This window comes from Pelecanus crispus, chromosome 4 (assembly GCF_030463565.1).
Source record: "Pelecanus crispus isolate bPelCri1 chromosome 4, bPelCri1.pri, whole genome shotgun sequence".
NCBI lineage: Eukaryota > Metazoa > Chordata > Aves > Pelecaniformes > Pelecanidae > Pelecanus > Pelecanus crispus.
The window spans coordinates 28,498,114-28,769,656 of NC_134646.1; the positions used below are offsets into that span (position 1 = coordinate 28,498,114).

Sequence of the window (271,543 nt, forward strand, 5' to 3'; positions counted from 1 at the left end):
CTTGTACCATTAAGTATACTGTGTCCAGGATTTCAACTGTCATGTTGAAAAAAATGAAAGTATCTTTTTTTTTTTCTTTTTTTGAGATAGGAGTTTCTGCTTCACATTTTGTCTCTTATTTTTAAGATCTTCATCACAGCCTCTCATCTGCTTCTGCTGTTCAGAGACCCTACCTAGGATCCATCTCAATTATTCTCTGCTACTGACCAATCCAGCAAGAGACTGAAATCCTCAGCCCCGACTTGTAGATTCACCCTCTAGAATAGCATCTTCAAAAAAATCATTATTCATAACTGGGCCAAAGGTTCTTGACATAGGTATTAACAATGTCCATCTCATTAGAAGTTTTGGACTTGGATACTGAAAGTTGCTGAAAACATTCTCAGTTATTAATCCAGGCAGGAATAGGGCCTGGGGCAATAAGTACCATCACACACACAGAGGAAAATTTGCCTTTTTATGGCCTGTTTTATAGTCCTCCAGCTCTTCTAGGATTAGAGAGAATCTGGAGAGTCTTGAAAATCTGTGTCCTTTCCCAAAAACAAAGGAGGGTTTCTGAAATGCAACTGGGATTTTTCTTGCTGTCCTTGAGTAGCCAAAACTAAAAGGAGTTACTCAGCACTTGAACAAAACAATTGGCTATAGTTTACAACCACTAAAAAGAAAGAACTCGAGCTTGCTGAAAATGGAACTTTCATTCAAAACTCTTTTGTATGCTAAATGATGAAAAGAGGAGAAAAATTAAAGTTTCCTGTCCTTTCAGGAAAGCTGGAGCTCCAGGCAGGGACCCAATACCCCCAGAGACAGGCTGGTGGGAATCTGGGATGCCAGACTGGCAAGAATGCCAGCAAGCCTTCCTCCCCATCTGTCAATGAACTCAATGGGTTCCTGAAAAACTGTTTGATTTCACCCAGCCAGACCCTCCTCACAGCAAAGTGTTAAGCTTAAACATTTGGGCTGAATTTTTGAACCACCCTTGCCTTCCAAGTGCCCAGTTCCGCATTCCTTCCATACCCCAGCTTCTCATGGGCTGTACAGGACATTACATGGGCCTGGTAGATGCAATTCTGCGTGTTACCAGTACCTTTTAATACCACAGAACAGTATAGATGTGGTTCAAAGGGATGTGAGGTAGTTTCTCCACAGCGTATTTTGGTGGCAGAAAAAATTAGAAATGTTATTGCACATCTAGTCAATGAAATACATCTTTCCCGGAAGGAATTATCTTTTCTTTATCTCGAGACCTCAGTCAATATCTGGTTCAGGCTGTGCTTAGCACAACGGGTACATGCATGTGTGCATGCAGATACAGACTTGTTTGTGTGTAAACAGAGCTGCAGCCTCTGCCCTGAAGAGCCTACATTCTTTTAAAGCTTTTAACATCCTTCATCACACCTATCACATAACTCTCCCTCTTAGCATCCTGCTGACCTCTGCAAACTCACAAGAGCTAACCTGCTTCTTTACACCTGCTTGCTGTGATTATTTGTCCCTTCAGGACTGCTGTATCAGGCACACATGAAGTCAGCATGCTATGGACCTCAGCAAAGACACTGGTAAGCTTCTGGTGTTACCAGAGAGACCTTTGAAACCTGCAGACAGGTCTACCAAAACACTTTTTTCCAACCATAGCTCCCTGGGCCTATGGTTATTCACCATTTAGGCCCATTCAGCAGCAGAACTAAAACACGGAGGCAGTAAATCCCACTGCAATCTTCTCCATATACAACATACTTTATTATAACAGAACAAGGGGTTCAGCTCTGCTGGACCAAATCAAGTTGGCCTGTGTTAAGTATCACATTTTAGATTCAAATCCCTGCTAAACCCTCTGCTTACGCTCATGGTTAACATTATTTTTATATATGTCTTCAGAAATGAAAGACAGCAGCAGCTCACACATAGCAGCAACAGCATCAGCAGCTTTTAAAGGCCGACTCCATAGATTAAAGGGTGATACACTGAGCACCGAAATCCCACCACCCCAGTGTCTACTGATTAGGTTGGGAGAAAAGCTGAGTGACAAACATGTTTCCAATCTGCCTAGCCCATGCAGCGAAATGGAGCAATCTGGCCTGAAAAGGGATTTAGACTTTTGTTGTGCACAAGAGGGGAAAAAGCTGATTTAAATCCATCAACAATGCTCTCCCTCTTGGTGATCTCGGAGATAAGGAACAGAGTCTGGACACAGTTCATATCCTACCTCTCACCAGGCCCCACACTTCCACTCAAAGACAAAAGCTGGCAGATGAGGGCAAACGATGCTGCTTTGCTATTGAGCTGCCTGCTCACATGAAAACATGTTGTAGAATGCATGGAGCCTGCCTGGGGCATTTGATCTAGCAATTTTTAAAGAGAGTGTGAATCCCCAGCCCATAGGAAGAGAAATATATGACCTTTTAGTTCATCAAGACCATTGCTATTAATTAATATGTGTATAGTACTGCATGCATAAAAAGGATCTTTACAGACAGACAGACAGAAAGGTCTTGCTCCAACCTGTTTATAGCCTAAACCAGACAGGCATTTACACCAGAGAATAACAGCCTACAGCTGGTACACATGGGGCAGGCAAAGAAGAGACATGGCAAAGAAAAAAAAAAGCCAAAGGAAATAAGGTTTCTGAGAGAAAGCTATTAGATCCCCTTAACAAGGAAAGCAGATCACATGGTTTCCTTTAGCCTGGTTATTTAATATATGCCATCCCCGTGTATTTCATTGTGAATGCCATAAGGAGTGAGCCATTACATTCTCTCTTTATCTCTTGTCATAAGGACTGAGAATGAGGTGATAACCCATTTTTCTGAAACCTCTCTCAGACCCTTGGGGAGGGGAAAAAAAAAAAAAAAAAAAAAAGGATTTTGCCTTGTTTTATCCAAAAGAGATGAAAAGGTTAAGAAAATTACAATTCTGGTTGCCTCTAATCAAATCTGTTGTTTGCTCATCTTTAATTGTACTCATTTTTTAAATTAAAAGTAAAATGAAACAGCCATGCAGGGATGCATACGGGGAAAGTCAAACTGTGTAAAAAGCAGAGGCTTGTTTTCTTGTGGCAGAAATGCAGATGATGCCCTACAACAGTGGTGAAGAACACCAACAAAATGATTGCTGGAAAGCAGCAGCAGTAGCAGCCATCGCCTCTGTTACTCTACAGATGCCCCTCATGATAGGCGTTAATGCAGAGATTTCTCATTCACAATGATTAAAACAGACTTCAGCAAGCCCTTATTGCTACCCATCTTTGGAGAGCAGCATTCAGATGCAGATTGCCTTAAATCCCATCAACCCATTCAGGCGTTTGTACGCAAGTGTGTCTGCCTCTGTGTGTGTATGTGTGCATATGTTTAGATGCATTTATACACATACACAAGTCTCACTACATGCACAACTTCTCTCCGCCCTCTCTTTCAGAGAGAAAGAGCTAAAATTGTCAAAGACGAGACCGTGTATTTTCCAGGCTACTTTGTCAGATGTTCGTGTGTGCATCTTATAAATATTTCATACCAAATATTTAACATTATTCCTTCCCCAATCGGATCAGCTTTGAAATGCTCCTCAAAGTGAATTCTCCCCTAACAATGGCTTGACGCAAAAGCCTTTTTTCTCTCTTAAGAAGAGGAGGCTGCACATGGTCTGCTACCATAGCAGCATGAATAGTTCTTATTTAATGGAAAATAAAAGATACTTTACATTAATTCAGTGGGGGATGGAAAGCTGGGCACATGCGTACCTTGTGCTTCAAACATGGAGGAGCATCATACCTTGACCTCCCCTCTCCTGGTCCCATGATTACTACCCAGCTTGCATTAGAACCATAATGGGAAGTGACAAGTTTATGTAAATGATCCACACAAGGATTTTGCTCTTGTAAAACAGAGCAGTTACTCTGGGCTTTCTAATTATTTCATGCCTTGTGGTTCTGTGATGGGGCAGAGATGACTATTACTTGAAAAGTATATTGTGATTGACAAGCCACTGTCCCCCTGGAACTCATTAAGGCCTGTGCTTTGCAAGAGGGGGTAGAAAGCCCTACCAGGCAACACCACACATGCACACACACACATCCTCACCCCAGTGTCGGTTGTTCTTTCAGACCATTTGTTGGGATTTTTGCACTGGTAGAGAAAAGCATAATCTGCATGTATCTCAAACAAGTACCACAGCCCAGCTACAAATTGGCCAATTATCCTCCGCTTTCCCTTTTTTATTTTAAAATCTGTAAGATTAACAGCAACACCCCTGTCAAACATGCAGCGGTCTTTGGATTTTAGCATATTGGGTGGAAAAGTCAGTTGTTTCACAGTACACTATTGAACAGAACAGGGAGCAGAGAGGTGCTGGGACAGGGGCCAAGGGCTACCATAAAAAATACCATCGGTGCCTTTCTGCTGCTGTGCGATTTGTGCCAAGTGCCTTCCAGTGTGTACAGAGGGCCATCCTGCTGCCACTGCATGACCTCTTTGCCTTTCTTAATTGGTTTTTCTGGCCTTCAAACATGCAAACAAAATGATAATTTCTTTGGTGAAAGTAGAGACCCCTATCTTTTGAAACATACACCACACTCCAACCACAGAGAGGAGAAAAATCTTATTCAGACAGCTGCATTAATGTTTCGCATTGTAGAAGTGGTTTTGAATTCTGCTGCTGGTTTGGGATGTAACAGTTTAGCATAAAATCAATTCATTGTTAACTCCATTGTGGTGGGATCTTATGGGCATGCAGCATTTCATACTTTTAGTTACATTTGATTTGTGATTGAAGTAAATCCTCTGGAGATGCTTACGAAAGGCACATGGCCCACTTCAACTTTTCCATTAGAAAACATTGGCACTTTGGTTACTTCAAGCTGCCTCAAGTCTTTGCAAGCAACTGAAAAAACAAAACACCAATCAACTTTTTGGTTTTCCAGTTTCAGTTTGACCATGAGTTGGGTACTTAATTCACAACCTTTCCAGCAATCCACTTGACTATGTCTGTAAGAATTCAGCAGGAGAAATTTATGATTTTACTATTACATTCCATAATAGCATTGCATTGAAATGACAGCAACCCACCATCTCTGTCTAATAATTTTGTTGTGTCTGATTTATCAGTAGATTTTCCCCCCAAACATCTGGATCATAGATATTCAATAAACAAACAAAATACTCAAGATCCAGCTCAAGCTTAAGCCAAAAGCTGTATATCATTGGTAATCAATCAGCATAAAGACAGAAATACAGGAAGAGAGAAAAATAATAAAAATGGCAAAAAGAGAGAGGAATACCTATGTATTCATAGCATCTCCGTGTCAGCTACGTTTTGGAGCAGTGAAAAATGAATACACCAGGGACTAAGGAAGATTTTCAAGTACACTGAGCATTGGCTTAACTTGTCTCCATTGAAGTGGCTCCTATATTATGAGTCTCATAAGCACAGACATAGGTTAGTGCAAAGATTGTCAAGCTCTGCCTTTTGAGTATGTGTAGTTTGCAAGCAGCTCAAGTGCACTCTCAGGCTGAGGATGGATCGTATGGCCAGGAACAAAGCTCAGCAATCATGTAGCTCCTGTGCCAGTCCAAAATTGCAGCTGTAGAAGGAAATGACTTAGCAGGAAGAGCAGAGGCCAGTATTGCTGTTTCTCTGGCATGTGGTTTTATGCCCTCCGTTCCTGCTTTTGCAGTGAGAGGCCACAATCATCTCCTGCTGGTGAACTGCACCGACTGCTTCCCCTTCCTAGCTCCCCAAGATACAAGTCTGATGGCTCTCAGCCACTTGAGAAATTTGGCAAGTGGCTCATTGGGAGAGGAAATTGCTTACCCTTGTTCAGTGTGCTCACCTGGTGCCTATCTCCATTGAGTCAGACTTCTTGGGAATGACAGAAGGAACCTCATTTGACATCTTATCTGATGTGGAGGCCAGCAGCTAGAAAATACATAGTTTTACATGTAAGCTGAGCAAGTACAAACTGAGGGTCTCATTTCGTTTAAAGCAGAACTGTCCGCTAATCATTTAGCACCAGCACAGTACTTTTCTGCTAAGCAAATTTTATCTTATCTCTGCTCAACCCATTCAAGTTAACACTCCAGTAATAGCTCACTCTCTCCTTGAGTGTCCTTCAGGGGCAGCAGTGGAGAGGTACTGGTTTTTTATTGGAACATTTGCATAGCAGCTGAGAATCTATTACTTATGCATCTTCAATAGCAGAAAATACATGGGCTGCAGGTAAGCCTTCTGCTATGATTCCCATCCACAATTGGATTACAGGGCAGTTCTTAAATACCTATTCTGAGATCCAAACTGAAAACAGACGACTCCTTGAAACTGAATCTTTTGGGAGTTTGGACCCTCCTGGCACCAGGGGATAAGCAGACACTTTTTCAGTTTTATTGAGAACCTTTTGTCATTGCTGTAAGCATTAGTCTCTGACCACAGAGATGCAGAAAGAGTGATAAGTACTTACAACAGAAAATATTTTAATAGACAAGAACACCATAGTCACTTCTACAGAGACTGTAAAAAACTTAACAGCTAGAAAAAGAGCTTAACAACAATTTGAAGAAAGCAAGCTCAACTAAATTCACCAAGCAACGGGTCATTTACACCGGAAGGGCATTGAAAGGGACTGGCCAAAATCTATCAATTATGGTCATATTCAGCATGCATTTATTCTAACAGCGCAACTACTCTAATGAGGTTTCATTACCATTTTGAAGAATACAAGTTCGTGATCATGTACATAAAGACTGAGCTCCATGAACTCCTGATCATGAACATGTAGCATCACCCACAGCCATTAACTCTAGGGAAAATGGAACCGAGAAGAAACTAATAGTTTATTCAGAAAACATCTTGGAGAGTTTGGTCGTAAAGAGAAATTCAAAGAGGCTGAACCATTTGCTTCAGTGCTGGTGGTAATCGGGCCTATTACGTTACACAGGAGAACTGTTGTCAGTTAAAGGCATGGCATAAGTGCCTACAGCCTATACTTCACCGAGCCTATACAATTATCTATGGAAAAAGTTAAGCTGGCTCAGTTCGTATAAGTATGCTAGTACAAATATTTATGTAAACTGTGCCTTTAAAATCATCTCAGTTAAAATTAAAGCTAGCGCACTTCTGGCATGTTTATCTAGTCTCAGTGGAAGTGTCTGACCTTTACGTTGATAATGCAAACTACTGTTAATGACATATTTTAAATTAAATTCTGCTTACTTTGGAATAGAGCAAGTCATATTGTGGAAGCCACATATTATATCTTCTCAGACTGGTCAAGCCCAAAACCCTGCTTTTTACTAGAAAAAAAGTGCACTATTTTACTAAGTGCATATGTATATATGCAAGTATAGATTAATATTATATAACTATTTTTATATATTAAACTATATGTATAACTCTATAGTATACAGGTGGTTAAGGTCTTTAGACCTGGCTACTTCAAGTTATGTAAGTTTGATGATCTCCCACAGGTTGTGGAGCTTGGGGGTTTGACTTCCTTTTTTGATATTTAAGCAAACCAAAAGACTCATCACACAGGGAAATCCTCACACTCTCCATTCCATAAAACTGGGTTGAAAGCCTCCCCAAGCCATTTCTACTTGCATTTTCTCTCATGCACTTTTTCTGGTTTCTGAACTCCAGAAATAAGAAAAACAGCACATGCAAAAAAAACCTGAAGGGAACAGAACAAAAATTTTATTTCAGCTTGGGATGGCTGCCCTCTCCAAAAACCACAGAGAACATGGCAGGGCTGCGAGGCTGAGATGGTCAAAGTCTCTGCCTCTTGGAGGGAAAAGCTAAACTACTCCAGAGAGCTCAAGCCATCCTCACAGCACCACACCAGACACAGCCAGAGGAAGAGTTTTAAACTTGAACTATCCATTTAGTTTAAATACATTATTAACAGCAGAGGCCACAGCTAAATGCATCGATAACCTAAACCCTACCTAGACATTAACAACACAAATTCCATCAGCTTCATTTGTTGAAGGTTAGACAAGTTCAGTGCGAAATACAACCACATCCTGAAGGTCTCATTAAAGAACATTCACAAAATACCAGCCTTAAGCACTTGGGAGCGCAACAGAAACCATCCCATTTCATCACAGAATGAAAACTGTAGAATCGTTTAGGTTGGAAAAGACCTTTAAGATCATCCAGTCCAACCATTAACCTAACGTTACCAAGTCCATCACTAAACCAATCATGTAAAGTTTCAAACCTAGCTGCAACTGAATCATTCAGATCTAAAATCTATAGCTGGCCTTCCCATATATATCTGTTCTTTACCTTAACCCCATCCTGCTGTGAAATGTGCAATAATTGCACAGCAGATGACTTTTGTTTTCTAAGAACATGACATGGCCATTATTAATGTGGCCTGGTATTAGTCTGTTTTCCTTTTCATCTTTATCAGACATCCATATCTCTCTGAGGTCTTGTTTACATAAAACAGTACACTTGGATGCATGGTGCTTAATGAGTTTCTGTATAACCAGAACAGAGTGAGTAAAGTACACTACTCTTTCTATTTATGAATCATTTGACTGTGTTAAGAGAAAGAGAACTTCAGCAAATGGTGCTAGAAAGCTTCTTTCCAATTTTTTTTTAAAAGAACAGTAATAAATTATGAGTTAGGACAATGTTGCTTTAGCTCCAAGCAGAAGCAGCAGGAAGAGAAAAACCCCCAGCTGTGCTCATATTTCATGCTCCAGGATCAGTGAGTGGTTCCTTCCTATATCTACAAGGCTCTGCCAAGGATGGTATAATGAAGTTGGTCAAACTCTGGTCTCAGTGGGTCTGACTACACTGGGAATCCTGAGAGCACTTCCCAGCTTCAGATTCACATTTTCCCTTGGATGCTGATGAGCCTCAGGTCCACACAGTCCATCTGACACCTCCTGCTTTCTACTGAAAGAAAACCCGGGTGAGGGGGCAGCGATGGAGACCTGGTGTGCTGGTGCTCTGGCCTGCAGCCCACCACAGATCTCGTCAGTCTCACAGACAGTGGCACCCAGGCAATCCATGACATTTCAATGGCCCTTGGCATTTTATTGCACATTCCAAAAACTGAGGGTTTGGTATGAGAGCAAGACATGCTCACTCCATCATCCACACACCTACCAGCATAGGGAGAGATGTGGCATGGCTAACTGGCTCTATGCCCTTAACAAACAGCAGCTTCCACAAAAACCTACATCAGAAGACATGATTTAGCCCCTTTCTCTAAATTTTGCCAATCTAGTTATGACTGAGTTCTTCCCATAAGGCAAGCAAACTCAATGTTTGTTACTGCTGATTCCCTTGGGTGAGCACTGCACAGTACAACCACAGGCTGGCTTGTGCAAACTCCCATGAAGCCCCAGCACAAAAGCATACCAGAGGTTGGAGGGGCAGAAACAAGGTCCCGCAGCACATGCTCTTCAAGACTATTCTGGGTTATCTCACCAGGACAAAGCACCATGTTTCCCACGAGAGGCACAGGAGCAGTAGGAAGACAGAGGGCATGAAGTTGCTTCGAGGCCACCTTTGTCTCCCTCCACCCTCCTTTCCCCTCCCCTACCCTGGGCTGCATCCCCCAGGAGAGCCAACCTGGCTCTGCAGGATCTCTGATGGAGTCCAGCACTACTAGGGTGGCCAGGGGCATACTTTTTTTGTGTATTTTGCAATACAGTAAAATGAATGTGTCAGATTAGCCAGAATTGGCACCCTCAGCCCAGAAGCCCAAATTGGATTTAACAGTGAATAAGAATAGTGATATCATCCAGTAAATAATGGAAAGCCAACTTGCCTCAACCAGAAAATTATTTCAGAGTATTATGCTGATACTTACTTTGGGGTAACGCAAAATTCCCATTGCAAGTCAGCAATAAACTTTGCATTTGTCATCAGAATAAAGTAGGAACATTCTCACATTTTGAATTTTTACATGACTGTTGGGTAAGATATTCCTTCCTCCAGCAGAATTTCCTGTTAAAATTAAAGCCTTGGCTAGATGTGACAACAAAGTAGATAAACTATCCTGACTTCCCATTTAACTTGTGGAGCATTATGCCCTGGTTAAGAGGTCAGACTCTTGGGAATATCATAGGTTGTGCTATATGTAAGCACTCTAGAGTAAGAGACATAAGACATCAGAACAAACAAGGGTCAACAGCAGAGAAAGACATAACCCAGTCATCTGTTAGAGAAATGAAATGCTCAGTGCTTCAGGAAATCTCTTTGGATCTGCTTATAGGTGTAATTTGGCCCAGGCTAGAGAGACATCTTTTAATGCTAATTATTTTGGTGTATTTCTACATGCATCATCTTTTTCAGATTAAAAAGGTAATTTTTTTAAATGAAATTATATCCAAGTTATTTCCCTGGCTGAAGACTGATACTTTGCAAGAATGCAGGATTACAAGACACAATACGTGCTTGATAAAATAGAAACATGTACATAAAAAGAATTCCAGATAGTCACAAAACAAAATTAAAACTGAACTTTATGTGTGCATTTAAAAGACTGATGTTGCCTCATAACTAAGAGTGTCAGCACAGTGCAGATAATTCTTGATATTCTAACCGAGTGAGGAACATAAAACTGGCAGTTTCCTCAAGAATTACCATTTAGAGGGCTTGGAGCTCTCAGGGACATCAGTCCAAAAGCATAGCAGAACAAAAGCCTGTAATTGCTACAAAAAGTCTGAGCTGACATAGCAAATATGGTAACAAGAAGCAAAGCAGCAAAGGGTTCAGGAAAGAAAAAAAAAGTCTTTAAATGTCAGAAGATCTTCAGAAATCCAAAACAGAAAAGGAAACATAATAAATAATAGTAAACAATAAAAGTGGTCATTCTTTTTTAACCTACAGAGAGACTTATTTTGAGTATGAGCTGATGCTTATGGAGCAGAAGACAGCAGAGTCCTTTTTTTATTTAGCTCATGGTTGAATTCAAAAGCAACTAGAAGAGAAAACCCAAGTGTGTTGGGTGCTTCACATGTTCATCTTATATTCAAATGCTCCTGAGCAGTGCACTGCTCCATTTCAGTGCCGCAAAAAAATCCCAGGCTTTCTAGTCAAATAGGATATCTATTTCTGCAGCACACATTCTGATTATTATGGATCTGCTCCCACAGGCTTCATGCAACCCCTTCCTTAAGACTATTTCCTATAGCTCCATAATCCACAACGCTGTTCCACATAATAACAGGCTAATCATTGCCCTACTTTTAAAAATGTAAAAAGTTTTTGACATGCTGCATAATGGTACTTCCCAAACAGTCCATAAACCTGTCCAGCAGATTCCTCCTCCATTTCCTTGCTTGGTGTTATCTCCCTCAGCATCTTGCCTTGTAGAGTTCAATTTAAATTGCAATGTCTTTGGGCCAGAGGCCATGTAAATCACCTATGTCTCTACACAAATACTGAGTAACAGCAGAATCTGACTCTGGAGCCATAAAATGCTTTTCAGACTTTAAGTCCTAGAAGAAGTCTCAAACTTTTAGGCATTCCTAGATGGATAACTGAAAGGCAGTACTCCACAGGCTATCAAATAAGTGAGAATAAAAAGTGAGGGAAAAGGGAATTTTTTCAGAGCCTTCCTGAGCATTTTTGCAATTGAGCAATTAAGTATTCAAGCTATAAACTTAGGATCCTGATCACATGGGTACATATCAGTAACTCAGTTCCCAAATTCTTTTTCAAACTAAAACTTTAAATCCTGGCTCTGTTGAAATTGAAGATAATTTTGTACTGTCAGACTGGGGAGGTTTTGTGTCTAAGTGATGTAGGACTCCCACAAAAGGTCACCACCATGAACTCTGCCATCAAAACTACTAATGTTCATGCACTGAACTTGGCATCCCTTCCACAGTTGCCTTCCTTTACATCATTAGACTCTATAGGAGGTCCACATTTATCTGACAAAATGATACATTATAAGAAGTGTTAAAAGTCCAAATTTTACCAGTGTCTTCAAAAAGCTGAGGCAGGGAAAAAGCAGCCTGAAGCAAGGAATGTGTAATCCAAATATACAATAAAAGTGTTGAGATTCTAAGGAGGAGGAAGGAAATTACTTACACCCCCACATCCCCATGTGATACTCCAGTGCCCAATCACATGAAATAAAGTACAGGTAAACAGGAAGAGAAAAAGGAGGTCATTCAATCTTGAGCGAAACATTTGACTGGGGTGGGGGAAACAAAAACATTCTAGGGCATCCAGGCACCTCTTTTACCCATAAAGGAAGAAAAACTTGCTCTAGAAAATCTGGAGGGCATAAGAACAATAAAAGAAATTACACAAGTTAGTTTTCAGACAGACATGGAGTGTGTGCAATAATTTTTCCCTTTGATCAGCTTTATCCAAAAATTTTCCCTGGTGTGAAACAAAAATAACACTCAGGGATGTGCCTCACTGGTCCAGGTCAGTATGCGATAGTTGCCTGCAGTTGTGGCACAAATCAAAGCCCGCTGAGGCTGTTGTATCACCAAAATCCTGATCAGAAGCTCAGTGAACCTATCTGTGAATGAAATGTAAGGTTGAGGTTAGGAGTCCTGCCCCTAGGGTTTTGTTTTTTGTTTTTTTTTTTCTCTTCTGTTGCAGTAAGAGAGACAGCAACCCACAACCCGAGTATGAGTCACAGTACATGTACAACCATTGTTTTAAGCTGTCCTAGGGACTTCAATTGCAAGTCCAGATTTGGCTCTGAATTTTTTCCCCCAAAATCAGAGCTGTTCAGATGTGGAGTTTAATTTGGATTGAAGTCTATGTAAGAGAGATCTGTCCTGGTACACCACAAAGGCCTTGTGTTTCCCTGGGGAGAATCCCACCCTTCAGACTATAATACATGGGAAATGAGGGGAAGAGAATGGAGACAAGTGAGGCCAAAAGGCCCTTATTTTGCCTTGGGGGGTTGTACATGTGCAAACTGTTCAGTCCTCGCTGTATGCTGCGCCAAGTGAGGATGGGAGCCCAGTTTCCCATGACTTTTTATTGACGTGCCAGACGCAAGCACTGAAGGCTGACGCAACAAAGGGAGAACATGGTTTGGGTAATTTACATCCTTCTGCTAGAGCACAAGCAACTTTATTAATAATGTGTCTTCTAGGCTCAGCCCTTTGTCTAGGGCAGTTCTGCTTTACAGAGTCTGATCCCAATTCTCATCAAAATGCAGTTAGGTTTATCAGCACATGCTGTATAGATACAAATCAAATAGTTTTTTTGTACAACAGGGTGCCCAACTCCTAAATTCCTTGCTGTGAGATGGAAGTTACCTATTCACCCCAAATACATTCAAGTATTCCAATATAAAAAGTGCTCTTATTACTAATGAAACATGCAATAGTACCTCAGTAGTGTGTTGTATACTTGGGGTCTCCAGTTTGAGATAACTGACAAATACAGATGCACATGTTATTTTTCTTCTTAGCATTTTGAAGTTGCCATGGATATCTGGTTCATATAATAATGCCCCTTCAAGACATACAGTGGCCACAGAATATCTCTTGGACACCAAGCACCTAGAAAGGAGTGCATGTGAATGGTGCTCAAAGGTGTGAGCTCTGACATTCAGCTCCAGAACTCCTACAAGTAACTGCAATTTTGATCTGCTCTGAAGAGCTGACACGGTGCCTGGCTGTCTCTTTGTTGTAAGAGTCTGGGAATTTCCTGCAAAGCATGTAATATGCTTGAGGCATCAAGTTTTTTACATTTATTTGCCAAAAAAAGGGTGTATTATTTGGCATTTTTCCATGGTGACTTAATTCAAGGGCTATGAATAAAATGGAAATGGAAAACACCTTTCAGTTACAAAATGCCACTCACACACTCTGCATCTTGATAGTTTAAACCACAATAAGCATCATAACAACCAAGATAAAACACCAAAGAGATTCATAGCAGTTAACTGTAAGAATCATTCAGTTAAGCACAGCAGAGCCCTTTGGTTCAGTGGCCAATGCAATGGGGTCAGAGTGAGGAATAGTGGGGTTTGTCCTCATACTGCGATCCTGGGAGGAATAACATCATTGCACCTTGTCTCAGCTTCCCCATCACAGCCAGATGAAACATACCTACCCTGTGGTCAGAGATGAGGCAGAATATAACACATAGTACTGCAAACTTATCTCAAGTCCTGTGTTTAAAGTTTCTTATTACCTTTTCTGGAGTTACAGGATTCTGTGAAAGTCCTCCTTTGCTTAAAGTTTTTGGTCTTCCTCCATTATAAAGTGCGATGCCATGAGCCTTGAGTTTTCAGGAAGGCAACAGAGAGGTGGCCACATTATCTATGAACTAATCTGATTTAAGAGCTCGCCTTGCTTTGAACACAGAGATTGCAATACCACATACAGGAAAAGTAGTTCCAAGATCCCTAAATGAAACACTCCAGAACCAGGTCTTTTAGTTATTTTTTATTTTGTCTGTTTGTGATTTCCTCATGCTGAACTTGAGATATCCGAAAGTACTTAAGAGGGGCAGCAACTGACTTTTCAGCTTTTTTTCCCCTTTCATCATACTCCTTTAAACAGACTCCACAGATATGGAGGCATTGTTATTACTAGCAATTTCAAGAAAAGTCTTGGTCCCAACCTCAGTTCATGTTTTAACAGGCCTAAACATTGCTAATCCAAATCTTATGCTACCAGGATAACATCAAGAATGCCTCCAGTTTGGTACAGTCACCTGTCCACAGTCAGGCCACATACAAAAGACTGTCTTTGAAGCCTTTCAAAGCCCCGTTTTCTTTACCTTTTTAATTTTTATAAGCAAGGGAATTTCATTTCTCTCCTTTAGAAGTGCTGCTTTTCCTAGACCACCAGAAAAAAAAATTGCTTTTGTTTTTTGTAGCATCCTTGAGGCTGAAATTGGGCTATTTCACAGAAGGATCTATGAACACAAACAAGATAAAGCTGAATTGATGGTGTCCATCTGCAGTGATGAGACCACATAGCTATTGGTGAAGTAAACACAAAAGGCAGGGAAATACTAAACACGATGTATCCTCACACTTCTGGGACCTGCCTGTCTGTTCTTTCAACTTCAGTCTTGTTCCTGTGCTGCTGGTCACTTCATGGTCAGAACCACTTATTGGATTTTTAGTGGCATTAATTTAACTAGCCACTTCTACCCAGAAGATGTTTTGGCTTTTTTTTTTTAAAAAAAAAAGCAAACTGCAATGTAGGAAATCGGGTGGTCCCATAACACTCCTTCCCCATGGAGACTCTGAACTCTCTTGTCTCTTCCCACCTTGCTTCTCAGATTGGGATTTCCTGCAAGGGACGGTGAAACCTACTAGCTGCAAAAAGCAGCTACATGGTCTGGTGAAACTTTCACAGACAAATTTGCATGTCTGAAACATCAAGCTGTGGTCAACAGTTGTAAGTGTCATGAGATGGATACAAAGCCAGTGGGGCTGTCAGAAGCAGACAGTAATCAACTTTTGAGAAAGCCAGGATTTATCACATGGTTATTGCCAGAATTTGTATAAGAGTGATCCTTTAATGCAAATGTTGAGTGCAGATTTCCTTGAAGTAATGTATTTGTAAGATTAAGAGTTCACATGTGGCAATAACCAGACTGATCATTAGATAGCAAATGAGGGAAAAGCATCCTCAGACTTTCTACAGAGTAATGCTCTTCCAGTTGCCATTTACATTTCATTCCAAGTCTTGATATAAGACAACCTATAGTACCCCATCATACACACAAGCATTTCAAAGCTTAGATCACTATGCAGTTTTGTAGGGAAATGCTACAGATTTTTAAATAAACTATTAAATTGCTGTTGTCATTGTCTTGACTTTCATTGTCTTGTATTTCATACAGCCAGCTGATGTTCAAATGTGTTTTGTGATTTTAATCTTCTCCCTTAGGCTTACCCACAAAACTCTACCACATACTTATTCAGCAAATTAACTAAATTATTTCCTTCCTGAAGAAAAGCTTAGATCTTCATGGGGAAGGCTGATGGGTTTTGGCAGAAAAATGTGGAATTATGGAGTCACTGACTAACTGTAAATCAGCTACAACCATGGATCAAGGAAGTGTGGATTCAAAGAAGGCCATAGACAAATCCTGATTTTGTTTATAATCTGTAACTTCACTGACATCAGCTGAACTATAATCAGACTCCTTCGAGTTCTCATGCCCACAGTACACCAAGTTATACATATGCAACACAGAAAGTTTATTTTCACCACAGCCAACCCACTAGGCCAACTTCTTCCCTTTTATGTCTATTAAAGATACAGATTACAAGCAATACATATTTGAATAAGATACATAACTTGTAATTTATTTTTAAGAAGCATTGTGAAGTTCATTACACACAAAAGTCAAAACAGGGCAGATTTGCACTCAACACGTCAGTTTTCAGGTGCTGTATTTAAGCAATAAGTAATCCTTCCTACAGCCATGAGGTGCAGCACACAAGTCAGACAGCCTTGGAAGAGACACTTTGATGGTCAGACATGGACACGCCCGTTGGCTGCCTGCCTTCTGGACAAGAAAGCTTTATGTCCGTTATTTCCTAGGCACAACCCCGCCGCCAGCCCCATTTACACAACCTCAGCACGTTAACTCATTCTTAGTCCTCTAGAAATAACATTGACCCATACTGCCCCAAGCCAAAGGTGCAGAGCCTCTCAAGCTAAGCCCCTTCATCTGTAATCCCCCCTTCCCCTTTTCCTTGGACTGCCAACAGCTCTGGGTAGGTCCTAGAATCATTTAGTTTGGAAAAGACCTTTAAGATCATCAAGTCCATCTGTTAAAGTCCCTGCAGGACTTGAAGGTGCCCAGCTGACCAAGTAGGGATCACACTTAGCAGTGGCAGGAGAGCTACCTCCCTGCTGTCCATCCATCACATACAAGCAAAAGAAGAAGAGGGATGGGGATGCCGGAGATCACAAAGCCCATGTGACCCCATGCAATGCTCATTTCACTGCTGTTTCAAGGGCTCCTGGCTGCAGGCTTGTGCCTTGACCATAAACTTTCAGCATCTATCACTCCCCAAACCTACATAATTCCTGGGTGGCCTTTTAGGCAGATGCTGGAGACCATCCCCCACCACGTATCCCAGTGGAGAGATTGCCTCCCAGTGTGGGCTGTCTGCACCAATGCTGGGGATGATGATGGAGAGTCTGTTTCCTTCATTTGTAATGGAGGGATTTGAGTGGGAGCTGAATCCTGTCAAGTGCTTCCTGTCCTGCACACACCCTTGTCAAAGAGCTCTTTGGAGAATACAGAAAGAGGATTAATGCTAATAGCTATCTGCCTGTCATTTGAAAATCTCAAGCAGCACTTGCTGGATTTTCCTCCTGAATCTCTAATGCACAATACTGCAAGGGCACCTGAAAGGAAACTTTGCAGGGAGTATGCACAGCAAGCAACAAGGTGAACGAATGACCCTGCAGGGTACGAGTACAGATCACAGCCTACACACCAGATGTGGTGAAGCCTTTTGGAGTAGGAAAAAGGCATGCATTTGAAGCCATTTTGCCATCAAAGTAGGTTTACCCAATTCATTCCTTTCAATCATGGGCTATAATTCATTCCGCTATGCATTTTAGCAACAGTCACCCTTGGACTGCATTCACATAGCATAGTTAGTAACATAACACTGTCCAGGCAGTCGTCCTTATCCAGCACCAGCACTTAGACTTGCAACTGTGTAACAGACATTAAATTTCTTGGACCAGGCTAATAGCTTCATTGGTCAGGACCTAACGAAGGGTCCAATCTTAATCCCATAGGTACCTTCAATAGTAACAATTTCTGACCCTCTGGAATTCTGACCGTGTTTTACTTAAATAACCAGAGCATTGGCATAGCCTTTGGAGATGCTGCATGTAATTCTTGGAATAAGACAGAAGAAGAAAACACAAGGTGTAAAGAATTGATAAGATGACCAAGAGCTCACCAGCTGATCATGCACATTAGCATTCAGGTCTCAAAGAATGAGGCCAACATCCAAAAGCCCTGTGGATTACTGACATTACAGGAGGGAAGGACACCCATTTGCAGTGCCTTGGATTTGTTTCCTGTACTTTGGCAAGGAGAGGACTATAAGGACATTCATGCTGACCTCTTTGAAGAGCAGCCTAACAACTCAGAAAGATACTCCTTTGGCTCTGGAGACAATTTCTTTACAAACTGTACTCAGCTGTACTCTTAGCCACAACTTTCTTCCTTTCACCATGCTCCTACCTCACTTTCTGCATGCTCTCCAGCTATCCTAACGAAGCAGCCTTGCAAAATGTTAAGTGAGGTGTGAAGTTTTACTTCATAGTCTCAGACCATGTGCCCACTACTGACAAGTCACATTAGTCAGGCTGCCCAACAGCAGGTACCCAACACCTGCGCTGCCTTTGACATGCTTCTGCCTTGTGGGTTAGCCCTGGTAGGCAGCTGAGCCCTACACAGCTGCTCGCTCACCCCCATGTCCCCTAAGTGGGATGGGGGAGATACTCAGAAGGGTAAGCAAGAAAACCATGGGTTGAGATAAAGACAGTTTAATAGGTAAAGCAAAAGCTGCATGCACAAAGCAAAATAAGGAATTCCCTCACTACTTCCCATCAGCAGGCAGGTGTTTAGCCATCTCTCGGAAAGCATCACACATAACAGTTGTTTAGGAAGATGAACACCGTAACTCCAAATGTCCTCCCTTCCTCCTGCTTTCCCCCAGCTTTTATTGCTGAGCATGGTGTCACATGGTGTGGGAATATCTCTTCAGTCAGTTGGGGTCAGCTGTCCCACCTGTGTCCCCTCCCAACTCCTTGTGCCTCCCCAGCCTACTCACTGGTGGGGTGGGATGAGAAGCAGAAAAGGCCTTGACTCTGTGTAAGCACTGCTCAGCAGTGACTAAAACATCCCTGTGTTATCTACATTGTTTTGGTCAGAGATCCAAAACATAGCACCATACAAGCTTCTACAGAGAAAACTAACTATCCCAACCAGGCCCAATACATATCCTTTTCACAACCACAAAAGTAACACTAGGATTTGTGTTATACCAACAGCAAACAGTTTCCCCTCATTTCACTAGGGGATTTTTTTTTTTTTTTAGGTCTTATTTTTTTTTTTAAAACCTACAAAAATGCAAAAACATGGCCTTTTCTTTTTTTCCTTCTCCCTTTGGTCATGCTCTTCGAAAGCAATAAAAAGGCCTGCAAGATACATGCTGAAGCGCGTTAAGCAGAATGTGTTTTAAAATAGAGAAGTCACCAGACACTGAGGTTCAGTGCTGTTCCTATGCAATTAAAACTTCTATGGCTTTTGCAGGTTTTGCTTTATTTACCTGTATTAATTTTAACAATGAAACGAAAGAATTTTTACAAAATGAGCATCTCTACAAAGCTCAATGCCAGCCAGACTAGATGCCAGAAAGAAGCACATGAACACTACTGAAAGTAGATGTTGTATAAAGTATTTCAATTGTGGCAGGGGTGGGGGGGCATGCAGTGGGCAGGGAAGAGTGTCTGAGCCTTAACTGTGAAAAAATGGACTATTCAAACTGTCTCTGTAAAAACAAATAAAACTGCAGAGAGCAGAGAAACTGGCTGGGCCTGTAGCTGGGAAGGCCAGCATTCCCCGCCAGCCCCAGGCCAGCAGACTTTTACTCTTTAAAGGCTTCATGCCCTCTAATTAAGGTTTCCAAGTACAATCCCTTTGAACAAATGTTTACATTTGTCTTGTTAATTCCCATTACTTAATAATCAGAGGCCCCTGCAGTTACCTCAACACAGGGAAGATGAACCAAAGACATGATCATATCAGGGGTTTTGACATTTAAATACCTGATCTGCACAAGCATAACAAAAGTGAACACCTGCAGATGTAAAAATAAACAGATGAGCAAAACTGACAATGAATACACATTTAAATTCCAAGTAAAAGTCCGAAAACACAGCTCTTGAGATTATAAACTAAGGTATGACATGATAGCCTCATATAACATATTTAGTGCTTTTTAAAAGTATCTTGCCCAAATTTTTCTTTAAAAACAATGAGTTACCCAGAAAAGAAGGAAAGTTGCATTTTCCTTATGACAGATTGGCCTCAGTCATTTGCTGTCCATGCTGCTCTCCTTTGGGCTATATTTAGTCAAATAAATGGGGGCAATAGCACTTCCCCATGTCACCAGAGTGCTGTAAATGAGCAGGCCCTTTAACAGATATGAGCCAGTCAAAGCTGAGTTGAGGGAACTACAGAAGCACCTGGACAGCTGAGATAGAGGCAGGAAAGTCAAGCAGATTAGAAAAGCCAACCAGGGAAAGACCTTGTTCTGAATGATTTCTCCTCTTGAGAGGGCATTGAAGGCTGTACCTCTAAGAGAGCAAGCATAGAGCTACAGAAAAATGTATAGGTGTGTGGGAATCTGTAACACTGGTTTGCTGAATTTTCTGTTTGTGGGTTCTTGTGATGCTGGAAGACCAAAAAAGAAATCATTGTTTTGGCTACTTTGAAAAAAAGAAAAGCAAACCCAAAACCAAAAAAAGATAAAAGCAGAGGGGAAAGACAAAAGAAGCTAAAGGGGATGGAAAATGTGCCATGTCATTTCATGCAAGAGTTGAGGGTCTGGAAGTTTAGTGGAGACATGAAATGACTTGGTCAGAGGGCTGTATCACAACAGATGTGGTAACCACCAGTTCAGCTGAGGGCTAGCAGACTGAAGTATGCAGTACTACAGCCAGCTGCCATCCTTATGGACAGCTAATGCAAGCATCACACAGCCCCGCTGGGCAGTCATCAGCAAGGTGACAGGCTCTCAGCTTTCCACTAAATCAGGAGAATGAGAGTCCCAGCTTTTCTCCACAGCAGGCATACCTTTACTGCAAGTCTACTAGATAGGGTCAAGCTACAGTAATTTCTTCAAAATCATGATGCCCACTTATAACTTAACTTGTAATGGGTGTTTACATTTTTCTCCCTCCTGTCTTATATATCACATACCTGCCTAGAGCAACATTTTATGGACAGATATAAATTTAGATAATGGAGGTTTATTGTAAAAATGCTGGCACAACTGTTATGAACATGGGACAAACTGGCTCCACTATAATTAAGTAGACATTTAAATGGGCAGTTGCTTGTTCAGTAGTATGACATTTGGGTGCACAACACCTAAGCCATTTCTCAACACCTCATGCTACCACCTTATCCAGCCAGCTTTCACAAATAAGTAAGTGCAGCAATTGCTTTTTGCAGTAGCAAAAAGGAAATACTGGAATTCTCATGTTCTTCTCACATGTTTCATGCCAGGAGCCATGTACTCATCTTTACTAGAAGCAGCCCAACAAAATGGCTGTCTTTCCTTGGCACTTGAATCACAAAATGTGATGAGTCCTTCCTCTAATGGCAACATGTTATAACTGTGGAAAGCTACACCTCCACATGTTTTCTGCTCTTTCTCCAAGGGGCCTGCTTATATCTTCTCAAGGCAGTATTTCTTGATTCTGCTTTCAGCAATGCCTACACTAGCTCAGCTGTGCCCACTTTGCTGCTGTAACACCAAACCACTCCAGATCCAAACACATGGAGATCAAGGTGGGTTGTACAGGTCTGCCAAGAAATCCAGCTCTTACATGCACAGCAAAAGCCACATCTCCACAGCTCCTGGGATATCAGGTAGCCAGGCAGCTGGCAGCCCAGTGCTGTCAAAACGGGGAACATGCATTATTCTGATGCACCTGCTGTACTGCGTGGAAGTACTCGATAAAGCCTTTGCTCTCGTTTACCAGGTCCAGTTCCCAGTTCTCCCATCAAAGTCAGACTGCAACTAGCCAGTGATCAGTCAGATGGTTGTCTTAAATCAAGATCTGTGAGGTTTTTTTATTGGTAGCTTTTTGAGGAGGGAGGTTTTAAAGTACTGAACCAACTATAAACTATGGACTGATTTTCTTATGGTTTGCTGGAAGATCCAAAAGAGATGTTGCTCTGCGTAAATCCCCTTATTTTTCTTATGGAAGTGAAAAGCTGAGGCATAAAAAAAAAGAAATTTACTGGCCTGAAACAATGTCTTCCTTGACTTCTAATTTCTTAAGCATTTTGATACAAAAGCTGAAGGACAATGTTTTAAAAATGGTCTTAGGAAACATAAATCCTTTTACAATGTTTTTTTTCTTAAAACAAAAGAAACAAAAATAAACTCCTACAATACTAATTAACATCACTGAATTCCCATTTAGCACACGCATTGGCTTTCACCTGCAGAGCCAGGTGAAGTGCACAGTGTTTGCTATACACCTATATGCTTGCTTCCTCCAGATGCTAACATAGGTAAGCTCAGTTTCTTCAGACACCCATATTCAGCCTTTTACCAGATAGGTGTTTTAGGGGTTCAAACATCCAGCTGTCCCCTCTGTGTGAAGACACTGTTTTTTCAAATATTGTTTCTGCATTTGCTTGCTTGTTTTTGACAAGCTCTGCCTCTTTCTTGTTTTGGCATTGCCCCTTATTACTTAAACTTGAGAAGTAGCTTATCTTGCATCTTTTTCTCTCGCCTATATCTCTCCATTCCCCTGTATTAAATTAAACAACATAATTATGCAGTAAACAGTACAATAACCCAAGTCAGCATACGGTATTCATAAGTTCTTACTGTGCAGCTCTAAATCTGTCACAGCCTCCATTTAAATATCCTGTTTGCAAAGGTCTGAACCATGTAGTAAAGATACAACTTCAACAGCAGTGGAAAAACCATCCCATCAGAGCTGAACAGTCATCCAACAGTCTGAGACTTCATATATGGACAAATTCCAAAGGCCATGCAGGAGAAGGGACATCCAAATTTACTGGAAAGCACTGGGCCTACTCTATATGCATGTAAATCAAATCATACTGTGCATTAAGTCTGCTCATACCATGTAGAAGGCAGCCACAAAGCATAACCTGCTTCTCCTGGTAGGTCTGAGCTCTCCAGTCCCCCTGGCCAGAACATCTGGGCACAACTGCTGTAAAGCACCGGACAGGACAGCAAGCATCCCCCATAACACAGTCTGGCAACTGGGTAACACAATCATGGGAGAAATCTTTCCTTTTCTCTCCTTTGCTCATCAGCGATGAAGGAGGAGTATCGACAGTCCCCACCATAGAATAATGCAAAACATGTTATTGATCATTAGATGAAGGAATCCTCTCTTTAATACGTCCATTGAGTCTGACAGCTAATTTAGTTGTATACACACAGAAAGCAGCAAATATAGCAAGCAAGAAAACCAAGGCACAATCCACTGCTATGTTGTGCTTGGTGGTGCTACACAGGTTACACTGGGAGCTGTATTAGCATATGACCTACATTTTTAAATTAATTTTGTTCTCAAGTTAGGTGTTCAGGGTTTTTTTACTCCTTCAGGCAATTGGTGCTATTGTATGTGTATTAATATATCAGCTCCACCATGTGTTTCCCCACCCCTCCAGTGTTTGAAAGGGAGGTTTTAAGTAGCAGGGGGAGGGTCTTCTCAATCAAGGTTCAAGCATTGCTGACTCTCCCGTTCTACACACTGCAACACTCTTGTCAGCAAAGCAGCAGTAGCAACTGATGAGTGTTCACACAGGATCACTCAAAGCTCCAAGGACAAAGAATAATCTGTATTGGGAATGGAGGAGGAGGAAGAAACTAAATGAGAAGGCAGAGCCAGTTAAGGGGAAAAAAAAGGCTATAAAAAAATCAAAAGGAGAAAAGGAAAAACAAGTTGATCCAAGCTGGAGGAGGGTTAGAAGAATAAAGGTTTCTGCAAGTATTTGAAAGACGTGAAGCACAATTTGAGAGAAAGTTTATATGAATAACTAAAATTATTAACATAATACATGCCCTTTTGAAATTGTCTAACAAGCAGCAGAAACTTTGAATGAAGTAGTATTTGATTTCTGTTCATTTATTTTTGCAGGCAAGGTTACATATGGAAATGCTATGGGCTGGGATGAGATTTATTTTAATGGATTTGGGGAATTATGACATGAAGACAATTAGAGAACCTCTGAGAAACACTTTAAAAGAGCACTTGGGAAGTGGGAAGATATCAGGAGGAAAACACAGATATACTGAGTTTGAAACAAAGAAGAAGGAGTAATGATATCAATTGTCACCCAGCAGAACATTTAAAAATTACTTAGTAATTTCAGATACTGAGAAAAATTACAGGAATTAATACTGGGGACCTGATCTGAGAGACATCATCATACCCACTGGATCAGTACTTCGTAGGACACTACAGCAGCTAATACAAACTGAAATAGGGCACTTCCACAAGAACTAAGTCTTTTAGCTGAAGAAACTCCCCCTTACCTATGTGGGAAATTTTTCTCCATCTACTATGTTTCATGGCACCTTGTTAGCATTTGCATTACCTATAACCAGCTTTAGAGAGTTCAAGTTCCTCATGTTGCTGGAATTAAATCAATGTTAAAATTATCTTGTTTTCCTTTATATTTGGGGTAGTGGTTTTGAACAGAAATTGTCTGGTTACTGTGCCTAATTCAGTGAGCCCTAACCAATACATGTAACCTCTAGTTTTTGTCTGAACCAGCCCTTCAGCACCAGCAAGGCATTTTTAGGCACGTGAGAGGCAGCTTCAGAGCTGGCATTTTTAGGTGCTGTTTGCCTGGAAGATGGTGTTCTCACCTGGAACTTGTGATATTTGATTGTATTCCTGGCTGTCCTGCTGGAACAGAGAAGGTTTTTCATTTCTTTGTCCCCTCATTGTGAGCTGGACAGATATATGGAGTTCAGTGAATCAGGGACAGTCCCATCCATGAAAACATAAACTGAATAGGTAATGATTCTGCAATCTAACTAACTTAATTTTGGAAGAAAAAAAAAAGATTTTATCTTGAATTTGCAAGTTTACAATATGATTCTCCACTGTGGATGAAAGACTAAATGTTCTATTAGCGTGAACACGGAATTTAGTGGCTAGCCTGCTTCTGAGTGGACAATTTGTTGAGACATACAGCCTCTGATAGCCACCGTTGGAGGGGTCTACATCAGGACACCCTCCTCATCATGTGGCCTGATACATACTACTCACAATTAGAGGTATTCAGTGGGTCCCACCTAAATCATTCCCTAGCCAGAGACAGGAAAGACTGTCATGCAACCTAATCAGCCAACCTAATACGGATGTACATGCTCCATCATGTGGCACCACATGTGTTCCTCATGTGAGCAATGCTGTCATTTTGATCAAAGAGCAGGAGCAGGTCCCCTTGCTCATGTGCTGGGACAGGAGGGGATCTGCACAGTTCTAAAGTTGGGGCAACCTTGGGGCAGTAGATAAGCAGGACCAGGGGACTGCTCACCAGGGAGCTCTGGCACATCATATTCCCCCCCAACTCCCCCCCCCAAGGCAGTGGGATGCTATCTTCAGCCTACACAGTATACTCTGCAAGTTGGGATGCCCCCTTGACCTACATGGTAGAATTGTTTATCTTTGTCATTTCTTTCTTGCCCTTTTTTCCCCAATAAAGCTTGAATAATCTCCATGTTTTCCACACCTCTCATGGGAACTGTGGGTATTCTTTAATTTTCTTTTCTCAGTTTGGGTAACTCCAAGATAAATTTAACAAGAAACTCCTTCCGTAATGCCCTCAGGACAAAAAGAAGAAAAGTGAGGTTTAAAAGTAAATGAAAGATGACAGTTAAATCTTTAAATCATAGAAACACTAATCTCTTAACTACAGTGTCTCAAAATCACATAAGTTCACTGATCAGAGCACACTATTTGTCCTTCTAGGTAGAGAGATACATTTTGAAAAGCTCCAGTGTGAGCCAGTGGTATTGTACTTAGTGGAAATAATTAAAATGATAACTGTAATCACTACCAAGAAATACTTACAATTTAATTAAAGGCAAGGATTCTTTGTCAGTGTCTAACTAGAGCTCTCTATGGATGTGATTTTCAGAAGCACTGAAATTTCAGAGGGAATAAAGTAATTTTGGTCTTTTTCTTTGCCAAGTTTCCAGTTCATGAGAAAGGCTGACAATATACAAACATATCTAGTTCTCAGAGGGATTTTTCAGTCATCAAATCCAGTCCCTTGTTCCAGAAATCAAACACATTGTATAACCTCTTTCATAGGCATGTACCCAAACCAGTGCTGGCTACAGAAGTGTCCTTCAGCAGTACTGGAGGAGATGTCTGCTAGCAGGTGGTGATGCTGGGTCAGTTTGTCAGCTGCTGTAAGCACCTAGCCCCACAGAAGTGGGAAGGTGAAGCTCAAGAAGGTTGACTCTGAAAATGCTCCTTCAAAGGTTTGAAACAAATGCTTTTCTGCTTTTAAATGTCATGCTCAGCGGTGCAAACCAAAACAAGTAACACCCCTGCTCTCACCCATTGTCATCAGCAGTGCTTGTCAAAATATGATCACTATCATTTGTATATGGGAAGCCAAATGAGCATTAAACAAATTCAAGCTTTAGGGCTCTCTTTTTCACAAGATAATATCAGATATTAGCCACCATTTCTTGCCTCATCACATGCTGATCCCCTCAGTAATCAGGATTTTAATTACACAAATCTGTCTCTGGGTATTTTCTTGCATAACTACTAAAGGCATGAGCATACTGAACTTGTGGCTATAGTAGAGATGTGCATTATAGACAAAATCCAAATCAGGGTAAGGTTTTCAAACTCTCCGAAGTTTGGGTGTGCTGAGATCTATGGTTTTATATCAGGGTGTTTAAAGATATGGTTTTGTGGCTTTCTTTTTACTCTGACCCTGGAAGGAGTTTCGGTAATTAGAGACATATGCATATATCTGCATATGCAGACATTTACCAGCATTATGTGAAAGGAGATGTTTATGTTGGCAGTTTGCAGAGTGCTGGCTCTCACTTTTGAAAGCTTGTTGCAGGGAAACCTGACAAAGGATCCGACCTGTGACCTTCAACTCCTGACAGCATAACTTCAAGCAGTTCAGAAGTCTGGTTACTTCTGATAAACACACTCCAATTTGATTGCTTAATAACCTCCATCTGGTGAGCCTTCAGCCTGAACCAGGCACCCCCTTGGGTTCAGGCCCTCTCACAGTTTTCAGCATTTTCCCATTCACTCCCAAGTCCCAAACAGAACCAGGAAGAGCCTCACACTAGAAAGATAAAAATTACAGATAAACTCAGCTCTGTTGCAGGGGGAGCAGAGGCAGGGCTTTAATGCTTGTCCAAGCATAAGGATTATTGCTATCTCTACAGGGCTGTCTCTTCAAGGTAGACTTTTTACAGTGATACATGGACAGCAACTACTTAGGTTTTTAGCAGGGTAACCAAAATCAGAACTTGACTTTAGGTATTGAAGGATTAAATTCTTTATCCAATATTTTGTCATCCTGCGTGAGGATGACAAAACACACCAGCCATTTCACATACTGCCTGCATGAAAGCACTACTGTTCCCATGCTTCAGCACCAGTTAAAATTCTGCTGCCAAAAAGAAGCACCTGTTTGCTTCTTTTCTTTGTATGCCATAGGTGGATGCTGTACTGAATCATTTCCTTTCACATTAAGTATCCTGTTAACTTACATTAATTTTTGCACAGGCTTAAGTTACTATGGAAAAAATTAAACAATGTTTGCTAAGGCTGGAGCCAAAATGGTTTCAGTCCTTGAGACACAGGAGGCTCACTAGCATCCCATGTGAGCAGCTGACAGCACCCTGTACTAGGAAAAGCTTGGAACAGAGCTGGACTCCAAATGACCCAGTCCAGGAAAACATGTGATAGGACACAAGCCTTAAGCCCTTCCCACTGCAGAAAAATCAGTTCACAGCTCAACTTCTTTCTTATTAGACAGCTTTTACTACCAAAGACAATATATGGATTAAATTAAGATGTTTAACAAGATAGTTAAACATTACCAAACCCCTGGAACTGAATTACGATTAAAAGATAAGTTTGAGGGATGTGGGGAGGAAAAGGCAGACAGTGATGCTTAGTAAAGGTAAATATCCATGGAGGCAACCAATGAGCAGAACTGGTCACCTTCCATTTTTGTGATATAGCTTGGTGAGTTTGGAAGGCAGCATGTTGTGGTGTAGGGAAAACAGAAGTTCAAGCTACCTTTTCTTTGCTATTTTCAGGTTGTTTTTTTTTTTTTTTTTACACCTTATTAGCTTCCATTCTCTCTTCTTCTGCTTAAAGTGTTAGGCCCCATCTCTTTCAGTAGTTTCACAAACAAGAGTTTTTCAGGTCTTAATATCTTTAGGAAGGATGTTACAGATGTTGTAATTCCAAAACTCAGAGGAAAAAAAATTTGAAAGAGGTAGGCTTCTAGTCTAGATACTCTGAGGAGCCTGTCTCTGCATTCACTACAGGGAGATTAAGCTCCTAATCAAAGCACTTCCAATGCCTGAAGCCAGATGATGCAAAGCCTCCCCGCTCCAACACCGCTCCTGTTCCCCTTAGCGCATCCCGTGTGCAGCACTCTGCACGCCAACTTGGACAGTCACAAGGAAGACCTTCAGTTCACTTCCAAAGACATGACTTAGAGCAATGCTGAGTACTTGCCAACTTAAATCTCTGAAGGCAAGGCAGAGGGACTGTTGGAGATTATTCAAAGACAAAATTATGGGAAAAGTCTTTCACAGTAACACAGTGCTGATGCATCTTTTGAATCAAACTGAATGACACCTCCACTTCCATATTGCTAGAGCCAAGCAGCGAGCAACACAGAAAAAACAACTCCCATCAAAGCCAACTTTTCTGCAGCAGAGCAGAGCTCATACAAAAAGAAGACAGCCTTGGGTTGCTTTTAATTTGTATAATATACAGCTTGCCCTAGTTTATACACACTGCAGCATTAGACAATTAGACATGCTGAAGTATCATTATTCGCCTGACTCGCAACTGAGCATCCTCTGTCTCCACTCCCCTTCTGTCCCCCGAGTGTGGACCATTATCCTCATTTTTGCAACTCTCATGGAATAGCTGCCCCACAACTATAATTATTCCACTGCTTGTTTGTTTTAATAGCTGTATTTTCTAAATAAAAAATGGCATTCTTTTCTCAATCTTGATTATTTGCAAACTTTTGCTTAGGATATTTCTTTCAATCTTATTTCCTCTATTTTCACATCTTTGTGGGGAAACTAAAGGGCTTCACTGAAGTTAAGATTGCCAAACTTAAATTCTGAGCTTAGGTATATTATAGGATTACAATGTCTTCATTTTCAAAAATTACTAATCTTTTGCAGAAAGTGTCAAAAAGCAGGAGGAAAAAAAGGGGGTTGGAGAAAAAGTATTTCCAGCTGTTTTATAAAGCAACTCTGTTATAAGTTTTACAACTTTTTCCCAAGGCATAGAAACAATGCTTCCCCTGTGACCTTGAGTAAAATTAATATAATGGAAGGATCACCAACAGTAATGTATATACAGCCAGACACTTGTAAAATGTCTAACTTGATAAACTTTGCCAGAGACACAGCACATGTAAAATGCACAAAATATAGTGAAATGCAGTACATACTGAATATTTGAGGATGGGTGTTAGAAAACTTTTTTACATTTTAAATGATATGCTACTTCACCTTAAAGACAGTATCCCTTACTCGTGCCAACAAATCGGGTCATGTGATCATGTATGCCTATTTATTTACAATATCAGATAATGTTGGAGACACTTTTAAAATTGCCTGCTGGGACTACTTTTTGTCTAAACCTACACTGCATTAGTTACCACTAATCCTGCTGTGTAGCTTCCAAATGGCAAGAAAACCAGTCACTTATTTTGAAAAATGCCTAAAAATTACACTACTTCAACATCCATCATCTTGCTCTTAAGGAATTCTTGTGTAGTCCTTTGGAAGGGTTAGAATATCTATCACTAACAGTAGCAACACCTGTTTAGATCTACATGCTTGTGATGTATAGCTTCCTAAATCTAGTTTCAGTTTATCCCTAAATATTTTCTTTTTTGTACATCAGGCATTTGTAGTATTTAGAGAGGCAGGTCGGAGAAAGAAAATACTCAGGCTACAGTTTTTTAGCTGGCTACCCAAGTTCTTTTTTGAATATTTTCAAGTAAGTTCTAGGGACTTTATTAATGTGATGGCAAAAGCAAAGCAAGTAAAAATAAACTATAAGTATAATTTATCACATGAACTTTACTGTGCCAAACACTAGAATCCATGGAGCATTAAAACAGAGCAATAACTTAGCCTACAAATTTACTATCTTTTCCTATTCATTGAGTAATATTAACTAGCAATTCCCTCATGCTGGGGTGAACATAATCTCTGTACGTCTTTTCTGAAATGACCTATGTATTAAGGCTCTATCACTTCTGAGGATCAGTGTTCCCAAAACTGGGCAGAAATAAGTTTCCAAGTTGCCAGAAGTAGCAAGAGTGAAGAGTAGTTCAGCACATCCAGTCCAGGCAACTTCAAGTTCTGCTCAGGGTCTTTTCAAAGGCTAGAGGACTGGATTAAACTGTGGATTCATCTGGAGAGTTTAGAGCTTTCCTGTCTCAAGGGAGACTGAATAGCTCATGCTTTCTGTATAGTTCAAGTAGTAGTACCTTCTCAGGCAAAAGCTGGAGAGTTTGCTGCAGCTGAGCTTAACAGTTCAGAGCATCCTTATTTCTTTACTCCATCCACCCAGGCAAGAGACAGGAGTACTGGGAGTTGAAATCTGCAGGGATTTCTTCTCCCTTCTGAATAATTGTGTTGCTCTGAAGATCTATTCCATTTTTACTAACATTTGCTCAGTACAAGAGTCACATCTGAGCAAAGACATGGTCACCAGGGGTATATTTTTCTCCAAATAAAGCCATAAAAAAAATTTCAAACCATGGACTAAAATGGCCAACCTCAGAAAACTGCAGCACTTAGTTAAGAAACACAAAAAACCAGTCAGCCAGGTGCATCACCACTGCAAGTACCAAAGAGGCATCAGGAGTTACATGGCGATCTCTTGTGCCATTCCCAGGTTCTGGGAGCTCAGCACACTGCTGCCACTTGCAGCTTCTCAAGGGTGAGGAGCCCAGCAGGCTCCCATTGCATCTGTGCTTTTCTCTCTCCTATGTGGACTTCCTGCAGCAGAAGGGAACAGGATGTTCATCATTAGTCAGCCACCATCTGTAGCTAAAGTATCAAATAGCAATGAAATAGGAGAGGGGAATTACTATTCTCTTCCAACCCTATTTTTTCAACAAAATGGAGGTGACATTCAAGACATGAGATGAAAAGAAAGATGACGACCATGGCAGAATGGTATTTTAGTCTACAGATTCAGGTGGCCAAATGTAGCCAAAGCTCGTAGATGGACAGTCTCAGGGATGCTCTAGACCCTATTCTTGAACACTCCTTAAGAACCAAATATCAGAAAAGCTACATTTGTCTGCAGTGGTCACTGAGGCAAAATATATTTTTATTAGTCATATCCCAGAATAAAAATATGCAGGCAAAAAAAGAATATTATGCAGAAGAGAAAGAAACTAATATCCTATCAAATTGAAAGACTATTTCAAAGTCCCACATCACTGAGGATCATGATTAAAAAAAAGACAAAAACCTGCTCTGGCCCAACAAGTTCAGATCTTTTCCTTAAGGATCTCAGTAGCCAGTTCATAAAACTGTTCAGTTGCCATAGGATGTTAGTAACAGAGTTTGACCTTGGGACTGTTTTGCATGGTAACTTGTTTCAAGAGACCCAGACAGCAGAACAAACATAGAGAAAAGAAAATCTATGCTTGTATATTTTACCCACAGCCTTTTTAGCAGAAGCAATATGTGCGATTGCAACATGACTCAATTACCCATGTGAACATGCACCAATATTAACAGAACTCTTCAGCCCCAAAATGAACTGGCAGGAAAATAATCAAGTATCCAGCAGCTTGAGCCCTGTATTCTTCCAACACTATGCCAGCACTCAAGGAAGTTAACGTGATTTGGACAGGGACTTTTCAAGTCTCAATCTCTACCTGTTAGATGATAGGCCAGCCTTTCTCTTTTTCAGGTTTACAGATCTCTGAATATTCATGCACACTCACTTGGAACTGGTGGGGCAGAGCACCCATGATGGCCTGTTTACCTGACACAATAGCCTACTTCAGAAAAATATGCTGGCCCTAATCAGTACAAAGATAATAAAAAAGTAAATTTAGAGGAATTGTGTCAACTCCAGGCTTACACTGGACTGGGCAACTGAGAGTAGTGCATTAACAGAGACAAGAGAGAACACCTTGTGAGTGCCTAATTCATTCGTTTACACCTTTCCTATCTTTAAGTGTTATTCTTAGACCAGTTTTAAATACCCCAGGCCATGTCTCCAGCACTTCTGGAATTTAATCCAGTTTATTTAGACCTATCTCTAGCATGTCTGTCCCACACCACAATGTAAACAAACCTGGGGACAATGGGGCTTTTTCATACTTTTAGGAATGTAGAAGTGACTTTGGATGCTTTTAGGAATCCTTTTAGGAACACCATCCCACAAACACACAGATTAGACTACAGGAAGTCACCAGTGTTGCTTTCAGTTGTGCTATTTGGCTCATCTTCAATTTTTTTTTCCATATTCTTCAATGAATACTAAATGTTTACCAAGCATAAAAGGAATAATCATTAGAATTCCAGTATATTAGAATTTTATATATACGCAAAGTACATATTAATGAAATAGAGAAATTAACACTGAGCAGAGACCATACGTAATATCTAAAAATATTTCACTGCTGAATTGCAATGGAGATTAATAAAGATAGAGCTTTATACAGTATTTAGCTGTGGATAAATAATGCAATTAATCATGTGCATGTGAATTTGAAGAAGAGAGAAAGAATATTATCGCTTCGCGTTCCGTAACACTGGCAGCCTTAGGTTAAATATCATTTCAAAGTGTTTCTTGGCTGAACATAGTATTCCACTCTTTTGATGAAAGTTGTTGGAACCCACTTAAAAGACCAATAATCCTGCAAAGAGGAAGACCACGTTACCACAAGCAACTAAGAAACCCTCCAACTATCAATTATTAGACAACATTCACCAACAGGCCTGGTGCGCTCTAAAATAAGTTAACAGTATCTTATAGTAATTGCAGGATATGTTGCTGTTTAAGTTGCACACTAAGCACAAGAGATCAATTCCCAGCAAGAAAAGTCTCTTGGGTAGAAGATCCAAAGCCCTCACTCACCACAGTAAGACATTTCATGATCTGTCCCTTACATGTTGACATTACGCCTGAAGTTGGGCTGCAGAAATAACTGAACTTTCAGGTTTGCAAAAGAACAGGGAAGGCAGGGGAAAGTCCTGCAAGCCTTCTGAAATTTTCATTTTTTTCTCACAAGAGTGAAAGCAAGCCATTTCACTGGGCACAAAACATGTTTTCAGTATGAAACATTTCATTTGTGGGTGCTTGAAGGAGAATCAAATGAAGCAAAGGGCCAGATGCACAAAATTGCAGAAGGCCACTGCATGCCCCACTTATAAGAAGTGGATAGAGCACTCACCCAGCCTCAAATCCCTTCTCTGCCTCAGAGGAAATGAATCCTCATCATGTACACAGGAGTATGCTGGCTAGAGGCCCTTAATGCTACCTTGGCAATACAGTAGACAGGGAAGTGGTGCTGGTGGGTACTGCATGGTCTGATATAAATCAGGAACCAATTCACAGGAACCTCTCTGCTGTGTCCTAACCATCTCACAGCAGCGGGGGTGACACCTCTGAAGTGCTTGGCTTGCAGCTTTCCCCAAATTACAAGTCTCTTTATATAAAATACTTCCATATCAGTTGAGAAATCCGTGGGATCAGATATATTTTCTCAGCCAGGGGTTAAGACAGTTCCCTCAGAGGTAGGACCTCTCAGCTCTAGACTTCATTACACCCTGTTAGCATCAGGTGGGAGGACAGAGGGGTGCCCTGTTTAGCATCTCACCTCCTCCTGCCTGCATCTAGCAGGTTGCTGGAAGGCTGCAGCTGTGGGTTCACATTTCTGTCAGCAGGAACCCAGGCTTCCACAGCCCCATCTCCTGCACCAAATAAGATTACCAAGAGCAATACTTTCTGAGAGAAGCCTTCCCCTCAACACCTACCCACTGCCACCCCCTCCCTCCATACACCCTGTCTACCCAAAGGGTCCTTTATAAGCTGGACAACAAACTTTACTTGAGAGATCAAAAACCTGTAACTTGGGGGAAATACCATCTTTCCTCTGCATTTCCTCCAGCCTGCTTTTTTTGCTCTCTTCTCTGAAGGGGCAACTAATTTGGAGGCTGACTCAGGCCAGGAGACCTGCAGGTCTGCCCTCGGAGAAGGTGATGCCCACACTTTCACAAGCAAACTGGCTGGAGGCTTGCCTGCTTGTGCAATCATCCCAGCCTCCTTGAAGTCTTTTGCTTCTGTTCTCATGGGAGAGGATGGATCAGCCCCCACTTTCTACACTTGGGAGATTAAGCCTTAAGGATAGACTGTTGTGTTGTATTATTGAAAATATCATCTTTCCAACTCTGTTACTCACCACACTAACATGTTTCTGCTTTGGTATTCCAGAAAGCCTTCTGTGACCCTTCCTCAGCATGCTCTGTGCCCCAGTGCTCTGCAGCCACCAGATAGCATTGATGTCCCCTAATGAAAACAAGCCCTTCCTTTTCCTGGCTGTGAGGCAGGCACTGTGACTCAGCAGAAGCTACTGTATGAATAAACACGGTGGGCCAGATCTGCCTTGACACAAGCAGCCCTTTGGCACCCTTCTGGCAATGCCAGAATGCCCTGATGTGATTGCAAGTGTGCCTTATGCTAACTTTAAGGTATTTTTGCAGTGCCAAGCACATGTAAAGTAGCCTCAGAATAAATGAAATCACGCCCATCAAGGACAGAAACGCTACAATGGCATTTCTGTGGGAACTTTCCCAAAAGTCATCTCCCACTGAAACTCTACTCTAGGCTGACGCTCATTCTGCTGGTCACATGTGGCTCCCAGATCTTTTCAGCTCATTGGCCTCTGAACATATGCGATGGCGTCTCTGTGTGGTAGAAAAAAAAGGAAAAAAGAAAAAAGGTGGCTCCGCTTCCAACTCCACAAAGGATATGAGCAAGCTGTGTATGCTTCTGCAGTCCATGTCAGTCAGTAAAATTAGATCCTTACAGCCTTCTCCCTTGAAGACATGTAACTAGCTACACATCAGGCTGTACAGGGCTGTGTTAGAGGCACGAGTGTAGCGGGAGAACGGTAAGAATAATTCTGGCTTCATTCTGCCATTGCCAGGGTCTTTCTGATAGCTGGTCATCTCAGACACAATAGCAGTGAAAAGGCTGCAAGGACTATGTGGAGATATAATGGGCATTTCTCAAATTATTACAGTATAAATATATATAGTGTTCTCTTTATTATGACTTTGATGAGCTTTAAGTAAAACATAGGAATAAAATATCTGCACATTTGTAATTATTTTAAACTATAGATTCATGGCTTTGTTTTTCTTGCTTGCTTTTGTTTGAGTTTTAAGATTAAAGCAAACAGTCCAAGGTTATCCTGAAGTGAATCTAGGTATGCAAAGCTTTGTTAATTCTGCCTATAGGGAAAAATAGGCTGCTTCTCTTCAAACCTTGAAAATGTTTCACACCATCAGTGCAGTAGGATGAACAAATTGATTGTTTGAGAAGGGCAAGAGGAGCTAAATTTCCAGAGATGGCCAGTACCGTCTGTGGTGGCTATGCTGAAGATTATACTCACAAGCATTTTACAGCACTGCTGCCATTCCATGCAAATTCCTTTGCTAACTGTATATTAGAAACATTCACAGTGATCTTTTTAACCTCTGTCTCTGTGTCCCCAGTAAGAGGGAAGTTGACTGAAAATGCAGAGACCAATGAGCACTTCTATGAAACTTAAACTGAGGACACCCCAAAGATGTATGTAATTTTGGATATTCGCTGACTTTTTTTTCCTTTAAATTAAGTCAAGACCTTTAAAGAAGAGAAAATAAATTAGGAAAAAGCTTCCTGAAAGGGTTAATTTTCCCCCTACAGCTTGTCTAAGCGGAACTGATATTCTTAGTCTGACTTAAGGATATGGAATAGAAAGGCTGCCAACATCTGTTGTGGTCAGAGACAGATAAAAGAGACTAATTCAGAGCTGGAAGAACCCATGTACAGCATTCTGTGTTGCATTACCCTTTTCACAAAAGCACGCAAAATAGTATTTGATAGTAGGGAAGATAGATACTCACCTAAACTTCTTCACTGTAGAGATACAGGAGTTTCACATGTATATAGGGACCGTCATCATCACACTGAGACAGAGAAAGAGAGCACAACACGAAACATTCAACTTCTAAGAGGGGAATTCCAGGATAAGAATATTTCAGAAACGCTGAGTGCATAATCACACTGCTATAAAATGGGAATGAATGAAAGAGAGAAGAGACAGGTGATTTGTAAGCTTACAGTTATTGGGAGCAATATTGATTTAGCCTGCCGACCATGGAAAAAGTTAGCACAGAACAGATTAAGATGCTAATTAACTTTAGATGTGGATTAGCCCAAACTCTATGAAGGCACTCAGAGCAAGAATAGCCACATAGAGACTTGAAGAAAAGCTAATGTGATTTACATTCACATCCTAATTCAGTTATTAAACATACTTCATGTATACAAGCCTTAAAATTACTGCAATCAGCAACTATTTCCAAGGAAGCCAATCATATAAGGACAGTATATAATAGGCATAGAGTCAAAACCTGCTCAGAATCTACAGACTGCAAAACATCCATCCATATTTACTTTTGCCAGAACTGATCTCACTATGAGAAGGGAACTTCAATATCTGAACTGAAGTTAGAATAACAGCTATTTTACTACAGGAAGGGAACATTTTACAGGCAGGCAGCTTAATTACATTACAAATGAGACTGAAGTGACACCAAATGTTTAGCATCTAAATGTTCTTTTAGTGCATGCTCTTCAGTCATTATTCCAAGGAAGCACCCAGTGAAGTCAGCAGAAACTCTGCCCAAGGAAGGGGGCAGAGTTGTAAAGCAAGAATTTGTCACAAAGCAAGAATTATACCTCACCTTATTTGCATCAGTATGTAAGATGCAGGCATGGAACTAAAACTCCCCAGCAGTGGGACCATGGTGTGCACTGCTGCCAGGAGCACAGAACAGAAGTGGTCACAGGGACTGGGGCCAGCTGCCCAGCTTCTGGGAAGGGTAGAGCTGGAGAAGTCCTGCCTTCATTTCTTCTCCTAGGAGGTGGCCCAGTCCTTACTCCAATGGATGACCGATCTTAGCAGTATTTCTCTCTACCTCTTACACACCCCTAAAAGTACATCCCTTAGCTTTCTGCAGAGTTGCAGAATATTATTGGCATATATAGTAAGCAGTCAAAACCTCAACAGTTTAAAGAAGTTCTCCTTTAGCTGCCACCATCCATTTTAAAATTAACTTTGCACTTCTTGGTCTTAACAGCCTAGAGAGCCTCGCCAAATATTTTTCACTTGATAGAGAATACTCCCATTGGAAAGGACCTACAACAATCATCTAGTACAACTGCCTGACCACATCAGGGCTGACCAAACATTAAAGTGCATTATTAAAAGCATTGTCCAAATGCCTCTTAAACACTGACAGGCTTGGGGCATCAACCACCTCTCTAGGAGCCTGTTCCGGTGCCTGACCACCCTCTTGCTAAAGAAATGCTTCCTAATGCCCAGTCTGAACCTCCTCGGACCCAGCTTTATCAGATTATAAAGCACTGGATCAATAATTAGGGATTCTTAATGTAAACACCAGTTTCTTCTCATATACTTACAGTTGTGCATGCCTTTCACAGAACAGGTGCAAATTTAGAAGCTGGCTTTGTGAACTCATCCCCTTATTGCCAAACTTCTAGTTAAATCTGATTTTTCTTCTACTCAATAGCATGCTTATCTATTAAATATACAGAGAATTATTAAATCTTATTTACTGATGTTTTACCACTTAGAGACACATATTTTGCAACATTAAAAGCCTCCAAATGTTTTAAATTATTTATAAGTATTTATTTTGTCATATGAGGGGGGTTTTTTTGCAAATATAAATATGTTTTGAATAACTGATCTTTACTTTAGATGCATGGAAATCAATTATTTAAAACATATTTTGAGGTTTAAACAACCATACCATGTCTACCTCTTCCGTAATCCCAGGCTGCATACATCAAAATCAAGATGCATGCTGCCACTTACTTAAAGACAACTTGCTACAGCTAAATGAAGTATCTGATACAGCTCTTAGATCCCACTGAATGTCTCCCAGTTGTTAAATATGCCCACGAGACTAATAGCAGTCTTTGTGCAAAATGTGATCTGGTAGGATTTTGCCATCCAAAACCTGCCAGCCTCTAGATCTATATTTGTATGACTGTGATGGCAGCTCCCTGCAAAGAGACAGGGTTTGGGCAAGAAATAGGAGGCTTTAGTACACCACACAAGTTCTTCATGTTCCACAGTCCAAAATAGACTTATCTGGAGCCAATTTACTGCGTGTAATTTATACCAGACCCTTGCTGGAATGACTTGTACTCTTGCGGCTCTTCAGATGTATATCCAATAGGGAGCTGTCACTCCATATGAGTTTTAATACAGAGGTCCAAGTACAAAATCCAATACCCAAAGACACCATGTGGCTTTGTAGCTCTCCTTGAGAGAAGCCGAGCCAACTGCTCAGTAGCTGGGCTACACACATCCATGGAGTCCTCCTACTTGTGACAGGTATAATATGGGTTATTTCTACTTTTTAAGATTTGACAGTGTTCTTCAATAAATAATGAGGTCAAATAGTTATAATGAGGTTTTCAGCCTAAGAAGTTTGATTTTTTTTTTTTTTTTAACTTAGCTATTATTTCAGAAGGACAAACCTGGTCCTTAGAGATGCTGAGCATTGGCTACACTTATTGGAAGAAATGCATAAGGAACATACAATTTTCTTATGTATCTGTAAGGCCCTAGTAGACTTTCACAGTGTTTATGAGCATGAAATTCAAGAGGCACCATATAATAGTCTTCTATATACCTCATGCCCAGTCTATATATTACATAGAGAACCTGAACCACAGTTCATGAAGCAATAGTGGTCACCAAGGAGTATCTACTGTACAGAAAGGAGCAGTGCTTTGGAAGTCATACACTGAAGGTATGCCTCCACTGTGCCCTGCAATGCAGTGCAGACACTCAGCTTTCAGCAAACCAGTTCCCATAGCAGAAGCAACCCAGGCTAGGCAGCAAAAATCTCAGCAGGTGACCTCTCTGAACACTGGAAGAGACCCACAATAAGCAGAATTTAGTTAATTTTATTGCAATTATAGTGTCCAGAAGTTCTTAACTTAAAAAGTAAAGTAACATTCTTGTTACTTTTTCTTCAGAATGCTAGGAGCAGCTTTTGTGCAACCCACTGACAAGCTTTCTGGATATTAATATACAGGAACTAGAGTATATTCACCTGCAAGTATACCTTAGACCATAACACCACTGTACTATCAAAAGGCAATATTTAGCAGTCTCACACCACCACTGTGTCCTCACTATGTCTATTTTTCAACAGGGAGATGAGGTACAGAGAGACTAAGCCTATCACACAGGCAAGTCAGTAAGGGAGCAGAGTGGTGAACATAAACCCGCCATGTCCTAGATCACCACCCTAATTTCTAGAGCAACCTTTTAGCTTGAACAGAAGGAAGGAGCTCCCTTGCACTGCATGGCCAGCAGTTCCTGAACTGCAAAGCAAGACAGCAAGCTTGCGGGGCAGCAGAAACTTCACCAAAATTAAAGCAAGTAGATTTTCATTAGCTAAATATGCAAATGGCTTACACCAGCAACATGGCAGGTTCTTAGTCATTCATTTTAATTGCTCCCCTCCCCTCTGGGAAAGGGCTAGAGATCTTTCCTGGCTTTTTTTGCTAGAGCAGCTGAAATTGTTAGAGCATCAGGTATAGTATCAGTATTTAAAGCTCTCATATTGCAAACCCTCAGCCACAAACAGCAGCCTCACCAGCTTTGATATTTATCAGTGATAAGAAAGTTCTTTTAAATCCTCACAGCAGGCAAAACAGGGCAATGACCCCAACACCAGGGAAGGGTAGTTACTGACCACACAGGTGGTGTGGCCATCCAGCCCCACCACCTGTGCCTCAGAGGAGGGGACCCAGAACCAAAGAAGGGCAACTGCAACACCACCACAGAGGACCCCAACCTCCTGCACCACCCATCACCTTGCTGGGGCTGGTGTGGCAGCCTGAGCACAACCTGAAACTAAAATGCAGGAAGCCAAAATGAGGAAGGGTGAGGAACAGTGTTTATGTAGGTGCTCTCATCTAATTAGGTACTGAGGAAAAGACATAAGCAAACTCCCTGGCTCATGATGCACCTCTGCCTCCTCCTGTGCTGGCAGTCTACCCCACACAAGCTCAGGGTCTCCAGCCATGGCCTGCCAAAACTGCCCACTAGACAGCAGCAGCCGTCCCATCTCTCCATCATGATGCAAAACGTTAGACTTGCACCCAAGTGCTTATTTACAGTAAGCAGCACAAGAGCAGGGTTACCACCCCCTTACTTCAACATCTCGCTAGCAGAGAGACAACACATGGTTGTACATGCTGGGTCTTGCTGCTGGCAGAGGGGGTCACACACCACAGACAATGATGTGCCAAGCTTTAAGCACATGTTGAAATGCTATTCTGAATCCAGAGGGATTTAAGCTTGTGTTTAAGATTAAAATTTGCCTAGTGCTTTACTGAATCAGACAAAAAGACACCAAAAAACCCCACCAGAGAAAGCCTGGAGGATTCCAAGGAGAAAGGACAAGGCTGGATTGATTATTTTAATGGCAGCCCACTCCTGCAAACTAGTTGATACTTCTGAAGGCTGTTCAAGTGGTGGAACTGCTTCTAGGCTATTAATGTGGTATAAGTATTTACTCTGAATAATATTTTGTGATTCAGCTGCCAGATCTCTGATCTGTAGCAATTTCCAGTCAGTAGGTGTCATTTGCACATTGGTTTACATATATTTTAGATTTTATGGATTAGCTGTGTGCTTCCCAGCTTTGTAACAGCTTTCCAAGCCTCTTGCAAGAGCTGATTCAGCAGTAGGGCACGACAGGCTACAGTATCATCAACATCTTGGGCAACAGATACAGTGTGAGGGATAAAGCTAAAATATGTATCAGAGGTGTGTAAACTACTAGGAATATCAGCTTTAGGGAAATAGCAGATATTGTTGCTCTCACAAGACCATGCATTAAAATATGAGTTAGTAACAGAGAACATGCCCACAGCTTTCTGTGGACTGTCAACATTTTAAACAACTAAAATACAGGAATGCCTTTTCATTCTTTAGCCCTCGCATCCGGTGATTTTAAAGCACTTTTTACAGTCTGCCTCTAACAACACCTCTACTTGGCACCAAGCAATCACAAAAGACAAGAACACAGTCTCAAAAGGCTTACAGTTAAAAACAAAAGAAACAGTTATCTCAAGAAAACCCCTTGTGATATCAATAAATATCATGGTCCCACTTCACAGACAGATAGGCCTCTCTGCGCTATATTTAATAGACACACAAGGCCTGCAAAGCAAAACAGCACAGGCTCTAGCAAGGCTGGGGATTAGCACAAGTCAGAAAACATGTAGAGTTGCCTCAGTTTTTCAACCAAGCATTTCAGAAAAAAATAATACTTCTAGTTATAACAGACTTATACCAGCTTAGATATCTCTTACCCCCTCCTCCTTTAAAGCCTCAACTTTCTCCATGGTACAACAAGGAGGGCAGCAATCACACAGAGCAGTCCCTACCCACAGCACAGCAGAAAAAATGGGAGCACACATCCCCAGCCCTGCAGCCCTTTATAGCTTGTTTTGCCACCTGGTGTGAGACACAGCTGGGATGAATCTTCCAGAATTGCTCCACCCAAAACACTAGGCTGTGTAATTCTTGCAGGCCTTATGGCTGTCAGAGTGGGATGAGGAGCCAATCCATCTCCCAGTACAGCAGCAATTTTGTCTACTAACCAGAGCCACAGCAAGTCCTGCAGAAGGCCCAGGACAAGAGTGTAGCGAGCTTCTTGCAAAGTTCCTGTAGAAATCTTTCCAATCTTCTGAAAAAAAAAGCTATTCCCTCTCCTCCATTGGAAACACCTTCCCAATGATGTGCTGCTCACAGTCAAAATGATACCAGTGCTTTGTTGACACAGAACTTTCACGAACAAACAAAGACCACAAAAATAGTCAAGAGTTGTCAGATGATAGGGAAGCGCCAACATTTCCCCATGGCAAGAGAAAAAGCTATCATCAGCAGCCTAAAAAGAAAAGGGTTGAATTTTGTTTACGATACTTGAATGTGAGAGCAAACTGGGCCACCCATTTAGAGCTGGATACTGCTCCCTGACTGCACAGCTATTTTTAACTTCTGTGTTTTTATAACAAGTCTGGCTACGAACTTTGCTACAGCTCCTCGTACAAAGAGAATTCACAGACTTCCAGCAAGACTGCCGTATTTTAGATTAGATGGCAATTTTATTTGAAAAGTGACAAGGAAAAAAGTGGCTTCTCTTACTTGGCAGATCTGTGCCCTGTGTGTATTCAGTTATAATTTATTCGTGCTGGTGATGAAATACATTCCCCTCATTTTCAATCGGTCAGCCCTGCAGAGCTGGTGGAGCTCAGAGAGAGAAGAGCATCCACATCTCAGGGCTTTCCAGAGCACATCTGTGTGAAACTTGAACGGTTTGTGTTTTTCTTTTTTTTTTTTTTAATTTGGCTGGAATTTCCGTAGGTAGCAAGCACAGGTGGATCTCCCCTACAGCTGCTCAACAGAGCTACTGTGTGTCCAGATGCTTGCAGCATCCAGGACCCATAAGATCTATTCAAGCTAGCAGTGGGTAAAACATCATGAGATTCACCATGAAGTTAAATCTATGAGAGTCTCACATAAATCCCTTGCCTCCAATAGCTAGGGCTTTGAACAAAATTTGTGAGCAAACGCTTTACAAGAGATGACTATGTAAAAGTAAGCAAGGATGTATTTCGGCCATAGCACTACCTCTGTCCTCCGGGTCCATTGCCACAACAGCCAGCTTTGCCTCCTCCTGCCAGTACAGCCCAGTGCAAGCAAATGTGTCACAAGTCATCATGTTGACTAGCTATCACATATATCACATATGTATTGTTTGTAAGAAAAACTGTAAGAGGTGGTAAGTCCAGTCCCAACTTTTAGAAGCGTTCCTGCAAAAAGGTACACAAGAGAGGACAGAGGGGGAGTGGTCCTCCCTGCCCAGGGATGTGTGGGACAGCCTGGTTTTGAAGACAAGCAACACTCCTGCAACATTTGTTATATGCATTTGTTTGGTGGCATGTACAAGTGGTATTCCTCAAAGTCGGCCACCAGGTAAACCACAGGGATGACACAGATGCAGCTGAAATATGTATTCCTTCCCAGTGGCTCCCTCCAGAGTCTAGCTTTTAGCTTCCTGAACTCTAGGGGAAAGTTTTATTTGGGGGAGGATAGGGATGTTGGTGATTTTTTTTTTTTTTAATTTCTACATAATTTGAGTAGATACCCTAAGATAGGAAAGTTTAGAAATCAAGCAGCCAAATATATAAATAAAAGGAGAGAAAAAAGAAAAAAAAAAATGATGTCACCCTCAAGCAGTTCCATCAAGGGATGACATTTTAAATCACATCATGTCTCACACCCATTTCTTAGTGCAAAATAAATCACTTGAACAGAGTGCAAGCCAATTTTTGCTTTAAAAAATGTTGTGTCCTAAGGCTCTCTTCTTGAACTTCAAAAGCATACTTCATAATTACTCTACCTATCAAAGGAAACTCAGTATTTCACCTCCAACCTCCCTCCACTTGTGTTATAATTTTTAATTGTTAATAAATTATATTAATTTTAAACTGGTTATTCTCTCTTGAAATTACATCTTTCAAATGAGTATGCAAACTTATTTTAAATTAACATATTTACCTTAAAATTATATTTCAGTAATTTGTTTATGACTTTTCTTCCCTGTTAATTCTTGTATTAGGATTTCAATCTTGGGTTACCCCATTTAATTTTATTTGAATACTATTGTCTTAATTTAAGAGTCAAAACCTCTTTCATAGAGCTTGAGATTTCTGGAAAGCAAATACTTTTCTGTTTTTAGCACATCTATATATTTCTGTTTGGAGGCATCACTATGCACTGCACGGAGCTTTTGTCATTGCAAACAAGACACAGGAGGAAAATTTGGAGGTCTTATTTACGGTATAAAATCTGCTCTTACAGGTGCATGCAAGCACTCTTAAAGAATATACCACATCAGTATTTCAGGCAGGGCTACATTATTTTCTTTAGCTAGCAGGTATTTTACTTAATGCTCAGTGCTTGTGAATACATTCAAGAAGGCCAGACACGGCAGGTTTCAGGTACAGTTATTTTCTGTAAAGGCGAGGGTGCTTCTGAACAAGGAAGCAAGGCTCCTGTGCGTATTCAGGTCTAATAACAAAGGCATCATTCTTCATAGAGTCCAGCAGTCAGCATTTAAGGGTTCTCACTGATTTTTCACATGCTTAAATGGATGAATAACTATTGCAACGTGGTAGAAATATGTCAGTACGCCGATGCCAGTATGACATAAATCAGGGCTCTTAAAAACTCCAGCATGCAGAAATTACCCTCCATAGCAAGACCCACCGAAATAGGTTGCAAAGTCTTGTGCCTGAGAGCGACCTGAGCTGGGAAACAGGCAGAGAAATTCACACCCAAGCAACGCTCAGTTGGCTTCTGAGGCTCTCAGGGTGGATCAAGGCACACTGGAGCACACTGCAAAGGAAAAAACGCATCCAGTTGGTGAACTCAACTATGTGGCTGAACAAACAATTCCCCCGTTGAAAAAAAAAGGCTTCCCAGAGGTGCCTTTGGGATTCCTGGGCAGCACACAGGAAAGAAAAACAAAGCAGAGATTGTCCCAGGAGAGTACACGCGATTGTTACCTTAATACCAGTGTCTACAGGACGCTATTCAGTGCCAGGTGGGTACTCTTTAGTTTGCAGGGTGTTTTTTTTAATAAAAAAAAGACAACCAGGACTGTCTCACCATCCCAGTAGATTACACAGCCACATACTAAATTATTTTTTTCCAAAAGATCAATAGACAACTGCAAATTGCCCATGTTAGAACAATTCTCGCTATCAAAGGCATGAGAAAAATAGCCTGTATCTTAGAGATTGTTGATCCCCAAACGTGCCGCTTTTGTCATCTTGCCCTCATTATTCTTTATGCACAACAGTTTTCCTGTAGGAAAGAAATCTCGGTTTTGCTCTTCCTTCAGCCAAGCTCACAATCAAATCCACAGAGTCAACAACTTTTTGGGAATCCTGACAACACCTATCGCTGGTAGATCACAGGACAAAATCACAGGAAGAAGGAAGAAGTACAAGCACACCAAAGAAGAATAGTTTCGACCAAATTCACAGTCTTGCATAAATCTCAAGACATGCTCCCAAGTCCCAGCTCATCAAGATGAAAATGTAGCTCCTAATTCTTCCCATGTGTTTCAAACAAAATGTTGTGAATGAAAGATGGATCTTCTTCCCAGTTGTTCCCTTCCAGCGCAACCCACCCAACTCCAGATTAACCCACTTCATTCTAGTTCCATCTCCTCTGTGTGGTCAGAAGCAAAGCAGGGAGCTGCACCAACAGAGACACTGGACTTCTCCTCACCAAAGGAGTAGGTGCATGAGGTATAAGGCAGCACGCGCTAGAAAACTCAGATGTCGAAACACGTGTTTTTCTCCAGCAAAACGGGAGAGGGAGGGGTCGTGTGGAGTGAGGCAGTGCAGTTCCTCTCTTTTATGTTGCAAGAGCTTCCAAAAGAGAAGTGTCTTTCAAACAAAAGTGAGGCATGGGTAGCTTTCCAAATGTTCTCATTTATTTCTGATAGTTGTCTTCATTTAAGGAGCAACGTGTTTTCTCTCAAGTCTGGCATAGCCACTGGCTGAAGCAACAGATGTACCACTCTGATGATCCTGAAGAAGGAAAACACATCTGTCTGCAGTAGCTTTTTTGGACTCTGAGGACCAAGTATGTAAGCCTGTGGGAACTTCACAGACACTTGAAGTCCTAATTTATTCATTGTTGATTTATTTATATACCTTTATGCAAGAGCTTTGGTGATACACGGTAATGTATATAGAAAGGTTTTAGCATATAAATTACATTTGTTCCCCATTTTAAGATATCAAGCAAAAAAAGAGAAGAGGCTTTAGGTATCTGTGAAGTGGCATGTCATTAGATACTTGCATATTGACTCGGGCATCGGACGTTTTATAGTGTACACAATTGGCACACCTGGGAAAATACATACACTGCCAGCTAAAATGCCTAATCTCTTATTTAGCACATTTGTGGTTTAATTACAAAACCTAGTGAACAATTAAAATTCAGGTCAGCACACAGCAGCAATACCAGCCTTTGATGTCGGGTCAGTATTGGTCACAGTCCTGTACTCATTACATAGGTTAATCAACTTAGTGGAGTAAATATGACAGGACTGACCAAAAATCTATGTAATTACCATCGCTCTGAGAGCACTTGCAAGCAAGGCTGGTTTATTTGTTTGATACATGAGCATTATTTCTTCTAAATAAAACACAGATCCGGAGCTGGGAGTGTAAAGCAGATTTGTTTCTTCCACGAGCAGTCCCTCTTGTTGCTGCTGTCCATCTGCACGCATGTGTGCACACGGCAGGGTGTGCACCCCCACGTACACATGTGCAAGCACCCCCCCACACACACACAATAGTCTTGTCATTAGATTTGTACAAGTGACTACTTCTGCTCCTGCAGCATCCCACGGACCGCAGCTGATTATGTTCCGTGCTGACTTGCAAAGCCGCTGTGCAGACCTCATTGCAGTAATTTTGTATGAAATAACGCACACATTACTTTTCGTCTCAGGAAGAGAAAGGCATCTGTGTGACAGTGGCACTGAAATGGGCTGGGAATATATAGCAATATATGTTTGTGACTGCCCCAGCCATCTTCACCCCCTGGTCCAGCTCACAAGACCTACTTTTCGTCAGTGCAAATTTTTGGGCACTTTTGAAACAGCAACTACTTAATAGAAATGGATCGCCACAGCCAGATCAGATACTGCGTTCTCTTGCCCAGACATAGATTCTCCTTGATCCCTGAATAAAGAAAACCCATCACAAGCCTCTGACCGGTCATACTCCGTCCAGCTTGAGGGATATAGCTAAGGCCAAAATGTCAAAACCCTCTGCACTGGAAAAGAGAGATTCCTGCTGGTTTTCGGGTAGGATGCACAGTGCTTGCTTCCCACCCTGAAAGCCAGGAGTTATCAGGCTGTTCAGCCTGGGATTTTCGCAATAGGCACCCAATTCCCCCTGAAAGGAGAGTGACGGCTAGGAGGTTTGAGCTGGGATTTCTGCAACAGTCACCAAACTCCCAGGAAAATTCAGTGAGAGCTGAAGAGTTTTGATCCCTCACATGAAAGTTGATAGCAAATTAATATGCACTTCAATGGGGGTGGGGGTAGCAGTAGATCCGGGTGCCTCACTCCCATAAGCTCTTTTGAAAATCACAGCTTTAAATGGTAATATTCTGATATTCCAAATATGTGGGGTTAGGTATTTTTTTCTAATTCTTAAAAATGTATTAGTCATAATTTTCTTCTGCCTTTCAGTCCCTATGAGATAAAAGGAGTCTGGCTTTACAAGCAGCAAGATTTACCAAAATAGCCCCAGAGAAGTTTTAAACTATTTTCTACAATATTTCCAAATTATTTCCTAGTTTTTCTTTCTGTAACATGTGTGCCATACAGGGTGTAGGACTGTGAGCACTGTCCCGGCTGAACATTTGTCTGGGCTGACGCATGTGCGTTTGCGATGGGTGCCATCGGAACCCTATCGATTACCTTTGTGGCATCCTCCCGAGGAGCAGCCAGCCAGCCATAGGTGACAATTAACCAAGGGAGGAAGCTGCAGAAACACGCTGGAGGGTACACACAGCCATAAAATACATAACAACAGAGTACAGCACGGCATTGTAGTGTGTAGGGTGTGGTGAAATATTAAAATGGGACAATAAAGAAGAAAATGTTTTTGTAATAAACCATGGGTCGTTCCTTTGTAAAACAAAAGCTTAACTGCTATAGAGAAAAGGTCTGTCTTCTTGTGCTTGTTTTTTGGTGTCCATCTCAATGGCCTCTTTATATACTATTGGAATAACAATAAATAACAGGAGCCTTTAAGTGCTGCTACAGTGTTAATGCTTACTACTAGTAATAGGCGTTGATGAACACATCTTTACTGCTCATATTCTGTTTGAGTCCTACTCCCTACAACACTCTGCTCTCTCATTCTCCCCACCCACTGCATTTAAACGAACAAACCACGTTTTCTTTATGTCATCTCCATCCATCCCCAGAGCTTTGATCACCAAAGGGAACATGCCAGCGCTGGCAGTGCTCTCATTCTGGGGGAAATGTTGATATTTCAAACTTATTTTTGCTGTGCATCTAAATGACAGAAAGTATTTTCAATTGTTTTAGTTTTCCAAGGAAAAAACACTCTGGTCAGGATAGTTTATTTAGCTTACGTTTAACATACCATCTGTAGTTTGACTTATTTTATTTTTAAAAATTACTTTTAAACTGCTTCCTAAAAAAATAAAACACAAACCTTCAAGAAAAAATTGCTTGGAAACAAAACACTGAAGCTGCTTGTTGTGGCAGTAATCTAAAAGGACTTACTAATATCTTGCTTTTATATTTTCAAAAAAAATTCACTGAAATGGTCACAAACCCACTAGATGTTCACTTTTTTAACACAAATGGTATTTTTGGCAGAAAAACATTCCAAATTATTTTTCATGGACTAGTTGAAACTACCAGGGACAAGCACAATGTTGTCTTGCTATTTCTGACCTCCCTACTACTGAGCTTTACCGCCAGCTATTCTGTGGACTTCAGCTGGGTCACCATGGAAATGCGGGAACAGAAAGTGTGTTACGGCCCTCTTGAACTGAGTTAGTGGAGTACTAATACTCCATTAGGGACTATATAAATATGTATCTGTAGCAGATTGGGTAGTGTCAGTCACCAGAGCATCCCTATCAATATTCACAGTGGCAGAGCTGGTCCCATGCCGATAATTTTCCTTTATCTCAAGAAACCTCGCTTGGCTTCCTTGTTATTCCCAAGTCTGGAAAACACGAGCAGTCCAAGGGCAGTGCAGTGCTGAGCCAGCAGGAGGTGCTCCTATAGCAAGAAAATCCTTCCAACAGAATACATAGATATGTGGCACCAAATTCCCCTTCCGCTATAATGTAATAAAAGTTTGGCACACTTGAAAAAGGGGTTTCGGCACAGCAGGAAAACTAGTTTGAGCTCTCCTACTGCAGAAACCTAGACAGATGCAATATTTCTCTTGGTTTTAAGTTATTGTAATCAAGCAGATTGCAAAAGAAGGGAAAAAAAAAAAAAACAAAATATATTAGGTCCTAGTAGACTTGCAATTTCTGAATTTCTTTTACAAATGCCCATAGAGTATTCCGTCTTTATCCTCCCAAGTCACTGAGAATAACACATCAAAGAGCATGTTTGCATTTCTATAATAGATAACAGCATTGACACAAGCTTCAGGGTTCATACAAACTATAAACTGAATTACCAGTCTCCTATCTCACATATTTATAAACTGTAAGTCGAGCCTGGAGAAAAAATTCCAACTCCAGGTGAAATAATTATTCCAGAGCTCTTAAAGAGTCACTTGTGAGCTGCCATCTGAATTCCAGTGGACGTGAATTATCAGTTTGATTTGTACCAGCCTCTGCTTGCGTAGCAAGAGTCAAACGGTACCCCAGACTCTGCTGGGCAGTGCTGCAGCAAGGTTGAACAAGAGATTTTGTAAAAGCCACGGGTGTCTCAGTCTCCCCTGGCCAAGGAAGGAAATTATTTGCTGCTGCCACGCTCTTGCATTGCCTCCAAAGCCCATGGCCAGCTCTCCTGCAATCCTCCAAAACCCCAGAGCCTCAACAGAGCAAGCCCTGATAGCCCAGAGCTTCTGCCTATGAACCTGAAATCATTATAAACTATGACACTTTTCTCCGCATACCTTAAGGAGGAAGAATATAATTCCCCTTATTTCTATAAACCAGAAAGCTCACACAGAAAGGGCCCGTTTTTGGAGAAACTGGGCATCTTCCAAGCTTCTTTGACACCAAAGCAACAATAAAGCCAGGGCACCCTGCCTAAGAGGCAAAGGTCAGTGCAACAGATAGAGTGCTTCCATGAGACCACAGGTAACCCAGCAGTAAGTATGCCCTGACAAGGGCCAAACTGGGCAAAGCCAACAAAAGCTGCCTTTCCTCTACTGCCTCTATTGTACTGGGTTAAGCATGACTCACCTAAACTACAGGGCTGAGAACATAGTTCTCAGATTAGGACGCATGTCAGTGAAATACAATGTCTAGAGACAGCCTGAGTCATTCACGCAGCAGCTCTCTATACAACCACATTGAGTTTTTGTGCACTGTATTGTCAGAGAGAAAAACACAGTGAAAAGGAAAACGTTGCTAAAAAAGGCTATTGTGCTGTCGCACACGAACATGTTAAAAGAGAAACCAAAACCAAAAAAGAGAAGCCAATACCACTTCTGGAACTCCAACACTGGTCTGGGCCATCAGCTCCTCGCCATAACTCCCCAAAGCATCTCTTCTGCTGCTACTGTTCAGCACGCCCAAAAGGATTAGAAACAATAGGTGTCAGAGGAAATAATGGTGTGGGATTTGAGGCAGGATGTTCTTTTACTGCGTAGTTTGACAAATACTGACTGGAGTCTAAGGTGGACATGTTTGTTTCTAGACCTCACACAAAAACAATAGACCCAATTTTTACGTGAATTTCTCAGTAGGACACGAGTATTTGGTTTTGGAATATATAACAATGCATAGGCACTTAAGATACGCAAAATTAGGGGACTTTAATTATTATGGCTTTGTTTTGAGAATTAGACCTCTCCTCTTCAGGTCTTAAGAAACTATCTTGTCAGAAATGGCTCTGATTTTTCATCTTAGAGACTTTACCTGTGGTTCCTCACCACAATACAGATAGGAACAATCCTTTTCCTTGCACCATCCCCTATTGCATTATAAAAACACTGGAAATCCATTAAATCCAATGTTATTAACTACCTTGCAACTGAAATAATCAACTATTCTTATTTCAGTGACAGGATGAAAAGCTTTTCACTAATGTGTTGCTAATTTACTGAGCATTTACTAATTTAAAAACCTTTCCTGACAGACAGGACCAATTCCAAACCAGACCAGGTATAACACACCCAAAGTTTTGCTGCTTGGTGACAAAACCAGACTATAAAATTACTTTTTGGAGATTCTCTTTGCCTCATCAGTGTGATCAACTCTTGTTCGCTTACTACCACACCAGTAAGCACAGAGTTGGCATTAGGATTTGGGGTCGGATCAGCGAAAGGATTCTGGTGACAATAGCAGCATTCACAAGCTCCGTCAACACGGCATGGTTTATTTAATTCAGCAAACACTTAGCTTTGGCGGCAGAGAAAGGCAAAGCAATGTAGACAGAAATATTAAAGTAGAAGTGCAGAGAAAAAAATTTCTCCTGGCTAGACCATGTCTAGATTCAAACGAAAACTGAGGGGGGAGCAAGGGAGTGGGAATTTTTTTTTTGTTGTTCCTGGGTTGTTTTTTTCTGAAACAGGGTCCTGTTCTTGTGCTGCAAGTGGCAGAAACATGAGGTGAGGATCATTAAGTGACGAAGGCTCTGCGGCTGGCAGATTACAGGACAGATTCAGCTCAGTCTCTTTAACTTAGCTTCTCTGCAAACTGAAACACTCTCTTATTTTTCTCACTGGAGACATTATCTAAGAGGATCAATAAATGGGAGAGAAGCAAGTCCAGCTTTCTGGGAAACAGAGACGCAGCACTGAAAAGACGGCACTAAAAAGTACTTGACTCTTGAATAGGTTAGTATTTAAAAAATTGGACTGCGTAAGTGAAAGATGAAAAACAGTTCCAGTAGAATATGCAACAACAATTTAAAATGGAAGTTTACAAACAAGAGCCCCTTTGTTCAGTGGCGCCATTTCGTTTGGTGTTTGGAGGCTTTTGTGTTCCTTTCTGTCTCCAAATTGCCTTAAAAGAAACTAAAACTAAATCTTGCTCCAAAATCTTGCTGAAAAAGTATTTTTAGGTTAAAACACACAAGAAAGCACTTGAACAGGATGGGATGGGATGTTTGACCAGCTCTCATGTCAAATGACTTCAGATTTTTTGGTAGTAATAGAGAAGTGGGGCAGATCCTCCTGTACATCAAGGAAACACCAACACCCCCCCAAAACTGAGGTTGCTCAGTAACACGCAGGTGCAATTATTGAGTGTCCCTGACACCTCCACATGACATCTTACTGTCAGGTGTCTTACTTTTTTTCTCCAAATGGCTTGCAGCTTTTCTGCTTGCGCTACTCCATAACCATCACAACTGGCAGAGGTGCTTGTGCCAGATGCTGTGAAGTTTGAAAGAAGAAGGGCTCCAGGGTACAGCATTTGCTGTGAGGCTCCTTCAGCTTTATGGAGAGCTCCCCCTGTCCTTCCTAGGACAGCATCAGCAAAGGCTCTTCACGCTCTGCAGAGAATATATATCCAGCTTGCACTCAGCAGAGGTGGCTTTCTGAGAGACGAGCTGGGCTCGCAGTTAGGTGAGCAGTTTTGTGTTCTTCTAATAGTTTCATTTGGCTTAGGCATTTAAAGCCTTACAAACTTAGAGAGCTCTCCTTATAGTTTTTGTGTAAATTAAATAAATCAGTATTCCTGCAAAATTCCTGCCAACAAAGCCTTCCCGTTACGCCGGTGTGTCTGAATGGCCTACCCTCCTAGGTTAAATAAGTGGTTAAATAAATGGTATAGCCCAGCACAACAGCTTGCTTTCATATACAGTAACTTGTACAGAAGAAAGCCTTTCACTGGAATGGAAAAGTATACCCAACAAACTAGCCCAGCTAGGCATACATGCATTGCCCCACCGCTACGTGAACTAAACTCAGACAGGGCAAGGAGATAACAAGAAATAAAATGCCCTGGTTTGGCAGCCTCCTGCCTTTCCCAGGGAGAGGGCTGAAAACCTCCCCTCAGGAAAATCCTTCCCAGCTTGCCAGCATGGCTATCCAGTTGAAATAAATACATTTGCTATCCTCAAAACCCGAGTCGTACCGCACACCGTGCTGTGCTGTATGGCCAAAATGAGTGCTGTTGCTCTGAGAGGCCCCCACCGGGCTGCCACCACCCTCCACATGAGCTAATCGAAGAGCATAAGCAGCACTTATGAATTAAAATAAAACATATATTTAGTATTTGTGACTATCACAGACCTGCAGTGTTACAATTGCAAAGAAGGCAGCGTGCGAAGTACGCTTCACCTGAGCAAAGAAAGGGGGAGAGCGAGGTTTCTCCTGCGGCAAGGCAGGGAGCTGTGCTGCTAGCCCAGCGAAAGGAGGGCTAGCCCGGACCCTTCTGGGTCTGCTTGCCTGGGCCACTGCCTTGGCCACAGAGATGTTCACACCGATGCTGCCCAGCCTGCTTATATATGGTATACATATACATACAGATACATGCACACTCCCATATAGGTGTATATTCAGACTCTAACTGGGATTGGAGTCCTGTTGTGTTCCTCACTGTACAAATACAGAGGATACCATGGGCCTGCTCCAAGAGGCAAGTCTCTGAAACCACAGGCAAGGATTATTTTTAAGCAACTGCTGCCAAGACCGCTGAAAGTATGCGCCTGAAAACTCTTTCATTGTCCCTTGTTGCTGGAGGCCAAGAGATTAGGAATGAGCAACCGGCCTCCTTCAAATGACTTCTTACAGGACCCTAAGCCCAGCAGCACCACTGCGGCTCTGGCAATCGGCTCCTCGACTTCTTCCATGAAGGGTTCGTGTTTTCTCCCCCCTTTACTGAGGAACAATTGACATTAAATACTTCTGGGTCTTGGTCAATGCTGTTTTCTTTTTCTTTGTTAGCCTCATGTCTGAGTCTCATAAAACTGAGACCAAGAGACAGCAAGTGACCTCGGGGCAATTTTCAGACCATCCGTCTGTTGCACATAACTTCACAGGCAAAAGGGCCTGTGCCCCTGGTACATCCAGCACGGAGGGAAAGACTCCCCGGAGGGCAATTGCGAAGGCTGTGTCACAACTTGTGATCAGACCTAGGGCTGCTGTAAGCCTATGACAAGACGTGCTCTCAGAGCTGAATACCTAGCAAGCTCATCCAGCCTTGGGATGGCCAGGGAGCCATATTCAAGGATTTTTCCCCCATCTTTCATCCATCATCTTCCACACCAGTCAGTTTAGCCACAAGTCATGCCTGAGCATTCCCACCTGCAGGAAAGCTGCCGCCTCCTCCCCTCGCCCCTGCCCAGCTGGTGCCGTGGCTTGCCCATTGCCTGCCCACCAGCCAGGATCCTCTCCTGCACCTCTGCCAAGCACGCTGCTGTGCCTTGCGGTCTCTGTCCTCAACCAGCCTGGCCCATCTTCCCTTGAAAACGCTTCCAACAATCCTATCGGGGCATGGGCGTTTTCTTCCTGGGCCTGATGGTAGCTCACGCCTCTCTCTGGGATCCTCCAGCCGCACAGCGATCTTGAAGGAAGCTGAGCTCCTGGGTCAATCTCAAGCCGTGCTTTTTCCACATCACCCAAGCGATGGCAGACATTTAGGCTCCTGGCAGAACAAAAGGGGCAGAGAAGTTAAATGTTAATTATTGCACACTTACTAAATTTTGTGATATTATATTAATCTCTCCATTATCATAGGGGCAGATTTCAGAATCAGTGTGAAAACTGCCGTTTCCTCCTCTACCATATGGTAAATGGGTGTTTGCACTTTTGACGGGAGTAAGGCACAAAGGATCCCTCGCCTGCGTGACAGACGATAGCCGCTGCAGGCAGAGGCCCTTAGCCTGGGCTGAGGGTGCCCAGTGGGGGCTCTTGCATTGACGCAGCGCCCCGCTGAACCGACATGCAGACGTTGGCCCAAGCGCAATAGTCACAGGCATTGCTCCACACCGAGTTATATTTAATGCAGGGGCCTAAATTACACAGCAGATGAGGAGAACTCCCTTTGAAAAGGCTTACGAGGTGCCACCTGTTTCCCAGGTCAGAGTCAGGACTTTTGAAAGCACATATGTTTTACAAGATCCAGATCAACTGAACAAAGTAACGTTAATAGGACCCCTTCCCCTGCTTGGGCGTTGGGCACAAGGCAGCTGCCCTGGTGCCTGGCTTGAAATTAGCAGCAGCTCCCAGGGGATGTTGCAGGCTTCCCCGGCTGCGGGGAGAGTTCATAGGGAAGATGTGCAGCAATAACAAGGGAGACAAAAGTGTGACTGAGGGGACAGGGAGCTTCTGAGGTGAGAAGGAGCTGAAGGGTAACTCATTGCCCAGATGAGGATAATTCGAATAAGTTCAAAGATATGAGCTTCTTCCAAAGCAGAAGCTCCTCTGGGACAGAGACCTGCTAATTCAGAGAGTATCCCATGTGCAACAGAGGCTGCGCAACCACCTCCATAAACTGGGGCAGGGGGGCAGATGGTGAGACCTTCCTGCCTGAATCAGACCTTCGTTCGGACCCACAACATCAAATCCACCAGCACAGGTGGGGGTCTGGATGAAATAAACCCAGCTCATTGCAATCCTGCACAAGAGCTTGCATAAAGCAACCGACCTGAACACCCCCAAAAGCTGCTCTGCATCCTTCCTCTGGAGTCTGCCTCAGTTGTTTTTCAAAACACCACAGGAGCTCCTAAAGCACCATTTTAATATCTACATATGAAACCTCCTGATGTGTTTGGTTTAGTGAACCACAAACTACCTTAAAAATGCAAGATAAAATTAAAGAATTCACTGTTCATAGCTCCGAGTAGGGAACCGATTAATTAATATATAGCTTAATCTACAGCTTCTGCTATCCTTATACAGCTCTAGCGCTTTGGCCTGCAGCCCCTTTGCTTTAATTGCTCTTGCTAAAGATAGCACTCTTCTAATGCAAAATAATCTGGTGAATCCTACGCCCGTATCAGGGCTAAATGCAGGGTACGTAAGAGGAAAAGAAGAGAGCTCAACATAACAAGGTGTTTGCTTGCATTCAAGGGAAAACAGAAAGGTTTACTGAAAGTCAAAATAATACATCACAAGTGAAATTAAATCCCATTAAAAGCTAATTTTTCTAGTTATCTAATATTATTTTTGTTATGGTGAATGTTTCATGGATGATCTTTTGTTAACATATAATGTCGAGCCACAGCCTGTCTGTATGCCAATGATACCCTCTTTAAAGAAATATAAATACCATGCAACACTTCTGATCTTTCTCGTATAAAGATTTTTTTTTTATGAAACACTATTTAGATGCTTCATGGCCAGCAAACATAAATAAATGTTATAAAAAGTAGTCTTGGCTGCGAGAGAGGTCTGAAAGACTGAACTCCTCGAGGGACAGATAAATAAACCAGGGAAAGTTTTATTTCATTATCAACATAGTAGAGGCATACACACATCAGCTGGTATTAATCTTGGTTATAGCTTGAGGCCAGTGACTGACGGCATGCTGCAAATTCAAATTCTGAAGAAAAAAAAAGGTGATCCTCTTGATTGATATATTAAATCTCATTTTAAGTTAGATCGGATTGCAGACATCTGACTTCTCCGTCACAGCACGCATTTGGGTCGGTTTCTGCAGTTTTCAGTTTCCCACTCCACACTCCTCTGCTGCATTACCTTTGTGTGCCTGGAAGGACTGCCTGCAATTGGAGGTTCAGGGACTTTTTAAGCTGGAGGTTGTATCCTACCGGTCATGTTTCTTAGCCAAAATGCATTTGCCTAATCCTTTTCTGAATCCATTCATCATTTCGCCCTCCATAACATCTTACGGGAAGGAGCTTCATAATTTAATTACACGTTGTGTAAAAAGGTACTGAAATTAGTAAAAGTTATTAAAGTCTTTTAGCCAAGAAGAGTATTATGAGCTGGAGTCCCTTGTTTTGTTGAAAAGCTTTGCTGGGTGGGCAAGAACGGTCGGTTCTGCTGCTGAAGGTTCACCCATATATGCAAGTTTTGCAGCTGCTCCTTCCTTCTGCCCAGCACAAAGCAGGAGAGGAGGTAAGGTAGAAACAGGAGAGAAAACATGGCTTTCTGCGGAGATATGCAAGCCAGAAGACAGCTGATCAATCATGGTGTAACGGCCCAAGCTGGCAGATAAGCAACAACAGCCACGATCTGGACCCTGTCTGGCTTCAACCCTCCACAAGTCGCCTGGCCGGTCTCAACAGGTCCCTCCCTCTCATTACCCCTCGCCAGGGGGGCAGAAACCATCCTCCTCATTAGGCAGGGCTTATTCCCAGGAGGGCTGAGCACCCACAGCTCTGGCTGAACTCAGCAGGAACCACAAGTGGTCTGAGAGGCTCAGGCCAGCACCACATGGGGAATTTTGTGACAGTCAACGCAACCATTCGCTTACTGTTGCTTCAAGTTTTCTCCTCTACCCCATGCTGTCCTTAATGTCATCCCTCTCTTTTTCAGCTCAAGGTCTCGTCTGCAGCAGCACAATTATGAGTCAAGGTCTGCAGACTTTGACCCAAACCTCCTCACTCCTTCACCTCTCCATATTTACCTGTGAAAAGCATCTTCTCCATCAGAACAGCTGTACACAACAGGAGACTGCTTTAGAAATTCAAGGCATATAAAACCAGAGCAGCAAGGCCATGCTGATTTGGCGAGTACTGCATCTATTTTAGCACGATGCAAATTCACAAAACAGGTCATGATCTCACCCAGGTTACACAGGTTTCTACAGACTCAAAATCAGGCACAACTATCACAAGGCAGAAAGCCCATGGGGGGCTCCTCCTTGTGCCCCCCTTTGACAACCCAGCCACGCCTGCAGGACTTTTGCTCACATCCCTTTACTTCCCTCAGCCTTAGAGAGCCTTTCTGAAATTCTGAACTGCAAGCCAAACCTGCCCGTTTTTCCAGAATGTGGACACAGTAGCCCACGAGACCCATGCAAAGGAGAGCAGAGCTAAACGTGAAGTGGCCAGCTGCAACTTGGACTGATCTCGCTCTTCGTCGAAAGGTGAGCCCTAACTGCTGTCCCTCTCTGCCTTCCAGTCACCGTGAAGATGTGTATTTTTGGATCATTTCCAGACCCAAAACCATGAAGCTGTGACGCTGAGATGACAAGGCTCTGAACAATACCCCAGACTCCTGCAAACGTGTAATTGTCTTCTTCTGGCACTTCCCTAGCAAACACCACTGCCTTTGGCTGGCATTCACCTGTTACTGTTTAATTCCTCTGTTGGGCAAATTAATGGCAGTTACTTCCCTGGGAAGCAAGAGATAGTACTTTAAAATAAGACCCACCTCCAAATAACATCCTCAGCAAGAAGGAAAATTCGCCACCTTGTTATGTTCTTCAAACGCTTCCCCCCGGGGGAGTGCCGCGCATTTCTCCGAGCGCAGCGAGATCCCTGGTACAGCGTGGCTGCTGTTCCCCCTCCCCGTCCAGCTGCGTATGGGCGATGGACTTGGTCAGACAGAGGTCAGAAAATTAAAAAAAGAGTAAACAGGAGTCATGCACTGGGAGCACACATTCACTGCATTGCTGAACTGTCTTACTAACCCGGGAGAAGCCTCCCACACTCCCATGCCGTTAGTACACAGCTGCCGCTGGAAAGTTGCCCGCGGAGCCTCCCTCCCCTCCCACCTCTTTCAAAGGACCTTGTCTGGAGCTACCAGGCTTCTGCCGGCAATATTTGTCAGGGCACAGAGGACTACTGTCACTTAAAAACAAGCAAGGGATTACAAGATGCTTTGATTTTGTTTTGGGAGCACAGAAAGGGAACGGTCGCCGTTTCAAAAGCTAGGAGGGAACACTGGTGCACAGTCAGCTCTGCACGTTCATTATATATTTGGCAGAATGTTTCAATTGGTTTATGCTGAATTCCGAAACAGGCCTAGCTATAGCCATGCCAAGGGCTTTTGTAGAAGGATGACTTCTCCACAAAGCACCTCACATAATTCTGGGGCTACAGATACTAATGTTGCACTGTACAAGCAAGTACCAATAGAAATAAACATTTTCAGCGTAAGGCTTCCAACGACGCGTGCACAAATACCCTGGCAAAAGTCCCTCGGTGCCTTTTACCTGGTGCATCCGAGAAGTCGCAACGTGAGATACGCACCGGTGCTTCTGAGCGCAAAGCTAGAGCGGCAGAAGCAGGACTCGGTCGGAGCGGCCTTTGAAAACCTGCCCACAGACGCTGCCCCCGGGAGCAGCATCCTGGGTCTTGGGGATGGAGAAAATCTCATCCGTTCTGGGCCACGTATAACATCTATTTATTCAGGAGCAGAACTTCCCCCTCTAAGAAAGCAGGAAATGTTGACTGGAACGGGCAAAACTGCTGCTCTGCAATTAGAACACACTTCTTCAGCCAGAATCTCTCACAAATGAAGTGTCCGACAAAACTACTAAAGTTTGGATTTTCAAAGGCCCCCTCAGGGATATAGTGCTCTACTGCCTTTGAACATCTCTTCGGTCCTTTCAAAAATCCCAGCCTAAAAATCCCTGCTGGGGGGCAGCACGTTGCTGTGCTCTTTTCAGGTCTTACCTTTAATACAACGTTAATCTGACATTTTGCATTCTCCTGTGCGTGGCTTTCTGGGTTTGGTTCTGACTCTGAGTCCTGCCTCTCCTTTTATCTGCACGCTGAGGATTATCTGATCTGATGAGTCATCAGAAATAATCCTGCAATGGCACTGCCCGATGTAAGGGTTAGTTCGCAAGCTACTTCGTGTCACCATGTATTTGAATAAACCATGCCACTTCCCCTGTATTTTATCTTGCGCTTAAAGAGTGAAGAAGAAAGCAGCCCCTGAACTGCTAGCTATTTTAATCTCAAAATAAGATAAGTTAACATATTTGTGCGATCTGAGCCACCAATGTCTTCCTCTAAACAAAAGCTCTTACAGTAAAAATGCGCTGGTGAGATTTGCCCACTCAAATCTCATAAAGCCCATTTTGTCGCAAGGGCTAAGAAAACCTAGCTCTTTAAATAGAGTAATTCTGGGCTAAGAACACTAATGGCATCCCAGAACTGGAAAGCTGGACGTGTAAATTAAAAAGCAAAAAGCACATATACACTCTTAATATCCTAATACCTATTACATGTGATCTCTTTCAAAGTAGCTTTAAATGAGAAGCACAGTTGCTCTTTGATATAGCTGCTAGAAACACAGCCAGGATGCCCTTTGTTATAATTTAAAAAAATGAGCCCACATTTCATAAAGACTCATAATAACTGAGTTTTCAAAACCAGCACACATTATTCCCTTTTTGGGTTTTCCTCCATTCAAAGCACAAATCTGTGGCAAATATGGAGCCGTTCCCTTCATTCGGCAGCATCCTCTTGACTTTGCCCAACCACAGATGGTCAGAAAGAAGCCCTTTTAGCCACGCGCAGTGAGAAATCCTCCCAACACCACCCCTGCCCAAGCCCCCCCAAGGCTGCCGGGGACCCGCGTCACTGCTTCATCATCTGGGACCCCCACAGCCCCAGCAGCGCCTGGAGACGGCGGCAGGCGACCCACGCCGATGAGCAGCTGGATGTGGGTCGTGGGGCTGTGGGCCACAACGCCTGCAACCCAAACCTGGACCCAAATCCAAAGCCGCACCAGCTATCTGGACCCTGCGTTAGTAAAAGCACTGAAAAGGGACTGCGCTGCCAAAGAGACTGTCTGCCTGGTACAACACAAGAGTGAGGGTGCCTTGGTTTTTGCCCAATAACCATGCAGATCTGTTATTTACAGCTTTTCCTATGGCATTCCTCAGAGGACCAGCGAGCCTCTTATACACAACATCACATTTATTCTCAGAGGGTGAAAAAGAGGCTTAAGGAGTATTATCCTTGTTTTAGAGGCAAGGAACAGGTCCGTATTTCAAAATTCATTCATGCATCCGGAGGCAGCCCGGGGCTGGCTCCCCGGTGGTGCCGCGCAGCAGCGGCGCGTGCGGGAGACTGCAGCGATAACGCTGCCGAGCCCAGGGCTAATCGCCGCATCCCTGCTCGGGCCCTGCTCACCCCACGTCTTGATGGAGGAGGATTTATATGCCTCAGAAGGAGTTCGGAGATTCAGCCTATATATTCAACTTGCACATAAATCGTGGTTGTTATCTAAACAGGGTGGCAAACGCAGACCCAGGGAACACGCATAATTCTGTCACGTTGCCTTGAAAAGGCGCTGTAAAAGCTTGATTTGAGAGATTTTGAAATCCGACATCCTTTTTTGTGCTTTGCAGTCCTGAGGGAGCAGCGGGAGCCCAGAGGTGGGTGGCCGTCCCCGCGGGCCTGGGGCGGGCAGGGTGTGCTGGGCGGTGGTGGGGCCCCCCGGGGCTCCCCTCCCACACCCCAGCTCTGCCACCCATGCACCTCACAGCTCGTAAAAAAGTCGTGCTGCATCTCAGCAGCGGGGTGCACGCCTGTCCCGTCGGGGAGCCGCAGGGCACAGCGTGGGCTGCCGCGAAGGGCGCCCGCCCCCCCCAGCGCACCCACCCCTCGGGGGGCCACCCTCGACATTTCCCCCCCCGGCGGAGAAAAACCCACGGAGAATTTGCCTGGGAAGACTCCCCTCCAAATTGGCACTGGCCTTTCGGGCCGGGGCGGGGGGAGGGCTTTTTGCTGTTTGCTCGTTTGTCGGGCAATATAAAGGCGTCTTCCCCCCGGGGCCGAGCGCAGGGACGCGCCGTCGGGCGGCACTTCCAGGCGGAGCCCGCTTGGCTCCACAGCCCGGTGGTTTTAAACAAAAGGGTTGTATTTTTCGGTTTGGGGGGTTTTTTTGGGGTTTTTTTTTTTTTTTTTTCTTCTCAGAAAATAACTGCAACCCCCCTTGCAAGAATTTTATTTTTTTTTTTCCCCCTCTCCCGGAGAAAACTCACTCCTTCCCGCCGGTCCCTCCCCACCATGTGCGCAGCGCTCCCCCCTTCTCCCCCGTGCCTCCGGGGCTGGCATGCGTCCAGGCCGGAGGATTTTTTCTTTTTTCTCTCTCTCTCTCTCTTTTTTTTTTCCCCCCCTTTCCTTTTCGTAACATTTTTTATTATTATTATTATTATTATTTTATTTTATTTCCAGTGCACATTTCGGCTCCAGCTCCCCAAACTCTTTGATCTCCCCCGCTGTCTCCTTACCCGGAAGAAAACCCTCGCCCGCTCAGCTGGGAGCTCGGCGCACACGTGGGCGCCCTGGCGCGCCTCCATGCTCCTGCCAAATTTAGTCACACAAAGGGCCCGGGGGGGGGGGCCGGGGGGGGATGAAAGGGGCCGCCGGCGGGACATCAAAGGCGCCGCCGCCCCGCCCCGCTCCCGCCCTCCCCTATATAGGGGGCAACGGCGGCGGACGGCGCTTCGCACGCGAGGGTGTCCCCCCCCCCTCCTGCCCCGCTTATTGCGCCGGGGGGGGGTCGTCCTTGGGACCCCGGTCCCCCCGCTCAGCCCCCCTGAAACTCCGCGGGGGTCGTCCCGCTGCCCCGACCGCCGGTGCTCGGCCCGCCCCGCGGCCGACGGAGGGTTTCCCCTCCCTGTTGGCCCCCCACCCCGAGGACGGGGCAGCCGGGGTGGCCGTCGGGGAGCGCTCGAAGTGCGGTCCCCCTCAACGCTGAAATGCAAAAAAAAAAAAAAAAAAAAAAAAAAGCCAAGCCAAACGAATTCTAAAACGCCAAAACCCGCTCGAACGACCAAAGAAAGCTAAAATGCAAAAATGCCCAAAATGAAAAAAAAAAAACAAAAAACCCCCCAAAAACCCCAAAAAAACCACCGCGAAAATACGAAACCACGCTAAAATGGAAAGAAACCCCACCGTCACCTAAAACGCAAAAAATTAACCCTGTTAAAGCAGTAACCCCGCGGCAGGCGGCGCGGAGCCGAGTACGGCAGGCAGCGGGCACGGCGGCGGGGTCCTGCCGGGGGCGGGTGGGGGCACGGTGGGACACCCCCCCCCGGCCGTGTCCCCCTCCCCAGCCCCACGAACTGCGAGCAAAGCGACAGCTTTGTGTCGTCTCCGGTCAGATCTGGCGTTGGAGTTGAGGTTTCCTGAGTTTATCCTCTTGTGGTAAATCATTACGGTCTCCACCTCCCCCTACCCGCGACCCGCCGCCTCCCCCCCCCCCCCCGGCCCTTTTTTGCCTTCAAAATCCTTCCACAAAAAAAAAAAAAAAAATGATGCGGGAAAAACTCCAGCCCACATGAAGGGGGAGACCCCGGGACGGCGGAGGGGCGGGGGGGAGGCTGCTTTTCCAGAGGGAGCCGGTAATGGCACAGACGGGCGGCCGCGCTGCCGGGGACCCCCGCCCGCTCCCGGGCCGGGCCGCCCCGTCGGGGGGGAGCGGGCTGCAGCGCTCGGGCGCTCGCCGTAGGGTTTGGTTTTTTTTTTTTCCGAAAGGGACCGGCCCGGGGCACCTTCCCCCCGGCGCGGGTGGGCGCTGCCCGCCGAGCGCCGGGCAGGGGAAGAGGGGCGGGAGGGATGCGGCGGCACCTCCGCGCACAAACCATCCCCGAGATGCCGTTTTCCAAAACCAGCCGCTTCCCAGCCGCCTCTCTCCAGCCGCCTTGGGGAGCAGAGGGGGGTTTTCCTCCACCCGGGGAGCGTTGCACAATTAAGCCCCTTCCCAGGGTCTACATTTCTGATTTCTTTCTTTCTCGATGATTTATTTCACGCACTTGTTCGACAAGTCCATCCCCCGTTTCCCACTACCTGCTCCCTTTCTCGGGTCTCATTTCCCGGCTGGATTTTAATTACTCGTTCGTGGGCAGGGATGCGGAGACAGGAGCGGCGGGGCGGGCAGCGGGGCTCAGCCCACCCGTGTCCCAGCCAGCGGTGCCGCCGCTCCTCACGCCGCGCCGAGCCCAGCATCTGCTGGAAACGGATTGAGCATCCACATGTTCCCGTTTCTCCGTCTCCCGGCGCTTGAAGCTTTAGCAACCTCGCGGGGCATGTGCAAAGCACGAACCGCGCTTTTCCGATGCCAAAATCGTGGGAAGTTGTTTCCTGCAAAACGCGCGCCCATCGCGTTCGCAAAATAGAAGTTGCGGATCCTGACGTTTCCCAAACGCAGCGCCTGCTTTTGTTTGGATGATTTTTAATTTTTTTTTTTTTTTTTTAAATGTACTTATCACCCTGCACCGCGGCGATGCCGTGTCACCCGGGAGCTAACGGGGCAGCCCGAGTGCTAGAGGAATGGGACGGGGCGAGGGGTGAACCTCTGTTCCTGCTCTGGCTCCATTTGCCGGTCCGAAAGGGGGGCGAGCTCCCCCCCGGCTGGGTTTCTCCCTCTCGCTCGGGGGCTACTACGCATTCCTGGCCGGGCACTTGCTGGATTTAATGGCGAGGTGTTAATTCTGCCCTCCGTCCGAAGCGGCGCCCGGGCAAATCCTCGCACACTGCCCCCGCTCCCCTTCCCCGAGCAGCGCCATGTGGCCGCAGCCCCCCCAAAATAAATAAATAAATAAATAAATAAATAAATAAATAAATATTTTTTTTTTTAAAAAAAGGGGGAAGTCTGAACAAAGCGGCCCCAAAACGCAGGTCTGCCTGCCCGGGGATGCGGCGGGTGCCCGCGCCCTCCTCGGCGGGCTCCTGGCCGGGGAGGGCGAGGAGCGGCAGTGCCCCGGTGCAGCCCCCCCGGCGCGACACACGCGCACCCCCCCACGCGCACATGTAGACACACGGACACACACAGACGGACAGACACACACACACACACACACACACAGACAGACGCTGCTCGGCGCAGCCCGAGCGAAGTTTGCCCGGGGCAGCCCCCCCCCCCCCCCCCCACCCCGCCGCCAGCCCCCTCCTCGCCCCCGCCGCCCCCCCCCCCCGCCCCGGGCGCGGTGTCAGTCACGGCGGCGGCTCCTTTCATCTCCGCCGCCCCCGCCCCGCCCCGACGGCGGAGGGAGGGGGGCGGCAGGGGAGGGCGGGCGCGATGCTGAAGTTGCGCCGCCGCCGCCCCGCGCCCCACCGCCGCCCCCCGGGGGGCGCCGCGACCGCCGGCTGCGGCGGGCGGCCCCGCGCCGGGCGCTGAGCGCGGGGGCGGCCGGGGCCGCGGAGGCGCCGCGGCGGCAACTTTTTTCCCTGCCCGCGGGCGCGGAGGGAAGACGGGGGGGGGCGGCCCCCCCGCCCGCTGCCTCCCTCCCTCCCTCCCCTCCTTCCCTCCCTCCCGGGGCCGTTTCTTCGTCGCCCCCCCGCCCCCCGCGGTGCCGCCCAGCCGAGCCCGGCCGTGCCCGGGGCCGCGGGGCGAAGCGGCGGACAAAGGCCCGCTGGGTGCTCGCCGCGGGCAGCGCCGTCCCCGTCCCCCGGGGCGCCCCCTCCCCCTGCCCGCCCCCCCGGCTATTTTAACTCGGGCCCGCCCGGGTGACGGCAACTTCACTCGGAGGCGAAACTCGGGCGGGCTCCGCTCCCCGCCGCGTCCCCTCACCCCCAGGGTGAGCCCGGGCCCCGGGGGGGGGGGGGGGGGGGGTGGATGGAGGGGGACGGGGCTCCTGGGGGGCGGTCCCCGGGGGCGGGCGGGACACAGGCGGGTGTATTTCGACTTACTCCGGCCGTGCGGCGCGGCGGGGCGAGGCTCCCCGCGGGGCCGGTGCCGTGCGGGAGCGGGGGGTACCTCGGCCCCGAAGGGGGCGGGCGGGCGGGGGTCTCCAGCTGCCGAGAGCAACCCCGAGGACTTGACGGGATTTTTCCTTCTTCTCTCCTCCTCCTCTCTCCTCCTCCCTCCTCCTCCTCCTCCTCCTCCTCCTCCTCCTCCTCCCCCCGCTGCTCCTCCCGCTCCCGCTCCCCTTCCCGCGGCGGGCCGGCGGCCGCAGCAGACGCCGCGCTGCCGTGAGGATGCCGCAGCTGCCGGGGGCCGGGGGCGGCGGGGGGGACCCGGAGCTCTGCGCCACCGACGAGATGATCCCCTTCAAGGACGAGGGGGACCCCCAGAAGGAGAAGATCTTCGCCGAGATCAGCCACCCCGAGGAGGAGGGCGACCTGGCCGACATCAAGTCCTCCCTCGTCAACGAGTCCGAGATCGCCCCCGGCGCCAACGGGCACGAGGTGCGCGGCCGCGGGGGCTCCGCGGGGCAGCGCGGAGCGGCCGCGGGGGCGTGGGATGCCGCGGGGCTCCGGGCGCCGCCGCCGCCGGGGGGCGGGGGGGGGGGGAGGCAGGGAGGGAGGGAGCTCCGGCGGGGCGCCGGCGAGACCCCTCTTTTCCGCATTTCCCCTAAAAACCCCCAAATCCTCCCACCCCAACTCCCGTTTCCAGAGGGGCGGCGGGCAGAGCCGGGCGGGCTCCGCGCCCCTCGGCGCCCGGGGATGGGCTGGGGGGGGGGGGGCGGCCCCCTCCGCGCTTCGGCCCGGGACGAGAAAGTTCCCGCGAGTCCCCCGACGGTGCGGTGGTATTAGACCTCAAGCAGCCATGAAATTTCCTCGGCGAAATCAGCGGGGTCGGAGCATTAGCCGTAAACTCTTTAAGGGATTTGCGTAAGACTGTTTGGGAAGAAATTCCCGACGCTAAAACAACTTCAGGGCGAGCGGGGAACCTGCTTTTTTTTTCTTTTTTTCTTTCTTTCCTTCTTCTTTTCTTTCCTTTTTTTTTTGTTTGTTTTTTTTTTGTTTGTTTGTTTTTTTTTCCTAAAGATCTGGTAATGAGGGCAACCTGATTTTCATTATTATTTTTGGTATCTTTTGACCAAGAGTGTTTTGACTGCTGAAGCTCCGAATATTTTCACGAAATAAGCCCCTTTTGTTAAAGGTTAAGGCGCTTCTGCTAGAAACGCTTGGCGAAGCCCCATAGTTACTAACGTTGTCACAAAACGATCATTTGCACAAACGTTTCTGCTACAGTTGCCTTCCAAGCAACTTAAGAGGGAAAGGAAAGGTACTTATCTCTTGCCCTAACTTTTTTCTTTCCACGGGAAGCTGTAGCGCTGTGATCGATAAAGGAGCATCCATACAATGACTTTTCTTCTTTTTCTTCTTCTTTTCTGATGGTGGATTCCCTGCGGGCAGGTTTCCAGGCAGACGCAAGCGCAGGATTCCTACCATGATAAAGGCAGAGAGCACCCCGAGGAAGGTGAGAAGTGCACCGTCCTGTCTCGCGATACGGTCCCTCCTAGTCCCCCCGTGAACCTCCGCGCGGTCCTCAAACTGGAGCTTGGTTTCTTTTGGGAAACATAAATTTAGTACCTTTTGGGGAAGGGGGATGCCAGGGTGCCTTCAAAGCGCATTTAAAAAGGAGATGAATGTGCGGCACGTTTATCTTGAGTGACCAAATGGTATTTCAGTTGTTTAGAAAGTGATAAGTAGGCCAAATGGATCTTCGCTGAAGAAATAACTATTTTTAGGATATCAGCTTAAACACATCTATCTCTTTACTCATACAGTGCAGCTGAGTTGTGTGTGTTCAGAAGCTCTGTGCTTCTTTCCCCATAGCCAAAGTCTGTTGCTTAAATCTCCTCTTCCACATCTAAGCCTGAACATACCTCTTGCTGTTTTTTAATGTACCAGCTGGTTAATTTTGATTGAGGAGGACAGAGGAAATAACAGAGTTCGTTGAATATCACTTAGGGAGCTGGACACGCGTACAAAGAATGTGTGTGGTGAAGGATGGGAGATTATGTTTAAAATTAAATGCTTATCATCGCAAACTAAAACATCATAAATTCCATATAAAGACAGGCACAGTTCAGTCCTGGTGCTTTCCGGGACTCTGTGGCGATCTTTCTCCAAATTGGTCATTAAACAGCCAAAAGCAATAATGTCCGTGCTCGTAGCTAGCATTTTGGCAGGGAGGGGGAGAAGGTCAGCTCTGTATAGTTTTCTTTTCAGCTTTGCATCCTCTTAAAACCTCACCTTCGAGTAGTATCATTGCCAACGGTCATATAGGTGAGAGACCTGTGCACCCCCCTTTGCAGGACCTGGACCCTAATTATTTTATTTTCTGACAAAATAGCCTCCCTCACTTGGCTTCCCTCTTGACTGTAGTGCCATGTGTGTTCAGCAACTCCCCCCCCCCCCCCGGCCCCAAATCTTTAGGGTCTCCTTCCAAGCCAGTCCCTGCCCTCTAATCGTTGCTGGTGAGCGTGGCCAGAATGAATTGTTCGCTGCACACATTGGCTCAGCGAGAGAAGGAAATGATTATATCTAGTTATCACTACCCTGTTCCTCCCTTTCGTAACAATGATGTTGGAAACCCATGCTGGCGATACTTCTGAATCCACAAATCCTAGAGGGATGTATAAAATGGGGGAAAACTGCTACTTGGGAAATGTGATGTCATTGCTGATGTTTCTGCCTCGATTTGAACAGGGACTAGCAAAATAAATTGGTTACTCTGAGGCTATTCTGTATTTTAAGCATAAACTCCTCACTGAGAGTACTTGCTCCTTTAAGAATTAACTCTTCTTAAAAAAATGTTGTTACAAATTGCTGCGGACCACTTTCTGTCAGAGGTAATTTCCATGAGTAAGGAAACGTTTGCATGCAGAACATTTTTATGAATGCACAGTACCTGTTTAAGTGCTCTGACTTACAAGAAATGCGTATGTGGGGAATAATGTACTCATTGTTTCCTCTTCCATAGGAAAGCATCCAGACAGTGGCTTATACAGCAAGGGACCATCATACTCTGGTTATTCTGGGTATATCATGATGCCAAATATGAATAACGACCCGTACATGCCTAATGGATCTCTGTCGCCACCCATCCCCAGAACAGTGAGTTATCTCTTCCAAAGACCGGTTTTGGCGAGCTGGGTTTCCTCCTGTTCGGTCTGCAGTGTGTGTTCACGCCGGGGGTTTTTGGGTAGCTTCAGTTACGGTGAAGGTTGCGCCTCTGCTGTTCAGAGCCTTCGTCCAGTGGAGTTTGAGAGCTCTTAGAGGTGTTGGTGGCGATTGTGGTGGAAAAGCTGAGATTAACGTCTGCGGTGTCTGACGTCCTTTGAACAGGGCTGGGAGCTTTGGCGGGGGGGGGGAGCCCTGGTTGACGACTGTAGGATAATGTATGGCGGAATGATGTAAATGCCATCTTTGTAGTGACTGGGACAGATGTGAATTTCCTGGCTTTAACTCTTCGTTTGTTGAGGAAAATTGAGGGCTGGAAGCAGAGCTGCTAAAGTTGCTTGTCAGTAAGATGAAAAGATTTGGGGTTGTTTTTTTTTTTTCCCCTTCAGATATGGCATTGCTCTTTGCTGCTTGATATTTATTTCTGCCATCAGTTGCCCTGCGCGAAGGCTTTATGTATCTGGCAGTATTGCTTTGAAACATACTCTGTATCTTCAGCCACAAATTGTGAAATGGTTGTTTAGGAATTAATATCAACCGTGATGCAATAGTTACAGCTTTCCTTTATGTTGTGGCGGGCACTGATTCTTCCAGGTTGGTCCCTCTGTTTCCATTGGTGTAGATGCACGTTTGATGGATTTCAATGTACTTTTAATTTTGGATAGTCAATTCCCACTTATTTTTATAAACCTCTTAGTATACGTATAGAGCCACGGGGAGGCAATGTTAAAATGAGCTGTGGGAATTACGTTAGTAGAACCGGAGTGGAGCAAGAAACGAATTTGCTTGTAGGCATCCTGCTGAAAAAATGCCGCTGCAGTTGCGTGTGCTGTGGTATGAGAAGTTGGATGCTGTTACTTCCCTGTGATAAAGCAGTTTTCTGTCTTACTGGCTCTTAGATTTTTACTTGGCTGCCTCTGTCAAACAACTGGCATTATTTTGCTCTCCGACGTTCTTGATTTTTCTTCAGGATTGTGGGTTTTGACTTCAAAATCAAAAAACAGGGGGCCTAATCTGTATTAGTAATTTGACAGTAGCAAAGCATGTGAAATTAGTGGATGTTCGGATTTGGAATGACAGGGTGGTTTGGCACTGGGAAACACACGGATCGGCCCTTTTTATATGTCACCGTTTGCGTTAGATGCACAAACTCGTGCAATATATTGCTTTCTATAGCTCTGTTTTTAAAAAGGACCTTGTCTATGTATAAATTACAGTTCAGAGGCCTACAGCCATTTCGGGCGAAGCCCGCTGACCGCGGTCTGTTCATATTTGTTGTTGTAAATGCTGCCCTACAGAAAACTTCTGTTCGGATGTATTGTGGGGAAAAGGATGCAGCTTCTCAAGAGGGCACCGAGACTCAAACCTGCCCCTTTGAGGACCAGGAAACTTCAGACCTTTTTTTACCCCCCCCTTTCCCACGTTACCTTGGTAAGAAAGTCCCTAGTGCTGGTGTAAGGCTTTGACCAACAAAATTCGGTTTAATTATTCGCTGAGGGTTTTCTCCGCGTGTGTGTGCTGTGGGGCTGCCGCTCTTTACTGATCTGGCATCGACGCCCCCGGAATATCGGCTTCTTGCGGACGCTGTCTGCTCAGGTACTTGAGGAGGAAGCGTCCTGTGTGGGTACGTTGGAGGGGAGGAGGGGGGGAAACGCATCTGCTTTCTAATTGTAAAGCTGCCTGCCGAACATCTGAGGGGCTAATTTAGTTCAGTGTTGCTCTTGCATGTTAGAGCAGCACCACTGTTTCAGTAAAATAGTGCTGTTGCAGGGCTGTAATGTTGACATAAGCCTGGAGTTCTTTCAGTTTAACCACAAAGCTACACGCTTGAGTTATTAAATAATTTTTTTGTTTAATTGAACTATAATCTTTGTTAGTCTCCTAGCTGACAGCTGGGTTTTAACGCGCGCGAGATCAAAACGCCGCATCCAGGAGATGACATGCTCGCTCGCTTCATGGCTAACCACAGCTCCAGCCTCACGCGCTGCTGCCTGTTCACCTTTGCGGGGTCCCAACCGCCACCCCCCAGGTTTGCTCTTGCTCCCCTTTTCGGGGGGGACATGCCGGGGCTGGGGGCCAAGCAGCAGCCGAGATCAGCCAGCTCTGGAGGTGGAGGTCTCCCCTGGGGTGTTAGTCCCCGGCCATTTGTGAGTGGAGCAGCCCTGCAGTGTGTACCTGCGCCCTGCCATTTGCATGACAAAGCCGCTTCTTGTTGATGCATCTGTTGCCTGGAGGTGTTAGGCAGGATTAAAAAGCCGCCCTGGGGCGCTGAATCTTTTTTCCGCCCGGCGCAAACCCTTGGAAGAACCTGGCTGCCTGCAAACCGCCCAGGGGATGCACCCCCAGGGAAAGGTGGCCAGACCCAGGATGGGACCGCTCGCTACGCCAGCGCAGAGAGAGCAAAGCTTTCTTGGAATGGGAAAAAAGTTACTTTCACCAACATACGTAGGGGAAAAAAAAGCCTTTTTTAAAAAAAAAAGGCAAATGCTTTACATTCTTGCTCTGTAAAATTGAAAATACAAATCTGTAGTCAGACACAATGTGTCTAATAAGCATTAAAAGAAGAAAACTGTAGTGTAATTTCAGTGCAGCTTTTGGAGGGGAGAAGGATTTCAAATTTTCCTAAATCTGCTATTGTTAGAGTGCTCTCCACTTTCTTTTTTTTTTTTTTTAGTTTTTAAAAATTTTTAATTTTTTAGATTTTATTTTACTGGCAACTGATTTGCCTTTTACAGGTTGGATTTGTAGTAGCAGTAGAGTGTTAATTACAAGTTCAGGTACAACCCTCATGCGGCAGTACATTTTCTTATCAGATAGCTGGGTAAGTGAAAAAGCAAAGCAGTTGGTTTGGGTGGCTGCAGAAGTGGCACGTGATGGTACTAGAACCGCAGTAACACCTGGTGAACATGCATCCTGTGTGCTCGAGATATCTTTTGGTGGTTTCTCAGCATCGTGGGGGTACTGAAGATGGGAGATGGAGACAGCTGTTTGTTTTCTAACATGCGTGGGTTTTTTCTTACTTTTTCGTTAACAAGACTTGTTTTGGGGTAGCAAACCTTTCTCGTCTGTGTGATGGGAATGTGGGGACAAAGGAGGTGACTGAAGAAGAATCATTTCTCTGTGTCTTAAATTCATCCAGAAAATAATTTTGTCTTTGTTCCTCCCTCTTTCCCAATGAATTAAACTTTCTGTGGGAAGATAGAGGATTTCTGCAACCTCCCTTTTGTCTGTTCTTATCTGTTCTTGGGGTCTGGGTTTATTTCTTTGCGGCTAAACTGTCTCTTTGTAGCAGCTGGAGGTGTTAAATAGGTTGGAGGATACAATCTATAAACACCTTACAGCAACTTGCAAAACACAGCATAACCATTTGAAAACAATGAGCAATTCCGCTAAGAGGGTTTGAACACAAGGGGCAATGTTTATACACAGGACCCCCCTCCCCTGCCCAAGTTTTGGATATCCCTTGTGTGCTTCTGCATGGCAAGGGGTATGGAGATAGCTCCTGTCTTTAAGAGCTAACATCCCAGGAAAATTTGTGCAGATAATACGGACAGGATGAAGGGTGAGGGTAGAAATAGCAAGAATGAGTGGCTACAAAGCCTCAGTAAGAGGGGTTTATTTCCCTAGCTGCATCTTGCTGTCCCTGTGAAAGCAGGCTGGTTTGCTCGCTGGTGGGGAATTTTTGGGACCCCGAGGGGAATGTACAGGAGTGTTAGAGCTAGCATATCCAGCTGCAGAAGGACACGAACCTAATTTTTCACAATATTGTCTTTTCCTGAGAGTTAGCTTCTGCTGGATGTGCAATTGTAGGCACTTGCTGGGAGCCGTGGTCAGCTGAAAGCTCCCTGGCCCAATATGAAACGGGCTTTGTAGCACAGATGTTGGGGCTCAGCTCCTGCTCCGGTATCACCCATCAGAAAGCTTTGCACTAATTCCTGAGTTGGCGTCAGCGCAGGATGCTCTGAGGGCTGTAGGCAGCTGTGGTCCTGTCCCACGTCTCTTTCTTGCCCCTGCAACCCCAGACCTGTGCCTGAGGAAACCGGTTGCATGGGCAGCTGAGGGGCTGGACAAGCCAGAGCTGCTCACCCAGCACTGAGGCTTTGCCGCTTCACCCTGCGTGGCGCACGTCTTCTCAATGAAGTCGAATGATGCCGATTAGCTCCTTAAAATAACTTCAAAATCAGGTGCGGAGGAGCACAAAGTTTCCTGACTCTTTGGAAGCAGAACTTGCCGGGGTTTATTCGGGTTTGCACGGGGAGGAATTTTGGCACTATTTGCTGAGGGGCTTGGTGAGTCGCGCCAAATGCCAGCACCAGGGTAGAAGAGGGCTAATAGATGGACCTCACCGCTGCAAACGCGTCTGTCAGCTGCTCTGACTCAAGCGTCACAGCTGGTCAGCCTAAGATACAAGGCAGGTCTCCTTGAAACACAAATCCAAGCCATGAATGGTCGTGGGCCGAGTCTAGGTGGTGCTTGCTTTCTTTCCCGTAGTGAAATGAATTCTCCATTTGGAAAAGGAGCAGAAGAAGTTACTGCAGTGCCTCTAGGTTGGCTTTTGTCCAAAGCTTGATCTGGTGATAAGATGGCACGATCCAGGCAGAGTCTTAGGTACCTATGCCCATCATGAGCATGATCTTTGGGCACATACTGGTGACGAACACAGCCTTTCTGCTTTTGCTGCCTTCTCCTTGTCAGGGTGATGCAATTAGCAAATCTGTGTAATTGTGAATGGGCAAAGAGGAAAGAAAATATTCTGCTGACGTCTCAGTGCAGAGGCAGCAATTGTGTGTGTGTGGCTTCAACGGAGGCGTAATCAAAAACCCCACCCATTACAAATCATCAAAGTTGGCGCTTTTGTATATCAAGATGTGTGTATGCTTATGCCCTAAATCTCCTTTTTCCTATATACCTAGGTGCTAATTCAATATAAACCGTAAAGGGCGGAGCTGCAGCTTTCCTTTTAAAGTGGTCTAAAAGCAAAGTGTCATTGCTGTTGTTTTGGTGCTGTGCCACCTCTTCTCCAACTTAATCCCAGTCCAGAAAAAATGTTAATAAGAATAGCTTGTTACAGGCTGCGAGTGCCAGGGAGGATATGGCTCAAGAAGAAAGCCTGAAGCTCCACAGGTTCAGGCATCAAAAGAGGAAAAGACCTTTTCCAGATACTTGCAGCACTGCATGGCTGCAGGCGTCGAAAAGCCTGGGTACCGCAGGCCTGGCTCCTCCTGAGTACTTAACTTCTGTTTATAGTTAAGGAAAACTCCTCCTGATAGGGGAAGGAAATAACCCCCACAAAAGCATTTTGCTGCTGCTGCAATATTTCTGAAGTCCCATTAGAAGAAGACACACGTGCAAGAGTCTGCTTTAATACGGACACTGAACATTTTGCAGCCCGGGGTCTGTGCGCCGCCTGGCCCGCTGCGGTCTCCCGTGTTGCTCTTGCACAGACAGACACCGATCCAGCCTGTCGCTGGTCGGAGGGAAATGCTGCTTTTGACTGGAAGGCGTGTTTGGCGTGAAGACCGTTCTCATCGGGCCGTTGGGTTTGGTCCCTTCTTGCAGGACGCTGGGGGGAAGGCGGCGCAGCTGCTTGGCGTGCAGCTCCTGCCCGGGCGGTTGGGGATTAGTGTCTCTGTCACTCCGGCCCTTCATAAGCATTAGATTCACTTAAGAAAATTGCATTCAGAATAACTTAATCTAGCAACCCAATGGCTTCTATTTTGAGACTTGGATCTTGTGGATATGTTTATTTAGTTTGGGTTTCCCACTTCAAAGGAATCTGTCCTCTCAGCAAGAAAGCGATTGAGCACTTAAATAAAAATGTATTCATTGAATCTTTGGGATTGAGCTAAAAGTGCAGTAGGGAGTTAACGTGTGCGCCAACTGTGCTAATCGGCCAGGGATTGCCTGTTCTCCTAAAGGGGAAGAAAAGCCGTCCGAACTGCCTGAGGAGGAGTGGCGTGGCTTCCCCTGGCTCTGGTGGTGGTGTTGCTCCCGGGTGCTTCAGGTTGAGATGAAGGACCTAGAATATCTTCGCCTGTGATCTTCAAAGATACCAAATCCCTCGTGTAGAAGAGCATTTTCATGGAGCTGAAAGGTCGACTCGACGTTTCTTTCTTTCTTTTAAGTGGCTGTGCGTATAGGTGAAGTTGAGGCATAAAATCAATAGGATGAGCTTAGTCAGCACAAATTACAAGCATAAAGTTACAAGGCTTTGATTGAATATTTATAAAATGGGCAGCGTAGCTTAAAGAGTAAGTGTACTGTTGTCACCAGCTGTAACACATAAACCAGAGAAACGCTTTGGTTAGGAGTCATTAGGCAAGCCAGAGAGCAGCTAATTCCCAAAAGCGTCCGTCTATCCAAGCGCTTTCAGTGCTCTAGCCCTGTACTTCAAACAGAGCCGCGGAAGTCAGCGGGCAGGTCTGCTTTACCCAGGCCGGTGCACGGGGGAGAAGTCCCTTGGGAGCCCGTGATTTCACGCGCGTGTTTGCCACGAAGTACCTTCTGAAAATGCCGGCGCTTCGAGTGAGCAGGGGTGCATGTGTGTGTGCTTGTGGCGCAGGGGAGCTCTAGTAACGCTGCTTTGGCAGAGAACAGAAGAAATCTGTTCGCTAGGCCTTTTTTTTTTCCCCTCCTTGCTTTCTGAGTAGGGAAGCTTTAAAGTAGATTGAAGCAGGCTGCTGCTGCACATCCAGCGCAGTGCCAGGCACTGCACATACTGACGGCGCTGCTCTGAGGAGCCTGCAACCATGACTCGTGGGAGCTGCAACAAACCCCGCGGTTGTCGGCACAAGGAGTGAGATTTCACAGAACCGAAAGGCGTGATGCTGAAATCCCATTGCTATTGATGGCAGCTCAGCTTCCCCCCCTTAGCTGACTGGAACTTAGGTCTGGATGGACGTGCAGGCGTTATCCAAAGAAAACCAGTCTGGAAATGGTCTGATTCATCACGTACGTCTAAAAAACAGCGAAAGGGAACATGGGGCTTTCGTTGGGCAGTTTTGTTGGCTCAGAGGTGGAGAGTGATGATCTCTAAAAAACTATCCCTCTAGGCCCTGTATTTTGGGGCTGGGGTCCTAGTGACAGCAGCTGCTCAGAGCCAACACTGTCTCAGTAACTGGTCACTTAGCTCTGCTATAAGGCTCTATTTCTTCAATTTTCTGCCTTTTTCTGTATTTCAAATCTGCCTCAGATTTATCTTTGTGACCGTCTGTTGTCTCTCCACAGTTTTGGCATATCTTCTTGCCTTGATCTTTCTTCATCCCTCCCAAATCTTGCATTGGCAAGCTTTGTATAGCATAAAAAAAGTACAATATGGAGGTGACGATTAAAGGTGTCAACACTTGTCAAATGCAGACCGCACTTGGGGCGAAGGCCTTTTCCCTGCCGATGTGCTAAAATGCAGATAAACTGTCCAGCGATGCAAATGTGTTTACTTTGTTAAAATGCCACAATCCAGCGATTTGTTTAGGGTCTCTAGTTTCTGAAGTTTGACCGGTGCTCTGTCGGGCTTAGAAAGCTGCAGTTATAAGTGCTAATTGTGTTTTTTGGTTGCGCTCTATCCCCCCACCCCCAGTCCTGTACTGCCTTCATCGCGGTTTCGCGTAACTCCTCTGTACCCCCACGGTGAGCAAGGTTCCTGCCACCAACCCGCGTTACATCCCACACAGCCAGGCTGCAGAACGGCGCCGCAGCAGCGCATCTTCCCGCCACGCGGCTTTCCGAATTCATTTTTACGAAGTGGCTTCCTTTTCACATCCGTGCCCTCTCCTCAGTTGAGGGTTTGTGGCAGCTTGTTTCATCGTGTGGCACTCCTTGCAGCCCGGTTGGCGGCGTTTCTGTTTCTTAAATGGAAGAAACACTTGTTACAGAAAAATTGAGGTGAAGCAGGCGAATATCCAGGCTTGGCACAGCGCAGGGACCCCTCCGAATTGGGGGAGACTCTTCCCTCAACATCTGCATGTGAATTAGCCCCTGCAAAGAGTCAAAATTGTCCCTAGGTTCACGTACAGGTCCTCCTCTCTCAAATATAAATGCACACGCAGGTTCAGCCTCTTGAGGAGCTTTTGGGAGCAGGGTGGGAGCGAGGAGGTGGGTGACGGTCCGGTGCAGGAGCCGGGGTGGTGGGCAGGCTGCAGCGTGCCCGGGTCCCGCCAGGCTGCTGGGGGCCGACACCGAAAGGAAAAGGGAGCTCACCAATGGGAGAGCTTTTGAGGATATTGAGGAAATAAGCCGTATATCAAACATACTAAAATACATTTTGAAAAACATAAGCCATTAAGATAATTTACCCTACGGCCCCTAAAGCTTTTTGTTTCGCCGCCCTCCGACACTCGCAGGCTGGGTTGTATTTGTGTCTGTTCTTTACTGCCCGATTTCCTCCTGCGCACAACTGAAATTCAGCTTAAAAAATAAGTGTGAACTGAGCATGTTGGATTTGAAAAATTTGTTACTCAAACCCCCTCTCTCTCACACATTATTTCATGTCTTAAGTACCCCTGGCACAGGAAGAAAAGGAAGCTGTGCTGGATTTAAAGGAAAAAAGAAATAAAATTTTAAAAAGCTTAGCTCTTAAGCGTGTGGATTTTTCTGGTTTTGTTGTGACTCCCCCCCCCCCCTCCCCCCTCCCCCCCCAGTTATTTTGAGGATATTTCTGAGATAATAGTGCAGAGATCCTGTTTTAGATGTAAATCTTCAGAAGGAAAACTGGGAATAGGAGAACCGCAAAAAAATGCTAATTTATTAGGCAACTCCCCAGACAGTTTGACAGCACTATTGCAAACATTTTTTTTTTTTAAACTGGCAACTACTAAGCTTCTTATCGGAGTGACCTGTAAAAGATGACTTCATACTTTGTAATAAGGAAATACTAAGAGACTGTAGGAGAGCTGGGCAAATGCTGCTTTGCTTGGAACTTTTTAAATTCAAGGCCTCTCTAAAACAACTTGTGTAGAAAGCTTTCCCTCTTCCTTTGAAACTTTAAATTCTTCCTTTTTTTCCTTTTTCTTTCCAGGGATATGTGTGTAAATGAGAATATTACAGGCTAATGGGGCAGAACCATAAATATTCAGTTGGGAAATGTGGTTTAATCAAAGCCGGTTCAGAAACCCCTGTGTTTGGGGCAGAGGCAGACTTCTTAGGAGGAGATTTCAGAGGGGGTTTTGTGGAGCCTGTCTTCCAGCTCGGGCTCCAGGACTGCACGTAAATATATTCTGCTAGTTAAACAGTTGTGCTCACTGCGCAAAAAAAAATGCCCTCCTCCACTAAATGACTCTTTCTGGCTAACATCTTCTGGACAAAGCATTTTTTCAGGTTCAGTCAGCAGAAGAGCCTGCACGTGGGTCTTGCGTTTCTCTTCTGGAGGCAGCATTTCACAGCCCAGGAGCCTGTAGCTCACAAGTCAGCCGTAGGCTGATGTTGGCCTTTCATGCATCACCTGCATCCCCTCTCCTCTGCTGGGCTCGGTGGCTTCTCCCGGGAGGGGATGCCTGGTTAAGACAGCGACTGAGATTTGAGCCTAGGGGGTTCAGCCAGGACTGGGAGAGCTGCCTGTAGTAATGCAAGTGCTGCTGGTAGGTTAGAGCTGTTTCAGGGGTGGAGCAAAAGTTTGTGGCTGTGCAATTAAGCATGAAATAGGTAAATTCTGTGTATAATTACCTAACGTAGAGTCTAGCGCGAGGACGTCACCCGTGGAAATCGCAGCACGTCAGCGGCTGGTGGCAGATTCCCGGGAGGTATCCCTGGCGCCCATACTGGCATGGGGGGTGGTGGTGGTGGTGTCATGTCCCCTGCCTCCCCCCACCCTGTTCCCAAAAGCAGAGGCACAGTCTCAGAGGAGGCTTCTGCAAATGAGGACCTGAAAAAGCAACATTTGTTCAGAGACTTGGACTAAGGTGATGGCAGAGGTGGGAGCAAAATCCATGTTTCCTGAGTTCACTTCAGGAACCCAGCTGGAAGGCAGCTTGCTTATAAAGATATATTTCTTGGGTTGTTCTTGGGTTTTTTTTCATGAAAACAAACCAGAAGTCTGAGAAAGTAAAAACTGGGATGCGCGTGGAGGGAGGCAATAAGAGGATTAAAACCAGTGCACATAAGAGGAATGCTGGTGTCAGTGCTGGCTGTGGCTGTGTTTCATACCCAGCCTTTCAATTAAGGACCAAACAATCCTACTGAAGTTTCTAAGTAAAAGCAAGGAGGGGCTTAAGAAAATTAGTTTAGAAACTTTTTGTCAAAAAGCAGACTTGTTTTTTCTCATTTTCCCTCCCTGCCGTCACAGCAGCACCCGTATCTTCCCACTTTGTTCTCTGTTTGCTCTCCCCCCGCAGGGGGAGCAGGCTGGTTGCCCTCAGCATCATTATTTGCACTCCCTACTTTTGCCTCAGTCCCTCTCTCAGAAATTCAGCCCAAACGCAGTTAGATAACGGGCACGGTGTGCTCCCTCTCCCAGGAAGCTGCCATTGGTTTGTGGCTCTTGCACACGATGTGCCAGGGACGGCCGCCCAGGGTTTCTCAGCTGGCTCCCCTGGGCACCGGCGTGGTGGGGATTTTGTCATTTAACATGGGGCTGGGGGACCTTGCTCTGCTGCTTCTTCAAGTAGCTATTTGGGATGGCATCTCGGCAGCAATGGCATCCCTCTTCCTCTTCCAGCCATGGTGGGCACCTGCCGTGGCCTCAGCAATGTCCATGCTCTGTGCCTCAGCAGCCTCTGCTGGGAAGAGTGGTTTGCAAAGGAGGTGCTGGCTGGTTTGAAGCTGGAGCCTTTAAACTTCTGGGCATCCTGAAATAGCTGCTACTTTAACGTGCGCCTAGGCTGTGCTCGCTGCCTGCACAGCTTGTGCAGCTCTCAGCTTCCTAAGATGCGTTTCTTGAGTGGCGTGCCCCGGTGGCATCACCTTCCCGGGGCTACCTGGGTCATCGGTGTCGTTTTCTTTTTCCTTCACAGCTCTGTAGCTGCAGCCTGTACATGGTGGCCACAGCTGGCCGCCGCACATCTCCCAGCACCACAGCCAAGCCTAAAACTCAGTTTGCTGCAGTCATGCAGGTCATCGCTCTGCAGGGCTCAGCATTTAAGGAACTGGTGAGGTTAGCTGTCGGGTCCCCCGGCCCTCCCTGACACGGCCACTGAAAAAGCCTGCAAGAGGAGAAGCTGTGCCTCCGCTTGGGCACGGAGAGCTGCCTGTGCGGGTTACGCGGTGGGCTGCGCAGTATGAAAAGCTGGCCAACAGCCTTCGCGTGCCTCTTTTGGGCTAAATGGTGTCTCTTACATTTCAGTGAATAGTGCAGAAAAGTAGCAAGCTTTCAAGCAGAAGTATCAAGTAGCAAGTGAATCCTCTGCAAATGAACAAAAAAGTCCCTGGAAGGGAAAATAAGCAGTAATTACGATAAAACATACTTTTTCATCACAGTAATGGTTTGACGCTGAAAGGCAGGGTTGCAGCATTGTATAAAAGTGACTGCTGCTGTTTCTTCATAGCGGCGAGTGTTTTGAGACCTTTGCAATGCTACGCATGTTGCTTGCTTGGTTTCTGGAGTCTGGCATTCATTTCCAGATAGTTGGGACTGCTTGTGGGATAGGCAGAAGCTGAATTAGCTGCCTTGCCAACATGGCAGCAGACACCTCTGCTTACAGCGACTGCTCCAGCTCTCTGTACCTTGCCGCTCTTTCCTCAGTGTTGCTTTATGAGCATCCCTCCAGTTATCAGAGTGGACACCAGAGCCACAAAGAATTAGTCCTGATTTAAGAAAGCAGGGTCTGCAGAGGAAGCAGTAAATTTGCTGGGGATGGCAGGAGAATGGGGGCGGGGGGGAGGGAACCCAAAACCTTGGATTAACACAGAAAAGACTTCTGTCTTAATACTACTAAAAAAGCTTTTACATCTTGGTAAAGAGCTTGCTACCTTTGGCTTTAGTTTCAGCCTCAGTGTGGTTAGTGTGTGTTAAGGAACAGTCAAAGTAAAAACGAGACAGTTTCCCAGCCTTGAAATGACAGGGACATAAGCTCTGTGTCCGCAGGGAGGGAGGGCAGACCCTTTTGCTGTTGTCTTTGAGTCGGGGTTTTAATGACTACAGGGAAAAAAGGAGTGTTAGAACAGCAGAAGAAAAACGATACAGCTAAGAGGAAATTATTTTTATTGCTAATACATGGGTGCTCATAATGTTTAATTCTTTACAGCTTATAATGTTTAATTCTTTACAGCTTATGCTTTATTTGCACATTCTTCCTTCCTCACCACTCTGCGCACTGTAGTGGCAGCTACCATATTTCAAAATTACTGCTCTTAAAAGCTCCTATTCAGTGGTTTTAGAATGAATAAAAATATTTGTCGAAGTAGCAGTGGTGCTCAGACTGGTCAGCGTACGGACACAGAGTGGTTCAGCCACTGCACCCTCCCAGTCTCTTGCTTTTTACATCGTCCTTATCCCCCCTCCTTTCCACTGATAAGTTTTAAAAGTTCCCTGGAAATACTTTTTCAGGGCAGTGTAGACGTATGTTTAATCAAAGTTCAGGGCAGTCTTTCTCGATAGAGATTTACTTTTGTTTTCACCAGCAAAGCCAGATGAGGAGAGAGGAGGAGCGTGGGAGCGTTTGATGCCCCTGAAAACAATATTGTGGCGACAGCAGTTTTAAGGCAGCCTAAGAGTTGTCTGTATGACTGGCGGAAAGGGAGTCTTAGAGGAAGCTTTGCAGTACTTTACACTTTTAGATCATTATTTATCTTTTTAGATAACTAATGGGGATTTAGTGTTCATTTGCCATGTGCCTGGTGTAGGGTAAGTGAACCACTGTCAGTTTGCTACAAGGAGCTGCAGAGGACAGCCTGGACATCTGCATTATTTTGCCTTGCATCAGGTGCTAAAAGTCACTAAACGTACCGTGAGTCACAATATTTTTTCCCAATTTGACTCGCTTGCCCAATCGTATTTTTACTTCAGCCTTTAGGCTTGAAAAAGCATGTGCATAATCAGTTCATTTTGTGTGGTCTAGGCTATAAAAATGCCCCCTCTGTTCTTTCCATATGAAAAATGTGGTTTTAATTTTGAGGAACTTATATAATTTTCTGTGCTTTCTTTTGTATCTCAGATTAAAAACAAATGCTCCCTTCCCCTAACTTTGCATGTTCCAATTACGGAGTTGTGAAAATAAGTCATCCTTCAGCTTTTGTTACTTTAAAACAGCTATTGGTGATGTCAGAGTCAATACTAAAAGCATTAAGAATGCTGGCAGAATGTAATGCAGCTGCAATCCAACATGATGTTGGAAATGGGGTTGAGAGCATAAAGGCTTTCCATATTCCCAGGGCGCACAACTGCTTGCGGCCTTGGCTTTGATCTCTTCAAAGGCTGCTGCCTCCTCCTAGATGGAGAGACTTGGCTGCCACTCGCTCGCATTGAAAAAAGGCAGAGGTCTCTATTCAGGCAGAAATCAATCACTGTGCAGAAACAATTATGTGTAATTCAACCATCATGAAAACAGGGCGAGATTATGGGTTTGTTACCTGAGTGACTGCGTGGAGATGGGGAGCAGCGGACGCGGGAGTCCTGCTGACATGCCACATCTTGATGACAATTATAGACACATGAATGATGTGGCGGGCAGGGGCGGCGAGATGACAAATGCTGGTCACGCTGTCCAGCAGAGCAGAAAATGAGGTTACAATTGGGAGATAATGTTTGCATATGTAACCATATTTCAGCAAGCTGGGCAACTTCAGGGAATAGCGGAGATGGGCGATCGTAAACAAAGTCGGTGTGTGCCGTGGCTATCAGCTTTCTATGGTACAGAAATGCGTACGTGCAGTGAGAAACCTGGGTGCTGCGTCCTGAAGAACTGCTTGCTTAAAGCAGCCTAGCAGCATTTTTTTGGGGGGAGGGAAGAATTGCCCAGGAAAAGGAGAAATCTCCCAAGTTCAGCCCTCAGAAGGCAGAGGAAGCAAACAAAAATCCTTCTCCGTCCCTCCGTATTCTTGGGACAGGGTGGTATTAACATGGCAATGAGGGATCGCTGTTTACGAGCGGCATTGACGAGCACGTCTCGTGTCTCCTGCCTTTCCCTCCCAGCGGGGATTTAGGCTCGCCTCATGGTAGCGCATCTCTGAGAGAGAGCGTTTTCAGATTTGCATGGTAACATTTTGGCTGCAGTAGGCTGTCGGTAGTGTGACGTGATGCTCAAAATATCTTCTGATGTATAATGGCCTCCTTTAATTAGGAACTTTTTTTTTCCTTCCCCTGAGTGGTGAGCCATAGCTGACTGTCTTAAAAAAGAGAACTGGCATGTGTAGTATCTGCCATGAGAATATTTATTTAAAGTATTATTGCCTATAAAGTCTTAAAATAGTTTTCCTCCCAAAAAGGCAAAATAAAACACAGATGACTGATTATAAAATGGTATCCCCGCTCAGTTTGGTACACAGGACGAGCTTTACCTTTTATACTGCTCAGGCTTAGACATCAGAGGCGCAAGAAGCTGCTTTGAGTTACAGATCTTCAAACAATAAGTCAAAACAAAAAATCAATCCCTCCAGTCCCTGGGTGCAGTTAGCTAAAGATAAAAGAGAAAAATAAAGTTATGCTAAAGCAGATAGAGGAAAGGAACAGATATGCCAAGGAAACACAGAGGACAAGTGCAGAGTTGAAGTGGGCCTAGTGTGAGCCAACATCAATGAATTTTTATCTTATCAAAAAGTTTTAGGGTTGCCAATTCTTTTCAAACTGGATCCACTCTGCTCCAGGGCTGCCTGAAGCGTTGTCTTCAATAAAAGTTGCTTCTCCCCACCCTCCGCACACCTCCCTCTCACTCCTAAATGTAATCACACACAGGGATTAGGCTGCACCTCACTCAAGGTACAAAACTTCACTGCAGACTTCAACAGTAAATTAAGGACTCTGATAATCCCTTGTTATTACAAATATGAACTGAAATTTCCTTTTAAGTATTTGGTGAAAGATGTATAATCTCAAAAAAAGTAAAACCTTTTCCTTCTGGTGATATTCCCCGCCCCGCCTCCCAATAAATGTAAATTGCAAAGGAATTTTTAAAATAGATTTTTAAAAAACAATTTTAATGGAATTTTTAAACCCTTTTTCATAGCTGATTCATGCAATTTTTCATGCCAGTTAACTGTCATGATGGAATCAAGCACGTGGCTTAAGCCTTAACCTGCAAAGAAGAGAGCATCGCGCCCCAAAGTTGCAATACGCGAGCTAAACCCCTCTGTGTGCCTCTTCAAGATCGACATCTCAGGGTGCAGTCAAACTAAAAAAGTCACCTTTGGAGAAAGGTCTGTTGGCTTTGAGCTGCTTCTGTTTCTGTTGCATTACAGTAGGGGCCAGTGAGCATGTTTGAGTCCTGTCGGGAGGAGCTCAAGGCGGCTGTCGGCATCCCTGGCTCAGGAGGGCTCGCGCTGGTACCTGCCCATGGGCATGTGAGAGGCAGACAGGAGTGGGCAATGCTTCACGTAATAGCTACTCCAACAGCAGAAAACACATTTATCCAACCAAAAGTGATTAATGGACATGGATCATACACTGTGTGCAAAAATACCTGGAATGCACTAATATTCGAAGGACTTGGGATCCCAAGTCTAGTTGATGCATGACTTCAGCCCAGTAGCTAATGTCTCAGGGCCTGTTTCCCATCTGCAGTGCAGCGTAATATCCATTCCATAGATGGGACAACGGAGCAGAAGAGGAAGAATAAAGGATTCAGAATATGCAGATGCAAGTGAGCTGAGGCAAGGGTGTTGATGTTAGGTCTTGCTCTTCACCAAGAATTTGAGGAGGCGACTTCAGGCAGCTGCCTGGTAACCTGGGGCTGGGTCTTCTCACTTCAGGCTGCCGAACTGCTGCCTTCACTGCTTTGGGAAAAACATAAATCACGCTTTTCTATGTAAACGATTGCATGAGCTGCTACAGTGGTGTTTATAGGATTACAAACTGAACGAGAAAAGGGTTAGTGAACATAGATATGACTACAAGATATGGTGTGGAAGATGTGGCCCACAATGTGGAAAACTGGTATCTCCAGTCTCTCATTTCGATAAGGTAGAAGTTACTGTCGGTAACTCTACTCAGAAGGAACATTCAGCCAGTTAAAAAAGCCATAAAAATCTGCAGCTTGATAATTATTCCCATTCATCTCTGGGTAGATTGCATCTTAAAGATAATTTTTTTTAATTGCTTTAATAGTTCTCCTTACAGTTGTCTTCTTTGAAGTGAAGAGCAGCATGGCATGATACCTCTCATCAGGAGCGGCTGCACGAGGGGCTGACCTGAAGCTGGAGGCTGCCCAGCTACAGCTGGGTGGTGCAGAGCCGCTTTCATCCTTTACCAGTTTTGGTTTCCTCCAGTCCCAGCTGTAGGTGAAGTCTTGTCAGCCGTAATTGTCAGTCTCTCAAAAGAAATATTTTATGTTTCGCGGAGGCGAAAATGGGTCCAGGGCTTGGTACTCAGAATGCTGGGTATGGGATACGCTGCTTACCGACTGGTGTGGTTTTGCAAAAGTCAGCGGGAGGAAGACCAGTAGTCCTCGGGACAGCTGATGCAGAGCAAAGATTACTGCAAAATAATAAATCCTGCCCAGAGAAGGGGGGTACGCGAGGCATGTGGTGTGTTGTGATCTTTTCTGTGTCCTTCCTGAAGGATGCTAAGCGCAAGCTCCAAAACGCGCTGTTTTAAGTCAAGATCAACTAGGAGATTTACAGGGCTTAAACAGCCCAATCTGAAATGGAAAGCGCCTTAACTGAACTTACAGAGTATTTTGCTTTTTTGTGTTTGTTTGAAGTGTGTGTTGAATGGAAACAAAGGATGGAGCAGAGGTGAACGGGGGTCGCAGCGCTCTCCCTGTCCACTCTGCCCCTCCTGCCCTAGGAAAGCAAGCCTGCACCTAGTCACTTTGGGAAGCATCAGCCATCTCCCTTTCCCATTTCAAATATGATGATTAAAGTATTGGAGATAAATGTGTTGACTGGGCCTGGTTCCTCTCAGCGTGGGGCTTTTCTTTCTTTGTCTTTTTTGATCTGGCCTGGCTGAGCATCCCAGCAATAGCAGCTAATTGATTTAGCCTGTGTCAACTCACTGCAGCACAGAGACTCGGTTATTTCAGCTTTCCCAGTGCAGCGTGCAGGGAATAAAACCAGCAGCCAAACGCTGCGTCAGGCTGGGATGGAGCAGGAGCTAAACGCAGAGCAAGGGCATGGTGCGGAGGTGCTTGGCGAGGAGCCGGTGCTCCGTCCTGTGGCCTCCGGGGAGCCCCCGGGAAGCTGGAGCTTGCAGGATGGTGGGGCGGGCGTGATCTCTCAAAGCTGGCCTACTTAGCCTCTAAAGTAAACACCAATTTGCGGTCTCTTAGTAGGGAGGGAGCAGTCCAATAACGCGGGGATAACGTTCTTGCCAGCAACACTCATCGTTCAGGGCAGCATTTAACTTCATCTAAGTGGGACGCCCGGGTTTCGACAGTCGGCTTGCAAAAATGGCAGACAACCTGAAGGTGCCAAACGATTTGTTAGACGCCTGTGATACATAGCCTGTGTCTCTCTGGGAAAGATAACCCTGGCTGGGTCCTCCTGGCAGAGGGGGAGGCAGAGGCCTCCTGTGATGGGAGTGGGAGCATCGGCAGCGCGCGGGGAAAACTGCAGAAAGGTGAAGTCGGTTGTGGCTGTAGGAGCGAGGAGTGACCACCCTGACCTCCCGGCAGACGCATTTCTGCCCTGAGGACGCTCCGGCAGCAAGGAGCCCTCTGCGGACGCGCTGGCTCAAAGGTCTGCCCTGTTCAACTTCTGTCCTGGTGGAGCCGAGCCTTAAATAACAGGCAGATGTTTGCAGAGCGTGTATTATGGAAATCAGACCAGTCATAACTTGACTGCTCTAAAATAATGCGCGTCTCTTTAGAAGAGTGGCGGCTTAGGTTTTTTTGGCTGGAGGCAGAGACAAATTTGTGTGCACAAAGCAGTGGCCTGTGTGGGGCGGCCGGGGGCCAAGCCACGCCATTCTCACCCCTCGGGGCGCTCAGACCGTCCCAGGGCGGCCCCAGCCCCAGCCCCAGCGGCACATCCCCTGCTCTGGCAGGAGGGTTTCGCTCCTTCCCGCTCCTCCTGGCTCCCCTCTGGCCCCCGCCCCGAGAAAGCAGCGGGCGTCGTGGCAATTAGGAGGTTGGCGTCGTGGCAATGAGGAGGTTGCCATCGCGGCAATGAGGAGGTTGCTGGTGCGGCTGCGCAGCTGCTGATTTGCATGTCTGCCTACGTCGGGCAACTTTCATGTCGCTCCGCTTTCCTCCCTGGGGCTGCCAGCACGCGGCCGTCTCCTGCGAGCTCCTTCCCACGCCCCGGTGGGCGCTACCTGGCACGCACGCAATGCGACTCCTGCCTCCGGTGCCCTGAATCCGTGGGTCCGGCTCGGCAGGGTGGCTCAGCAGCATGTGGTGGGTTGGAAACCCACGGCTGCCTTGCAGGGTTTTGCTTTTCCTCGGCCCGGCAGGTAGTTGTGGGGAGCGCTGCTTTGTCGTTAGCGCTTGCACAGGGTCGCCCGCAAGAGTAATTAAATCTTAAAAATAAGCCTTAGTCTCGTTATTGGAAACTTACTTTAATTTTTACATTTCCTGCCTTTCTAACCCTCCGTCCATTCACATCACCCTCTCTTCCAGAGGAGGTGTCGGCGTGGCGGGAGGAAGGCTGTCTCCTGCTCTCCCGTGGCAGCCTCATCAGCTGGACCTGGCGAAGTATTGAATTAGCTTTATTATGCCGCTGATTTGAAGTCATTACTGGTGTAAGCCGATGCAGTTCCATTATTTTTGATGGGATTGGGGCTCTTCATGTCACAGGTGAATTGGACTCAATTAACCGACGCCGTGGTCTTAATTAGAAGCTTGGCTTTCAGTGGCTCCTCCCGGGTGCTGGAGGTGGGACACCCCCCGCCTTGCCTCGCTGCCTCACAGGGCTCTGCAAGTCAACAGGGAAGGTGCCATTTGGTCCTGCGCATCATCCACGGGGACCGTGTGGCATCCTCTCCTCCTCGTGCTGTGCATCCCCTCGGCTTTGCTCTGGGGGAGAGGAAACCCAGCATGAGCTGTGGAAAGTGCAGAACCACCCCTTTGGGCTCGCTGGTGCGGAGCCCAGTGCCTGTGTTGCATTGGCTCTGGATCTGCCCCCGTAGTCTAAGCGGTCCAGCCGGTAGATGGGTGTTTTGCTGTTTACCTGGGAGGTGGTTAGTCAAGGGTTTTGACAGATGCTTGGCTTGACAAGCTACGCAGGAGATTTTGTGTTTTCACTAGCTGACAAATTTTCAGTGGCCCTTATTAAATATTACTTCCTACAGCTATGCCTGGCTCTCTTGAGTGCCTGGATGAAGCAACGTGTCTGTAAGTGCTTTATGAAGAACACGATGCCCATTATCCCACTTACACAGGTAGAAAAACCCAGGCACGGGAAAGGAAGCATCCACTGGTGGGACAGGCTTAGCTGCACAGCTTCCAGCAAGGGCCAGGCTCCTGCCTCCTGCTTGGCTGCTCTGGAGCAAGGAACACTACCCTGCAGCCTTACAAATGGTCCCCTGCAGCCTGCTTTTGCCTTTCTGTAAGAAAATGCAGCTCTCCCAAGGCACACTCGTGTTGGGTGCCAGTACGTGGGACCATCCTGAGGGCATGCCTGTCTGCCTCACCCCTGCTGCTGGAGGGGACAACGGCCCTTCCGAAAGCGTGCACCCTCCCGCTAAATATAGCATCCGTGTGGGCTCTATTTTTAGCGTGCATTTTAAGTGTGCTTTTCAGCGGCAGCCCTGCAGGATTTCGGCAGCAGACCCTGCAGCTGGGCTTCCTGGGGGTTCGTGTCCTTTCCCGGCGAGGAAGGATGTGCCGGGGACAGAGAGCTCACGTGGCGCTCGCCGGCGGCCCCGCACACTGTGTGCTCACCCGGCCGGCTGGCTGCTGCAAAACAGGCGGCGTAGCAGCTGATTGCTGCCTCCTGCTAATTAAGAGCTTCTTCCTCTGCCTGGCCACTGGGTTTTTTGTCCTTTCTCTCCCCTCCAAAAGCTGGTAGGAGCGTAGCTGCTTGGAGACCTCTACCCCCTACTCAGGTGTGTCCGTGGTTGGCCAGCGAGCTCTGGAGTTTAGAGGGACTAAGCCGTAAGTGTGGGTGAAGATTGGTTTAACCTGCAACCTCAAGTAAATCCCTTTCAGACCACTTCCCCCATTCAAGCTAGGGTTTGGTACCCTTGCTGTTGCACCCCGTTGTGCGTCTAGCTGTGGACTGGCACTCCCTCTACACAGCGAGGAGGTGGTGAGAAGATGAAGACATGGGCAGCAGGGGAAGGCTCAGTCCGACATGGTTTAGGCTTGTTGCATGGGACTGAAGTGTTTTGAGCTGTTGCTGTAGATGCTCACCCACCCGGTTGTACCACAGGCAGCAGCTTTCGTTGGGCCGAGCTGGAGTTTGCACCCAGCAGCAGCCTGGGGGGCAACCATCCCTTCCTCCTCCATGGCTGTTTTAGGAAGGGCTGCTCTTTCTGGTAGCCATCAGGAAGGACTCTGGTTCCCTAACGAGTGTCTGGGTGCAAGATAATGATGGGAGACCCATGCTTAGTGCCTCTGAGTTTGTGATCTGAAAAATATACTTGTAGCTGCACATGCTGGCAGTACGGTCCTGCATGTGGCCCGTGCCTGGGGGAGGCAGGGGAGAGAAAAGTGCTGCTGTTTTTGTTCCAGCGGTGGTTTATGATGGTTGTTTCGCTGCCTAGATAGCTTACAGTGGGTGGCATTCACATCAGACACTACCCCACAGCCAAAAAACAGAAAACAAACAAAAGCTGAGATAAGCAGTACTTTAAGGAAGATCAAAAACTCATCTGTGTGTTCCTTCTTCTTGGGGGAACCTACGGTCCTACTGACAGATCAAATGCAGGTTTATGTATGTATGCGCAGGGCTCTCAGTGGGCCCTGTTGTTCCCCTCTAAAAGTAGCAAATGAGCAGTATTGCTGAGAGCATGTGAACAGGTTTGGTATGAATCACCCCATCAACACACAAAAAAAGTATTCTCTGGAAAGGGTATTTTTTCCCGATGTAGACAGTCAAACATCGCCTCACAGTGTTGCTGGGACAGTGCAGTATACAGTGGGAGGCAATAAAATGGTTGCTTTTCAGGTGGTAATCGCACAAAATACACATCTTGTTACTCTGTCTCCCTAACAAACTTGCAGCGGCACATGTCATTACTTTATAAGCCTGCTTTATTCTCATTTCAGCTTGGCTTTACTTGAGCAGCCCTGGCTTGTGCTCAACGTACCATGTACCTATCTGTGTATTTCCAGCCCTGTTACCTCAGATGGGTCAAAACCTGATGGCTGAATAAAAAGCGTAACATCGTTGAGCTGCATTTTCTTGCTGAAGGTTTACGTGCATCTTCATTTCACTTGCATAACTCACATACATAGGGGCTACTCTCTGCTGCTATTGCTATGCAAGAAGTCAGCCTCTAAACTTAGCTCTGATCCGAGCCACCTTCCTCTGAAGATGCATAGCACTTCTTCTCACCATCATTGCTGACAGGCAGGTTATATTCAATTCACATCAAAGATCTTCTTTCGGTGCTCTTCGGTGCCCGTGTTTCTTTGGGTTTTACCCTCAGTGTCCCTCACACGGTGGTCCTTCTGCCGCAGCGGTGCAGGCAGCGGGGCTGGTGGGTGCCTGGCACACGTGGCTGCGGGAGCTGCCACTGGTGTTTCGGAGGGCAGAGAGCTGACTCTCCTCCGATCTAAGCAAAATCCTGTGCCAGCTGGGTAATGGGGAGAGATTAATGACTGTCTTGGAAGCCAGTTTTCCAGCATACTGGCCGGAGGGCAAGCATCATGATAGTTGTAGCAGCTGGTTGGGAGAGGAGGGAAATGAGGGGAAGATAAAATTGCACGCCCAGAATGCCAGGGTAGCCTGTGTCCATGCTTTGATGTCTTTTCCCTCCACACCCTCCTGTGGGTTAAAAATGAAACTAGACTGCATTTATAATGGGTGTGTGAATATCTGTATTTAGCTCCAGCGAGCAAGCTCCTGGACTGGATCCTCGTCTGTGGAGAGATACAGTTCAGCCAAATGCAGGAATGGGTATTTTCTGTGCCCTCATTGTGGGGACGGACGGATGAACACGGACATACACACACATATCGTCTCATCAGTTCAGGCATCACAGCCTAACACATTCTGACACACATGTGCATGCTGGGTTATGAAAGGGGATGAAGGGAGAGTAAATGTCCTTTGATTCCTCCTTAATGGTCCTGAAGGGTGTAGGTCAGAGCGTGGATTCCCCCTGCCCGCCATTGCTTTGGGGTTAGGGCTACGGGGGGACGGCCCTGTTCAGGTCTGCAGTGAGGACACAGGCACCATGCGATAAAGAAATGTAGCTGTGGACCAGCCTTGAAATCTCTAAAATCGATTTGCACATCGAGCGGAAAAGCGGAGGTGAGCATCCTCCCCGCGATGTCTGTCGGAGGGGGCAAGAGCCATCCTCGCACCCTCGGGAAGGCCAGGGCGAAAGAGAGGGTTCCTCCAAAGTGGCAGGCGGGGTGCACACGTGAAGGCAGGTAGCTCGGAGGAATTCAGTCTCCCTCCTGTTACTGTGCAACACTTCTGCATCCACTTCTGCACGGCACGCTTTAATCAGCAGCCCTCCCCCCTTGGCCCCCAGGCCTCGAAATTCCACAAAACCCAATTAACAGAGATGAGAGAGCTCTAGCATGTATACATATGAAATTTCAGAAGGCTGAAAAGGAGACTCTTAATACCATAAAGCCTGCCCTAAAGTAAAATTTGCATCTGAAATCTACATAGTTAACCCCCGTGAGGAAGACAGCATAGCTGAGCACAACTTTTTTTCCCCCCCAGAGGGGTAACTTATCCAGGTCTGCTCGGTTTGGCATCAGTTTGCTTGCAGCTGAGGAGTGCTGCAGAGTGAGCCCCGCGCCTCGTGTACAACCTGCAGAGAGCACCGTGGGATTGTAGTTCCAACTTTAGAGACCGTACTGCAGCGGCCCAAACAAAAGAAAACAACCCCAGCCTGAGAAGATCATGCGAACTCCTCTAGATTTGGTGACCAAAAGCAGGCTGGGTGGATGTGGTGCTTGCGTAGACTCATTAAAGGAAGTATTCAAGACTGATCTAATTATCACTTACAGATTCAGCACATTCAACCCAGGGCTCCAGGTGTTTCACGCTTTACTAACCTGGTACTACACTAACTTGTTTAAATTGCCCATCATGAACTGCCCTGAGAAAGACACCCCCCCTTTAAAATAATTACAAACAAACAAAAAGCTCTCAGCAAATCCAGTGCTTTCTGTATGGGTTCAGTGTTCAGAGGGGAACTGGGGATAAAGCTTTATTCCCCTTCTGTGCTTTTATCTATCTCTTTTGCTATCTTGTTTGTGTAAGATACAAAATTTCTCCTCCTATTATCCTACTTACAGCTTAATTGCATACTAATTGGAGACCGTACTTCTGTTGCTCTGCTCTTTTTTGAATCTCTGTACGTGCATCTTCCATAAGAGCGATACGCAAGTACTCTCTTCAATTAAGGGAAATTAAACAAGAGCTGAAAACTCTCACCTGAATGCTTTACAGGATTCCCCTGGTTGACAGCGATGGGTTTGGCTTTAAAGTGGCTGGTGTCTGGGGAGGGTGGTGGTGGGGACTGGGCAGTGTGCTGGGAACACAGGTAAGTATTTCCCTGCAAAAACACGAGGCCTCAAAGCTGCTTTTTTTATTACCTCCGGATTCTGCAAACGGCTGGTTATCTCACGCTGCGAGCCAGCATGATCAAAGCCCCGGGAAAGGTCAGGCATTCCTCCAGGAGTGACACTCGGCTGCCGGCAGCACTCCTCCAGCCCACAGCTCCCACAGCCCAGGCTGCGGCACCGCACTGAAATCCTTTATCTCGTTAACGAGTGAACCTACAGATTAGCCAGCCTGGCCTTAGCTTGATGTTGAGAGCATGTAACACCTGGCCTGGGTTTTCTGAAGAGGAAAGGTGTTTTTTTTTAAAAAAAAAAAAAAAAAAAAAATTTGTGGGGGAGGGAGCATTTCCTTCCTCTGACTTAGTGTGAGAGCGCTTGATGCTGAGAAAAGCTGTGCTCCGTCTCTGTGCTACACCGAAGGAGCTGCTTTCCTAATGTTCTCAGCTCCTAGTTTTGTGCGAGTGATACAAACGGTGAGTTCCAAAATATTGGGCATATGAGAAATTATCCACAGTATTTTCCTGTGAGAGGATATTGTTTTCTCACTGTTTTGATAGACTGGCATTTAATTACTCGTTTGGCCTGGTCATCCCCCACGAGCAGCTTGTGCGTGGACAGGGAGGTTCGGGGAGGGCGAGCGGAAGGAAGAGATAGATGTTCAAGATGAGCAAATCCCGTCTCCGCTTCTGCACATTAGATGCCGTATTTTTGCATCTGTGCTAGTTTGGTGGCATGAGGGGCTGCACCCCTCGAGTTGGGGTGATGTGGGTTCACCCCGTGGCTCACGGTCCTGGCTGTGGCTGGGGGCTGACTGTCCTGAGCCCGGTTGGTTGGTGTGGTGTTTTTGCCAGCTTTGTCTTCAGGCACGGGCGCTGAAACTACGTGAAAGGCCTGACTTCTTCTGCCTGCATTTCATGGTGTGATAGCGTCTTGGCTGTGACCCAGCACCTGTGAGATGGTGGAAGCATGTTAACGGCCTGAATTTGGGGTAATTTTTATTTTTAAATGAGGTTAAGGTATCCTTATCCTAGGTATAGGATAGGAATAAGAGAGTCCTATACATGCTTTCTTTCCAGCAGTATTACACAGCAAGGGCCACGAAAGGGGAAAATTAGTTTGGTTTGGTTTTCTTTTTAGAATGGAGCACTTGATTTAGGTTTAAAGGGCTGAAATAGATGCCCCTGAATCTATCTCCCAGCTTGTTTCTTGCATAAAGGGGCAGTAAAAATTTACCTCATCCGCAAATAAATGTGGCAAACTGTGCAACTGGCTGTGGACAAGCGGCCTCTCGAGCCAGCTGAAAATGTGTCTGCGTGTAGCATCCTCCAGGCCTGCAGCCAGAGCGCCCGCTCTACCGCCCAACCTCCAGATGATCCTCAGATCCCGGAGCGTCAAGCTAAAAAGCGTATTCCCTCTGCAGGGGAGAGGGGAGCGTCTGGACCTGACCTCCGAAATACAGTGCTGGGAATGGGGAGGGAGCCTGCCAGTTCTGCTAGGAGCAGGGGAAAGAGAGAAGGAGGGGGAAAAAAAAATTACAAATTAAGATTTTCTCCAGTATGTGGTTGCAGACCTCGGCCGTGTTCCTGGGTGGTGGTGGCAGCTGGAGGGGTTGCTGGGTGGGAATGTCGCTGGCTGAGTTTGCCCAGCCCACCCCAGGTGCTGCAGCGGTTTTGGGGTTTGCTGCCTCACGGCAGCGCACGTGCAACGGGCAGGCCTCCTGTAGATACCTCATGTGTCCACCCCAGGAAAGAAAAGGGTTAGCATTGTGTTTGGGCATCTCTGGCACCCAAGACCATTCGCCCTGTCGGCAGCGGAGGTGGGAGAGGGGCTGAATGCTTCCCCAGGCTCTCCTGGCATGAGCTAAGTTTTTTCCTGATAAATTGTTTAGCAGTGTTTTGCAGAGTCTAATGTGGCTGTATTTCTCCCAAGTGCAGCCTTTATTGCAATGGAAAGTACTGAGGAGGGATGTGGTTATGATAAGAAATTGTCCACCTCTTCTCTCGCCATGCTTCAGGGGGGAACTGAATTGCACAGAGGAGCACTAATTGCTTGGAAAAAAAACCTGTTGGTAATAACGGGGCGATGGTAAACTTCGGAAGTGCCTCTTTAATGAAATCGAGCATAACTCTCATTTAATGTTGAGTTTAGTAGGATTGAAATATAATTGCGGGGCGACCCGTTGCTACTAGCGGGGCTCTGTGTGCAGCCGTGAGCCCATCTGGAAGGGTGATTTACTGGAAGCTTGGGCAATCTGGCAATTTAGGCTCTTTTTTACGATGTTTAGACTTCTACCCATGTTATAAAGCGCAGCCCAGGGTTTTTATGAGGATGTAGGTGCCTGCTGCACAAAACTTAGGCTGTGGGCTCGGTGTGTTTTTTTCCATTTAAGAGTGATTTTTAAATTTTAAAGGGCAGTTCTTGAATTAAAAAAAAAAAAAAAGTCTAGCAGCAGGCAGAAATATCCTACGCAGGATTTAAAAGGCATCACGTGTGTTGTGCATACCAGCAACCCTTTTTTAAGCCCTGTGGCCAACTGGGGGAAGGAGCTTAGTAGTAACAGATCAAATCAAGTTGGGTGGGAAGGGGGAGCAGGTGACCCTGACATTTCTCCCCATTTTCCCCCCATCTCATGGGCTGCCCAAGCTGGGGCCACCCCAGCCACTGGAGAGCCTTTGGGTCAGTGCCAAGGATGGCTGTGTGCCTGCATGGGCAAGGCCTGAAAACTGAGGGAAATGCCTGGTTTTGGGGAGCCCAAGGGTGCTGTGCAGTGCAGTAAAACGAGCTGAGCGGGGCCAGGGGGGTCCAGGCAGCTTCCCCGTGGTGAGCGCAGGGTGGTGGGGCGGAGGCGAGGGTGGGTGGTGAATGGGGCTGGAGCAAAGCTGGAGGACAGCCAATACCATCAACACTGGGAAAGATGCATTTTGGGTCCTGAGGACTCTCTGGGTCACCAGGGTGTGTTTGGCAGGGATGGGCAGCTCTCGGAGGCTGATCTAGCCCCAAAACTTGATGTAGGAGCATCCCTCCAGGGCTCCTTCATTGGCTTCTCTCTGCAGCTGGAGGCAAGGCTTGCTGTGAGGTTGCTGTGTCTGCTTTTCAGGGAGGGGAAAAAAATCTTTCTGAAGCCGCCCTGGGAGACAGCAGGCATGAAGATGGGGTGCTCCATCTTTTCTGGGTACCTCTTTTCCCTTCCTTTTTCTGCTTCTCCTGCAAACAGGCTGGCATCTTGCACAGGCCCATTATAATTACAGTACTCCCCTGACCCAAGTCATCTCCCACCAGCAATCCGTGGCTGGGAGGCATCAGTCCCTTTTTTGTATCTTCTGAGATGCTGATTGGCAAATGGGACTAAAAATACTGAGTGTTTAGATTATACACAGGTAGCTCAGCGTCCAGCGGTGTTTTGCGGTAGGTTTATTGGTCCTGTTTACACCAAGAGTCCAAATGAAACAGTTGGCATCGATGGTTTGGGCCAGAAAAAGTGTTTGCAGCCCTGCTCCTTTGAGCCCGTGCCTTGTTGGAGTCATTCTTTTCTCATCCTTAGCTGTGTGCTGTGATTTTTATTTTTTTAGCTACATGTAAATGCAATTTTAGGGCATGTTTTTGTGTCTCATTGGCATGACAAACCCTCGTGGGACTGATCTATAAAATTAAGTTAGTAGCTTTTCAACACTTCTGTTTGTACTGAAATAATCTTGCACAATATGGTAGAGAAATAATTCCTGTTGTGACCTTCTACTGATGGTTCAAATAACCTGTCTAAGAGACATCCTGTTTCTGGAGGGTCCTATTGCTTTAATTCCTGTTAAAATTGGTATTGCCTTCTGTAGAACAGTGCTGCAGAAATTAAGTACTTGCAAATGCGTTTTACCTCCAGATAAATGTTGCAGTTTGCCTTTTCAATCCTAGTGAAGCTTTAGCAGACTGCTACTTTTGGCCTAATCATTTGTACAATTTTAGGGATTTTTTTTTTAGTTTAAAAATGAATATTTTATTTTAAGCCTTTGGACCATCTTGCCCACCTCCAATGATGGATGTCTAATGAGATGACTTTTTACCTCCACTAAATGGTTATATTGTTTGCACTGATGTATGCTAAGACTTGATGCATTAAATCTTTGGTCATTAGCAGATGCCATTAGCAGAAAAGTCCAAATCACTTAGAGCTGGGACTTAAGACTTTTCATTAAAACCTGAATTTGCATGTTATTGGATAAATCTGTTAATACAGTTTAGCTGGACTCAGGGAAGTTTCGTGAAAACTTTTTCCAGTGCGCACGCAGGGTCAGCGGTGCCTGGGAGCCTCGAATTTGGAGAAAGTGGCCCCTCTGGTGCTTTCTTCATACCCCATCATATGCCGGGTGACCCCTGCATCCATCCTACCCTGCCCTGCCTGCCCCCACCGTCCTTAACGCCACGCACGCAGCCCCGGCTGTCGGTGTTGGGCTTCAAGCTGGGCATGGGTCTGCTCCAGTTCTGCTGGGAAATCCCCCTGAAGTGGCTAAAATCCCAGCGGTGGAGGCTCCTCCTGGCAAAGCGTGGGCAGCCCTTCCCACCACTTCTGGCCCCATGGGAGCCTTCTGGCAGCGATGGCATGGTGGCGAGCAGGGCTTGCCAGGAGCAAGGACCAGCCAAGGAGTCATCAATGTAGCCAAATTCATCACTCCTCCTTCTTCACATCCGTTTTTGTCTTCCCTCCTCCCCCCGCCCTTTTTTAGAAGGCGGATGAGGCAGGAGCACTTCCAAAAATGTCAGTCACATTGGGTAGCACGGCCAGCACAGCTTCATCTCTGTTTTGCTAGAAGTAAGTAGTTACTGCCTGATCAACCTCTAAGTTGCAAATTCAGGCGTGGTGAACGGAGGTTTTTGACACAAAAGTGTGTCAGGTACTTGGCACAGGCATCTGAGCCCTTGTCCTTACCTCCTATGAGACAGAGCTCAGATGTCTTCCCCATGCGTGTCATGCTCTCGCATTTTCTTAATCAAGAATATTTCTATTCAGTGCATCTTAAAAATTGCTGCTGAAAGAGAAGCTGACCCATTCCTCAGTCTTCTGGGCCTCTGCTGGTCTTTGTTATGGCATGTGGGGTTGAATAGGCGGTAACATAGACTTAATGTAAATACATTTAGTGGAGGTCTTATTTCAAGCACTTTTGATCCATTGCCTGTGCGATGCCAGAAGGCATCTTCCTGCCACCAGGGTGCAGGACGGGGTTTTTTCTTGGTTTCCCCCAGGAGCCTCGGTCTCTATCCTGTGGGACGTGAGGAGGCCGATGAGGAAAAGTCGTCCCATCCTGTGACGCACGTTGTCTGCCAGAACAGGAACACCAGGCTTCAGAGGCTGCCGTCGGACTGCCTGCTTTCACACAAAACTTGTATGTTTATGTAGTAGATGTAGTCTCATTTGCCTGAGCGGCTTCCATGCTTGATTTAAGTGGGTGCTTGAGGGTGGCAGAGGAGTCCCCAGTTTGAATATTGGATTGAAGCCCATCCCTTTGCCCGGGAGAGGCACATTAGCTTGTGGGTCTGAGTACCCCATAGAAGATGCCAAAATTGTTGTGAGCGGGGATGCTGATAACCTCGAGGCAAGCAAAACAAGCTTCTGTCTTTGTCTTAACTCAGCAGATGGCTTTGGTGACAGAAACCAGAGCAGCATTGTCCCCAGGGAAGAGCTGAAGATGGCACAAGAGGTGACACCAGGATGGACTCCAGCATCTTTCTTCCCCGCCCAAAACCCCCGGGGTTCCCTGGCACATCACACCCCTGCTGATCCCCTCCCAGCAAGTGGCCGGTCTGCAGGCACCGGTTCCTCTGATGTCCTGCGGGCTTCCTCTGCTGATTTTGGGCAGCGGTCCTTATCGTCAAAGCAATTAGTAAGCCAGACCCCTGTGACTCAGCGGCTTGAGCTTGTTAAAACATTGCAGTGCCTGTGTTCCCCTTGGCCAACAGAGAACACAAAGGGCTCTGGGCAGGTCAGGAAACGAAATGTCTTTTCAGCTGACGGGACAGGCTTGCGTGTGACAAGGATGCATGAGGCAGGAGCAGGGATGCTGTGTGAGGTGAAGGCTGGGGAGCTGTGGCCTGTGGGACATGTTGCCATCTGGAGAGTTAAGTATTTCCAGTGCTGGCGGTCCCATTTACCAGGTTTTGGGACTGCTTAGTGACCCCTGGGGTCAAGTGTGATTTGATGCTGCAGGTTGCTGCTTGCTGGGTGCGGGCTTCTCGGTGCATGTATTTACATCAAGAAAAAGATGAACTGTTCAGGATGGGCGAAGTTAAAAGGAATATCATGCGGGAACTGGAGCTTAAAACAAGCATTGGCTGGCAAATAGCGGAACGTTAACTGGCAATTAATGGCCGTCAGAGAGGACCCGATGCTGAGTTTGGAGAGGGAAATAAAACACTGCAAAATATTTTAACAGGGAAACCCTTCCCTGAAAGCATGTGGCTTTGCTGGAGATTTAATGTCCTATCAGTTGTTAGTATGTATTTCTAAAACTAATGGGCTGTGCAACACTAAGTATAATCTGTGCATATGTGAACTTGCAGTATGTAGATAGAAATGGCCTTGTCCTCCCCGGATCGGAGCCTTGCAAGACCTGCCTGGCTCCCCGTGTGCTTCACCAGCACTCCAGGTCTCCCGACAGCCTTCCTGAGCAGGCGAGAACAAACAAATTAAGAAGTCATGGGAGAGAAGAAAAAGGAGATAGCAGGGGATTTCTAATCAAGCTATTTTAATACTGGGTGTGCTTTAATCACTTACTTAATGGCAGTGCTTAATGAACACTTGAAATAAAGCATGTTTCTGTCAGAGATTCAACACCCGTGTTTTTAAAGCTGTCTTGAGGGAACTCAAATGTTTATTACAACTTTTCAGCAAAAAAACATCACAGTTGTGCTATATTAATTTCCAAGATTGAAGGGGGAGCGGGCAGGGAAAAGTTGGAAAAAGACAAGAATGTAGAGAAGCCATTGGCGTTGTGGTTTCTCACTACCGTTGCAATTAACCTGAATCTGTTTACTGATTGTAATCCATCTAGATGGATGCTTATCCCAGGCTTTATCAAATCACATTTACTCTTTTCCTTGCAATGCTCCCCTGGCTGTTGTACTGAAGTTTTTACTGCATGCCGACCCTTTGGGCTTCAGGCAGAGTGGTTTGCTCCGACTCTTCTTGCCTCTCCTTGTACGCTGCCCGCGTTTCCAGCCGTGACACCCCCTTTGCTTTGGGTGCTGATTTTGGGGCCCGCAGACCATGGCACAGCACCATCAGCCGTGAAGCTGCCTTTCCCATGCATTGCAGCCACAGCCACTTGCTGCTGGGCTTCCCAAAAAGGAAGGCGGTCTGGGCAGCTGGAAAAGGAGCACCAATTTGCCCTGCTCCTGAATAACCATGGGAAGCTCTAGCAAGGATCCTGGGTGCTTCCTTCGCCTGCTGATGTGCTGGCAGCTTCTTCTCTTCGTCTCCCGGGGATCTCCTGGGCTGCTGTGGTTCTGCGGTCGCCTGATGCAACGTGTCCTGGGCAGGGGGGGAAGCCTTCAATGGCTGATTTGAAGTAGCTTTCTTGTTCTTCCCTTCCCTGGTTCCCAGCACTAAATATAACTTAATTACCTGGCAAAGCGCTGAAGTACAGGACGTGAGGAAAAAGGGGACCAGGAGGATTGTTTTCTGACCTCAGCTATCCATCAGCTTACCCCCTGAATATGAGATTTTGATTCTAGTTTTGTTCTAAGTGTTAGCAGTTGTAAAGCTTCACATCGAAGTGGATGCAGTGTTTCACATTGCCTCCTTACCACAGCAAGTCCCTGGGGTGTCACCCCCACTGTTTGTAAGCATGAAAGGTCAGTGAGATAAATGGCCTCCCATTGCCAAGCTGTGAAACAGGGTAAAAAGACTACGCCTTTTTTGTTTGGCTTTCATAAATCACAATATTCCTAAGCCTCTGTTTCCTGTGAGCAGGGTGTTCCTGTGGGCGTGCTTTCCCCTCCCTGCTCCTTTTAGCTTCAGGTGAGGCTAAAATTAGGGTTACAAATGCATCATCCCCCTCTATCTGCTACATACTTTTCCCAGTTGCTCTGTTTAACCATTGGAGGAGGTTTTGAAAATTAAGCATAAAATTATCTCTGCTGTCAAGAGCCTAGAAGGAGGGTGGCTTTGGACATAAAAATACTTGCTCTGAACAAATGATTTGGGGACGGGGGGAGTAACCTGAGCGCTCTATATGTCAGGCTTGCTGCATCTCTGCAAAGTTGACTATGGAGAGGGATCGTATGATAGCTCCCGGGGAGGTGGCAAATTGTAATTGGAATTATTGCTGGTGTTGATTAGCTTCTTTCATCTGTTGGTAACTAGTTCTGGCCAAAACACCTTCTTGTTACCTCCTCTCCTTCCACCTCTGGTTCCCCTGTGCTAAAGTTTGTCCAAGATGACAGGTCCATGATGAACCAGGACATCGGCCTGGTTTTGACATTGCTCCAAAAGTTCATTCTTCTTGGTCTTGCATTTTTATTGCAACAGCTGGTTGGCAAAGGCATAAATGCAGAGTTAGTTTAGCCATTAAAATGCTATCGCTATTTTGAGAGGACAACTGAAACTGCTGTCTTCTGGGTTTGCTAAAGCCTGCCTAAGGATGATTTCGGGGCTCAAGAAACTATTAGTTAAATAGGCTAAAAAATGGACAGATTTTTTGTGTCTCTTCAGGTCAAGGTATCCTCAAATCCTCCAACAAATCATTGGTCCTTTTATTTTGCTGTACTGCTGTAGCAATAGTGGAAGGGTTTGGGGTCGGGTTTGGGTTTTTTTTTTGGAGGAGCTGTCTGTTTTGTTTTGCTCCCTGAATTTAACACTTGCTGTCAAAAACTTGAAGCCATATTTTTTCTGAAATAACCCTCTCTTTCAGGAACAAAAGGGAATGCAAGCATTTCTCCTTAAGTTTTTGTTTGTTTTTTTAATTGGCTTATTTTAGTCTGAATTGAGAAGACCATCTGGTAGTGCCTGTACCCAATGCACAACTTGTTGACAGGAGAGGAAAAGTAGACAGGCTGGGGCCTTTTTTTGGCTTTTTAGAAGCAGCTTCTTGTTTAAAGAAAAGAGGAAAAACAAAACAAAAAAAAAAAACCAGCCCAGCGCCTCTTTGGGTGTTGACCCAGGGACATTTGGGTCTTGTGTGCACAGGCTCGCTTGCTTGAGGTTCCCTGCGAACCTCCCTGCCCGTCTGCCACCTCCTTTGTAGATGTGCATCCTTTGAAGGGTCATTAATTTAATATCTTTCTCTGTGCAGCAGCTGGAACAAATGGTCCCCCCCCAGCTCCAGCGGGAGCTCCCAGCGGCCCGCCTGGCCCGGTGCTGACCTACAGGCATTTTTGCTGTGGCTGCATCAGGCTTTTTATAGTTTTTGCACACTTGTTGCATATAGGATACCTTACAGGTGCGGGCTTTTGCTGAAGCATTAGCTAGCTGTTTGGGAAGGGATTGGGTTTGGGTTTTTTCCTGGCAGTCTTGCTTTTCAAAAGTCAGGAGAAACTTCCTGGATTCAGACTGAATCCAAGAGGCAGAATTTCACCATTGACTCACTGGAGATTAATTTGAACTGTCTGAAAGCGTACTCCTTGGATGAGAGGACAGTGCTCGTTTAAAATGGTGAGTAACGCTGCTGCATTTGTGTGCTGGTAGGGGAGCTCCTCCGCCGGCGCTGGGTGCTGCGTGTGGCACAGGAGCCGCTTCCTGCAGCAAGGCAGCAGCTGTGCCAATGCCGCGGCGGGGGGTTTCTTCCCCCCATCCTTGCCCTGCCCAAAATGCCCGAGTACAGCTCAAGCCTGACGCTTGCAGACTGTGATTGCTGTTTGCAAGAGAAACACTTGCTCTTGTACTGACTTGGGCGGTTGTTCCTGCATTACTTTGACGCAGCAATAGTTTTAAACCGGCATCCGGTGCACGGCGAACCTCCTGCCGGGGTAATGCCTGCCGCTGGGTCAGGGCCCTCGTCTCTGTGAGCTCTTACCCTTTGCCCACCAACATTTCACTGGGGATTTTGGTTTTTTTTTCAAGTTGGTCATAAAACTGAATAGCGGCTTCATCCGTGCACTAACTGGCCAAATAATTCAGCTCCAGCTGTTTCCGGTAGATGTGTTTTCTTCCAGCCCTGTCTGTTTGCCCTGTTGGTGTCCCTTCAGGGGACCATCCCCTGCCTGCACTGCCTCGCCTCAGCCTGAGCACGTGCTCGGGAGAAATAAAAGATACTGGCTGTGTAGGCCAAGCTGATGAGCAAACGTCCAAGCAGCAGAAGTGCCCTGGGAGGGCTGGGGAGAGTTCCTTTGGATGCAAGGCCAGGTCCCAAAGGATGCTGCCACAGGCTCTGCTGCAAGACTGTGCTGTGGGACCGGAGCCCTGATGGGCTGGTGGCCTCCAAGAAGAAGGCCACCAAGGTTTAGTCGCTCAGGAGCAAGTGTCCCTTTGAGCTGGGTCCCGTGGGGCACAGGTGGGTGTCCCCAGGCCAACAGGCATGGGTGATGCCTTCGAAGTTAACCTTCAACGTTCAGAACGGGTCGTGACACCCGCGTGACAAGGTGCCTGAAAGCCTTAACACCTTTGTAAGCCACAGGTCCTCATTTTTAGCTATTTATTTATTTATTCCAAATTGCAGATCTTGAGCTAGGCTGTATGTTCAATTTCCTTTACTTTCCAGGGTGTGTGAAGAAGCTTAGGCCCAGAGTTTAATGAAGATGATGAAACTGATGTGTGGAAGTACACCACATACGCTACGTCAGAGCTGTGTTAGGAACAGTTTCAATGAACATCCAACTTCTTCGGATTGTCTTGGAAATTAGACTTGCATTCTCATCTGCTTTATTGTGTTTCTAGAAGCTGCGTTGGTACCGACTTGCACCAAAATATTACATTTTGGTGGGTGGATGAAGCATAATTTCTGTACTGAAATATTGAAGAACCTCATGTGAGACAATGTGTAATTATGTAATGGTCTCATCGAAGGCGTGTGGACTGGTCGGGTTTTGCAGAAGATTTTCAAGGTTGTATTGAGGAGAAAAGGTCCTTTGCGAACCGTGCCTATATTAGATGTAAATGTCACCAGTGTGCCGGGGAGAGCCGTGGTGGTTGCTACCTTGGTTAGCAGAGGCTGAGCGAAGCGTAGGGGACTGGGTTCCCCCTGCGTGGAGATCACATTGACCCAGATCTGCGGTCCCTGGGTTCAGGTCTCTGCCAATTGCTCAAGTGTTTCTGCAGCTGTATGCACAGTCTTCAGAGGATTTGGGGAGATGAATGCAGTAGGGATGGCATGTTTGTGGGAGGAGGTGGAAGCCTATGGGCAAAGACACTGGGCTGCAGTAGGAGGAGTCTAATCAGCACTGTCTTGTACCTCAGCATGAGGCAGGATTTTGGCCATGTCACTCAGCCCTGAAAAGCCTTTGGGGCAGTAGTGCCCACTGCGAGCAGTAGATGGTGAAAGGGGCTTCAGCATTGTCCCCAATCTAGATGTCCCCGAGAGTGGAGGGTGCAGGCCAGCATCCGTAATCTGCTCCTCCCCTCGCCCCGCCCCGGGGGTGGGAGGGTTGAGAGGGCAGTGAGAGGGGCATCCAGGTCTGCGTACGGGATCTTGGTCTCCTGCCCTGAACCCTCTCTGGGAGGAGGGCCCAGATAAGCCATCTGGGTTGACTTGTAGGGCAGGTGCCATAGCAGAACCGATTTAGTCCATAGGGCTTTTGGAAAATATGTCATTGGGCCTTCCTCATCCTGGTTTTGTTTCGCACGTGTTGCCCGTGTGTTCCCCCCTGGTCAATCACTGTGGTTGTCTTGGTGGGACCACAGGGAACAGGGAGGCTCAGCCGGTGCCCACCGAGCGAGCACCCGTCCAGTGGCATGTCCGGGTGCCCAGCAAGATTTAGGTGGCCAGAGCTCCCTAGGTCCTCCCAAAACGGTGTGGGGCAGGCAGGCTGGAGAGCTTTTTATTATTGTTATTATTTATTATTACTATTTTTTTCAGTTTCTGGCTCTGCAAGAACCCCAAATGCTCTTAATGGCGATACGGCCCGTTTATATGTTAATTTTAAGCCTGCTGACAAGCGGTTTGCTTTTCTCCTGACTTCTCACGGTTCTTTTGCCCGTTGAAAGCCTCTGCCGTGGGCTTAGGGGATAAGGTGCCGAGAATTAGAAAATAAAATAAAATCTGCAGGATGCTGGAGAGCGAGGGGGTATGGGGATTGGCTTGCTCAAAGTACAAATGGGTGATTTCTGAAAGCCAGTAACCCTGATACCGGGGGGCGTGCATGACAATTACATCCAGTATAATACAAAATGTTAATTACTAAATTTTGAGAAATTAATGCTGATTAGCAGCTGCGTGTGTGTGACCTAAATACATCTACTGCTTGATCTTTATTCATAATATACAGTTTATTGTTGATAAAGTAATTGCTGAATGGTGGGCTGGCCCACAAGTCTCGTAGCTAAAGACTGAGGCCTGATTTGCCAAGCATCTGAAATTTGTTGGCATCTGTTTTTTGTTGAATTCATACAGACAAGGAAGATGAATAGCAGTCTGAGCTATCCCCTTTACAACTCAACTCATATATTATTGAGAATTCACATTGCTTTTATTATTTGGTCACAAAAATGGACCTAATGCTTGTTGGCTTTAAAACACCTACTGGCGCTGCTTTCTCTCTCCATCTTGCAAAATATAAGACAAGGCCGAAGCTTAAATTAAAATCCTCAGGTTCTTATCTCTTTCCCACAGGAAAGCAAATCTGTGTTGAAAACCGTAAAATTAAGAGGAGAGCAAGGATAGCATAATTTAGCAAAAATTCATGGCACCAGATTCTGAGCTATATGACTGGAGGGATAGGTCAGACATTAAGAAGATACTGCCTGCTAATGCAAGTTCCTTAAGGTGGTGCTCTGGAAACAAGGCAAGCAGAAAATGCTGCACTGGTTCCCATTTGCTCCCTTTCCTCTGCTCCTACCAGCCTTAACAATAAATTGAGTTGTCCATTTAATAACCCTTCTGCTTCTAGAAGTCCGGAGAAATCCTGGGTTTGTACTTGCACTATTGTCCTAACATCTGTTTGTGCCGGGATTTCAATAGTGAGCTCAAAGAAAATTAATTTCATTGAGCTTTTAAATTATTTTTTGATTTTCTTAATTCCTAGTATTTGACAGGCTGTCATTGCTGAGTTTTATTAGCATTTCTTTTTGAAGGACTATTGCTTTTTTTTTTTTTTTTGCCTGCCCCTCCCCTGCCTTTTTTTTAATTTTAATAAAAACCTGTTTGGGGCACAATTATTTTTGCTAAGGGGCAGGGTAGAGTGGCAGGGTACAAATGAATAGCGCCTGTTACACACTGGCATCATTGCTACGTCTCATCCTGCCGTGGGAAGAGTAACTTGTGTTTCAAGCAGCGTTAATACGGCCGCATTTTGTCAGGATGATCTTTCGGCCTTGATCCAAGAGCGTCATTTTGGGCAGCATCCCTCCGTCGCACTGAGTGCCCCCTCCTCCGCGCCTCTGTTGGGAAGGGCCCATGGGAAGTGTGTGTCTTGGCCTGCGTGGGCTTTGCTTTACGGCACCCATTTCGGGACCCTCTCGGGTGTTTGTAGCACTTCTGGCGTCTCCTTGGCGTGACGTGGTGAGAGGCCTGCCAGCCATCCCCGGGCGGTCAGCAGCTCTCCTCCCTAACTGACCCCTCCGAGAGGCCGCTGCCAACCGCTTATATATGAAATTAGGCTTTTAAGGGTGGCTTTTCAGTCACCTGCTGCCCAGACCAGGAGGTTTCAAGCGGAGTTTGTAAAATTGCCAGGGGAAAAGCCCGCCGTACCCTCTGGCAAGGCCGAGGGCTTGTCCCCGCTGCGCCATGCTGCGGTTGCGCAGGAGAGCAATGGAGAGGAGGAGTGAAGTCGATGATGCTTGTATTGCTCTTAAGGCTGGAGATGTGGCAACCTGCACCTAAAGCCTTTTTTTTTTGTTTGTTTGTTTTTTTTAAATGCTGATCCCGTAACCGAACGGTTTCTTCAGCGCTGCTGCTGGCTCTGCCGTCCTTCGGTCGCAGCCCTCGGTGTGCGGTGCCTGCCTGCCCGGCGTGCTGCTCCTCCGGCCGCCGCTTCCCTGGCCCCGTCTCCGTGTCTCCCAAACACCTTTCCTCCTGCTCCCGGCCCCACCCATTTCCCTGCATTTCCTCAATGCCCACATCCCTCCTCAGGCATCAGTGGTTCGAGGATGCTGATTCTGGCAGCAAACCTGGTTGCCGTCTGCCGGCCCCAGTGCTGTCCACCCTCCCTTCAGTAATACAAATACGTAAAAATTGCATTTTTTAAGTGCTTTTTTTTTTTTTTAAATGCAGAAGCCCCATCTCACTAACACAATTTAATTTTTTTTTTCTTCTCTTGCAGTCAAACAAGGTGCCAGTGGTACAGCCTTCTCATGCGGTTCACCCCCTCACCCCTCTTATCACCTACAGCGATGAGCACTTTTCCCCGGGGTCGCACCCGTCTCACATCCCCTCCGACGTCAGCTCCAAACAAGGTGAGCCCATCCTGTCCTGGCAGGGGTGCAGAGCAGTCCCAGTGCCCTCCATGCTGCTGATATGGCTTTATTCATAATATTTTAGAAGGAGGGTTCCAGGCGTGCATGCCTGCTTTCAGAGACAGTAATTCTGCCGTGATGCTGATATTTAACTTGGCTGTTTAAATCTTCATGCTCTCTTTCTAACGTGATAATTTGGGCTTGCTTTACTCATCAAAATCTTTTAAAATCTCAATAAGCAGCAGCCAGTCCTCACCATCCCCTGTTGTGCCCGAGGCTTGCAGCGTGCAGATGCAGAAACGGCAATCATTCCTCACCTTCCCGAAAACGGGGGAAGAGTTCTTCAGCAGTGATGTTATTGAAACCTTTTCTTTCTCCTGTTTACTCAAAATTCTATTTTGTGTCCTAGTATTCTGGCTGTCTGAATTCTTCCATACGCCAGTTGGCATAACTGAAGCGTAGCCCATAAAATACAGTTTTGAGCCTGCACAGGTTAAAGCTTTGCAAACATGACATTTTTTAACCTTCCGGTGCCCACTGCCTTCTGCAGAAGGCATTGGTTTAGATGCCAGAGTCACGGGTGTCAGTTTTCTCTGTGCCCCTAGGACTCCTTAAAACAAACAAGCCCCCCAGATACTCATCTGGGAGCGTCAGACCAGCCCCGCTCCGGGTCAGTCTGTGGGTCCCCGGGGAAGCGCCGACAACCTCCGAGGCGCTGAGCCCAGCCTGCACCGAGAGCTCCCACCCAGCGCCCTGGCGAACCCTCCCCAGGAAACCCCTGGGTGCGTCTGCTTGCATTGGGATGCAGGAGCTGGGGGGATGTGATGGTTGTTGGGGGGGTGCAAGGTGGGGGGGACTGATCCCGGATGGCGCAGGTCTGAGCTAGGGTTTGGGTAAGCAGCCTGAGGAGGAGAAGCCTGCGCAGGAGAACTGGTGGCAAGGAGGGAAGGGGAGGGAGCAGAGGGTTTACGAAGGCGTTCGCTGTAGTCAGGACATCAGTGCATGGGCGTGAAGTCTGTCGGTGCCGGGGCTGGAGGGTGCCTCTCCCCACCTCTTTCTGCACACACGTGTCCCGCCGTGTGGCGTGAACCTAGTTGACAAGTTCATGAAGCTCTGCTTTACCTGGGCACATGTCCACATGCACAGTTGTCCTGTTTATCTGGAGTCTGAAGAGGTATCTAGCCACCATCATTCAGGGAGAGAGACTTTTCTTAGTTCTGACTTCCCCTGAATGCCTAGTTTTTATTTTGGCCTTGCTCCGCAGATAATAACATGGACTACATCCAGAAAATACCACGGCCTTGTGGCTCTGTGTGTTTTTTGCTGTTGGTTAGTTGGTTGTCTCTTTTTTTTTTTTTTTATAGGGAGCAGGAATACAAAAAAACACTCTGCCTGGAAAGCCTGGCCTGTAAATACATGTATACTATCTTTTTCAGAGTTGGAAGAAGCAAATGGAGACCTCCTGTCCTCATTTGTCTTATTCCTTTGCATCAGTGCCTAGGAGAAGGATATTCATGCTCGTTCCTTGAAATCCCAGGGGTGCCACCCATGTTAGAGTATGGGATTCCCACCTCTTGCCCAAGCTGGCTGTGACGGCTGTGGCACACCCCGCTGCTGCAGTCTGTGAGCTCAAGAGGTTTTCACTTACTGCGCAATGGGTTTGCCCTCCTGCACCCCAATTCTTTGCCTTTACCCCTGGTTTATTTTTGTAGTCCTCTCCTGCGGACCCAAAGTGAACATCTGGCTTGTTGTTTCTGCTGCCCGTCCTCCCTTCTGCCTCGTCTCGCCCTCTCCCCTGTTCCGCCCCAGCACATCTCACTGCTCACGTCCCCGTCCCCGGGCACAGTGCCGGAGAAGGGCTCTGCGGGGGGGCGGCCAGGGGCGTCTGGCACAGAGCTCGTGCCCCTCCACTGTTCCTGAATGGGCTCTCGATCCCTTTGCACAGTGTCTGCTGGAGATGGGGATGGATAACGCAGGCTGGAGACTTCTGGTTTTGGCTGTGACAGTCTCCTGGATGTGTGTGGTCTTTCCATGCTCCCCGTTTTGGCGCCGCTGGCGTGTGGAGCAGCCCCAGTGAAGTGGCCCATGCAGTTGCTGTGAAGAGAGGATTTTTTTCCCTCAGGTCCTCTGCCAAACGCCTCTGACCATTGTTTCTGTCCTTGCCTCCCACTGTGGGTCTGGAGTGAGGCCCTGCCCCAGTGCCCCAGCCCAGACGCTGGGGTGCCCTCCTCCTGCCGAAATCCCCCTGCGGGCAGGCAATGGGGGGGCTCACAGCAGCTTGCCCGCAGTGCTGCCTCTCGCACCCCAGGCATGTTGGGTTGGACACACAGCCACTGCCTTGCTAAAGGCGGTCACTTCTTTCTTCCCCTTTATTTTATTCTATTTTTTTCTTAACCCTCCCGTGAGCAAAAGCTTTCTTTGGAGAGCACTGGCCATGCGGTACCTGCATGTGTTCTGCTGGGTCTTAGGTAGCTGACAGCCCCTCAAAGGGGGCCACAAGTTTTGGACTAGCGATAACCACTGGGCGTTAGTGCAGAAAGAGCAGCATCATCTCCATGGGTCAGAAATGCGGATGCTGGGGAAGGAGCAGGCCAGCATCTTGTGCAGAACTTGGTCTGGCCGGGGCAAGGTCGTATCGTCACTCCCAGGAGCATCAACCATCACCAGAGATGAGAGAGATAAGAGGCTCAGCTTGGTTTTCACCCTTCTTTTTTTTTTTTTTTTTTTTTTCTTTTGTAACCTGCTCTAAAAGAGCATTCCCACTCGCATAAAAACCCTGGAATATATAAAGTGTTCCCTCTCCTGTCAGCCACCAGCTGTTTTACACCTTTGAAAAGACAACTGGCCAAAAATGTGATCCTTGGGCTGTGGTCCCAAGTCTGAGAATTTAACTTTTTTGAGACAGTAACACCACCAGTATTGTTTTCCATCCTTTTCTGTGCACAATCCCGAAAGATATTCTTCAAATCTTATAATTAAATTCAGAAGATTTAAATACAAACTAGGTGGGGGAAATAAATCAGTAGCATCAATCTATAAACCAAGTCTCAAGGTAGCACACACTCACTCTTGGACCTTTGGAGTGTCACCACATAAATATTTAATGCCCTTTTAAAGCAGCTGATTTAACATGTGAAGTAGACTTAACAATTCCTTCTGCTTCAGCCCCCTCTTCCCCAAACACATTTAAATAAACCGATGTCTTTGTGGCCTCTGCAACTGTAATTCCATGTCTCCTGGGGCACGAGGTTTAGGTGAAGAATGGAGACCATGGACCCTTTTGGGACAAGGATTAGCTTTAATCTTGAGGTGATTCTTGCAGTTGTAGGACTCTGTGTTCTGGGGCATGTGAGCTGATGGATCATTTCTGATGGGACTCTTATTTTTCCACGGAATACTACCAATGGAAAACAGATTGACCTTGGAGCCCACAGGAGTCAACTTGATGAAGAGCTTAGTTGGAGCTGGAGTGACAATTGGAAGCCAAATGAATCATATCAAGTGTGACCATTACAGGCCTGAAAATGATTCTTAATTAACCACTGATCCTCTGTGGTAGCAAGTTTCCAAAATCTGTGAATCCATAAGGGAACCCACGAAAACGTACAAGTAGCAATTTACCTAATCTAATAGCTCTGCTGCGCTGCCTCTTTGACAATGCTTTATTTTCCTCTTGTTTCATGCTGTGTTGGAAGAGGTCCTCAGGATCCGATCAGGTTTGGTGAAACCACTGAGAGGACAGTATCACCTAATGCACTTTACGGGAGATCTGAACTTGTGCAGGCCCTTACCCCCATACATTTATTCCCTCCTTCCACTTTGTTTTTTCCCTTGGAACTGCAATATCATGTACAAGTTATTTATTATTTTAAAGATGGCATGGGTAGCCTTTTGCTTTTAATGCTAACCAAGAACATAGTTATTTCTGATCTAGAGCACTAATTCTGTCGTAGCATTGGCCATGTTAGCTGTGAACTGTAGCTCATGTGTAGTATTTTGAGGGGAAAGTCATTCATTCTTCTGTGCTCTTTAACAGGCATGTCCAGGCATCCTCCAGCTCCTGATCTCCCTACCTTCTATCCCTTGTCTCCAGGGGGGGTTGGACAGATAACACCACCTCTTGGCTGGTAAGATCTTTTGGCTTCTTTTCAGACAAAGGTGCATGTTCACGCTGTTCGCTGTTGTTGAATCAATTGCAGCATTTACAAAATAAGAGTGTTGCTGCAGTAAGAAATTACTACATTATTTTAGTTGAAAAGATCAAAAAATGTCGATCTTTGAAATGAATTGAATCTGGGTTTTGAACACATACAGAAATTGAAGTGTGTAGATTTCACTTTGAAGTCTATATATTTCTTATGGCTCAGATTTGTGGCTCTTGGCATTTGGAAAGATAGCAGAAAACAGTTCTCGAGGAATTAAATGTAAATTTTTAATAAACAGAATTACAGTTACTGAGGGGAGGGGAGAGGAGGTAAGAAGGAACTTTGAAGTGTGTGTGAGTGGGGAAATCTTGAAACTGCACCAAAATGGCAAATAAGCTTTTGTAGTCTGCTGCTTCTTACAGTTTCTATATGGAGAGAAGCCTCTGTCATTGGGCAGTTTTGCTGCTCTTGCTAATACTAGCCGTTTCAGGACCTTTCTCTGCCATTTAGGGTGTCATTTTCCTTTTGGAGGAAATGTGGTATTTTCAGAGTCTGCTTGGGGTAGATATGTACTTGCCCTCAGATCTGTTGGAGCAAGGAATAAGGAAACTCAGCAACAGTTTCAGTGCTTTAGAATCTGTATCTTGACTAATCTGTGCCCATGCAACGAGCAATGCAGTTGGGATTTTTTTTTTTTTTTAGTGTGTTTATGGGAGGGAAACATGATCCAGATGACAATAGGCATAGAAAGTAGAGAGCAGAAGATGGTGAAATGCTGTAATGCTGGCAAATCTTTCAGGAAGTGCCACATGCCTTTCTGGAACAAATTATTATAAGATACCAAACTAAAATATGGGAGTATCTGACTCTCTATTTCTTTTCTTATTTTTTCCCCCCTCCTCCCTGTTCGTTCCTGCTCAGCTGACTCCCCACCTCCACCACCACCAGGCAGTTCCTGGCATTCGTTTTCCAGATGTGGTCAATCATTTCTTTTGAATGGTTTCTCATTCAGAGGCTGGGGGGAGGGAAGAGGGAAAAGAGAAAGAAGAGGAGAGACAAGATCCGATCTTATAAGGCTTGGGGATGTGTTCAGCAGAGAGCTCACTGACAGCATGACGTACCCAGCCGTTCCTTATGCTATACGGCTTCCAGCTGCCTTCTGTGCGATAGCGCTGCTGAGACTTTCTCCACCTTTTTTGTTTTTTTTCCCTTCCCTTTGAGCACTGCTCATTTTCAGTAATGTACTTCAAGTGTGAAACCTGTATCCTGAACCTATTGGACCTCAATAAGGTCCAAACCTTATTGACATTACAAGGCCAATATCCCTTTTTTTCCCCTCTGAAAGCTGATCTGCCAGTCAATAAGTAACTGTTTGAATAGGATTGATGTGTGTGGTGGTCTTTCTGAGCTGGTTCAGGTATTTGGGCTGAGCTGGTGTTTGTTTGCCTTACCATAGCATGCTACTTCAGGGTGTTAATTGTAGTCACGACCTGAACCGTTGCTAACTGAAAGTAACCAAAATGTAGCGATGATGATAAAAACTAGAGATTCCAAATGACAGGGTGGTGACAAAATATTCCATATATGTGGGAGTATGAAGGCATTAAGAATTTCACACAAGCTACTTTTACTGGATTGCAAAGTTTGAACTTTAAGTAGTTAAGATGGACTTGTGTTGCTGTGGGCTTTTAGGTGGTTATGGGTTTTTTTATCAAATAAACTTCTACTTTCTTAGAAAAGCTGGCCACTTCTACCTCATTATAGAAGATGCAAATGGAGAGACTCCTAAGTTTTCAAAGACTTAATACAAGTGTTGAAAAGGTTTTCTATCTTGACAAGTCACAGTCTGGTGTTCTTGCACTGATCTACAGTAGAACTATTTGGAACAAAATGCCTCTTTCCTAAGAACTAGTTAACCAAATCTGATTCCAGTGCTTTTAAAATTAGGTGAGAGAGGGATAGAGATAGAGAGTGCATGCATGCCTCTGTGTGTGTGTGTGTTTGTGTGCGTGTGTGTTTGTGTGCATGTGAGCTTTGGGGGAGGAAGGCTGGTTGTTTTGCTTTCTTCCCCAGTGGAAACCCAGATTGGGAATCTTTCAGTAGCGAGGGAGAAAGTCCAAAGTGTTCAGGTATTCGTTAGCTTTGAATATAGCAGAACTCTTGAAAGTGTTACCTGTTACTATTTTTTGTGACTAGTACTGAGTTCCCATCAAGTGCTTGTAACTCTAGAGTAACTACTGAATACCTTATCGTATGATTGATGGGTTCCTTTCTTCTGTGACCTCAGGCAAGGTCAGCCTGTATATCCCATCTCGAGTGGATTCAGGCAGCCCTATCCATCCTCACTCTCAGTCGACCCTTCCATGTCCAGGTAGGTGTAGGAGGTGAATGACTGACCGGGGAGTAACTGCTGGCATTAGAGGGCAAGTTGCTCTTCTGCTTGCATCTTGGTCTGCCTTTGCTTGCTTTTCAGTCAGCTAAAACTTTATGCATACATTTTTATTTAACATATTTGTGTATATACAGTTTGCCTGGATCCCACACTGGTCTCATTCAGCATTTTCTTGGCAGTCTCTGAAGTATTGCAATTAGGAGCACTGGTGAATTGTCAACAATTAATTGAGCTGTTTCATCTGAAATGAGTCGTTAGTTCATTTCTAGATGCAATATATAGCGTGCATCCTTGGGTTTTGCTCATGCAAGTGTGCAACCAGGTGGATTGTCACTCTAGTCTGCGTTCTCTAGTTCTAATTTCAAAGTGGTTGGCAATTAGTGTTGAATCACGTAGGTATCACTCTGTGTGGAAACTTGCTCACAAGTAGGTATTTTGTAGCCCAAAGCCACTAATGGCAAGGGATGCCAGCACAGTGTGTTTGTACTGGTGTGTGAATCAGGCACTGTGTCTTTATGTCTAAGTGCAAGCAAGCAATGCTAACTGAGACTTGGCTGTGACACACTCCAGACCTCCTCTCCTCTGCTTTTGCACTATAAAGACAGCTTCTGCATCCTGTGCTTGGTGTACACAAGGTTGCAATATACCATTCTTGGGGTTTTTTTTGTGTGACCGGTAGAAGACACATCCTCTTGCACAGGGACTCAAGACAGTCCCCTTTATAAAGTGGTGGGTCCTCTTGCCTCTCTTTGTGTGGGCTCCTTTGGATTGTCACTGTCCCTTCACTTCTTTACAGGGGAATGATAAGCATATACCTGTCAGGGTGGTTGGGAAAAAAACCCATTCTTTCTCCATAATAAAATGACCCGATTTGGTTACAGGGCTTTGTGTTTGCTTTATTTTGATGGCATGAAGGAAAAGGGCAAGGTGACTAGGGAGTGGAGAAAGGAGAGGCTGGATGTGATTCCTTAACCAACATTCATTCCGCAAACCTTTGGAGCACGAGCTTGCTTTTGATGTTAATGGTACTTTCCACCAGTTCAAAATAAAGCATGCAGGTCTGCTGCTGTGCCTGAGCTTGCAATGCTCAGTGCCTTCAAGATCTGTCTCAGCTGTCCTTGAAGATGACCTGGGTTAGTAGAGCGGGATGATTGAGTTAGTGGTACTGTGGTTTTCTTTTCATTATCCTTCTTGTACAAATGAAAAGAAGGTTTATTCGGGACAAAAGTCTCTCCCTTCCCGCACCCCCTTCTTCCAGGATGCAGGATTTTTTTAGTTTATTTTTATTTTAAGCATTTGAGGGAAGGATAGTGAGTTTAGGTGAACTGATGTTAAAATCTTTCAGCTTAAGCACCTTGAGAAGTAAGAGATTTCTTAGAGAGCCATCAGGGACTTCTTGAAAATACTTCTTTTATTTTATTTGTTTCTGCATGGCAGTTCCCTCTTTTGCATTGGCTGGTGGTGGATATTTTAAGAATGTTTATATCTTGGTGTGGAAATACAGTTTTTGGTTAAGAAATGTGTATTTTTATTGCTAGTCAGTGCAACAGTACAACCATTAAATGTTTCTTGTGTGCATTGCTAAAACTGTTTGCCTGAAAGGTAATAAAATAACTTATTTACAAGCAAAATGTTGATTGATTTGTTTGTTTGCTTTTCTTGAATAAGTGGGCTACAATGCACAAATCTTAGCCAAATATTTTTCATGCACTCTTAAAGAGTTGTCTTCCATTGCAAGCTCCGTAGCGTTGCGTTCTTGGGGCATCCTGCTGCTGTCATACATGTTTGACACCTGTCTTCAGTAGGGTTACAGACCTTCCTTTGTTTTCTATTTTAGGTTTTCACATCACATGATTCCTGGTCCTCCAGGCCCTCACACAACTGGAATCCCTCACCCAGCTATTGTAACACCTCAAGTAAAACAAGAACATCCGCACAACGACAGTGAGCTAATGCATGTGTGAGTCTGCCTTTCTGCACTAGCCCTTAATCTATAAATGTTTGAGAACTAACTCTATCTGAAGAAGAGACAAGGACGTTAAAAAAAAAAAAAAAAAAAAGAAGAAAAAAAGTGCCTTTCATGTCCTCTTTGAATTTTAACTCTTCTCCTGTAACTGAAGCGGGAGATGTGGGCTACTGTTTGGGAAGAGTAATGAGACATAAAGCCATTTCTCATTCCAGTCCTGCACTTTTTAGCTGTCAGCAACAGTCATCTTGATTCAGACATAATCATGGACCTGTCTGCCTGTGGATGTTGCTTGAGTGTGAACTCATGCACTTCTGCTGGAAAAGGTCTTAACTGCAAAATCTACTAGTAAGAAGCAGCCCTTCTGCTTAGACCTTGAAGGCAAAAGGCCTAAGAAGGAAGTGGATGAGGAACTATCCTCCTGCCTGTAGCAGTGGTCTTCTAGGGTACTATGGATAGCCATTCAAAAAGAATTGAGACAAGTGATGTATTTGGAGCAGATCAAATGTTATTTGCTAGAGAATGTCAACCTGACACCCTCCCTGAGTATTAAATTAAGTCAGTTCTCTGAAAAGATATGAAAGTGGATGGGGCATGACCACTGAAATTCTCATTATTACTACTTAAATGGTACTGTAACCACAGGTTGGTAATTTTCCGTTGGGGATTTTTTTAGGCTGAAGGTAAATGGATGCTTTTTTTCCCCTCCTTTCCCTTTCCCCCACCACGTTTTAGGAAGCCTCAGCATGAACAGAGAAAAGAACAAGAGCCAAAAAGACCTCATATTAAGAAACCTCTGAATGCTTTCATGTTGTACATGAAAGAAATGAGAGCGAACGTTGTAGCAGAGTGTACTCTGAAAGAAAGCGCAGCTATCAACCAGATTCTTGGCAGAAGGGTATGTACAGGAGGGTGTGTGTGTACTCACGTGTGCTGCTAATTTGTGTGTGTTTCCCTTTAGTTGGGTGTGATGGCTCAGTTTCTGCTTGAGGAGCTAACTAATGTGCAACCATTAAATTAGCTATACTAGATAAAACATGCAACTAAAAATAAAAGCAGTATCTTGATTTTCTTTTTTCAGCATTAGCAACATCATTAAATTGGTGTCTGTTCCACTTATGTCATGGTGTCAGCACCTCAGGCATGAAATACCCTCATTCACACATGGCAGGAGCATTCAGATCGCCTTCTGGGTCCTCCCTTAGGTTGGCATCCATCAGAGCAGGAGGGGATCATTCAAAGATGAACACTGGATACCAGTGGAGATGGAACTCAGAAGTGAATATGATGTTGTCCAATTGTAAAGTCATATAGGTTGGGAAGGACCCATGGAGGTCGTTTAGTCCAACACGTGCTCAAAGCAGGTCCAGTTACATCAGGTTGCTCAGGGACTTGTCCAGTCAAGTTTTGAATGTCTCTCAAGGTAACAGCGGAGTACTGACGATCCTGGTATATGTCCCAGAGCCTTGCTGAGAGCCATTTGCTTCTGTGGCATTGTAGGCATGTTTTGTCCTTTCCACGCTCCGAAAACAATATGCAGGCCAACCCACAATTACAAACTTCATGTTCACTGTCAGTGTTGTTCTTCCAAGGGAAAGCAGCAGAGGTGAATGCCCGTTTTGCCCTTGACTGTCCCAGAAATGAGAAAAGGGACCGGTTTTGTATCAGTCTGAGTTTGAGTAGGGATTATTCAAATCCCCTTGCTCAGTGAACCTCTCTTCTTGACCACTGACTAAGGCAAGATTGAGAGGCACTGCAACTCTCTGAAAACCTTGTGCTTTTTAAGTGGGAAGTCAGTACATGACCTTAACTGCTACTTCTCTGTTCCGATCTGAAGACTTCCCTCCCACCCCCAAAACAGAGCAGAAATCTATTGGTACTTGTCCCGGTTCCTGCAGCCTTCTGCCTTCTCTCTGATATTCTTGTTACCTCCTCTTAAAAGACATCTCAGTACTTGCCTTTTCCATTCTTTCATGCAAGTCTGTAGGATCATGTTTTCATGTTTTCTCACTCCCTCAGTAATCAATCTTAGTTGCTTAGTGTGTCAGCCTTGTTTTCCTGGCCTGAATGAGGGCAGTGGCTTATTTACCTCCATTTTGGTAATGAATCAAGCCTCAGTGCTCCATTGCCTGTTTTTTCCACAGCTTGGATGATTCCTTTCAAGTTACTGTTCTCCATGAAAGTACCTCAAATTCCACTTCCACTGTGGTACAAACAATGCCTGAGTTATCCAATATAATTGCTTGGAGATTAATTATTATCAAATGTTTTGTGTTCAGTCATCCTGGTCACTATTTACTATACCCTGTGCCACTCCAGAACAGGAATCACCTCTGTTCTCTAGAGCTGATGCTTTGCATGCTGCTGGGCTCTCTGATGCCACGGCATAATGTTTGCTACCTTCCAGTTTTGGAATGCACGTGTGGAGTTTGGGAGTTGCAAATAGGCTGAACTGCTGTGCTCTCAATAACACATTGAACTTGCCAAGTCAAGACAGAAAAGTGCTTTAGTTCACATCTTCTGATGTGTAACAAAATGACATATTAAATCATACAAATGTGATCTGATCTGAAATCTGAGTTCTGTAGATTATTTTTGCATGAGTGTCTTAAAGATTTCATGCCTGTCTTTTTTTTTTTTCTTTGTTTTTTTTAATACCACCTTCTCCCCCCACTCCTCCATGCATGTTGTCAAAGTCAAATGAGAAGACATGTCTAATGCTGCAGCAGTGGAACCTGAGTCTAAATAAAAGGCCTTTACTCTTTTTGGTTCACATCTATGATAGGTGTTTCAACGAGAACAAAATGAGTAGATACTGCTGTAGCTGGTGCCTTTTCAAATGTGCAGGTTCTGAGGTGCTTTTTGTTTGGCTTTTTTTTTTTTAAGTATATAAAAGCAGGACGTTTATCCCTACTTGGCTACAGAGGTAACTGATGTCATTTGGAAGACTACAGTTCTGTGGTTTCTCTATCTTAGAAACTTTTTGCAGTTGCCATTTTCTTCTATTACAACAAGAGGAAATCAGAAAGCAGGTACCTTGAACCTCAATACTTAGAGGTTAATCTTGGAACAGGAGCCTGCTGGTGCCCTGAAAGCACTTTGTGTTGGCATTGAAAACCTATGCGTAGCTGCTGCTTAAAGACAAGACAGCAAACCCTTCTGTGGGGGAGAGTTTGCTGCCCTTTAAAGCAGCACAAAGCCTTTCTGTTTTGTTGGGAGCTAAAGGGTGCTTTTTGGTTGTTTGGGTGCGTTTGGGTTGGGTTTTTTGGTGTTGGTTTTGTTTTTGTTTTTTTTTTTTTTAAAGTAGTGTTGGGAGAGCATGGTTCTGTGAACAGATTATTTGGTGAGCCCTGTTTCCATAAATGATTTTTGTGTTGCTCAAGGCACTTGGCAGTTGCAGAGCTGACAAATGCTTGAAAGTTGGTTAATAAACACAGGTGCTTGTAATTGCTAATGAATTTCATTTTTGCAGTGGGGAAGGACTGAATCAAAGTCACAAAAACACTTGCTCATGTCATCCTTTGCCTAAGTATGAGTTATTTCCTAGTCTAATGCTATGTTTATTTTGTTTGCAGTGGCATGCTCTCTCCCGTGAAGAACAAGCGAAATATTATGAACTAGCTCGTAAAGAAAGGCAGCTACACATGCAGCTTTATCCAGGCTGGTCTGCAAGAGACAACTATGTAAGTTGCTCATTTGAAGGCTCTTTTTGAATTAACTTCCTTTACCTAACTTTTTTTTCTTTCTTCTTTTTCTCTTTAACTTGTGGAAAGTTCTGTATGGAGGGATGGTGAACAAACAGATAACATAAGCCTTATATTTGTTTGTGCTTCAAGCATCCAGAAAACTTGAGACTTTGTTGTTGTCGAGATGCTTCTTATGAAGGTCATAGTTTTTGAGGGGAAAAAATTATCATAGAAGGTTTTTTTTCTTAAGACTTTTTTTTCTTTTTTATTAATTGTCAGTACCATCTGAAAGCTTATGTTCTACTGTACAGCTGTGGATTTTCCATAATTTTCTATTTGATCACTTGCTATCTAGAAATCATCTTTAGACCTGAGCAAAAAAGGGGTGTCTTTCTCTCAGGAGCACTGAAAGCCCAGGGATCTTAATGCAAACTGAACTTTAGCTGAAGGTAACTCAGAATGTTCCATCTCTGAAATAAAGCCTGCAAAATTTGTATATGTAAACTTCATGATAGATTCTGCTTTTATACAGTTTGGTGAAGCTGAGAAGTTTTCTTACAATTACTCTTATTTTCTAATTAAATATCAGACAAGTGTGAATAACACGTTGCACAACTTGCACTGCACAATTGTACTATCATGCTTACAATGAGCTGTCAGTCTAGTCATATGTTATGTTATGAAACTCACAACCTGCAATTCTGAGAGACTGATCCAAACTTGAGATCTGGGCTCCTTTCCGTCCCCCCATCAGCTGTGACATTATTTCCTGTGATAGGAAGTGTACATGCTATATCTGGCTCGGTTTTCCATCAGTATTAGGTGGACGGTAGTATTTCTCTACTTCAGTGATGTCTTGTGGACATGAAAGAGTATGAGGCACCTAAATACAGTGTTAAGAGAAACTGTAGAAGTATCCCACATTTCCAATCCAGCACAGCTACTGTTCAGCTTAAACGAAATTGTCATTGTAAGCTAGAGTCTCTTAGGGAGATCTTTGGCACAGAAGGCATTGACACAGAAACTACGTGATCATCTCTGAAGAAAATACCTTGGTCTTGCTGACATCCATGCCCAGTTTTGTAAGCACAGACACTACTGTAAGCCCTAGCAGCTTGTTTCTGCCTGTTTTATACAGTCATCTTTCCTAGCAGATGAGCTGCCGTGACCTTGCGCAGGTAGGGTTTATTTCCAGTAACCAGAACGTGTCAACAGACCTGTCTTGAAATATACCTGGGAACAAATAGGGCCTTAGTGATATACTCCCTGAAAACAAAGGGATTTCAACTGTCTTGAACTTGCTGGAAGGTTTGCTGGAACTTTGCTGGCAAATCAAGCCACTTTGGAGCCTTGTTAGCTCACGCTTACTGGATGTCAGCCTTCAAGATTGTCGTCTGATGCTTGGTCATGTTGACTTTGAGAACCTGATGTGTTTTGCCACAGCCTACTGCCATATAGCACAAGCAGTGGACCTGCGGTTTCTTAAATGCCTTGATAGACACTTGGGAGTATGTAAGATGGCATGTATGAATTCTCTCTTTGATGTGCTTCCAACCTACATCTTGTGTGGAAGTATAGCTCTGACATACTCCAGTCCTATACGTTACAATGGAGAAGTCTGCTAGCTTCCTCTTGCAGTCCTTCTCTCTGCCTCTCCAGGAATGCAGATGCTTGTCATCTTTTTATTTTTTTTTTCTTTTTTCTCTTCATTTTTTCTAACTTGAGCAGTCAAAAAAATGAAATTGTATTTATTTAGCACACATATTACTGCACTATTTTGAAAGTTGGAAGTGTCTTCGGGGTAACTCTTCTGTTTCACATGGCTGAATTTCAGAAAACAGTACAATTAAAAAATATGTATTACTTGGTTTTAAGTCTCCTATTTTCATTTGCCTGATTATTCAGGATTTCAGAAATTTCAAGAAAATTTTAAGCATTACTATTCAGCTGTTGACAATACCTTTGTGCTTTTTATTATGGTTTTATTACTGACACCCAAATTAGTCCTGCAAAGTTGTGTGATAGTAACAAGGAGCACAGTGTTTTCATAATGTGGTAGCATCTGCATGTGCTGGAGTTGTCAGAAACTACCTCATTTGGGAATGCTGACAACTAGTTTTCAGCCCAGCCTTTTCCTTCTGTTCCTTCACTTCTGGTATCTCATAGATGGATGTCAGATCAGCTTTCAGTATGTTTTAGCACTTGAAGTCAGCCTGCCATAGAGAATAAAATATGATTTTCCTCACGTGATTTTTCCATGTTCACATCTGCACTGATGCAGAAGTATTGCCTTGGTGCCTAAGCGACAAACCATGTCACTGTGAATTTCCCAGAGCCCTTGAAATCTGCTTTCCAACTTCTAGTCTTGGTCCCGTATTTGGGAGCTCACTCGCAAGGCATGGCTCAGCCCTGTTGCCAGCCTCAGGATAAATAAGGACAAGAGCTTAAGAGTCAGACAGGCCCACACTGTCAGAGCAGACTGGAGACTACTTAAATTCACCTGCCTTAGCTTCACCGTAGCCTGTATGTGGGGCCCTCGCTGTCCATCAGTGAGCACTGCAGCGGATTGAGGTGGTTTCTCACATCACCTGCTGTGCATCCCGCCGCCTTGCAGAGCTAGCTAATGGAAAGATGTGTCCCTCCACCTCAGCCTTTCCAGCCTGTGGCCACCGTGCATGGACATGAGTTGGTGGCTGCCAGCTGTGCCGAGTGGGGTAACCTCTGGCTGGGGGGCAGAGGGATGGACAGCAGGCTGCAGTCCCGCTTACAGCAACTGCACCAGAGCTCCTCTGTTAGAGCCTGTCCTGGCAGCTTGAAGGTTTCTTTAAAATATAAATGGATATGATTTTTTGTTTGTTTGTTTTAGAACAAAAAAAAGCTTTGACTGACAATACAGGACAATAAAGAGAAATCATATGGAGGAATATCAAAGTGGTAATTAGGGTGATGCAAGATGATTGAGGTTTAAAATTGTGGGTCTACACTGACCTTTTGTTTCCTGAAAGACTGTGCGAACCGGGAGCTCCAGCCTTTTCCCTAGATGGGGGTGCAGGAGAAGGCCGAGTGTGTGGGTTGGCACGATGAGCCTGTGCCGGCACGCTGGTGCCAGTGTGGTTCCAAGAAAGACAGCTGCCAGGCGTCCATTTCTGTGCACCTCGGTCACATTAAGGGTGCCCTGCTGCACAGCAGTCCGCTTATTGCACGGCGCGTTCTGCGGGCACAGCCATACGAGACTTGGCTTTTGTTAAGGTACGAGCGTTATCAGAACAGTTTTAGTTGGCTGGTTTGCAACCTAGGGACAAGTCATGGTCGTCCTAGGTACTTTCAACACCCTGTCTGCTGTTGCCATGTATGTCAGCGTAAGTATCTGAATGAGTGAAGAGTTCTTGTAAGAGCCATAAATTATTATATCAACATATGTGTCATCAGATTATTAAGCATGAGAATTCTTTTAGATGCTTGCGGCTGCCAGCATTACTTGAAAAACTGCCAGAAATTGTAATTCCACGTGGATATAAAAATGTGTATTGCTCATGTGTATGTTTCTCCATAGATGCTGAGAGCAAACCCTGTTACCATTGGAACAGTTGGAAGTGGGTTAGAAAAGGTTTTAGCTACCCTGAAAACAAATGTTTTTTTTCCTTTCTCGGTGTCCAGATGGCTTTTGTTTCTATGCTGTGAGGTGGGGGGAGAGACAAAAAAAAAGTTCTGTGCATGTAATGGTACAGTAAAATTTCCTGTTTTTCAGGGGAAGAAAAAGAAGAGGAAGAGAGAAAAGTTGCAGGAATCAGCATCAGGTAGGCCATGACCAACTCTTACTTACCATTCACCTCAGGTATATTTTAGAAACCAGGGCTTACGCTATTTAATTTTTACATCCTTTTCTCTAACACTTGCTTCTAATGGATGTTTTAAGATACTTCACTTGGAATGCAAGCTTGTGAAAATGCACACAATACATGTCTCCTTTCTGTTACACCTTTCCATGCAGCAGTCCTGATGGCATCAACACCTTTGGCTGAACTTACGCATTGCTGCAATCACTGTCGTGCTTTACCTTTGCTTTTCTCTTCAGTTGATGTTGTATCATCCTTAGACTTAACGATGTCTCAAGTATTGTGTGGGATTGTTGGACACTGGAAACTTTACACTCACCTTTTTGTAGCCACTGTGTTTTTTATCACTGTATTTTACATTTCTGTGTACACTAACAGCTGCCTAGTAGGTTGGCTAAAAGCATCAGTGAGGTCTCCTCTTTGCCTGTAAAATATAGACAAAGAAACACCCTGTTTTCCCCAACAAAAATGGCTGGTATAAGAACCATAAAAAAAACAAGCAAAAAAACCAAAAACACACCAAAAAAATCCATGTAATATTGTAGCAAACAAACTTATTTGGAATGTGCAAAAACTCTGTAACAGAAATTTGTTAAAGGAAAACAATCTTCTACAGGTACAGGCCCCAGAATGACAGCTGCCTACATCTGAAGCATGGTAAGAATATCTCTAAAGCTTTCCTGATGATAAAACTGAACTGTAAAATAAGCTTTCTTATAAATTTTATGCAATAATATGAATTTAGCAAAAATTGCATAAGTATCATATCCCAAAGCTAATGTTACTTTGACTACTGATGGTTTTTATACCGGCTATCTATTAGGTGTTCACCATTTCACTTCTTAACCTTAATATTTTCAAATTGACCATACCTCACTGACTCGCTGCAAGTCTGCCTGTGAAGCACAGGGATGGGTTTATTAAGCAGTGCAAACCCTCCCAGCCAGCAGACTGTCACAGTTCATAAGAGCAGGTTAGACGCTGGCTTCAGAGTACATTTTATGTGCTGACATCTACAAGATGCTGGCTGGCTGGGTCCACCTTTTTGAAATTTATTCACCTGTATACTAACAAAACATCTGCTAAGAAAATGGGACTATTTCAGTTATATCAAGAATTTCTCCCTCAGCTGTACAGTGGTATTTCATGTGTGGTGCGGGTTGGTTTTTTTTGTTGTTGTTGTATTTCCAGCATGTGTGTTCCTATCATATCATCTGCACTGAAGGTGGAATGACTAGTGATTGCACATATCCCGTAACACCATCTAGTCTGCGTGTGAGTGCACACAGTACCGCCGTGAGATCCTCATTTCTCAGTGTTTGTGTTGGAAGGCTGGTCCTTCTCTTCCTCTCAGTGTGATACATTTTCTAGTAGAAATGGTGTTCATTTGACATAATAGTTGCTTCTACACTGCCTAATTAACCCAGACTGCTCTCGGGAGACCCCTGAGAATTCCAGGAACCATGCAAAACACCAATGCTTTCTAAACTCACCTATGCATTATAACAGAAATGGGCTCTTTATTGCCTCTCCCTCTGCTTTGTTTGGCCACATGATCCCCTTGGCACTCAGCGTGGTCAGCAAAGCGGCCTCCTGTTGGCCCTCTGCTCTGCTTGGACTTTCAGCCAGAGAAAGCCAAGTTACGTTTGCTCTGTGCAGTGCGTCAGTTGTCAGTCAGTCAGCGTGATTCAAGCCTCTTCCGCAGTTATGCCATTATGCTGGTTAGTCTAAACTTGGTTGGGTTTAAGACGTTGGGTGGGTTTTTTTAAAGCTGAAGTAAAATGAAAAGGCAAAATGCATGCTCTTTTTTTCTTCCTGCTAACCAAAAGTTTTGCAGGCAAGCAGACAGTCTTGCCCTTTGCAATATGCCTGAGTCATGCTGATTTTGGATGTGGATTACAGTATTTGGGTTCTGTAGCCTACACAACAAACGTAGCTGTAAAGTATTGTTAGTTACAGTGACTGCCATTAAGTATTATACCTATTAAAACAACAAAAAAAAAAAGGCAAGTGCTTTAATCTTGAGGTTTATAATTGATATTTCAGCTAGTTGCCCAGGCCCGTGATTATTGTATTTTTCCTTTTGATGTTTACACAGTACCAAATAAGCAAAACACACGTAATTTTATCTGAATTGTCACAGAGCACTCGATTAGGATCAGAATACAACTAAGGTTCAAGTGACAGTTAAAAACTGGGGGATATTTGGTTTCTTGGATGCCTTACAATCTAAGGATGACTGCCTTGCCTACACGGAACTACTTTTGTTGGAGTTTCTCCGTTTGCATTTTCCATAGTAGAGGATGAGTTGAAATAGAAGAGGATGAATGCTCTGAGTATGTGGGTTTTCTCTTTCCTTTTTACCTCTACAACCCTTCCTTCCTTCCTCCCTCCCTCCCTCCCTCCCTCCCTTCCTTCCCTTCCTTCCCTTCCCTTAAGCTCTGTAACAGCGTGGAGACTGTTGGTAATACCTGTGTCTCTGTCCTCGTGCAATTTATAACACGGAGTATGAGAACAGTAGGTATCTTCTTCCACTGAAGGGGGAGTGTGCTGTTGACTCCATATATGCGCATGTAGGCAGCCTCACTAAATGTTGCGTGCCGAGTAAACGCTCTCCGCTGGAGACGTACAGATGTGCTCTAGCTGGAAGTAAATGTGCAGAATGATTTAGGGAACCTGAATCAGCCAGACTTCAAAGTAAACTTCTGAAGGTTAAGACTCTTGCCCTTTGCAAGCCTAATCCAAAGAATGTTTTGCCCACAAGCGTAATATCTTACCAGGCCCAGAGCAGAGCTGTTGTAGTCTTTACTGGATGGAGATAATAAGTTTGGGAATGCCTTTCAGTGAGTGCCGCAAAGAGCTCTTGAAGACAGGAAAACGCTAGCTTTCTTACTTGTACGGATGGTGCAAGGAAGAAGGGGAAGGAGGGTGGGAGGTCTGGGAAGGAGACAAGCGTTCTGTTATCTGAGAAGAATCAGAAATGAGTAGGTGGCAAGACCAAAGAAAGAATCTCAAGATCAGCACAAAGGAGATCAGCCAGGGCTGTAATTACGGTGATGTAAGTGAGAAGGATGAAATGGTGGGAGGGTTGTGTGGTGGGATGTTCAGAGGAAAGTAACGGAAGAGACATGCAAACAGAAATGATTTAAGATACTGTGAAAGTTTTGGGTGGTTTGTGTGTTGGTTTGGTTTTTTTTTTTTTTTTACCATGAACACTTCAGCACACAACTGATTTTTAAGGTGGACCTCTAACCTGCTTTTTTGCTTGGACATCATTTGAGCGGTCAAGTCAAGGTGGTAGCGTTAAGTTGCTCCTCTTCCCAGGGTTGTACACAGCAGCAGGCTTCTTATGGCTTCACTGCTTAGGATTTAGCTGAGTTCCACAATCTCCTCCAGCCTGCTGAATGACCAATTTGTAAAACACTTTAATATTAGAGTGCTTTAGGAATACTGTGATCCGGTGCTCCAGTGTTTGGTAAATTATCCTGGGGTACTCCAAAGCATGTCGCCATTCTTTAAGTGTTGTGGCACTGTCCCCAAGTAGGATTTTGTTTTCAGTTGAAATGGCCCAGCACAATGTTTGAAATAAAAGTTATTTGTTGAAGAAATAACTCATATTTATTCTCTCCTTTTGAAATCAACCGAGAGTGGCACAAGACCTGATAATGCTAAAAATTAGTTTGGGAGAGGCCAGGGGAAATGAGGAAAGCTAAGATTAAGGACAATGTAGAGATCACCTGTTGAGCACCTTTCAGAAAGGTGGGTGTTTTGTTACTTTAAGCACAACCTTCTAGAAGACTTGTAAATGGGAGCAATTCTGTGTTGGAAGTGGAGATTCCTGATTTCCTCTCCGATTTGACTTTTGGAAAGAAAAAAAAAGCTGATTTTTAGCATCTCATGAGTATTTTTAAATCAGCAAGGAAATAGAAGGGTACTAATGAAAATTCCTCCTGATCGTTCCCCAACATGGAAATGGTTAACTTCTTATGACTTGCTATGTACAGTAATTGTAAAAGGCACATCATTTGACATATGGCAGGATGCAATTGGGAAGTCCTCACAAGCTACATAATTTAACATTGTGTTTTGGCATATCTTCAAGGGCTAAAAAGAGTGATAGAGAAGCTTAATAGACATTTGAAAACCTGTGAAAACTATATTTGTGGCTTGCAAAATTCCATGGCAATTAGCATTTAGATTAGCAAAGCTTTCAAAAATAAGAAAACTTGACTAATACTGATTTACAATCAGAAGCACTTAAAAGGATCAGATTAAGACTGTTTAACTTTAAACAACGAATCATCTATAATGTTTTGAACTTCCTAAATGGAAATTAGAGCCAAATCTCACTGCAGAAGTGATTTTTGGATAGTGTTGTAACAAACAATTTATGACCAGATTATCTTTTCCTCATTACTTAGAAATAAAATGCAGTGAGGCTGTGAAAGCAGACTGTAAAGTGGACCAATCTACAGCCAGAATACTGTGGAAAAGGACTGTCTGATGATTGTGGTCAAGGTTGACCATGGGTTTCTGGCCAGCATCCTAGAAAGGAGATGCAAATAGGATGTGGTACCTAGCTTTCTGAGGCACATGTTTTCTAACCTGGCTTGTCCAATGCTCTTGACATTGCTGCTGGACTAGTTGAAAATGAAGCAAACGCTCCACCCCTTTCCATACCTCTTGACTGCTCGGAAGCTTTAAACAGAGCCTGGAGGATTTGCGCAGAAGTTAGCCTGTGTGAGAATTTGTGTGGTGATTGTGGTGCAGCGACATGTCCTGATTTGCTTTAAAAACTGTTTCCTCTGTGACCCATGTTTCCCTATTCCCTATTTTGCCTATGGATGGTGGCCTTCAGCGTAGGCAAGACGGACGGAATGAACAGAAGAGAATTTGCTGGATTGAAACATTTATATTATTGAATGCTTTGGTTAACTTCAGCCTTTTTCAGGTAGCCATAGAAACTTGCAATGACAAGGAGCATGGCCCTCAGACAGATCCCCTCCTGAAACTTAATTCTGACCTGACATTGATCTTGCTGGAGTGAAAGGTAGAAAACCTCCTCTCTTTCAGGCTCTCTGATATCAAGAAAAACGTCAAAAGAGCAAACCTGAAGAAAAGCCGCCTCCCGCTTAGGTGGCAGGTACAGAAGGGCACTGACACCTGCTGGGAGAGACACGGCAGAGCAGACAGAGTTCCCCATTTTCCTTTGCCAGCCTGGCAGAGGAGCCTTGTGAAGTGCAGGAAGGAAGGAAGGAAGGGTATAAAAGCTATTTTGGGTGCAATCAGAGACTATGGGAGGGTTAAGGGTAAGTCAGGGTAGGGGCCAAGCATAGGTTTTCTGAATAAAAAAACCAGCAGAACACTGTAAACTAGACAATCAGCATAGATACGGGATTAGAGAAACAAGAAAACTGTTTAAGTATTTACAAAACGGTTTTTGCAATCAAAGGGTGTAGCATGGTCAGCTATGAAGTTGACAGTCAGCCTTTCATGTTTTAAACTGACGCTGACAAAGGGCAAAAGTAGTTAATTCAACAGGTGAACGTCTAGAACCTGTTCGTTTTGTCAGAGATGCTCAAGTTGCAGATGCTGCTGTGAAGTTAGAGATGCCTAATGAAGCTTGAACTCAGCCACATATACAAGAGATTAAAAAAAACCCACCAAACCCATATCGTTTCACTTCTGAGGTGTTAGCGGTAGGCGGCTTGGGCTAGAATGAAGGAACAGTGGGAGGACTATTGTTCTAACTCTTCCTGTGGGATAGGGTGGGGACAGGGAGTTAACGGTTGGTGCACCATTCTTCTCTGGATGAAAATGGTGTATTTTAGTGCATTTAGTAAACTTGCCACCAGACTGAGAATTCTAAGGTCATGAGAAAAACTGTGTAGAAACAAACTGTTTCATAAAGAAAATGTAAGATTTTGAAATGTGGTTTCATTCCCAATTGGAAGAAAACCTCAGCATTTTAGTGTTCATCTCAGGTCTGTATTGCATTTTCATTTTTTAGTGTATTTATGTGAAAAATTTCCAAATGAGAAATTGATGCTCTATTCCTGAACAGCTAGAAAGCAAGTTGTTATGACATTGTCAAATCTTTCCCATTTGTTTCTGGAGACTAAGCTTGGGTGAAATCTGTCCTCAAATTTCAACAGAATTGTATTCAAATGCAATTCTGTCAAAGCTTAGCAAACTCTAGCACTGAGGGTTTTTTCTGTCTGACTTTTAGAGATTATGATCGGATTGAAGAGGTCTTCTGATATACATGAACCAGCTCTCCTGAAGACAGAAACAACCAAAACAAAACCCAAAAGCCTAAATTTGATGTTGCAAAAGTCACTGCTAATAGAGCCAAACTTCTCATACCAGTCAGTTCCTCAGTCCTCTACTTTAATAAGACTTTTTATGCAAGTCATCTTTTAAATCTCTGATCCTTTACCCCTTTGTTAAGACTGTACCATATAAACACTTTTGAAAGTGTGCAGATTGGAAAGTTGTACAAGGAAGGAAGCTCACAGCAGGGCCAGCTGAAGCACCGCTGTCTAGCCAGTTAAACGTGAGACTGGCAGCCTGTTAGTACGGATTTTAGTCTGACCTTTCAGGACGCCAGCTTTCTGCTGTCGGTTCCAGCAGCAGGAGCAAATGTTGGAAGGATTTGTGCAGTGAAGGTGTCATTGGTACTGGGGTGATGTGTGTGAGCAGGGCTGGATGCAACTGAGGGAAATGGTACCAGCGACCATCTCTCTGAATTAGTGTTCATGCCACAGGCATCAGTCGAGCAGGATCGGGGGTAAGAGAACTAAGGAGGCTTAACTGAGCAGAGACACAATTTCTGAAGTTGCTTCCTCCTTGCAAAAGGAAGATACATGTTTCCTCATTAATATTAAGTTGCATCAGAATTAAACTTGGGAGTCTTGAGACCCCTCTACCCTTCATCTCAGGGATACCTGAAATTGCACAAGGTAAAATGGTACTGCCAAAATAACTACATATAATTAGTTTTACGGTGTGTACCTTTGCCTTGACACTAGGTGAGACTACATTTTGATGAGTAGTTGGGTTTCTTCCCATATGTGTGTCTTTTGAGATGTGCAACAGGAGGCTTGTGTATTTCGGACCAGGAGGGATTTTCTGCTGAGATGACTTAATTGCATCAAGGTGAAGTTGATGTGTTTGAATTCTCTAGTGGTTTCTGTGTACTGCTCTCACACTGGTAGTGTTGCTCTGTGGATGCCTGCGTGAAGAGTTGATAAAGCTCAAGAAGATATTCAGGTCACATCTGACTTACCTTTGGTTGCATGAAAGCAACTCTTTAAATTATTCCATGTATTGGAAGATTTAAATGTTGAGATTGTCTTTCAAAGTACAGTGTAAATTCCAACCTATGTTTAGTTGTGGCAGAAAAGATGATCTACAAAGGAAACTTAACCTATGTTATTTCTTTCTTTTGAAAGAATTTTCACTTACTACATTACTAGTACCTCATGTCTTTTCTGTTACAGCAGGTGAAAACTGAAGTAGCAATTTCAGTGCCCCTAGAACTGATGCATTTCTTCACAGCTCTCAGTCTATAAAATAAATAATTTAAAAAATAGTCTTCTGAATATTTATTATATGCCATAAAGATACAAAAAGGGGACAAGCCTATTTCCTCCTCCCTTGCAGATGACTTTTAGTTTATTATTCCTCTTTAAGAAGCTGTTAGAGACTGCTGTCTAGAGGTAATCTGGTTTTTATTATAAACATGGAATCTCTCTCCCCTCCCACCCCCAACAGGAAAAACACATCCTGCGTCTTCCAGTAGGATCATTTTAAGGATTGTAGCTCAGTGATAGAGCTTCTAGTTTCATGCTGCCTACGCTGGGGGCCTTTGATAAGAGCCACACCTGGTTTGGCATCGCCGACTTCAGCCGCACGAAGGGGGAGCCCTGAAATACCCGAGCGTTTCCCGTGCTGACACTGACCTGCTCTGGAAGAGGTCTCTGACTCATGGAGCAGGGCCTATTGCTGCTGTTCACTTAATGCATCTAGCTCAGGCCAAACTAAGAGGACGGAATTTACGACTCCAGACTCCACCTGTAGTCAATGGAGAGGTATCTTCAGGGGTGGTTACTTCAGGGCATCTTCAACACTAGTGGATAACTTGTTACTGGAGTCTCCGCTCACAGTTACCAGCAACGGGCTGAGGCTAACAGTAGCAAGGGCAAAAAAAACCCCAAAACAAAACAAACCACCAAGAAAAACTTAACTACTGCCATAGCTTCAACATGGCAGTATCTGTTACAGTTTTAGGGTACAGTTTTATGTAATTTCTTCGGCAACAAAGGCAGCTTAAAAGGTTTCCTCTAGTGCCTGCTGGTATCCAGCTCTTGCAGAGAGGGCTTTTTCCTGTCTCCTGTAGGTCTCTCCATCCATGTGCTGTAACAGCTTGTGGGACCCTGCAGCAAATCGGATTACTGAAATGACTGGAGTTTTGTTGGGAGGTGGTTTTTTTTTTGTTTTGTTTTGTTTAGAAACAACAAAGGTTGTGGAGTGTTTGTTTTTGTTTGCCCAGAACATTTCAAGGATCTGGTTTAGGCTAACCCCACAAACCATGGCACAGCTGGGCAGGAAGAGGAGCAGACTGCAGCGCAGGCATCTATCTGCTTGCGCCTGAAACTCTCTCCAGCTCTGCTGCTAAAGAACATACAAAGGGGCTTCACAAACAGCATGAACCTTTCTGATAAATAATGACCTGCTTTTGCGTACCCAAGTTTCTGGAGTATTGGATAAACCCTGGCAGCAAGTCGAACATTCGTTTTGGACTTCAAAAGAAAATGAGAGTTTCAGCTGCCGGGTCCCTGAGCTTGCTGTGTTGTTTAAAGTACTGGATTAAAAGCCAGGTTTGGAGACTGACTTTTTTTTTTTTTTTTAATACATATAACTGTATGAAAACAATATATCATGGGGAAAGGTGTAGAAGAAAAGCACCTGGTTTAAAATTTTTACTTTGTCTTGCTTCCTGTGAAGGGTTAGCTATCTCTTTTACTCTGTACTTACTCCTGTACCGACCCAGACACTCTTGACTTTCTTCCATAACCTCTTCCCATTTGCATGACCTGGATGGAGCTGCATAATCCTCTCCCTTGTTCTAGAAAAATGGAGGTGAGTTAAAGATTAGAGGAGGAGCACAAGGCCCTTGCGGAGCCACCCTTCAAGCCATCTCATTCCCAAGCATGGGGAGGACTTCTGATCCCCCTCTGATGCTCTCGCCCTCAGCCATCGAACCCAGGCATGTTAGGAGGCTTTAGTTTTACTGTAGTGATTCCTGAAATACAGTTTTATCAGTTCAGTAGTAAGGCTTTTCTTTTTACACTGAATTATTGTTGAATTTTATTTCTGTTTTTTACTCGAGGTGGGGTTACCCCCCCCCCGCCCCGCTTCCTCCTGCATCAGATGTACACTGCAAATGGCACAGACAGTGCCTCCTGTTGTGGCTCAGGCTCAAGACTTCACATATGTAAAATGTGACTTGCAGCACTTTCTTTGAAGCCTAACCACAGCCAGGGAGCTGTAATTGCAGTCTTTGATTGCGCCGACTTCACTTGTGGATTGGGCTTTGCTAGGGCATGCCTCGCTTGGCGAGACTTCAGCTACAGCCCCCCAGTGAAGCCTTAGATGTGGGAAGTCTTCAGTCTCCTTAGCACATGCCTGTGGTTTCTTGAAAAGAATCCTGATTTGACCTGTTTTATATCTGTAAGGCAACACCATCATCATTCGTATTTTTTAGGTATTATTTGGTTTATCAGCAGTAGAAGCAATTTCCAGCGTGTAGCCTTAATGTGCAGCTGGGGAAAGGCTGGGTTCTAGACACTGTTTTCAGGATAGCTACTGTGTAATTTGCTGTACTGCAGCATTCTCCTAGAAATAAAAATATTTGGGGCTTCGCTGTGCCTGTCCCCTTGCAGAATTACAGTAGTAGCTGCAGCCTCTCTATTGGAGCAGGGGATAATCAGGCGCCGAGAGGAGCTCCGGGAAGGAGGCAGGCGCTGCGAAAGCTGCGTTTGGATCGAGAGAGAAGCGATGGCCGCTGTTTGAAAAAGCTGAGGGCCAGAGCAAGGCCGCGGTCGTTATTTTAACCTCCTGACTTCAAAGACAGCTTGCTGGTAAGGGAAGGGGGGAGGAGGCAGGGAACCATCTCAACAGAAGAGCATTTCATTTCCTTCAGTGAAGTAGACATTCCTGGCTGCTAATGGGGAGTAGCTCTGAATCACAGCGCTTGTATCAGACTGCTGTGAACTACTGGCCTGGCGCCTCAAGGCCATTCCTCAACAGGAAGCTGAATGTTTTCATGTAAGACTGAGAGGAAAACCTTCCCAGGAAGAACAACCTGGACCAAACCTTTGAAAATCTGGGATGAAAAGGCACAAAATAAATATAAAGCTGCAGGGTGCTCTCCCCAGTGTTCCTCTGCTGTTTGCTTGGCCTCTCTTTCGTGCTCCTTGGAAAGGTAGAGCCCTTCGCAGCTCTTTGATCTGCATGTGTTACGGAGCACTGCGCTACTTTATGGAAAAAAAAAAAAAACACAACAAAAAAAAAAAAAAGCAGGAAGCTCAGAAGGCTTTTTTTAGTTGGGACTTGGGCTGGTTTTACGAGGAAATAGGAACTGAATTAGTCAATACAGACCACCTCTGTTGAAACCACTGGTTTGCTAGTGGACTTTCAGCTGTGCTGTGTAAGAGGCCACAGTGGCTTTAAATGTCCTTTTGTGGCTACCAGCAGCAGGTGAAAATTATTCATTATGCATCAGGGATGGTGGTATTCGGGGGAGGGGAGAGTGTCCTTCAAATTAGAGCTATAGAGGACAGTTTGATATAAATTTGTGCTTGTTCTTCCTACCTTACTTAGCCTGCAGCTAAACTTCTTCAGTGTCCTCAACTTTCCGCTAAAACAATGGTCATATGGGTGGCCTCTGATGAGGAGTCAGTTTGTTTAGTAAGATTCTGGGGCCTCAGCTTGTGCCCACTAAAATCAAAGGGTCCAGCGTCAGTTTTGGAGGCTTTTTCCCTGGAGTACATTAGCCTCTGTAACTCCTTATTCAGGAGCTGTACTCAACCAGTACAGGCAAAACGCTTTGTGTTGTAATGGCTTCCACAGAAGCTGCAGCAGATGGGAGGTGGGTGCCTGGTTATAAATGGCCCCGGTTTAAATACTGCTGCTGTAATATTTGCTGATTAATTCTGCTTGTGGCTCTTACAGGCTCAAGCAGTCTATCTATTATGATTAGTCTAACAGAAGTTTGACTTGTGGTTTAAACCATTTCTTCATAAACTTGTTCTGTCTTGCCTTGCGTGATTCAAGGTGCTGGCAGTATATCTTCTTTGCGTGACTAAGCATTTTGTGTTTCTTCTGGTGAAAATTTGCTCACCTTCTCCACCGAACTGCATTCCTGTGCTAATTTTGGTCATTCTCAAAAGCTCTGCTCATTGAACCCTCCACTTGTTTGGCAGCTGAGTTAGTACCTGGAGGCCTAGAGGTTAACGTAGATTTTTTGAGATACCAATAATTCTGAGACCATTACTGGAGAATGTGTGTCCGTCTGTGGAAAAATGCCTGACTCATTAGACAGTCTTTGGGTGGAGACCCTGTTATAACCCAGTTGTCTGGGTCAGAAGGGCAGGGGTGATGGTTCAGTTAGCAGTTGCATAAGTCGGCTGATGTAACCCAGAGACCTAATGATGAAGAACTGTTCCTCCCTGGATGAGCAATACCTAGAAGGCTTGCACTATTGGCCTTTTCATATGCTGTAACAACGTAAATCCTTCCAAGATCCTAGTGAACTTTACTGCTAGGTAAGAGGCCCCTGGCTCTTACGCAACTGGAAGATGTACTCTACCCCCACTGAAGAGCAGAACGAATTCTCCCCAGTCATGCGGATGCATGGTAGGGTCAGTGTTCACACAAGCCTCACCCACCACATTCCTCTACCCAGCTGCTTACAGAAGACAGCATTCCTTCATTTCTGCAGGGAGTAGAGCTTGAGGCTCTGAAGTAGAGGTTAAGTTGACCTCAACCACTGTAGTACGAAAGCCCTGAGGATGTCTAATTTTGTAACAGATATCTGGGTCAAATGTTGTAGATAAATGAAATCCACTACAGAAGGGAATTAATTCTGTAATATGTTGAATGTCTAAATAGCTTAAAACCCCACCTTTCTAGTTTGTGTGGACATCTATTTAAAATCTAAAGTACTCTCCATAAATATTCTTGCAAACTTCAAGCAAGAGCAAATAGCAGTGCTCTGCACTTCACTTTGACGTTGCAAAGGACACATTCCACTAATACAGTTGTGTCATAGAGTTACAGTGACCCATCATCAGCTTCTTTGAAGGATGTTTTAAAAAAAAAAAAAAAGCGCCTTATGTAGTCTTTATCTCTCTCTCTCTCTTCCCCCCACCCCCACCCCCCCCTCCCTGTAGGTGGGAAAAGAAACGCTTTCTCAACTTGCAAAGCAAAGGCGGCGACACCAGGACCCCTTCTGGAGATGGAAGCTTGTTAAACCCTAGGTGTGTCCTTCATCCACACAGACCACCCCCAAGGAGTCTGTCTAGGATGTCATTCACCCTGATGTCACTGCTAGAGACACTGAATCATAAAGACAATCACTGCCAAAATCCTTCACTATCACGAGGTCCAGCCCCGATATAAATAGAGCAAATGAGCTCCTGGGTCAGCAGAGCAGCTTTTGTCTTCGCTCCACCTCTGCCTTGCACTCTTAAGCCCCCGTCTCATCTGTGTCCATATCGAGTCAGCAAAAGCGCGGCTGGCTGTGCCTGCTTCAGCCAGCAGAATAACGTAGACCACAGCTGCCCCATACAGAACATCAAGGAACGGAATTTGCCTGGACCAGGAGGACACACTCAACCTTCTTTTATTTAATGGTGCGACAGGATCAATTTTGGTTTTAGCTTTTTTAAGAAACTTGAATGCTTTTATATTTTAACTTTTAGTTTGTAATTTCTTTGGTGTATATTTTACTAGGTATGAGCTTTTAAACAAGTGTCAGAAATCTGAAATACTTTTTAAATAAAAGGGGTTTTTCTTTTTTTTTTTTTTTTCTGCCAGAGGAAAAACCTGTATGGAAAAAAGGTGGCTTTTTTGTTAAACTATTTGTAACAAATAGTGGCCTCTCAGTCTATATAATACAGTGTCCTGTAGAACTAAATAAATGTAACAACAGTCAGCTGGTCAGTAGACACGTCAGTCTCGCATCATCTACTCTGTAAACATAAGCAATACATCCAGCAAATCTGACTGCAGTGAGTTCTCCTTCTCACCCATTCCCCTTCTCCTTGTAAAAAGCCCAGCACTTGAATTATTACTTCAATTGTTCTGTATTTGTATCTGTTTTTGTTAGCCTGTTAGTGGGATTTTATGCCAGTTGTTGAAATGAGCATTGATGTACCCATTTTTTAAAATAGTAAGGCACAGCCTTTGCCAAAAATACTGTCAACCGATTTTTTTTTTGTCATTCCAGTTTGAGTTAATGTGCTGAGCATTTGTTTTTTAATAAAAGCTTTGTAATAAAACTAAAGTCAATTGTCTGGCTTAAAAAAAATGAGAAATGCTCACGCTTGATGGAGTAGAATCCCTCAAAGGTAGAAGCAAGCCCAGGAAGGCACGGTCACTTCTAAGACTGAAGACTTTTGGCTCAGTCTTCCCTTGTAGGAAATGCAATGTGTCTGTTCGGCTGTTTGCTCACCTGAAGTAAAGTCATTTCGGAAGATTACTTTCTTTTTGTTCCTAAAGAGAGCAGAAGTTTCTTGTTTTCATACCAGGAGTAAGGTGCTCCCTTATGCTTCTCAGTTAGATCTGGCCCAAGTGGAAGCACCAGGGTCTGTGATCCTTCCCTCTATCTTCAGTTTCCTACTAAAATCTTAGTGAAAGCAGCAGTGGTTTTAAGCTGATTAGGAATACGGATTCCCTTTTTTCTGCATGCAGTCCATGCCCACACAACGGGTAGGAGACTACAGTTACATTTCTTGTAGCTGTATAAACTATCCTGCAGTCAGGGACTGGAGCTGCCTCTGCGGAGTCGGCTGCGGAGGGCCTGGTTTCATGGTGTCAGATCCAGAGGCTCGGCATGGCCTGCCTACTGCCCGTAAGACACTCCTGTGATAGCAAGCAGCTCCTCTGCGTGCTTCAGAACTGAAAACACAGGCATTTTGAGTCTTTCAAGCCCCAAACACTACTGGCAACTTCTCTGACACCTTTCCCCTTTTGTTCAGGGACTGCTATTCCACAGCTGTGAAAAACAGACACACATGCCTGGCTTCTACTAAAGGACTTCAAAAGGAAAAAAAAAACCCACTGTAGCCATAGATAAACTATTCCAATGGTTTGCAAGCACCACTGCAAAAGAAATATTATGAACCATACATTGAATCAGCATACCTCGTATTCTAGCTCCTGAATCTCGTTTGGTGTGAGGCTGGACTGAGTCAGGCTTGAACTACAAGAAGTTACACAGGTGAGCTGCTGCCTGAGGAAGCTTTGTGATTAGATTGTTTATAACTGACCCTTAAACTCTGTTGCATAAGAAATTTCGTAATTAAAAATGTTATAAAACAGCTTCCTCTTAAACCAGCATGCACTTCACGCAAACCCAATTGTAAGAATGTAGCCAGCATATTAGTCCTTGCAATACTTATTTCTAGCAACTACTGATTATGTTAAAAAAAAAAAAAAAAAAACAAAACAAGTGACCAGGAAAGGGAATGCTCTCAGATGGCAGGAGAAAAGACCTCTGAGAGAACAGCAACTGTATACTGGAGTTTTGCAAGACTTGGCTACATTTCCATTCCGGTCCATTATCCCAGCTTTTGCTGGAAACCTGTCTGGTTTTTGGTTTGGGGTTTGGTTTTGGGTTTTGTTTTTAAAGGGGAAAAAAAGCAAGTACTTTAGTGCAGTAATTGTTCTAAATCAAGGATTACTGCAGCGAATTCTCTAAATTACATGTTCCAAAGATAACAGTTCTTTTTAAAACTTTCTAAAATGCAACTACTTTATTTCGATTTTTTAATGGCTATTACCCATTTCGCAAAGAAGATTGTTCCCAATGGAGGCGTTAGCCTTATGTAGCACATTATCCCAAATACACTATGTAGTGAACAGTTGCCTGTCTTAAGGACGAAAGGTCTTTCAGTGCCAGAAAGAAGTGAAGAAGAATTCGGGAGCTAAAAATAACATCTCTGCTGTTAACATACAGTGAGCAAGCACCATGTGTTGGGCTCATTCATAGATCAAAGACCTTTCACATATAGCAACTATGGGAAAGGTTAACTAATATGCAAGGCTTAGGATGCTCCCATGAGAGCACCTGAAACAGAGTAACCGTGCTATCCTGGAATACCCTCTGTGACTTGGGTCGGTGTCCACTCCCGCCCCCCACTGCTGATGGGCATGTGTTCTGTGGGACCAAAAGAGCAAATTGACCTGGGCCCTCTCTGTACTGCACCGGCTTGTCAGTGGAGACAGATGAGCTAGTAAAAATGGCCTAGTGATGACGGTGTTACCCTGGCAGTAAGACTAGCTTTAAATCCTTGTGATACCAAATGAGTTAGTTATTCCAGGTGAGGCTCAAAAACGACACCTAAATTCCTGATGTGCAATTAAGGCACAAGTCAGCCTCTCTTGGGTCTCCTGGGTGCCTGAGGAGATGATTACCCTGTATTTCCCCCAGAAAATCTCTTTAAGGATTTGAATGCTCCTACCTAATGGCTGAGTTAATTAGCCAGATGCTTCTGTACAAGCATTCATAAACCCACTCTTTCCCTCCATACTTCATTCCATGCATGCGCCGAAACCAGTTCTGCACAGATCATGGTACAGGTAGTCCCATTCATAAACACGGGAGATATCCTAGTAGCTAGGAAACACACGTCCTTCCCCCTCCCCTCACCGAAACAACAGCAAAGGGCAAACACAGCGAACAGGGCAGTTGAGCCGGGATTATTTACAGCTAATCAGGTCAACATCACAGGACGGACTGGCTCCTCAGGCTTCTGGATCACCTGGACCAGAGCCACGTCCCCTCTGTTACATAAAAGAACAATGCCCCAGGCTAACTTCGGCTTCTCACACAGCAAGCGATGACAGATTGACTAGTTTTGCTTATAGGGACTCACCAGCTCTAGAGAATTATCTTCGGTTGTAGTTTCCGCTTTGGCTTAGCTAACAGAAAAGGCAGTAAGTTAGTTGTACAAGTGGTAGCTCGATGGTTAGGTCAATTTGCAGCACATGTGGGACCTTAAGGACCCAATCCTTGCTCCAGGCTGTAGGACAGCAGAATCCAGAGCATCAGTCATCTACGATCCTCTGAAACCACAACAGTGCACAAGGCGTTGAAGCAACCATTCCCCATTTCCTGCTGGCATCCTGCTCTGATCTACATGGCAGCTGATTAGGCTAAAGCAAGACAGGCAGAAAATGAAGGACACTGCAGAGACTAAGAATGCCCAGTAACCTCTCCAGTAACGTAACTGCAGTTTGTTCCCTTGCATTCACAAGGGGGCTAACGTGCCAGGCAGGCTCCCCTCCACCATAAGGACCTAATACAAAGTAGAACATTACGGGGAAAGAAGCGACTCCACAAATAGCCAGAGGCCTGTCAGCTATGAACGCATTTCTCCTAAGTCAGGTCAGTGACAAAACTACTGGGCTAAGAAGGAAGTTAGCCAAAAGGAGACCAGCTATAACAGGAAAATGGCCTGCTGTAAGCACAGACATTCTGAGATGAAGCCAAAAACCTAGCAAGTGTGCCCGAACACATTCATTTTTCCACATGACAGGCCAGGAAGAGAACTTCCGGATTAACGTATGAATTTACCCCGTAAGTCTCCTCATAGCTTTCAGCCAGGTCAAAGCAAGGACTAAAATTCTGCTCCCTGTCCATTTACTCATTTACTCACTATTTACTCATACCTTCAGGCCATGGGCTTTAGATGACATCTCTCTGGCTGGCACACTCCTCCTGCAACAACCATGACTTCACTGAGCCACAGAAGCAGCGTGTGCTTGGCTGAAGTAATAGTCACTGCTTACCTGGTCTGGGATACTAAGATTTTCTTCCTATGAATGATTTTCTACAAAACACATTTTGATAAACTCACCCATCCCACCTCCCAGAAACCCAACACATACAAGTAAGTGACAGGTTTGTTCATCCCTCTCAGCTGTGGAAAACCAACATGACCAGCAGAGCTAGGAGAAAAATTTCCCTCTGCCTCATACCAGAAGAGCAACTCACCCAAGAACTGGTCTGTCCTGTTCACTGTGCTGAGAAAAAGTGACTAAATAACATACTCCACAACTTAGTGATGGTCAAGACACTTATTTGGAGAGGCAACTCTTTGAATTTGGACTAATTTCCTACAGCTAAGAAAACTGGCTAAAAAGTGCTGCAGGATATTGATTAGACTGAGGTAGGACCATCTCTGTGTCTTAAGAGAGAACAAGCCACAGAACCAAGGACTGAGATCTTGACAAAGCAAAATGCTATGTACGGGTTAGGTTTTCTCAGCACCTGCCTGTGAAAGTGAGGTGCTGGGTAATAAAAGAGGAGGCAGTACACACCAGAACATGGCAGTGGCTACACCCCTTGACCAAGACGAAGTTTCAAAGCCTGAGATGGACAAGATTCTTAAAATCTAGTTGCTGCTTTTGCTACCCTGAAGTATGTTTCCTCCTTACTCCTCTCCTGTGAAATATGTTTTATTTTGTCATGCTAACATCATCAGCAACAACTTCTTCCTCTCCACTCAATCCTAAATTAGATAGCTAGTAATCATATTTGCAAACAAACCATGCCCGAGGAATCACAGAATGGCCACTGCTTTTTCCTGTAAAAAACAGCTAGCTCAAACTCTACCCAACTTTTTAGTACAATGTCCTGAAAGAATTCACAATCAAAACACTTTAATTAAGTCCCTCAACAAATTTAACACTAAGTGGTTTTAGTCACTGTTCGAAAATTCAGATTGTATAAGGAAGATTTTGACATATGATCTAAAAGTTCCCCTTTGTGTGGGACTGGTATAACTGCATGACTCAGAAATAAAACCACTCACAGCACTCAATTAACCACTAAGCAGTCTCGTTCTGCCTGTGCTGGTATTCTAAAGCAGTTACTCCCCACCTCTTTTTTTTTTTTTAAAAAAAAAAGAAGTGTGAATTTACTGAAATTACTGAAACAGAATAGCAAGCTATTTCTCAATATCCAAGCAGTTTATTCCCTTCTTCCTCTGGTCCATTCGATTTCACTCCTGCTCTAGGGTTTTCTCCACCCTCCCACTTCTCCCTTGTGTTTGACTGACCCCTCTGCTCCTGCCCTGTCCTCATGGGCAGCTGGGGCTTCCCTGCTGATGGAACAGCACTGCTGGGAAGCAGTCTCCCCTTTCCTGATGCTGGATTTCCTACAGACGTAAAAAGATGGACTTAAATCCAGCGTAGTTCTAACACCTATACTGTATCTTCATTCAGTCCAGTTTGGAACTAATTACCTTTTGAAGAAAGAATGGGTGAAAAGACTATTTTCAAGTCGATTTAAGGAAGAACTTCCCTGTATATCTGTTCCCCAAACACATTCCAAGGATGGTACTTCCTTAGCTCACAGATATGTTGTGAGGATCAGATACAATTATATATAACTAGTGTAAACCACAGACAGAAGAATTAAGGAGTTATCTTAAATGACATGCATACAACTACACTATGGGTATAGTTATTATAACTGTTACCACAAAATTATATAAACATGGACTATGTTGTATTTATCAACCAACATTCGAAGAATTCTTCAGATCACCTTACTCAAACAGCTGTCTCACTAGCTTATCCCCTCATCATTTTTGTTTGGGCATTACCTCACTTCCAGAGGCCATGGTAACAACTCAGAGAATAGACAGAGAACAGAGTAAGCTGATGCGCGTGGATTTAAGTGTTTCACCTGAACTATTCTCTATTGTGCACCATTGTAGCATTACCCTTCCACAATCCTGGGGAAGCAGAACTAGCAGCTCACAGAAAAGATGCAATGGAAAAGCATAACACTGGTCCCAACTACCCACCAAGAACTATGACTGCTGAACACTGAAGACTAGGCAGCACTTGCTCACCTGTCCCTTTACCAAATTTAATCCAATTTTTTTCAGAGATTACAGCCAATACTTAGTTAAATTGGGTAATTTATAGACATGACAACTCCTAAACATGACAGGAAAGCCTGCAAAGTTCTTTGGAGTGTACACTAGTTGGGGTTGAAGGATGTCCTTGCTAATTCACATCTTGAAATCAGTTCTATTCAAAGGTATCTAAAATCCCTTAACACATGCTGGATTTCCAGTTGCTGTGTCAAATATAAAATTTTGATAGTTCTCTATTCCTCAGCAGATCCAGCAAGTTCTCCAAGAGAACTTCCTTCCACACAGAAGGCAGAGAAGATGGCTCCCCATCCCTGCCAGTAGCCAAAAATTTACATGGAATATTGATTAAAAGAAAGCAAGCTTTGTGGGCAAACTGCTATACTTACATCAGGATAGCCTGTTGTATGGGCACTGCCTTTGTTTAGACCAATTTAATTTAATTATTTAGATTGCTTTTTAGATTTTACTTCCCGATTTCAATATAAATCATTTGTAAGTTGAGCTGAGTGCCTGTGGGTTTGCACTACTCTCATAACATGAATTAAAATGAAATTCTAAGTCAAACTGATACCAGCCATAGCTAAGGCCAGTCTTATCTATCACTGAAACAGTGCATTCCCTAAAAACACAATAAAAGCAATTTTTCAAAATCACAGTCTTCACTAGAAACTTTCCTCCTTGTGATGTTAGCTGCCACTGTAGAAAAACTGTGCCCTTTGCCAAAAAGCAGTGAGCCTGTGGGTGAATATCGTGTCTATTGTATGACCATTTGACACATTCATCATCATTTGCCATTATTCTTCCCTTCCACCAACAGGCTACTTTAAATCTCACATGTCAATAAGCTAAGCAACGTTTTCAGCTGTAAACCTGTGCAAATAATCTTTAGGTATAACTTTGCCCTTGAGGTAAACTGTATGCTCAACTTTTATTCTAAGACAACCAAATGTCCTTACAAATTTAGATCCAAGTAACAATACTGGCTTTAGTTCATAGATTTGCCAGTTTAGCATCAACTTAGGCAACAATAGCTTTCAGTCTTAGCCAAAAATAAAATGCCAGGTCTCTAAGAAAGAGAAAGACTTCTTTCTCAGTTCCAATTAATGCTTTTGTTTAAAGAAATAAAAAAGATGGTATCAGGAAAACCACTTATGTGAAATTAACAGCATCTTTCCCCCCCCATATTCACCCTTTAAAAGAAAAGTTTACCACTTTAAAAACCTCATCTCTCTAGTACTGAATAAATTAAATTCTCTAAGTATCATCTGTCTCCTAAAGTAAACTATTTAAATGTTTATCATAGATCTCACTTCACAGACACTGCCATTTTCCTAAAAGCACCCTGACTGGGGTTTAGAATCCACAGCTTCATTCAAATCAGCGCTCTCTCACAGAAGTATTTCCCTGTAGCCTATTTCACCCATGCTCTTTCCTCAGACTCACACAAGTTTTTTTAGGCACTTAAAACACTATTTTGAGTGCTTAACTTTTGCTGCTCGCTGTCTGATGCTAATGTCATGACAGCACCCGAAAGTCCATCCATAAGCAGTTGTGATAACCCTTTGGTGAAGTGGGAGGGTGAAGAAATCAGAAGGCAGTATTTTTTCTGACTGTTAGAAGTATAGTCTGATTGCTACTGACTGAAATTAATAACTAGCAGCATGAGCAGGGTTTTGTTCCTGCAACTGATTCCATGTTCAAGAAAGCAGATAAATAGCAAACAGAGAAGGAAAAGGCTGAAAATTGCTGTTTTCTTTCACATTCTCTCAAGAACTGGAGTGGGGTGAGGGAACTTGTCACTAAAATCCACGCCAGTTCTCATCTAATGTTCCCCATTCTTTTGAAAATTAAGTTCAAGATTTAAATAAAACTAGGACCTCCAAACCCACGGTCTTCCATAAATACTTCTTTAAGTTCTGAGAGGCATTTCAGTGCTGAAAAGAAATCATTGGAAGCTAGGTGCCTCACCTGCTTAGACATTCTGGAAGACATCACTAGGCTTCCACGTGAAATAAAAGTCTTTTAGAAATCTCACCCTACATTGCAAAGAAGAATTGTAACATCAGCTGTAAGGAGCCCATTAGCCCTCTTGTAGTCTTCAGAGAAATAAGGACTTCAAGTAGTTGTCAGAAACATTCTATCTTTTATGACCTCTTTAGAGAAAACCAACAACAAAAAAGCCTGTGAAATACAAATGCAGTATATCTTACACCTGCTTATGCTTGCAGCTTTGTAGGATTCAAAACAGCAGGTCTCAAAGTTATGTAAAGTAGTTGAAGATTCAGAGTTGAAGCAAGGGCTTCCAATGGCTGGAGCGCTTCAGTCCAGCTCAGGGCACCACTGCATGCCGAGGAGGAGTCAGGGAACAGAGTGGTCCCTTCATCGGATCATAGACCATTCCATTACCTACACAGGCCCTGCCACCAGTAGAGCCGACAAATCTGTACACAATCAAAACCCACTTATTGTAGATGTGTGGTTTTACCAATTTCTATTGCACAAATGTTTAATAGATCCATCTGAGTATGCAAGGATAATTAAGCAAAAAAAGGGGGGATTTTATTTGGTGCTAATTCACCACATGCAAATTCCAGCTGTTTACTGTAGACCTACCGCCAAGCATACACTTCTTCCCACAGCTCATCAGAAAGCCTCTTGCTGGTGAAAGTGGTTAATCCACAAGATTTTTGTTGCTGAAGCCAAGACTCCAAATGGGGGGTTTAGGTTACTAATGACAAAAATTTTGCATTCTTTAACTAGCAAATACTGTAAGGGATTGTCCATTTACAGAAAACCACCCTAGAAGTGGTTGCTGGCAGAAAAATGGGACCAGAATAGAAGAAGCTGTTACCAGGCAGGACAGAGATGCACCAAGCAAAACAGCAGTGAACAACAGGCTAGGAAAAAATCCTGTTATCTGGCAGCATGAAACAGCCAAAGTAAGCGACAAGTTCCTCAGTGCCCGCCAAGCAAAAGCTTTGTGCTAAAATATCCTCCTGTGCCCAGCCAACTTACAGCACTGGACCCAACGCTGGGAACAAAACTTGGCCTTATGCCTCATTGTGATGCCTCATGCCACCACATGACAAAAGAAATGGCTCTTTTAATAACTAGGTTTGGTGTTTTGTATTATTCCTACCCCAGAAGCAACCAAAACATCCAGCGAGCATTAGAGCTCTATGGTGCTAGTTTCTCTGCAAAGAATGCATTGCTGCGAGTTATTTGCAATTTATAGAAAACCTCTAAGGGAATAGAAGAGTGAACTGAACAAGTGCAAAGCTGCTCCATGGGCATACAAACCTAAATCTGATTAATGTATTACCAGTAACAACCCCAGACCTCATTACATACTGTTCTGTGATCATATACATTTAATTTAAGACTCTGCATAGCACTGCATTTATAAATGGAAAAGTATACTGGATAGCAAATGGTACATAAAAAGGGATTTCAGTTTTAACGTGAACTTTTGAGAAGATCATAAAATTCAAGACAGATCATTCTACAAATCATCTTTACAGTTACCAGACTGTGGCTCTACTTAACCCTTCTCTAACAGAATTCAGCAGAAGCACTTCCCTCTGCCTGTGGACAACAGGAAAAAGCTACTGAAGGAACATATAACATGGCACGATCTAGCTCTCAAAAGAATCATAGCATCTGCTTTTGCTCCTGGTCTCAGCTCTTCCAAAAAGCAGAGGGAAATAGGCATCATTCAGGTCAGTTTTATAATTGCTCACATGGTTGCAAACTGTAGGGAATAAAAATACTGGGATGTGGGTCCCTGCTGTGGTACTAGCTAGAAATAAGAAGGTAGCACCATAGCTACAGGTGCAAGATGACTACTGTCTCTTTTGGAAAAATTAACTCCAAAATTGTCAGAAGTAAATTTTTAGGGAAAGTTGGTCACTACAAACTACAAAAACCGCTTCTGGTTTGCCCACATCTTTAAAGCCACTTGGAACTGTAAAGTGGCTTTCTCTAGATGCAAGAATAACAAGCAGGCATTAAACTTTGGCAATTACGTGTTGATACCTTAATAAAAATTATTAGTACGAACATTTGCAATAACCATCAGCTACATATCTATCAAAATGGGCACAGGCTTGAAGAGCAATACTCTGAGACATGGCAAACATTTTGTATCTCATGATGCTACACAGTGGATGCTTACACAAAGAATTCACTGGAGAACAGCAAGCACCTGTAGTTTCACACAAGTTCTCCAATCTCTCTGCAAGGAGAAGAATTTTTCATGAAATAAAGAAAAAGTCAAAAGTGCTTTCCCAAAGCAGCAGCAGAAACAACACGTACTTTCTCACAGTTGATCATTTTTTTTTCCCCTAAGGAACAATGCAATCCCATCACCTTTATGCTACGACACTGCGCACACCCAAATGACACTGTCCTCGGGGATCTCAGACCTCAATACTGCACTGCAATTAACGTACAGAGTAACACAACAGAGATCGTTTGCTAGTACCTACATCCTCTAGCACCCACCTTTCTGACCACAGGAATATGTACATTGGGTCAGCTTACACCTAACTCGTTTGCAGACTTTACTGACCAAAGACTGGCACAAAGTCAGGAACACACAAGACCTTTTCACACCAAGACAACCATTTAGGTGGGCAAACTGGAAAGACCTCTTTTTCAGATGCCCTTTTCTTTCTAACAGGTACACATTTAACCAGACAATCACATCTCGCTACACTTAGCTTTATACAGCAAGTTTCTTGTTTTTTTTCTTCTCCAGCATTCATTAATTTGTAGTAAGTGGATCTACAGAAGAGATCAACTGACAAACCTCAAAAGTTTCACAGATATCTGAAAGTGTGGTAAGAGCCTTATCCAGAGAACAAACATCAGGAGAAGATGACCAACCAAATATGGCATTAAGAAAACAAAACCAAAACCAAACTCTGAATCTCATTTTGAAGGCACCACCATGCTTTTCAGAGGCCTGATTCACTGCTGGAGCACGGGGCTGGTAGTACTGGATCTCGTGGCTCTGAAGAGCCCATGCTAGATGCTGGAGTTAACTCTGGTCTTGCCAATAGCCTGCCATTTATAACAACTGTTTTTTGAAGGACATTTGCATTGTCACTTCAAAACCGCTGGGTCAGATGGTTTGGGGGAAAAATACAACTGGTCTAAGAAAGAAAAAAAGATACTTCTTCAAGTTGTTTTATGCAGCTGCTCAGTCAACCTTTCTTCCTACGGTGTAAAATAAGGCATAGGTTCACAAAACTCCCATCTGGACAGATCTGGGCTATTCACTTCAAGGCAGCTACTCATTTCCAGGGGCTAAACTTCATCAACAGACAATTAACATACATTAAATTCTTCGGCAATGCTGTTTTCCCAACTCAATTCCTACCAAGGTGATGTTCTGCAAGTCCCCACAATGAAGGAGGAAGCAACAAACTCCACTTTCCATTCCAGATTCAAATCCATGCTACAAGTTGATATCCGTATCTTCTAAGAAAATAAAACTCCTACAGTAATATACTGGAAAAGCTCAATGACTTTTGCAAACACAGATGCGGGTTTAGAACTTCAGGACATCTGCACTCAACAAACAGGCAGCTGTTACTATTGACCTACATACAAGTATTATTGTGCTCAGTGCCATTAATGGAGAACATTTCATTTGTTAGAGCAAAGCCAAGTTTTAACTTCTACACACTTAATTCCTCTTCAGATCAAACTTTATTGCTGCCTCTTGCACTTTATAAGCCACTCATACAGAGCATCCTCATCCAGTCCAATTAAGATTCTGCTTTCAATTCCCTATGTAGAGTTTGCAGTGCTCGCGTCTTCTCCCCAGCCGCGTCAGCAGCTAGGATGACCATAGATGGAGCACGTTTGGCAGCTGAAATGACCCAGATGCTGAATCTGGAGCCATCTTCCCAGCTGCAGTAGCTGGGCTCTCGTCCGACTCCTCAGCTGTTGGCTGTCAAGCTGCTCCCAAGCGGTGCCAAGTGTACATCTCAAAGCTTTGACTGAAGTGGGGCAAATGCTCTAATCTGTGAGGCCTGCTGACAAAAAGGATAAAGAAGACTAAAGGTTTTAAAAGTAGGCAGTCAGGGAAACCAAACACCCTTTCTCCTTTCTCTTCTGTCCCTCATTTTTTTCCACTATCTCTTTTCCCCTATTAATAAAAATTCAGGAAGAGCTGACTGGTGAGAGCAGGTCTAAGGTACCATGTCCTAGTCTGAGCTACTGACTAGCAGGAGATTCCCCTTCACTTGTCAACACTACATGCACTGGAAGGTGGCTTGTGTACCTCCGCATCAAGTCCAGGCATAGCAAGGGCTAGGAAACAATCTTTATTGAGAGAAAGGTGGAGACAGACAATTCCTTTATTTCATTCCTAATTCTTTAAGCCTCCTAGACATCTTTAAACTGTCAAAGCTGCAGAAATTCTTGTACAAATCAGGAGTGACTATTTAATATCCTCCTTCTGACCAATTTCATCGTGATCTTGAACCCAAGAAGGGACTTCTACATCCTCCACACCTCCTCACTGAGGAGCAAAAGAAAAGGCTTACCTTGATTCAATGGCCTCAGTCATTCAATTACCACTATGTGTTCTGATCTAGATTTAAGGGAGAGTATTTGAAGTTTTGGCCCTTTACCTCATTTCTGCTCGTCCTGGCACAGTACTCCACATGCTGATAAAATAAACCATCCCCACCCACCAGTAAAGTACCTCCACATGGCCTATTCACTACAGAGAAAAAGAAGTCTCTTCTGAAATAGCAAGCCAAACTTAAAAATGCCTCTTTCAGGTTTCTTGTATATATTACATATAAACATACTGTACCTGTTAGAGCTCCTGAAAGAAAAACACTGTTTTAGAGAAAGTTTGTTTTGCTAAAATATCACATTTAATAGTGAAAAATATTTTGCACATTTATTATTAAATATGCCTTGCTATAAACCTAAGCGTTTCCAAATTAAAAATAAAGATGGTCTTCCAAGTAAAAGGAGCAGCATCAAGTTAATTCTGCCCAAATGTCTTTGTAAAAAACAAAAAGCATTGTTTAAGACACAAGAGTAATAGACGTTTCCATTTTTATTTACTACCGAAAACAGTAGTTACTAAGCTAACTTCACCCTGCAACACTTAGAAATCACTGAACTGAATTACAGGCACTAAGAACCTTCAAGCGAAACAGACTTCAGGTGCAAGAAGTGGACAGTATTTTAGAAAAACCAATTCAATTTAACGATAACAAGAGACTGTCTACAGTACCATTTCTTTCCTTCAACCCTCTTCTTTCAAGACAAGCATCTCAAAATCAGAAGATCTGTAATGAGGAACCAGGATCCAATAAACCAATAATTTTTGTTCTCAGAGATTTCTTGTTTGATCGTGTGCAAGGAAATTAACATGTCAGCCTCAGTGTCTTTATATGCAATCTGAATTAGATGTTGGGGGAGGGAGGAAGATGCAAATAATTATTTCTTTAATCCTTTCTTTAATTAAAAAATACATCTAAGCACTCATTTTGCAGATCCAAAATACAGAAAGTGAAAGAAGGCTACTACTCAGTTGAACTGGAACTCCAACCCTCATACCCACTTGCTCTGCAGTACTTGGAGAAAAGGCAGGATTCACAGCACTCCTGCCAGGAACAAATCCAGGCTCTGCTAAGCTCCAAGGAAATAAAGTCGCAAAACAGAAGGTGCCTCACACAGCCAGACACACCTATTTGTTTACATAGCACAGACTCCGATTTCAGTCCCCCAAAGCACTCAGCTACAGTAGTAGTGTAGTGTGTAAAAATGATACTTAAAATGAATAGGCAGTAAATAAAGCCAATTTACAGGACTCTAGAAAGTATACGGAAGCTTTCACCAGCTTCCTAGCTTAGCTAATAAAGAACAAATCTATGTATTAGGCCAATCAGAACAGAAACCACCTCTTCATTATGTTTCTACAGCACCTAGCAAAAGGCGGCTCTCAACTGGTCATTGAAAATGCCAGAAAATCCCAACACAAATCATGAGTTCTGCTTTTAAATGCTGTATTGGGAACCTTCTGTCCAGGTGCCAGTCTGCCATTGCAGGATTTTTATTTTTATTTTTAAATAGTATGACATTCAAAAAATTATTGTTCAAGGCACTGTAATTTATACCTACAGATTAGCACTGCATTTAAGAAAAATCCTAACAGAACAACTTACTGCCTTTCCATCACTACATTTGCCAGAGTGAAAAAAGACTGCCACCCAGTGGACTACAACCACGTACATCAACTGCAAGCCATGACATTCAATAGAGAATTGTTGAAAATTTTATTTTTAAGAAAGTGCAGTTATTTTCAGGATTTTCCTCGTTAATATAATAATGTTTCAAATACATAAATTCACTTGTCATTCTGTCCTGCACCTGAAAAATCAACATCTGCATGAAGGCACTGTACATGTAAAGCTTTTCAGAATTACAAGAAAAAAAAAAAATCTACCAAATCAAGCTTTCAGCAGAGAAAAAGTTAACTAGTGCAATCACTCAGTTCAGAGGTGGGTTATGTTCTAAATGCAGCTTCTGCCATCCTTGAGAAGGTTCAAACAGAATTCACCTGTAATACGGCAATGCTGAATAGCATACGCAGATAGTTTAACACCTCTCGAGGCTTGGAGTTCATTTGTATTTGTAAAATCCTTCTCCAGTCTTCTTACCCAGCTTCTTCTCTTCTACCAGTTTATTCAGGAGTGGGCTGGGTGCAAAAAGAGGATTGTTGGGCTCTAATGAATGCCATCCTGGTCAAAGAAAAGAAGTGGATGAATTAGTAACAGTTCTGTTTTATATGCAAAGACAATAGAGATCTGCATCTCCTTAGAAAAATATTAAGAGGCCAGAAAACTGAAGGATGTTTGGAACTTATTCTAGACTTTCTGAGACCCTTTAATACAGCTTCATAAAGCACAGCTCAGTATTGATGATTATGAGCAAATCTAGCAATTAGTCTTCAGGCGTAGTCTACTCTGAACACCTTATAATCTCCATGACTGAGGATTTTTAATACTTTAAAAAAAATTAAGGGGAACTTTTAAAATATAGATCAGTACAAGGAAATACAACAAAGGCTACGCTGAAAAGAAGTTCAAGTGGAAAGAAATTCCAAGTTGAATTTACACTGTGAAAGACATGGTCAGTTAGAACAATATAACACTACTCCACAGTACTGGCTAAAAGCAAGTTTCATTGAAGATGCTATTTTGAGAGTGACATTCTGCCTCAGAGAATATTTAAGCTGCTCATTCAAAAATTATGTCTTCTTTTGTTACTGTACTGACATTCATCCACTTATCAACTGAAGGGAAAGGGAGATGGTATACTTGCATCTTTCAAGGTACTTACTGGGTTTCCTATTAATTTAGAGTTGAGAATGGCTGGCATAAATAGGATAGGGAGTTTCAACATTCGTTGCTGTTCATCAGAATTTCTTATCTCCAGTATGTCTCTCTTCCCACTGATTCTTTTTTAGTTATATAAAGTTCTGCTAATATTATTATTATTTTCACCGGAACTTGATGAAGTCAGCAAAACCACCACTGTTCTGTCCCCATGTGCAAAGGCTACGGGCATACAGTACAAACGCTGTACTCATACTGCATTCTGAGCTGAATTCTCATTCCTTTCTCCTCAACAGTTAAAAGGCTATGCCATAAACATTCAGTTTAATTAAAAGTCAGATTTTCATTAGAACATTCATCCACAATTTAGCTAAAAAGGGGAAAAATAGAAGAAAATAAGCAAGCAGTACCATCTATAATGTATTTACTGGTATCCAACCCAACATAGTCCAGCAGTTCAAATGGACCCATGGGATAGCCAGCCCCAAGCTTCATAGCAACATCAATATCTTCCTTTGATGCATCTCCTAGAGAAAAGATTGACAGTTTGATGAACAGAGAAAATCCCGCATCTACTTGGCACCACTTATAAATAATTAACAGGATCTTTCTTATTTCACCCTGGTGCAGCTCTTCACAGAAATCTCTGCACGTTTCAGAACCACAAAAACTGGAATCAGCATAACATACGCTGGAGTATAAAGCTGAGCCTCTCACAAAAAAAAAAAAAAAAAAAACCAAAAAAAACCAACCCAGCCCTGCAGGCCTGCTTTCCATTTTTCTAGCTTCCTCTTGCATTTCAGTACAGATCACTATGCTATTGATGGAGCCGCAGCTACTGTGCTCAACCTGTCAGAAAGACTAGAGGAAGAACTGGTCACTACGAAGAATCAAGAGCTTCTTTTAGAGGCAGCTGAATAGTGCAAGTAAGGAAAGATCTCAATTTTAGCTTCATGAGATCAGCAGCAGCTTTTGAATGATGCACAGGACAGAGCTACCCTTACTCTATAACAGCCAGAAGGCAAACGATATCCAGCTGATGGAAAAGGCAGGCATGGTGGCAGGGGGAGCAGTAGCAGCTGGGTAACATGCTTAGTTACAGCAACTTTCACCAGAGGATATCCATCAGCACCAGAGACAGCAGATAGGAGTGACCTGAAGAGACTGTGCTGATGCAGTTAAATTTGTGAATTCCAAAATTATTTTTAAAAAATAATCAAAATTATCAGAAATCTGTTACTTCAGTCTGTGCCTCTAAAAATACAAATCCTGCATTGCCACATTGTCACAGTTAATATTCACCTCATTCTTTTGCTGGGAATGCATATTTTATACTGTCATGAAAGCATATGCACCTCTACTGCTTATTTCTAATACATATTTTGATAAAGGCAGTGCACTTCTTGGCATATCCTATAAAAAGGACAAAGTTAAACAAACCCCAGAGGTACTTTTTAAATAACCTCCATGCTCAATGCCTACAGGCATGCAGGGTGTCCAAAAGCTTGGCAGACATAGCCTATGCAATTCATACACCTAAGATCAGAGAATCTTAGAAATAAATTTTCAAAATCTCTTGTAAAGGCAACAACTTCAGTGAACGTTCTGTATGAAGTAATAATTTCTTTATACATCTTCTTTTACCCTTTAAAGCTGACAATTTTATTTTTTTAAACCACATTTTATTTCTAAGAAACTGGGAAAATTAGCCTTACTTAATTCTAACATAATTTCAGTTCCCCAAATTCAAACACATGTAAATCCTCAACTCACTTGAAGCTGATGCAGATGTACATACTTCTATCAACAGAGTTGTCCATCTTTGTTTGTCAAACTTGGGACTTGGCCACCTGACAGTATACGGTTGCGTTAAAAAGGCAAACAAGGGTTGTACCCCTAGTTCATACTAGTCTCCTAGTACAAAGCAGACTTCGGTAGAAACTTGACTGACAGCTTTTTTGGTTTTCCACTAAGAATAGGGCAGTACAGACCACCATACATAAATATTTATAATACGCCCACCATTTAAATCACTGTTAATATACTAAAGGTATTTTGCCTACGCAAAAGCACACATTTAACCCATGGAGATTTTGTATAAATAAAGATTCAAGGACTGACCCAATAAAATGGTATTTCAGTGCTTGGGGTTGCCAGGAAAGAGACCCAAATTTCATGCTAAAGTGGACAACAATCTGGCTCATGTCTACTCTGAGAATTAATGCAAAGGATATGAGAAAAAGTTAACCTGATTCAATGGAAAATATGAATTAGAGACAGCCATCAGGCTTTTCAAAACATTAACCAGCTTTTAAAATAGATTTCATTAGAGTTAAAAATTCATAAATGAACTTCAACAAGTTTGGAAATATCATACTGTTGAACAAAATACAAACAGAATAAAGATGAAATCAAAATATTGTTTTACTTAGGCAGAGAACAGTCAACTTTAACATACAATCTCTGTGACTGTTTTCTTCTACATTTAATTAAAAGTTCTATTGTCTCCTGCAATATGCATAATGATACATGTCACATAAAGGCACCTCTTCTACACACACTGGAACACCCATACACTTTATTTAAAATTGTGACTTTTTCTAAGAGAGTAACACACCCTCGCATCCATGCCTGTGCCTTTCAAGTCACTAAACTTGCTCTTTTCTCCCTTTGAGATGTAATTAGGGACATCTGTTGATGGATAAACAAGTAGTGTTGGTTTACATCTTTTTCTGGAGATCAAACCATCTCTTCCATGTGCTATAAAAGAGATTTTTAATATTTAAAGCATATTTGGTGGAATCCTGATAATGGAGTGCTTTCATCTGTAAAAAAGCTGTGATTTCAAAAACAAAATATTTCAAATGGCATTCTTAGTAGCACACAGCTATGAGCAGAGCACTTGAAATAAAAGCAATTATACTCCATAATTTCCTCTTTATCTACTACCTTATCGGCTTGTTTCCTTTTCAAAACAATCATCAATGCTTTGAAAAATTCAGTGGTTCTTTGGAGATTCATGATTATTTCTACCTACCCTCAGAATTAACGTAAAAGAGGCCAGCAGTGAGATGGGAGTTCCTAAAGAACCTATGTGTAAAAAAGGACATAGAAAGGGAACAGGAGGTTTTGTGGGGCAATAGTTGAACCCAAATCACTTGTATGCCAGTACTGTAGTGTGACACTGAGTATTATACTACTCACCTCATCTGAAAACCGGTGTTCTATTTCACAAGCCCAATACAAGTGAACTCAGGAGAACTTTGCTGATGGTCTCACTATGGGATTTTCAACCACTTTCATTAACATCTCTTGGGATGAAGAGAGGAAGGTTCCTGATCAGTTGACAGGATATTTTCACAATGGCACTAGACTCACCTTGTCATCTCCAAATCAGAAACTTTTTCCACCAACAGAAATTTCCCACACAAGTAACAAGTACCTTCTAACTCTGCATACACTGACATTTCAAAGTGAAGACAAGGTCTTTTTAACTACACATATTAGCTCATATTTGATGTTCACTATTCACTTCCAGGCTTTAAGGTCTGAAAGTTTTGAGGGAATCCCAAGGCTTTTCTGAAGGGATGTAACATTTAGCAGTGTTATATGTCAACATTCCCTGAAGCCAATATCCCAACAAGTACCTCTCTCAAAAAGTCGAACAGCTTCCATCATATATGGCACCAAGAGACGGTTTACAATAAACCCTGGAGTATCCTATGAAAAGAAAAAAAGGGATTCTAAATAAATGTTCTTTAGCAGTACTACACTCAAATGCTAGATGACAAATCAAACAAGTGGATGAAGACACTTATTGAATCATCAATTTCTGGTACTTTCTAAACTGTATTTTTCATCTGATTTATCTGCTCAGTATTAAAACACAAAAGATGAATTTCACAAAAAAGGAATGGCACATAAACATTCATCATGACTGAGAACAATAAGACTACTACAAGCCCAACTCAATTAATGGTAAAATAATTTAATGTGGTCAGTTGTCAAATGCCTTTTCTTTAGTAAAATTCTGCTGATACAATTTCCTGAAGGATATGAGAAGAGCAACCCTAACAGGTTTTTTTGTATATTCACTACTAGAAACACTCCTGGCTAAGTAGTGTACTTCTCCCCCATTGCTCCCTGGTAAACCATGCTTTTGCAAGTTAGGATCGCTTCAATAGCAAACACCAATGCTACCAATGAAAAGATTGGATACATGCTGCCAGAAGAAGGTAACAAACTGATACAGAACTTCTTTTACACAAGCTTTAATGAAAATCAAAAATACAAAGAAAAGAGAAAGAGCTTTACAAATATACTACTGTTTCAGATGTTTATTGTTCACTCCATTTTATCTCAATATTTAATCCAGAGAATTCCAAGCAACTTCCCTTCTAAAAATAGGAATTAAAAAAAAAAAAGGGGGGGGGGGGGGGTGTTCAGATATGGAGACTGCATTAGCCTCTACCCAAGCTAATTATAAACAATAATTCATCATATATTCTGCATATTACATACTGCAAAAGTGTGACAGAAACAGGAAAAAAGTCAACTAAGGCCACAGAGCAATTTAGCAGTACAGCCAGAACTGGAGTCCAGCATCCAGATGCTGAATTACCGGTAACTACCGGATTGCAGGCCCTTCTTTTTATGACTAAATCTCTCCTGGGGGCTGTGAAACTCAAGGCAATAGCTTGCATAAAGCTACCCAGACCACAACTTAATGGATTCAGAAAAAGTGTGCTTAGGAAGTAGGATGTTATGCTAGACAAAAAAACCCAAAGCTGTGAAGCAATGAAGATTAATATGGGTGTAGTTACTGCAGTCTTAAGAAAAACTTGCAATGAGCACACACCATGGAGGATCCATCCAACTGCCTCACAGTACAAGAGGTAGCAGTCTTGTCTCTAGCATGGCTAAAGATGAGCTCCTGCTTAAGCTCTCCAGTCCAGGCTTCTGCAAGACTGGAAAAGAAAAACCAAAGACTGTAAACCCTGATACTTGTGAGCTTTGCTGCTTCTCACAAGATGTCTAGAGTCACTCTACTTTGAGGAATTTGTGGTAAATTTGTGGGCGTTTTCGTTGTCAAAATGCTTTTAATAGGGATGAGAAACTGGACAAAAACTAGCCTGGAATTCTTGAAGTGCTCTTACATCTACTAAAACCTACCACCTTAAAATTAACAGTTTTCAAAAACAGACCTTCTGAACCCTGTATAATCAAAATGTACTCACCTTACAACTGACAGGACTCTTTCCTACTGCTTTACTGAAATCCACAAGTGATTCAAAAGTCTTTTGGCTGGTCATTGGAGTCTTGATGACCTGGGCAGAGGGAAGGTGGGGAGAGCATAAGCACATTTATGGGCAGAATCTCTCTCATTTCTCAGTACAGCAATGATTAAACTGTAATCCAGAACACTATTCCAGAAATGCACAAAACATTTGTTTTGCAAAAACCAGTTTCAGTGGATATATATGTAACAGACACAGAAATATATTTTAAAGACAGATACAGCATTTTGCACATTATGAAATTATGTGTTTCTTTAAGATACTTTCCCACTCAGCCAGTATGGATGGTAAAAGGGACCATTCTTTGGAATCCCATTTAGAGATTATAGTATCACAGGACAACTTTAAAAGCTACATAGTCTCTGTTGCCTTAGGAAACACAATGGCATCAATCCAGGGAACCCTGTTAGCAGACATAGTTCCTGATATAAAGGGTTGTAACATCTACCCTGTGCCCAATGTTAATGTGTTAATTCTAAAAAAACATTAAAATTTATCTTTCAAATATGTGACAGCCTCTTAGCTTTTGCGTAGTACATTTCCATGTTGATTTTCTTCACAAATGAGTCTTTTGTCACATGTAGTATTTTCTATACTTCACTGGAGTTGGTATGCATTAAGTCATTTATTAGAGACCTACAACCCCCCCAAAAAAAGAAAAAAGAAGAAAGAAAAAGAAGACTTGCAGAAGCTGAACTGGTTGTGATATTTGTATTAAGACTGACCTCCATGTGCAGTAACTGAAAAATACTATACATAAGCAGTTAAGGCTGACCTCCTTGTTCATACAATTAAGTCACACAGAGATTACACCCCCACCAATGACTGACATAAGGCCAACACAAAAAAACACTGTTAGGACTGAGGAAAAGGCTTGTTTCTCAGCAGACAAAATAGTGTTCTTTGACATCAGATAAAAATATCTGAGATACTTACATAAGACTGTAACAGTTTCAAGAATGAATTTTTAATATACACTTCAAAATTTTAAAACATTAGCACCAGTCCTTTGTATTATCAGAGAAAGAAAAAATTTGGATTATATAGAGAAATCCCCTCAAAGCTATGCACTTCTGAGCATGAGATCAACAATCTACGAAAATAGGAGATAAGACTCAAAGGCACCACAGAATTGTGACCCATGAAGGATAGCTTCCATGACAGATGACTGGCAATTCCAGTAATATTTTTTATAGTTTGGGCAATTCTCTTAATTTTCCCCCCATTATTTCAAACTGAAACATCTGTTTTACACAGAAAATGTTGTTTTACAGTGTTTGTCAACGCCAATCCTGATTTACGGCAGTAGATCTGAAAGGATGAGAGGTCATCCAAAGGGACCTGGACAAGCTGGAGGTGGGCCTGTGTGAACCTCATCAGGTTCAACAAGGCCAAGTGCAAAGTCCTGCACCTGGGATGGGGTGACCCCTGATATCAATACAGGCTGGGGGATGAAGGGGTTGAGAGCAGCGGAGAAGGACTTGGGGGTACTGGTAGATGAAAAGCTGGACAAGAGCCAGCAATGTGTGCTTGCAGCCCAGAAGGCCAACCACATCCTGGGCTGCATCAAAAGCAGCGTGGCCAGCAGGTCGAGGGAGGTGATTCTGCCCCTCTGCTCTGCTCTGGTAAGACGTCACCTGGAGTACTGCGTCCAGCTCTGGGGCCCTCAGCACAAGAAGGACATGGACCTGTTGGAGTGGGTCCAGAGGAGGGCCACAAAAATGATCCGAGGGCTGGAGCACCTCTCCTACGAGGACAGGCTGAGAGAGTTGGGGTTGTTCAGCCTCGAGAAGGGAAGGCTGCAGGAAGACCTTATTGCGGCCTTCCAGTACTTAAAGGGACCCTACAGGAAGGATGGGGAGAATCTTTTTAGCAAGGCCTGTTGTGACAGAACAAGGAATAATGGATTTAAACTAAAGAAGAACAGATTTAGACTAGACATATGAAAGAAATTTTTTACAATGAGGGTGGTGAAGCACTGGAACGGGTTGCCCAGCGACATAGCGGAGGCCCCATCCCTGGCAACATTCAAGGTCAGGTTGGATGGGGCTCTGAGCAACCTGATCTGGTTAAAGCTGTCCCGGCTCACTGCAGGGGGGGTGGGCTAGATGACCTCTAAAGGTCCCTTCCAACCCAAAGCATTCTATGATTCTATGAAACAAAAGCAAAGCCTTAAAAAGTGTATGTATTTACTAATATTGACGCCTTTCAAGATCAAGCCACTAAAAGCACAGCTTCTGTGTTTTGAAGTTCTTCAAATACTACTCATCAACTGGAGTGACTCTGGGCTAGGACATTCATAACTCAGGTGAAAAAACCCACAAATTACAAAGATTGACCACAGCAGTCATAGAGGCATTGCTGTTTTTCACAAATGATGATAGATATCTTCTGTATTTTTCAAACCTCACAGAGGCTTAGTTTAGATTTCTAAAGACAGTAATTTGTTTTAGGCTTGAGACAAGGCATAAAACATTTCATCCATAGAAATAAATTACTGCCAACAAGTAGTTCTTAGCACAGAAATCAATATAGGCCTATGTTAGCCTAAGGAATTACGGTAAAGATCTCTGACAACACCTACAAAATTCCTTCCTTTCCTTCTTACATTTCCCCAGAGCATTTAGTTGCAATATACAGGATGCAATATTAAACCAAAAAAAAACCCCCAAAAAATCCACATAGGTACAGAAGTTAGTGACAGAATTTGCAAGTGTCTGCGCCCTTGTCAGACAACCATACTCTGAATCAAAGTTTGTTCATTTCAGCCAAAAGGTTCAAATATTTCAAAAGAGGGAGGGAGAAAATGATACATTCAAAGACACAGAGCAAGCAACTGCATATGTATTTTAATGGGAAACAAGCAAAAAATATAATAAAGTGAATCTTGGGGAGTTCAAAAGCCAGGCAGAACATACCTGAAGGGCTTGTCACCAAAGCAATACTAGAACTAATCACTCATGGGACATAGGAAAAAGATTTACAGCATTTAAGGGCACAAAGTATGTGAAACTTTGGGGCGGAGTGGCCAACATGCGAAGTTTATTTTCACTTACTCAAGAGCTTGTAAGTTCTTGCTGATCAAGGTCAGCCATAACAGGGGAAGGTGAGAATCACAGAATCGTTTGGGTTGGAAAAGACCTTTAAGATCATCCAGTCCAACCATTAACCTAACACTACCAAGTCCACCACTAAACCAATTAAGGGTAGAGTAATAATTTCATGTTTCCTGGCTTGGTGGCTGGATTATTTCTTAATGGAAGTAAAAACTAGGAATCACTAAGGTTGGAAAGGACCTCTAAGATCATCAGTCCAAGCTTCAACCCAACACCACCATGCCCACTAAACCATGTCCCAATGTGCCACATCTACCCATTTTTTTAACACCTCCAGGGATGGTGACTCCACCTCTCTGGGCAGCCTGTTCCAATGCTTGACTACTCTTTCCATGAAGAAATTTCTTCTAATATCCAATCTAAACCTCCCCTGACACAGCTTGAGTCCATTTCCTCTCATCCTATTGCTGATTACTTGGGAGAAGAGACCAACACCCACCTCACTACAACCTCCTTTCAGGGAGTTGTAGAGAGCGATAAGGTCTCCCCTTCTCCTAAACAATCCCAGTTCCCTCAGCCACTCCTCATAAGACTTGTTCTCCAGACCGTTCATCAACTTCGTTGTCCTTCTCTGAACACTCTCCAGCACCTCAATGTCTTGCTGGTACTGAGGGGCCCAAAACTGGACACGGTGTTCGAGGTGTGGCCATACCAGTGCCGAGTACAGGGGGACAATCACTTCCCTGCTCCTGCTGGCCACACTATTCCTGATACAAGCCAGGATGCTGTTGGCCGCCTTGGCCACCTGGGCACACTGCTGGCTCATGTTCAGTCGGCTGTTGACCAAAACCCTCATGTCCTTTTCCGCCAGGGAGCTTTCCAGCCACTCTTCCCCAAGCCTGTAGCGTTGCATGGGGTTGTTGTGACCCAGGTGCAGGACCCAGCACTTGGCCTTGTTGAACCTCATCCAATTGGCCTCGGCCCATCGATCCAGCCTGTCCAGGTCCCTCTGCAGGGCCATCCTACCCTCCAGCAGATCGACACTCCCACCCACTTTGGTGTCATCTGCAAACTTACTGAGGGCACACCCAATCCCCTCATCCAGATTATTGATAAAGATATTAAACAAGACTGGCCCCAAAACTGAGCCCTGGGGAACACCGCTTGTGACCCGTCGCCAACTGGATTTAACTCCATTCGCCACAACTCCCTGGGCTCGGCCACCCAGCCAGGTTTTACCCAGCGAAAAGCACACCTGCCTAAGCCATGAGCTGCCAGCTTCCTAAGGAGAATGCTGTGGGAGACTGTGTCAAAGGCTTTACTGAAGTCCAGGTAAATGACATCCACAGCCCTTCCCTCGTCCACTAGGTGGGTCACCAGGTCATAGAAGGAGATCAGGTTGATCAAGCAGGACCTGCCTTTCATGAACCCATGCTGGCTGGGCCTGACCCTCTGGTTGACCTGCACATGCCTGTTGAGCATACTCAAGATGAACTGCTCCATAATCTTCCCTGGCACCGAGGTCAGGCTGACAGGCCTGTAGTTCCCCAGATCCTCCTTCCAGTCCTTCTTGTAGATGGGCTTCATGTTGGCAAGCCTCCGGTCATCAGGGACCTCCCCTGTTAACCAGGACTGCTGACAGATGATGGACAGTGGCTTGGCAAGCTCCTCTGCCAGCTCCCTCAGTACTCTCAGGTGGATCCCATCTGGCCCCACAGACTTGTGAGTGTCCAGATGGCGTAACAGGTCGTCAACTGCTTCCTCCTGGATTACGGGGGCTTCATTCTGCTCCCCATCCCTGTATTCCAGCTCAGAGGGCTGAATACCCTGGGGATAACTGGTCTGGCTATTAAAGACTGAGGCAAAGAAGGCATTAAGTACCTCAGCCTTTTCCTTATCCTTGGTGGCAATGTTTCCCCCTGCATCCAATAAATGATGAAGGTTCTCCTTGACTCTCTTTTTGTTGTCAATGTATTTGTAGAAACATTTTTTATTATCTCTTATAACAGTGGCCAGATTGAGTTCTAGCTGTGCTTTTGCCTTTCTAATTTCCTCTCTGCATGACCTGAGAAAAAGCAGATGAGACACCTGTCAGTTTTCTGCAATGCGATCTTTACTTCGGAGGCTCAGATAAACTCTAATATCAGATTATCCTTATTCTGCTCTGCACTGCAGTATTATTAGAAATTGCATGACGTAGCCAAAGAGAGTATGTTTAGAAAAGACGTCTGAAGAGTTATGTAAAAACTTCTTTTTACAGTTCCTTAAAGGTTGGGAAATATTGTAATACTTCCAAACAAATCATCTGGAACATTGAAACAAACATGACTGACTTTGTTTCAAAAGTCACAAGGCAGAAAGATTTCATCTGCACATCATTTTCTATTGATTTCTATGCTGGTAACAATCAAATTCCTCTGTCAGTCATCGGATGATTTTGTTTAAGCTCTCAGTAGTTCTTATCAATCAGCTTGCCTGCGTGCCTGAAATGATCGCTATAAACAGCACCCCTGCCAGCAGTTCAGTGGAGAACTTCAGAGCCTCGAGACTGAAGGAGCTACCTCTGCCTGTTCAACCTGCCCCTCAACAGAGACTGCACCACCCTCTTATCACTAGAGGCAGCTTATTCCATATCAGAAGAGCTGCAAACTGAGATCTACTCTTTCATCTAACTGAATTCTTAGTGATGACAATTGCATTGCTGTGCTACAGTGGTTATTATGATGATGTTATAAAACACTTACCTCCACAAGCTTCATCATAGGCACAGGATTGAAGAAATGGAGACCACCAAATCGGTCCTGCCTGGTGGTTGAGTTAGCCAACTCCGTGATTTGCAAGGATGAAGTGTTGCTTGCAAATATCGTATGCCTGGAAAAAAGAAACATGTGAATTGCATAAATGACAGCTCTTTTTCTAACAGTAGAAGATTGCTGCACTAAGCATAAATAGACATCCATTGGCTAACCGTCCACAGAATTCTCAGAAATATCCCTGCAGGTTATCACGGTACACAAAACCCCAAGAATTTTAAGATATATATGAAGTCCTTTTCCAGACATAAACCATATTTACTAAACGCAATTTATAATGATTCAAGGTTTTTTTTTGTTTGGTTGGTTTTTTTTTTCCCCTCCAAGAAATATCTCAGAACCTCAACAGCCCTGTTACACTGACATCACACCAAAAACTTTCAGAAACGGCTTTTTCTTCAAACCACAAAAATCAGAAACTAAATTAGAGATTAAACCCAACCTTCCATTCTGGGCTGTATCCTACTGGCCTTTCAAAAAGTTATCCTACTGGACTCATCAAATGTTAATCTATATTGGTGTTTTGTTTACATTTCACCAAGAGATAACTGAGCTTTGCAACAGAGCTTTCGGAAAAGTTACGTCCAAGTTGTGGGGACATCTTATAGTGGCATTAAAAGAAAACATTTAGAGATAAAAAAAACCACTCTGATTTCCATTTTTTATTGTATTTGCTCAGTTTTTGAGAATTTGTTATGGAGAAGGAAGTAAAAATCCTGAAAATTCCTGTTTACACTTACAAATACTCTTTTGTTATTTCCCCACCGTAAAGTGGGCCTTACATTGTTCTGAGGCAGGGTACTAAAAAGAGTATTCTGCATTTCATAGTTTTGACCTTGCAAGGTCTTTGCATCCAAAAGACACTTATCTTCAGTGAAAATCTGCCACTGTATACAAAGAATTCAAATATTCATATAAAATTAAGCACATTGATTTGTGAGATGTAATCATTGCTAGGTTTAGATGTGGGTTCACTTATAGTAAGAGATTTTACCTCAGCATCACTTCCGCAGGTGAATACTGTAGCCTCACACAACATAATGCCTTGGGGGAAAAAAGCATTAAATTTGTATTGTGTACAAGGCATTTTATTTACACTTTCTGCTCTGACCAAGCAATTGATTCAAATTGAGTTTAAAATAGAATTTACATGCCTCTGTGACTTAAAATTACATAATCCAGGCTTCAGGTGACAGCAGAGTTGGAAGGCTTTTGAAGGGAACAGTGAAGCCCCAGGGATGCTTTTCCAGGCACTGGTGTGCTTTCTCTTGGTGCCATCTAGTGGGTCATGGGAAGAGATTAAGAACAGAGTCCAAGACAAGAGAAACATACCATTTCAACAAAACTGACTGGTACAGTCCAGCTCTGTCACACAGTGACCACTGAACAATGCTGCTTTTGTAACGGTTTTATAGCACACTGATTCTAACACAGTGAACAGTGAAAACTACTGGCCAGTTCCTAGCTGAGTCTCCACCTCTAAAGATAAATCTGAGACCAAGAGATGTTGACGGGCATTCTCACCACCCAGAAATAAACAGAAAGCAAGTAGGCAAGAGCTCTTAAAGTGGATACCCAAAATTTCTTTTGTCGTGTTCATTATGATCCTGTTTGGGAAAGTGCTGCAGTGTTTAAATGCCTAAAAGCCACAAAGAACGTGGGGATATTCTACAAAAACCCTAGCCTGACCTTTTCAAAATGGAAATGTGAGACTGACTCAATTCAAGAAAAGGAAAACAGAACTGAAGAGTGGGTAGCAATGCTTTATCGCCTACTCTGAAGATAGTGACCACGTAACACAGTTAACAATTACCGTATCAGGAGGATGAGTATAACACTGAGAGGAATTTAACATACACAAGCAATTTTGCAAAGCTCTAATAACATAAACCAGTATGTGCTCAGGCTGATGGCATCCAAGAAACAGCAATCACCATTTCACCTGGACAGTTACCCAGATGAGGAATACCCTGAGTTCCCAGGGTTGCTCAACTCTCCCAGCTCATCACATTTTCTCTGAAAACTTAAAGAGAAATTCACTCCCCACCCCCAAATAAAACTTCTCTCAATGAAGAATAGCTTTCCCACCCCCCTGCATTTATAGATCCACTTTCAGAGAAATTAGAGCTGTTTTATAGAGGAAAAGGAAGAGGAAATAAGTTAATTGTGTTTTGTTTTTTTAATGCAATGCTTTGGTTTTGTGCTGTCCCCAGACTTATCTTCATTTGAGAGGTCATCATAGCACAAAAACGGGAAACAAACATAGCTGTTGCAGCTAAGGAAACACATGGGACATGGGATACAGAACAAAAGAAGAAAAATGCCAGGTTTCACACAGCTTATGTTCCAAAGGCATAATTCATCATCTGGTCTGAGCCACTGTAATACACAGCCCCTCACATTTTGATCAGCTGTCCCCGCAGTAAGTCCCAAGATTTGAATTAGGACAAGTCCTCCCTCCTCAGAAGCCTGGTCTTTCATGATCTCTGCCTATAACATACACTTGACAGTGCCATTAACGCCCAGGGCCCCACAGAAGCAAAGCTTCTCCCAAGATTTAAAGCTATCTTAAACAAATCTTGTCTTCGTTACCGATCAACCACAAGACCACCACCCCCATTAAGCTGACGCAACAGTTAGTCCACATACTAGTTTTAGCAATTTTGAAACACTGAATCTTAGCAAAGGCTGTAGGATGCCTGCACTGACAGGGAGAACCTTCCATTCCACTGCAGTGCCGCACGGGATGAATAAAGCCTACTGCTTCCTTCTATGTGCAGAAAAACACTCATTAGACATTTCTGCCTTTCCCCATGCTACTCACACGATCTGCAACTCTACATTCCTCACATAATTACAAATTACCCTTTGTATCTGATAGCTAATATTTTAAACACTTGGCTACTAAGGTTCACCATTTTGCTAGTTTTTCTTTCTTTTCATCTAGACTTTCTACACTGCAACCCATACTCTTCACCATTCTCTTTTCTTTATCCCACATGTATCCTACATTTAGCATCATTTCTCTTAAAAAGGAAGGCATCTTATCTCATGTCATTTTTCACAATCCTGCAAAATGATGCCTTTTGCCACAGGAAGGAGCATATCTGAACAACTCCCGATATCTTTTAACACTCTGTAATGTAAAATTTGATGTTTTAAGGCAGCTATGCTTATAAACAGCTCTGTCTTATGAAAAATAGCCCCAGGTGTTCAAAATATACATATTATTAAATGAGGCTCCAAGTCTCTGTGCACACTTTTCCTTGCTAACTGGTTCTAGACAGTTTGCCATTTAGTACACTCTGATTTGCTCATTAGCTTTCTCTGCTGAATATGAACAAAGACTCAGGCAACCAATTGTCTGTTTTCATAAAATAAGCACAATCTAATCACAACAATGTATCCTGATAACTGCCGAAGGCACCTACTTACTTTTGTCTGTCAGACTAAGGGTAACCACAAGTTACCCTGTGCTCAGTACACTGTTGCTTGGGATCATTTATTGTTTTCAGAAGTACCAGGTAATTTATATGAGACAGCCTGAAAATTTCCCCAGGCTGAATTCAATTAATGATAACATCTTTTCTCCCATGACATTATATTCAAGCTGCAGCTTGCCTAGTTCTTTAGTTAGACAGTCTAGAACACCTCTTAGCCAACACCCCCAGATTTAGGTGTACTAGTTAAAACCTCAACCTGCCAGCTGTCAACGTCTTGTGATCCTGAATCATCCATTACAAGTATCAAGCTTCTGAGACTACACACTCGCTTAACAGCATTTTTGGGTTTGGACAGAATTCAACAGTAACTTCCAACAGTTACCAAATATAGCTCAAGAAAAGTTCCGGGGACTGTAAGTAACTGAGTGCATGCATGCTAGGAAATTATTTACACTTTTACCTCACACACAATAACCAGCATTGAGCAATCTCCAAACTCTTGTAATACAAAGTAAACAATTCACTTAAGCCACTGTTGAGCTGACTGTGACTTACAGCTAAGAGGTTGAGACTTCGTAAAACTTGTTCTGTGAGGCACGCTGAAAACAAGTATTTTATCATCCCAATTCCATATTTAAATATGGGAACACGTACAGTACCCATACGTCATGTGTACCAGGACAAGCTTATTCTATCGTTGTGCCTTTGCATTTGGATTTGAACTTGCTGACTAGATGGACAAACCTTATGGCTAAACATACCCAGAAGTACATCAAATGAAGCAATGCAACAAGTAAATAAACCTGGCTGAATACACCTGAAAGTGTTTGTAGCGTACGCACCTGGCACAACAACTATTCCATACTACATGACAGTCTGGAGTTGGTCTAAGGAAGAAAAACTCCTGTTTTTAAAAAACAGCAGCTAAGACAATGCAGAACTAATGGTGTAAGAATAAAAACAGAAGATACAAAGGTCTAATTTTCAAAATGTAACAGGAAAAATACACGTACTCTGGAGCAAACTTATCCAGCCTCTTGAAGAGTTCCTTCTTAATTTCCTGGTTCTCCACAATGGCTTCTATCACCAGATCTGTGCTGTGGACCACTGCTACTGCATCTGTGCTGGTTGTGAGGTTCTTTAAGGTCTTCTCAATGAACTCAACACCAGCCTGAAACATTTCCAAGAAGTTGCAATGTCTATTTACAATGATGTAATTTATTTTTACATGAAAAGCCCCTTATGTGCTCTGAAGTGGTTTTGAGCCCTCAAAAACTCAGACAGTCTGCCACATTTCCAAATCGGTGAGCAAGTTCCAAGTATGTACAGATACAATGCCCTCACTGACAAAATTTTCCTAGCCAATCAAATTTGCTTTGAAGCAAATAAGAGATCTTTGAATTCATTGTTTTAGGAAGACTATTTGCTGCAGTTCAGCCTTCAGCATAAAAGTCTGAGTGAACAACTGGTTGGTCAATCAGTAGTTTTTGAGACAACCTGGACTTGCCTTCCATAAAGAACTTTTCCTGTTTCAAACCTTTGCACTGTTTTCATTCAGTGATTATCTGGTTTCACTTCTATGAACAGATACGTGCTTGTTCGTGAATACTTCAGGAAATGAAATGGCCTACACTCACTAGTGTTTCAGTGCAAATGTGGGGAAAAATTATTCTGTTTTCTGACTAGTACATCTGCCAATCACTGACACAGTTTGTGAGGACAGAAATCAAACCGAACTGCAAGACTTTGAACGAAGGGTGAATGATGTAGTACAAGTAAAAACATACCTGCATGCTAGAATATAAAGTACAAGCATCATGTAGACAATTTTCTTTTGGATTAAAAGACTCCTCATAACTATGTACACAATATTATATTGCTCTGGTTATCCTGGTATTACTATAATTTTTCTTCTGTACTCCCTCACACAAATAAGCCCTTTTTCACTTCCTTTGTCCACTGCATCATTCATGTTGGTCATCATCAATACCAGTATATATTATATATGTTAATATGTATCAAAAGAAGAATTGAATCTGCTGTGGAATTTAGAGAAACAGGCATAGCAACAAATAACCCTTAGAATATAAATTTAGATGCATCAACTGCTTCACAGTGACTTGCTGTATATATTACACAGTAATGTAAATGCAAAGTATCTTACACATCTAATTCATGTTGCTTCAGGGTAGTTAAACTTGCACTTTAATTTCCTTTGCAGTAATCCTGTGCCCAAATCTTTAAAGAGAACTTACAAAGGTATTAAGACAATTCTGTTATTCTGTTGCTATTCTGTTACTATTGGCTTTTGGACAAAATTGGTACATTCCCAGGTAAGCACTCAAAGATATCTTGCTATTAAGTCAGGATGAATAATTTGGCATCATTTCACATTTAGCATCTGTTTTAAAAGGTCACCAAGTTGTTTTAAATCTTTATCTCAAGGCGGAAGTCTACAAAGGAATGAAAATAAGGTAAGACATCTTCCAACCTCCCTGAATAAAAAAAAAAAAAAAAAAAAAAAAAAAATCAAGTTCTTCAGCACACTGGAAGAAGTTTTCTTTTTAAGCCAGTATATTAACATGCTTTACAATACCTAACTGTACATAATATCAGAACTTCAGTATGGTAGTTTTATTCTCCTAAGTTTTGCTCGAGGTATAAAGAAGATAACATGAACCTCAGGCTTATCTGCAAATTTCTTCTTTGCCACTCTCTTCAAACTCTCTTCAATTCCTTTTGCAGACTTTTTAAGAATTTCATCTGACTGGTCTACTAACACCACAGTGTGACCACTGGCTGCTGCAACCTGAAAGTTAAAAAAAAAGATTCAACATCAGTATCATAAAACAACCAACCATACTGATTTGTGTTGGGGCAGACAATACACTCAGCAATGAATTAGGCAAAAGAGAGCTAAAGAACATTGAATCAAGGCTTACGCACTTTACTAGAAAAATCACAAAAACCTGCACACAGCTGGGGCAGAGGGAAAGGGATAAAGGTCTCAAACAACTTTAGGGAAAGGGAAAAAGAAATCCATTTTTCCCCCGAGCTGCCTGCAGAACACTACCTACGCCTGGAGACAGCTGAAGTCTGCAGCTACGGCTAGAGAACAAGCAGCTGTCTTGAAAAGAGCAAGTGGCTTAGCTGTGATCCTTGGATCTTGTAAGGAAAAAGGGCTGTGGAGACCAAAACTGTAATGCTGGCAGGGTGAGCGGGTGGTACAAGGGATGGCTAACCCTGTGTTCTTGGGACGTAGCGTAACACAACTCTGCTGTTAGGCCATGGGCATGTCCCTGCAACAACAGGAAGGTGACAGTGGAGCTGGGAGTAGCAGTGAAATGTTCGCCACTGCAGGACTCTACAAAGACCTGAACGGCCCATAAACTTGTTTTACTTTGCACTTGGTACAAACACTGGTTCAGCTACAGACAACACTACTGGGTTGTCTTTTTGGTCAGTATTCAATTAATTTAAAACATATAATGTCACTTTTTCACATTGCAACAGCCTTCTAAAAATCAGCTGTTCATTATCTGTTACTTCACTGTTCATTAATTTATGTTTCTCTTGTTAGTTAGCAACAGTTTATCTTCATTTTGGGAATTCTTGAACTAACAGAGTTGTAATATAATAATTGTAGAAAACAGATGTTAAAACACAGTTCCACTGACTACGAAGTCACACATCTTAGGAGCTTACCTTCTGCAAAGTTCTACTTTACATTTAACTTTGCACCTGGAGACTACAGATTCTCCTGTGCCCACAAGACCTACTCCAACAAAGGTAGCTGCAATGAAAAATAGAGATATCTCCTGAAGAAAAGCATGGTGCTATTCTCATCCAAGTTGCCTTACTAATCCAGCAAATAAAGAAATGCCACACTGCCTCTGGACAGAGCAGTATAGCTTTAACAAGGTGTCAGTCTGCAGCTGGAGATTTCTTTATCCATCTTTTTTTAAATTATTTTTTTATTTTTACTATGGCCATTTCATAAAAACAACTGAATCATAAAAAACGTTTAAACCAAGCTTGGATTGGCACTCCTAAAACTTCATCTGTTGTTGATCATTTGCAATGGCAAAGCAAGACCCTCCACTCTTCAGAAGAAAAATCAGTACCAAGCACATTATAAGGGATACGTCACTGATTATCCACTTATGATTACACCATCACTGACCAGTTGGCAAAAAATCCTAGAAAAAGTAACATCTCCCTTTTCCCACCTCATTCTTAACATATTTACACAGACAGGAAAGAAGAAAAATGGCAAAAGATCATACCATCTCCTTGCAATTCAAACACACGCTCGCTCAGACTCTATTATCCTATGATCTTAAGAATACTAAATAAGAAACGCAAGAGTGCTGGGGAGTCAATTAATGCTTTTCTTATACAGAAGTGCTTCGCATGTGGCAGAACCAGAAATTATAAACTCCTGGCTTTCAGCCATACATTTTAACAGAGGTTAGCTTCTCCTGACAGTATGAGAAAGCAAGAAAAGAGGGGATACAGTTTCTTAAGTGTTCTAAAAGGGAGGAGAAGCTTTATTAATAGGGTGCAGAGGGGACCCTACTCAGTGTTACAATCATCACTGCTTTGAGATAATTTTGGATTGATAAACTGAAGGCAGATGGTCAGCAAAACAATCCTTGGTCCTTAAGAGTTGTAGAAGACTGCAACCCCTGTTAACTGCCAAATACCAGACATGTTTTTCTTGACAAGCTGCTCTCTGAAAACATGCAGTCTAACAGAATATGCAGATCAGTTCACGTTCCCTGCAGAATTATAACCTTTGCATAGTGTGCATATTCTTCAAACACGAGAACAACTTTCTCAGCGGTTCTTTCAGTGGAAACCTGAAACTCTAGCATCAAGGTACAGATGCTACAGAGGAGTGTTTTTACCAGACAAGTTAATAAACAACTAGCTAATTCCTTAGCAAAAAAACCCATAGCCCCTGTATTCCTCCTGCTAGAGATTTGCCAGGAATGTGAGAAAACTTCAGTTCTGAGAGGGAAGAATTGCTATTTATGAAGTACAACCTCACTGTCAGTTTCCACTTGGGGATGCCTGCAAACTCCAGTTACTCTTTGTGAAGTTTGTGAACTACCCTGCTATCTTGGGCAACGGGCTCTTTCTGTGAATTAAGTAAATATCTAAATCTTAAATCACTGACTGTTCAGTCTGCTGCCCCAAAACCATCAAGTTAAAGATGAACTTGAAAGCCAAAGGCCTGAGATTAAACACGGGGAAAATAAGTCCTATTTAAATATTAACTACTCTGTAACTCTGCAGATGATTAGCAGCTACATGTTTGTTTTAAGTGCTGTATGCTTCTTTAATAACTCGTAAAATGTCACTTGATCTGCTCCCTTGGCAAGTTAGAAGAAGCTTCTTTCTTGGACCAACATTTTCCAAATATTATTACACACTGTGTGGTTTACAAATAGTCCGCACACCATCTTAAGAACCACCTTAACAATTTAAAACTTTGACCTTGGTGGTTCTTGCCTACCCGTCTGACCTGAAGATGCGTCGATTAGTGAGAGAACAACAAGTTTGAAAGTTGAGCAACTGGGCAGCAGCGGCGCAGCCGTGCTTCCCACTCCTCCGCGGCAACAAACCCAAAATTCGCAGAAGTCTGCCAAGACGGCAGAAGGGCTGCGTCCCTCCAGGCTCCCAGCGGCCCTCGGCCTCGGGCTGCGCTGCGCCCACGCTGCCCCCGGGGCGAGCCCCACGGCAGGCTCCAGCAGGAGCCTAGTTTTGGGTGGGGGTTGGGGTTGGTTTGGGTTTCTTTTTTCCCTTAAATACTGCGCCGGCCTTGCCACTCGCAGGGCACGCCTGAGCGGCCGCTCGACTGCCAGAGCTCGGCCAGGCCGGGCCAGCAGCCGGCACCGACACGTGACGCTCCCCGACGGAGCCGGGGCGCGGCCCGACCGCTCCGCCGCGCCCGCCCCTTCTCCCTCAGGGGCAGCCTGGAGCGCGGCCCCGCAGCCGGGCTCAGCCTGAAGGATAAAAAACCCCCCAGTGCCACGCAAGAAAACGCGAAGGGGACGCGAGGAGCAGCGGCGCGGGGCGGCCGCAGCTGGGGTTCCCCCGCCGCCTCAGCCCGGGAAGAGCACGAAGCGCGGCCCCTGCCAGCGCGGCCTTTGGGGCAGCAGGGCGCCCGCACGACCCCCACCCCACCCCGGCAGACGGCGCGGAGGCGACCCCGGCCCCGGCGGAGCCGTGAGGGGGCCCTCCCGCTGCACGCGCCGGGTAACGGCCGCCCAACGGCCGCCATGGCGCCGCCGCCGCCCCTCACCCCCGCCCCGCCGGGCCGCGCTCACCTGGGCGATGCCGGCGCCCATGAGGCCGCCGCCGATGACCGCCACATGCTTGACGATCAGCTTCTTGGCGGCCGCCGTGGCGGCGGCGGCGGAGGCGGCAGTGCGCACGAAGTGGCGGGTGGCGAAGGCCATGGCGAAGGGCGGGCGGCGGGGAAGCGCGGAGCCAGAGGCGGCGGGGCCGGGCCGGGCCGGGCGGGGAGGGGCGAGCGCCGCGCTCCGCCCCGGGGGGCCGCGGGGGGCGGTGGCCGCCGCCGGGCCCGGTAGAGGCCCGTTGGATCCTTCGCCTTCGCCGCTTCTGGTTCCTTAGGAGCGGTCAAGTAGCGACACCGAGGTCAGCACAACAGAACTACGGCCGCAGACGGCCAAAACTCCCTGCTAGCCCCCGGCTGGCCTTGGCCAGGGGCAGGCCTGACGCAGGGGCTGCTCTAACCGCTGCCCTTTGCAGCCGAGGTCGCTGCATTTCCCTCCAAACGTCCACACTTCTGCTGTAGCAGCTCATTTTCTCAACGTTAGAAGCGCTCCGTGTAAGAGTCTTTCCAAACTGGAGGGGATTTCATTTTCAGGCTAGCACAAACTACATAGTAAACCGGGGAAAAAAAAAAAAGAAAAAAACCCCAAATCCTTCCTTTATAAATACTAACAGCTGAATTATATCAGATGCAACCCACCGTAATCTTCCATCTAATTCCTGTATCGCCAGAACAACCAGCACTTCAAGTCAGCAACGGCAGCAGCTTGACAACACGGCAATTACAGCGCATTCTACTTCACTCAGTATCGGGGTAAACATTAAGCAACTTGTTTTCTTCAAACAAAAGAAGCGGAGTATTCTCGTATCTCTGCACTTTGTACCAAAAGCGCAATGCAAAAAAACTCCCTTTCCTCACTCAGCCTCACCTGACAGCAGATTAAATCAGGAGCAGTATGTGGCTGCTGGAAACAGCTTTACCCAAACAGAGACACAGAATTACTGTTCCTTGTGTTTACAAATGACAGCTCAACAGGTAATGAATGAAGTTCCCTAAAAAACCAGAACGTGCCAAGTTACCTGCAACCCAGCTCCCGGGTGTAAGACACAGGATTCCCACATACGGCTGTTGCTCCCGAGTGCCCAGCTCTCCGTACGTGCCAGCGCTCGCACCTGCTCCTTCCCCACAAGCGCTGCCGTTGTCTCCTGCCCGTCCCTCCCCTCCTGTGTGCGAGGATCTCCTGCCTCTCCCTGGGCTCCCTCCGGGCCAGAGGCCCCAGCTCTCTGCCCCCCACCCCAGGCTCTCCCCGGGCACCCCCTTCCCTCTCCGCCCTCCGCTCTCCGACCCCTCTATGCCAGGAGTCCAACAAAACTACACCTCGACTCTGCCCGTGGCTTTATTTCCCACCTCGTTCCTCAGGTTGCACATCTCCTCCTGGTGGCAACTCATTTGCCCTTTTATCTTCCTCATCTCTTCTCTCTCCTCCTTTTATTCCGAGTAACAATGTTTTTAAAACTGCATTGAGAGAATGAACAAACATACTCTATCATTCGCTCACGACATGCCTGCCATTCTATTTTCCCAATTGCACTTTATTCCCCCACCTCCTTCACTCCTCATCCAACACATTTTGTAACGTCTTCTCACGCAAAGGCTTTCTTTGTAAGATGTAAAACAGCAAACACCACACGATTACTCAACAAGTGGAACTCATTAAAATTACTAAGCAAAGCTGTCAAACACTTATTTGGGAATTACTTTATTAAAAATAAATTACACTGAAGCAAATTCTGAAGTCCTTTTTAGAAATAAAGACATTTTCAGCATTCAGAAATAGCCATCCACTTATATAAACATATATTTTTCAATAAGGCATTTGAGATGCTTCCTCTGCTAAAAAAAGGAGGGGAAGGATACATTTACAAACACAAACCAAATTTGCTACCACTTTACCAAAGATGGCAACACACTTTTAAAACCACAAACATTTCCTTGCTTTTATGCTGCTGTTTAGCTACCTTCACGGCATCCTGTGAAAATTTCAGTGCATCTGGAAGGCATGAAAGGCAGGTCTTTAGTGTCATTTCCAACAGTACCTTGCATTCTGGCAGACATTGACATGGTTGCACCTTCGCATCAGTGTTTCTAGCTTGTTGCAACATGCAGCATTTGATTATAGGTATCATCAAAAACCGCACCTCGAAGTACTATTTGGAGAAGGATAATTTTCGAAGGACAGTTTTCAAAGGTGACATTTTAAATTAAACCCAGCAGGCAAAACGAGCACAAATACGTACACTTCCACATACTAGGGGATTATGCGAATTGTGTCGTCTTTGGAATCTGTAAAAAAAAACCTACTAAAGTGCTTTTCAAACGTGTCCTCATTGATTAAAAGGACATATATTTTATATAAGCAATCAGGTGCACACCAACATCATTATATTGCTTAAAGAGGCATTTCAACAAAAAGATAAATATTATCAGCACTTAATTTTAGCTTTGCAATTAAGCATATACCATTTTAAGGATTTCCAGACAAAAATCCCAACTGTACAGAATCTATTTATTCATTGGAAAATATAAAGTTAAAGAAATAAGTGCTTATTACTCCAATCCTGTCAGCTTTTAGTGCAAGTTTACTAGCATTGGTACCAAACCCAACTTTTTATTGTGCTATGGGGTTTTTAAAAATTTCATACAAAGAAAAAACTTAACATGAGCATCGGCTAACCTATAAAGTCTAAAGTTAGCCCATACAAGAACTGGAAGTTCTCACCTAAGCCATGGGGTACCTGACCAACCAAATACATCATTCAGAAATTAAGCCCCTCTGTTATTCAAAACAGCTAACAGAAAACCTTAATTTAAATCCAAAATAACTATCTTACAGTCTTTGCTAGGCACTACCCGGCTTTTAAAACTTCAAGTTAAAAATGACAAAATTTAAAGCTGAAGAGCTGACTCTTCTTCTACAGTTTAGGTTTAGTTTCTGCTATGGAATACCCAATTCAACTTGACAGTCAATTTCACATTCCAGTTTTATAAACTTGACATGAGGAGGACTGCTAGTATGTCCTAAATCTCCAAAGGGGGGCGGGGAGGGAAATGTATTTCCTTAAAAGAGTCCGTATGTACTTATTTCATCTGATATGAAATTGTGCTAGATCAAAGGGTGTATAACAAGATTTAAGGATGATTAAGAACAATTACTTACATGTTAATTGTTACATGCCCCCCAAAAGATCGCTTTCAATGTTTGAGAGATCTTTCAAATAAAAGGCAAGACTGAGTGTCTCCTTCTGAAACACCTAACAACAGGTTTCCTTGGCAATTGTTTGATAGTGGTAAACAGCACTAAAATTGTGCATGTGAAAAAGAGTAAGGTACTGATACACTAATGCTGTATGAACTACAGATCTTTTTACTCCATATGGAAGATAACAAAGAGAAAGCCTTTATACTCAAACCTGAAGTTTGCCAGATTCCTCATGTTCCATGCCTAAATGTGTAAGACCTATGTCTGTAATGCCATATTGATGCCATATTTGAAGTAAGACTCCAGTTCCCAAAGCCAAACAGGTTGTGGCAGTACTGTCCACACTGCAAATGAAAAACCTGAGTGCAAGCCCAAACCTCAGGATTACGCACATAGAGTTTTCCCCAATGAGCAGGCTGTTGGTCTCGGCCATGCTGCAGCCACTGCTGACGTGGGGAAAACAGTGAATGTGAAGTGGCAGCACAGATGTCTTGAATAGCTGCTTGGCACCAGAGAGAACAGACTTCTGTTTCTTGTTAGAGAAATCTGCTCTCATTTATATTCTGAGATAAAACATCTGCATCCAGACGCTGCACACTCCTTTCATGTTAAGAACACGGTATATTCAAGAATTCATTTGGCCTCCAAGCCTGGGTTTTCAGAGTTTTTACCTGCTTGTTTATAGTGAGCCCTGATAGTCAAGAATGTTTGGAGCCAGGAATCCCGACTGATTCAATCCAATCTACAGCTAATGAGTTACTTGCAAGAAAGGATTTTCCAAGGTTAAAAGAAGTGTCATTTAGTCATTTCCAAAAAAGTATTTGTCATTATTTAAGCTCAGTTATAATGTTTCTTTACACAGAAAATGCTAATACCCTCTCATTCATTAATCCTTTTGATATTAGATGATGTCCTTCACTCATTTGGTAAATCAAATCTTTACGTACTGCTTTTACCAAAATAACAATTACTATTTGCTAAAGCATTAACAGATGTTTTGGACCATTCTCCCATAATTAATATTTGACAAACTGACAGTAATAGCTTATAGACAGAGGGGTTAAGCCCAGCAGGTTTTAATATCAAATTGCAAACTATGCTGTCAGTTCATTTGTGGAATGCAACAGCTGACAAAAAAAAAAAAAAAAAAAAAATCTTCTCTTTCCAGAAGTGTAAACGGATCATTCTCACTGACTATGAAAGCCTATCCAGTTGGTGTTCTTCTGGAAAGAAAGTAAGATAATAAGCTGGAAACAAAATAAAGCTGGATTTTAAAAGTGCAGGATTTCTTTGTTTAATCTTTCTTGATGTTGTATCATTTCTTCAAAGCTATTATATTGAATGGACATGGAGCTAAAGTTAGACCAAACCTTCCCTCCATAGATGGTTTTGCAGCATTTGCAGGATACAAAAAAGTAAAACTTTGCATTAGACTTGCAAAAATTAAGAACAGCTCCATTTTTGCCAACTGCTCTCCCATGCACACACGTTTACCTAAAGAACAGTTAGAAGAAACATATCACTGGGTTTATACTGTTGATCCATTTGTTAACACACATGCAATTCCTATGCTAGCACAGTCCAAACACAGAAAGGCTCAAGCTACTATTAAGCTACGAACTCTGAAGCTTTGGTCTCCCGTATTTGAATCTAAGCCTTGCCCAGCTCTACTGCTTCATATTAGTAGCATTTACACCCATAGCAAAAGTATTGTCAAAGAACAATTCATCATTTCTCATTCCTGCCCGGCAACTGGAACTTTTAGGAACCCAAGCCATTTTGCAAGCCACCCACTGTAATTAATAATAAAACAAGTTCTGTAGTTGGTCCTATGCGCAACTTTCACATCTCACGCCTCCAAGGCCCTACACTTGAAACCCCACCACCACCCCCAACCAGGTACTGACTGCATGTGGGTATCTTACCCATTCCAAAAGGAATGAATGCCTCTTTCTTAATTAGCTGGCCATGTTCATCCAGAAATCTTGATGGCTGAAATTCATCTGGTTTCTCCCAAATGTTAGGATCTCTGTGTACTGACCACAAGTTGGGCACGATCACACTGCCTTTAGGAATAGTATATCCCTGCAGCACTTTAAACAAAAGCACAGAGACAGAGTTGCTAGAAGTAAACGCAGAAGACTTATTAAAAAGATGACTAGAAGATGTCACAAAAATGATACGGATCCCTAGCTGTGGGCTGCAAACATAGCAGGAGCTTAAGGCAAAGGTGATCTCTGCTAGCCTGCCTGAGTCAGAATCACACAGGCTAGAGCAGCTGGAAAGACATCAAATTACACCAACAGCTGCCTGTGGGGAAAAGGCAGCAGCAATCGTTAGAAATTCACTCTGCTGCACGGAAGTGCTGTGACCCAGTTTCCTCCTGTTCCTGCGCTGTCACAGAGCCCCACCACAGTGAAGGTGGGGTAAGGAAGAGGGATGGGTTTTGAACTGTTACCACAAAAGGCTTTTGAAGCGACTAGTCTCATTTCAGCTTGTTGCACCTCACTGTCCTGCAAGCCAAAATATTTTAAAAAGTAGATCAATTCAGTACTGGGTTTGAAAGCTAAGTATTGCTACCTCCCATTCACTTTAGCCGGTGTTCAGCTATGTTTCTGAAAACACACAGCCAGCACGATGACTTGGAAAAGGATATTTATTACTGTTTTCTGTAGATGCGAAGATCAATGGTATAAGCCTTTCAAGCTTTAGCAAACCAATTGCTCCCAATTTATGTTTTCAGACCTCTGTTAGATGGCCAAAACCAACTCTGCTGTTTCAGGTACAAAGGTGAAGTCTTAGCTGCCAACGACCACTAAGCACGTCAGTCAACACAAGCTGACACCCAGAAAAGAAATTACTCTAAATTAGAAAAACTCTGTATGTTAGGACAGACATGCTGCTTAAACAGAGGAGTATCTCAAGTCCACCTACTCTCTATAAATGGCATTTTACATACTTGGGTTACAGTCTAATACATAAATGAGGTCTTTGTAAATTCTCACTAGATGTCCCATCAGATCTTCATCCACAAAAGAAATGCTGTATTAACAAGTCTCTACAAACACTTACCAGCAGTTTCTGAGGCCATTCGAGGAATAGAAAGGGGAACAACCACAGTCATCCTCTGCACTTCCATAATGGTTGCCTCTGTGAAGGGCATTTGAGCCTTGTGGGCAAGAGAGGGAACTTTGTCACGTCCTAGAACTGCTTCAATTTCTGCATGAACCTTCTCTATTCAAAGGGAGCAAGAAAAATAAAAAAATAAAAAAAGATGCACAACATGTGAGACGATATCACCTGAATTTCATTTGCCTATGCTTCATTGTTTACATAGATTTGTCAAACATGACTACAAGACATGTGATCCCTAGCTGAAATAACTACACCAACATAAGCCTTAAGAACGGACTCAGTTAAGAACAAAACAACCAAGTGCAATCTTGACAGCTGTCAAGAGTAAAGCTACTGAGATGACAGACATTGCTAGCACTTCGGTATCAGAAAGTACAGGAAAAGTTCTGTTCCAGTTCCAAACGTATTCATAATCTTAGTTTAAGAGTTTAACTACACAGTAATTTGAATGGTGAAAACATCAAGCTTCTGGCCTGCATTAAAAAAAGGAACAAAAAGAGACTGTATGCAGTGCGTGCCTGAGCAGGCCTCTGTCCCTGGGGAGATCCAGTTCTCAGCACTGGGAGAGGTGGTGAAGTGGTGGGAAAGCTTTTCATGCAGCTGCTTTAGATACTTCATTCTGGAGCAGGAATTGTGGTGCTGTTACTGCAAGCGTTGAAGCCATTTAACTTGTTTTTCCTGTTTCCTACTTTCTATTCTTATTTCTTATTCTTATTTCCTACTTTCTGTTCTTTCTATTCAAGGTCAGGTTGGATGGGGCTCTGAGCAACCTGATCTGGTTAAAGCTGTCCCTGCTCACTGCAGGGGGGGTGGGCTAGACGACCTCTAAAGGTCCCTTCCAACCCAAGGCATTCTATGATTCTATAACCTAAACTCAGCTATTTCCCAGTTCCCCCAAAAGGCAGCAGCAGATGCTCCTTCCCCCCCCCAGCCCTTCTGCAAAGGAAAAACAGAAGTTAATGAGCTTATTTCCCCTCTCATTCATGTGAGGCACAAAGTGTCAAAATACTTGTTTGCCCCTTTCATCTCACTAAAGGCTCAGCATACGAGTAATTCTCTTCATAGCAGTTTCCAAGACGCAAGATTCACTTCACCCATTGTCATAGTTTAACCCCAGCCACCAACTAAGCCCCATGCAGCCGCTCGCTCATTCCCCCCTGGTGGGATGGGGGAGAGAATTGATAGAATAAAAATGAAAAAACTCATGCATTGAGATAAAGACAGTTTAACAGGTAAAGCAAAAGCCATGCACACAAGCAAAGCAAACCAAGGAATTCATTCACTACTGCCCATTGGCAGGCAGGTGTTCAGCCATCTCCAGGAAAGCAGAGCTCCATGGCTCCATCATGTGTAACAATTACTTGGGAAGACAAACGCCATAACTCTGAACATCCCTCCCTTCCTTCTTCCCCCAGCTTTATATGCTGAGCATGATGTCATATGGCATGGGATATCCCTGTGGTCAGCTGGGGTCAGCTGTCCCGGCCGTGTCCCCTCCCAACCTCTTGTGCACCCCCAGCCTGCTCACTGGTGGGGTGGGGTGAGGAGCAGAAAAGGCCTTGACTCTGTGCAAGCACTGCTCAGCAATAACTAAAACATCCCTGTGTTATCAATGCTGTTTCCAGCACAAATCCAAAACACAGCCCCATGCCCCATACTAGCTACTGTGAAGAAAATTAACTCTATCCCTAGCCAAAACCAGCACACCCATGTACAGGATGATGCACCTTTTCTTCCAGGTAACTCTGGCTACACAGCAAAACACAATCTTGAAAGAGGAGACCTCAAAATTAACCTTTAATAAAAAATAATAAAAGTCAGTTTTCATTTTTTACCCTTGATAACCTGAATATTTTGTGGTTGTCCTGCTTGTCTTTTCCAAGATTCAGGACCCAGGCTGCTGATACACTGAGTTTTTGCTCTTTTTTCTTCTTAGCACTGATTTAAGATTAAGTTTTACTTTACTTTTACTTTTGCTCAATGCAAAAAAGTTTCCCTGTTTCCAGAGACGCATTCACAAATGCCTCACGAACTATGTTCAACGAACAGTTGCTGCCACCTACTGGGTTTGCTAGGAAAACAAGTTCTCATGAGGAACATCCAGTAAAAAATACCTCGACCAAGAGATTTGCTAATGATGTGGCTCTTGAGTACCTGCTCTGTGGGGTTTTGTTTCTTTTTTGATGATACATTATAGCCCTGTAATCAGGTATGCACATCCACAGTAATTTAAACAAGTAAAGTTTTCAATATGAAAAAAAGAAAAAAAAATTAAGGACACTGTCTCATGCCAAATGTCACACCACCATTTCATCCTGAACAACATTTCTTCAGAGTTTGTAAAGATATGTGGAACTATACAGAAAGCAGCCAAACTGCTGCTCACATTACCGACTGCAAAAACATAGACTTCAAGAGTTCTCTGCTAACAGCATGTTATTCGAACTGCTCCACTACACATCATATATATAAAAATCTCACAGATCTTCAGAAGTAAAGAACCAAAACCCAGTCAGGGAACAGACCAAACCAAATACCCCCCACTGCCTCCCTATAGGCACGCACGCGCACACACGTGCACACCCACCCTTCTCTTTTTCCATGTAAAAAGCAAAACTGGCTTCCACAGACAAATACATTCTTTCTGTTTTTTTTCCCCTGATAGTCCTTCATTTGCCTTTCCATGTCTGAAACATTTGCTACTGCTAAAAGTTATGCAATTCAGATATTTCCTTTAGGGGATGAGAGAAATATATTGCCAGGAAAAAAACCAAGAGGCCCATACATGACTCCCAGACAATCAGGATACTTCTAGTATCCCATTTGTTATGTAAGAGAATCACATTATATAGCGAAGTGATACATTCGGGACTACTGAGCTCATTTACACTGTTAGACAACAGCCACAGCATAAGGAAAGGGGAAATAAGAGAGAGGCAATAAAACTGTTAGAGATCAGCAGAATGGAGAATACTGACTAGTACACACATGTACAGTACCAGCCAGTAGGGAAAGGGGTTAAAAAAACCCAAACACAAAACTCTTCTAGATCTCATTTGTGTAATTTAGAACATAACTAATGCACGTAACTACATATCAAGTCAAGCAGTGATAACACACAGCCATTAAATATAAAAATAGAACAATAAGCCTATGCAATAAAATTTTATTTTAACACTTGTCCCCGGTGGACTGACTCTCCCATATACTGAGCTGATGCCCTATTTTGCAATCTTTGCTCAACAATTTGGTTGACTTTGTGCAATAAACTATTATCTTTACGTGTTTAAATAGATTATTCCAGACAGATAAGTGCTGTAAACAAGTATCTATTTGCTTATTTGCAAAGCAGCTGCAACACATGAAAATCTCAAAATCTCAAATACTTGATAAAAGTATTCCAGATTTATATTGTTCTTTGATAACTTGAGGTTTACCCTCCTCACTTCAGGTTAGCAAGAAGCCTGGGCAAAGCAGTGGACACGTGGGGAAATGTTTCACTACTATAAACTGACGTAGAATTACCTAAGTAGAATCTGTCCATCCTGCTAAGGTTTCCAGTCCACATATACCAAACCACCTTTCCAGTGGAAAACAGTTGCTATGTAGGAGGACTTCAGGAGAAGCTGCTAATAAATTAGTAAATCAATTGCTTTATTTTTCTTAAATTCAACCGTCCAAATTTGCTACATAGTAGTAAAGAAAACGCTGGCTTTGCAACCACATGTACCTTAACAAGACTCAGTACAGAAAAAATATTTCACCAAAATTAATTTTAAGTCTTTGGTGATGGAAATTTATCCTAAGCCCTGAAATACAACTCTAGCAAGTACTATTTTAGTATTGTAACCTCTCCACAACACTGGTATTTTTATATCCACAAAAATGTACAAGTAATTTTCTAGACCTCTGGCACAAACAGTAACCAGATCATAGCACAATCAAATAATCTGAGTTGCAAGGAACCTCTCCAGAGGTCATCTGATCTGAACCCTTACTCAAAGCAAAGTAATCTTCCAAGTTAGATCCAGCTCCGAGTGTAGATCAGACTACTCAGGGTCATACCCCACTGAGTTTTGAATACTCCCAAAGTCAGAGATTCTCAGGGCAATCTGTTGCACTCCTTGCTATCTTCACAGGGCAATTTTTTGTGATCAGAATTTTGTTGTTGTAGACTGTCTCTGCTGCTTCTTTTTCCCTCCACTGCACACCTCAGAAGGGACTGCCTCCATCTTCTTAGCACCTTCCGATCAGGTAGACAGCATAAGGTCTCCCCTCAGTCACGCTTCCCTAGCACTGAACAAGCCCAGTTCCTTCTGCCTCTCCTCTGGGGCCACGTGCTCCACGTGCCTTTTCCCCTCCCATCATCAGCAACCTACCCAACTGCCATGACCGTTCAAGACCGATGGGAAGAGGCCTTGCAATGACACTGACCAGCTGGTGCTGTGGACTTGTGTGAGTCCAATTTGCTTAAGCTGTCTCTAATTTGATCTTCTCCAGTGTTCCACTTCCTCAGACTCCGCTGCTAAGCTCAAGAACCTCCCCGCTCAGGGAGGCATAAAAGCAGACCTTACCACTACATATCTCACAGGTATTAAATCACTACTATAGCCCTGGAATGCCACAATTGCCAAAGCTTTTGAAACATGCTAAAGTTCCCTGGATTTGCCTGGGAAACATAAAGTTGTCCCAAACCAGAAGAAATGCAGAGACTAGAGGGCCATTTAGATAGTTAATATATAGCACTAACCTAGAGATCATCACAGCAGAGCAGGATAGAGGATGTCTGATTACATATCACCTTTCAAATTACACATACACATACACTATTTGCACTCCAAATGACTTATCTGCTATCGCTGTTTACTTCTGTTTCTCAACATCCCTCTAGAGCTTTACAGTCTGGAATAAACCACCTAGAATAAAAATAGTCTTACCTTGTACTTCTGGGTAGAGAGACATGTAGAGCAGGCACCACAGTAATGTGTTGGAAGTAGTGTCTGTGCCTGCAATGAAGAGGTCACCAATGATAAAAAATAGGTAGTCTTCATTAAAACTGCTCTCCTTGTTGTTCTTTTCTTCTTCCGCATGGATGAAATACATATCAATGAAGTCCCTGGGATTTGCCACATCCAGTGTATCCCTGTGCTGTGCAATTATTTTCTTTAGAAAAGCAGTAATATCTAATTCTGTTTTCCTAAGTTCCCGGAAAGGCCCAAAGGGAAGGTAGTACAGCCAAGGGCAGATATTGACCAGGATCATATAGCTGTTCACGCTTAGCTCTAGCGCGCGGGCCATGTTCTTCAGCATCGTCTTGAACTCAACATCTTCGTAGTTAAAACGTCTTCCAAACGCCATGGAACAGATAACATTGGACACTGCGTTGCGAATGATCGGAAAGGGATTAAATGAATCCTTTCCATACTTCAGCATTTCCTCTTTTATAAACTTCAGCTCCTCAATGATTTTAGGCTCCAAGCTGTGTCTTCCTACTCCAAAATGACGCAGTGTTGAGAGAGAGAATTTCCTCTGTTGCTTCCAGACAGGGCCGTAAGGTGCAAAAATAACACCTGGAAGAGAAAGGGAGAGTCTGAAACCAAAATGCTCTATTCTCAAAACAAAATAGTTAGACAGGCCTGCAACCCAAGAGCCAGAAGAGAGAGAAACAATACACAGCAAATCTATCCCAAGCACTGGGCTAGGAGCTAAAGGAAGAACACAAGATTCTTCTTAATAGCTTTGGGAAATGCTGTCCCTACTTTTCCCAACCAATGAACTGAATATTACAGTTAAATCAAGAGTTTTATTAGTCTTTGCAAGACATAATAGATGGAGCAAAGGAATTTTGTAGGAACTGTTAGTCTGGTACATATGTTAGCGATAGCCTCTTCTCCTCAATGTCCTGGGACACGAATTCATTCTGTGAAGCAGAACAGAAGATACTAAAACACAAACCGATTTGCATTTCTTTTCCCCTTCATGTAACACACAGTTCTCAATACTGTTTGTGTGTGTACATATTTCTATTACAAGCAAGGTTTTTCTTTAACTTATAATCAAAATACAGAATAGGCGTGCTGCAAACAAACTGGGAAGATGAAGACAGGTTCAGAGCCACTCGGCAAAAACCTGCTTCATTTGCATCTCAACAGTTTTGATGCCTCTAGGCACACATTCTGCATGACTGTGTCATTATGAAACATCATTCAAATTAAATCCCTTAGCTTCAAGTATAAATATTGCTCACTTACAAACAGATACATCTTTTTTGTTGGATTAACAGGCCACACCAAAGATACTGCAGCTAACAAAATACACAACCTGCTATTTCTAATGTACTCCATGGCTAACCTAAGAAAGTTTAAAGTCATCAAAACATAGGCTAGTTCTGCTTTTGTTCTTCCAGTAAAGTGACACCACATCTGTTTTTTTCTGGAGATAAAAAGTTACTTTATAAAAGCAACATCAATTTCTCCGTCAAATGCAAATCTAATGTTAGATTTAAAAGAAAGAGAAATGGCCATAAGAAATTAGCAATAGAAAGATGTGCCATGTTTCAGTACTTAACATTACCTATGTTTCTATTACAACTTAATGTTCATAGCCCGCAATGCAAAAAGAATAAACAAATAAGAAATCTATAGCTAGAAACAGAAATCTGTAGATATGTAAACAAGATAACTGCACTCTCAGAAGGGTCTGCAATCCCAAAGGTATAAATAGTTCAGTGTAACATAAAGCTGGTAATCTTTCTAGCCAGATTTTCTGATTACATTATCTACTCATAGCAGTAGCAACAGACTGAAGAACACAAACACATGACCTAGCTTCAAAAGCCCTAAACAAAATAAGCAGAACATTACCAAGAGTCACACAAGCTAAGAATCAGCTGAATTTCATCTTCTCTGCATGAAGACATTCCTTAGGAAATGTACTCAAATGTCTACTCCCTGGCACTTTAAAAACAGAATGAAAGACTTTTTAGATTCCCTTTCTCAAGTAATGTTTCCTGGTAGCACTGGTGCCCTCAAGTAGAGTTGGTGAAAAACCAGGCTTATTTGGGGTTGAACTTGGCCAAGAACCAACTTGGGTTTTCAGGGTTTGTGCTGGGGTGGGGAAGATACGTGGATTTCTTAGAATAAAACAATGTTATCACTATTTCTGTCCCACAAGCATCTCCAAAACAAAGTATACATCCACAATCTCTTCCCCTTTCTGTCATCAGGAAAAATACTTTTAGGATCCAAATACCTTCACTAAAGAAGAGAGACCTATTGTCTTGAATGTAAAGAAGACTCTCCTAGCCACACGGGAGGGCTAACACCAACAACAAACCTCCCGGCACTCCTGCACAAGGCATGGCTCCTGCTCCAGCAGTCCTGCACAGGGCATGCCTGCATGGCATGATGTCTTCTGAAGTCCCAAAACCCCAAACTACTACAGAATACTAATAATTGGTTTACAAATTGGGAAAGAATAACACAGGAGACAGATTAAGAAGAAGAGCATAAAGTTAGAACAAAGATAAGAAAAGAAAACTGCCAGCTGGATCACTGCCAGGCAATAATAATGGAATATTCTTGGAATAATGGAATGAATGGAAACAAATGAAATAATGGAATAATGGAATAAAACTTCACTGTTTTCAGAGAAAATCTGCATGACCTGAAAAGTCAATGTACCCAGCACAGAAAACTGTATTCTTAAAAAAACCCAAACCAAACAAATGTCAAAAATAACAACAACAACAAAATAACCCTGAAGAAAATACAGTAATAAATTCTGAAGCAACAAGAACACAGAATAACCAGGACTTCATGCTCATTCCAGAGGGCTAGTTTCTACAAACTGATAATGAAATACACTCAATACAACCAACAAAGCAACAAAAGCACAGAACAGAAACTTTACTTGATTCTCCCTTTTTACAGGAAAAATTCAAATCCTTATGCGAAGCAAGTTCTGGCAAAGGCTAACTCCCCCTTCCCCCCCCAATTTCTCACTGTTAGGTTTAGTGTTGCTGCAATACTGGGAACATTGACAAACACAGCACTCACAACATTTAATAATGTTTATCTTCTGTTTTGTCCGATGTCCACATCTGGATGTGTAGAGGGCAGGACTATAAAGGCAGACAACCACTCAAGCTCTATCCATGCTAAGAGATTGAGTCTATGCTACCTCTCATAGCTAGAGAATACAAAAATGCTTTACTAAAACAAAAGTACCAAAACCTAGTTTTTTCCCCTGAGTCTAGTATTTCTCTTTCTACAGGCATATGTGCAGAAGCCTTCGATTAAGAATTGACCTCTACCTTCTCCCTCAAGTTCTCACCGCATGTCCCATCCAGCCAAGAAGGCCTCCCTTCTTTGCTACTCAGTTGTTGAAATGCAGCATTTGCCATTTCTGATACTTCTACCTGCTGTCCCCTGGGCACAATATTTTGTTGGCATCTTACAAGCAACAGAGCTGCACACAGCTGAGATAAGCCCTTCTTTCTTCCATATCATACCCAGCAGCAGCTCAGGGGAAAGAAAAAGCTACAACAGAAAATGTAGCTTGAAAAAAAATAGCCCCGTAAGTTTGTTTACAGAACAGAGATGTAGGAATCCGAAATGGATGCTTAATGACTCAAAGCATCCCAGCATTGTAGCACTCAAGTCATGAGTGGTAGATCTGAAGTTATAAAATCATCCCGCTTCTATCGATTCCTTTCCTAGTACCTATGAGCACAACTGTCGCTGCCCTGACCCACAGTGAAGTCTCACCCATGAACTCCTGAAACTAAGCGCGGGAGGCTCCCAAACCAAACTTAAGAGGCCTCCAGTTTGAGTGTTGTAACCCATCCACCTCCTCCATGAACCACACACAAAAAGAAACACTTACTAGCCCAGAGCTCTTATGGACAACATCTGAAAACTGAGGTTAGAGATTTACATTGCATCTATACCATTAAAAAAAAAAAAACAAAAAACCAAAACCAAAACCAAAAAAAACCCACAAAGCTTTCAGAAAACATGTATTGCTCACCTCTTACCCAACCGCTTCTGCAGCAACTGCCTTCCCAGTAGCACAAATGCAGCATTGCAGAGGTTCAGGCATCTCCTACATGCCACCACTAAACCCAAGCCAGCCCACTGACTGCAGCTGCAACTTCCAGCAGCTTTTGGAAAACCTCTTTGCATGAGAGCCAAGCAGGCCCACACTGCCCATACTCACTGACTTCTTCTCCCTTTGTGTACTCGAAATACACTTCCCCTGTGGTTAATTCTACAATACTCTCACGTCTGCAGCAACTCTACTTGTTGTGCCAGCTAACATAAGCAATACATAACAGCTCGGTAGGTTTTATGCGCAACTGGGCAACCCTCACATAACAGTCCTTGTACCTGAACATAGCCGTGGTGACCTTCCAAAGAAAACTAAGCGTAAAGCAATGTAATGTCCCTGCCGCAACACAACGCAGGCAGGCACAGTCCTTGCGCTTGGCTGCAACACGCTCCCAACAACAGGCTCCTGACACTTTCAGCTGCCCTGCAGCATCCAACCACAGAAGCTACTAACTAGGTTATCAGACATTTTATTCAGACACTTACATGAATTCTTTGTAAGCAGCATGCAACGGCTGCCCTGGCTACTCTTGTGTCACCATGTTCAAAAAATTCTAACAGAGAACGGTCTGCAAAAACCAAGAAACATGCAAAATTCACAGCATCCAAGGAAAAAGAAATCCACCACAAGCCCGAACATGCAGTTTTGCAGCACTGCTAAAATGTCTTACTGCTCTTCCCCTTTCTTCCTCCAGTCCTTGCTAAATGTACTGTACCTAAAAATATTCACACACTGTAACAACAACTACATGCCAGTAAGAGCTGTCTCAGGCCAGTATCATTGAACCAATATCATTAATAATTCATTTTTTTATCCTTTAAACCAATTACAGCAGTGGTACCTGATGGCTTTTTAATAAACACAATCTAGATCCCTCGCTTTCCTCTTATCTTTACTGGGGTAATTCTGGTACAGTAAAAAATTGAAGATAAAAAGTTTCAGGCCCTCAGCCAATAGATATCCCTGGCCTCGGGGGGAAAAAAAAAAAAAAAGATAAACAAGTTTCACAATACAGTTAGTACATTAATAAGCCTCCTGTTAATGGCTACTCTTCCTAAACTGAAAAAGGAAAGGTAGTTTTCCACAAACAGCTAGATGTGTAATGGACCTAAAGACTAAACGTGAAGAAATTCTAACTGCAGTATTGCCATAATATGTTTAAATTCCCCATGCCCTTTTTTGACGAAAGCTAGTAAACTCTCCTTTGACCTATTAAAAAAAAACCCAAATACGCTAAGTTTTGACAAGCAGAATAACACTTGCAAACGTCTCAGCACCAGTAGCTCACACGCAGGCAGCGCAGACTGCACAGCTACAGGAGTCCACCGAAAACTGCTCTTAGCCATTGTTACCTCAGTAAGAACCAGGGAAGCGCACAATTATTTCGAAGTGCTGCCAAAGCATTTGAAATGTCTTCTCCCGCTACAGCTAAAATCAGAAGGGCCCTGGGTGACAGGCTAGCTGTCCCTTACATCCCTGCACAAACACCATTGCCTTTGCTGTAGGCAGAGGTAAAGGGATCAGGCATTTCGGTCGCGGCGAGGCTGGCTGTCGTGCACGCCGCGGCCCTGCGAAGTTCATAGGGATGCTGCGCGTCCACCTAAACGTCGGGCGAGTCTTCTCGGTATGCTTTCTGTCACCAGCGGGGCAAGGGACACGCAGGACGAGGCAAAGGCAAGCAGACGGTTCAGCCTGTAATTCACACCAATCGTTTATACATTTTGCGCAGCGGCCGCCGCAGCGAACAGCTCCCGCTCGATGTCGTGGCCAAGCATGGCGCCGGCCGCTGGCGAAGCGTGCGGGAGCCCCCCGAGGGGGCCCGCCGGGCACCCCAGCAGCCTGCCCGCCCGCCCCGGGGGAGCTGGGGCTGCGCCGCCGGCCCCGGGCGGCCCTTACCCTTCTTGCGGGTGATCATGAGGACGATGGGGACGGAAGGCCGGTCGCTGAACACCTCCGCCTTCTGCACCAGCGCCTCCCGCACCGCCCCGAAGGTGTTGAGGACGATGAAGGGGCGGCTGCCCACGAAGAGCCGGAAGACGCTGCCGTACACCTTGGAGAGGCCGGTGAGGAAGACGTGGGGGGAGAAGGCGGGGCAGCCCCGGCCGCCGCCCCGCGCCTCCGCCGCCCACCTCCTCAGCAGCGGCGGCGGCAGCAGGGCGAAGGCGAAGTTGCCCACCAGCGGCCAGGGCGCCGGGCCCGGCGGCAGCCCCGGCGGCGCCCGCGGCCGCCGCAGCAGCCAGTAGCAGCCCAGCCAGCACAGGGCCGCCAGCAGCAGCTCGGTGGCGGTGGGGGCCCGCAGCAGCCACGTCCGAGCGGCCATGGCCCCCGCCGCGGGCCCGCCGCCGCCGCCCCGCCCTCGCCCCCCGCGTAGCGGTTACGATGGCGGGGGCGGGCACCGAGGCCTGCCGGCGGCCTGACCCCGGCGCCGGCGGGGCCGTGGGCGGGTAGCGGCCCGCCCCGGGGCCGGGCCCCGCTCCCGCCCGGAGGAAACCGGAGGAAAAGCGGCCCCGCAGCGCGCGGCAGGGCTGCGCAGGTGCGGGGGGGGGGGGGGGGGCAACAATCCAGAAAAATCCAGAGGTCAGCGGCGGCGTGTAAGGGGGGGCTTCATTAAACACGATGAAATGCAAAATTAGTTCTTGCAGGGGGTTGCTGTTTTGGTTTTTGGTTTTTTTTTTTTTTTGGGTGGGGGTTTGGTTTTTTTTTGTTTGTTGTTTTTTGTTTTTTTTTTTTTTTTTACACTTGGACTTAGTCCAAGCACAGTCAGCTTTTGACACCCCCCCAAACAAAAAAAAAAATAGAAAAAAAAATTATATTAAATATAATCACATAGGTCCATCTAGTTAAAAAAAGAAAAAAAAAGGCGGGGGGGGGGGGGGGGGGAAACCACAACCAACTGCTCCTCACAGAACTCACTTTCAAGTGCCCCTTATGCAAAAAATCTGATTTTGTTTAGTAGAAGGAAAGGAAATACAGATGATCCTTCTTCCCCTTCCCAAACACAAAAGCTGGCATTTCTAGGTAATACACCAAAATTTTCTCTTTTCGTAACCAATTACTAACCTGGAACAATGTCCCAGCTCTAGGTTAAGTAACTGCTTGGCAAATGCAGGATGGCACAGAGAGACTCCTCAGAGCTGGGCCTAAGTTTTAGAGGAAGGACAGGTTTAATTCTTATCCTTCCCCATTTAAAAAACAAACAAACAAAACCCCCAAAACCACCCCCCCCCCCCAAAAAAAAAAACCCCAACACACCACCAAAAACACCCCAAAACCCAACTAGTTTTCAGGGTAACTTTCCCAGCCCTGTGAAAAACACCTTAGTGTACCTTCTCCAGCTGATCAACCTAAACTTTAATCCCTGCAAAGGTAATTAGATGTTGAAAAAATGCTACTGCATTGCTGCAGCATCAGTGATTTCGGCAAGCACTCTTGATATTCCTCAATAATAAAAGAAAAGCACTGTGGGCAAAACACAAGTATGCCACTTTTAAAGTGACCCCCCCCAAAATAAAAATGCAAAGAACAAATGGTGCTTACCCATTAAAAAGGGTGTTGAGGGTACTTTTTGTGGGTTTTTTTTTTTTTTTTTTTTGTGAAGTAGTTGAACATTCAGTAAAGATAGCGACAAGTAGCTCTTAAAATAGCGGCTGGAATATATTAAAAAGGTTTTATTGCAACTGTACAGAAGTTACAGGAATTTTAGAAATACATAAAGCTTGAAATGGTCAAGGTCAGTTTTCCGCCAAGCAATTAAGGCAACTGGATGCAATCTCTCTTTAGTATAAACAGCAAATGGATATTTTATTAGCCATATATGAAACAAAGTAGGAAAACTAAGATCACAGATTTAAATTGGCAGAACAGAATGCAGCTTATTTTTTGTCCATATTTGGCAGAACTTAAGTGGTTAATTACAATGTACACCAATAAAACACATCTATTAGAAAAATACAGAAAAAACACAGGTGAAAATTTATCTGATCCAAAAAGACATTTTAAATCCGAGTCTCAAGGAAAGTTTAAGTTCTGCAGTCTGAAAATAAGCTAAGCTATTCAGCACAGCTGAAATACATTACTGGTTTTGCCTGTTTTCTTCCTAGAAAAGTAATCTAGCCTCACTTACTTCTCAGTGTAGCTGAGAAGTAGCACTAGATAAAGAAATTCTCTCCTTGCCTCCATATGCAGTTGAAAGATTGGTTTCAGTGGCATATGGCCAAATCTAGGTTGCCCAGAGATTACATTTCACATTAATTTTTATAAAAATGAAACTATTTCCATAGTTTTAAGTGAATTTACTTTGCTCTCAAGTATCATTAAATGGATTTCTACTTAAAAATAACAAGTTGTTGCAACATTAAAATAATTTTTTTCAATTAAAGTTAGAACCAAATAGCTTCTTTTTAAAGCATAAAATGAACAGCAAAATATAACCAAATACTTGACTAATATTCTGCATACCCCAAATTACAACATATACAAGTTCTAACACTATAATGCTTTCCTTGGAAATTGTTCCTCCTCAGTCCTAGTATTAGTGTAACTAAAACCACCCCCATTTAATTCTGCACTTAAGGAAAATCCATTCCTCAAACTGTTTTGCCCTAAACTGAGTAATCAAAGCATTTGGTGACTCTACTTCTAACAGGTAAAAAAACATCCATGTAACAAGCAAAAAAAAAAAAACCCCACCAAAGACTCATTAAAGTGAGTGTTTAAAAAAAAAAATAGCCCAAATTAACTCATTTTTCTTTAAAGATAACCAAGTTACAGAGTTAAGGCTCAAGCAGAAACATTGCAAGTTTAATTAACACAGTAAACTCTCAAAGAGCAATACAATATTCCTTTCTCAAACTTCTTTCTAGCCTTTGAATCCTACCAACACTACGACTGTTGACCAGTTACTCTATACAGTTGTTGAGTTAGCACCCATTTTCTTCAAGTATGGGCTGTGTTTTTATATACTTTACTTAAGCTTGCAGGCAACTTTTGGATTTTTATTTCCACAGGCACTTTATTCAGAAAAAACACTCTCCTTGTCAAAAGAATATTGAAAATATTTGACAGTTCTGACTTAGACTAGTGCACTGACAAACATGTTTCTGTAACTCACAGCAGATGCTAATGCTGAAAATCTGCTCCCAGTCAAGTGCATGTCACATGCTCACAAAGGTTTCATTTTTGCAGGGCATTTAAACATGCAGCCTTCTTTAAAAAAGCAGAATTTCAGTATTTCTAAATATTGCACTTTTTTTTGTAAATTAAAAAAGACAACCAGTTTTCTCTGAAACATCTACTAATCAAAAGATAGGAAAGTTATATTTCAACATGGCTTAGAACTGTTATGGATGACTTTGTTCTATCTTTGGCTCTTCCAAGTGTCCTACAATTAAAGCAAGCGCTGAGAGAAGTAGCAAGACACAATACAAACTATTGTTACTAGACTATTCATTTCACTCAACAAGCCCTGCTTTCATCCTAGATGGTGGGTTTGTTTCTCCTTTAAATGAAGTTACTCTAGACCTGGAATACTCTTTGCAGAGACACAGCCGTTCCATAAAATAGATCTTAGAGAAGCCTGTTTATTTCTTGAAGTACTAGGTGCAAGTGATACAAGAGAACTTATTCCACTATATGAAAGATAGCTGTTTAGTGACCAAAACCTGGGGGTGCGACTACTTTAGAGCAGAGGAAGCGTGCAGCAGTGTTCCAGACTGTACCCTTGTACACGCACCCTGCTCACTCCCCAGTCTATACCTACACATGGCACCCACTCTGCACGTTCACATGTCTGTATCAATTAAGAGCATCATACTTATTTCAGATTTGTCTATAGTAGGATTTCCAGATGTGTTACAGGCAGACACTTTTACAACTGCAAGTTGAGAAGTAAGGGGCCTTTAACAAGAACTAAAGGCTTTGTATTCTCCATGGAGAGAAAACATAGGTACTGCTGCCCAAAGATGCCTCTTGAAAAGACTTGGAAGTGCACTGTCCTTCATTATATCCAACATAAAATCATAACCAAACAGGGGGAAGCAACAGTATCTTCTGCAACGGAAGGCACAAGATGAAAAACTATCTTAAGAGAAGGTTGCTTGTGAAGCTTTAAAACAAAGTTAGAAAATTACTTTGCTGTTCCACAATCTAAACAATCCTAGTTTAAGGCTCTTTTGTGTGTTTTTATGTCCTACTATGAATTGCCTTGATAATTATGTCAAGTCTCACTTCCGTTCTTTAGATATGGTTACATGGTTGTGTTCCTTCACAAGTTTGTTTTTCAGAAATTTCAGCAAAAGATGGATATACACTGCATTATCAATGTTCTCCTCATACAGTTTTGCCCATTTCACTTCCTCTCTCTGTCTCCAAGGCTTCAACAATGATGATGAAGCCAGAGAATTATGGCTTTTTTTTTAACTATTAGCCTATGCCTTAATCCTACCCAATACAATTCTTATATTTTAGACCCAGTTTCAGAAGATTAGCTATCCTAAGCATGTATGAAAATTTAATCTTGGATGTGTAGTCTAGACCCATATACACTCCTAATGTTTTCCTGTATTAAAAATACTTACTATAATATTTTGCAGTTTTTATATAAAAACAGAAATAGAAAAGCGTCATATTCATATAAAAAGCATTTGGAACAGGCTTAAAATGTAGAGAAATTTTGCTTTATTGAAAAGGTGTCACAACAGCTTTCCTTAATATTCATGGGTAAGAAGAGAATAGCAGCTCTTGATAATTTTTAAGAGATCATTAGCACCATAAATGGACATAGGTTTTTGATTTTTAAAGATGTGTGTGGTCATGTAAGTAGTCCAACAAAGTATTGCATTCGTTAGTACGCAGGCTGACCACAAAAAGTTTCAACTTGTATGTGCTGAGTAAACCACATAGGACAATTTCTTTAACATGTTTTTACCAAATTCATGGTCAACAGTGCAAGTGATCACAACAGATAGCACCTTTGGCGATAAAAGCTACAAGATGCTCACATTATTGCTTTTTTTAGCGTACAGCTACTGCAATAGTTGGGTTTTTTTTGGTTTGGGTGTGGGTTTTGTTTTTTATTTTTCCTTCAGAGTAAACATAGATTGTAACCTCTTACCAATCACAACTCTTAGTATCTCATGGATACAGCAAACCACAACACTCAGTTGTCATCCTTTTAACCAAGATAACTGACACACTAGAAAGTGTCATCCTGAAAGTTTTGCAACATAAAAAACAACTCTTGCTAATTATGAACAATTTATGTAAAAGTAAGGCCCAGTTTGCAAACATTAGTAGAAACTACAGCACAAATAAGTAGTATCATTTGTTATTGTAGCATTATGCTGTACAGTGTTTGCACAACTGGACACTAAAGCTATTAAAAAAGGCCATATATTAGCTCCTTATCATGCAAGCATTAGAGCATTCCTATATTACCACCTAGGGTTTCTCAGCAGCCAATGGCTTTTCTTGCCTAGTTTTTCCCAGTTTGGATATATAGCACCAATTAATGTACAGAGCTACAGATTCAACCTAGAAGAAATCATACAAGAAAAGCTGTCAGCCAATGAGGATGAAACCGTGTTGCAGTTAAAAGTGACATCCTGTACTGTTTTTACAGAAGTCTTTAGAGTTCTCCTCAAAGTCACATGGAAAGCACGAGAACCACAGCCATTAAACCATTATTTTCTCTTTTACTTTCAAGTTCCTTGGTGTGACCCTGACCTCACAGAACACTCAGAATTTATCTTTCTCACATCTCACACATGCTCTCCTGAATCAGGAAAACACACACAAATGAATGTATTAAACATGCAAAGAACAAGAATTGATTCCTGAGATAAAAAGTATGCCCTAGGATGTCAGGTTTTGTACTTGAAAATACTTTCAGGTTTCAAATTGGGCAAAGATGTGTCTTGACGAGAATGCCTTTTGGCTTTAGTGTTAATTTTGGAGCCTTCTCAAATGTAAATCCTGCTCTTCTGAGCCATTTAGAAAAGGCAGTTAATAGAAGCAGAAAAAGTAAGACAGGAGCCCAAAGCAGCCCAGGCTAAAGTGTAAGCAGCATTTTGAGTGGCAACAAACTATGAAAAAAGTGCAACGCAAAACCAGTTTTTAAAGAAGTAACAAAGCACTGATAACAAGTTACTCAAAATGGAAGAGGGCTTGAAGTTTAGCAATGTTGTTTTAAGGTCCATGTACAAACATTTCACTAGTAGAGGTAGAAGTAAGCAGGGAGATAAATTTCCTCTTTATATTCTCAGCACTCCTACCATCTCCAATTAAAAAATAACAATAATTTAAGAAGAAAACAGACCCACTCATTTTAAATGCAACTCACATGCTTGAAGTAACACCAGCTTATACACTCCATTGAATTAGAACACAGCTCTCTGATGTCCGGTTTTACAGTGGTCTGCCTTTTCAGCCCCTTTCATAGTTCTCAGTGTGTAAGTGATCTTCACAATGCTTTTTAGATATTGCCACCTTTGGTTCTGTGCCCTCAGTCTGATAGGAGCTCAAAAGGATAAGCAAAGATGGCTCACAGCCTACTGTGTAAGAACAGCCTAGTTTATCTTCCCAGAAAAGTCTGTGTGTACTGCTTCCAATATTGTGTATGCTGCAGACCCCCCTCCGCACAGATATGCCTGCATGGTGTCTGGGTCCCCAACTGCTCAAGATGCCTTTACTTCAGACTAGTTTCTGACCTTTTTTTTTTTTTTTTAAATTAAAAAAAGAAAAGGCAAAAGTCACCTTCAAACACATTTCATAACTTTCACAAAGTTATTTTGTGAAAATTCATCTCAATTGGCACAAAGGAGATTCTTCTGTAATAAGTCTTTGCAGTTTCACAAATGCTAACCTCCTAAAGACCTTATTATGCAGAGGGCAAATACAAGAGCTGAAATTAATATTATATAGGCATAGCTTGAAAGCGGAGTATTATCTGCTAAAAGAAACCCATGCATAGAGACTTTAAAAACAATCTAGGCACTGTATACAACAGATCTACACTTTTTCCATTGACATTTACCAGAACAAAACCCAGTTATGGCTAACCATACAGCAAGTAAAGGACAAAAACACTCCTCATCTAGGGGAAGGACTGTGCTGACCAATACAGCATCATTTAAAAAAGAGTGAACAATAAGTGTAATGGTATAATACAGCATCTTTTTTCCACTATAATATGGATAAGACTGCTGGTAGCATGCAGCCAGTATCATTTGAATTCAAAGTGTCACAAACTACTTCTTCCAGCAAGAGCTGGTTTGCCCTCTCCTCCTACCTGGGTTGCATCTTTAACTTAAAGGCTAGCACACAGCAAACTGCCACAGAAAACAAATTTCTTAGTATTTGCTAAACTCCAAGTCCTTAGGAATTAACATGTTTTCACTGAAAAACAAGTCAAATCTTCCTGAGTTTGTCATAAGCACTCATTTTCACCAGGAGAGAAGGTCTCCTCAACACCAGTATTTTAGATACACACTAGAGACTGCACAATATCATTACTTCATCTTAAAACATCATTCAGGCACTCTAAATGTTTTGTTAGGCAAGATTATCTATCAAAATAAGATATGAGTTCAGAACTAAAACTTTTTCCTACAGTATTTAAGTTACTGAACCTAGCCTGAAATTCTTATGTGCTACTTTCTAGGTTTATAAGATTTCATCAAATGGTTAAATCCATGGAAACTTGAGCCAACTAGAAAAAGCTTCAGTATGTTCTAAGCATTGCAGCACTTTCTTCTTGTTTTAGAAACTATTAGTGACAGCTTGGAAGAACAGCTTATGAAAATTAGCTAATCATACTTAAATATTTTAAAATCTCCAAGCATCTCTCACTGAGTTGGGTTTTATTTTTATATTTAAGTTATGGATGAGAACCAGCACAGTCCACAGCACAAGACACATATCTGTACTGTACAATGACATGCTTAATACTGCCTGTTTCCTTAGTTTTTTTTGCAGCACTATTACACATAAACTAATGCTACATTACTTAGAAGTATAGTTGTAGCTCAATTTCATGTAAAAAGCAATATACAATCACCATTTACTTCAATATTTTAATCTTCCTTTTTCTTGTAAATACTAGAACAAAAACCTGTGTCTTCATTCTCAGTTTCTCAGCACAATTTCTTCCCCCCCCCCCGCCCCCCCTCCTTTAGACACTGGGAAGCATCATAAAATAGCATACAAAAGCTAACTTATAAGCCAAATTACTTCAGTGGCATGCTAGGATATCTTTCTCGTGCACTTAAGCAGCAACACTCATTTGAATGGTGTCCAACAGAAGTATTTATTTTTAAGACCCTTTTTCAGTAACTGAATTTAAGACATTGATTTTACAATGCCTGGTATAGAACACAAATTCAGAAGTGTTCAGTCTTACAGTATCACTAATTTTGTGTGCCTATAAAAGACTTCTAGGCAAGTCCAAAACACATATATTGTAAAAACATCAAGATGACAATGGAGCTTTACAGCTGTTAAGTCTGCCAGTAAGGAAAAATGGTTCCAGTACATCTGATAGATTGGACATGTTTTCAAAATTATCTCATGAATCTTTAAGATCGTTTAAGTTAAAAAAAAAAAAGCTGTGGGAAAGTTAATTTAAATTAAATGGGAAGACTTCACCTTGCACTGGAGTTAATGGATCTGGTCTCTAGAACTGTAAATCATACTTCATATCTACTGAAATGAGAAAAAGAATTCGGGTTAGTACCAAACAACTTAGGATAAATTGTCTAGCCAGATACTACTGATGGGAGAAAGCCAGAGTTTGAGCAGATTCTGATTTAAGATACAGATAAGTAGATTTGCAATAATCTCATTAAGAGAATTCTCTCTCATCTCTTAAAACACTTCCCAGTTCTGTCTCTGTTACTGAGCTTTATTTCTCTATTACATGAAGGCAGTGTATCTTAACATATAAATACAGTCTTGATTTTTTTCCCTTCCTTCTCTTCCCCTCCCCCCTTTTTTTTATAAAGGGAAGGAAACAAATCCAGTAATAGAATTCATAGCAATGTTTAGCACAGCTCTTTTTGCTACTACCCCACCTATAGTTATCTTTCCAAGAAAACAGCAGTGAAGAATAATTAACATTTAGTACCATTTACGTCCACATGGGAGTGCTAAGCACGTACCATAAAAATGTCAATTTACAGTGGTTTCAAGTATACGTTAATCATTTCTGGCATTGGAATTAAGCATCTGTAGCATGACCACATAGCAGCACACTTCTTTAAATGCTCAAGTTAACCTTTTAAATCCAGGTTTAAGTTTAGGTTAAGCATTTGAGAAAGCTTGTTTCATAAATGCAAAGTACCTAACAGTGTCTGGGAAGTTCAACAAGTAAATGCTCTTCAGTAGACAGAAGGAGCATTTTATTTATAGTCACAGTACAGATGCAGCTTGTGTATCATCTGTAAGAAAGATTATTATTGTAACTCGAGGAAAAATAGTTGCAGTGACATACTGCAAAACATCGGGCATATACAGTCCAAATAAGCCTACAATCGTGTGATCGGTAACCAAAGTCTGTTTCTCCTGTTCTTTTTACCCACTACAATCCTTTTTCCTCTTAGGATGAAACCATGTTTTCAGTTTCATAGTATTTATACATAATGATCACTCAGTTTTTAAAATTAGTAATTTTTCTGTACCAGCTGTGGTTTGTAGTGGACAAACTACTATAGCAGTAAGCACTAGCATATACCATTACTTACCCCATTTCATCACCTTACATATAGGCCTAGAGTCTTCAAATACAGCTATACCACCCAAATTGGCAAAAGCAATTTAAAGCTACTGAGATAGTACAGAAGCAGGGTTTTCTGCTAATTAAACACACACACACACCACTTTGAGGGCTTTGATACAATGGAGAAAATTGAAGCACTTAAGGGATGGCCGAGCCAGAACAGGAGTCAAGTATTTTGAGCTAGGGCTGCTATTTAAACTGTCTTTTTCTATTACAGTAGAAGTTTCTATCAAATTCAGCAGTAGAATGAAAGCTTACACTGCCCAACAAAAGCATAACCATTCCCTGGTTCTATTTCATCACTTCCATATTTTTTCCTTCCAGAAATAGGAATAACTGTAAAAAAAGAAAACTAAACGCCTCATCCTGCATGAAGAAACAAATCCCACTGAGACGTGGTGGTTATGCAGACAATTAGCTATCTAGACTATCACAGTATTATTATTCAGCCACCAGATGAAAACCACTGTTTAAGCTCCTTACTGGAACACTTTTCATCGTGTTATTTTCAAGGCATGGTTACCACTAATGAAATTCATTCATGGTTTCTAGAAGATAGTATTACAACAAGTGGCTTAATATGACTGTATTTAAGATATCACAAAGCTTAGAATTCAGCTTCAAAAGAAGTATTATGCCCTATGAAGCAGTATTGATATAACAAGTATCTTGGGAGATTTACAGACTGACATCGAACAGATTCATTTATACAATACAGAAAAAAGACTTTCATATATATGTTTTGATACTGGCTTTTTAGCTGCTCCAGGTCTGGCAGGAGCAAGCAAATGAACACACAGCTATGTCCATACACACACCACTTCCAGGGGCATGTTATAAGATTCTAAGAAGCTTGTTTTAAATAACAAAACCAAACATAAGCAGAATTTCTTTCTTAGCTAAGTTTTACCAAGGATATATTGGAAAGAAAATTATTTATTGTATTACTTTGATAACGCACAAAAATATTTGAAATGAACATTAATAATATTCTCATGTACAACTCATAGCAATTGATCCCCTTAACTGAAAAAAACCCCGTATTTGAATAGTCTGTATTGCATTTTATAACTTTAACTGGACTTTTTAAAAACAAGTTCTCATTATTTAAACTGTGTTCACACTCGTCACTCAGTTCAAGACATTCTTAAAATAAGCAGCATTTCCTTTATATTAGTATCACTTCAACACTTAATGCAGCTTTATCTTTGCTACCAGGTTTTACTGAAGATTTGAAAATAAAATTGAGTTAACTGCAGAAATTAATACAGAACACAAATGGTTAAACATGGTATGCTAATTTTCTACTTTGCTTTCCCAACAATACAAAACCATAAAAACCAGCAAGAACCAGGTAGCTGTTAATTTGCGGTTTTGTTAAGTGTTTGCCATGGTAATTTCCCACATTCTCAGCCAACGTGCTTAAATAGCCATTTTAGTTGGACTGAAACCCGGGGGGGCGGGGGGACGGGTGGAAGGAATCTGCATGTAAGTTCTAACACAGTGTCATTTAATATGAAATGGTTTTAGGTAACAATTGAAGAAATGCTACTGTTGTAGGTATTCATCTTGGCGCTTTTTTTGGTTTTTTTTAAAGTCAGTCACAGAAATGTGTGCCAACAGGTAAAAAAGAAATTCAATACAGAACTATGGCTCCCAAGCAAACTTGCTACATAGTTTCAGCAAAAGACAGCTACTAAAATTAAAAAGTTTATTTTAAATATAGGCCCATTTTGGACCTGGCCTTGCATTCCTCAAGCAGGTGAGATCTGTAGGACTTCTGCCCAAATTAAGAACTGTATGATCACTCTTTCCAGTAAGTAGCTTTGTTTAGTATGTGTTTAACTACACAGCAGTGTGTGCTTTTGTGTGCATATGCATGTACATAGGCTGATAGGCACTGTATAGCTGTATACACAAGGCCAAACTGCAATTAAAGATTTAGACTTTGAAACTGTGTCCTTTTTTAAAAATAAAATTTTAGGCTCCTTGAGCTCTGATGTTAGCAGCTATTCCTAATTTGCAAAGTCATCAGGTAGCACAACAGTTTAAATATAAAATTACTAATAAAAATGTAAAAATTGGTATATAGTAGAATATATGGGAGATAATGGTGGTAAGTAGTATTTTAGGGTCATAAGCTATTCATATCCACAGAGTGTAAAAAAGTCAAGACTCGCTGCCAGCTGTACCAGTCACACAAAGGCCTTACCTTCATTAGCAAAAATAATGTAACAAACCACTTCCCACAACTGTGGTGTGTTTTTTTTTTTTTTTTTTTATATACCTCAGTACGCCGATATTGTGCCTTTACATTTTAGCATGTTTTTGCCCTTATGCACTCCAAAACTCTGAAGATGAGATTTTTGGGTGCTTCTGTGGATGAGTGATAGTTAGCAATGAAAGTGTTAATGTGGTCTTTGGCACCTCTATCTCATTAGTAAAGCAAAGCCCTGCTCCATTTTTTCTTCAATAAAAAAAATCCCATCAGTGGTGCATTCTGTTAGCACTGAAGAGCAGAATAGGTCTCTACAGCCTGATGATAGGAAAACACAAAATGGCAATATGTGTGTCTACAATTGTCTTTCCAATCAATTGCACAGAAGCTTGGTCCACGTCTTCAGTTACAGTGTAGTCCTCTTAAGAACTTTGGTTACAGCGTTAATGTCTTGGTAAAAAAAAAAAAAAAAAGAGCAGATGCTTTCCTTCTTTTCTTCAGGTAGATTTTTCATTGTCCTCTCCTGTCTTCTGAACCCGTGAATACTTTTTGCATGAAGATTTGAAGCAGCTGGGAGGCCAAGATATCGGCCAGGAAAAGCTGCAAGGAACAGAGCCTTGCACATTCTTCTCGAAGAAATAAAATATTGGATACCACCATGCTCGAGAGAGAAAATTTGTCTGCGAAGAGACCTTTAAAGTCTGTATTGGCACAAGCAGGTAAAGAGGAGAAGGAAACAAACAATCAGTTTAAAGCATTATAATCAATTATGTTGAGTCAAGACAACTACAAAACTGCAATATATTTGCCTGTATTTCTGCAAAGAAGAGGTGCATTTAGCCTAGAAAAAACAGTATTGAGATAGCATATACATCATAGTCCAAGTGTGTACTCCAAACTGAGCATCTTTAACACAAAGGGATGCTTTGTTGCTGTACACAACTTTGGGAGAAGCACTCACGTCTTTTTGAACATGAGTTTTCAGGCATGTCATGTTTCCATTGATTACTAATAGTTGAAAACTAGATTAAAATGGCTTGATAGCTATGTTCCTACTTGAACGTGTTCTTGAAACAACTGCAGCAGGTACCTGCTGAACAATGTACTTTAGTGACAGTTCTGTAAATGTCACTAAGACTTTTAGGATGGTCTAGGTAATTAAAGGTTGGTCAAAAATTTTATTACTGAACTACTGCTTATTCATAAGCTTAGACAAACACAGGCTATTCTATACATCCACTATAGCAATAAAACCTTGAAGTTCAAAAGGTATTTTTAAGCCAAAATATCAGGAGTATCAAAAATGACTTTATAAAAAAATAAATTTGGAAATAACTTAATAACAGGCACAGATCAAAAAAGAACATCTTAATCCATTAAATATTTACTTAAACCACAGTAAAGTAAAACCCTTGCCCAGTTTGTTTAAACTTCAATATGGAACCTCTACTTTTGTTTCAAAATTGAGAACCAATTTTGACCTTTGAGCAGTATTAACAAGTACAGGCTATACATTGATTCTAAAGTTATTTGCCACTCACCTTTTCATTAGCCATTGAGTGGTACCACCAGAAAAGCCGTGTGGTGATATAGTAAGCAATGATGACGTCTATGGTATAGTGTTCATGAGCAACAAGGATACAAATTATGCCAGCAGCACTCATTAGCCAGCAGATTAAGTGATACCACCAGAAATGACGTGGTGAATCTGTGAAATAGGGAGGTGACGGGAAGAAAAAAAAGACACACAAAAGCCACATACATTATTATAGCAATCCACAAAGGGAAGGGGAAGAGATTAAAAAAAAAAAAAGATTATTTAATTAAGGCTACTAAATTTTAAAATACAACTCATTTACACCACACTGGTACAAGAACCCTGTTTTGACACAGAAAACAAGACTAAAGCATTATGCAAACATTTGTAAAATGAACCCCAGTGAGCTTGCAGTTAGACAGCACCATCACCCATTTTCTAGTCAAATTAAGCAAGTTTTCCAGTTAAATCACTTCTAGGGTATGGGGTGCAGTGGAAGAGATGGAATTGAGGCAAGACACACACTTTCGTTATTTTACTTGGTGTATTGAATCTCTGCTCTTTTTAAAGTCTATGCTCAAGTGAACTTACACTCAAGTAAAATGGCTAGAATTGATATAACTTGAGCAGAGATCACAGACTGAACAGGCAAAGACACTCTTATTTTAATTCCTAGGTTTTAACTACTCTGCATGAAACCTTTGACCTGTGAAACAGAATACACTGTACAGGGAAGTACAGTATGTGAATTTACACCCTTTCATTAAAGATTAACAAATGGGAGTGAAGCTATTCTTCAAAATGCATTTAAGCCACTTCAGCGGTAAAGTTCCCCTACCCTTCTTTCCCTATTGAAAAATGGCTTGGGTGTTACGAATGACTATTCATAACTTCTGACAGGCTAACGGGCTTCATTTCACTCGCAGTGGGAGGTTTTGGCACTCCTTGCCTTGTGGGGCAATAATCAGCCTTCAGTTTCACACAATACCGGCAGAAAAGTTACTGATCTCGACAAGCCTACCCAGTAGTAGTTTGAGAGGCCTGTGCAAAATAGTTACTGTATGAGGACTTAAATTTTAGTCAAGTGTCAAAACAGCAAATTCTCTTAACTCTCCCCAAAACACTGCAGATAACTCTGTATCTACTAATTAAAAAAAAAAAATTATAACTGAGCAAAGTCATCTCAAGAGGTTGATGAAAACAGCCCCAAGTAAGACAGCCATACCAAGGCTAAAAATGTAAATAATTATGCTGGGCAAAAAAGCTGGAGTGCAGGGGAATAAGTGAAGAAGCAGCAAAGGGTGAAAGTAAGAGGACAGCAGAGCAAAAAAATCCACTAAACCAGAAATAAAAACCTCAGAGTGCATCTTGTACTGAAGATGTGTCATCAGAAGAGCAGAGAAGAATACCATAAGCAACCTCTAATTCAGAGCAATTATAGGGCTTAAGCCCTTGCTCAGATAACGTTTTGCTAATTATATGGGAAGCAGAAAATGCAAGCTATGCATTTCTCATTTATAGAGCACAACTCCACTGAAACACATGCCTAAGAATTAGGCAGCAGTCAAAGGGCTTATTACAAGAATTTGTATGATACAATCCCTCCAAACCCTTACAATAAAAGCACATGAGTTATACTAGCCCCCAAAATATTGGGTTATCTGCATCTTTCCTTGTACTAAAGATATTAAAGAGTATGTGACCAGCATTAAGCTGCAATAACATACACAAAACAAGGCAAACAGCAGATTAGGTGTTTTCCTAATATCGTTCCAGTAATTTTGATGAGTTACACATGCCATTGCCCCAGTAATGTTCACTTTGCACGAAGGACCCAGGCCTAAGAATCAGCAGATTATAATCAGCATCTTAAACCCCTGTTTGAAGAAGAATGTCTCACATCTACAGATTTGAAGTTTATCATATTACACCTGTCATATCTTTTTTTTTGTTTAAGGCAGAATGTAGCACTGCAACACTTCCTTCTCTCAACATTTTAATAAAAGGAAGGCATTCAGCTCATGCTGGCTAGTCCTGTTTTTGTTTCAGTGAGAATTACACACATTCTCATGAGCCAAGCTAGCATTTGCATAGTTTGGGACACAACAGTAGGAGAGAAGACTCCAATTCCAAACATGTGATCTGGAAAGGGAACTCCCCACTACGCATTCATGAGTGGCCAGGTTCCCAGGGTAGAAGCATTGCTTACCATGTATCAGATTTAGAAGTTGGTGCTCAGTTCTCCAAAGCTTCAAATCAATGCTGTGTCTGCAGCACAGATAAGATTTTCCCCCCATGCCCCATAGCAATGTAAAGCAAAGGGAAAACCGTAACCCCAACTATGTCTTCTGTGTGCTTGCCAAATTCTTATCACCTTCAAGAGGCATAAGTACGAGACTCCAGCAGAAGACATCCACAGAGCATGACTCAACTTTCCATTGTTTGGAGTAACTGATGTACAGCACACATAAAAGAAATTAACACTGCTTCTGGATGTAGTACAAATGTGCAATGGCACTGTGCTCAAGCCACAAAAATTCCTTAACACTAAGGTGTATTAGCCAACCTGCACAGAACTAATCTGCTTAATTAACTACAGCACGTTTTACCCAAAATTTGAATAACCTGTCAATGAATAATTAAAAGCTAGCTTGCTTCAATCAACCACTGAACACTTTATGTAAAAGATAGAAATGACATGTCTAGTCACATTAAACCCTTAATTAAAGCCCACACCACTTTTACTACACTTGCATTCCATTTTCACTCAAAGTCATATTTTGTATTTCAAACCCATACACGTACAGTCTGTGTACAGCTGACCAGTAGCTTTTGGAGGGCAACAGTTTTTACATGCACTTTTATCACGTGTTCTCCCAGTACAACAGATTTGAACAAGGAAAGTGCACCGAAATACCATCACTTACACTCTTTGATGAACAGGTAGATCAGCGTTAATACCACAGTGTGACCACTAAACAGGAAGTCTCCGCATAGGATATGTGATCCAGTTATGGATAGACCACCACCAGAAATCAGTCGCAGAATCCTCTGAACCTTTGCCTGAGAATCTCCATTCAACTAGAACACCAGAAAAAAGTACCAAAAAAGTTTAAGATACACCATAAGTGACTTGAGTAAACTAGTTGCCCAAATGTGTAGATTCAGGGAGATCGGGAGAAAAGGGACACAAATTGTCTTCATTTTCTTTGGCTTGCTTTCACATATTCTTAAACAAATAAGCATGCGTATCAAAGTTGACAGGTGCTAAAGATCAGCTTGATAACACTAGCATTCTGTCTAAGCTTTCCCAGGCTATTTAAAAGTATGTATTGTATGAGAATGAGATGCAGGATGTACTGGAAAGGTAAACACTAAAAATTTGTAAGGTCAGGTATCTCATGATAGCCATTGACAGAATGGATAAAGCCCATTCAAAACAAGTTCCAACACAGAACAACCTTGCATACTACTTCTGCCATTCTGTTCAGAGCCAAGCAACGTTTCTGTGGGACAAAAACCTCAAACTCACTTACTTTTAGATTTCATTACAAACTCAGTCAGAACTTACTCAGATTTAGAGGATTTTTTTTTTTTTAAACATGCATTAGGATCAGCTTTTGACTTCTCATAGATACTAGGCTAACACTCAGTTTCACCTAGCTGTTTAAAGATTAACTCTGGAAAAAAACAAACAAGATAAAAGGATAACTGAGTTTTTCATCATCAGAAAAATATTCACATGGGATAAAAAAAAAAATCCAGAAGAACTTTCAAGTTTTTCCAGAGTTCAAGTAGCTCATCCTGTTTTAATGCCAGCAAAATGCACTTTCAGCAGAGACATGTTTTCTTTTGCTTACCCCTTCCCATTCCTCAATAAAGCAGGAGCAGGAAAGTGATGGTCCCCCTGTGCTCGGCACTGGTGAGGCCACACCTGGAATACTGTGTCCAGTTTTGGGCCCCTCACTACAAGAAAGACATTGAGGTGCTGGAGCGTGTGCAGAGAAGGGCAACAAAGCTGGTGAAGGGTCTGGAGCACAGGTCTTATGAGGAGCAGCTGAGGGAACTGGGATTGTTTAGCCTGGAGAAGAGCAGGCTGAGGGGAGACCTTATCACTCTCTACAACTACCTGAAGGGAGGCTGTAGTGAGGTGGGTGTTGGTCTCTCCTCCCAAGTAACAAGAGACAGGATGAGAAGAAACGGCCTCAAGCTGTGTCAGGGGAGGTTTACATTGGATTAGGAAAAATTACTTTACTGAAAGAGTGGGCAAGCATTGGAACAGGCTGCCCAGAGAGGTGGTGGAGTCACCATCCCTGGAAATGTTCAAAAAATGGGCAGACGTGGCACTTTGGGACACGGTTTAGTGGGCATGGTGGTGTGAGATTGATGGTTGGACTGATGATCTTAGAGGTCCTTTCCAACCTTAGTGATTCCTAGTTTTACTTTCATTAAAAAAATAATCCAGCCACCAAGCAAGGAAATGTGAAATTACTTATTACTCTATCCTTAACTGGTTTAGTGGTGGACTTGGTAGTGTTAGGTTAATGGTTGGACTGGATGATCTTAAAGGTCTTTTCCAACCTAAACAATTCTATGATTCTATAATACATAGTCTACTACACACAAAGTCATTCCCCAAACTACTAGAACAACACAGTTGAGTCTCTACAATAGTGGTATGTAAATAAAGCTTTTTCAAATAGATACCGGTTCATAAGAAAAGTAGTTCAACCACTATGTTCCTAAGTTGTCCCAATGGGAAAGAACAAGACTGAACAGACATGATTCTGTACCTCAAGAATGATGAGTTCCTACACAAGAAATCTATCCCTCAAGCAAACTGGCAATATTTTTAGGTTTCAAAATGCTTACCTTCTCAGTACACAACCAAACTTTTTCTTACTCTCAAGTGCACTGTTCTTTCAGTGCAGCCAACACAATACACTTTGTTCCAAGGCAATTATATGTCTACAACTTTTTGGTAGTAACCCAAAATGGCAGTAACAGAATTCTTTTGTGTCACCACCTAACTACACTGCCACATTTTTTTTTAAATATTCTTGTAGAAATATTAGCATGTACATGTTTCTATATGTATCGGCTCATCTAAATAGCTGAACTTTGTTTTAGTCACGTTTATGTACATTTTGCAGACTGGAAGCAGGGACAGGTAGCTGACTTCAGGTATTGAGATAGCTCTTGACAAAATAGCGTGAGAAACAGGGCAAAGCATACGGTAACACTGTGGTTTTTTTAAAAGGATACTGCAACACAAGCTTGTGTGTGAGCCTATGAATTACAATATTGACCTTAGGTATCCCACTGTGTAAGAAGAAACACTGCTGCAGTATTAGAGTGATTAGCTTGAGCCTCAGAAGCAAGTTTACTAATTGGTAGCAGCACTATTTCAACATAGGTACTCTCCTTTAAAGCATCTTAACTGCAGCAACAGCTTGAGGCTCTTCCTGTTATCACACAACTTTTGGTTTATCACTATCTATGTTTCTGAAGACATCAACTGAAAGTAATTTGTGTTATTTAATAACACCTGGAACATTATCTTCTATCTGCTCTAATGAGCCGTAAGGACTCAGGCAGAGACTAAGGCAAGAATTAAGGAGCAAAGGTTCTTACCTTTGGTGCACATTGAAAATGCATTCCAGGCACAGGTAAGGTGGTAACGTACATAGTAACACAGCGGTACAGATACAAAGTTCCTATTATAAAAAAGAACCTCCGTCCCACTATTGATCTGAAAGTAAGGGAAGGGGGGAGAAAGATTGAGTGCAAAGTTCACACGCAGGATACACGTCTAACAGTTATGGAGCTCTAGCTTTATTACACAGCTAAATCCCTAGAATTAAAGAGCAGCTCCACCCCCTGCTCTTCACCACACACTTCTCCAAATCAAATACTAAAGAGTCTTTCCTCAGGTTTTAGTCTTGCTGGCTCGTAACAGTACATAACCACCACAAAGCTCCCACCAAAGCTTTCTAAGTGTGCAGTCAGGCATAGTTTTCCTTGACTCAGTGACCTTCTCTTTTTAGTCCCACATCATGACCATGTACTTGACTTAAAAATGTATGGTTTAAGCAAATCAAGACACAGGAAAAAGCTTCTCATCTAGCTAAAGAGGACAGTGGGTTCCTCCTCAAATTTGGATGAGATTTTTTACATCATCATGATTTCCTCTGTTTAAAAAATCGCCACATCAGTAAACACACTTTGAAAAGCCCAATCCCAGAATAAATTTGTCTAGTACAACGTAGGTGTCAGAAATTCAGATTTAAAAAGCATTATTCAATAATCAGGAGAAACCTGTGCTTCTGTATTCAGCATGGACACTGGAACATTTTCTAAAGAAGTCATCCCTTTGCCATTTTCCTGCCAGCCCTATTCTACAATATTGCTACAGATGCTACCATAAGATTTCTTCTACCTGAAGTGAACTAGGGAAACCGACATTCTGAAAACATACAGCAGAGAGAGAAAAAAGTCTACTTACTTGTATCTAAGAAACAACCACTGGAATATCCATAACCCAACTAGTATCATTCCATTTATTTCTGATACAGAAAAAGCCCATTTCACACGATCAATGTAATCAAAAAATTTGTCAGGCAGGGGAGGGCTTAGCTCCTTTGGAGGTACTCTCTCATGGACCACAGTGATCATGACAGTTGTTAGAATCAAGTTGAAGAGAGCATAGACAAAGGCAATGCCTGTTTTCCACCATTCCAGAGGAAATTTGTTCCTAGACTCAGCAGGCATAGCAATCTGGATGTAATCAGGATATTTCTTTGCTGTTTTTCGCAAGCCATTAGACAAGCCCTTTGGTTTGCTAGTGCCATTTTTGTTCTCTTCACTGACTGAGAGAGTAGGTCGTGAGTAGCCATTAGAAGTGTCATTGTTTTGACCCTCCATATGCTCTTCAAGCTTTGCTGTCTCAATGGTATTCATTCCCAAGCTGTATGGCCAAATCGAGTTTCAGTGACCAATTTCTGGGCTCTCTAAAGTCTGTTATTCCTCGAAGTCCAACGTTTTTGTTCCTAGATGGTTTTTGATTTCTGTAGAACTCTAAAAAGTGTCCATTGTGCTGTCACTATTCAGATATTTGTGAAGACAAATCTTTCTTTCCTCTAGAGCTGCATCATCTGCAAAAAAACCAAAACAGATACTGAGAACCTTCAGAACTAGTAATGTGACACTGAACAAATATCTTAAAAATGCTTATTAAGTTTCATCCAAGTTTACTTACATATACAGTCAAAAGGCAAACTAGAGACAGGTGGTTACTATGAAATAATTCAAGCCAGTTCCTACTGAGTAACTTGATAAATCTCTGATCAGTTTAGGAACTAGTAGCAATTTAGGCTTTTTTTTTTTTTTTTTTAACAGGAACAAATAGCAAGATTCATTATCACACAGGATTTATTTCAGGCTCTATTTGTCAATTCAGTAAAATCTCATTAGATTAAAAAAATAAGGTAAGTGCATACGTTTTATAACAACATTTTCTACAAAGAGAGAAGAATGCAGAACTCTACATAACTGACATTGCTCTAGTCAAAACAAAGGCCTTTTCCCCCCATCTTTAAAGTTCTGTGAAACCACTTACTTATTGTAGTTGTGATGTACCTATTTTTATTACTCTGTTCAGCTCCCATGGCAAAAGTATTATCATCATATACAAAGTGTTCACTATCTACCAGCAAATTATAATTCTCTCTTTTTTTTATTTGTTCCTCTAAGAGAAGTTCAACACTACCACCACCTCAAGTCCCTGCATGCCAACACAGGCTGCCAGAGTTTGCCATGCTATATGTACAATTAAGTAATCACAATAGAAACTAGAGCTGCCAGTCTCCCTAACAGTACATCACAGAACTTGGCTTAAGAGAAAACAACCTTCTTAGGAAAAACCTGTCCAGTAACTGATCTCTTGATAGCAAGAACAATCTAAAGGCAAAACAGCCTGGGAAGTTGGGTGTTTGTGTTTTGGTCCCTCCCCCTAGCCCCCCCCAAAACAGAGAAGACATTTAACATGGTCAGCTTGTAAATCCCACTGATTTCCTAGCTGCTGCGCTTACTGCTGAAAGAGAGAAGAGGTAAAGGTTCAGATCACAAATATGTGAGATTCATACAAATAATACTGAAATAGTCTAGAAGCATTTCTAAATTAACCTCTCAGCACTATTTCTGAAATCCACTGTCATTGGTTGACCTTTTCTAAATCCCTAATCAACAAGTCTATGAAAACGGAAACAAACACACACACACAACATCCAAGCAACAACTCTCTGTCCCCCCAAAAAAACAACACCCATGAAAACAGGTGGTGATTTCAGATGCTTTTTCTCCCTCTTACTAATCAGACTGTAAACTCTGCTTCACTAAGAGAAGGGGAAGTTCAACCCAGCAGCCAGGCAACAGCCTCTCTGATGCTTCCTACAACTAAAAATATTCTTTTAGATCAGCTGCAAAAGCAACAGCCTTACTTAAAACTAGTAGAATGACATTTCAACTTTCACAAGTCCTTTTCTTAACACACACAAACACATTCTTCTATTCCCTCTGTCTACTAAAGATAAGCATAAAACAGAATACTTAAGTGACAGTATAGAAAAAAATCTGAACCTGTCTAACTGCTTAAGTTTTGGAACACAAGTCTACCCAGAACTCACCTACTAAGTCAAGACCTTTCTTCTCAACATGGTGTTACACATAGCAGCCACTGATGTACAGGTCAGCAATCAAAACTCAATACACTTTATATCCTGTGCAGCTGAAGCATTTTTAGAATTATGCATTTACTGAGGAACAGAGAGCATCAGAGTAAGTAGCAACCTTAGTCATTTCCTTCTCTTCCCCACAAATACCCAACACGACTAGTAACGTAACTAAAAGGGAGGTATTTTTTTCAGGTATTTAATGACATCAAGTAAGCATTAAAGATCAAAGGGCATCTGAACCCCACATGAACAATAACCTAACAACCTAAAAGTAGAGTGGCACTCAGGTTTTTATATTAACTTATTAAGTAAAACAATTATACCTACAACTTCGCAGGAAAAAGTTGTGTTCCTTCCTGGTACTTTCAAATGGATTGCAAGGCATATTGATCTACCATTTCTGATGGCTCATCAAGACTATTTCAAGCAGACTGCACACTGTGGTCAAACCTTTGTTTACATTGGTAGTTCAAGGCGCTATGTATCACCTGACCAGTGATATGCAAGAACATAAAGGCTTTCCGCTATAGTACCTTTTCAACCTGTTTCTCCCATATTCTAAAAGAAGGGAGAAATTCTATTGATGCAGATGACAAAAAACACTCTACTTGGAGATTTCAGTCCCTTCCTGCCCATCTGACTGGCCAGAGAAGCAACAGATACAGAGCTCCAACAGCCTAATCATCCTCTGCTACAGGCTGCAAAAGGAGCTCCCCAGAAGTACACAGGTTTTTCTGCCCACTTCCTGTCCTCAATTCACATATCCACCCAAGTCCCCATGAGGAGTGTGTTCCTTTTAGCTTCCATGTTGTCCTATGTTAATTTAGGTTGAATACCCTATTGCTTCTTTCGTCAAACCTGGAATGCCCCCATATCAAAAATAGGAGATGCCCAAAAACTGCCTAGCAGTAGGCCTTAGACTTCTTCAGTACCCAAGCAGCAATGCTCAGACCTGGTCATCTTTCCAACACCTGGGGTCTGAAAAATCAAACCCAATTGCTCTAAGCTATGGAACATTCACTGGGGGAGTCTCAGACTCACACAAAATTAGCCAAGTAACTCAAAAGGATAAATAAAATTCCTGTAAGGGATAAACCCAGATTTTATGAACAAGTTCTCTTTTTGGAACCAATTCAATTCCTTCTAAAAATAGACACGTACTCTCATCAAGGAGCAGAGCTTCTTAACCAGCAATATTACAGCAGAAATCATAATTGCCACAAGGAACAACATATTTCAAGGAAAATCTTAAAGAGTGAAAAAAATGCAGAAAGAGCAGGAGTTCTAACTGTTTATCCTGAGCTTCTACTTGCTCCCATACAAATAGCTCCCTTAAGTTTTCTGCATCCCCATTTGACTGGCATTCAAAGGACAATAGTTGACTGGGGGTACAGCTTTGAGACAAGTGTAAAAAGCACATCTACATTTGGCTCTTTATGCTAGAAAGTAAGAATAACGAGCAGTTTTATTTAGCTTGTTAGTCATCTAATTTTCACATAGAGGTCATTTTCACATAAAGTTGGCTCACAACTGGCATTTCTCATCCAGTATTTGGAATTTCTGTAACATTTCTAAAAATATTTTAACTTCTATAATCTATCAAGGACTGAATAGTCACAATTTGCACAGGCCTTCCTAATAGGTAGTTTTTAACCTGCTGTTCCAAATATGAACAATGCCAATGGAACAAGAGCATCTAAAACAGTAAGACTGATCTACTCTGACATTAAGGAAAGCTACACACCCATATAACAAGATGGAAAAGGTTTCTAGGTAGTAGCATTTTTAAACTTTATTCACGTTTGTTAACGTTGGCTCAAACATTTGATACGACTGTAATATATTCTTGTATTTGGTAGTTGCAGAAAAAGGGTCTGTAAAAAAGGTACTGCAGAAAAAAAAACCACAATTGGAGATAACGAGAGAAAGTTCGTAAGTATCATATTGTTATCTGTGTCACAAATAGCAGGAAACAACTGTTAGCTAGTTTGCATTTCTTTTTTCAGTCAAATTTTTAGGACTACCTATGGAACCAGAACTAGAAAAGAAGCCAGGTAGCCTCTGCTACCTTGACAGCAGTGAATAAAAACTGGCTTTTGGGCATTTGTCTTTTTATTTTTAAAAGCATTCCAGGTCTGTTTGTTTTTTTAGTATCCCTTCTTCCATGCTGTATGTATGCTTCACAGCATGCAGACCACTGGAGAAAAAACACCAAATCAACCAACCAAAAAAAACCCACCACAAAATGTAAAATACAACTGCTAAACCAGATCTGAGCAAAGTACATTTAAGTATGCAGAAACAGGACTGAGTTTAATAGGTGTGCTTATCATTTCTATTTCCCTACAGTAAAAATATTTTCAGAGCTGTGTTCATTTTTCAGCTTACAATGTTTATTTTTACAATATACAAATACCTGCACAAAGTGATTTGCAGTTTATCTAAAAGTTGCAAGTTTAACTACATTCTCTAGTAGGCTGCCAACACATTTCTTGCTCATGTGATGCTACAGAAGTGCAAGTAAGATAAACCCGTATTACAGAAGTACCATTCATTCAAATGCTCTCAGAACTGAGAATATCATCATACTGTCACTTGCAATAAATTTCAATTTTTATAAAAAGCATTAACTATTTACCCCGTACAAAATTCTTCTTGGTAGTAGACATACAGCAGATACTCCCTCTACCTCTTAAGAGAGGGATTTTGCCATTCTCTCATTTAGGATTACTGATGTAGCAACAGAAGCTGTCTTTTAAGGACTAAATCCATACACTTACCCAGACAGAGGGGAAAAGCTTCAAGGTTACCGGTCATCTATTTGTACAACCCAAGTTTTACCAGTTCTGTGGAATTCTGTTTCTTCACACCTCTTAACAGTAAGGAGGATATTAAGTCTCCTTTCTCCTGGCATTTAGTATTCAGTGTGTTCCACAGCAGCGCCAGGTTTCTGAAACAGTATGTCCCAAAAAGCACAAGAAATATTCATACCCTTATATCTGTAAATATGTAGATTATAAATAAAATACGTAAATTTTTCCTTAAGAGCACTCACCAGGACCCCAGTGACTACCTAAGATTTAAAAAAAAAAAAAAAGCATCTTTGAGTTCTTTTATCATTCTGAACACTGCTGAGTAGGCTTGCCTTAATCATATGAAGGCATCTTCAAACTCTTCAACTGTTTGGTCCCCAGACTCCAGAGGTTCATATTTGGTAACTAAGAGTCTGATGCCCTTTAAAGATACTTCATAATCTGACACCGTGACAGGCTTAGATTTTCCTCCCAGTTATCTACCCTTATCTTTTAAGAACCAAGGTCACAATTTCTGTTAAATGGCAATTATTTGTTATCTTTTAGTTTTCTTTATAGTTAACAGTCTTTCCTAAAACAAAAGTTTTGAGAATGGTCAGGGTTTTATCTGTAGAATCAGAAGTGCTAATAGAATAATTCCCGTTAGAAGAAGCCTCAGGAAGTCTCTAGGCCTCCGGCCAGGACCAGGTATGACATCATATTAGGTTGCTCAGTGCTTCATCCACCTGTACCCTTAACATCTCCAAAGATGCACAACCTCTCCAGACAGCCTGTTCCACTGCACGGTTGTTCTCACAGTGAAAGGTTTTTTGTTTTGGTTTTCTTTTTTTACACCTACTACTTATTACAAATTATGCCCTTGTGTCTCATCCTCCCACCTCTGTGAAGAGCCTGGCCCCGATGTTCCTTGTAGGTATGAAGGGGCTGCTGTTAGGTCCCCCTGAGCCTTCTTCTCCTCAGGCTGAAGCAACCCAGCTCCCCCAGCCTCCCGACCACCCTGACGGTCTCTCCACTGGGCTTGCTTCCAGTTTATGTTTTTCCTGGATCAAGGACCCAAAACCAGACATGGTATTCTAGATACAGCTAAGAAGTACTGAGCAGAGAGGAATAATCACTTCCTTATAAGTATTGGCTCTGCTCCTATTAAATACAGCTCAGGATAACAGTTGCCTTCACTGCCAATGCACACTGCTAAACCCTTTTTCAATAGAGCCAAAAGAAATACCGACCTTTTTCCAAGAGGCTAAAGACTCCCTCACAACTTCCTCACTCCAGAAAAATGAGATTAAGAATAAGTCTTCTTCCTATCTAATCCTTCCTCTCCACAATGAGCCCGTTTCAGTATTTCAGATCTGGACAGAAAAGTCTGCTAACCTGAAATGATACTTAAGCTCTGCATCAGCTGCTTTTGAATAAAGGCTAAAAATGTACTCTATCACTGCATATTTGGTAACATTGCAAAGAAACATTGGGCTTACATCCTTTTTTCCATTCATTAAAAATGACTATTATAAACACTCTACAAAGAATGGAAGCCACTGTACTACCTCAGTCTTATCAGACAAAATAATTCCAAGAGAGTGCCAAAAGAAAACTCTGGATCATCCGGCTTTTAGCTTGCTGTCTGAGTGTCTCGGGCTTCTCACTGCTAATAGCTTTCATTCTGCTACAGCTTTGCAGACACTGCTGAGGAACTGCTATCCAAAGCAAGATTCTTCTCAAAGAGAGAGCAAGGTTTCAAGATTTGTTAAGAGCCTAGCAGCACATCTCATGCCCCACATCCTTTCTAGCTCACGCAGAAGTTGCAGATTACTGGCTGTCAGGTGGGGGGCCTGGCACAGAAGGCAGGAATGTTTTACACTGTTTTGTGAAATCCTCCGCCTAGTTACCGAGGGCAAAGGTTGTGCTTCATAATGGAAAGTCAGGCCCAGAGATTAGTCACCACTTTCAGTACAGGGCGGTGAGGAATCACGGTGACTCATGTGTGCTTTAAAGTGACTCTGCTCCAGCTTATCGGCCATCAGGCAGGTAGAAGAGGAAGTCACATACTTAAGAGTAAATTAATCAGTGATACACCCTAAAAATATTCAGGTAATTATTAAGAAGATAATGCCCACTAAGAAGATTATTAAGAAGAAAATTTTCCTCTGTGCTACTCCCAAAAAGGAGCAGTGCCAACTCCAAAATAAGAGGTCACATTTATGAGAACATTCTCGAGTATTGCCTGCAGCAATAAGAACTCTATTCCTAAAAGTTTAAAGTGAGAGGACAATAATTACTTAAATCTGCAGAGTATTTTATAACATTAGCAGGTAATAAGTAAGGAATATATGCACAAGTTGTACAACCCAGACAAAAGCTATTTTAGCACTGAAATATACACAGAAGTTCATACCTCCTAACTCATATTTAACAAAAGTCAATACAGACATTAGTCCTTGCACAGTATATGACATTAAAAAGACAACCATTAACTGTAATCCTCATCTAGCAATAGAAGAAAGACACCACATGAATCCTTAGGACAGGGCATATTTAAAACTGATTAGTATCATACTATAAGCTAGTTTTACATATCTCTCAGTTCGACTGGCACATTACAAATTACGGATCTCTACATAGGAGCAAAACTTGCTGTGTTCAGAGGCTCAAGCAATGAAAACACCCCTTTCCAGAAACACTGATACCTCCTCCCTGCCCCGCCCCTCATCTTAGGGTATCCTGTATATGTATCCTGATCAAATCCTGACACACTGTTAAACAAATCAGGAAAGAGTCACTGAGTACCTTCTCCTCTCTCCCCCACAAAAGCTCCTAGATAGTTTTCAGCTTGCTCAACTCTGATGTAGCTGCTTGGAAAGCTTCATGAATATTAGTCAAGAGGGATGATACAGGCAGAACACATCCTCTTATCATTGACGGTAAACACACAGATTGGCTGAAAGTGATCCTGAAACACGATCTGCTCCCTATTTCGGTCTTCCCCTCTACCTTCTTGCCACAACTACCAGTTCCTGACCCCACCTACCACCGAGCAGCAACAGCACAGGGCTGTCGCATCACAACCAACACCTCCAGTAAAACAGACAGGAATACTCAGACCTCTTTTTCAAACTGTCTGTTCACAGGCTCAGACACCCAAATCTACATCCAGCTCACACACTGAATGTTTGTTTCCCCCTCACCTTTTTTTTTTTTTTGGCAGCTTTTCATGCCACACTTTCAGAAGTAAAACCAGGTAAGTTTAATTCTAACACTGAGAAGTAAAGACTACTGAGCAGTTTCTGCGACTACCACGATCAACCCACACAGATGCATATGTAGGGACTGGAACAGCAGCACGGAATCCTTTCATAATATATTATTCGAGCTTCCAGTTTGCAATAACCAAAATTGTATCAAGTTTCCTATATGTAACTGGGTTTTTCACTGAAATTGTACTCATTGAGTTTAAGCACTACACAGTTAGAACTGTTCAAAAACCAGTTCTGTTCATCACAATCTAAGCTTCCAATGCACTCCCATGGTCTTCCTTAAACTTGTTCAAGTGTTGCATTAACTCAAGATTTTCTATTAATAGAAAAAAAAATACTTTCCACATTATGCTGACAATAAAAACATTTCCTTTTTATATTATTTCAGTGATCAGGGAAGAAGACACTGTTTAGTTTTATGTACTAAACACTTACGTACTATGCACTTCAACACTTCCTTCTTCATTTTTGTTTCTGCCACAGATTGACGAACAGAACACGCGTTTCCTTAGAATTATCTCTCCTCCTGCCTGGCACACTATCTCCCCACAACACTGGGTATCTTTTAAAGTTTCAAGAGGACAGTAACAGTGGGACAGTATTAGAAAATAATTACAAGTATCACCCAAATTCTTTCTGTAATACCTTTCCCAGACGTTTTGCTATCTCCATTTGAGCCTCACCCTACAGATCAGAAGAGGCCAAGAATACTATTAATGTGTTTTTAAGAAGTCAAAGGGTCTTTTTCTGTTTGTTTCGGTTTGTTTGGTTTTTTTTTTTTAATAACCAGAAGCTCTTAATAGTATGCACACATGAAAAAAGTTTAAAGAAACTGCCTAAAAAAAGTCTTTACACCACAAAGAATGCAAAATGCTGCTCTGGCATGAGATACAAATTGAGTTAGAATTTTGTAGTTTAAGACCTTCAGAGAAAACAGGATCTATGCCCTACAGCAGATGTATTATCCCTTCCTAAAGCTTCCCAGATGAGTTTCCATCATCCTGTATCTTACTCAAGACAAAGAACACACAAGAAACAGGTTTTCTACGTAGTAGTGTTAGCATTCCAGCAAAGACTGGGAAACAAGTCAGCCCGAAAATCACGTCCAGCCTCTGAGCAAATCTGATTTCCTTTCATTTAAGATAATGCACATTGTGAGCTGCCTTAAGCATTGAATACTCAGATGTGTGGGTCATAAGCAGAAAAGGAGCGTTGCATCTTTTGAGTAAAGACATCTTTCAAAACCAAAAATGTTTCTTCCTACATTCCTAGGATAGCTATACTAAAGCATACACCCAAAAAAGTTGAGTGTATGCTTCTTCAGCTCTGAAATAGTTCAATTCCAACAGAATCATTAACTATCCTAGTCTAAAAAGGACTATTTGGAGAAAGCTCTCAGCTTCCCAAAGTTTCCTCATGTCTGACAGTAAGATTTATAAAACAGATTTGGATGGAATTGAGACCTGTTCAATTCTGCTCCTATAGGGCAACAGCACAAGCCCTGTGATGGCACAAGCTGTGATTTCTTATTCTGCAAGGAATCAGTCAGAGCAGTTACCTGAAGTGTCCAAGGGTCAGAATTTACAGTAAAATTTCTTAAGCATGTTCAGACACCAGAACACTGAATATTCATACATATATATTGAGACACTTTCCAGCAAGAACTTGAGTTTCCACTAATCCTCAATATTTGAGCTGAAGTGTGTGTGGACTTCACAGCAGGCAACTTAAAAATAAAAAAGGCAAACAAAAAACCTCTACCACAATCAAAGCAAAAATGAACTAGGGAGCAAGTTACTGTTCAGTTTAACTATACGAACCATTTTCATTGCACGTACAGGAGGCAGAATAACACAAGACAAGAGGGTGCTCACACACCTGCATACATTCTCTAAAGTAGTAACTCAATTCTGAACTACTAGGTAAGAGCCTATATGTTGTTTGACATGTACCAATGTGAAGATCTATTTGAAATATAGCCTGATTATCTGCAAACATACCTCATGGGCAATCACTCTGGCTAAGAGGTAAACACAGACAAAAAGGTCCTCTCATACAAGGCTAGACTTAAGTTACATCAGGCTGTACACTGAATATTAGGCCAAAACTGACTAACCAGTTTTGATGCCTTGATCTCCTCAGGACGAAGGTCCTGTGGAGCTAAGGTCAATTCATGAGTACATCTGGCCTACATGCCTTCAACTCCCCAAAAAGGCTTGCTTCAGGTCTTCACCTGAAGATCTTCACCTTCAGGTCTTTACTTCAATCTGTTCCCTCAGTCTAAGTCTGACATTTTGCTCACAATGAGTTTGTGTCAAAGATGGTGAGATTTAGCAGAAAAACAAGCAGCAGCCATTTCATAATTCAAACAATGCCCAAGAAATTCTAAACTAAGAAAGTGGAGAGGTTTTCTAGATGTACACATACTTCCAATTCACATACCCGGAATCATGAAGTCATGTGTCACTTTGTGATGTTTTTTACACTGGCAAAAAAGAAAAGAGAAAGCAGAGGCTGCCTTTGCTCTTTAACTCGATCTACAAACTGTCCTAGACCTATAGGACTTGTGAAAAGAGGAGACAAGAGGGGTGGGAACAGAGCGTTTTAAAACAGTCATAATAGCAACAAGACAAAAAAGTCATCCTAAGTAACAATACATTTTCTGTCCACTAAGACTGTCTTCTACTCCACTGAATCACACTATTACAAATATACAACAAAAATACTGTGTCCTGCAGTTTACAAGTCTTTTGTTGAAAGGAGAAAGGATTGTAACCTGATTCTAAATGAAAACACTATAGAATATCACTATAAATGCACGTGTAAGTAGATTTTTCATGTTTCATTCTCAGCACCACGTGACCAAATCATAAGCTATGCAGTATCAGTCTTAACACCTGCTCAGTTAACAAACCATTAAAACCACAGTAAGCATTTTCGTAATAGTAAGCATTATGCAAGACTAATCAAGACAGTAGTTCTTTAAGCAAATTATGTGAGGCTTGTAGTGCTGAAAGTTTTGTGTCCGATTTCACTACAACAGGATGCAGGGAGAGAACAGGAAGAAAGCGCCCATGTGTGCACAGTCAAAAAAAGTTGTGGGTAAGGTAAAAGAACATAGTTCTAGTGTTCGCCCTTAGTGCAGCACAATAGAACAGAGAGCTCCTGCTTTCCTACAACTCTTCTCTGCACTCCAGGCCTTTGAGGGGCAATAGTGTCCCATTTTAACTTCAGTCATTCAGTACTCAGCTCCTCAAATATAAGAGAGCTAAAGAGTTTAGTCCAAACCCTATGATGTTTAAGAGTTTATTTTAAACTTTCTCTAAGTCCAAATTAAGAAAAAAAGAAAAAAAAAACCAGAAAACATTTATAGGAACATTCAACCTGCAGAGTAAAACAAAGCCAGGCAGCTACTTACCTTGTTCAGACTGTTCAATGACTAGAAAGCAGTGTACACAGGAAAGTGTGAACTGCTTGCAATACGCAGAATTATGCTTTTTAAAAAAAAAGAAACACTAAATATCAGACCAAGAAGTATAATTATTTAGATTTTTGTTAGAGCTGAAAATTTCTTTAACCCAACTACTTTAGCTTTGATATTTGACAGGCATTATGCCTTGACCTGTGGTTGGTCAGCTGAGATGTATTTCATCCATCTTTCTAACTTTTAAAAGTCAGTACAAGTTAGTGACTTTTACCATAGACATATACATTATTCCACCCTACTTTACATAACTAGTTGTTCTACACAGAAGAAATGACTACATATCATACTACTTATGTCTGCTTGTGCATATGAAAATAGCTTAGCCAATTTTTTTTTTTTAAAGAACTGCATAAGCTAATGTCCATGGTTACCACAAAAAACAACCCAAGCTACCCTCAGTGGAGAGAGCTTGCCATTCAGCTATATAGCATGTGTATTATTCAATTTTCATGGTGGTAAATACTGCTAAGATGATGAATTTTAAAGCAAATTCAGGATACAACCACTGCAGCAGACCAAAGTTTGAACTCATAACAATCAGCTCTTCACTAAGTTGTCTTCATATTAACTTCCAAGTTCACTATGCCACCTTAGAAGGAGCAATACCCTTAATAATTCTTGCTTTGGAGCCAAACACGATGCCACAGCCCTTCCTCTCAAGACTGAAGTCCATCATGGAAGTTAGCATATTTCTAAGGAAAACAAAAACACTGAGAAGGGTTGGTTTTCTATTTTAGTGCATGATTGTTTTTAATAGTCAATTCAGGATTCAAACCATTTCAGTCAATCCTCTTTCTCATAGGACAGAAAGAAACACAACTTCACTTTGGAGAACCACCTTTAGCTTTCTAGCATGTTTTCCACCTTTAGCTTTCTAGCATGTTTTCCACACCAAGTAAGAGTTGTTTGGTTTTTTTTAAAAAATTTCAAAATTGCTCCCTATAGCTGCATGCCACATATACATATGCAGTGAAACAAACCCATTCTGTGAAAACACAGCAGACTGAGCATCTGCACTTCTTCAATAACTGCAGCTGAGCAAGTGTCTTAAGTTGGCCTTGTTACTTACGAAACAGAGCCAAGTTTTGTGCTCATGAGCCTCTACAAGACCAAGGTGGTATGACAGAAGACAGAAATGAACTCTTGTCAAGTGACACACTCAAAATGGTATATAAAATCAGAGTGAAATCAAATGAAGACAAGTTCATGCTTCTAAGAATGGCACTGTAAAGAACTCTTACACAGCATCCTTAGAGATTAGAACAGTATTATGAAAATAGGAAAACACACAAGCTTTGGCAGGAATTTTGTCAGGCTCCTAATACACAGGAACTAAAAGTAACAGGAGTTAACTTTTTAAGTTACAACATATTGATGGTTTCTATGCACTCCTGAAATAGGTAAGTTACCAGAAAAACTATTAAGTATGAACTAATCCAAAATACATCCAGAGCGATTAATTTCTCTCATCATTAAACAAACAAACAAAAAAATTGGCTTTCAAAATTTCAGTTTAGATGCTTTTGGTTTTATATTGAAACTGTAATACATAAATTTGAACCAGAATAACTGGCAGAGGATGAAATAACGGAATTCTACATTAAGCATGTTTTTAGCACTGTTAAGGCAGTAACACAGCATTCCAGTTTTTAAAATGTCCTTTTGAGGCAGCAGCAGTGATGGGAACAGCTTGCTTCAATACAGTCTGTGTTCAGTCTCAAACCAAGACATGGGCAGTGGTATTTGGCACCCGTATAAAGCATCTATAAACAGCAAGTGCTGTTTCCCATTTACAAGGTTGATGTGGGGGAAGTACAAAAAAAAAATCAGATGAGCTGTAATTACTGTAGAAATGTATTAGAACTATCAACGAGCTATAAGATTGCCCTCCATACGAAAGACAGAATTAAGGACTATGAGGCAGGACTTTGCTGCTGTTTCTCTTTAGCAAATTGTGTCACCTAAATAAGGAGGCTCTGTTTCCTTATTTAGGTCTGCTCCACTAACCAACTGTCCAGCACTAGAGTGAACGTAAGCAGGAACTTGGGTGTGTGCATAAGTAAATGCTTTGCCACTGTTATGTACATGTCACATAACTGAAACTAATTGTGCGATGTCATTCAGCACTCATCACACAACAGTTTAAGATCTTAGGAGGCTAAGCAGAATAAAAGGTCTAAAGAGAAAAACTAAGAAATGCAAACATTTCAACAGGAAAAAGCAATCAGTGAGAGCAGGTGACTTCTTAATAAAGGACTTTCACAGATGCAAGCATTCTATTAAAGATATATTGGGGAGGTACCATGCCAAAACACTTGTAATAACACTTCAATAAAGGAAAACCATTACTTTTTGCTTAGGGCTTTAAGCTAGGTCTTACAGGATCCAGGTTCTAGACAGGCTCTGCCAGCGGCTTGTTCTTTGAGGCTGGACAGACTCCTGCACTCTGATAGGGTCACAAACCCCCACTTATTTTACAGTTAACCAAGATTTTAAAAAGAAAAACAAACCAACCAGCCAACCTTAAGTTCTAGTATTAGAGGCATGAAAAGCAGAGATCTCTGATTAAACAAAGCAAGAAAAACCCCTAAATTACACTCTACAAATGCAAACTCCAGTTAAGTTTTGCTAGTTCACAGTGACACTTTGCCATCAGAACGTGCATAAAGACAAAAACTGAATAAACATACCAGTATGATTTAACCCATATTAGTACTTAAAAACTTCACTCTTGGAACATTTGAGTTTACGATAGTAGCAAGACGGACCTGGGCCTAAGATACCAGACACACTAGGCAAAAAAATCTTCTCTCCCAAATGAATAAAAGTTACATAACTTTACATGGGACATACTGATTTATGACAAGTAACAGGTAAGCCTGTCTCAAACGTATTTCACTAACAACATTACCAACCGCCTGGGGAGTTTCTGAAAACCAGTGACTACAAACTGTTGCAGGCAGTTTGTAAATTCTCAGATAATGAACAGCTTAAATGTATTTAGCTTCCTGGTTTTGTTTTACTTGCTTTGTTTGATTTCTTTCATGATGTCCACCTCTTTCACCATCAAAGTAACATTACTGTAATTGAAGATGCACATTTCATTATTTGTACTCCAAACTTTTCTAGTCTGTTTCAGCCATGATATGCTTACATCTTATCTAAGGAACTGAATTAAACTCTACACACTCCATTTAAGATTCCAGATGACTGCTAAATCAAAAATAATCCTGAATGAGTTTATTTTAAATTTAGCCATTCTTAAGCAAAAGTGTCCATAAGTGCTCTGCATCAGTTCAGCTTAAATCACCCAAGTTAAGCTGATGCAACTTTCCGAAGCATTCTGTGCAGCACCCAAGAGGCTCAGCATCTTTTCCTCAAGGAAGATCAGGTGTACAATGCTAGTCCGCTTTGCATCAGTAACCACAGACACATAAAAACACTGCAAAACTTAGTGTGAAGCTTACTGCTTTGCACAGCATTCCAGTAAGATTCAGCCTAAGGAAATCTGAATATATAAAGCAAAGGAAACAGAAGACTACAGAAGGGAGCTGCAAGAAATTAACTCTAAAAGCCAGAAACAGTAAGACATTGCTTTGTGTGGCAGCAAAGCTCACCCTTTGGAAGCCTCAAAGTTCCACTGATAGCAGCAACATAGTTTTTGTTTACAAAGTTTATAAAGAGTAAGTGGGATGTCCTTGAAACTTAAACATGGCAGTTGCAAGTTAACCTACAAAAACTGGGGAGGGTAAGTGAAAGCAAGACACTTGATTTTTTGTTCAGGTCCCTTCAAGTGAACAGGATGTTCTCCTTTTCTAGGGCTACACTTCTGAAAAAAGGTATTTTATCTGGAAAATTAAATAGTTAAATATTGAATATGTGCTTTTTTTACTATAAAACCGTCTTGTCAGAGTGAATGCCATAAAGTTTTCCTGAGTAATCATGCTCAAGAATTATTTTCTTTGAGGATTTAGACCTGAGGATTTAGACCTGAATTCTGTTTTATTAAGAACCATTCTATTTGCAACGATTAACTCAACAGCTTCAGATACTCTGACAACCTATTTTAACTTTTTCATCCATACAACGGACTAGACTTCAATATTTTTTAATGCCAGACTGCAAACAACAAGAGGACCCACACTTGACACCGTGTATTTTGAAAGGGACTTAACACACAGTAAGGCAGAAAGTTTTACTCGGCAACCACAAGCATGACCTCAAGGCACAGCAGTCCCCTTGTATTACAAATACTACATACATGTTAGCCAGAGGGTAAGTAACAGGTTTTCCTGAAGCTGATTGAGTTTTAGTATACAGTTTAGTCCTATTAAGTTTCATATAATCAGCTACAGACTTCCAAAACCAACTATATTGGTAAGAAGTACTTTATTCTTTGTATTACACAGATGTCCAGACAAGAGCTATTCTGGGGAAGAGAAACAGTGAAACATAAGCAAGTGTCCTCATATCGGAGACACTTGTAGTCACTAAAGTTCTATAGCCTCACTAAAACAGCCAGGTTCAGTATCGTTAAGAAATCTCTTTCAAACAGGCGCAGAATGGACAAAACAGCTATCTGTGTCACATAAAACTTTCCCATCAGCAGCTCTTAAGGTCTTCAGCATCTGCTGGGACAGTGGTGCCTGGATGCCCAACATTCTTAGTGTCCGCAGCATCTTCAGGGACAGTGGTGTCCATGGTACAAACAATTCTCCCCGCAGACAGAGACCTCTGAAGACAGTGGACCTAGTGTTACATTAATCTTCCCAGCATCTGTTCAGACTACTGCAATACCATATCCATACTAAATAAAATGTCACAGCATCTGTATTGTCCACTCCCCACAAACTAGTATCAAAGAACATTGTAGGCCAACAGCCCATCAAAATTAGAAAAAAGAAAACCAAACAGAACATGTATGCAATTTTGCTAAAAATATCTGCATCTTCAAAGTCCATTTCCATACTAGGAGACTTAACTGTAATGAGCCATTTCTTCAAAAACCTTCTTTTAACATTCCCTGGTCCTTAAGAAAAACTTTTTTTTTTTAAAAAAAAAAATAATCCATCACTTGCTTCAATTTTGTTTTTTTATATTCTTAATCCTTAAAAATCAATACACTACTTTCCAGTCTTCATACTTTTATTTGGTATACAAACACACTGTAAATAAAGAATTCTCTGTTTTTTAGAATGAAAAATACTTGAGATGAAGTCTCTTATTCAGCTCTCCCAGAGACAGGGAGGTATGTGTGTGGGGGTTGTTTGGGGTATTTTTAATTGATAAGGAAAAATGAAGTTTTTCACAATACTGCATCCATGGCATAATACTTCTGATGTGTACTTAGAACATTAAGTTTTGAATTCAGAAGAAAACTAGTTTATGAAAACAGGATTGTTAAGCCCTATTATTTTTGTGTCTTACAATATTACAATCACAAGATGCTTTTATGATCCAGAAAAATAAATGATCAACATGCCAACCATGGCTCATTATTTAAAATTTAGGGGTACATAAAGTCATTCTATATTCCTATTACCAACCTAACAGGTCGGGGGGGGGGGGGGGGCAAATCCATCTTTGCTCTCTTCAAGTTCTCATTTCTCCATTGTGTAAGTTCACTTCAAGGAAAGTACAGAAACCAATCTCATTAGGGGCCTTTATCTACATACTACTGTCATCACCTTACAATTTCACCTGAAGTTTCCCCCCAGCACCACTTCGATTTGTCCAAATACCCCTTGTGACTGCACATACTACACAGGGTACACTTGAAGAGTATTTTTCTGAAGGACAGACACATCTATATGTTTCTCTAAAATCAGACAACGTAAATCCTATCCAAACGGGGGGAAAAAAATATGGAAGCAAGCACATTGACCTTTCTGGTAAATTAAGCCCTAGATCATTCAAGTTAGGTTAAAATGAAGAGTAAGTTATTGGTTTCATAGAGAAAAAGTACCTAAGGCTATACAGTCTCCAAAAACCTGCCCTGTCAAATAATAATACACACAAGTAACTACATGAAATATAATTTCAAAAAGCTTGGGGTTTAGGCAAACCATTTAATAAATGCAACTTAAAGTGAAGCTTGCTAAAGCTCCTGTAAAGCCCACTGCCTTGGAAAATATCATGCACCTGCTCTGTTTATGCTAATACCTCTATGGAACCACTCACCTATATAATTGTGTATAAATTAATAGCTGCTAAGTGGTTTGAGGACAGACAGATATTTGATTTTCTAAGGTCTTAAAAAAAAAAAAAAAAGATGATTAGGAATGGATTAAACTGAACAACAACTAGCCTACATTGTATTCTAGGACTTTTATTATCTTGCCAGAAGATTATCCATTAACTACTCTTCACAAGGATTCTGGGCTAAATTTAAGCCAAAAACCATGCAATGTTAATAGAAACGTAGTCTGCCACTAAGTCAAGAAGTTTAGTTTAGCTGCACTTCAGGAAGTTTAAGAATGGCTTCAACAGAGCAGAAATACAGGAACAAAAAAAAAAAACCCAAGAAACCAAGCCACAAAAAAAAATAAATCCACCCAAAAAACCCAAACCCTACAGCAACGCACCTTTACCATTATGATCCCTACAGTAATGCTTCATCTTCCTGAGCCAAAATCAGGCATTTTGAAGTCCCCTCCTGTTAAACTAGGTACCTGGTACTGCTTTAAGTGGTATGCCCACATTGCCCACACCAAGAACGTACAATTTTACTAGCAAACTAAGTATGTTCCATGCCTTAAATATTTGCAAGAGAAACCAAAACAGGAGGTGCCCTCCCTAACTGGAGGGGCCCCTTCAGGAGTAAAGTTAAGACTATTTTAGAGGCAAAATATGCATACTCTAGAAATGGAAGAGACCGCAAGTGCAGGATGGCTCTTCCCGGTCTCTGTCCAGTTGACATGTAGAGGTCTTCTGCGAAAGAGGTTCGCTAAGTGCGTCTCTGTGGTACGCCACGCTTTTAATCCACCTGTGCCGTTCCCAACTTACCCACTCAGCCGTCTATGCAAAAGCTTGCACTGCTGGCAGCTCCTCCTCTAAAGGCAGCTGGAAGTCTTTTCGGGAGCCTGAGGGCTCTTGGGTTTGGGCTGTGCAGTTCCTTGCGGCCAGACGCTCCCACCACCGAGGCAGGGGCGCGCAGAAGCAGCTAGAAAGTTTGCCACCTTCCCCTGCAATCTGCTCCTCGCACGGCCGCCGACTCCTCTCCTTCCCGGCGAAAGGGACTGGCTTTAAGGGCGTCAGCGGAGGCGACGCTTCTCGGCGAGGTTTCCTGCCCGCAGCGCTCCCTCAGCACCGCCGCAGCTGGCGGCGCTCCCCCGCTGGAGGGCGGCTCCGCGGCGGGGGGCGCCGGGGGCAGCGCTCGCTCGGGGCTGCCGCTGCCGCCGCCGTTACCGCCAGTCCCATGCTCGCCGCGAGAGCCACCGTCCTCCCTGACATCACTCAGCCTCTGACACGCACGCCCGCCCACTCCATTTCCAAACAGTGACTCACCCCGGCGCTGCTGCTATTCAGAGGCAGGGCTAGAAAAACCGGCAGGACCTCTACGGAGCCCCCGCCCGCCGCTGAAGGTGGCGGCGCGGCCCCGCTCGCTCCCGGCCCCCCCCCCCGGCTGCAGCTGCCGCCGCCGCCACCCCCCACCCCGCCACGCCCCGCCCCCCCCGCCACGCCACGCCACGCCGCCGCGCGCGCGCGCGCTGCCCGCCGCCCCGCGAGCCTCCCGCCGGCGCTGCCCGGCCGCGCCGGGGCGGCACCGCCGCCGGGGGACGCGAGGTCTGGGCGGATGCGGGGATGCCGCTGCCCGGGCGCGGCTCCCCCCGCCCCGCCTGCAGCCTCTGCACGGGTCCCGTCTGCCATGCCCGCGGCCCACGGCCGCCTTCTCCTCTCCAAACCGCATACGGCTCTTCGGGGGGCGGCTCGGCCCCCCTGCCGCGGGGGAAGGGTTCAGGTAGCGAAACGGGATCCCGACACCTATTCGCACCCGCGGGACAAGCGCTGCCCCGCCCGGGAGCCAGCGCGGTGGCAGAGGCGCGGCTCCCGCAGCGGCGCAGGTGCCCGGGGCCGCCCCGCACCCCCACAGCCGGGCCAGCCCCGGGCAGGGAAGGGCTTCCCGGCTTTGCCGGGGGATTTATTTGAATCACAGAATTCCCGAACGCTGTAACAATCATTGCCCGAACTCTCAAATGAAAGATGGCTGTCACCGAAACCCCCTGCTTGTCATGTGTTTCACCCCTGCCTTCGGACTTGGCTTTGCTTGGGGGTGTTTTGAGGGGGTGGAGGGGTAGGGGATTTTTCCTCCTCCTTTTGCTTTTAAAAGACTTCCTCATCATTATGTAGCAACCGGATTTTGTTGGGAGCCTTCCAGCGTAACAAACACGGGATTGGCAGGGGGAGGAAGGGAGAAGGTGTCAACCAAAACTTTGGCTGAGATACACCTGTCCTGCCTTAAAGTCAAACAGCTTTAGCAACAAGCACAGTCACAGAAGCGATGCAGCCTGGTTCGCAGCCCTGGATTCAAGGAAGGCACCTGACCCTGTATTTGTTACATCCCTGGAAAGCCCCCTTAACCCAGCTATTGGCTATTCTGCTTGGGTTGCTCACACTTTGTTTATTTCCCACAAAAGCTTGGGGGAAGGGAAGGGGGAATCTGCTTTATTCCAGCACAGGGTGGAAACATTTTCTGCACTCTCAGAGTTCTGTGGGATGGCGAAACTCTACCCCGATCTAACAGCAACAGGCAAGAGTGGTGGTATGGACAGGATGCCAGGATTTTAAGTTTTCCCTCCTGCAGGCTCAACACGAATAGTATATTATGACCAGATAAACAATTCAGCTAGGCTACTGCTGTTCCTGTGGCTAGGCGAATGCACACACACACCTGTAGTGCTGAATCAAAGAAATCTGTTGGAACCTCCCAGCATTCTTCACTACCTGCTCCGATTCCTCCCCCTGTCACCCATAACTGGGTAATGCATCCTATAAAACAAGTCTGGAAACACAGGTACCATGGGCAGGGCAGGGTGTTTGCTTTTAACTGGTTACAAAAACATATACATATGCTTGATGGCACACAATTACATGCAAGTCTTTGTATAGTATCTTCAAGTAAAACCCAATTCTGCAAAGAGGATAATGACTGACAGTTGAAGAACAGAAATCGTAGTAAGAGTAAAAAAAACTGTTTCTACAGACAAACATACATATAGATATAGCAAATGCTAGACAGATGCCCCCCCCCTTTTTTTTTAAATAACAAAAGCCATTTAAGGAAGGTTAAAAGGAAAGAAGCGAAAAGTTACTGGCATTTTTCTAAATTATTTAGATACAACAGTCACCTGAAACACCATCCTTTCTTTAGTTTTAAATATTATTCTTTGAAGCACTGCATTTGAGAGAGAAAAAAATAACAGTACATTAGCTCCTCTGTTCAAGGCTACACTTCACATCCAACCCTACCAGCCCATCCTCACAGGTGACCTGCTGAAGAAGTGTAGAACTTGGTCATGGAGCTCCCGTTGAGCCCAGAAGTGCATCTATGAAGATCAGCTTGCAGGAGATGGTCTGTAACTAATTTGGTAACTACTGTTTGCAAGTCTTGCATAGCAACAAACTTTTGAGAGCAAGTGGCATATTTGTGAAGTCACAAAACTTGGCAGAGGAACTAGCGGCACATCTCTTGATCATTACTTTAAACTAGATTAACTTCACAAGGTCCTTTTCAGACAGGAATTAAGGGAGAGAACTTAAGACTCGCAGAATGATGACTTATTTTATGAGGAAAAAGAAACCTCTCACAAACATACAAAATTCCATGGGGTGACCAACATACAAGTCACATTCCCTCTTACCTCCCAGGGAGGCAGATGGGAGGCAGGGAGGAGAGAAGAAGAGTTTTGAGGAAAAAAAAAAATTACTGTTCCTTTCAGCTGGAACAAACCCAGCATCTCTTTCATTACTGTTTATTTTTTTTTCCCCTTTCATGAGATCAGCAGGGATATTATTGGAAACAGTAATTCTATAAACGAACACAGCCAGCCTGTGCATTAAAATCCTGACTATTTCCAAAGAGATACCCAGGCAGTTTTCAAAGGCAGCTACCACCAGAATCCTGCTTGGTTCTGCCATGGGGCAGAACTAAAGCTACAAGATGGGGTTTGTGGGAGGGGAAGCAAAAACCATATAGGAATTTCTAGTTCTAGCTGACTTTACAGTTTATGGACAGATTAAACAGTAGTACAAAAAAAATAGCCTACTTGTGTAGCCAAGCCATAAGAGACATCTATGCAGAAGTTTGATAGGGAAGAACTATAAGCACACATGGGTTCTAATGAGTTCACACATATTTGTAGCCTTTATTACAGCTGTGTTAAGGGCACATAAAAACCATACATAGGTATTTTACACTGAAGTGTCCCATACCCCCCCATAAGTACAGTCCTTCATAATTCTTCCTTGCTTTTTCTTCAAGTAGCATATAAGTCAGGGTAATCCTGCAAACTACTTCTAAACAGGCCTAACATTATATCCTGTACCCTGGTTCTCACAGCAGCCCTATTATATCTATGAAGGTGCTAGCTGACACTCCTAACTTGAAACAGATGAAGTACCTCCAGAATGATTTATTATTCCCATCCAATTATGAAAGAATAAATACACTAAAGCCAAATGTATGTAAACTACCAATTTATAGATTCTTCATCAGCATACACTCACTAAATACTTAACACCACCTAACAAAAATAAGTTCCACAATTTTGGAGTTGGATGCACTTCAGCAATAACATGAATTCTATGTCTCCAGCTAATTGTTCTAATCAATTCACTAGTTCTCTTTCATCATCGAGGGCTTTAGAACAAGAAAAAAAGCTTACCTTATAGGTTCACCATTAATGTCGCTATTTTTTGGCAACTGAACAAGGAGATGAAAAGATAATCCACAAAAGAAATTGTAAGACAAGTTTTTCCATTACTACTTCACAAGCATCACAGTTCAAACGTACCCAGTACTGCCCTACTATCATAGGAGTCAGGACTTTAAGAACACATTTACAAGTCATCACAGCTAGCACTGCCACAAGTTCAACTGCTTAGCTAGCAAGCCCACCTTAACGAGTCAGCAGAAGCCGAACCCAAATAAATAGGCAAAGCAAAAGAATAGCACCTGCTATAAAGCACTCAGCTGTCAAGGCAAGCACTGCTATACTAAGCGTGCAAACCTAGAAGGCTGATTACTGCCACCGCTCCGCACGAAGACCCGCGAGCAAAGACACCCCAGCGAAGTTCACCGAAGTCACCCGAACCCGCCTTCGGTCCCCACGGGGAAAAACCCTGCGTGAAGCAAGCCGCCCCACCGCCGCCCGGCAGTACCTGCGGCCTCCGCCGCGCTCCGGCCCGTCCCGCCGCCGCCGCCGCCCGACTGCCGAGGCGCCGGTGCCGCCCGCCCCCCGCCAGCTTTCAAGGGAGGCGGGAAGCGGCGGCCGGCCAATGGCAGGTGCCTGCCCGCCGCCGCGGGAACGGGCCCCGCCGCCTCCAGCCGCCGCGGCCCGCGGGGCCCAGCTTGGCGCTGCCGGCGGCATCCCTGCGGGGGGGCTTCCTCCAGCTACGCTCTTCGCATTTCCGAGATTTACCAAACCTGTGATTATTCCTGCCCGTTTGTCTAATCCTAGTGCTTTATCCAGTTTACATTCCTCAAAAACTGCTACATTAGCTGTTTTCATAACCAAAAGCTCAGCAGAGATACTAAGTTTTCCAAACTACTTCTCCAAAGGCTTACACGTTATTGAGAACATCCTCGGATAATTTCAGGAAAAAAATGCTGGAGCTTTGTGGAATTTATACTCCCTGCTAAAGCTCATGGGAAAGAGAAAAACAGACTACAGTGATTTTTTTTTTTTTTTAACAAAGCGATAACTGAAAACAAACTTCGCACTTTCTCCTTGATATTTCACTTACATAAGCAGAAAAAGCTGTATCGCAAAGTTACCCTATTTTTTCCTTTGGGTACTACTGCCGGGTGGGGTTTGGGGGGATGACAACTGTTTGCTTGTTTGGTTTTGGTAACACTTTTAGTATTCAAATTATCTGAAGTCAGACATGCTTTAGAAGCTGTGAAATAAGAGAACTGGTTCAGTTTCTTTAAATCAGTTCCCCTTATGACTGAAGCCAAAAAATGATTTTCTATCTAAAAATATATGTATCCAAAATCACCGACTCCAGCTTCAGAGCCCCTTCTGTACACAACAGCAGCATTTGAAGAAATGCTTTTCTTGTACGAAACAAGGCTTCAGAAGAAATAGTAAGACTGCAGGTACTTACTTGACAGAGGGTATAGGGGGAAATGGGAGATCAGGGAACAATAAAAGAAATTTTAGTTTTTCCTCTCTATCTGCAAGTTTGAAAATCAAGGTGATTCTAGGAAACTGCATCAAAGCAGAAGTATGGGAAATATTCTCAACCTCTTTAGGAAAAGAGGTAACGTTTTTGGAAACAACTAGTAGATCAGAAGAATGATGCCAGGCAGCTGAAAAGGCTTATTAAGGCTTTTCTGTAACATCCTAAGAATTTCTGGATATGACATTAAATGCATGAAAATTAAGAGAAGACTGCTTAGCTGTAACAATTATCACAAAGTCAACTGACAGCTGAATTAGCCCATTTTCTTCGCTACTCAGCCTTACCTACTTTATCTTCTCTTCAAGCTCCTGAATAGTTTTCCTAGCTTATCTGATCCCATCTTTCCCATGCAGCTTCCTTTACATCTCTCAGCCTTAGGATTTTTTGCAGCAGGCCCATCTGAAGCAGAATAGTTGTGCTAAACCTCTGACTTCTAGCGACCGTCCTCTTCAACAAAAAGTCTACAGGGCTTTTCCCCACTAGCGCAAAGCTTATAGGGCTTTTCCTCGCTAACGCAAAACAAAAAGCCCCTAAATTTGAATACAAACTAACGGTAGCTGAACAGGAGTTGCTAGATTATCTCTTTTTGTCTCTGTGTGTGTGCTTGTTCTATGAAGGAGAAAATTATCTTATTCAACTGGGAAAGGAGGAAAAAAAAAGAGAGAAAAGGAAGTAAGACTGGAATGTGAATGAGCAATCCAAAACTGCTAAGATTTACCCCTCCCCATTGAAGTTTATGAGCAATATAATTTTTATCTCATTATCTTACATTTTAGGATTCTATTAGTATGAAGACTTTTTTTTAGCAAAAATTATTTTTAAACCTAAGCAGCTGACACAATTGCATGAGGGACAGGTGGCCTACTTAAAAAAAAAATGTGGCTGCTGTTATCATCCGAATGTAAATTCAGTATGAAGCATATGGAGAGATCTATCATACTAGGGTAACCTCCTATCTAATCTGCTGTCCTGGCTCTGGTAGCAGGCAATGCCAGAAGCTTCAGAAGAAGCACTATGGCAATAGCAATAAAAGCTGGGAAAGGGACAGGAAAGAGTAAAGGATCCTTCTATTCCAGCTGCTTATCTACTTACCCTTCCAAAGTACTTGCTTTTTGTTTTCTTTCTGGCTAGCGTAACAGGAGATGCTTTTTCTCCTTTTAAATAAAAGGACCAGCAACCAACAAGTAGGGCTTAGTGAAGTTATGCACTGAACCACCAGAGACTGCTGCTTTCGGTGAGTTTTTTTTGTGTAGGGTGTGATGCTCCTCGAAGATGTAAGATCTTAATACAATCCTATCCCTATTTGTCCAAGAGTTTAAAAAGGTTTGAGGAAAAATACTGGAAAGTATACAAAACAATCTCAAATGAAATCTTGCTATTACTTTTGTAGAATAAAGTCTGACTGAAATAACGGCTAAAGACATTCTGACAGTTACCGCTCAAGTAAGTGAATGAGTCATGAACCTCAGAGACATGGAGAAGCAAAAGACAAGAGCTGACTCATATATCAGTTCTGAATTTCAAATAGACATGCTTCTTTTGGTATTCTGTGTATTAGCAGGGCTTTACCATGTCTTCTTTTTCAGAGGACTCAAAAGATAAATGAGTTTGGTGAAAAGATGCATATAGACCTTTGTTCCACTGCATTTGAAATGTATGCAGAAGTAATTTTGGGCTTATTCTTACATGGGAGCAAAATGCCCCGGTTCTACTTATGGAAAGTCATGGCCAAGAGACTTGGCGCAAAGGCCCCAGTTGAGAAAATGTTGATTAATGGATGATGTTTTAGACTGAAAAGCACCTCCAATGAGTCTTTATGCCAGTTTGTATGTATCATCACACAGATGTGACTAGATGGCTTCTGATGGCATGAAGTCAAAGTAAAGGGATCTGGGTAGTGTCATGTCCTGCCAAATATACATTTACTGTCGTAAAAATGTGTTCTAAAGTGTCTTTTCCTTTGATTCATATTTTTTATTGATTTGGAGGAGGATGCAGAAAGGGTGAGTCATAATAGAAGGAGAAGGGTTCTTCCTATAATCTGATGAGAAAAAAGATTAAGAGTCTTCTCAAGTCTCTAGCTTGAGAAGAGGGGCAGATCTCAGAAGAGATGAGGAGGGTCACAGTTTTCCATGAAATGTCTCAATGGAAAACACTATAGCATAATCCTAACTTTAGGTACTACAAGTTTATATGTAGGCAGACCTTTGAGATGTTTTCATTGTTAAGAGTGGAGATTCTTGTTCTGCTCTTATAAATAAATCACAAGGGGTTGTAAATATAGATGTCTCCAAGGTTGCACACACTAGGAAAGGCAACAGAAAGTAAGATGGCAATGGAGAGTATTCTGCAATCTGAAGATGATGGGAATCTTGTATCTACTATGAATATAATCAATACTGATTAATTATGCGCTGAGCTGAACTGGCATTGTGCCAGTTCAGGGATAGGCATAAAAAGTATCAAAGTATGAAAGATCTACAGGGTGATAGGCTTTGAAGAAGGAACTGTACTGGAACCAGAAATACATGGGTCCTCCTTAGCTTCCTTTCAGAGTATGAAGAAAGGCAAAGCATATTATGCTCTTGACTGTAGCGCTCCTTTCTGACTCAGGAATAACTGACTTGTGGAAACACTGCTGATCATATAACTGCTATGAGAAAGTGTTGGCATCCACAGCCCTGACAGTTAATATCTCTAGTGAGTTACTGATCAAATGTAATTATTGAAAAGAAGAAGCTTTTTAACATGTTTCCCTGAACCAAAAGCAGCCTTTGCTGATCACCTTGTAGAAGTAACTCCAGGCAAGCATTTTTCTAGTCCATCTGGAAAACCTGCAGTACCTGTGGTCTTTTCTAGGGGAAATAAAAAAATAAACCCACTGTAAATATCCAGTAGGCACTCTCACTCAAATCTCTTATTCCTGCTCTGCTTGATACTTGTATTTTCTAAACATTATTTTCTAACTTTGTTAATTTCTTCACAAAAATGTTGAGGAAAAGGCTAATGAGAATAACAGAAAAATATTGCAAAAACAGAGAACTATGCCAGAGTGGGAAGTCATGGGTAAACTGGATATTGTGGCAACTGGGAGTTAGTTAATTAGGACCTCCTTCTTCTATGCCTTTCTGCTGGGGCCTGGGACAGATGCAGGCTGGGGATGGCACAATCCACAATACAGTGGAAAAGTATTTTCACATCACCCAAGAGCCATAAGTGGAGTCTACATAATGATTCCTGAAGACTTCATGCTGCAGTGATTATGTAAGTTAGTTAAACATTGTATTTAGAAATACTGAGATCTTTTAAAATGTCTTTTTAAAACCTGTTGTTACTTAATTCAAAATGCCTTTCTTTACATCTTAAGGAATTGTTATTTTGCTGCCATATGGAAACAAGGTGAAAGACAAAGCAGAGACAGTCCCTAATACACATGTCCTTGTTTGCGCTTCTGACTCCTGTCACAGACAGAAAGAGGGGAAAACCAGATATTTTAGACTAGACACCAGGATACCTCCTACAGCAAAAAATATCCAAAATATAAAATCTAGGAAGTAAGGTGGCATACGAGTGTCTTATAGTCCCTACATCTCTGGAATCATTTGGGCATTAACTGCCTTTGAACCAGAGAGCTCTTGCCTAAGAGATCATGATCTAGCTTGGGCGTCCTGAGAACAGAAGAAGAACTGGAACCCACCCATGTTAATCACTTCCATTCCACTCTTCTCCTATACATCAGTACAGTCCATATGCTGATGCCAACAGGTTTATGATCATGCAATCCTTTTATGCAGACATCAACTCCTGGGATAATTTTTGCTTCCTGTATATTTCTCTCAAACAGTTGCAATAGTTAAAGGGCACTAGTAGAATTACATTTTAGTCCTTATAATGGATTTCTGGAAATTACTTTCTCACATGGTGAAGTTTTTATGCCACTGTCTTTTCAAAAATAACCAGGCAGACTAGGGCATAAATGGGATGTATGCAAATACTGCTGACTGTGACTGCCCAAAGAAGCTTAAAGGAAAACTCTAGCATGCTCATTGTTTTTCCACTTCAGTTACTGGGAGAAAAGTGGACTGCAATTGGCCAACATTTGTTCTACTTAGCTAAATTTTCCTTGAGAGTATCAGAACTACATCGTGCTTTCTGTCCTAAACTCTTAGGCAATGCTGCATGCTGCCCGTTAAAAAGCTGTCACATTCAGTGCCAGCGTTAGCTGCAAATCAAATTAGAGACTTAATCAGGCAGGAATGGACCTCTGGGGGCCACCTAGTGCAACCCCCTCCTCGAAGCCGGGTCAACACTGTATTCAGGCTAGGCTGCCCAGGGCTTTGTCCAGTTGGGTCTTGAAAACCTCTGAGACCTCACAGTCTCTCTGGGAAACCTGCTCCAATGATAAATACCATCATACTGAAATACATTTTCTTTATATCTAGCCAGAACTCCCTTTCTCAGTTTCTGACTGCTGCCTCTCATTCTGTTTTCCTGCCCCTCTGTAGAGAGCCTGGCATCAGACTCTTGGTTGGTAACTTTCTCTTAAGCATTGGAAAGCTGCTGCTAGGTCCTCACTAAGGCTTTTCTTCAGACAGATTTATTCTCTGCTCTACCTGACCATCTACTAAATCTGAAAAGTGTTTAGGGAGGTACTGGATTAAAAGTTTTGGTATTAATGTAAATCCATGAAGTTCTGCAGGTCACTGATACAATCCTAGAAATACCACTAAATTTCTATATGATAAAATATTCAGAAATATTTTTGTGGACTTTACATTTTTAAGAGAAATCCAGAATCACATTTTATTTCAATCCCTAGCACCCAAGTAGGCGATGGGCCATAATCACCAGCTCTTTCTTTACATTGATCTAGGAGGGAGTTTCCAAAATAAAATGGAAGAAAGCCCTACATCCCTTTATGTGTAATTTGGGATAACATGTGAAAAAGGTTGAGAACAACAACAATTTCTGTTCTGCAAGATTTAAAATTACTACTTCAATTTTCTTCATCAAGAATAGAAGCTGTAGTATGAGAACAACATATTTGTCAAGATTAGGTATAGTTATAAATATTAATTTTCACAGTGACTATTCAGTTGTAAAAAACTTTAATTCTTACTGATCCAAGCCAGTCATGAATCACCGAACTCAAAGTCTTGAGGCACATACACTATGCTTCTCTTCTGCCTAAATTTACTGTAACTTTCCCTGTTCATTATTATTTTCATCATCATCCTCTGCTACTCCTTCCCTCTGCTCTGCAAATTTTATGATGGCTGCAGTGCTTTCTGTATATTCTCATTTTCATTCAAGTTTTGTATGACCTGTCTTCTTTTCTTTATATGATTCTCAATGTGACAAAAAGTTAAGATTTTTTTGAAGAATAGTAACTTAAACACTTAAGTCAGTAAGAAAATAAAGATATGGGTTTTTTACATACTGTAAGGGTGTTTTAAGTGTTAACCTAAGTTTTACATAATTTTAATGTTTTAAGTCCTCCTTGAAAGATTAATATGTAATGGATATTCAGTTGATTTTTCTAAGCATTTATTATTTGTAATATAATATTGAGTATTTTTTATCCATATGCCTCCAGGCTTTTTTAGAAAGAAAGGTATGTACAATCTTCCCAGTTATCAGATAAAAATAAGATTGTACAGTGGTGGCTTTTCCAAGGTTCAGCTGCACATCAGAAACAGGATGAGGTTTCCTGACTTCAGCTCACTGATCTATATACTGTAAGCCAACATCACACCATTTTTTATCAGTGAGAAATCTAGTGTGTCTAGAATAAATAAATCTTGGAAATTTGAAATAAGCCCAGAATTCAAACATATTAGGAACAGAGGGAGTGGCTGTATGCGTGCTTGCACAGATGTGAGACACATCAGGCTCCTGGCACACAAAATATTAGAAGGAACTTCAGAATCAGAAAGTGCTAGAAAAATCCTTTTAACATGATCATATTATGACATTGTTCCAAGAATGCTACAGAGGGAAAGAAGGCCACATAAGCCCACAGTGCTACGCTAAACTTTGTTAGCCTGCCAAAAAAAAAAAAAAAATCCCAAACTGTATAGAAGATAGGGAACACTGTAAATCTAGTGTTTATCTTAGGATTTTTAAATAGAAGACTGCAATTCTATTTCTAGCTCTGCATTGTGATGTTGGGCATGTTGCTTCTAATTATGAGTGTTCACTGTTTCTTGACAGCCTAGTTACAAGGGACCTATGACCAGCCTCCTCTATCAAAGATTTTGATGGGTTAGGACTGTATTTTGAAACCCTCAAATAAGTTTATACATATATTTTGGGGGGAAAAAACCCTAATTTTTCTCCCCATTTATCTTTCCATTTTTTAAAATACTTTTGAAATCCTCACCTAAAAGTGAAAACCTGGAAAATTGACTGTATGTCTGCACTTGTATTACTGAGTATGGGTGAAAAGTTTGTCTGTATTATGTATTTATTGACTTCCCAGGGTTTTGCATGATTATATACTAAATAGGTTGCTTTTTTTTTAATACAGGTATATTGCTTGTATTGTTTAAGTATTGCTAATGTTAGCTCAGCTAAGATATGGTCCATAGCATCCTAATGGATGTACACTTGCATTAGTTGCAATCATTTCAGCTTTTAGAAAACCCCTTCTTAATCTACAGAAAATAACTGGGTAAGAGAAACTGCAGGGACCTCTTTATGCTTCAACAATATATCCCACACAGTTTCTTGAGCAGGGAGGGTGGGGGGGACCAACCAACTTGACATCCCTCATACCAAATACAAATAACATAAATAACACTAATGGGAAAAATGTGGACTAAAATAAATACTGTTGTGGTACTATTTGAAAATTTCATAGGTTTCCATCTGAAAACCTGTATTGTACAGCAGTTTGGTGTATTTCCTAAAATTATATTGACAGAAGCACTGAAAAAACAGAGATTCACCTTGCTAATGACCTCTGGTTTTGGCAAGATAAGAACTATGAGGAAAAGAGAAGATCTGTTCTTACCATAAACAGGAAAAGAGGATTTATAACAGCAGTGTTTGCTAGCACCTCTAAAATTAACTCTGGGTCAAGCTTTCCATGATAAATGCCTTTTTTAGAGTTAATACTGAGCAGCTCAGCCTATAAACACATTAAAATACTTACTACAAACAAGCCAGTCTGGAAACTAAGTTTTAAAATAGTACAAGTGGAAACAAAAATATAAATTTATACTGAGTATCCATTTTCTATTATAAATTGTCTGGCCTACAGTATTTCCATCTTTTCCTGTGATTGAAACATAAGGTAATTGAGGGCACTGACAGTTGACTGTAAATCGTAGCAGAGGTTAGCTTAGAAGGCACTGCTGGAGGTCATGCAGTCCAACCCTTTATCAAAGCAGGGCTACATGTAAAGCTCTATCAGGTGGCTTAGGACTGTCCAGTCAAGTTTGTAGTATCTCCAAGGATGCAGATTCCATAGGGTTTTGGTCAAGAAATTCAGCTGCTTAATCTCTTCACCAGGACATTTTTCTCCTTCTATCTATTTGGCATTTCCCTCTTCTATTTCTAACAATCCCCATTTGTAATCATCACCAGACAATTACAGTGTGAAGGAAAAATTATTTTACAACACCTACCATAGGATTTTACACAAACACATTTTACTAAACATTGCAGCAAGCCCCAAACCCTTCCTCCCCTGGTACTCATTCCTACCTAAGTGCTACAATTTAATGCTTCCTTTGCTATGAGAAAAAAAAACTATTTGTGTCTGTACTTTAAATCAGCTCAGTGAAATGATCCAAGTTAAAAAACCCTTTTAAACTGGATTAAACTCTTCAGAAAAACCGTAAGAGTAGGGTGTAAGAAGAACGTTGTATTCATGTTGCGTTCTCTTTGTGCGAGAGTGATTGATGACAATTGGTAAAAATGAGGCAAGAAGGAAGCTCCTTCTTTAATAAATTGAGACTACTTTTTGTGCTATCCAAGCTAATTTCACAGAAAGAAGATTCACATTTGCAGAGAACAAGCTACTAGTGCTGATGTCAGTTTCCACATTTTTTTTCTAAATTATCAATTTTAACGCAAGAGTATGAGTGGCTGAATCAACTCCAGTTTGTCCCAGAATGTGGAAGCCCTCCTTCCACCCATTGCTTTTGGCCAGTGTATGGCAAATGACATGTTGACCTCTTCTGTCCACCTGATCCTCACAAGTAGTGATCAGGTGCTTTTGTGCTGACAGAAACACTGCCACAAATGTATGTCCATTACAGTTTAGGATGTTAGCCCACTTCTGAAGCTGAGCTACCACTAGCACTGCATTTTGAAGTATGAGGAAGGTAGCTTAGAGACATGTTGTGCCACAGTGCCTAAAAAGGGGGGTTCCCGAAATGCAAATCTGTATATATTTATATAGAAACAGAAAGCATAGTATGTTAGAACAAAATGAGGCAGTAATTTGTAAATAAGTACAAGCATGAAAAGGAAATAAACTATGAAAAGACTAAAATATCACAACAGAACAGACACAGCAGAAACCAACTTCAAGACAACTAAAAGACATATTAGTAGCCTGTGCAAGAAATGTCCATTTGCCTAATAATGATTAAAACATTTCCCTATATTTATTTCATGTAGCACTGCAATTAGAAAATGTAGGAAATTGTTTATCCCTGATATTCAGGAAACAATACTCAACAAGCTTATGTGCATTGTACTTAACTATCCTAGTAGAAGGTGGTTTAGCACACTGCAGCAGTAGAGATATTTAATACATTTTATCACAGCTTAAGTGAAATGTAAGGAACTTCTTGAAGGTCTACCAGAATATGGCAGTGTCAATTGAAGACTCTTCTAGCCTTATCATATCTAGTATTTATCATATCTAGTATATATCTAGTTCTGGTAAATGGAGTTAAGTCCAGTTGGCGGCCAGTCACGAGCGGTGTTCCCCAGGGCTCTGTTTTGGGGCTAGCCTTGTTTAATATCTTTATCGATGATCTAGATGAGGGGATTGAGTGCACCCTCAGTAAGTTTGCAGATGACACCAAACTGGGTGGGAGTGTCGATCTGCTGGAGCGTAGGATAGCCCTGCAGAGGGACCTGGACAGGCTGGATCGATGGGCCGAGGCCAACTGTATGAGGTTTAACAAGGCCAAGTGCCGGGTTCTGCACTTTGGTCACAACAACCCCGTGCAATGCTACAGGCTTGGGGAAGAGTGGCTGGAAAGCTGCCTGGCCGAAAAGGACCTGGGTGTGTTGGTAGACAGCCGGCTGAACATGAGCCGGCAGTGTGCCCAGGTGGCCAAGGCAGCCAACAGCATCCTGGCTTGTATCAGGAATAGTGTGGCCAGCAGGAGCAGGGAGGTGATTGTGCCCCTGTACTCGGCGCTGGTGAGGCCGCACCTTGAATACTGTGTCCAGTTTTGGGCCCCTCACTACAAGAAAGACATTGAGGTGCTGGAGTGTGTTCAGAGAAGGGCAACAAGGCTGGTGAAGGGTCTAGAGTACAGGCCTTATGAGGAGCGGCTGAAGGAACTGGGGTTGTTTAGCCTGGAGAAGAGGAGGCTGAGGGGAGACCTTATCGCTCTCTACAACTCCCTGAAAGGAGGTTGTAGTGAGGTGGGTGTTGGTCTCTTCTCCCATGTAGTTAGCGATAAGACGAGAGGAAATGGGCTCAAGCTGCGCCAGGGGAGGTTTAGGCTGGAAATTAGGAAAAATTTCTTCACGGAAAGGGTAGTCAAGCATTGGAACAGCCTGCCCAGAGAGGTAGTGGAATCACCATCCCTGGAAGTGTTCAAAAAACGGGTAGATGTGGCACTCCAGGACATGGTTTAGTCTAGTCTACCCTTGATTGGTTTAGTGTGGACTTGGTAGTGTAGGTTAATGGTTGGACTGGATGATCTTAAAGGTCTTTTCCAACCTAAACAATTCTATGATTCTATGATTTAAAAATATTTATAGTCTTTTTGGTATAAAAAAAATGTTGCGTTCTTTATTTTGGTGTGGCACATCAAAAGGCATACTTTCTGCTCTGTCCTTAGAATAGGAGTTTCCAATGGGAATTTCTGTGGTATGTGCACTTCTCTTGGCCAGTGATTTCAAAATGATGCAGAATCTAACACAGGGACAAGAGCTGCCACTGCCAGTGGTGGCCTGCTATCACTGCAGCTCCTGCTACAGCTGCTGGTGTCTCTGAACCCTTAACATCGAAAAGGAAGTTAACTAATACCTTCCAAAGCCATGCACTTCTCTGCTGACATTGCAAATGAAACTAAACTATTCCAAGTGAAGAGAAGTGAGGTTGGGCTTTTTAAATTTTTCCTTCCACTATAGATAATGGGAATGGGGAGAGGTAAAATTGACAAATGATTCTGAAGGAACCTTTTAAGTTTTTAAGGAAAAAGTACAAGTTAGACATATCACTAGATCCTAATGGTAGCTGCCTAGGTTTTAAGAGCCTACACAGGGAGTGCTAAATCATTCCAATATTATAAAGAAGAATACCCCGCATAAGGGCAGCTGGGTAATGTTAGTTTTAATCCAGAATATAAAATGCACTACAGAATCTCTCAAGAGCAGAGGAAGTAGAGGAATGTGGTTTAAAACACTGACAGCAGCCAAGATCAAATAAAAGTATAGGTGCATATTACTTTGTTATTTAAATTTTAACAATAATGGCCAGGTCTGGTGAAGGGTAAATTTGTATTATACTCCATGTAGTCACATATTTGACATTATACAAACTGTTTACCCCAAGGGTAAATCCTGTGTTGGGTCATCACTGAAACCTGAAGACAAGAACTAGTAAAACCTGTCAGACTTGGGAGTTTGGCAAAATTTATGTTTTGATTATAAACTAAGCAAAACTTCTAAATAGTTATTTTCTCCAAACTTAAAGAAATGAAAAAATATATATTTTGTGCTATTTTTGGAACAAGACAAATCTTGACTATGATGTTATCTGGCACTGGTGGGTGGTAAATGCTGCGTGTACATATTCTAGAAAAAAACTTTTGAGGTTTCACAGTAAAAAACACAAATGCTGGGTGTGGTAAATCTAATCTATCTTAAGATGTTGCTGTTTACAGCAACTAACCACTTACACTGGTTTCTGTCCACTTCTTGAGATTAACCAAGTAGATTCCAGTTAGATGTTAATGTGAATTAAATTTTCAGGTTATATACTAGGGCATCACTGTATTCTAGATTCTCCTGAATTCTGTTTATGTGAATTGCTTCAGTTACAAAACTTATGTCTCAAATGTAGAACTTTCAAATCAGATCCAAATCATTCTAGACAGAGCCAGCTATCCTCATTCACATCAATATTAATTTTTGAAGCCTAATTATAACAGTATAAAGATGGGTCTATGTACTGTGCAGAACTAAGATGTTCACAAAGGCATTTCTATGCATTTTTCTGCCTATTTGTAACCGTAGAGCCAAATAAGTAGAGGCCATCTAAATAATCGCATTTCCTGATGTCCAATTTTCTTTTGTGCATCAGCACATGAAAGCATAAATATGACAAAATATGTATCAAACACCTTGCTACTCCCATTATGGAAACACAGGTTCTAACTATTAGCATATGTACACAGATTTAAAATAGAAATAAACCATGAGAAACGAATAGCCATTATTGTTCCCTAAGCTGAGCACTGAAGAGCAACTTTTTTTTTGTTGGTATCTGACTTTGTGATTAAAAGAAAGATAAAAGAACTAAAACCCACTATTAGCTACTGAATTAATGGATAGCTTGTATGATTTAAAGAAAATAATCTGTATTGAATTGGTGCGTATGTTTGCAATTTGTTCTGCGAAAAGAACAGCGTGGCATTTTGCAATAGCTGGCATATACAGTAGTGGGTATGTTTTATATCTGTATTGATCCTTTGTGGTGTCTCATAAAAGAAGCCTGTAAATTATTCATGTCTAAACCAAATTAGTTTCTAGAAAAAAACCTTTACTGAAATCCATTTTAAGGAGATCAGAATTGTCAAGTCAGCTGGCTTAGCTATAGTGATTTCTAACAATCATTCGGTTGCTAATAATACCTCAATCACCATGTAAAAACCACCCTCAGACACTGAATATAAAAGCAGGGGTGCAAAGTAAGTTTAGATAACAGGCCTCAGAAGGCACTTTAATGGGTTATCTCTTTGCCCCAGAAGCGCTAGCCTGTTGTTTCAGGGCAGGAAACAAAGCCGTGTGGATATTAAATGAACAGTCCTAGAGGCTTGAGACTAACACTCTTCAACACACTGAATAGTGTCTTACCACATGTATATTCCCCTGAACAGGGGCTGCACTATAAAGCAACTTAGTGAAATGATCCAGGTTTGCAATTTTCAAGAGGAATGGAATCAGGCCTTCAGTGGGCACCCTGAAACAGTACTGGCCAAAGTCACTAGTCTTCTTTGACTCCTCAGTTTAACAGAGCAGAAACAAAAATAAGTTTGTAAAGTAATCATCTGAATAATTAGATGAATATGTAAACACATTGTTTATAGAAAACAGATACATACAAGAACTGGTAATATTCACTGGATACACTGATAATTATTACTACTTCCTCTGTAATGTGGGATACTTGAGTACTAGGGAGGGAAAAGGTACTGACAGCTCCAGACTAGGAATAGGCATCTGTACAGTCTCACATTTTTGACTAAGAGATTACTACACAGATACTCATAAAGAACTCGTATAGTTTTTCGTTTCTTTTTCTTTTTCATCTCATGAGCACTTCCAAGCTCGTCGTGCAAGGCATTGAGCAGCCAACAGGTACAGCTATGCTGTCATCTTAGGCTGAGGTCAATCTGACAGGCATATAAAATAGCTAACTAGTAGTGTAACTGTTGTGGCACAAGAAGTCTGTGCCAGCAAGTTGTCCAAATATTTACTTACCTTTACAAGCAGATTTTACAGCTGACACTGAACTGCTTGCTGCCATGGCTACGCTGCTTCCAGTAGCTGAGCTAGTTCATTTGAATCTAGTTTGAGTTTCTCTTCAAAACACTGCAAACGTAACTCTACAGTTCTACAATCTATATGACTTCAGTTACCAATATACAAATCTTCCTGTTCACTTTCCATAGCATATAAGACATTGGAGGATTAGGTTATGTACATCAATGAGGAAAAAACTCTTACATATAAAGCACAATTACTCCATGACGACTGTAAAGGGATTACATGCTAAATCATGTAAAACCAGCTGGATTTAAAGGTGTTTCTCCGAGATGCCTTAACACCATTAACTTCTCAGGAAACACTCAAAGCATTCCAGGATTTGAATTTGTGCTATGGAGAGGCTGTTGGAGTTTAGAGTCTGCAAGTAAAACCTGCATTGTTCCTTTTTTTTTCTTTTTTTTTACTTTCTTCTTGTGTGCTGCTCCAGATCTAGCATAGCCTTTCCTACTCCTTTAACGTATTACAAATCATGTTACTGTAATTAAAGCTGTACTGTTGAACTGGTAAATGAATTAGATGCTGGAAAATGGAGTTCAGCTTAGAATGTTTGATTTCAGTTTACTACTCCAAATCCAGATGTACTTACTCATCCTCCATTTTAGTGAAGCATGCCCAGAAAGACCTGTAAAGAGGGAGACTAATAAAATTTATGATAATAATTACAATACAAAGTCCACCATTTTTAAGTGCCCCATAAACTCCCAAGTAACTTGCCTTTAGAAAGATCATATTTATAAAGATAAAATAGATCAACTTTATTCAAATAGTTATGGTTTATCATTTGACCTAAATGTCCTGTTGCAACCTTCCCTTGGATTGTCTGATTCCATATATTCTTCACTATACCCCCCTAAATATTTACAAATTAAATATTTATTATTTATTATTAAATATTTATATATACACACACACACACATTCATGCAGCTAACTCTTGAAGGATTAAAGCTGCACTCCAAAATTGTTGATCTTCATATGAAAAAGATGCAGCCAAGTTGCAGACTATGAAATTAATCTTGTCTGGTTTGGCTTTCTAAAACTTTGGTATTTACTCTAAGTCATGTAGGCTTTCTTTAGCCAATCTAAAAAGACAGAAATTAACACACGCCATTCAAAAGCAGCTTGGATAAATCATTTCTCTTCTCTTTCTTGTAACTAGAAGAAGAGAGGGCAACTAGCTTAGTTCTGATACATACCCAGCTAAAGTTAAATGAGATGAATCTTACCCTATCAGACAGATCTGGGTTCTCTGAAGCACATATTAAAGGTAGTTTATTTTCTGTGTCCTGAAAGAGGTAATGAGATACGGCTTCAAATTAAAATAATCTGACACTGAAATTAGTGAATGGTAACAAACAATCTCTCATTTCAAATTTAGTCTTATAGTCTTATTTTTTTCCTCATAGTCTGTAGCACCCACTCAATTTTTGGTATTGGGAGGAGACTCTTATGAATTGGATTGCTGTCAGTGGTGTTTTTTGAAGAACCAACACAAAGCATTTCTCTTGACTCTTTATATTTAAAGTGGTGCAGCCTGCACATACACACCACATCATGTTTTGGCTGCACTGATGATCGAGTCAAGCAGTTTTTACACAGGATCGGTATTTGGGGGGAGTATTACATCTCAAAAAACTATCTTCTTTGGGTATCTAATAAGGAATATTGAAAGACATAAGGACAATATTGTTCCTGAAGCCTTTCTTTCCACTTCATGGAGGGTCTTCCTCATTTCATCTTCATTGCTACAGTTATAAAAGTTCAAATGTTCCTCAATAGTTTTAGGCAGTGAACTGATATGCAGTATTAGTAGCATGCCATAATTCAATTAAGCCAGCGTTGAGCCTAATACATACATGGTATAGGGAGAGCAATACTATTGGAAAATTCTACTCTGTTCCTTGGAAACTGAGAGCTGAGGTGAGAACTCCTTATGGGTATGATAAATCCTATGGCACGTTCACAAGTACTCACACTTATGCTCTTGAGTAATCTCAGTAAATTACTTGAGTAATTGCAGTTGGCTTAGTGGTTTTAACTGGTTTAGTATTACTCCCTTCTTGTCTAAAATTACAGAAGAGACAAATTGTGTGCTCTTTGCTAGCTGCAACCTTCCATTGCAGAAACACTAAATTTCAGGTTAGCTTGCCTATAAATACCCCCTTTCAAAAAAAAGTTTGTAGCATGTTCACAAAACTTACACTTTACAACTTCAGTTATCTCGTGGCATATGGGAATGGCTGGAGCACATATCTATCAATGCTGCTACACACCTATGCACACAGCACTACGATTTTAATAATTCTTAGACGCATAGTACAAATTTTGGATGCACAGACAATTACTCAATTGTCAGAACTGTTTAAAATGAGGCAACATAGCTTCTATTAATATTAGGAAGAACTTATTATATAGTACCGTAGAATTATTTGCACTAAGAACCCCATCCAATGCATAGCAGCCATCTGATGGAAACACTTGAAATTTGCTGTTAACGCATTTCTGTAGACACAAGGGTTCCAACAAGCATCACAGACTCAGTGTGGTTTCTCCTGTAATTAAAAATATTTTCATTTAATAGCAAAATATTTTTGTTCTTGTTCCAAGAACACACCACTGCAATCCAGTGCTTAAACCAAATCTTTTCTTTTAACTTTCCTCAAATCCTGAGCAGCCAAACTACACATGACTTCAGGGGATTCTACTCAAGCTTTCCCATATAAACCCAATGGCTTTCTTATAAATGTAGCAACGAGAGGCTGCATTACACAGTAAACATCAAGTCCACTCCTACTGGAAAAGTTTACCATTTGTTGCTGAGAAATAAGCATCCTGATCCTTCAGCCAGCACCTGGCTGAGATAATTCAGATCCATTAAGGTGTCTCCATAAACTTCAGTAGACCAAACTATATGAGAAGAGATCTGAGATTTAACTCATCCTAAATATGCTGATAATGCTCTAAAGTGAAATCACAATGTAGGATACCTATCTGAAGCAAGAGTGCAATTTTGCTTAGGTTGGGAACATCACAGAGAACTGCAAATGAGATACACTTTGGAAAAAACAGATTAAAACACAAAGTAGGCAGTGCAACCTGACAAATTCCTAACACAAAAAAAAAAAAAAAAAAAAAAAAAAAATCTGGTCTTCAGATATAATTCCATCAGCTGCAATAATAGAATCTGGTTTTGGAAGGCATGAGGCACTATAATCCAGATGATAGAGAATTTAAATAGGGAAAGGAAATCGTCCTAATCCTCAATATTGCTTTATTACATCATTTGGTTAAATTAGATCATCTGTATCAACTGCTACCTTCAATGCGCTCCCAAATGAGAACAAATACTACTACTAATCTTTTTGGGTTTTGCTTATTTAAAGGGATCCAAGATAAAAATTACTTTTAAAAAAGTTTCTTGCTAGAATCATGGGAAAAACATTCAGTGGGAGGAAAACAATTAAGGAGAAAATAGGTGTATCAGACCAAAGGCTTCCTCCCCCCCCGCAACAGATTAAAAGCAGATCTTGATTTTATCATGTATGTACAAGTAAAAGATACATTGTTAGCATTAATTTGCTTTCATTTAATGTTTTTGTAATACAAATAACTTGAAAATACAACTCCCCTTAATAGTATGTTTTTCTATATAGCAAACAAATGGATTTAAAAACTTGGTGAGGGAGTGGTAGGTGGCTAAATAAATACATAGAAACCCCAGTGTTTTGTCATATAACAAACTATAATAGCACTTCAAAGTTTTGGACAGATTTCCATATATTATTGGTTTAGGGTGTAGCTGCGTGGAAAATTGTAAATGTTGTCTTTTGGTATTTACTTTACAACCCTTTGTAATCTTCAGCTGTATTTATAGCTTAAAGTGGGAAGAAAGCAAAATTAGAGAGGCCTGTTTGAGCATCCTTTGTAATCAAATGTTTTTCCCATTTCTCCTTAAAATAAAAGCACAGCCTGCATGTTTGGCTGCCTGAGGAGACCACCCGAAGAGTTTACAAGTCATGACCTTACAGTGGAGTATCTTTGTGGAAAAGCGTAAGTTGCAGGAACACACAGAGAGGCGACAACTGGCTGATATTTGTGGGGAGAAAGGGGCTACTTTGTTTAGAATTGGAGGGTTTAACTAGAAATAGGAGGGAAAGGCGAGGTTTTCTTGCCTGGGGACAACATGCGAGCGGTGAGAGTCGTTTCCGAGGCGCCGGGATGGCCGCTCACTCTAGTTCACCGGCGCACCGGAGCGCTCCATCCCCACGGCCCACTCCCGGCCAGAGTCGGGCTGAAGTTTCAGGCCCCCGGCGAGGCCGTGGCGGCCCCAGGCCCCTGTGCCCCGGCTCCCGCCCCCCGCCCGGGCTGCCCCCGCCGAGCGGCTCCGCGGCGCCGGCCGCCACCCCTCGGCTCCTGCCCCAACGGCCGCCGCCAACGGCCGCCGCGGGGGCCGGGGCCCGCCGTGCCCCCGCTGCCCCCCGCGCCGCGCCCACGGGCCGCCGGGGCCGTCGCCGGTGGCAGCCCACGAGTTCTGCTCGCCCCAGCGTCAGGGCTACCTCCGAGGCCTCCCGCGCTTGCCCTGCCGCAGGCGCCTGCGAGCGGTGGCGCCTGGCCTGGGGCGAGGCCAGGCCTGAGGGACGGGCACCGGGGACGGCGCTCCAGGAGGCCCCGGCGGTGGGAGCTGCCCCCTCAGGGCCGCTGCAGAAGGCCCTGGCCTGGGGCCGGTACCGGCCCCAGTGAGTCCGGCCTACGCTGGGCTCACCCGTGCTGGGGAGATGGGACTTTTCTGGACCGTCCCGAGGGAAGACCGCTCCAGTGAGGGCACGGCTATTGCAAGGGAACGAATTCAGTTACCGGCAGCGCAGCTGTGGCAGTCGGGTATAACCAGAGACGAGCGTCCAGCCACACAAGGGCACCAAAATGCCCAAGACTGGGGGTGAAAAATCGGCTATGAGTTACTTTATTTAGACTTTGGAAAATTGTTTCCATCATAAATTAGGTGGTCCAAGAACTGCTTGTCAGTTTTGACTTTCCCCTGTTGTTTACAAGACGCTCAAGGCAAGGTTTATAAAGAGAATTGCTTTTTATTGGACTAACGGCTCTTTCCGGCAAAACCAGCTAAGCTTCAGGGCAAGCAAAACCTTCAAGTTTGTGCAGCTGTAGAAAGGTGTCATAGGTACATAAATTGCATGAACTCCTTTCCATTCTGGCAAACCCTCTCGAGCTAAGACTTGAAAGCTGTTTTTACATGGGGAATATCCCTGGGGAGCCAAGTGGTTTTTTGGGGGGTATACAGGAGCCTTTCCAAAAGACATTCTGGCTCTGGACTATTGGTATAGTGAAAACAGGCCCTCATTTGCTATGACTGAAACAAAAGTAGAACTGCTTAGAGAGGACACAAATCTATCTCCCATAGCAGCTTTGGAAATGTCCCAGAACTGTAGTTGTAAGAGCAGCTGGGTATGCTATAAAAGAATAGTAATGTTTTCTGAAATTTCATCTAAGAGAGTTTGCCTTATTGCCAGCTAACCTAGGTCCAAGGTGATCACATCACAGCTGCATTTCATTTCAATTTTGTTCCTTTATATTTGGACTGAAATCCTCTTGTTGCCTTTTGCTTCCTTCGTTGCTTAAGCCTTCTCATCTGTTTTTTTCTAAATAGAACGCAGGATCAGAAAAGATTTCGTGGACTATGGAGTCTAGTTCCTTCCTGCAGCAGTTAAAACAGGTCATAAATCCCATTTGTAAATTTATCAAGCTTTCATCTTAAAACGGATTTGGGGTTTTTGCCTCCATACTCCTATTGGGGAGCTGTTGCAGTACTTTATGTCCCTGACAGTTGGAAACTTCTAATCTCCATGGTAAATTTTCATGGCAATTTACTCAGGTGATCTTATGGCGATACCAGGTTCTACTTTAAGTATCTTTCCTTTTGGTGTTTCTCTTATCCTCCTTTATCCTCAGTATATTTGGAGAGCAATAATAAACCTTTTCTCAGATTTTCTTTAAATAAGGAAATAAGGTGATACGCTAAATAAGGTAAATCCTGTTAATCTCCTCTATCAAGATTGTCACCCATTTTACATTATTTCAGAAAAGGTGATAACAAATTCTTACATAATAGGTTGTATACTTGCCTGTCTATAGGAAAACTGTGGGGAGAGTTTCAGAGCTTCGTCTCCCTGGTAGTACATAGTGCTGCTGCAACAGATGAATATACGAGGTTTTTTTACCTAAGTATCTTTTCTAAACTATGAACTACTAGCTGGTAATAGAAAATGGCTGTTACTAATTCCAAAGTGTACAACCTTGCACTTCATACATTTTAACCTCATCCCCTTTCAGTAACTGAAGTTCAGTGACCTTTATATTCCAATGCTTTTCTAGTTTGACACTGCCTCCAGACTTTGTCATCAGAAAATGTCATAAGCACACACTTACGCTGCGCCAAAATTAGCTATGATATTATGCACTATTTTTAGTCTGCAGACTAATCCTAGAGGATTCTGCTGGTGACTTTCCTCCAAACATACACTATCCCTTTCAATGCAACAGGTCGAATCTTTGTATTTTTGCCCTGGTAGTGAAGATAGTGCAAGCCGTCCAAGACCAAGGAATTTGTGGTTTTCTCTGTAATTTTGATCAGATTCCAGTTCATTTCCTACCTCTGAATTTTTATTTTCTCTCACAGTGAAGCCTTTTTCCCATTGTGGGCTAATTTTTGGTGGGCTAATGTATAAATGGTTTAATAAGGTACATCAAAATTAGTCTTGTTTGGCTTATTTTAACTAGAAAAAGGAGGAGTTCTTTTTATCTGAAAAAAAGGCAATGGGGTAGATCTTATATGGCTTGTTTCACATAAAATGATTTTTTACTCTTCACTGTTTTTCAAATTTCCATTTACCTTGATGTCTTGTTCTTTCCTGTGCTGTGTGTTTTAAAACCTTGCATACTATTAAAGTCAGTTTAGCTGACTTGGTTACTTCCTCTTCTCTTCCCACACTCGATTTGCTAATCTTTAGTAATACGATACAAAACTTGACTCTTTCACTTAACTAACCCTCTGTTTTTCAGTTCACCATTGCAGGCAAAGTAACAGATTTTTTTAAAATTTTGTCATTCCAAAAATAAGGTTGGTAAGGAGTACTGTGCTATTAGGAGTAGAACTGAGGTGTCTAAAGCAACAACTACACAGGACTCATTTGGCTGTCTGCCTAATGGTCAGCAAATCCACAGGGGTTGTATCTAAACTAGGGATAAAAGGAGGAGCCTCGCTGTAGTTGTATCTCATTGAAGTTAATCACTGAAATGCCTGTTTTTCCTTGTCTTTGTTATTAGAAGTCACTGTATTTTACCATAAGAATTACTGATCAGTTTGGTCTGAATCATTCTTCTCTGTCATATGCTATGTTCTTAAACAATGATACTTTTCCCAGTTGTTTATATTATCTTGACCTTCTCAGATATATTTTGTAATTAACACGTGATGTTTTTTTCCTGTATCTACACCAAAACGGAAGATGCATCAACTGCACAGTATTCTGACTGACTAGCATTCTGGAGAATGTTGTCAGAATTTGCAAAGGGCACAAGCAAAACCAAAGATCAGGGTATTCCCATAAGGAATGGTACAAATCCTACTGCATGACAGATATTTGAAATTGAATTTTTCCATGTTGGCAGAGCACTGCAGAGCTGAAATCTCTAAGACATCTGAAACTGTCGTCCTTATATACTTTATTGTAATGTGAAAAAGAAAACTTGTGGTTTAGATCCTTACAACACCCATCTCAAACTTACTTAAAAAAATACCATTCCAGGATGAAACAATAATTTCATTGTTTACCGTATGCTGTAGAAAGGGATCATGAAGGAGAATTGCAAAAATTTCAAGAAGGAATCTGAACTCCTGCTCCTTGCGTAGGGAACTGGATTCTTCATTGCAATATCTGCTGTAAATGAAGCCATTTAGCATACCCAGTAATGACTCCAGAGAAATCTGATTTTTGTTTAGTAAAGAAATCACTTCAACTTAGAATTTCTATAAAGCATGGGTTTAAAGTTTGACCATGTATCTGGAAATCTGGAAGGCCTTAATATTTCCCACTAGGTTCTGACTCTCCCATATTTGTCTGTCTTACTCTCTTAACACTCATAGTACAAAGCCTTGCCCACAGATACTTTGGAGCCATTTCTCCCAAAGCCAGAGCATTCGAAAAGAAAGCTCTCCTGGTCTGTTGCCTTCCTTTTTTAACAGTAGTATGCAAGGAGATGCAGTAGCTTATTCTACATCTTTGAAAAGAATGTCTCCTGGTTGTTGGTTTTTTTGGTTAATGTCCTTCTGAAATGTAAATAGGTGGACAATGTGTACCATGTCTGCTATTTCAGGGACATGCCCATTAAGATGAAGGCAGGGCTCTGCTTTCCTAGGCATCAGATAGATTGATCAAAAGGGCCAGAAGCTTGTGGGTTTCCATATTGCCAGAGAGTGCATTTTGCTTCAAAGTTTTTTTAAACCACAATGAATCAAGGGCTTCAAATACGAGTTCTGAAGTGAGAGACTACAGATTCTGAAGAGAGGCCAGTCTTGTCTGGGTATATCACAAGGGTTGCTATAAATGTTAGGTCTACAACAGAGCCTTTCAAGCCAGTGGCCTGAAAATTGCGGTCTTAGACAGAAAAGGTGAGGCTGAAGTGAGGAGCAAAGAAAATTATCCATACCTGCCAAATTGTATAGATTCTGACAAACATGGAATGTGGAGGCGTGTGCATGAGTTACTTTGTGTGGGAACTGTGGATCCCATGTTTTCCTTCAGTCGGCAGATATGTCACTGTGTCGTCTCAGAACAAGATGGTTGCTCTTTTTTCTTTGAGCTGCGAATCTTATGCAGTGTGAAGCCATAGAAAACCACCTGCTGGATCTCAATGACATTTTTCTGAGTAAATAACATGAAAAGTTTGCATTGTTTAAAGTGCAGGGAAAAGTCTGTGAGAAGTTTGTTTGTGTTCTACATGTCGAACAAATTGTTCTTCTGTATGAAAGATTTGGCAGCCAACTTTGTGCCTTGAGCCCTTTCGTGACATAGTATCTGTAAAGAAATGACTGGTTGTATAGTTCAGTGTAATACAAAGGTTCAGGTTCTACACTTCCTTGATATACACAAACAGACATAGAGATTGTTTAAAAGACAAGTGTGTAAGTTGCTTATCTTGGTTTTCTCTTTTTTTTCTCTTCTTCTGTTTTTGACAGGTTAGCCCATTCCTCCTTAGTTATATCTCTGGAAAATTTCCCAAGAAACCTATGGAATTCTCTAAGAAGAATGTGTTTTCTGAGCTAAAAAAGGTAGATTAAACTGTATCTCTAGAATTTCAAATTACACAGGAAGATTATGGAGGACATACTCATATGTCAGATCAGAATAAAACTTTATAGGCTGCTGTGTAAATATACACAGAGTGGTTCTTGATGTGGTTTCCTACAATAGTTGCTCTAGCCTTTCATCTGGTGCAGTTTGCACTGAGTGCCATAATGACAGGTTCCACAAAGCCCCCCTCATTCATTTTTAGCTCTACCAAACCAAACCAGAAAAAATCAGAAGAGAACAGCCAGCAGCTAAAAGCAGACTCAGAAACAAGAACTTCTGCTGGTAAATCCTGTCTCCACACACTGGGGACTGGCCTCTATAACTCTGCTGAAAAACTGTATGTATATACAAATATAAACAAAGATCCAAGTAGATGGAGCTGGTTCCAGGCACATGAGGCAAGGTGAATGTGAGTGGCAGCAAGAAATGAAGTAATTTTATGGTACAGGTCAGTTTAACCAGGTCAGAGGGACTAAGCACAAAGGCTCAGGATCACATGGAGCTACCCCACAGCAGGTAGCCAACGGTTCATGTGCAGCTTTGAAACCATGTTCTGGATGAAGTCAAGTAACAACTTTACCAAGGTAAGGGACTAAAATCAGTGTGAGTTGAAACAAAGTCTAATGAGTTTGCTGTGAAGATACTACCCCTAATTCAAAGAATTTTAGTAAAGATGCTCTAAAGGTTAAAGAAAAAATAAGCAGAATTAAAATGATTCAGTTAGAAGGAACTTCATTTCCATCTCTGAGCTGTATTTTTGGTTAATTGGAGGAGTTTGAAAACATAAATAGTAGCATAAACAACAAAAAACTGTATCTCCTGTCATGACCCTTCCCCTGATCATTGCAGGTTGCCTTTCTCTGACAAAATTGCCAACACCCCCCACCAAAAAAAAAAGTTTGTTCTAGTAACAAGACCATGCTCTTCACGCCGCTCCACTGCCCAGCTCCTACAGCGAGGGGGTTTAAAGGTGCCTTACCTCAAGGTAGTCAATGTAATTATTTAGGTAAATTATTGAAGTCAGAGCTCTATGTGGAAGCATTTTGGCTTAGAACCTAACCAGCTAAATCCTGATGCTTCTTCCCCTCTGTACTGTAGATTGACTTTAGGTAGCACTCTGTTGATTGACTGCTGATTGACGTATATAGATTGTGTTTACATGTGGTAAGCTAAACCTAGATGTAACCATTTCTTCTCATCAAAACAACCATAGTGTTGATTACCCTAAATCATCAGTGAATATGTAAACACTGGAAGCATCGCAGTGATGTTTATGGAGCACTGACGTTTGTCTCTAAAATTTACTTGGGAAGAACAACTACCTTGAAAGGATGACTCTGTATATGCATGCCTGCATTTCAAGTAATTTCATCTTGATCATCTGCTTTGATTTCCAGACTAACAGAAGACTGAAATGGAAGGTTTTGTAAAGGAAAATTTGGATGTGAATACGGTGATGATTCTGCCAGAGGTACACCTCACTTTACAAATTCAAAGCTTTCTTTGCTTTCTACCTCATTTAACTTCTTCCGTTCTGCTTCTTTGTCCTTCCCATTCAGATGTTCTCTTTTTTCAAATTAGTGTGAGCTTTATTTTTTGTTCTCTCATAACATCTTGAAAGATGATACCGCAGCACAATTTTCTAGAGAACAAAAGCACACTGTTGAAACATTCTTTTTTCTGCGTGGCTGTATTTTATATCATTACAATCCAACTCTGAGTAATACTGTTAATATGAAAAATTATTCATCACAACAATAAATCTCCTAAGATTTCTCTAATTACTATTAGGCATTCTCTTGAACATTACTTGAGTCCTTTGTGTGAATTAACATGTAAGTGAATACATATTAAACCATGGATTTTAAAGGCCATATACAGACATAACCTTTATAAGGATTTAGAAATGCCAAACAAACTGCAGCCACATCTGTCATGACCAAATGAAACACAATGTGATACATTTGTTAATGCCGCCACAAACCAGGTCAGTCTGCCCCTTGGACATGTACCAGATTGCGCTGTGTGGTCCCAGACCACTGGGCCTGGTATGTGTTAAGCTTCTGGTGTCTGAAGAGACTCCAGGTACTTCATTTGTATTGTGAGGTGCAAACGTTAATGCTCCCTTCTGAAACCAAACATACAGTTCAACAAACTGACTCCTGTGCCTCTTATTGAGTCTTCAGGCTCCTTTGTTGTTTAAGCACGCTTTCAGAAAGAATTCGATTTTCATGGACATTTTGGGCTATGTTTTAGTTCTTTGGGCATATATAGCTGTGAAGGCAAAGACTGAATGACTGGCAAAAGAAGTCAAATATGATCTGTCTTTACTTATAAGGTAGCAGATTGATTGGTTAGAAAACATTATCTAAATGCAATGAGCTTTTTTCTTTCAAATCACTAGAAGTCTATCTGTTCAATGGGACAGGACTCCTTCCTGCAATTGCTCTACCTGCTTCAGGTGAAAATGGCCAAGTAGATTAGTTCTTACTAATTTTTAAGTTCTCAGCCCGTTTTCCATAAGAATTCTTTATCTTTGTCATCACGTTCTGGAACTAGGTGACATGTAGCTTAAATGCTGCATCCTTTTCTCCTGCTGCAGACTAGAAAGGGTGTGTTATAATCAAGCATCTCCTTGTCCAAAAGATAATAGCCAACATGTTGCGATCTTATGCCAACTTCTCTTGGAATTCTGCTTCAAAATGCAGGTAAAGAAATGACATATGGGCTTACAATCAATATTTTAAGTCCAAGGTAAATGCAGTTCATAAGCAGAGAGATTACTCAAATCCTTATAATAGGTACATGACTACAAATGTGTTCCATGTAGACACAGTATATTCATTACAATGCTTAACAGTTACCCAATTTGTCTGATTGGATGCTATATTAAATGAACCATTTGATACTGGGGAGAAAGCCTGACATGATTAGAAGTGTTTATGGCAGAAAGATATTACAACAAAGAAAGATTCATGATAAGGACACATGCTTACAGTGCTCATAAAGTAATGATTCATTCTTACTGAGACATTTTACAGGCTGACATTTCAGAAAAACTTTCCCACCAGATGATGTTGTTTCTCTCCTAGTTTCTTTGCCTCCTTTTCTCTCTCCATTCTTCACATGATGATGAAAGGAACTCTTTTTACTCTTCTCTTTACTCTCTTTACTCAATATGTCCTGTTCTGAAGGCCTCTAAGGCATCATTCTTGGGGCTATGTTTTTCAGGATTTCTTCCCCCAATTCAAAATCGACACTTTGCTGAACAGACAGGTACCAGCCTGGTAACATTATCTGCTGTCACTAAATGGAATGTCAGATTCTGGATGCAATCCCATCTGGTCTGCGCACTGAAGAGTTTGCCCAAGAGATTGTGCAGTCTTTTTCAGACAGTAACAACAATTCCAGACCTTTTTCCAGGGGTGACCCTTGTGATCTCGTTTAGGTCTTTGGTTAGGGACCTCTAGTGGCTCAAAGGATTACTCCAATGAGATTGCAAAGTTGAAAAGGTTTGAAAGGTCTATGTTTCAGAGACTTTTATAAAACTCTCCCTCCCATTTTTTGCATTGTTTATAGTCATAAGAGAGAAATTTTGAGGAGGCAGAGAGGAGTCGAGGTGACTAGATAAATGGGTGTGACCAAACTGACTGTACCCACAGGAAAGAACAGTTAAACTGCCAGCATGGTTTTGTTGTTTTTTTCCTATTTAAATTTTGCTGGTGTGTTTGTCAGCATAGCAAAGAGTATTGTTCTCAGATATCAAAAGGAATGAAAGGAAATAAACGATTATTCTAGCATTTAGAGATTGATCTTGTTAGCTACTGGGCTGAAAGCCTCTTAAAAAGGGCTGAAACCTTCAGCTCCTTTTGATTTGATTAAGTGCACTTAGCATCTGTTCTAACTTAAGTCAGTGAGAGATCCAGGTACAAACACTCCACAGGCTATTCTCTGTATCGCTCTGACCAAAGTCATAGTAAAACCAGGCTGAGACAAGCATCTGTCCGAGGCACTGAAGTGAGAGATTGCTACTTGAGAACGAAGTTAGCTCTTAGTTAACTAACTAACCAACCAACCAACTGTTGCTGCTGCCACTATTAACCAGAAGGGGGGCCACAGAAAGTGACCAATTCTGGGTGTGAAGTATCACCAAGACAGCTTGCAACAACAGCTCTGCTCATAACTTTGGCTGGCAATTAATCCCTTTGCAGATAAAAACAGTTATTCTGGGAAAAGATGAATTCTAAGTTCCTTAGAGATGTCTTTAAGAAAGTATTTCAGTTAAAGCTGCTTCAGACTTGCACATCGGGCAAATAATGCCGTATTTTTAACCTTTAGGAAAATGTCTGTAGTTTGATTAAAGATTTTAGATTAGAGTTTTCCCTGTTACTGAGTTGCTGGATTTAAGCACCTTATGAACTGAACTAGAAATGTGTTTTGAGTCTCTGTTAGCTTTGGCCTTTGGGTGTTCTCCATCAAAATACATTCTATAATTCTATACTAGTAAATGCCACCATGGTAAAATAACTTTATATAACATATATAATATAGTAATATTTAGGGTATATGAAAAGTCTTTGGTTTCAAAGCATTTTCCTCAAATTAAGTAGCTACAGTAAAAAGAATGATTATTTATATATTACAGAGTAGGAAATTGAAACACAGAATGACAAGCCAAAAATCTTTAGAATCAAGTAGTAATTTTGCAGACTTATTTAAAGTACTTGTTTTTCAAGGATGGTTAGCATCTACATGGCTTTAGTAGTTCTGGGTATTCACCCAAAACTTATGTCAAAAGGTCTGATACTAAACAACAAATAAAGGAGGTATAATGTATAAACTACTTTTTCCCTTCCAGTATGCACTTCATGATCCTTGTCCTGTTTTCTAGCAAGGAGACCATACTCTTCTGGAAGCCTTTAATGTACTTTTTCAGTGGTGAGTCTTATGAAGCTACCTTTCAAAGTTTACTGATTCTGTGGTAACTCACCAATCTATCTTTTAGTATCCACGTGTACAACACTTGTAGCTTGTAACACTTTCATACAGGACTTTTTTTTTCCATCTTTTAAAGTTGTTGTGGGCAACATTCTATTTATGAATTATCTTGGAACTTGCTACTTCCATTTAGAAAAAAATAGAGCTTGAAATTCTGTGTATTTGCCAAAACTGCTAAAGACAACTAAAATAACTTTTCTTAAAATTTCTTTAGAAGAAATAATTCTTAGGGTAAACATCAATTACATTCTCAAAATGTGTTGTGGTTTTATTAGAATAGAACAGAACAGAATAGAATAGAGTATTTCAGTTGGAAGGGACCTGCAGTGATCATCTAGTCCAATTGCCTGACCACTTCAGGGCTGACCAAAAGGTAAAGCGTGTTGTTAAGGGCATTGTCCAAATGTTTCTTAAACACTGACAGGCTTGGGGCATTGACCACCTCTCTAGGACGACTGTTCCAGTGTCTGACCACCCTCTCGGTAAAGAAATCATAGAATTGTAAAATCATAGAATGCTTTGGGTTGGAAGGACTTTTAGAGATCATCTAGCCCAACCCCGCTGCAGTGAGCAGGGACATCTTTAATGACATCAGGTTGCTCAGAGCCCCTGAGCCCCCCTCAGGAACCCTCTAAGCCTCAATCTGACCTTGAATGTTTCTACGGATGGGGCCTCCACTACCTCTCTGGGCAACCTGTTCCAGTGCTTCACCACCCTCATTGTAAAAAATTTCTTCCTTATATCCAGTCTAAATCTATCCTCCTTCAGTTTAAAACCATTACTCCTTGTCCTGTCTGTCCTGGTTTTGGCTGGGATAGAGTTAATTTTCTTCCTAGTAGCAAGCATAGTGCTCTGTTTTGGATTTAGTATGAGAAGAATGTTGATAACACACTGATGGTTTAGTTGTTGCTAAGTACTGCTTATGCTAGTCAAGGACTTTTCAGCTTCCCATGCTTTGCCAGGTGCACAAGAAACTGGGAGGGGGCACAGCCGGAATAGTTGATGCAAACTGACCCAAGGGCTATTCCATACCATATGACGTCATGCTCAGTATATAAACTGGGGAGGGCTGGCCGGGGAGCCGCAACTGCTGCTCGGGAACTGTCTGGGTATCGGTTGGCGGGTGGTGAGCAATTGTGCATCACTTGCTTTGTATATTATTATTATTATATTGTTACTATTATCATTACTATTTTACTTTATTTCACTTATTAAACTGTTCTTATCTCAACCCAGGAGTGTTTCTCACTCTTACTCCTCCGATTCTCTCCCCCATCCCACTGGAGCAGGGGGAGTGAGCGAGCAGCTGCGTGGTGCTTAGTTGCTGGCTGGGGCTAAACCACGACACTGTCACAACAGGCCTTGCTAAAAAGATTCTCCCCATCTTTCCTATAGGCCCCCTTTAAGTACTGAAAGGCCTGAATAAGGTCTTCCTGCAGCCTTCTCTTCTCCAGGCTGAACAACCCCAACTCCCTCAGCCCATCCTTGTAGGAGAGGTGCTCCAGCCCTCAGATCATTTTTGTGGCCCTCCTCTGGACCCGCTTCAACAGTTCCATGTCCTTGTGCTGAGGGCCCCAGAGCTGGACGCAGTACTCCAGGTGAGGTCTCACCAGAGCAGAGTAGAGGGGCAGAATCACCTCCCTCGACCTGCTGGCCACGCTTCTTTTGATGCAGCCCAGGATTTGGTTGGCCTCCTGGGCTGCAAGCGCACATTGTTGGCTCATGTCCAGCTTTTCATCCACCAGTACCCCCAAGTCCTTGTCTGCAGGGCTGCTCTCAATCCCTTCATCCCCCAGCCTGTATTGATATCAGGGGTTGCCCCGTCCCAGGTGTAAGACCTCGCACTTGGCCTTGTTGAACCTCACGAGGTTCACATGGGCCCACTTCTTGAGGTTGTCCAGGTCCCTTTGGATGGCATTCTGTCCCTCAGGTGTGCCAGCTGCACCACTCAGCTTGGCGTCGTCTGCAAACTTGCTGAGGGTGCACTCAATCCCACTGTCTATGTCATTGATGAAGATATTAAACAGCACTGGTCCCAGTATGGACCCCTGAGGGACCCCACTTGTCACTAATCTCCATCCGGACATTGAGCCATTGACCACTACTCTCTGGATGCAACCATCCAACTAATTCTCTTTATCCACCAAACAGTCCACCCATCAAATCCGTATCTCCCCAATTTAGAGAGAAGGATGTTGTGGGGGACCATGCAAAAGGCCTTGCAGAAGTCCAGACAGATGACATCCGTAGCTCTTCCCTTGCCCACTGATGCAGTCACTCCTTCATAGAAAGCCACTAGGTTGGTCAGGCAGGACTTGCCCTTGGTGAAGCCATGCTGGCTGTCTCGAATCACCTCCCTGTCTTCCATGTGCTTGAGCATAGCTTCTAGGAGGATCTGTTCCATGATGTTCCCAGGTACAGAAGTGAGGCTGACCGGTCAGTAGTTCCCAGGGTCCTCCTTTCTTCCCTTTTTAAAAATGGGCGCAACGTTTCCCTTCTTCCAGTCACCAGGGACTTCATCTGACTGCCATGACTTTTCAAATATTATGGAGAGTGGCTTGGCAACTACATCAGCCAATTCCCTCAAGACTCTGGGCTGCATCTCATCAGGTCCCATAGACTTGTGTACGTTCAGGTTCCTCAGGTGCTCTTGAACCTGATCTTCCCTTACAGTGGGAGGGGCTTTACCCCCCTGGTCCCCATCTTGCAGTCCATCGATTCAGGAGGGGTGAGAAGAGAGGTTGCTGGTGAAGACTGAGGCAAAAAAGTTGTTGAGTACCTCAGCCTTCTCCTCGTCTGTTGATACTAGGTCGCCATTCTTGTTCATCGGGGGGTGGGGGATACACTTTCTTTAACCTTCCTTTTCTGGCTGACATACCTGTAGAAGCCCTTCTTGTTACTCTTTACATCCCTTGCCAAATTCAGCTCCAGCTGTGCCTCGGCCTTCCTGACCCCATCCCTGCACAACTGGGCAGCTTCCCTGTACTCTTCCCAGGACACCTGTCCCTGCTTCCATGCCTGTGCAGTTCCCTCTTACTCTTTAGTTTGACCAGCATGTCTTGACTCAGCCATGCTGGTCTCTTCCCTTGCTTGCCTGATTTCTTACACCTGGGGACTGAGAGCTCTTGTGCTCTATGGAAGGTGTCCTTAAAGATCTGCCAGCTCTGTTCTGTTCCCCTGTCCCTGAGGATCATTTCCCAGGGGGTCCTTCTGACTAACTCCTTGAAGAGCTGGAATTTTGCTCTCCTAAAATTTAGGGTCCTGACTATACTCCTCACTTTTCCCATATCCCTCAGGAGTGTGAACTCCACCAATGCATGATCCCTGCAGCCCAGGCTGCCTCCAGTCTTGATGTCACCGATGAGCTCACTTGCACTGGTGACCATCAGGTCCAGTATTGCATCCCCTTGGGTAGGTGTGTCTATTACCTGGCTTAGGAAGTTATCCTCAGTGCATTCGAGGAATCTCCTGGATTGCCTACAGCTCGCCATGTTTCTTTTCCAGCAAATGTCAGGGTGGTTGAAGTCCCCCAGTAGGACAAGAGTCTGCAAACACAAAGCCTTCTGGAGCTTCCTAATGTCCAGCGTAAGCCTCCCCTGGTGCAGCTTTGAACCATTCCCACATGTCCTGCCACTGGATACCAGGGAGAAGAGCTCAGCACCTCCCTCTCCACTTCCCCTCCTCAGGAAGCTGTAGAGAGCAATAAGGTCACCCCTCAGCCTCCTTTTCTCCAAACTAGACAAGCCCAAAGTCCTCAGCCACTCCTCACAGGACATTCCTTACAGCCCTTTCACCAGCTTTGTTGCCGTCCTCTGGACGCATTCGAGTACCTTAACATCCTTCTTAAATTATGGGGCCCAGAACTGCACACAGTACTCAAGGTAAGGCCTCACCAATGCTGAATACAGCGGGACAATCACCTCTTCTGACTGGCTGGTTATGCTGTGTTTGATGCACCCCAGGATGGGGTTTGCCCTCTTGGCTGCCAGGGCACGCTGTTGCCTCATGCTGAGCCTGCTGTCGACCAGCACTCCCAGATCCCTTTCTGCGGGGCTGCTCTCCAGCCCCTCCTCTCCCAATTTATACTTCTGCCTGGTGTTACTCAGTCCCCAGTGCAGAATCCAGCATTTGGTCTTGTTAAATTTCATCCCATTAATCAACAGGTGGGTATGCTTGTTATACAGCCCTCTATTTAGCTGTCCAAAAATCTTTTCAAGATGAGATAGATATTTTTCTCCTAAACCTGTTATTCTTAGGAGGTGGATTTGCATCTTGAGAGCAATAAATTATTGAAAAGCACTCTAATGGCTCACTTTCCCTGTGCAACAAATCAAATGACTGAAGAAGAAATTGTATTACAAGTATTTCTAAGAAAGGGCTTTCCTCATTAAAGAAAATTTGTGTTCTAATGACAAAAACTATTATTAAGCTAAATAATGTATGTAGTGAGTAGCAAACAAAGTGGTAGAATACTTGTAGCTGGTGAGAATGCAACTCAATAGCACAGTGACATTAGAAATTACTTTGCAAATCTTTATGTACAATATATTTACTTTAGTTGAAAGCCATCTACCCTCTTGGAAGAAACTTCCCTTTCAACAGCTGTGATTTGGCAAAAACATCCTAGGGGTGTTATGTCCTGGGCTTGTTGACAAGTGTGAAAGTCCTCTGTATGTCCTCATTCCTAAGAAAACAAAGTGTTAGTTCACATTCACTTTCTTTCTCAGCTTGTCTCCTACGAGGATCATAGCTAAGAAGAGCTGGTCCTTCTTTGGCCTTAGGGTAAGAACTGTTGCATATCTCTTCTTCATCTTTTGCTCACCTGACAGGAGCTGTACCTGCTCATCCTTCTCCTAGTTTTCTGCTCTATCTACCTGCCTGATAACCTTCTTCTGTTCCATTCTAATACCAGACATCCTACCAGGTTTAGCTTATTTAGAGGATTGCCACAAGATTTCTTTTTCCACATAATGTCACATCCAGAGATGTGGAAAAAGAAAGGAAAAAAGTAGTTTTCTTCAAATGTTGAACAAAGACTGTAATAGGAATAGAGAAATCACCTTTAAAGTTATCCAGTCTTTAGTTTTACTTCACTAGAGATCACTCTGTCTAGAGTTTCTCAGTCTTGCTCCTGATGTTTAATAAACAATACACCTGTCCTTGTATCTGTCAAAGACTGATACAACAAAGTGAAATTATATAGTACCTAAATTTAAAGTAAACAAAGTTATATGGAAAATAGACATTTATCATATAGATAAATATTTTTTGAAGTTTTAAACATTGGAATTAGGACCAGATTTTTTTTAAGGGTGTTAATTACCTAAAGACACAGAGAAGCACGCAGCAAAATATTCAAGTTTCTAGGTGTATGTCTAGTTCCAAATCAAATTAAGTAGCACTCCTGAAAATGCCAGCAGTCACCTAGGTCTACCTACAGTCACTGTGTACCTACAGAGTACATGGATAGTCAATTATCTTCAGAAATCCAGTACTTAGCTCTCTTGTAAAGTTAACTTTTTATGTTGTTAATGACAAAGAACAAAATAAAATAAATAAACCTCAACCACCAAACTGAAAGGCAATAGCCTGAATTATTTCTTATCCATTGAATGACCTCTAGTGGTCATCACAGCTTTTACAGCAGTTGAAATGCCAACGCCAGAACATTCTAGAGGAGATGTGCATTTTTTGCAAAATACGGAGCATGAAGATCTGCTTTTTCAAAACTGTGCACTTCTGCTCTGCATCTGGAGGGTTTTCGTGTTTCATTATTAAAATAATATTTTCTTTCACTTTACAAAGTGAGCACCCTGTGAACTCTGTAGGAGTTTTAAGCCCCAATTCTAGTATCTGCACTGCCCCTTGCTGTCGTTCTTTGCTAGCCTGTACCTCCCTCAAACTACCTCTCTTGAACTTTGTCGGAGACAGCCTTCCATTGGACAACACAGCGTTGCTGTGTATCCTGTTACTTTATATGATATCTGTTCAACTGCTCATAACACCAATGTATTACCTGGAACTGGCCACCAACCATCATCTCTCACTGCTGGCCAAAATAGACCACTTCATTCTGAACACTGACGGCACATGGAGTGAGTTTATCTGTCTAAAGAGCAAACTCAGCAGATGGAATACTGGCAACATAATTGGGAAGAGAGCTCTAATCCTCAGTATTGTGGGACCTGAAAAGAAATCTGAGTTGAAATTCAGCAGTATGTCAGAAAACAAACGGTATTCTCGTCACCCGGGGTTTTTATTAGCATTTCTGCTGATCTTTCTGTGGCTTCTTTGAACAGCTGGGCCAGATTGTTCCTCTGCTGAACATACATATCAGTCCAAATAATATTTATTAAAAGCTTTTGCTAAAGACAGAGAATGAGTTCCCAGAAATATCTCCTCTATTCCCATCTTTCTCAAATATGAGAGTTATACAGGACTTCCTGCATTTGCGTATTTTGTATGAAGATGAGTATATCTTGTCTGCAAACCCAAGCTGCATTACAGGTGAAGTATCCACATGTTAATTTCATTAATCTCAGGTAGCTTTTGGTGGTCATCTTTTCCACTACACAAAACTGGTAGCAGAAGAAAAATAGCACCTTCAACAGGAGAGCACCGAATAAGGAATTTATGGTTAAGAGCCATTAGAGATTGCTTCATGGTCCTACTTCCAGTGTCAAAAAATACTTGAGAAGAGCTTGAACAAAATGCTTGATCTGTTTAAAAGGCATTTTGAAGTTCTCACTTATCAGAATGGTGTCAAAAGAGGAATGACTTCTGTGAGAAATAAAGTTTGGAAACAATCCTGACAGGACACTGATGAGCCTTTTCTATGTAGGCAGCATCATCTACATTGAAGATGAGCTCTCTCTTAAAAAAAAAAAAAAGCAAAATGGCAAACAGCCTGCATGACTACCTGAGTTACACTGCTGCGGGTATTTTTCAAGGAAAGAAAAAAAAAAAAAAAGCATCTTTACATGACCATGACAAGAATGCTTACCAGAGGAGCAATTCCAGTATTAAAGGAATTTCTACCCTAATTCTCATTTCATTGAACATGACTACAGTAGGTGGATTCTAGAGAATGCTTCATTGATACTGTTTTTCTTCCTAGAAATAAGATGATATTTATAGGTAAGGCATTTCTGGGTTTGTATATCAGTCATATACAAGTAGATGGTCAATCTTTAACAACAGAATACTTTGACTGTAGTCTGTAGTCAAGTCTAATTCAGACATTCCTTTTATGTTATAATTTATGTCTGGAAGCTACTCAAAATAATCATGTGTATTTTTGAACATCCTAAAGCTTGATTTAGTTCTGTTGTTTCAGTTGACACCTTGGGACAGATAGCCTGGTGAAACACTATATTAAAAAGTAAATACCAGATATCATACTTTTTTAATATTATGATTAAATAAATAATTTTTCTTTAAAACACTGATTTTTCCCCTGCAAATTTGTACGTTTCTTTGGAACATAACCTAAGATAAATCTTCTCATCTTTTTCCCAATGTGGCCAGTAGCTCAGATTTTACTGGAGATTGAAACTGTATGGTACCATGTATCTCTCTGTTTGATAATATTAAATAATGCACACTGGGATTCTTACTATATATCTGGGATTGATTGGTATTAGCATAACTGGCTACACAGAAGCTAGCTCAGTAGAGCATTATTTTCTATGGCATTATCGCTTTGTAGAATTGAAAGGATTTCCCTATGAGTTGGTCCGGTCAGCATTTCCATATGTAGAATTCGCTCTGAGTTGTCAGTCCTTCTTCAGTGGTATTATGTGGCTGTAGGCTGCTTTGTCTAAAACTTCATCTGTGCTCAAAGCCTGTTTTTCTCAACCTTCAAATCAGAATCCAACACAGTTTCTTTAACTAGTCCCCATGCTGCCTATAAAGATTGTAGTAATTCCTTTTTAACAGGTACCTCCATTTTTATGTAATTTCCCTTTTTGAAATTAAGCACAACAGTAGTGGATGTTTTGTTTTTGTTGCTCCTGCAAGAACATTAAATCCAAATTTATTATGGTAATTTTATAGAGTAGCTCTTTGACAGAAGTATTCAGCACCACAGTCAACTCAAGAATACTAAATCCTGGTGATTCTTCCAGAGGTAGAGTGGGTCTTCTTTTGGGGGCCTTAGACGAGCAAAAGATTTAGCTCATGATATAATTTCTGCTGTCATTCTCTGACCAGACTTTAACATTTAGTAAGGGCAGAGGCATACAGCACATTAGGTCCATGGAGAAGGGTTGCAAGAACACCTGCTGTCATGAGAACAGTTTTTGATCTCAGGTTGGAAGCAGATTAAGAAATAACAGCAATTCATCAGAGATTGTTTATTGACTTGAATTTCACTAAGGGCTCCCACAGAAATTTTCTTTTCAAGTTCAGAAAACACCTGGCTTGGATATCTAAATTAATTAATCATGAGAGATTTCAGGAAAGTGGAACTGGAACTTACCCCTCAATAGCCATGCAGAACTTACATATAACCTTACAAAGACCTTACAGACTGTTAATTTTCCCCAAATCTTTGTATAAGTTAACGTATCTTTGCTTCCTATGTTTAAAGAATGCTCTTCTCATCTCCCTTTTCAATAGTTTAAGGAGGTTGAGACGTTAAGAGGGAAAAAATGCATGGGCAGTTCTGGATGGACTTACATGTCAAACTTCTGTACACCAAAAATATATTTACACTTTCACTGAAACAGCATTGACAAGAACTGATGAAATATGACCTATGCTTGTGACATTAGCCTCTGTAAAATATGTAAATGTTGGTTATTGCCTGATATACCTCATCCACGCACATGGCTTTATGATACAGTTAGTATTTTACTATGCTATATACACATACATATGTATACATTATTTTAGAATGTTCGTGTAATCATAAAAGGTGATCTGTTTTAGGAATTGCTGTTCAGAAATGTTTATTACCTCTACGATTTTATCATCTGTCTGACCAGCAGTGTCTATATTTGCAGTCACACTTCAGATTTCACTAGTATATGGTCCATTTGTCAGTTTTTTGCAATATTTTGTGGAAGGAATCATGCAGCTCCCTGCCTTCAGTCTGTTTGGGCAGTATTGTGCATCCATCTTGATTAATACAATGGCATTTCTCTTCTCTTGTGATTTTCCAAACTGTAAATACTGTTGCCTAAAACTTCACCTGTGCTCAAAGCCTCATTTTCTCAACCTTCAAATCAGAATCCAAGACCGTTTCTTTAGAAACTAGGTGGCAAAAAAAATTCCAGGATAAGATCAACTCCTTGCTGGCAAACAGCTGACCAAGGCGAAACTCCTATGCAGACCATTTAAAAAAATCCAATGTGTCTTGCTCCCAGTCAATGTGTGAGTATTACAGGGGGGCCAAATGTACCTGTAAGAAGTCACTTGTGTAGTTAAGTGGGCTGCCTGTGTTTTTTGATTTAATTTACCACTCTTGCAAACTACCTGCTTCCCACTGCTGTCTCTCAGACTGCAGAATGAACAGTACCAATCTATATCAATGAAGTTAACATGCAGTAACAGTAGAATTTTAGAAAGAATGTGATTGCAAATAATGTTTAGAATTACTCTTAAGCCACGTAAAACAATGTTCTGCAAAGCGCAGTTAACCAAGCGTGCCCTAGACATAACTGAATAGTCAACAGGGGAAAGCCCTCAACTCACTGTTTGTTCCACGGCAATATGCTGGTTCTTTTTCCATGCTTGGGAGAGCATTGTGTGAGGGATCTTGCTAATTAAAATCCAGGCCCTGCCTCCGTCACTGTGCGTCGTGGTCAGAGTTGTCCATAGGCAACTTTTGAACAGTTACTTGCAGAGCAGCATGCTGCACAACCTCGTCATTCAAGTCAAGCCTAAAGAATTAACTGCAATTGTTGTCTCTCTTAG

The 271,543-nt window shown here is 42.8% G+C and overlaps 4 protein-coding genes across 9 annotated transcripts; 1 reads left to right on the forward strand and 3 right to left on the reverse strand.

The window, feature by feature from the left end:
- The first annotated feature begins 65,905 nt into the window (after positions 1–65,905).
- LEF1 (lymphoid enhancer binding factor 1) lies at positions 65,906–135,646 on the forward strand. Of its 5 annotated transcripts, none has more exons than XM_075708729.1 (11): positions 65,906–66,115; positions 67,070–67,133; positions 68,643–68,776; positions 106,951–107,083; positions 111,120–111,210; positions 113,516–113,599; positions 115,458–115,580; positions 116,322–116,484; positions 119,162–119,269; positions 123,021–123,069; positions 135,567–135,646. In XM_075708729.1, exons 1-11 carry the CDS (start codon positions 65,906–65,908, stop codon positions 135,644–135,646), a joined length of 1,239 nt encoding a protein of 412 aa, XP_075564844.1. The 5 variants fall into 5 exon arrangements, with proteins under 5 accessions (XP_075564844.1, XP_075564845.1, XP_075564846.1 ...); XM_075708730.1 differs by lacking the exon at positions 135,567–135,646 and adding an exon at positions 123,725–123,759; XM_075708731.1 differs by lacking the exon at positions 113,516–113,599.
- A 14,933-nt stretch (positions 135,647–150,579) lies between these two features.
- On the reverse strand, positions 150,580–172,736 carry HADH (hydroxyacyl-CoA dehydrogenase). Of its 2 annotated transcripts, none has more exons than XM_075708766.1 (8): positions 172,605–172,736; positions 168,950–169,078; positions 167,283–167,440; positions 162,758–162,884; positions 156,898–156,987; positions 155,308–155,380; positions 152,071–152,187; positions 150,580–151,063 (listed from the first exon to the last, which is right to left on the reverse strand). In XM_075708766.1, exons 1-8 carry the CDS (start codon positions 172,734–172,736, stop codon positions 150,945–150,947), a joined length of 945 nt encoding a protein of 314 aa, XP_075564881.1. In that variant the 3' UTR covers positions 150,580–150,944. The 2 variants fall into 2 exon arrangements, with proteins under 2 accessions (XP_075564881.1, XP_075564880.1); XM_075708765.1 differs by having other exon boundaries at positions 152,071–152,232; positions 155,290–155,380.
- Positions 172,737–175,522: 2,786 nt separating this feature from the next.
- CYP2U1 (cytochrome P450 family 2 subfamily U member 1) lies at positions 175,523–190,398 on the reverse strand. The gene is made up of 5 exons (XM_075708764.1): positions 189,975–190,398; positions 183,905–184,537; positions 178,905–179,066; positions 177,758–177,925; positions 175,523–177,326 (listed from the first exon to the last, which is right to left on the reverse strand). Exons 1-5 carry the CDS (start codon positions 190,396–190,398, stop codon positions 177,148–177,150), a joined length of 1,566 nt encoding a protein of 521 aa, XP_075564879.1. The 3' UTR covers positions 175,523–177,147.
- A 12,165-nt stretch (positions 190,399–202,563) lies between these two features.
- Positions 202,564–210,563, reverse strand: SGMS2 (sphingomyelin synthase 2). Its single transcript, XM_009492758.2, has 5 exons — positions 210,109–210,563; positions 209,238–209,355; positions 206,531–206,684; positions 203,608–203,774; positions 202,564–202,767 (listed from the first exon to the last, which is right to left on the reverse strand). The coding sequence occupies exons 1-5, from the start codon at positions 210,561–210,563 to the stop codon at positions 202,564–202,566; spliced, it is 1,098 nt and encodes a 365-aa protein (XP_009491033.1).
- Positions 210,564–271,543: the final 60,980 nt, after the last annotated feature.

What these genes read in the sequence shown, in the direction of transcription:
- HADH (XM_075708765.1), bottom strand. Translation starts at nt 172,736, where the DNA reads ATGGCCTTCGCCACCCGCCACTTCGTGCGCACTGCCGCCTCCGCCGCC. An exon ending in AATTTGCAGATAAGCCTGAG is followed by an intron (nt 167,441 to 168,949) that starts GTTCATGTTATC and finishes GAAATGTTTCAG; the next exon opens with GCTGGTGTTGAGTTCATTGA. An exon ending in CTGGATAAGTTTGCTCCAGA is followed by an intron (nt 162,885 to 167,282) that starts GTACGTGTATTT and finishes TCTTTTTTCCAG; the next exon opens with GCATACGATATTTGCAAGCA.
- CYP2U1 (XM_075708764.1), bottom strand. Translation starts at nt 190,398, where the DNA reads ATGGCCGCTCGGACGTGGCTGCTGCGGGCCCCCACCGCCACCGAGCTG. An exon ending in AATGGCCTCAGAAACTGCTG is followed by an intron (nt 177,926 to 178,904) that starts GTAAGTGTTTGT and finishes TTTTGTTTAAAG; the next exon opens with TGCTGCAGGGATATACTATT. An exon ending in ATTCATTCCTTTTGGAATGG is followed by an intron (nt 177,327 to 177,757) that starts GTAAGATACCCA and finishes ACTGTTCTTTAG; the next exon opens with GTAAACGTGTGTGCATGGGA.
- SGMS2 (XM_009492758.2), bottom strand. Translation starts at nt 210,563, where the DNA reads ATGAATACCATTGAGACAGCAAAGCTTGAAGAGCATATGGAGGGTCAA. An exon ending in CTACCTGTTCATCAAAGAGT is followed by an intron (nt 203,775 to 206,530) that starts GTAAGTGATGGT and finishes CCTATTTCACAG; the next exon opens with ATTCACCACGTCATTTCTGG. An exon ending in ACTCAATGGCTAATGAAAAG is followed by an intron (nt 202,768 to 203,607) that starts GTGAGTGGCAAA and finishes GTGCCAATACAG; the next exon opens with ACTTTAAAGGTCTCTTCGCA.
- LEF1 (XM_075708729.1), top strand. Translation starts at nt 65,906, where the DNA reads ATGCCGCAGCTGCCGGGGGCCGGGGGCGGCGGGGGGGACCCGGAGCTC. An exon ending in CCGGCGCCAACGGGCACGAG is followed by an intron (nt 66,116 to 67,069) that starts GTGCGCGGCCGC and finishes CCCTGCGGGCAG; the next exon opens with GTTTCCAGGCAGACGCAAGC. An exon ending in CGACGTCAGCTCCAAACAAG is followed by an intron (nt 107,084 to 111,119) that starts GTGAGCCCATCC and finishes GCTCTTTAACAG; the next exon opens with GCATGTCCAGGCATCCTCCA.